The sequence below is a fragment of the Carica papaya genome, chromosome 6 (assembly GCF_054855325.1).
Source record: "Carica papaya isolate Zhongbai chromosome 6, ASM5485532v1, whole genome shotgun sequence".
Lineage (NCBI taxonomy): Eukaryota > Viridiplantae > Streptophyta > Magnoliopsida > Brassicales > Caricaceae > Carica > Carica papaya.
The window spans coordinates 36,421,766-36,667,902 of record NC_142314.1 but is presented as its reverse complement, the minus strand read 5'-3'; the positions used below and the strand labels follow the sequence as shown (position 1 = coordinate 36,667,902).

Sequence of the window (246,137 nt, the reverse complement as noted above, 5' to 3'; positions counted from 1 at the left end):
AAGTTTTATCACTTTATATTTGAACTTTTGCTTTTATTGAATTGAGTTCCGGTGAAAAAGAAAGAAGGATTAGAAAAGATGCTTCCTTGCGAAGGTAAGTATTTTGCGTTTAACCTTTATCAACTATTTCTCGTATTCTTTATAAAAACCTGAGTTCGAGTTGAATTGCACTTTACATTTTTGATAAAAAAATACTATTATTTTTATGTGCGCTGTCATCTAATTAATAAAATATATAAATTTTTATTTAAAAATTAATGCATCGAAATATTTTTTCACTTTTAAAATATTTTCGAAAGATAAAATATATATTTTAAAATTTATTTTCTATAGAAATGTAACCACGAGTCATGTTGTATAATTTATCATTATTTTTATTAAGTACTAACCAATTATATAATATCACGATTAACTCATCATCAATCAATTTAGTTAACATTAATCGGAAAGATTATTCATTATTATTTGTACACTTCTCTTTTTTTTTTTAAAATATAATTTTACCTTATAAAATTATAATTCTCAATGTCATCGTGTCAAATCCTCGAAATTATGAGCGTCTTAGTTAGTGGCAATGATATGATCCGGTAGTTAACGTTATTGTATTTTATTTGAATGTAAAATTCAAATTTTATTAAAAACATAAAATCGTTATTTTATAGATATATTATAAATTAATAACTATTAATTTATAATATTTAATTTAATTAAATTAAAGATTTAATTTATTAATAAATTAATAGAGTTGTGTTATAAAAAATAATTTTATAAATTTAAAATCTAATTATTACATCATAATTCATAATTAAATTAATACTTTACTTTTATTGTAATTTTTTACAAAATAATTTTTTTTTTCCAGAATAATAAAATTTGTTAAAAATAAAAACTGAAACTCTACATGTGAAGTAAAAGGCTTTTGCTTTATGGTTGTCAATTCAAACTACCAATCAAGAGTTCTTTCAGAAAGCTTTAATTCCTCCAATGGAGAAAGAGGGAAAAAGCAGAACGCGGTTTTAGAGTTTAGACTACTAGCTAGTCTGGCTCTGTCTCAGTCCTCCTCTCTGCGTTGTATCTCTCAAATGTCCTCTTTCTCTTCTCTCGCCGGAAAATCTCATTTCCGGTTTTGACGAAGACACAGCTGCGATCATCATTAGGTATGGAGAGCTTTCGTTTTTTCTATCTGGTATTGTTGGTTAATCTCGTGATTGGGGGTCTTTTTTTAGTTTCATATTGATCTTGATTTTACGACTATTACGTGGGTTTTTGGAATCCGTTGCTGTTAATTATAGGTGTAGTTTGGGTTTTTTGTTTGGTTGGCGAGTAAGTGTGTGAAATGTAGGGGAAATGAAGTTTGGATGTCTAGCTAAAACTTAGCACGATCAGTTTATAGCACATTTTTATTTTCCTGTTTATTCGGTTCATTGTTAATGAATGGAGAAGTTATGGGCGAGGTTTTTTTTGACGTTTATTTTTCTGTTTTACTTGGGTTCGTGGAACTGTTGATGATTCTTTCTGCCATTTCTTCCTGGTTGCGTTTTCTTGGTAACCAGGAAATAATGAAATTGCATTGGAAGTTGCTAGTTCAGTGTTTTGAAGTATACTATTTCAAGATCATTTTCACAATGTGCGTGCATAGGAGGGTAATGTGATTACCGTACTTGTTCTCATTGTTGGGTCCTATTAAATATTTGGGGTTGCAGATTTTTGGTTAACTTAGGAAAGCGGGGAAATGGAATCAGAAGGAAACAAGAAAGATACTGTGGTTACTCAAGTTAGTTTTGGTGGTTTTGGTCGGAATGTTACGGCCAAAGAACTAACGGAGTTTTTGGAAGAAGAAGTTGGACTTGTATGGAGATGTAGATTGAAGACTTCTTGCACCCCTCCAGACTCCTTCCCAGATTTTCGGATAACTGATATGGCAGGTGTCTGGAGGTCGGATAACTACAAGAAGGTGGAGCCACATGCATTTGTTCATTTTGCCTTGCCTAAATCGGCAACTAGAGCCATGGAGGCTTCCGGTCGTGGTGGATTATTTTTTAAAAATCAACTATTGAAGGCCAGTCTGGGTCCTGAGAGTTCATTTCACATGAATCAGAGGAGGAGGACCATGATCCCCTTCAAGTTAGTTGATGTGGGTCTTGAGATTGGAACCTTGGTTAGTCCAGGTGAGTTTATTGTTGGTTGGAGAGGACCTTCCTCTGGGATTGAATTTCTAGTGGATCCTTTTGACAGGACATGCAAGTTTTGTTTCTCAAGAGATATGGCTTTCTCTTTCAGAGGCAGTGTAGAGCATGCAGTGATAAAATGTAATTTTAAGATGGAGTTCTTGGTGAGAGAAATTACTGAGATTTCTAACTATAAAGATTCATCAGGTTTTGTAATTATGTTGCAGCTGGCTTCACCACCCTGGCTTTGGTATAGAACTGCTGATGATGATGTATATGAAACAGTTGCTTTTGATGTTTTGGATGATGATGATCCTTGGATAAGAACCACTGATTTTACTCCTAGTGGAGCTTTCGGTCGATGTAATTCCTACAGGGTTTCTATTTCTCCCCGCTATGAGGGAAAATTGAAAAATATCTGGGAATATCTTCAGAATCAGAGGGTGCGTGTTCACAGCCTTAAGTGGCCACCGAGTGTCAGGGATGAACTTGATTTTGGGATTCCCATGTCAGACATATTCTCTTCTATCCATTACAGAAAAGGTATTGAATTTGAGATACTTTTTTTAGTGAATGCGGTAATGCACAAAGGCATCTTTAACCAGTATAGGATGACTGGAAGTTTCTTTGATCTACTAAGAAGCCAACCCAAGGAGGTAAATTTGGCTGCACTGAAGCACATCTGGTCCTCTAAATGCCCAGTGTTTGACGCCTACAAGAGGTTGAAACTTGTCCAAGAATGGATTTTGAAGAATCCCAAGGTACTTCAGAGACCCAAGCAGATGATCGATATTGTTGAGATCAGACGGCTGGTGATTACTCCCACAAAAGCATATTGTCTGCCACCGGAAGTTGAACTTTCCAATAGGGTTCTTAGAAGATATAATGATGTGTCTGATAGATTTTTAAGGGTCACCTTTATGGATGAAGGTATGCAGACGATTAATTTGAATGTTCTGAACTATTATGTTGCCTCCATAGTGAAGGACCTAACATCAAATTCTGCCCCCCAAAAAACGACGGTGTTCAAAAGAGTGAAGACTATTCTGACTAATGGGTTTAATTTGTGTGGGCGAAAATATTCTTTTCTAGCCTTTTCATCCAACCAATTGAGGGACCGTTCTGCTTGGTTCTTTGCTGAAGACAAGAACATATCCGTCCATAATATCACAAATTGGATGGGGAAGTTCACTGACCGAAACGTTGCCAAGTGTGCTGCAAGGATGGGCCAGTGCTTCTCATCTACCTATGCTACAATAGAAGTTCCATCACTAGAGGTCAATTTTGAGCTTAAAGAAATCAAGAGAAATGGATATGTCTTCTCTGATGGTATTGGTACTATTTCACATGATCTTACAATGGAAGTTGTGGAGAAACTCAAATTGGACATGAACAACCCACCCTCAGCTTTTCAGATTAGATACGCTGGCTGCAAAGGGGTTGTGGCTTGTTGGCCATCAAAAGGTGATGGAATCAGACTGTCACTGAGGCCCAGCATGAACAAATTCACGTCTAACCATGCTATCTTGGAGATTTGTTCTTGGACAAGATTTCAGCCTGGTTTCCTGAACAGGCAGATTGTTACCTTACTTTCAGCGCTAAATGTTCCAGATGAAGTGTTTTGGGACATGATGGAGTCTATGATTTTCAAATTACACAAGATGGTTGAGGACCCAGATGTTGCATTTGAGGTTCTCCTTGCATCATGTTCTGAACAAGGGAATAGTGCGGCCATAATGTTGAGTGCAGGTTTTAATCCTCTAACAGAACCTCATCTGAGAGGCATGTTGGCTTCAATAAGAGCAGCACAGCTTTGGGGCCTCCGGGAGAAGGCAAGGATTTTTGTTCCTTCTGGAAGGTGGTTGATGGGCTGCTTGGATGAACTGGCAGTACTAGAACAAGGCCAGTGTTTCATCCAGGTCTCCAGTCCATCACTACAAAATTGCTTTTCGAAACATGGTTCTAGGTTTTCTGAGATCCAAAGAAATCTAGAAGTGGTAAAAGGATTTGTGGTGATAGCGAAGAATCCTTGTCTTCATCCAGGGGATATAAGAATTCTCGAAGCTGTTGATGCCCCTGATCTACATCATTTGTGTGATTGCCTTGTTTTCCCCCAGAAAGGTGATAGGCCCCACACAAATGAAGCTTCTGGGAGCGACCTTGATGGGGATCTTTATTTTGTCACCTGGGATGAAAATCTTGTTCCACCCAGCAAAAGAAGCTGGACTCCTATGGATTATGAACCTGCAGATACCAAAACTTTGACACACCCTGTCAGCCATTCGGTATTTCTTTGTCCTGTCTGAATTTTATCTCTAAACACTGATATGGATTGTGCTTTCGATAGCCTATTTGATGTTCAACTACTCCATATTTTCTTTCTTTGTGCACATTCTATCATATCCTTTTTTCTAAAAACAGTCATCCTGTTGTTATTACAATGAAGTGCTACTTCAAGTATGGATAGTAAATATTTTAGAAAATGCAGCAATTGCTCATAAGCACTTATGATGTTGATAGCATATTTTCGCTATTTTAGTGGCTTTCATTGTGTAATTTCTTGTGCCATTGGGAAAGTCGTGATTTCTCTTGACCTTTCAATTGCTTAGACATTATAACCAGACTTGGTAATCCAAGTAGTTCATGAGGAAAATCTGAATTGAAATGCAGCTGTAACAAACTTTCGTGTTGTTAAATGTTTTGGAGAATGATACTAAACTTGGTGATGATCCTAAAATGTGTGGGAATTGACTTTACTAATGACAATAATAGTCCCAAATAAAAAGGAATAGGGACCTGTTTTAAGCTTTAAAAAAGAGGGAAAAGAATGTTGGCACATTTATGTTTTGCATTATGTTCTCAATTCTTTTCTGTTGTGTTTCTTTTGCAGGACATAATAGGATTTTTTGCCAAGAACATGGTACATGAAAACTTGGGAGCAATTTGCAATGCCCATGTGGTTCATGCTGACAGGAGTGAGTATGGAGCTTTGGACGAGAACTGCATACTCTTGGCAGAATTGGCAGCTATAGCTGTCGATTTTCCCAAGACTGGGAAACTTGTGACAATGCCTTCTCATTTAAAACCAAAAATCTACCCAGATTTTATGGGAAAAGAGGATTATCGATCATATAAATCAAATAAAATTCTGGGAAGGTTGTATCGACGCATAAAAGATGTCTATAATGATGATACTTCCAATGCAGATTTTGTTACCGGAGATATCCCTTATGATACTGATTTGGATAAACCCGGATCTGCCGGTTTTCTTCTTGATGCCTGGGCCCAGAAGTGTTTATACGATTGGCAGCTTACCAGTCTTCTTGGGCAGTATAAAGTGAAAAGGGAAGAAGAGATTGTAACAGGCCATGTTTGGTCTATGCCTAGATACACCAGTAGGAAGGAAGGGGAGCTGAAGGAGAGGCTGAAACATTCTTACAGTGTCTTGAAGAAAGAATTCCGACAGATTTTTGAGAACATGCACCCAGAATTTGAGCAACTCACTGAGGATGAGAAGAATATTCTGTATGAACAGAAGGCATCAGCTTGGTACCAGGTTTGTTACCACCCCAAGTGGGTGGATAAATCTCGGGAATTGCAAGAGCCTGTTTGTGCTGAAAATCCCTTAATGTTGAGTTTTGCATGGATTGCGGTTGATTACCTTGCTCGAATCAAGATCAAATCTCGTCAAATGGGAGATATTGATTCTACCAAGCCAGTCAACTCTCTAGCAAGGTATCTTGCTGATAGAATATGACAAGGACTTGAAGTCATTACCCACAACCTTTAGGCTGCAAGACCACTCTGCCTTTATAGAAGAATAAGCTTCCAAGCATTTTATTAACATGGTATTTTCCGGATTTTTCTTATCATAATTATAAATGAAAATTGGAGCTTTAATACAGTCTACAAACTTTATCAAGTTTCCTGCATTTCCTACGGTCATTTATATAGTTTAGGTTGGTTTGATTGAGGACTACAGTGGTGGACTTGTTAGGATTTATGAAAATCCATCTTGTTTGGCCTGATTTATCATAGTAACAGTATATGATTCTGGATATATAGCAAGGATTAGCTATATCTAACTCTTACCATTTTCCAGCTTTCAATTTTATGAAGAATTATTATGAACTATAGGATTACATATTACTTAATATACTTCATAAATATAATTTATATATTAAATTTTCATTTTTCTGAATAATGTATCTGCTAACCTATTTATACCAGGAAAGAAAACAAAGGTCATAATTCTAGATCTTAATGAATAAGAACTTTTATTTGTTGAATTATAGTCCTTATATCTCTTTCTATAAAATATTTGATTCGGTTTTTGGGTTATATTTTTTATGTATTCTCATTAAAAAATTGTATTATTATTGACAGTGTATGTATCACTTAACCGACAAAATTAGTATATTTATTTTTAAGATGATATGTAAAGATCCAGAACTTAAATAGAAACAAATTTATAAATTAAATATGAAAGCGATTAATAGAGTTAGAGTTTACATTCCTTACACAATAATTTTGAATGTTCAATAGGGATACGTGAATGTTCATTTTAAAAAACAAACGGTAATTAAAAAAATAAAACAAAAAGCGAATAACTAAGCATCTTAGAACAATTTTTACTAGCACCTGAAGGGAGTTCGGATAGTGAACTATTTACAATCCTCTTGTTAATCGGGATCTGAATCTTGGTTCTCTTGATCTGAAATAGTTAATGAACGGATGAACTACACTATCTTAGTAAGAATATCACACTAATCACAAATACGAAAAACTGAAGATTGGTAAAAATTAGAAAAACAAATAATTGAGCCTTTACCTTATTTAAAAACATTTAAACTTGAAAATATTTGTTTAATACTTACCATAACGAGTTTTCTAAAGACAACCTATAAAAACTCATATCCGTATAACTTTTCACTTTCATGCATAAGAGGATAAGAAATAATAGCTTTCTTTTTTTACCTACTTACTGATACCCCTAGGGGTCCATACGGATATCTCCCCTACCCGTGAACCCAATATCCAATTTTTCAATTAATCAACCGTCCCCATGCCCTATCCGATAATGAGCGCTAAATATTCCATCGTCTCGATACCCTGTCCGGTATGATGGTGAATTATATCCCCCAAACCTTTCTGGTAATGGACTTCTTAGCCCAGTCTGACTGAGGTAACGTTTACGGTAGGGTTTCCTATGTACTGAGTCTGTCCGTCCTTTCACCGGGTACCCAGTAAGTCTTTCACATACAGATTTCTATCAACAAACAACCAACAAATGTATACCAATATCTCATTGTATATTCATTGTATATTCACATATCAATCAAACAACACTTAAGTAAACAGTATGATTTCATACCCCAATAACTAAGAAACATAATTGGGGCATTTATTTCAAATTAATGAATCAGCTAAAGATCACGATCAGACAATCAATAAATGAAAAAATAATTAAAAGTAATAATTTTAATCATATGGTAGATCAATCAAGTAAGTAAGATAATACATGAAAATAAACGGGACATAAAGACAATTGTGAACTAACCGGTTCCGGCTCCATTAGTAACATATAATTATTTTTAGGGTTTTCTAATTTTTCATAAAAGTACGAAATTATACATCGTTAAACCTCAATTTGTCGTAACAGAGAATATGGTAAGAGATTCTTACCCGAATCAGTGTTTTGAGATGTCGAGCTATCTATTACGCCTTCTAATGAGTACCAGATTTTCTGAATTTTTTCTGTGAAATTCAAAACACTTCTCACATACCTAAAAATATCACATGAACTCAAATTTTCACAACTTTTTCTCAAAATTGTTTTCAATCTCTTCCCTAATTTATTTTTTTCCTCAAAATTTTAATTAAATAAAAATAAACTAAATTAAATAATTTTTTAATAAAATAATTTAATAATAAAAAATATTTCAAATCGTTTTTTGGGTATGGATATTACAACTCTCCCCTCCTTAGGAAAATTTGGTCCTCCAAATTGGTCACTCTCTCACTAAGTCAAATAGTTGGGGGGTACTGGGCCTTGAAGCTTGATTCCAATTCTCAAGTGGCCTCTTCCTGCGTATGGTTCTGCCATTGGATCTTAACGAATGTAATTTTTCAGTTGCAGAGTACTTTACTTTTTCGGTCTACAATGTCAATCGGTACCTTCTCATAGGATAGACCCTACTAGAGTAAAAATGGCTCATGGGACAAGATGTGTGAGGGGTCCGGGTTGTACTTGCATAGCATAGATACATGAAACATATTATGAACCCTAGATAGCTCTGGAGGTAATACCAGTCTATAGGCGGTCGTACCAATCCGGTCTAAGATCTCAAATGATATGACGAATCGGGGATTTAATTTTTTCCTTCTTGCCAAACTTACAGATTCTCTTGAAATGAGTGACACTAAGAAACACTCGGTCATCTTTCTCAAATTCTAAATTCCTCATCCGGATGTTCGCATAACTTTTTTGCTTGCTCTGAGCTGTTTGGATGTTCTTTATGATCTTAATTATTTTGGCTGTAGTATCCTCCACAAGATCTGGACCGAATAATTTCTTATCACCCACCTATTCCCAACAGATCGACGATCTGCATGGGTGGTCATACAATGCCTCGTACGGAGCCATACCGATACTTGCTTGGTAGCTATTAATATAGGCGAACTCTATCAAAGGTATGTGATCATCCCAGTGGCCCCCGAAGTATAAAACACAAGCATGGAGTGTATCCTCTAGTGTGTGAATCATCATCTTTGATTGTCCATCAGTTTGAGCGTGGAATGTGGTTCTAAGGGACAGTTTCATTCATATGACTTGCTGAAAACTAGACAAAAATCGAGAAGTGAACCTAGTGTCTCTGTCGGATATCATTGACACTAGAACTTCATGTAACCTGACTATCTCTTGGATATACATTCTTACTATTTTGTATAAGAGGTCGGTAATCTTGATAGCCAAGAAATGAGAAGACTTGGTGAGCCGATCGACAATTACCTAAATGACATCAAGTCCTGAGCGTGCCTTAGGCAGCTATGTCACGAAATCCATTGTGATATGTTCCTACTTTTATTCCGGGATTGGTAATGGCTGAAGTAGCCCGCTTGGGTGTTGATGCTCTGCTTTAACCTATTAATATACTAGACACTTAGAATAAAGTCGACTACTTCTCCTTTTATCTTGCTCCACCAAAACTAGGGTCGCATACTTTAATATATTTTAGTACTTCTGGGATGCATGACGAATATTGAGTTATGAACCTCTGTTATGATGTCTATTTTCAGTTCACTGTCACCCGGAATACACACCTTATCTTAAAATTTGAGCAATCCATTAGTAGAGACTCAAAATTCTGAATTTACTCCCTATTCTACATCCTTTTTGAGAGTTATTATGGTGGCATTGGTTGATTGAGCTTTTTTTATTCTCCGTATTAATTTGGGTTGGACAGTCAGGTGGGTCAAACATGTAACTCTCTTCAAGTCCTGAACTCGTATATGTTGTTTGGCCTCTATTGCCCTGCATTCAGAAATTATTAGGTGAGCTAACATACCTGCACTTTTTTTGCTGAACATGTCGACTACTACGTTGCCCTTATTCGGTTGATACAAAATATTATAATCATAATCCTTGAGGAGTTCTATCCAACGCCTCTGATGCATGTTTAGATTATTCTGAGTGAGTATGTGCTTCAAGATCTTATGGTCAGTAAAAATCTCAAAAGCCTTCCCATACAGGTAGTGACGCTAGATCTTTAAGGCATGGATAATGATGACAAGTTCTAAGTTGTGGGTGAGCTAATTTTTCTCATGACTCTTTAACTGCCTGAACCTATAGGTTATGACCTTAGCATGTTGCATTAGAACACAACCCAACTCCAGGTAGGAGACATCACTATACACTGTATATCTACATGTTTCACTCGATAAGGCCAACACAGGTGTAATAGTCAACCGTTTCTTGAGTTCTATAAAGCTCATTTCACAATTTTCGTTCCATTCAAACTTAACGTTCTTTATGAGCTGGGTCAAAAGAGCAGCTAGGTTGGAAAATCCTTTGACAAACCTGTGGTAATAATCTACTATTCTTAGAAAGTTACGAATCTCCTTGACTAAGGTCAATTTCTCCCATCCAAGCACTACCTCAACATTTTTGGGATTCTTTGATACTCAATCCCTTGATATGATGTGCCATAGAAAGGTAATCTACTCGAAACAGAACCCACACTTACTCAATTTTGTATACAGTTTCTTATCCCTGAAAACTTGCAAAACTTGAGCCAGGTTGAGCGTGTTCCTCTCAGCTCTTTGAATAGACTAAGATATCATTGATAAATACAATAACGAACTGATCCAGGAATTGTCTGAAGATCCTGTTCATTAAGTTTATAAAAATGGTTGGTGCATTGATTAGTCTAAATGATATGATCAAGAACTCATAATGTCCGTACATAGTTCTGAAGACTGTCTTGAAAAATGTCATTTGCCTTGATCTTTACCTGATAGTAACCCGAACACAAATTTATTTTAGAGAAGACTTAGGCACCCAGCAACTGGTCGAAAAGGTCAACAATCTTGGGAAGGAGTTACTTGTTCTTGATCGTGACCCTGTTCAATCCCCTGTAGTTAATATACGACCTGAGGGACTCATCCCCTTTCTGTGATTCCAGCACCCCAAAGAGATACACTGTGTTGGATGAAACCACTATCCAGCAATTTTTTGATATGTTTTCTCAGTTCTTCCTCCTCTACACGACTCATGCAGTAAGGGGCGACTGATATTGGGTGGGTGCCGAGTTGAAGATCTACAGTAACTTCAACTTTTGCATCCACAACAATCTTGATATTTCATCAGGGAACACGTTCGGAGAATTTGGACCACAAGAATTTCTCGAATGCAAATTTCTTTCTTACACTTATTCTGTATCACATACGGGTTGACTTCAGTATCCTGCTGGGTGAGGGTATAGATTATGCCATAGAGTGGAGGTCTGACCTGATTTTTGATTCTGTAGACACTCTCTCGTGTAGTGCTGGGCACTTATGCAGATGTGGTAGGTGTTGTTTAGGCGATAAGAGGGTCGATCCCTATGGTCCTTGACGCGGTGCTTGCAAGTCCTGTTGAAGAGGAACTAGATTATGTTGGGGAGGGATTGGGTGACCCTGTGGTGGCAGCTGGTTGTATGGTGGGGCACTAGATTATATTGTAGCGGTGCTAGATGATACAGTGGAGGGGCATGGTTGTATCGAGATGGCATTGAATCCTCTCGTTATAAGGGTGGCTCATACTGTGTCAGTGGTGGGGGGTCAGACAACTTCCTTCTCTCTTCCTTCGTCTGCTGGGCAGAGATGAGTCTCTCTAACATCTCAAAGAGCCATCGACATCCTCTTGAAACGACCCATCTCGTGCTGCCCTGTTCAGTAGGAGCCCTCCTCTACTCATATCCTTATACTTACTTTTCACAACGAAGGGTTAAGAGTGATAAATGCAGAAGTGATTAATAAAGTTAGATTTTATATTTCTTATACAATAATTTTGAATGGAAATAAATTCATAAATTAAATAGAAATAATTCATAAATTAAATGCAGAAGTGATTAATAAAGTTAGAGTTTATATTTCTTATACAATAATTTTGAATGCCCAATAAGGTTACAAGAATATTCATTCTAAAAGATAAACGGTAATTAAAGAAATAAAACGAAGAGTGAATAACTAAGTATCCTAGAACAACCTTCACTAGAACTTGAAGGGAGTCCGGATAGTGAACTACGCACAACTCTCTTGCTAATTGAGATCAAAATCTTGGTTCTTTTGGTTTTAAGTAGTTAATGAAATGGTGAATTACACTATCCCAGTAAGAATATCACTCTAATCATATATACAAAAAATTGAAGATTGGTAAAAATCAGAAAAATAAATAATTGAGCATTTGCTTTATTTAAAAACATTTAAACTTGAAGATGTTTGTTTAATACTTACCATAACGAGTTTTCTAAAGACAACCTATGAAAACCCATATCCATATCATTTTTCACTTTCAGGCATAAGAGAATAAGAAACAATAGCTTTCATTTCTTACCTGTTTACTGGTACACTTGAGGGTCTATAGGGATGTCTCACCTATTTGTGAACCTGATATCAAAATTTTCAATTAATCAGCCGTTCCAATGCTCTGTTCGGTAATGGACGCCAAATATTCCATTACCTTGATACCCCGTCCAGTATAAGGGTGAATCATATTTCCTAAACCTTTCTGGTAAAGGACTTCCTAGCCCCGTCCAATTGAAGTAACGTTCACGGAAGGGTTTCCTATGTACCAAGTCTGTCCGTCCTTTTACTGGGTACCCAGTAAGTCTTTCACATACAGATTTCTATCAACAAATAACCAACAAATGTATACCAATATCTCATTGTATATTCACATATCAATCAAACGACACTTAAGCAAACAGTATGATTTCATACCTTAATAACTAAGAAACGTAATTGGGGCATTTATTTCAAATTAATGAATCAGATAAAGATCACGATCAGACAATCAATAAATGAAAAAATAATTAAAAGTAATAATTTTAATCATATAGTAGATTAATCAAATAAGTAGGACAATATATGGAAATAAATAGGAAATCAAGACAATTGTGAACTAATCGGTTCCGACTCCACTAGTAACCTGTAATTATTTTTAGTGTTTTTTAAATTTTTATAAAAATACGAAATTATACATTATGAAGTCTTAGTTTACCGTAACGGAGAATAGGGTGAGGGATCCTTATCTGGATTGGTGTTTCGAGATGTCAAGCTGTCTACTACGCCTCATAATGGGTACCAAGTTTGCTGAATTTTTTCTATGAAATCTAAAACATTCATCACATACCTAAAAATACCTCAAAAATCTAAAATCAGTGTTCAAAACTCATTCCGGCCAATTTTGGGGTTCCAGCACGATAGTGCCGCCGTGATTCAGTGTCGGCTCCACCACTCACGGTAGTGGTTCGCCTTGACCTGGTCGGTTTTGATCGTATTCTTGTAGAAAAATACATTAGAGGGTCTCGGTTGGCCGAAAAATCACAAAAATTGAACCTATCGGTAGGGGAGGGGGGGACCTCTAGGTTGGTGGCTCCACTGGTACTCATTTGATACTGAGATTGTTTCTTCGGCTAATCTGCACAGAAAAGAGCGAACACAATGATAAAAAAATCACATAAAACGGAAATAAAAAAAGGGCTCATGAGAGAAATTTTGGATTTTGGTCACGACAACTCCGTAGGGATTTGCCCATGATTTTCAGCTCATTTGTCGTCCATCTTACTCCAATTTGGTCATAAGGGTGCTTAGAATCGAATTCCGAACAGATAGGAGGAATTTTTACTTTTTTTTGGCGGTCGGCTGTGTCTCTGGTACGACGATGGTCAGCGGTGGCTTCGGTACGACCACGGTTGGCGGTCGGCCTCATTCTTCGGCGCCTGGTTCTTTTTCTTTGGTGGGGGGTGGCAGATAGGGTTTAGGTTCCTGTGTGATGTAAAGTATTTATACCTATCCTACGTTGATGTTGACCGTCCAGCACGATTGATCTCGTTCGTTCAATCGCGCATAAGGAAGAAACGAATATAGACTGTTCATCATGATTGATCTCAGCCATTCGATCGCGCCTAAAGAAAAAATGAATCCGTGCCGTCCATGCGCGTGGGATCGATCCTAGGCCGTCCGATTGTGGGGCACAAGGATCACCAACGTGGCATCCCACGTAGCACCCACGTCAGCGTGCCTTGCCAAGTGGTGTACTCCGGTTCGTCGAGACTGCTGATTGGGCGGTCCTACGTGGTCGAACTTTCTCCTTTTACACTTTGACTGGGCAGTCCTACGTGGCTGACTAGTCCCGAAAAATAGTCCAAGATATTTTTATTATTAAATTATTTTATTAAAAAAATTATTTAATTTAATTTATTTTTATTTAATTAAAATTTTGAGAAAAAATAAATTAGAGACGAGATTAAAAATAATTTTTGGAAAAAAGGGTAAAAATTTAAGTTTGGGGGGTATTTTTAGGTATGTGATGAATGTTTTGGATTATACAGAAAAATTCAAAAAATTTGGTACCCGTTAGGAGGCGTAGTAGACAGTTTGACGTCTCGAAACAACGATCCAGGTAAGGATCCCTCACTTTATTCTCCGTTACGGTTAATTGAGGCTTAACGATATATAATTTTGTATTTTTATAAAAAATTAAAAATTTTTAAAAATAATTACATGTTAAAAGTTGAGCCAAAACCGGTTAGTTCACAATTGTTTCGATTATTTATTTATTTTTCTATATTGTCCTACTTGCTTGATTGATCTATCGTATGATTAAAATTATTGTAATACCCAGGTTGTGCCTAGCTGGATAAAAAAGAAAAAAAAATATACAATAATTATAAATTAAGAAAAAAAAGAGAAAAAAAGAAGAAGAATGTAGAGAGAAAGAGAATAAATAAAGTGGCAAATATATATATATATATGTGTATATGTAATGAAAGAACAAAAAAAAAGAAAAAGAAAGAGAGGAGGAGAGCTGAGTTTGAGTGGGTGAGAGAAGAGGCCGAGCTGAGTGAGGATCTGGGTCGAGAGAGCAGAGTGAGGGAAGGAGCCTTGGCCGCGTGAGGAGGAGGAGCGAGCGGCAGTCGAAGAGGTGAAATGCGACGAAAATGGAGACGTCACAGGAAAGAGGAAAGAGAGAAAGAGGAGACGTGATGGGTAGAGAAAAAAAGAAAAGAAAGAAGAAAGAAGAAGAAGAAGAAAGGAAAAAGAAGGAAGAAAGAAAAAAAAAGAGAAGAAGAGGAGTTGCGGGAAATGAGGAAAAAAAAGAAAAAAAAAAGAGAAGAAAAAAGAAAAAAAAAAGAAAGAAAGAAAAAAGAAAGCAAAAAAAAAAAAAAGAAAAAAAATAAAATGAAGGAAGAAAAAATAAAAGTGTAGTGACCAATATAATGTTGGTGCACTGCTTGTGACAACGCACGCTGATTCGATCATCAGCGTCTGACATTTTTGATAACACGCGTATGATGGCGCGTGGTGACATTGGCAATTGGGACTGCGTGTCCCAAGGTAAAATTCGTTCCTAATTTCGCGTAATATGATTTTTAAAATTATTCATAATTTAATATTTGTGTTTTCTATTATAAATGAGAAAAATTATTCAAACGATATTCGAATTTCTGAGAGGACTATAGAACGAGTTAGAAAGGATTCCCAAAGCTTTTTTGATCATACCGTAGGTAAGAATTATGTGTATTCTGTATGAAGACATAAATTATATGTTTATGTATATGTGTATATGTACAGTACATTGTGTGTGAATGTTTAAATGTATATGTAGTGTAATAGGAATATAATTAGTATGTCTAATTTGTATTTGTTTGTGTTCGTATGTGTGTGTGTATATATATAAAAATATACGATAAATGTGATATGAATTAATAAGAACAGAATTGATAAAAACAAAATTGATAAGAATAGAACTGATAAGGGCAAATATGTGAATAAATATATATATGATATGTTGTATGTGATTGTGTGTACGTGTTCAAGTATGAATATATGCGTATGTTTTGATAGATATTGTGTGTGTGTGAATATAAATATATTTGTGTATATGTATTAATATATTGTACACACGCTATACGTGTGAAATGTACAACCAGTGTGTGTACGTGTAAAATTTGGGTACACTGTACTTGGTGTGTGATATAATACAGTTACGCGAGGAATCTGAGTATCTTGTGTTTGCTGTGTGATATGGTACAAGATGACTTAAAAAGTGGTTTGAAAATATATGATTCTGATGTACATGATGATATCGTGTATTGTGTGTGTGTTTGTGTTTTATTATACGTAGAATTAAGATTTTAAGTATGAAATGAATGAATTAGGAATAAAAGACATTTGGATAGAGTGTAGAGTGTAAGGACTCTGAATACCTACTCATTTAGTCTGAATCGGAGAGAAGAGGGTGCGTGTGTGATTGAAGTTCACAAGGAATGGTGAACCTGCACATGGATAGAGTTTGAAACCTAATTTAGACGTGGATAGGTATTTGTGAATTGGTCACCTAGCAAACGTAACTGCTGTGGCTAATATGAGATTTTATATGTGTGCTATCCATGCGATGGGAGGATCCATTTCACCTCTCCTCGACGATGATATAAACGGCATCGCGCGATGGTAATCTAATTAAGCTTTAAAAGATTAAATAATGTAAAATTATAAATTTGAGTGGAGTGATATGTGTGTGTGAGTAAACCCATTTTGGTTTGAGGAATCTGTGAATCCATAAGTGTGATTTGAAATGAGAACAAGAATTAGGTTAGAAGAGTGAGGATTAGAATATGTTTTGTGAGATGATTTATTTTGTTTTGTAATTTGATTGTGATGCTTGTTTGACATTTTTTTGATAATAAAAATTATTATATTTAACATATTACGTGAATGTATGTACGTAAGTCTCCATTATAGAATTATTTTTTTTACTGAGCTCGTGAAGCTCATCTCAATTCATCCCTATTCAAGTTAAAGGAGATGAGGAACAAGTTCAAGATCAATAGAAGATGGTGAAGAAAAACCTTGTTAATTTCTATTTTAGATTTGTAACGTAATTTAGATGCCTCAGTTATTTGTAAACAAATAATTATTCTGTCACAAGCGATGTATATTAAAGTGTAGTTCTGCTGCATATTTAATATTTATCTGTTCCACTAGTTGAAAATATTATGCTAACGTCCGTACCCACCGATATGAGGTTCGGGATGTTACAATTATTACTTTTAATTGTTTTTCTATTTATTGATTGTTTGATCGTGATTTTTATCTGATTCATTGATTTGAAATAAAGACCTTAATTACGTTTCTTAGTTGTTGAGGTATGAAATCGTACTGTTTGCTTAAATGGAAATAAATTCATAAATTAAATGTGGAAGCAATTGATAAAGTTAGAGTTTACATTCCTTACACAATGATTTTGAATGCCCAATCGGGTTACGGAAATGTCTCTTCTAAAAAACAAACAGTAATTAAAAAAATATAATGAAAAGCGAATAATTAAGCATCATAAGACAACATTTGCTAGCACTTGAAGGGAGTCTGAATAATGAACTATTACAACCCTCTTGTTGATCGAGATTTAGATCTTAGTCCTCTTGATCTAAAATAGTTAATGAAAGGGCAAGTTACACTAACTTAGTAAGAATATCACACTAGTCACATATACAAAAAACTGAAGATTGGTAAAAATCAGAAAAATAACTAATAGAGCTCTTGCTTTATTTAAATATATTTAAACTTGAATATATTTGTTTAATACTTACCATAACGAGTTTTCCAAAGACAACCTATGAAGACCCATATCCATACTATTTTTTACTTTAACAAATAAGAGAACAAGAAGCAATAACTTTTCTTTCTTACCTGTTTACTGGTACCCTTGGGGTACAAAGGGATGTCTCCCCTACCCATGAACCCGATATCCAATTTTTTAATTAACCGGTCATTCCCATACCCTGTTTAGTAATGGATGCTAAACATTCCATCGCCTCGATATCCCATCCGGTATAAAGGTGAACTATATCTCCCAAACCTTTTTGGTAAGGGACTTCTCAGCCTCGTCTGACTGAAGTAACGTTCACGGTAGGGTTCTCTATGTACCGGACCTATCCGCCCTTTTTTCGGGTATCCAGTAAGTCTTTTACATACAGATTTTCATCAACAAACAACTAACAAATGCATACTAATATTATATTGTATATTCACATATCAATCAAACGCTTTACATGATAATAGAGATGTGATAAAATTTATATTTGTTTATGCTATATTATATGCTGATGAAAAGAAAAGATTAAAAAATTTATTTGCAATAAAAAATTTATTTGTTACCAATCTCGTATTGTTTGATAAAGTAAAAGATAAAAAAAAAAGTTATAAAAAGATCAAAAAATATGTTAGGTTAGTTTTACCAAGTCTAAATTACAGAATTAATCTTTTGATAAATTTTGTTAACTTGTTCTTTTGAAATATATATATATATATATATATATATGTATATGTATTTTGGGAGTATTTGCAATTCTCCTTGAAAAACAAGGGATTGATGAGTTGAATAATGTTGCATCAACACTTGAAAAGCCCTTATGGACAATATGCTTATCAATTACTACCATCAACACCTTTACTTTCTTCAAAAATCCATGGAATAAGTGTTTTTATCTTCATTATCCCTCTCTCTTCCTCTTCTTCATATATATGTATATATTTATTCATACATGCATGCCCATGTGGATTATCTACATCAACATGTCAAAGGATATTTTACATGGTCGTTGTTAGGCAACTTTGAATGGAGCTCTAACTATACAGTTCGATTTGGCATTAACTATGTCGATTACAAAAACATGTTGAAAAGATATCCCAAACTCTCGGCTCACTGGTTCAAGAACTTTTTAAAGAATAGATAAGAAAATGTTTGATTAAAAACTTGTAAAAAATTCTAAACTTCAACATAAGTTGTTTGTAATTGAAGTTATTGTGTGATATATCTATTAATTAACCGATAGCTAATAGTTAATACTTTCATATTTTTATAAGAAGTTATGGGTTATAGTATAACTATATGTTCTACTTATAAAGTTGTATTATATGTGTGTGTCATATAATTAATAAAATATATTTTATCAATCGGCTAATTATTAGTCTTAATTTTTTTAGTTCTTTTCGCCATTTCAGAAAATCTAACCACTATGAAATATTTTTTTTTTACCTGTATGCGTAATGATTCTCCGAGTCTAAAACTAAATTAATCATTATAATCCCACTAATACAATAACAAATTAAGTTTTTGTCTTTACTAAATAAAAAATTATACATCAATCACCGTTAACACTTAATAAACTCATAAAGTAACAAACTTTACATTCTTAACAAAGTCTGAGCACGTGATCTTTACGTTAAACGTAAAAATCTAAACTGTATCGGTAGTTATAGTTAGTATAACGTTTTAATTAGTTATTTTTTATTTTAATAATTTTTTACGGTGCTAATTAAATCTAAGTTCATTGGTTGTTGGCAAGTATTTTAAGAAAAAAAATATATAATTTGCATAAAATTAGTTAAATAAGAAAAAAAATTTAATAATTATTTTTTTAAAAAAAGTAAAAATAAAACTAGACTTATCAATTTTTAATAATAATGTTATATTATGTTTAAATTATTATAAATATCATAATTTTCAATAAATTGATTAATTAAATTAAGTAAATCAGAATGTGTTTTTTAAATAATTTTTTAATACTATTTAAAATAATCAAATAGTAATTATTAATTAATTATTTTAAAAAGCTTGGTATCTTCGAGCTTGTTTACTCGGTACAATTTTTTTTTTTTAATTATTTATAAATTAAGAAGCAGCGTAAAAGAAGCGGTCAACCAAAAAAAGTCAACAAAATAAGATCTTCAAGAACAAGAAAAGTCATAGTAATATACAGCCTGATATTCCAAGTAATATACATGGTTGGAATATTTTAAGCAGCAACTTGGTGCATGCTCCTTTCGTCAACACAGAATGAATATGAACACACATCCCATATGTATATAATGTCAGATATATATGTATGGTTGATAAATACAATGTCATAATATATATATATATATATCTGTGTGTGTGTGTGTATGGAAGTCCACTTTGACAATAAATAATCAAGCAAAAATGAGGTGTCGACAGTATTTTAACCCTATAGAGACAAAAATGAATTATATACAACAAGTTGGAATTTTTTTCACTTCTTCAAATGAAATTGAGAGACCCAGAAATCCACAGTGCAACTAAACAGATTTAAAAAAGGGAACTGACTTTTTCTTTTCTATGTTCTAATGTGGTTTTTTGGCATGGCAATGGGGAATTGACCACAATAAGTTCGGATCATTTGAGCCACATGAACAAGTTCTGTTCATTGCTTCCTACCAATAACCTTTTTTTCTGGATATGGAATTTTGAATCCAAATCTTTTTTAACAAATTCGGAAGTGTTCTGTAACTAGTATTTCTGGGTGTTCTGTTTGCCTTTCATTTCTTTTTGGCCTTTCCTTCACGGTGTTGTTCAAAGAAACAGTAAAAAGAAGAGGAGAAAATGGCTGCACAGATAACTCTGCAGTTTGTTACTGCATTTACCTCTGTAGTTTTAGACCATTGTGTTGCTCCCATTGGACGACAGATTGGTTATGTCTTCAACTACAAAAGCAATCTGCAAAGCCTCAAGAAGCAGCTCCAGAAACTAAAAGATGAAAGAGACGGGGTGCAACATTCTGTTGATGAGGCTACAAGAAGAGGGGATGAGATCGAAGCTGTTGCGGCAAGGTGGCTGAAAGAAGTTGACAAGATCATTGAAGATGCAGAGAAAATTGTCGGTGAAGGTGAGGAATTTGCACGAAAGGGATGGCTTAGAAGGTCGTGTATTGGCTTGAGGTCCCGTTATCGAGCTGGAAAGGGAGCAGCAAAGGAGACCAAAAGTGTTGCTAAACTACAGGAAGAAAGAAAGTTTGATAAGGTCTGGTATCGTAATCTTCCACAAGGGATTTGGATCACAGTTTCGAAAGGTTACGAGGCATTTGAGTCAAGAAAGCACACCATGAATGGAGTTACAGAGGCCTTAAAGGATCCCAATGTCAACATGGTTGGAGTGTATGGGATGGGAGGCGTTGGCAAAACCACACTAGTTAAAGAAGTTGCCAAGAAAGCCAAGCAGGATGGAATTTTCAACATGGTGGTCATGGCCAAGGTCTCGCAGAGGAAAGACATTAAGAAGATTCAAGGGGAACTTGCAGACAAGTTGGGTCTGGAATTTCGTGAAGAGAGTATATCAGGTCGTGCGGATAGGCTTTGTGATAGGTTGAAGAAAGAGAAGAGGATCCTAGTAATTTTAGACAATTTGTGGGAGAGACTTGACTTGGAGGAAGTAGGAATTCCATTTGGAGAGGCTCACCCGGGATGCAAGATACTATTGACATCAAGGGATCACAATGTCTTGTCATGTGGAATGGATAGTCATAAAAATTTTGCAGTTGGAATCTTACAGGAAAATGAAGCATGGGAGCTGTTCAAGAACATTACAGGAGATATCGTTGAAAGTTCTGAATTGCAGTCTACAGCAACTGAAGTTGTCAGGGAATGTGCAGGTTTGCCAATTGCCATTGTATCAGTTGCAGGAGCTTTGAAAAATAAAAGTCTGCCCTGGTGGAAGAACGCACTACGAGAACTGACAAGGCCCTCCTCAAGAAACTTCACCGGAATGCAGGCAGTTGTATATTCAACTATAGAGTTGAGTTACAATCACCTGGAAAGTGAAGAACTTAAGTCAACTTTCTTACTCTGTGGTGCTATGGGTTCTTCTATGATTCTAGACTTATTGAAACATGGTATTGGCTTGGGTTTGTTCCAACATACTGATACAGTTGAGGAGGCACAAGATAGAGTACACACTTTGCTGAGCAATCTCGAAGCTTCTGGTTTGCTACTCGAAGCTTCAAACAGTAAAGAATTCGCCATACATGATGTTGTCCGTGATGTTGCAGTATCTGTGGCAGCTCGCGATTGGCATATGTTTGCGGTATTGAGAAATGAGGTTAGACCAAAAGATTGGCCTAATGCAGATTGCACTGGTATCTCTCTGTTTTATAATAATATCAGTGAGTTCCCAGAAGAGCTTGAGTGCCCAAGATTGAAGTTCTTTTACATCTGCAATAAGGATCCTTCTTTAAGAATCCCGGAAAACTTTTTTGCAGAGACAAGGGAAATTAGAGTGCTTGATTTGACTGAAATGAATCTCTCACCATTGCCTCCCTCAATTCATCAGCTAGTTAATCTTCGAACCTTGTGTCTCGATCATTGTGTGTTGGGAGACATCACCATAATTGGACAGCTGAAGAAACTGGAAATTCTCAGCCTTCTAGAATCAAATGTGGAACAACTGCCAATGGATTTAGGACAATTGACTCGGTTGCAGTTATTAGATTTGAGTAACTGCTCCAAGCTGAGACTAATTCCAGCAGGTATCATGTCGAACCTGTCACGACTAGAGCAGCTTTACATGGGCAACAGCTTTAACAGATGGGATACTGAAGACCTTGACAAACAGGTAAGTAATATTAGCCTTTCAGAGTTTAGGCATTTGCCTCAACTTACAGTTCTAGAGATACATATTCCAGACGCACAAGTTATGCTCAAAGATTTATTCTCCGAGAAGTTGGACCGATTTAGAATATTCATAGGAGATGTTTCTGACTGGACTGCTAAGTATGAAACCTCAAGAACATTGAAACTGAAAAACTGTACAAACCTCCAATGGGACGATGGGCTTCATAAGCTGTTGAAAAAAACTGAAGAACTATATTTAGATGAAATGCAGGACGGAGGGAGTATTCTTTGGGAACTGGATAAAGAAGGTTTTCCAAGACTGAAGCATCTTCACCTCAGTAATAATCCCAAGATTCGATATATTGTGAACTCGATGGAGGAGCCATGGTTTACTTCAAATGCTTTTCCAGTTTTAGAGTCATTGTTTATCCATAATTTGATCAACCTGGAGAAGATATGTCATGGGAAACTTAGAGAGGGGTCTTTCAGCAAATTAAGAACAGTAAAAGTGGGAAGTTGTCAAAAACTGGAGAGGCTATTCCCTTTGTCCGTTTTCAAGAGCCTTCTGCAACTTCAGGAAATTGAAATTACTGATTGTGAGAACATACCAGGGATCGTCACCGAGGAAAGAGTGGTGCCCGCTGTTGATAATCAAACAACATCTAAGGTTGACCTTCATCAATTACGGTCCTTGACCCTACAAAATCTACAGAAACTCGTCAGCTTCCACTACAAGGAAAATTTGTCTCCAACATTTCAAAGTAGAACATCAAATTCCGCGCTACTTTTGGATGAAAAGGTATTATTTTTGGGTTTGCTTATTTATGCTAAAAGGTTCCATATTGTTTCTGCCTTGCCATAAAAATCCAAATCTGTAATGCGTGCAGATTCTGTTCCACAACTTGGAAGACTTGAAATTGTCATCCGTGAACATAGCAAAGATATGGCCTGACCAATCCTCAGCAGTAGCTTCTTGCCTAAAGAAGCTGAAAACCTTGACTTTGGAGGGTTGCGACAATTTAAAATATGTGTTTTCATCATCTATGGTTAAAAATATTCTGCAACTCAAAACACTTGTAGTACGTGATTGTAAGTCGGTGGAAAAGATCATAGTAACAGAAAGGTTACAGGATGAAAGAAACATGAATGACTTGTTCTTCCCTGAACTATATGACCTGAGGCTTGAAAATCTTCCCCAACTTACTGGATTTTGTGCTAGAAGTTTAACTGACTTTCCATCCTTGAGATGGTTGGTGATAAAGAAATGTCCTGATTTGAAGTCATTTATCTCCAACACTGCAAGGGATCAGAGAATATTGGCAGCAGAATCTCAAAGAGAAGCAATACCTCTCTTTGATGACAAGGTGACTCAATCTTTCTTCTTTTTCCTGTTTTGTTTTCGTTCTTAATTCTGCAATTGCAATTCTGAAGTCTAAAACTTGAAATCTCTCTCCCAATTTCCCTTGTACCCAATCACAGATGATATTATTGTTTAATCAATAATTACTTTCTACAGGTCAAGCTACCCAACTTAGAGAGATTGCTAATTGAGGAGATGGATAACTTGGAAAAACTATGGAACAGCCAACTCGCCCCAGATGCTTTCTCCAAACTAGATTACTTTGCAGTATGGAACTGCAAAAAACTATTAACGGTCTTCCCGTCCAATATGATAAACAGGCTCCAGAGATTAGACCGGATGCGGGTAAATTGTTGCCACTCATTAAAATCAATATTTGAACCTCTAGGGCCTGAGCTTCCGGAATCTAGATCAGCAATCCCCAAGTTTGTATTTCCTCAAGTAACTGTCTTGGAGATTTGGGACATACCAGAACTCAGAAGTATATACCCCGGAATGCATACTACAGAATGGCCATTGCTGAAAAGAATGCACTTACATGGATGTGACAAAGTGAGTGTATTTGCTTCAGGAGCTCCTTGGTTCCTGCAAACACAAAGAGACGAGCAAACAGAGATTTCAATTCAACACCCTCTCTTCCTGGTTGATGAGGTATGAGAATAGTACTATCTTAACTTTTAAAACCATGTCCACATATTGTAGAAGGGATACGAAGAATACCTTGTTTATTAATACTGAAAATTAATCTTTCAGGAGACTTTTCCTAACCTGGAGGAGTTGAAGTTGGAAAGAATTGATGCTATGACAGAGATATGGCACGGAAAATTTTCAGCAGTATACTTATGCAAATTAAAAGTCCTTGAACTGATAGACTTTCTTAAGAGACCGATCCTTCCACCCCTTGGTTTCATGCAGTTACTACCAAATCTTGAAAAGCTTAATATGAGTGAAGCCCCCTTTGAGTACATATTTCAATCTAGAGAGGGTGCTAAGGAGGAAATACGTGCCAGGAGACTGACTAAGTTAAGTGAATTAAAGTTGTCGAAACTCCCTGAGTTAAAGCATCTACTTAAGGAGGAACACGAACCTGGCCTTGTTCTTCCTGGCTTAAGGCCTGAACAAATAGTGTCGATAATATTCAAGAATCTAACTGTTCTGGAGGTATCAAAATGTCATAAATTGGTAAATTTAGTGACAAAGTGTACAGCCAGGAGCTTGGTGCAGCTCCAAAAGCTAAGAATATCTGATTGTGAAATGATAGAAGAAATCATAGTTTACCTTGGGGGTGAAGTCAAAGATGGGATTATATTCAACACATTGAAATCTTTAGAACTTCATTGTTTGCCGAGTCTTCGAAGTTTCTGCTTTGGAGATTACTCTCTCGAATTTCCATCCTTGGAAGAAGTTTTCATTAGAGGATGCCCAAGGATGAAATTCTTCTCTCAGGGAGCCTTGAGCACACCAAAACTGCAGAAGATACAATTGGCTGAAGGAGAAAATGAAGGGAGCTGGAATGGTGACCTTAATTCCACCATAAAACAGATGTCCGCAGAGATGGTAAGATCTCATTTATCAACATAAGGATATGTACATTATTTTTATGTATTCATTATTACTTGTATATATTTGTCTCTGATCTATGACTCCTGAAATTTATTTGTCTTGGCAGGTTGGATATAACAGCTTAGAGCATCTGAAGCTCTCAATGTTCCCAGAGTTGGTGGAAATGTGGAATAGGATCCCATCAATACCTTTCAACTTCAAAAACCTGAAATTTCTTGAAGTCCAAAACTGTAACAACTTGAGGTACCTAATGTGTCCCTCCATGATGCATAGCCTAGATCAACTGGAAGAGTTGAAAATAGAGAACTGCGCCCTGATGGAAAATGTAATTACCACAGAAGATGCTGGGGAAATTACAGGAGTTAAATTGGCATTCCCTTTGCTTAACTCCATTTCTCTTGAGTCTTTGCCCAACCTAACAAATTTCTGTTTGGGAAGCAATGATCTTGAATGTCTATCCTTGGAAAAGATTACCATCAGGAACTGCCCCAAATTAATCACATTCTCTTCAACGTTCCTCAAGGAGCAAAATCTAGCGGTCACTAATGATGGAAACATTGAAAGTTCTAGCAACAGTGATGCTGATAACCCTGTTGCATCACTTTTCAGGGATAAGGTAACTTTTACTACGTTCCTACAATTCCCATCTCTCATTTTTTTTATCATCTATATAATTAACTTATTTGACTGCACGTTGGTCAAAATAATCAGAATAGGCCGTCTGGTTATGGTTGTGTTTTCTTATCCAGGAATAATTTTTGTATAGTTTTATCCATCATTTCATATCCAGTAGCAAGCCTGTAAACTCAACATGATGATAAATCAGTTTGTTTATTCTTAAGTTCAATCATATTAAGCAAATTCAAAATTAACAATTTTGATGAGTTTTTCGTAGGTTGTGCTCCCTAAGCTTAAGGAAGTCGTAATCTTGCATATAGATAACCTGAAACAAATATGGAGCAACTGCATTTCAGCATCCTCCTTGTCTGAGCTAAAGATACTGAAGGTCGAAAACTGTCCAAATCTATCGACAATTTTCCCGGCTGTTGCAGCTAGAAGTCTTCTGCAATTTGAGCAACTTATGATAGAGAACTGTGGAGTGGAGTACATTGTTTCAAAACATGAAGGAGAAGAAACTGCATCCCTTAACTTTGTGTTTCCTCAAGTATCATCGGTAGAATTTAGGAATTTGCCAGAACTCAAAAGTTTCTACCCCAGTAAGCATACTACTGAATGGCCAAAGTTAAAACGACTGGATGTGTATCACTGCGAGAAACTATGGCTATTTTCTCCAGAATATGTAATCCATTCATATGAAGATAGTAGACTTGATGTCCCAGACCTGCAAATGCCTCTTGTGTTGGTTGAAAAGGTATTAAACTATTATGTTGTCTTTTTTTCAGAGCTATTCCATTAACCTTACTCAACCTACTTACTTTTCTTAAAGCTCTTTAGATGATAGATAAAATTCAAAGGAAGAAGAACATTAAAGACCAAGATCTATATTTGATTTTATTTTGACTGGTTCAGGTCCTTCCCAACTTGGAAATAATGTCATTGAAGGAGGAAGACATCACAATGATATCCTACAGCAACATTTCTCCAGCAGACCTATTTTCCAAAACAAAATTTCTTCTGGTGCAGTGCTTTCATAGTGAATCAGCTGTCATGCCTCTGGATTTTCTTGAGAGAATACATGATGTGGAAAAGTTGGGTATTGGATGCAGTTATTTCCCAGAACTAATACCATACCGAGGAGGAGGAAAATACACTGGGATATTCACTCGGATAAGATATCTAAGGCTAGATACTCTTCCTTGGATACAACATGTAGGAATCCATGGCAGTCAATTTGAATCAGCTCTGCAGAATCTCGAAACCTTGGAAGTATGGTTTTGTGATGGTTTGACAAGCTTAACACCATCCTCAGTCTCATTTCCAAATCTGAAAACCTTGGATATATGGGGGTGTAAATCATTGATGACATTGGTGACATCCTCAGCTGCTAGAAGGCTGGAACAGCTCACAGAGATGAGGATAAGAGAGTGTGAAATGCTGAGAGAAGTGGTTTCAACTGAGGGAGATGAAACAGAAGAAGAAATTGTTTTTGGGAAATTAAGACGTATAGAATTTGATGGTTTATCAAACCTGTGTTTTTTCTGCTCATCAAATTGCAGGTTCAAGTTTCCTGCATTGGAGGAAATGATTGTCAATAAATGCCATGGGTTGGTGATTTTTTGTGAAGGAGTGTTGAGCACACCATTGCTGAGCAGAGTATGGCTGACAAAAGAATGTCATGAGTGGCGTTGGGAGGGTGATCTTAATGCCACTGTATGTATGTTGTACCAAGAAAGGCTAGCAGCTGGTACATCCGATCGAAGTCATATACAATCGTGAAGCTCTACGATTGTAAGTTCTAATCTTATTAGTATTAGTATTTTTTTTAAAATTTAATCCTATTTAATAATACAAGTAAATAACATTTGTGTTATACTAACACCACAATGCAATCCTATAGTTTTGTACTTCTAAAATTTTACTTCCTTTTCTTCAATTCATTTGTTTAGTTTCTCCTCCTTTGAAATGAGAAGCTTCGTTTTATTTCATTTCAACTAAAATGCTATATTTTTGTTCTGGTCTCATAGCTATACCCAAAAACAACCAAGAATTACCTTTCCACAATCGTAATAGAATCCGTACCTGATAGTTCCAAGCTCTCCATCGAGCTCCTAATCATCTCATTCTAAAAAAATAACCAAGAAATATCCATTCACGACCGTAATAGAATCTGTATATAATATTTTGAAGTCCTCCAAGAACCTCCTAACGATCACATTCTAAAAAAAATAACCAAGAAATTTCTCTTCAAGATCGTAATAGAATATGTACCTTATATTTCCAAGCTCTCCGTCGGATTATAACAATTGCATTTTATAAAAACAACAACGAAATATATTTCACAACCGTAATAGAATCTGTACCTAATATCTCCAACCTCTCCGCCGAATTCCTAACGACCACATTCTACAAAAACAACGAAGAAATATCTTTTCACAACCGTAAAAGAATCCATACCTAATATTTCCAAGTCCTCAATCGAACTCCTAACGATCACATTCTAAAAAAACAACCAAGAAATATCTCATTCAGATCGTAATAGAATCTGTACTTGATATCTCTGACCTCTCTACCAAACAAAAACAACCAAGAAAGAGAATTTGTACCTGATATTTTCAAGCTCTCCGCCAGTCTCCTAATGATCACATTCTACAAAAACAACCAAAAAATATCTTTTCACGGTAGTAATAGATTTTGTACCTGATATTTCCAAGCTCTCCGCCGAACTCCTAACAATCACATTATAGTTTTCGCTGCATAGGCGACCTTCTTATCTGCTTTCTCTCTTTATTTTCTCTTTTCTGTAATAGAGAAGAAAGGGTAGAAACTTTGCAATAAGTCAAACAAGTAATGGCCTCTAGCGCTAAATAAGAAGAGACTTAAGAACGGTTGACATGACATCCAGTTTGACAGTGTTAAAAGTTGTAACGGTGTATGCGTTTTAATTAAATTATTATATTTAAAATTATTTTTAATAACAAAATATATATTTAGTAACTAAAAAATTAATGTTTATAATTATGAGATTATTATAATATTTTTTATTAAATACAAATAAATAAATAATTATTGCAAAGCGAATACAAATAAATAAATGATTATTGTAAAACGAATTAATATTTTTTACATAATTTAAAAGTTATACAAAACTTTTAAATCAACTAACGTAAAAGATATAACTAAAATTTATTTAATTATATATTAAATACATAAATTATTACTAAAATTTACATACTGAATAATTAATATCTAAATTATAACAAAAATATAATAGAATTAAATTAAACGTAACAGAATCGTTATTACGTTTAGAAAAAGTTGATTTGTGTATTAAATTTACACAGAAAAATTTATAAAACTTAAATAAAAAATTTTAACGCGAAATAAAAGTAATTTAAATATAAAAAGATTAAATAATTTTAAGTACCAAAATTAGTTAAAGAAAAAAAAAAAGAAGTGAAAGAATAAATCAAAAATCAAACAACAATTTATGCTTAACATTTAGCCAGATGCTGAGATAACATTCTTATTGTAATGATCCTTCTGAAAAATAATTTCTCTTTCTTTATTCAATTAAACTGTAGATGAAAGCCACAGATTTGTCTCTTTCTCTGGATTCTTTTATATATGTATATATATGTATATATGAAAATCTACCTTGACAATCAATGATCAAGCAAAAACAAATAAGGACCACAGATTATACATGTCATAGTTCATATAATATGTATATGTATATATGAAAGTCTCTTTCTCTGGATTCTTTTACCTTCTCCTCGTTAAACTGCCTTTCGCTACCTCGTTACTTTGGATTTCACACAACGAGTATATACTCTTGAACCCTGATAAGAACCAACAACTTATTTTTCTTTTAAGTTTCCAGGAAAAAGAAACAGGTGAGTTCTGAACTGACTGAAAAAAGTAATTGCTTATTGTAAAGAAACAGATTTCTGTCTCAACACATTTGGAAAGTGAAGGCACTACCGAAAATTGCTTTTTTCGCAAGAGAAGCAGGTCAAGAATGTATCTTTACCATTGATAAGTTAATGAGAATGGGAAAAATTATGGTTAATGGTTGCTACATTTGCAAGAAAGCAGCAGAATCTTGTAATTATATCATTCTCTGGTGTCCGGTGGAGTATAGTATTCGAACTATAGTTTATGAACTGTTGGATATCAACTGGGTTATTGCAGATGAAGTTAGGGATGAAATTTGGGTTTGAGGTGGGATTTGTATAAAGAAGAAAATTGTAAAGATTGTTTCTTTTAAGTATTTTTTTTGAGTAGCATAGAAAGAGATGAACAATAGAGTGTTTGAAGAGTGTGTGGAGTTATAGTAAGAATTAGAGATAGGTAGATATATAATTTTAGGTCTCTAATTTTGGGGCATGATATATATGAGTGAGTAAATTTTGGGAAGATCATTGATGTTTTCACCGAAGTGTAAATATTTTGTATACGGGTGACACTCTTTTGGTGCCGTATTACTTAATACACTTTCTTTTTATCTTAAAGAAAAGGTCATGACAGGGAACCAAGAATTAAATAATCAGAAACTTGGAAATTTCTTTTCTTCCTTTATTTTTTCCAATTGGTCTGAAGCCATTAAAGATTTGTTTTCTTGTATACTTTGTTTCTACTTGTTCTTAATCTTTCTGTCTGGATTTGAATTTAATCGACAATTTCAATTCTAAACAATTCAAAGATCATTGTTACAAGCTAATTTGTCATGTGTCTCTAACAACACATTCTTTTCAGTTCATTTTTCCTCCCTGTTTTTCTTCTCCATCTACTTGAATCAGAAAACCAGTAACCAGAAAGCAAAAGAAAGAAAAAAAGGACATAAATGGATCTACAGACAGTTCTACAGTTTGTCACTGGTTTTGATGATGCTATGAGAAAAGGGGGGAAGAGATTGAAGCTGTTGTCAAGAGGTGGCTGAGCAATGTTAAAAAAAAAAAAGTCTTTGGTTTGAATTACTATCAAGTGGATTAATTTTTAAGCAGCAACTTGGTGCATGCCCTCTTGCCAAAACAAAATGAATATGAACACACATCCCGATATATATATGTATATATGAAAGTCCACTTTGACAATGAATGATCAAGCAAAAACGAGATGTTGACATTATTTTACACCTATAGAGACAAATAATGAATTATATACAATAAACTGGAATTTTCTTCACTTCTCCAAGTTAAATTGAGAGACCCAGAAGTCAACAAAAACCATGGAATTAAACAAATTTAAAAAAAAGAGACTTTTTTTTTTTATAAAAAATTTCTAATCTGGTTCTTTGGCTTGGCAATAGGGAATTGACCGCAATAAGTTTTGATCATTTCAGCAATATGAGCAAGTTTTGGTCATTGCTTCCTACCCCTAATTTTTTGTAGGATTGGAATTTTGAATCCAAATCTTTCTTAACAAATTCATAAGTGTTCTGTAACTAGTATTTCCGGGTGTTCTGTCTGTCTTTCATTTTCTTTTTGGCCTTTCCTTCACGGTCTTGTTCAAAGAAACAGTAAAAAGAAGAGGAGAAAATGGCTGCGCAGATAACTCTGCAGTTTGTTACTGCATTTACCTCTGTAATTTTAGACCATTCGGTCGCTCCCATTGGACGACAGATTGGTTATGTCTTCAACTACAAAAGCAACCTGCAAAGCCTCAAGAAGCAACTCCAGAAACTAAAAGATGAAAGAGACATGGTGCAACATTCTGTTGATGATGCTACAAGAAAAGGGGAAGAGATTGAAGCTGCTGTGGCAAGGTGGATGAAATATGCGGACAAGATCATCGAAGATGCAGAGGAAATTGTCTCTGAAGGTGAGGAATTTGCACGAAAGGGATGGTTTAGAAGGTCATGTATTGGCTTAAGGTCCCGTTATCGAGCTGGAAAGGGAGCAGCAAAGGAGAGCAAAAGTGTTGTTAAACTCCAGGAAGAAGGAAAGTTTGATAAAGTCTCGTATCGTGGTCTTCCGCAAGGGATTTGGATCACAGCTTCGAAAGGTTACGAAGCATTTGAGTCAAGAAAGCACACCATGAATGGAATTACAGAGACCTTAAAGGATCCCAATGTCAACATGGTCGGAGTGTATGGGATGGGAGGTGTTGGCAAAACCACACTGGTTAAAGAAGTTGCCAAGAAAGCCAAGCAGGATGGAATTTTCAACATGGTGGTCATGGCAGAGGTCTCGCAGAGGAAAGACATTAAGAAGATTCAAGGAGAAATTGCAGACAAGTTAGGTCTGGAATTTCGTGAAGAGAGTGTATCAGGTCGTGCAGATAGGCTTTGTGATAGGTTGAAGAAGGAGAAGAGGATCCTGGTAATTTTAGACAATTTGTGGGAGAGACTTGACTTGGAGGAAGTAGGAATTCCATTTGGAGAGGCTCACCCGGGATGCAAGATACTGTTGACATCAAGGGATCACAATGTCTTGTCATGTGGAATGAATAGTCATAAAAATTTTGCAGTTGGAATCTTACAGGAAAATGAAGCATGGGAGCTGTTCAAGAACATTACAGGAGATATCGTTGAAAGTTCTGAATTGCAGTCTACAGCAACTGAAGTTGTAAGGGAATGTGCAGGTTTGCCAATTGCCATTGTATCAGTTGCAGGAGCTTTGAAAAACAAAAGTCTGCCCTTGTGGAAGAACGCTCTTCGAGAACTGACAAGGCCCTCCTCAAGAAACTTCACTGGAATGCAGGCAGTTGTATATTCAACTATAGAGTTGAGTTACAATCACCTGGAAAGTGAAGAACTTAAGTCAACTTTCTTGCTCTGTGCTGCTATGGGTTCTCCTATGATTATAGACTTGTTGAAATATGGTATTGGCTTGGGTTTGTTCCAACATACTGATACAGTTGAGGAGGCACAAGATAGAGTACACACTTTGCTGAGCAATCTCGAAGCTTCTGGTTTGCTACTCGAAGCTTCAAACAGTAAAGAATTCGCCATACATGATGTTGTCCGTGATGTTGCAGTATCTGTGGCAGCTCGCGATTGGCATATGTTTGCGGTATTGAGAAATGTGGTTAGACCAAAAGATTGGCCTAATGCAGATTGCACTGGTATCTCACTGTTTTATAATGATATCAGGGAGTTCCCAGAAGAGCTAGAGTGCCCAAGATTGAAGTTCTTTTATATCGGCAATAAGGATCCTTCTTTGAGCATCCCGGACAACTTTTTTGCAGAGACAAAGGAACTTAGAGTACTTGATTTGACTGAAGTGAATCTCTCGTCAATACCTCCCTCAATTCATCAGCTAGCTAATCTTCGAACCTTGTGTCTTGATCACTGTGTATTGGGAGACATCAACATAATAGGAAAGTTGAAGAAACTCGAAATTCTCAGCCTTGTAGAATCTAATGTGGAACAACTGCCAATGGATTTAGGACAATTGACTCGGTTGCAGTTGTTAGATTTGAGTAACTGCTCCAAGCTGAGACTAATTCCAGCAGGTATCATGTCGAACCTGTCACGACTAGAGCAGCTTTACATGGGCAACAGCTTTAACAGATGGGATACTGAAGACCTTGACAACCAGGCAAGTAATATTAGCCTTTCAGAGTTAAGGCATTTGCCTCAACTTACAGTTCTAGAGATACATATTCCAGACGCACAAGTTACGCTCAAAGATTTATTCTCCGAGGAGTTGGACCGATTTACAATATTTATAGGAGATGTTTCTGACTGGACTGCTAAGTATGAAACCTCAAGAACATTGAAACTCAAAAGCTGTACAAGCCTTCAATGGGATGATGGGATCTGTAAGTTGTTGAAAAAAACTGAAGATCTATATTTAGATGAAATGCAGGATGGAGGAAGTATTCTTTGGGAACTGGATAAGGAAGGTTTTCCAAGACTGAAGCATCTTCACCTCAATAATAGTCCTAAGATTCGATACATTGTGAATTCTATGGAGGAGCCATGGTTTAGTTCAAATGCTTTTCCAGTTTTAGAGTCATTGTTTGTCCAGAATTTGATCAACCTTGAGAAGATATGTCATGGGAAACTTAGAGTGGGATGTTTCAGCAAATTAAGAAAAGTAAAAGTGGGAAATTGTCAAAAACTGGAGAGGCTATTCCCTTTGTCCGTTTTCAAGAGCCTTCTGCAACTTGAGGAAATTGAAATTACGGATTGTGAGAACATAGCAGGGATTGTCACGGAGGAAAGAGTGGTTCCTTCTGTTGATAATGAAACATCTGAGATTGAGCTTCGTCAATTACGGTCCTTGACCCTACAAAATCTACAGAAACTCGTTAGCTTCCACTACAAGGAACAACTGTCTCCAACATTTCAAAGTAGAACATCAAATTCCATGCTACTTTTGGATGAAAAGGTATTATTTTTGGGTTTGCTTATTTATGCTAAAAGGTTCCATATTTTTTCTGCCTTACCATAAAAATACAAACCTGTAATGCATGCAGATTCTGTTCCACAGTTTGGAAGACTTGAAATTGTCATCCGTGAACATAGCAAAGATATGGCCTGACCAATCCTCAGCAGTAGCTTCTTGCCTAAAGAAGCTGAAAACCTTGACTTTGGAGGGTTGCGACAATTTAAAATATGTGTTTTCATCATCTATGGTTAAAAATATTCTGCAACTCAAAACACTTGTAGTACGTGATTGTAAGTCGGTGGAAAAGATCATAGTAACAGAAAGGTTACATGATGAAAGAAACATGAATGAATTGTTCTTCCCTGAACTATATGACCTGAGGCTTGAAAATCTTCCCCAACTTACTGGATTTTGTGCTAGAAGTTTAACTGACTTTCCATCCTTGAGATGGTTGGTGATAAAGAAATGCCCTGAACTGGAGTCATTTACCTCCAACACTGCAAGGGATCAGAGAATATTGGCAGCAGAATCTCAAAGAGAAGCAATACCTCTCTTTAATGAAAAGGTGACTCAATCTTTCTTCTTTTCCCTGTTTTGTTTTCATTCTTAATTCTGCAATTGCAATTCTGAAGTCTAAAACTTGAAATCTCTCTACCATTTTCCCTTGTACCCCATCTCAGATTATTTGTATTGTTAAAATAATTACTATTTTCTACAGGTCAAGCTACCCAACTTAGAGAGATTATTAATTGAGGAGATGGATAACTTGGAAAAACTATGGAACAGCCAACTCTCCCCGGATGCTTTCTCCAAACTAGATTACTTTGCAGTATGGAACTGCAAAAAACTATTAACTGTCTTTCCATCTAATATGATAAACAGGCTCCAGAGATTAGACCGGATGCGGGTACATCTCTGCCCCTCATTAAAATCAATATTTGAACCTCTAGGGGCTGAGCATCCGGAATCAAGATCAGCAATCCCCAAGTTTGTATTTCCTCAAGTAACGGTCTTGGAGATTTGGGACATACCAGAACTCAGAAGTATATACCCTGGAATGCATACTACAGAATGGCCATTGCTGAAAAGAATGCACTTACATGGGTGTGACAAAGTGAATGTATTTGCTTCAGGAGCTCCTTGGTTTCTACAAACACAAAGAGGTGAGCAAACAGAGATTTCAAATCAACAACCTCTCTTCCTGGTTGATGAGGTATGAGAAAAGTACTATCTTAACTTTTAACAACTTCTCCGCATGTTGTAAGAGGGATAAGTAGAACACCTTGTTTCATTAATAATGAAAATTTATCTTTCAGGAGACCTTTCCTAACCTGGAGGAGTTGAAGTTGCAGAGAATTGATGCCATTACAGAGATATGGCATGGAAAATTTTCAGCCGCATACTTATGCAAATTAAAAGTTCTTGAACTGACAGACTTTCTTAAGAGACCTATCCTTCCTTCCCTCAGTTTCATTCAGTTACTACCAGCTCTTGAAAAGCTTAATATTAGTGAAGCCCCTTTTGAGTCCATATTTCAATCTAGAGAGTGTGCTAGGGATGAAATGCTTGCAGGGAGACTGACTAAGTTAAGTGAATTAAAGTTGTCTAAACTCCCTGATTTAAAGCATCTATTGAAGGAGGAAGATGAACCCGGCCTTGTTCTTCCATGCTTAAGGCCTGAACAAGTAGAGTCGATAACATTCAAGAATCTGACAGTTCTCGAGGTATCAAAATGTGGTAGATTAGTAAGTTTAGTGAGACAGTGTACAGCCAGGAGCTTAGTCCAACTCCAAAAGCTAAGAATATCTGATTGTGAAATGATAGAAGGAATCATAGTTTACCTTGGGGGTGAAGTTAAAGACGGGATTGTATTAAAAAAATTGAAATCTTTAGAACTTCATTGTTTACCAAGTCTTGGAAGTTTCTGCTTCGGAGATTACCCTCTCGAATTTCCATCCTTGGAAGAAGTTATCATCAGAGGATGCCCAAGGATGAAGTTCTTCTCTCAGGGAGCCTTGAGCACGCCAAATCTGCAGAGAGTACAGTTGACTGAAGGAGACAATGAAGGGAACTGGAATGGTGACCTTAACACCACCATAAAACAGATGTCCTCAGAGATGGTAAGATCTGATTTATCAACATATGGATATATACATTATTTTTTATGTACAATATTACTTGTATATATTTGTCATTGATGACTTCTGCAATTTATTTGTCTTGGTAGGTTGGATATAACAGCTTAGAGCATTTGAAGCTCTCAATGTTCCCAGAGTTGGTGGAAATGTGGAGTAGGAGCCCATCAATACCTTTCAACTTCAAAACCCTGAAATTCCTGGAAGTCCAAAACTGTAACAACTTGAGGTACCTAATGTGTCCCTCCATGATACATAGCCTAGATCAACTGGAAGAGTTGAAAATAGAGAACTGCGCCCTGATGGAAAATGTAATTACCGCAGAAGATGCTGGGGAAATTACAGGAGTTAAATTGGCCTTCCCTTTGCTTAACTCCATTTCTCTTGAGTCTTTGCCCAACCTAACAAGTTTCTGTTTGGGAAGCAATGATCTTGAATGTCTATCCTTGGAAAAGATTACCATCAGGAACTGCCCCAAATTGATCACATTCTCTTCAGTGTTCCTAAAGGAGCAAGATCTAGGGGTCACTGGTGATGGAAACATTGAAAGTTCTAGCAACGGAGATGCTGATAACCCTGTTACATCACTTTTCAGGGAGAAGGTAACTTTAACTACGTTCCTACAATTCCCCTCTCTCATTGTTCATCATCTATGTGATTAACTTATTCCACTGCATGTTAATCGAAATAATCAGAATAGGCCTTCTAGGTATGGTTGTGTTATCCAGGAATAGTTTCGGTATAGCTCTTTCCTTCATTTCATATCGAGTGGCAAGCCTGTAAATTCAAAATGATGAGAAATCAGTTTGTTCATTCTTAAATTCAATCATATTAAGCAAATTAAAAACTAACGAGCCGACATATTTGGTTGAGTTTTTCATAGGCTGTGCTCCCTAAGCTTAAGGAAGTCGTCATCTCGCATATAGATAACCTGGAACAGATATGGAACAACTACATTTCAGCAACCTCCTTGTCTGAGCTAAAGATAGTGAAAGTCCAAAATTGTCCAAAGCTATCAACAGTTTTCCCAGCTGTTGCAGCTAGAAGTCTTCTGCAACTTGAGCAACTTCTGATAGGGTACTGTGGAGTGGAGTACATTGTTTCAAAACTTGAAGGAGACGAAACTGCATTCCTTAACTTTGTGTTTCCTCAAGTATCATCGGTAGAGCTTAGGACTTTGCCAGAGCTCAAAAGTTTCTACCCAAGTAAGCATACTACTGAATGGCCAAAGTTAAAAAGACTGGATGTGTACCACTGCGAGAAACTATGGCTATATTCTCCAGAATACGCAATCCAATCATACGAAGACGGTAGACTTAATGTCCCAGACCTGCAAATGCCTCTTGTGCTGGTTGAAAAGGTATTAAACTATCATGTTGTTTGTTTCAAAGCTATTCTATTAACCTTACTCAACCTTATTACTTTTCTTAAAGCTCTTTAGATGATAGATAAAATTCAAAGGCAGAAGAACATTTGAGACCAATATTTATATTTGATTCTATTTTGACTGGTTCAGGTCCTTCCCAACTTGGAAACCATGTCATTGAAGGAGGAAGACATTGCCATGATATCCTATAGCAACATTTCTCCGGCAGACCTATTTCGCAAAGCAAAATTTCTTCTGGTGCAGTGCTTTCATGGTGAATCAGCTGTCGTGCCTCTGGATTTTCTTGAGAGAATACATGATGTGGAAAAGTTGGGCATTGGATGCAGTTATTTCCCAGAACTAATACCATACCGAGGAGGAGGTAAATACACTGGGATATTCACCCGCATAAGAAATCTAAGGCTAGATACTCTTCCCTGGATACAACATGTAGGAATCCGTGGCAGCCAATTTGAATCAGCTCTGCAGAATCTTGAAATCTTGGAAGTGTGGTTTTGTGATGGTTTGACAAGCTTAACACCATCCTCAGTCTCATTTCCAAATCTGAAATCCTTGGATATATGGCAGTGTAAATCATTGAAGACATTAGTGACATTCTCAGCTGCCAGAAGGCTGGTACAGCTCACAGAGATGAGGATAAGAGAGTCTGGAATGCTGAGAGAAATGATTTCAACTGAGGGAGGTGAACCAGAAGAAGAGATTGTTTTTGGGAAATTAAGATGTATAGAACTTGATGATTTATCAAGCCTGTATTGTTTCTGCTCATCAAATTGCAGGCTCAAGTTTCCTGCACTGGAGGAAATGATTGTCAATAAATGCTATGGGTTTGTGATCTTCTGTAAAGGAGTCTTGAGCACACCATTGCTGAGCAGAGTATGGCTGAAAACAGAATATGATGAGTGGCGTTGGGAGGGTGATCTTAATGCCACTGTAAACATATTGTACCAGGAAAGGCTAGCAGCGGGTACATCCGATCGACGCCATATACAATAGTGAAACTCGATTGTAAGTTCCAATGCAATCCTATCATTTTGTACTTCTAAAATTTTACTTGCTTTCTTCCATTCATTTGTTTAGTTTCTCATTGTTTTTTTTTTTTGTGAGGTAAGTTTAGTTTTTCCTCCTTTGACATGAGAAGCTTCATTTTATTTCATCACCAAGTACAATGCTCTATTTCGTTCTAGTTTTATAGCTATATGCAAAAACAACCAAGAAATATCTTCCAATAACCGTAATAGAATCTGTACCTAATATTTCCAAACTCTCTGCCGAGCTCCTAGTTATTGCATTCTACTAAAATAACCAAAAAATATCTCTATTCACGATAATAAGAGAATCTGTATATGATATTTTCAAAAAATATCTATTTAATAAAATTTATTTAATTATACATTAAATATATAAATTATTACTGAAATTTATATATTGAATGATTAAGATTTAAATTAGAACGAAATATAATAAAATTGAATCAAATGTAATGAAATCGTTATTTCATTTAGAGAAAGTTGATTTTTGCATTAAATTTACATAGAAAAATTTATAAAACTTAAGTAAAAAATTTTAGTGTGAAATAAAAGTAATTTAAATATAAAAGATCACGTAATTGTAATTACCAAAATTAGTGGGAAAAAATGAAATAGTTAATCAAAAATCAAATGATAACTAATTAACTTTTTTTTTTCATTTAGGCAACAGTTGAGATAATATTCTTACTGTAATGATCTTTAAAAAAAAAAAAAATTCTCTTTCTTTATTCAATTTAACTGTTGATGAAAGCCACAGATTCATAACTTCCTTTGGGTTCATTTATCTTCTCCGCGTTAAACTGTTTGTTGCTACCTGCTTACTTTGGATTTCACAGAACGAGTATATACTCTCGAACCCTGATAATGACCAACAACTTATTTTGCTTTTTAAGTTTTCAGGAAAATATATGTAAAGTTTTCAAGAAAAGGAAACGGGTGAATTCTGAACTAACCGAAAAAAGTAATTGCTTATTGTAAAGCAAATGACATGCATAACATGATAGATTTCCGACTCAACAGATTTGGAAAGTGAAGGCACCACCAAGAGTTGTTTTCTTCACACGGAAAGCAAGTCAGAAATGTATCCTTACCATTGCAATGTCGATGAGAAGGCACAAAATTATGGTTAATAGTTGCTACATGTGCGAGAAAGCAGTAGAATCTTGTAATCATATTGTAACGGCCCCGGAAAATATTAAAATGAAATGAGTATTTAAATATATCAAATGCGGAAGCGAGATCAAAATTTCAATTAACATCCCTTACACGAAAAACCAAACAAACGTACTTAAAATATAAAAGGTTAAACTAACTAAGAGAGGAACTCGAAAATAAGACTATGCGTATGTCTACAGAGTCTCTAGGCATCCCCTTCGTCGTCCTCCTGCGGAACGGGCTCGGGAACCATGTCTTCCTGATCTGAAATGGTTAATTAAGGAGTGAGCTACACTAGCCCAGTAAGAACATCACGATATCTCACCGTCACGGAAATAAAGGCGGGTAGAAAACCACAAAAAGACCAATGGAGCACAATTTACAATAAACTCGTTTATTAACATGAAAACCTTTACCATCCACTTACCTTGGTGGAATTTATGAAAACAATATGAGAAAAACAATAACATCATCATAATCATTTAATAATCTAAGCTGTAAAACATAACACTTATCACGCCTCTTGTAATTCAATCATTGTACAACATATCCATTTTTCTCATTTACCAGCCTACTAGTATCCGTGGGGGTCCATAGGGGTTCCGCTACCCGTTAACCTTTAACATTCATAATCAGTTTCCAGGGCCGTCCCCATACCCCGTCCGGTATGGGCGCCAAAACCATGAACCTCAATACCCCGTCCGGTATGAGGGTGAAACGGGCCGTCCTCATACCCCGTCCGGTATGGGCGCCAAAACCATAAACCTCAATACCCCGTCCGGTATGAGGGTGAAACGGGCCGTCCCCATACCCCGTCCGGTATGGGCGCCAAAACCATAAGATCTCCATACCCCGTCCGGCATGTGAGACCACAATCCCGGTAGGGTTCCCTACGGACCCGGTCCGTCCACCATCTCCCAGGATATCTAGTCAGGCTGACCCCCATAATACAATTATCAGTCTATACAATCTTTCATTTTCCTTTTCCTCAATCAACATCATCAATTCACATTTAAACAAGCAAATCGTAATTCATACCAACAGACAACATACAATATCAGTTTTTCAGTCATTCAACCCATAATTAATAAAAACGTAGTATATGCACACAAATCTGTAAAATGAACACATCAAACCCCATAATGCATTTAAAGCTGTAAAACAGTGTAAAACAGGCCAATTAACAGTAAATCATCAATCACACTAGACTCGGGCTCCATTAGCAACCTTAAGCAATTTCACACATGCGTTAATTCAAGAAATACCATTTTATCATTTTGAACTTTAATACCGTGATAGGAAATAGGGTGAGGGGTCCTTACCTGTTTTCGGGATCCGAATACGATTCACAGTGCGCCTGCAGGCTGTCCCTAATTTTCCCCTGAATTTTTCCCGGGGAACTGAAACACGCTCACAGTACCTGCACGGGTTCCAAAAAAATCCAAATTAGGCCCAGGGCCTCTTTCGGCCCAAATCGCAACTCCGGCACGGCGGCTCCGCCGTGCTCCGGCGACGGCGCCGCCGCTGGCGGCGGCGAGTCGCCTCGGGTTGACTGTTTTCGGCCGTTTTTTGGCCGAATTCGGCCACACTCGCATTGGTCCTTGTCAGAAAACAACCCTAGGGCCCTCGGGGGGCCAAAAAATCACGGAAAAACGGAGCTTACCGGCGGCGGCGCTCTCGGGTACGGCGACTCTCCGGCGAAGTTCGTGTTTTGGTGATTTGGCTTCGGTTAACCTGTAGAGAAAAGAATGGTGATCACGGTGATATAAAAATTGCATCGAACGGAGGCCGGGAAGGGCCTCGTCGGAGGCAAAAACCGAGAGGGGGCGCGGCGGCGCCGCTGGGCTTCGGCCGCGTATTCCGGCCGTTCGGCCGGGATTTCGGTTTCGATTTGGCCATAGGAGGAATCAGTGGGGAAAAACGAGTCGGGGGTATGAAATTTACCTCGATCGGCGGTCGGAAATTTCCCCGGTGCGGCGGCGAGTGGCGGCGGGTGGCGGCGGTCGGCCTCTGGTTCGTCTTCTCCGGCGAGCGGCTGGCGGCTAGGGTTTGTGGTCTGGTGTGGAGGTTCTATTTATAACCCCTTGCCTTTTGATCACAGCCGTTCATTTTGTTTTAATCTGGGCCGTTCGTTTTTGATTGAATCTGGGCCGTCCGTGCGATTGAATCTGGGCCGTCCGATCGCGTGATTGATCTGGGCCGTCGGATCGCACCCACGCGGATCGCCAACGTGGCTCCTTTCGGAGTGACGCGATCTTGCCACGTGGCAGGCACTGGTTGGCCGGGACTGCTGACGTGGCTGCTGACGCAGCTGCTGACGTGGCCCCCCTTCTTTTTTTTTTTTTTTTTTTTTTTTTTTTTTTTTTTTTTTTTTTTTTTTTTCTTTTTTTTTTTCTCTTTTTTCTTCCCCTCCTTCTTTCCGGGTGCTACACATATCCTTCTCCGGTCTCCGGTGGTGTATAATATTTGGACTATAGTTTACGGATTGTTGGATATCAATTGAGTTACTGCAGGTACGGTTAGGGATGAATTTTGGATTTGGTGTGAGATTTGTATAAAGAAGAAAATTGTAATACTTATTCTTTTAACTATTTTTTGAGTGGTGTGGAAATAAACAAAATAAACATTTGAATGGAATGTGGAGAGGGGGGGTATCATCAGATCAGAGATAGGTGGATACATATTTTTGAGTATCTAGTTTTGGGGGCATGACATGTATGGATGAGATGATTTTGAGAAGGTCGTTAATGTTCTAACCGAGATGCAAATATTTTGTACGTGTTTACTTTATACAGATTTTTCTTCTTTTTTTTCCTCAATTGATCTTAAGCCTTTAGAGACATGTTTTCTTGTACACTTTGTTTCTAGTTGTTGTTCTTAATCTTTCCGTCTGTATCTTCTGTCTAGACCTGAATTTAATCACCAACTTCGATTCTAAAATATTCAAAGATCATTTTTACTAGCTAGTTTGTCATGTGCCTCTTATAACACATTCTTTTCGGTTCATTTCTGCTCTTTTTTTTTCAGTTTTTTGCTTTTCATCTACTTGGATCGAGGGAAGAGACTGTATCAGAAAAGGCAGATAGACTTTGTGAGAGATTAAAGAAAGTGAAGAAGATTCTCATAATTTTAGAGAACATATGGGGAAAAACTTGATCTGGAGGACGTGGGAATTTCCTTTCGGAGAGACTCACCAGGGATGCAAGATTCTATTGACTTCTAGAGACCAAAATGTTCTGTCAATTGCAATGGACAGTCAAAAAAAAGATTTTGGAGTTGGCATTTTAAGAGAAGACAGAAGCTTGGGTCTTGTTCAAGAAGATGGCAGGCGATAGTGTGGAGAGTCCTGATTTACGATCCATAGCTGTTGAAGTTGCTTTTCGGTTACCGGCTTTCTGATTCAAGTAGATGAATGTGTTATAAGAGGCACATGACAAACTAGCTAGTAACAGTGATCTTTGAATTTTTTAAAATTGAAGTTGTCTGATTATATTCAAGTCTAGACAGAAACTACAGATGGAAAGATTAAGAACAACAACTAGAAACAATGTATACAGGTTTTTCTGATTGTTTAATTCTATAGCAGTAAATTGTCAACTCGCTGAGATTGGTTCCTTGTTATGACATTATAATTTCAACTCATTCATACTATGCATATCATTTTTTTTTTACTTTTTTCAGTCAGTTCAGAACTCACCCGTTTCTTTTTCCTGGAAACTTAACATATATTTTTCTGGAAACTTAATAGCAAAACAAAAGTATATACTCGTTCTGCGAAATCCAAAGTAGGGAGGTTTAACGCGGAGAAGGTAAATGAGTGCAAAGAAACATACGAACCTGTGGCTTTCATCTACAGTTAAATTGAATAAAGGAAAGGAAATCCTTTTCAAAAAGATAATACAAGATCTACCTTCTTGTATCAGCCACCTCCGGAGCATACCTCAAGGAGCACCAATCTCCCGACCTGTGAAGAAACAATGAAAAATGCAGGAAAGGAAAATGAAAAAGATGCTTTGGGAGTGTAAGAAAGCTATTTCGAACCTTATTTTGTTTTTGAAAATAATTATCATCTTTTAGTTTCTGGAGTTGCTTCTTGAGGCTTTTGTAGTTGAAGACTGGAACTACAGTGGTAAATGCATCCTGATGGAAAATGTAATTACGACAGAAGACGCTGGGGAAATTCCAGGAGTGAGATTGACATTCCCTTTGCTTAGTTCTATTTCTCTTGAGTCTTTGCCCAACCTAACAAGTTTCTGTTCGGGAAGCAATGATCTTGAATGTCTATCCTTGGAAAAGATTATCATTAAGAACTGCCCCAAATTGATCACATTCTCTTCAGTGTTCCTAAAGGAGCAGGATCTAGTGGCCAATGGGGATGGAAACATTGAAAGTTCTGACAACGGAGACACTGATAACCCTGTGGGATCACTTTTCTTGGATAAGGTAACATTAACTAGGTTCCTACAATTCTCATCTCTCGTTTTTTTTATCATCTATAGTTAACTTATTTGACTGCATGTTGGTCGAAATAATCAGAATAGGCCTTCTTGTTACGGTTGTGTTTTCTTATCCAGGAATGATTTCAGTATAATTCTTTCCATCATTTCATATCCAGCAGCAAGCTTATAAACTCAACATGATGAGAAATCAGTTTTTTTTGTTCTTAAATTCAAACATATTAAGGAAATTCAAAATTAACCATTTTGATGAGTTTTTCGTAGGTTGTGCTCCCTAAGCTTAAGGATGTTGTAATCTCGCATATAGATAACTTGAAACAGATATGGAGCAACTGTATTTCAGCATCCTCCTTGTCTGAGCTAAAAATACTGGAAGTCGAAAACTGTCCAAAGCTATCTACAATTTTCCCGGCTGTCGCAGCTAGAAGTCTTCTGCAACTTGAGCAACTGTGGATAGAGAACTGTGGAGTGGAGTACATTGTTTCAAAACATGAAGGAGAAGAAACTGCACCCCTTAACTTGGTGTTTCCTCAAGTATCAGCAGTAGAATTTTGGAATTTGCCAGAACTCAAAAGTTTCTACCCCAGTAAGCATACTATTGAATGGCCAAAGTTAAAAAGACTGGATGTATACCACTGCGAGAAACTGTGGCTAATTTCTCCAGAACACCTAATCCAATCATATGAAGACAGTAGATTTCATCTCCCAGACCCGCAAATGCCTCTTGTGTTGGTTGAAAAGGTATTAAACTATTACGTCGTGTTTGGTTCAAAGCCATTCTATTAACCTTACTCAACCTTACTACTTTTTCTCAAAGCTTTTTAGATCCTAGATAAAAAGGCAGAAGAACATTTAAGAAGAATATATATTTGATTCTTTTGACTGTTTCAGGTCCTTCCCAACTTGGAAATATTGACAATTAAGGAGGAAGACATTACCATGATATCCTGTAGCAACACTTCTCCGGCAGACCTATTTTGCAAATCAAAATTTCTTCTGGTGCAATGCTTTCATGGTAAATCAGCTGTCATTCTTCTGGATTTTCTTGAGAGAATACATGATGTGGAAAAGTTGGGAATTGGATGCAGTTATTTCTCAGAACTAATACCATACCGAGGAGGAGGAAAATACACCGGGATATTCACCCGGATAAGAAATCTAAGGCTAGATACTCTTCCTCAGATACGATATGTAGGAATCCGTGGCAGCCAATTTGAAGCAGCTCTGCAGAATCTTGAAACCTTGCAAGTGTGGTCTTGTGATGGTTTGACAAGCTTAACACCATCCTCAGTGTCATTTCCAAATCTGAAAACCTTGGATATATGGCAGTGTAAATCATTGAAGACATTAGTGACATTCTCAGCTGCCAGAAGACTGGAACAGCTCACAGAGATAAGGATAAGAGTGTGTGAAATGCTAAGAGAAGTGGTTTCAATTGAGGGAGATGAAACAGAAGAAGAGATTGTTTTTGGGAAATTAAGACGCATAGAACTTAATGGTTTATCAAGCCTGCTTTTGTTCTGCTCATCAAATTGCAGGCTTCAATTTCCTGCACTGGAGGAAATTATTGTCAATGAATGCCATTCATTGGTGCTTTTCTGTAAAGGAGTCTTGAGCACACCATTGCTGAGCAGAGTATGGCTGACAAAAGAATGTGACGAGTGGCGTTGGGAGGGCGATCTCAATGTCACCGTAAACGTATTGTACCGAGAAAGGCTTGCAGCCGGTTAGTCAGATCAAAATTATTTACGATGGTAAAACTCCATCGTCGCAAAATAAATTAGTGATATATTAGAATTCATAATTCTATTAAAGTAGTAGCTCGGTATTTGTTTGTCTATTTTTATGAACAGTTTTTCTATTCTTTATTAAGAGTAATATTTCTAATTGTATTATATTAGTATTTATTAGTTTAATCCTATTTAGTAAAGTATGTATATACAAACAAGAACATTGGTGTTGTATTAACAACATAATACAATCCTATTGTTTTGTAATTCTAAATTTTTACTTTACTTTTCTTCAATTCATTTGGTTAGTTTCTCCTCCTTTGACATTGAGAAGCTTCATTTTATTTCGTTTCAATTAAAACGCTCCATTTTGTTCTAGTTTTGTAGCTAGCTACATGCAAAATCAGTCACGAAATATCTTTTAACAATCGTAATAAAATATGTACTTGATATTTCTAAGTTATTTCTTGAATTTTTAACTATTACATTCACGATCATACTAGAATTTGTATTTGATATTTCTAAATCCTACATTGAACTCCTAGCCGCATTCTACAAAATCAATTTAAAAAATATATGTTCACGACCGTAAGAGAATCTGTATATGATATTTTCAAGTTCTTGATCAAACTCTTAACGATCATATTATAAAAAAATAACAAAGAAATATCTTTTCAAGACCATATAGAATCTGTATTTGATAGTTCCGAACTCTCTACCAAACTCCTAACGATCACATTCTACAAAAATAGTTACGGAATATAATTTATACCTGATATTTTCATGTTCTCTGTCGAACTCTTAACGATTACATTTAAAAAAAAAAAAAGAAATATTTCTTCACGATCGTAATTGAATATGTACCTAACATTTTCAAGTTGTTTGTCAAACTCTTACAGATCGCGTTGTAATTTTCGCTAAACATATGGTCTTCTTATCTGCTCTCTCTTTTCTCTTCATCGTAATAGAAAATAAATGATAGAAGTTTTGCAACTCTAATCAAATCAAGTCAAACAGGTCACGGCTTCTAGTGTTCTCTAGCGCTAAAGAAGACGTAACTTGAGAACGGTTAACGTGACAACTAATTCAATGGTGTTAAAAGTTGTAACGGTGTATGTATTTTAATTATTAGACTATTATATCTAAAATTATTTGTAGTAATAAAATATATATTTAATTATTAAAAATTATAATTATGAGTTTTGTTATAATATTATAGAACGGATTAATATTTTATATAATTTAATTTTGATTATTAATTATTTACTTACATAATGGTTGATACGTAAGAAAAGATTAATTATTTCAATTAAAAATATTCTTAGTTTAAAATTAATATAAAATAATATTTTATTTTTATTAAAATAAAATAATTAAAAAAAAATTTATACTAACCCTTTTAATTATTATAGATTTTTTAATCATTAAATTAAATATTGAATATCTAAATTAATTTTTTTTTAAAAAAAAGTTTAAATTGATATTATTTTCGGATTTTAAAGTTAATATTAAATTAAATTATTATTTTTAAATATTAAATTCTGATAGTTAAAAAATTTAAATTATAATATTGAAAATTCCAAGTTCATCATTTTTCTACTTGTCTGTATTCAGAAAAGTCAAAGGAGATGAAGAAAAAAAAAAGGAAAAAGAAAGAGCAGGTAAGCTGAAATCCCGGATCAGCATGGAGAATTCCGCCGCGTACGCGTTCGACTTGTTGTCTTCATCTCATTTAGCAGTCTCTCTCCTTGCAAGCCTGGTATAAACAAGCTTAAGTTTAACTTCATTGAGTGTTCTTTCTCTTGCTGCTGTTTAAACTCGAATGACGCTTTTGCTGGATTGAGATTTTATAACGGAACCATGTTTTGGAACGAATTTTGCTTGGATTTGAGGTGAATTGAGCGGAGTATGGAAGTTCTACTCCCTGGCTTTGAAAGCCTGGTGACTGAAATTTGTCTGCTAGAAACTACCTGATTCATTTGCTTGCTTTTTGTGGACGGAGAAGTTTGGGGATGCTCACAAGGTGTTTGATATTTGTTCTGTGAGAGACGTAGAAAGTTGGTGAAATATATATATGTTGATGGGATGTGAAGAATGAGCATGCCATTTCATCTAGTAAACAAAGGTTAAGGTGTCTTCAAACTTAAATTTTAAGGAATATAAGTCGGAATGTAATGGAAGGAAGATAAAATTGGAATTAAAATACAATTATAATTAGTAATCATCTTCATATCCTATTTATCTGTTGATGTGTTTTTATGATTTGATTTTATTAGTGGAATGTAAATTTATCATTATGAGATTGAACATACAGATAAAGTTTATTTAATTATAGAAATTAGTATTAAAATTTATATATTAAACAATTAAGATTTAAATTAGAATGAAAATATAATAGAGTTGAATCAAATGTAACGAAATGGTTATTTCATTTGAAAAAAGTTTATACGTGTATTAAATTTACACGGAAAAATTTATAAAACTCAAGTGAAAAATCTTAAGATCGAATAGAAGTAATTCCAATATAAAAAGACCATGTAAGTTTAAGTGCCAAAATTAGTTAAAGAAAGAAAGAAGTGAAAGAATTAATAAAAAATCAAATAATAATTAATTAACCTTTTTTTAGCATTTATGCTTAACATTTAGGCAGCAGTTGAGATAGCATTCTTACAGTAATGATCTTTTTTAAAAAATTTTCTCTTTCTTTATTCAATTTACTGTAGATGAAAACCACAGATTCGTATCTTTCTTTGGTTCATCTACCTTTTCCGCATTAAACTGTCTTTTTTGCTACCTCCTTACTTTGGATTTCACAGAACGAGTATATACTCTTGAACCCTGACAATGGTCAACAACTTATTTTGCGTTTAAGTTTCCAGGAAAACATATGTTAAGTTTCCAGGAAAAAGAAACAAGTGAGTTCTAAACTGACCGAAAAAGGTAATTGCTTATTGTCATGACAGGGAACCAACCACAATGGGTTGACATTTTTATCAGAAATAATTTAACTGCTATAGAATTCAACAATCAGAAACTAGGAAGTTTCTTTTTCCAAATTGGTCTTAGGCCATTAAAGACATTTTTTCTTGTATACTTTGTATCTTGTTCTTGTTTTTTTATCTTTCCGTCTGTAGTTTCTGTCTAGACTTAGATTTAATCGACAAATTGAATTCTAAAAAGTTCAAATATCATCATTACTAGCTAGTTTGTCATATGTCTCTGATAACACAGTCTTTTCAGTTCATTTTTCCTCTCTGTTTTTTTTTTTCATCTGCTTGAATCAGAAAGCCAGTAACCAAAAGTGAAAGAAAGAGAAAGGACGTAAATGGATCTACAGACAGTTCTACAGTTTGTCACTGCTTTTTCCTCGGTGGTTTTTGATCAGTCTATAGCTCCTATAGGACGACAGATTGGTTATCTGTTCAACTACAGAAGCAAGATACAAGCCCTCAAGACGGAACTTCAGAAGCTGAAAGATGAAAGAGATAAGGTGCAGCATTCTGTTGATGATGCTATAAGAAAAGGGGAAGAAATTGAAGCTGTTGTCGAGAGGTGGCTGAGCAATGTAAATATTATCATTGAAAATTCAGAGAATATTATCAGGAAAGGCGAGGAGCATGCAGAGAAGGGATGGTTTCAGACATCATGTATTCATCTAAAATCGCGTTACCGGGTTGGCAAGGGAGCAACAAGAGAGAGCAAAAATGTTGCTAAGCTCCAAGTGGAAGGCAGATTTGATAAGGTTTCATACCGTGTTCCTGTGGAGGGGATAATCTCACCTGTCAAAGCTTACGAGTCCTTTGAGTCAAGAAGGCATGCTTTGGATGGACTTTTGGAGGCCTTAAGTGATCCGAACATCACTATGGTTGGTGTGTATGGAATGGCAGGTGTTGGCAAAACAACATTAGTAAAAGAAGTTGCAAACAAGGTGAAGCAAGACCGAGTATTTGATATAGTGGTTATGGTTGAGGTGTCAGAAACACAAGATTTGAAGAGGATTCAAGGGGAAATTGCAGACAAATTGGGTCTTGAATTCAGGGAAGAGACTGTATCAGGAAGAGCAGATAGACTTTATGACAGATTAAAGAAAGAGAAGAGGATTCTCATAATTTTAGACAACATATGGGAAAAACTTGATCTGGAGGATGTGGGAATTCCTTTTGGAGAGACTCACCAGGGATGCAAGATTCTTTTGACTTCTAGAGATCAAAATGTTTTGTCAATTGTGATGGACAGTCAAAAAAATTTTGGAGTTGGTATTTTAAGAGAAGACGAAGCTTGGATCTTGTTCAAGAAGATGGCAGGTGATAGTGTGGAAAGTCCTGATTTACGATCCATAGCTGTCGAAGTTGCTAAGGAGTGTGCAGGTTTGCCTATTGCTATTGTAACAGTTGCAGGAGCATTGAAAAATAAGAGTTTGCCTTTATGGAAGAATGCTTTGCGAGAACTAAGAAGACCGTCTTCAAGGAATTTCACTGGAATGCAGGCAGTTGTAAGCTCAAGTATAGTGCTTAGTTACAATCATTTGGAAAGTGATGAGCTTAAAGCAACTTTCTTGCTTTGTGGCTTTATGGGTTCTTCAATGATTCTAGACTTGTTGAAGCATGGTATAGGCTTGGGTTTGTTCCACCATGCCAATACAGTGGAGGAAGCACATGATAGAGTACATACTTTGCTCAGCAATCTTGAGGCCTCGGGTCTATTGCTTGACCCTTCAAACAATTCTCAGTTTGCTATACATGATGTTGTACGTGATGTTGCCATTTCAATTGCAGCCCGAGATTGGAACGTTTTTGCATTATTAAGAAATGAGGTTGGACCAAAGGATTGGCCTACTGCAGATTGCACTGGTATATCTTTATTCTATAATGATATTAGTGAGCTCCCTGAGGAGTTGGAATGCCCCAAATTAAGGTTTTTTTACCTTGTTAATAAAAATCCTTCTCTGAGAATTTCAAACAATTTCTTTTCAGCAATGAAAGAATTGAAGGTTCTGGATTTAACTGAAATGCATCTCCCTTCATTACCTTCCTCAATTGGTCTCCTAACTGATCTTCAAACCTTATGTTTGGATCTTTGTTCATTGGAAGATATTGCTATTATTGGACAACTAAAGAAGCTAGAAATTCTCAGTCTTTTGAGATCTAACGTGGAACAACTGCCCAAGGAGTTGAGTCAATTGACTCGGCTACAATTGTTGGATTTGAGTGACTGTTCTAAACTCAAAGTAATTCCAGCAGGGGTAATATCAAGCCTCACACGACTCGAACAGCTCTACATGGGAAATAGCTTTAAAGGATGGGAGGATGAAGAACTAAACAAACAAGCAAGTAATGCTAACCTTTCAGAGGTAACGTACTTGCCTCACTTGATAGTCTTAGAAATACATATTCCAGAAACCCAAATTAGTTTGAAAGATTTGTTCCCTGAAAAGTTAGATAGGTATAAAATATTTATAGGAGATATGTGGGACTGGTCTGGTAAAAATGAAAACTCTAGGACATTGAAACTCAAGTACAGTGCTAGCCCTCATTTAGAAGATGGAATCTATAAATTGTTGAAAAAAACTGAAGACCTGTATTTAGATGAATTGAAGGGTGATGCTAATGTTCTTTGGAAATTAGATAGGGAAGGCTTTCCAAAATTGAAGCATCTCCATGTCCAAAATAGTCCCAATATTCAATATATTGTAAACTCGATGGAGGAGCCATGGGTTAGCTCAAAAGCTTTTCCGATATTGGAGTCACTGTTTCTTCAGAGTCTTATTAACTTGGAAAAGATATGCCACGGGAAGGTTACTGTGGAGTCTTTCAACAAATTAAAAACTATAAAAGTGAGAAGTTGTGGAAGATTGGAGAATCTGTTCAAATTCTCCATGTTCAGGTGCCTTGTTCAGCTTCAAGAAATTGAAGTAACTGATTGTGAGAACATAGCAGGGATTGCTTCCGCAGATAACCAGGTTGCTAATATGTATGGCGAAGCAGCAGATATAATTCAGCTTCCTCAATTACAGATCTTGATTTTACAAAATCTACCATCACTCATTAGCTTTGTGTATGATACTGCACCTTCAACATCTCAAAGTAGAAGTTCAAATCCCATGCCACTTTTAGATGAAAAGGTACTTTTTGACTGATTGCTTATTCAATATGCCTCTTGAATCGTAAATTAAAAGTTAAGTTCCACTTGTTATTTGCTTCTTAAGTTTGACCAGGAATTGTCAATCTTTAAGTTACTTTTCCTTTTCAATGTTTCTGCAGTAAAAGTGGTATTTCAAGAACCATTTTTTCATTTAACTTGTTCCAGTAATAAAAAACTGAAAAATTAGTCCATGAGTCAAATTTTTTGCATGCAGATGTTGTTCTCCAACTTATTGGAATTGAAATTATCCTCAGTGAATGTAGCAAAGATATGGCCTGACCAACCCTTAGCAATGGCATCTTGTATAAAAAATCTGAAAAACTTGACAGTGGAGGGATATGATCGCTTAAAATATCTCTTCCCATCTTCTATGGCTAGAACTCTTGTACAACTCAAAACCATTGTGATACGCAATTGCAAGATCATGGAAACAGTCATAGACATGAAACCTGAGGAAGAAGGAGAAACCAAACACTTTGTGTTCCCTGAACTACATGACCTGAGGCTTGAAAATCTTCCTCAGCTTAATCAGTTTTGCGCTGGAAAATCAATTGAACTTCCATCCCTGAGATTGATGGTGATACGGAAATGCCATGAATTAAGGGCCTTTATCCCTGATGTTATCAGTAAAGGGAGAAAGGATAGTGAAGAATCCGCAAGAAGGGGCCGAGAGAAGGATAGTGATGGTGATTTGGTTTTATTTGATGAAAAGGTTATATATTTCTTTTCCTTAATTATTCAGTTCTCTCTTTTTCATTGTTCTCTTACTTTAAATAATCACTCTCTTTTAGCTATTATTCAACTTGTGCAATAATTTATTCCACAGGTTGGAGTGCCTAATTTGGAGAGGCTAATCCTTGAGCAGATGGATAAAATGGTCCATATATGGCACAAACAACTTGCTCCAGATGCTTTCTCCAAGCTAGATTATATTGCTCTATGGAAATGCAAAAAGTTGTTGCATGTTTTTCCCCCTATTATGATAAACAGGCTTCAGAAACTAGACCGTTTGCGAGTAAATCTCTGTGAGTCTGTACGATGTATATTTGGAAGAGAATGGCCTAATTCCACAGGAAAAAGAATTGAAACAACTACTCAATCAACTGAAGCTGGAACAGCCCTTAGATTTGTATTTCCTCAAGTAACTTTGTTGGAGCTCTGGGACCTACCAGAACTGAACAGTTTCTATCCTGGTGTGCATATTACAAAGTGGCCAATGTTAAGAAGAATGCACTTGCATGGATGTGACAGTGTGAAGATATTGGCTTCAGAATTCCAGTGGTTCCAAGAAAAGCAAAGGAAGAGGCAACCTGAGATTCCAGTTCAACAACCCTTCTTTTTTGTCAATGAGGTATAAGAGAAATCTGATAAAAAGGTCTCCTCCCCGAAAGATGCCTTTATATAATAAAATCCATATAATGTAATAATATATATATGTATGTCCCTAAATTAGATCAGAAGTATAAGTTAGAAGTGTGGACAAGAAATGATTTAGCTTAATTCCTTATCAACTGTCTGGTTTTATTTGAAGTAAACAGCAAGATTAGAACTTGCTAGCTAAATAGTTTTCTAATGTAAATATGCTTGAATTGTGAGATGAAATTCTGATCTATGTTTTACCTTCTCTATCATATAGTTATGATTATTTATTTTTCAGGGTACATTCCCTAATTTGGAGGAGTTAAAATTAGCGCAAATTGGTACCATGACGGATATATGGTGTGGTAAATATTCATCAGTGTATTTCCGCAAATTGAAAGTTCTTGAGCTGATAGGCTTTCTTCAGCAACAAGTTGTTCCTCCCATTGACTTCATTCAATTACTACCCAATCTTGAAAAGCTTCATCTAAATGATGCTCCATTTGAAAGAATTTTCCAAATTACATGGCTTGGTAGCAGAGAAATGCATCCAGGGATGATATCTAAATTAAGCGAGTTAAAGTTGTCTAAACTTCCTTTCTTGAAGCATTTGTGGAGGGAGGAACTCAAACCTGACCAAATTTTTGGGAGCTTGGGGACTGTAGAGTTCAAAAATCCAGTGTCCTTCTCAACAACATTCTGGACTCTGACAATTCTAGAAATCTCAAAATGTCATGGATTGATCAATTTAATGACGCCCCGGATGGCTAACTGCCTATTGCAACTAACAAAACTGAGTATAACTGATTGTGAAAGCTTGTCAGAAATCATAGGTCACACTGGGGAAGAAGTGAAAGACATGATTTTATTCAACAAACTGAAGCATTTGGGACTCTATTCTTTGCCGAGTCTTGCAAGTTTTTGCTTAGGAAATTACACATTTGAATTCCCATCCCTTGAAGAAGTTATCATAAGAGGATGCCCTAGGATGAGGATTTTCTCTGAAGGAGTCTTGAGCACACCAAAGTTACTGAAAATACAGTTGACGGAAGGAGAAGATATGGGGCACTGGAATGGTGACCTTAATACCACCATAAAACGGTTGTTCAGAGAAACAGTATGTTGATAATTCATCAAATTTCTTTCTTGCAAACACACACAAATATTTACATATAGTTTTAGTCATTCAATTATTTATTTTAACAAAAGAATGCAAACTTCTTTGGCATATATATTTTAATTATGATTGTTGTGATTTATTGTTTTGGTAGGTAACTTTTCGTGGATTAGAGCATCTAAAACTGTCAATGTTTCCAGATTTATTAGAAGTATGGAACAGAAGTCCCATTTTGCCTTTGGAGTTTAACACCCTTAAATCACTGGAAGTTCTAAATTGTAACAGCTTGAGATACTTATTCACTCCATCGACTGCACAGAGGCTTGTGCAACTAGAAGAGATGAAAATACAGGATTGTACCACGATGGTAGAAATAATCACTACAGAAGAGGCTGAAGAACCAGCAGTGCAATTCACTTTCCCTTCACTTAAATCTATTTCCCTTGAGTCTTTGCCTAGCCTCACAAGCTTCTGTTCTGCTAGTGATACTGTAGAATGCACATCCCTGGAGAACATTACCATAAAGAATTGTCCCAATATGATAACATTTGCTTCAGTATTTTCAGGGGAACAAGAATTGAATGTAAATGATGGAAGAAACATTAACTATCATAATAATGGAGAGCTTAGTATCCCCATTGCAACCCTTTTCGGGGATAAGGTATGTTTCTCTCTGTCTATATGTCATATCTGTCATTAGGAAGTTCATGCATCCTTTTTCTCTTTGTATTGAATATTCAAATTTTTTACTTTCCTGATATTTCTAAAACTAATGGAACTGAAGATGAAAATGCAAAACTCTGTCATTTGAAGAGAGTATTAGTTCTAAAATTTATCATAATACAGTTTGAAATTTGACAAGGAACTGTGTTTTTTAGTTTACATATTTGATTATAATCTTCAATGTTTTGAATTTTATAAGAATTCTTAATAGAATCTGTCCTCTTTCTTCATCATTTATTTATTCAACCTTATATTTGAAATTCTATACATAATGCATACTCAAAAGTAGTGATGGTTATGTTACTTATGTAGTAGGATTTATTACGTATGTAGGTTGCATTCCCTAAATTGAAGTCACTCCAAATCTCTGGCCTAAATAACTTTAACAAGCTATGGAGCAATCACATTTCAGCTTCCTCTTTGTGTGAACTGCAAAGACTGGAAGTGCGTGACTGTCAAAAACTATCAGTCATTTTTCCATCCGATGTAGCAAAAGGCCTCCTGAAACTTGAGAAACTTTTGGTAGATGTTTGTGGGGCAGAGTACATTATTGACAAAGATGAAGGAGACGAAACCGCACAGAACTTTGTGTTTCCTCAATTAACATCTCTGGAGCTTGGGACTTTGCTCAAACTCAAAAGTTTCTACCCTGGCATGCACACCACGGAATTTCCAAGGCTAACACTATTACATGTGTTTCATTGTGGTGAATTAAGGACATTTCCTATCGAAGTGCGAGAAGCTAGTGGGCTTGTTAATCCAGTTTACCAACCACTGTTTTCAGTTGAGAAGGTATGAGCCTCTTACTTTTAGAATTTTTTAGATATAACCTTAAGTTCCAGGCTTCCAACAGGAGACATCTATGGTCAGTCTAAGAAATTAACAACAGAACTACTAGGTAGTTATGGTGGTGGTTTCTCTCCTAAAAATTCTGGTTTTCATGTTCCATGCTATTACATCTTATACTTTTTATTTCAAAAAGAAAAAGTTGTGTTTGCCTCATATCTAAAAAAATTTTACTGAATAAACATCGAGTAGTTTGATTTTATTTTACTGGTTTTTCAGGTCCCCGACAACTTGGAAGCATTAGCATTGAACAAGGAAGACATTAGAATGCTAACCTATGGCAATTCTCCCTTTAACCTCTTTCCGGAGCTCAAGTTTCTTCAACTGCAATGCTTTCATGATGACCTGGCTGTGGTTCCTCTGGTTTTCCTGGATAGACTACAAAATCTGGAAAAGTTGGGTCTGTCCTGTAGTAGTTTCAACGAACTGTTGCCGTATAGAGGACTTATTGGAGGTCAGAAGTATGATGGAATATTCCAGTGGATAAGAAATATCCGCTTAAGTGATCTCCCTGACCTGAGGCATATATGGAGACAAGAACCTCAATGGGAATCAGTTTTTCAAAATCTTGAAAGTTTTGAAGTTTGGTGTTGTGACAGTTTAATTAGTTTAGCACCGTCCTCAGCATCCTTTCATAATCTGAAGACTTTGGATGTCTGGGATTGTCAGGGATTAGTGAATCTATTTCCACTTTCCGTGGCCAGAAGTTTGGTGAAGTTGACTGATATGAGGATAAGAAATTGTGATCTGGTCAGGGAAGCGATTTCAAATGAAGGAAATAGAAAAGAAGAAAAGATTATCTTCAGCAAACTGAAACGCATAGAACTTGATTCTTTGACAAATCTCTCATGCTTCTGCTTAGCAAGTTGTACTCTAAAATTTCCATCTTTAGAAGAAGTAATTGTTAGAAAATGCTCCAACTTGGTGATTTTCTCTCAAGGAGTAGTGGCTGCACCATTGCTTACCAGAGTATGCCTGGCAAAGGAGGGTCATCAATGGCATTGGAAGGGTGATCTCAATGCCACCATCCATTTGTTGTATGGGGAAATGGTATTTATCTATTCATTATTTCATCTTTATACTCAAGATAGCTCATCATCAATTAGTTTGTTTTGGTACAAGTTTGCAGCTACTGATAAGTTTGGGGAAATGGTTTCATGCTTGTTACTGATTTATCTAAACTGTATATTTTTCTTTAATCTTCTTGAATTGAATCCTCAAGAAATTTATTATCCGTTGTTTGTTCAGGAGTATAGTCGAGAATTCTTAGGAATTAGGTGGATTCCCCCACCGACAGGAATGGTTAAATTGAACATCGCTAGCAGCCTTAAGGTGTTAAAACAACTTGCTACAGCTGGTGGCATTTTTCGAGATCACAATGGAAACTGGCTTGAAGGCTTTTCCATCAAATTTGTCATCTCTGAAATTCTTCAAGCAAAGATGTTTGCAGTGAGAGAAGGTCTACGACTTGCAGTAGAGAAAGGGCTCACGGATATAATCGTCGAGACAGATTCTAAAGAGGTTGTCCAACTGATCCATCATGCTGATGCAAGTTCACACCCCCTTGCTGCTTCTGTTCTGTACTGCAGGCATCTGCTGGATTCATGCCATTCTTGTACTATTCAATATGTGCTGCCTGAAGGAAATTCTTGTGCAGAGTTTATGGAAAATCTTGGAGATGTTCATGACCATGGATTTGTCTCCTACTCAAATCCCCCTCCCGGCATTGCCCTCCTGCTTCTTGTTGATAGAGCGAGAATTTCATTATGTAAGCCCTAGTCATTGATTTATAACTAAGAGGAAATTGTTTATGCTTGCTTCTCTGCATATATACACATTAATTTTGCCTATGATTCTCTTCAGATGAGATTCTTGTTTGTAGGATTATATTCTCTCGGTTACATTACAAATATTTTCCACTTAACTTTTCCTAGAGTTCTAACTAAAGGTTGACGTTGCTTGTGTGTGCATATATATATGCTTTATCAGTGAATTTTCAACAGAGGGCACAAAGTTTACATGTTACCTTTTCAAATGAGTTTTATCACAGCATCCTCTCCTTTTTAATTTTCCAGCACACCTTTTTCTTCTGTCTCAAAGAAAATTTTCATTCCTCTTGGTATTTCCAAGTAGGAAACTGTATTTATGAGACATCAAGCTTCACCAACTTTCTCATCTAAATCTCTCTTTTCCTCCAATGTTCCAAGGATATGCTGTACTAGCTAACATATCGAGAAATCAAGTGTCCGTTCTCCATTAATTGTCACAGACGAAGCCTGCAAAGCACAACCAAACACGAAATCTCTCCTGGATCCAAGCAACCATCTCCTTCGATATCTTACAGTCTTCTAAAACCAAATAAAATCTTGGCTACTCGCCAACTATCATACAAAACAACACCGTTTAGGTCAAGCCTATGTTTGCAGTTTTCATCTCAAATATGAATTCTACAACATTCCAGGCTCACCATAGAGAACCTAAAACCCTCTCTGTCTCTTTCATCTACATAGCACCATGGGTTTTCCCAACAAGAAAAGCCTGTCTCACATAGCACAACGAAATTCTGTTGCTAACACTAGTGCCATGTTTCTTATGCCTGTTCGGCTAGCTTGGTAATCTCTTCTATCATCTTCCTCCTGTTCTGGTTACTATCAAGTTATGTTTGAAGATGATTCTCTCCAAGTAAAATTTTGTTTCAAACAACATTTTAGTTGATCGACTCAAGAAAGCAAATGTAATTTATACTAAAAAGTTTATTCAAATAATAATTATTTTCTTGAATCTAGTTCACTCGTTAGCTTTTGTGCTAAAGATCCAACAATGAGGATTCTATTATCTGAAACAAAAAATATATATATATTTACAGAGATGGTATATACAAAGACCATTGAGATAATTTGTCATAATATTTAATTCTCTGGAACTTGAGCATCTTTGTATCAGATACATCTGTGCGAAGGTATGGATGAAGGAGATCAAGAAGAGCAACTAAGAAATGGAGAGATCTCCTCTACCTGGTATGAGGATAGTCTGAGGAACCAGCTTGTAGCAATATGTCTTGGTAAATCATACGAATGGTGATGTTAAGGTCTCCCTCCCAACGCCACTTATGCCATTCCTTTGTCAGCCATACTCTGCACAGCAATGGTGTGGTTACTATCCCTTGAGAGAAAATCTCCAATTTAGGGCATTTGTTGACAATCACTTCCTCTAAAGACGGGAATTTGAGAACGTTATGTGTAACACAAAAGCAAGAGAGACTGGGCAAGCAATCAAGTTCTATAAGTTTTAATTTGCTGAAAATAATCCCTTCTTCTGTTCCATCTCCCTCATCTTGAACTACTTCTCTAACTATATCACATTCTCTTATCTTCATTTCTGTGAGCTGTACCAACCTCCGGACTGCTGAGGTTGTTCCTAAGCTCACCAGTCCTCTGCACCCCATTATGTCCAAGCTTTTTAGATTTGCAAAAGATGATGAGAATGGGGTTACGCTGATCATACCGTCACAATTCCATACTTCTAAAGTTTCAAGACTTTGTAGAGCTGATTCCAACTGATAGTCTCGCGTCCCTATACGTGTCAATGAAGGAAGACTGTCAAGCCTCAGATTCCTTATCCGCGTAAATATCCCAGCATATGGTTCTCCTATAAGCTCTTCATCTGGGATTAGTTCCTGGAAGTAACTACAACCTAGGCACAGTTTCTCCACATTATATAACCTCTCAAGGAAACTAAAAGGGATGACTGCTGATACATGATGATAGCATTGCAAGAGAAGAAATTTTGCACTGTGAAAGAGGTCTACTGAAGGATCGCTATAGGATATCATGGTGATGTTTTCCTCATCCAATGAAAATGTTTCCAAGTTGGGGAGTACCTGAAAACCAACCAAACGCAAACGAATATTATTTGGTGTTTTACCAAAGAAACTTTTGTGGAAAAGCTACAATCAATCTTTATACCACCCATTTGGTCATCTATCAGAACTTGTGTATCATCATCGAAAGTGAACATTCAGAAACAAGTTATACCAGCTACTCTGGAAGCCTGAGAACTTCTATTTCATATCTTAACAGTTTTAGGGGAAGAAAAACACACTCACAGGCATGCACGTATTCCAGTTTCTCATACCTTTTCAATCAAGAAAAGCGGCTGCTCATCATCTGGGATTTGAAATTGATCATCTTGATATGTTGCTTGGAGTAAAAATTCTGGAGCAAATAGGCACAATCGTGCACAATGAAACACATCCAGTCTTTTTAGCCTCGGCCAGTCGGTTGTATGTTTGCCTGGGTAGAAAGATTTGAGTTCTATCAAATACTTAAGTTCCAGGGATGTTACATTAGGAAACACAAAGTTGATGGGTTCTGTTTCTCCTTCATCCTTTCCAACAATGTGCTCCATCCCACAGTTTTCTATCACAACTTGCTGAAGTTGAAGAAGACCTCTAGCTACAATGGCCGGAAAAATAGTGGATAGCTGTGCACAGTATTGCACATTCAGTATCTGTAGTTCGAAAAAGGAGGTTGCTGAAATGTGATTGCTCCATAGGTGCCTCAAGTTATCCATATGTGAGATTGTGACTTCCTTCAACTTTGGGATTGCGATCTGCAAAATAAGTACGATGTTAGGAGTAACATAGTCTTTATTTCTATCTTAAATAACAACATAGGAGTAACTAAACCATGAGAAATGAAGGAATTTTGAGTACAATAGGATATTAAGGGATTGTTGCACGATTTTCAATAATATAAAGGAAAATAATTCACCCTCAAGAAAAATGAAATTCCCCCAGAAAAATGGCATAACATATGACAATAATGGATCACCTACCTTATCCTCAAACAAGGCTCCTGGGTTCTCTGCATCTCTGTTGCCAAGGCTTTCAAAATTTTCATAATTAGTAGTGATCTCTGAACCATTATCCCTCAGGAAAGGAGAAGCAAAATTCACCATATTGGGACAACTCTTTATCGTAATGTTTTCGAGTGCCGGAAATTCCAGAGTATCCAACCCAGAACAGAAACTTGCTAGAATGGGCAATGATGCAAGAGAAATTGAGATGAGTAAAGGAAATGTCAATTTAGTTTCCGCTGTTTCCTCTGCTGACTCATATCTAATAATTTCTTCCATCATGATACAATTCTCTACTTTCAGCTCTTCAAGGTGAACAAGGTTCTGTGCATCGGAGGCAGTGATCAGGTATCTCAAGTCGTTACAGTTGGTAACTTCAAGCAATTTAAGGCTTTTGAAGTCCAAAGGTAAAACAGGATGAGTATTCCAAATTTCCACCAATTCTGGAAAGTCGGACAGCTTCAAGTGCTCCAAGCCAAGAAATCCGCCCTAACAAGACATAAATTGCAGCAATCATATTTGAAACATGCATTATTTTTGGGGAAAAATAACTAATAAACCGTAACATCAAACTGACAAATAATAAGATGTAATTATGCAAGAATTCTAGAGAAGAAAGTTTGACTTATACCATTTCTGCAAAGACTTGTTTTATGGTGGTATTAAGGTCACTGTTCCAGTGCCCTTTATCTTCTCCTTCTGTCAATTGTACTACCTGTAACTTTGGTGTGCTTACAACTCCCTGAGAGAAAAGCCTCATCCTGGGACATCCTCTTATGATAACTTCTTCTAGGGATGGGAATTCAAAATTACAATCTCCTGGGCAAAAACTTGTAAGGCTAGGTAAAGAGTAGAGTCCCAAATGCTTCAAATGTGTGAATGCAATCTCATCCTTGGCACCATCCTGAATGTGAACAAAGACTTCTTCTACCCTTTCACAATTAGTTACAGTCAATTTTTTGAGCTGCACTAAGCTTCTGGCTGCTTGAATAGTCCCTAAATTTATCAACCCATGACATTTTGATATATCCAGTGTCGCCAGAGTTTGGAAAGCTATTGGGGAAGGCACTAATTTTCTCAATTTCCTATACACCGTGACTTCCACAGTTCTTAAGTCTTGGAGACTAGAACCAGCTAATGGTTCCTCCTTCAATAAGTGCTTCAGTGCGGGGATTCTGGACAACTTTAATTCAGTTAAACTGTTGATCCTCCCTGAATGTGTTTCCTCTCTGCCAAGCACTTCATATTGGAATATTTCTTCTAGGGGAGCATCATCTATATTAAGTTTCTCAAGATTTGGTAGTATTTGAATGAAGCTAAGGGAAGAAAAACTAGATTGCTTAAGACTGTCTATCAGCTCAAGAACTTTTAGTTTGCGGAAATACACCGCTGGGAATTGGGAGAACCAAGTTTCTGTCAGGGCATCAATTTTCTCAATCTTCAACTCCTCCAGGTTAGGAAACGTACCCTGGAAAACCAATAAGCCTAATTAATATAATGTCTCCAAAGAATAAAATTTCTATTAAGCAACAAAAAGTTTAATCGCAACCTCTTGTATCTCATTAAATATGGTAATTAGCACTTAGTGCTAAATCATCCTCCTTGACCCCCTTTAGCGTATATATCAGTTTTTAACACTTGGTTATGCTAAGAGTCTCTCAAACTTGACAGAATTTTTTTGTTCTTTTTAAATAAGAAAAAATGTCAATAGTAGAGGAAAAGTATGCAAAGAAGGGATAATATACACTCGTAGCAGCAACAACAAGAAAATAAAAGACATAACATCAATGTGAAATAGCACACCAATTCCTTTGCATCCTGGGGGAAAAACATGCTTTCTGATCAACCAATAGGTCATTCAGATAATTTTATCTGAACCAAGTTGTGCAGGGTGAGTTTGCCAGTCAAAGTTCTTGGCATAACATTCTAGCCACAAAAACCTGATACTCAACAAAAAAAGGCTCCTTGCTATAAACTTTATGTTCATTACTTTTTGTATGAACCCACAAATGGGCAGAGGTGACACCTCAAGAGTAGGAAAACAACTTAACAATCTCCACCAGCTGTAAATAGCTTGCTACAAGGTAGCAATGCCAACTCACAACATTATAGGAAATGGCTATTTTTCTCCAAAACTCAAGAACACATCACATAAATGTTAAGAGAAGTAGCTCTAATTAGTCGTGGTATCTAGAACAAATTGTTAGTGTTAATTCTTTTTTACTACTATACTGGAAAATGATTAACTGAAGTAATAATAGAGCATCAAATGTAGATTCTCACACACGCGTTGCTGATTAAGGATACCTCACAAGCTGTTATCCTGACACTATTCTTTCCGAATAACAGTAGATCTTTCTGTTTTTTCTTTTTTTTCTACCCTATCTTTTGTAATCTTCTTTCTCTTATTAATAATACTTATTTTTCTATAAAACAAAAAGACTCGTCCATCAAATCCCGGAACAAAGGTGGAGACATAGTTCCATACCTTAAAAAGTGTGAAAGCTGTGATGAATAGACATGTACGTGTTCTTATCTAGTGTGACATAATAGATATGTTCTTAATTATCAGACCACTTTATATCATACCTCATCAATAATGAAAAGTGGTTGCTGAATTGATGGATCAGATCGCCTCTCTCTTGGTGCTTCTTTTGAAGAAAATAGCTTCAATTTGTAACAAGCAAATAAGTCCATTTTTTTCAACAATGGCCACTCTGTAGTATGCATACCAGGATAAAAATTCTTGAGTTCTGGTAGTTCCCAAAGCTGCAAGATAGTTACATGAGGAAAGACAATTCTAAAGACTGCTTCAATCTCAGTCGGTCGAGTTACTGCTGAAGCACTTGACTCTGTGAAAATGAACCTTTGTTGTTCAAAAATCATCTGTAATGAGCTGCATTGATTTATACTCAAGTGGTCTATCCTCTGGAGCCTACTCATCATATTAGATGGAAAAATACTCTTGATCCTTTTGCAGTTCCATATTGAAAGATAATCTATTCTGGAGAAAGCATCAGCAGCAAGTTGGTCATTCCATATCTTTTCCACTTTATCCATACCATCAATAATCAACCTCTCTATACTCGGCAGTTGCAGCTGCAGAGAGTTGTATTATTATAAAATGACTGACACCGGAAGCAGTTTATATATACATATATATATATATCTTATATATATCTATGTATCTATATATTTATATGTGAGGACCTTTTCAGAATCCTAAATAGCAGATATAGAAAAAGGAGTGAGTTGAAGAGGGATAGCATATGAGAGAAAATAGAAATTTTGAGGTAAAGAAGTATACCCTTTCATCAAATAGAGGAATGTCAGCCTGGCTAATCCCCTCCAGGTTTGTTCTTGAACATTGTTGACCCACAACCCTTGGTGCATTTGTAGTATTTGAGTTAAATACCTTCAATTTGTGGCATTTCTTTATCACCAGCCATCTCAAAGATGGAAATTCAATTATATTTGCATCACAAAATCCACTGAGCTTTGGAAGATTTTCAAGCCTCAGGTCATATAATACAGGGAATAACATGTGGTTAATCTGCCTTTCTTTCTCTATGACTGTTTTCATAATCTCACAGTCACGGATAACAAGTGTTTTGAGTTGCATAAGACCGTTAACAATATGATATGGGAATAGATATTTTAAACCAGCACATCCCTCCACATTCAAGACTTTCAGATTTCTAATGCAACAAGTAATTGCTTGCAGTTCTTTGGGCCAAATCTTTGTTATATTCAACGAGAACAGTTTCAACTCTTCCAAGTTGGGGAGTTGGATCTGCATGAACAGATTTTGCTTCGTGAACTACTAAATTTTAATCGACAAGAAAGAGAACCAGCAATAAACGATAGATGATTAGGACCAAGGTGAATCTATGGAGCCAAGTATTAGTGCAGGAATATCATCATCACCACTTAGACAGGTTAGCAAAATCATATAATTCAACATTAATTTATTCACACCCAGGAAAGGTAAATCTAAGAGACATTTTTTAACCTCAAACAAAGCTCTAGAATACTTATTTTAGATTTATAACTTATTGTGTATCCTGTGACTATGAAATAATAAAAAGGAAAATCAATAATAAAAAATGCATACTTACCTTTTCATCAAAAAGAGAGATGGAATTAGAGCTTGTACTTCGGGATGTTGAAGGTGACTCCATGTTGGAGCAGAAGCTGATGAAGGACGATAGATTTTTCAGCATCAAGGACCGGAATTTAATAAGCTCGACTTCAGTTGTAAGTTCATTATCAACAATTGAAAACATTCTTTCATCAGTAACAATAGCTGCCATTCTCTTGCAGTCAGTTACTTCAATTTCCTGAAGTTGCTCAAAACTCCTGAACATGGAGAATGAGAATAGATTCTCCAATCTTCCACAATTTTCCACTTTTATTACACTCAATTTTCTGAAAGACCCTGATGTGAGTTTCCCATTACATATCTTCTCCAAGTTCATCATATTTTGAAGAAACAATGACTCTAGGATTGGAAAAGCTTTTGAACTAATCCATGGCTCGTCCATTGAGTTTAAGATATATTTCATTTCAGGACTATTTTGGACATGGAGATGCTTCAATTTTGGCAAACCTTCCCTGTCTAGTTTCCAAAGAATGCTTTCTTCACCCGTCAGTTCATCCAAATACAGATCCTCAGTTTTTTTCAGCAACTTGTACATGCCATCCTCCATAAGCAGGCCTGTTCCATTCTTGAGTTTTAATGTTCTGTCAGTGGCATACTTACCATACCAGTCCCATACATCTCCTATTAATATTCGATATCTATCCAACTTTTCAGATAACAAATTTTTCACCATAATCTGGGTGTTAGGAATTTGTATGTCGAGGGCTGTCAGGTGAGGCAAGTATCTTAACTCTGTCAGCCGGGCATTACTAGTTTGATCATTAAGTTCTTCAACCTCCCACTGGTTGAAGCTATTCGCCAGATACAATTCTTCCAATTTAGAGAGACTTGATATGACACCGTGAGATATAACTTTGATTTTGGGACAATCACTCAAATCCAACAATTGTAATCGAATCAGTTGGCCTAACTCCTTAGGAAATTGTTCCAAGTCGCAATCAATAAAGCTAAGAATTTCAAGTGACTTTAGTTCTCCTATAATCTTTATATCTTGCAAGACACAAGAATACAGACATAAGCTTCGAAGGTTAGCTAGTAGACATATTGAGGAAGGTAATGATGGAATGCGCATTTCAGTGAAATCCAGTACTCTTAACCCTTTCATCCCAGTCAGAAAATTGTCTGGAAGTTCCAGAGAAGGATTCCATATACAGAGGAATTTCAACTTTGGGTACTCTGTTTGTTCTAGAAGCTCATTGATATCACTGTGAGATAAGAGGATTCCACTGGAATCAACATAGGGCCAATCTTTTGGTCCAACAGCATCTTTTACTGTCAGCACATGCTTGTCTCTGGCTGCAATTGATAGTGCAACATCTCGAACGACATCATGTATGGAAAATTGATCATTGGTAGACCGATCAACCAGCAAGCAAGAGGCTTCAAGGCTGCAGAGCAAAGTGTTTACTCTATCTCGTGTTTCTTCCATGGTATTTGTGTCTTGAAAGACACCCAAGCCAATACCATATTTCAGCAAGTCCATAATGAGTGTATTGCCAATAAGAGCACAAAGCAAAAAAGTTGCCTTTAGTTCTTCAGTTTCCAAATTGTTGTAACTCAACTCTATAGTTGAATATATAACTGCCTGAATTCCAGTAAAGTTCCGTAAGGACGGCTTCCTTAGTTCTGCCATTGCGTTCTTCCACTCAAACGAGCTCTTATTTTTCAAAGCCTTCGCAACTGTTACAATTGCAAGAGGCAAACCTGCACACTCCTTTGCAATCTCAATTGCAGTAGAGTGAAAATCAGGATTTTCAACCTTGTCCCCAGCCATTTTCTTGAACAAGTCCCAGGCTTCCTCCTCTATTAAAATCCCAACTGGAAAACATTTCTCAGCTTCCATCTCGGATGAGAGAAGAGTGTGATCCCTTGATGTCAACAGGATCTTGCATCCCTTGTGAGATTCTCCAGAAGGAATACCGACTTTCTCCAAATCAAGCTTCTCCCACAGGTTGTCTAATATTATGAGGATCCTCTTCTCTTTCTTCAATCTATCACACAATCTATCTGCCCTGCCAGTTATTGTCTCTTCTCGAAATTCCAATCCCAACTTGTCTGCAATTACCCCCTGAATTTTTTTATAATCTTGATTCTGTGAGATCTCAACAAAAACCACAACAGCATATACTCCTTCTTGCTTGACTTTATTGGCAACTTCTTTTGCTAGAGTGGTTTTGCCAATACCTCCCATACCATACACACCAATAACATTGACATTGGGATCCTTTAAGGCATCTGTAACTCCATCCACGGTACGCCTTCTTGACTCGAAGGCCTTGTAGTCTTTGACAGATGTGATCCCTATCCCCTGAGGAGGAAGCCGATATGAAATCTTGTCAAATCTGCTTTCATCTTGGAGTTGAGCAACAGTCTTTCTCTCCTTTGCTGCTTTCCTGCCAACCTTATAACGTGATCTCAGATGAACACAAGACCTTTTGAACCATCCCATCTGTGCATGTTCCTCACCTTTGGCAATGATTTTGTCTGCATCGTCAATGATTCTGCCAACATTGTTCAGCCACCTCTCAACAGCAGCTTCAACCTCTTCTCCTCGTCTTATAGCATCATCAACCGAATGTTGCACCTTCTCCTTTTCATCTTTTAGCGTCTCCAAGTGCTTCTTGAGGTTCTCCAGGTTGTTCTTATACTTTAACAAATAACCAACTTGTCGCCCAACTGGAACTATGGAGTTCTCGGCAACTACAGAGGAAAAAGCAGCAACAAATTGCAGACTCACCTCAAGGGCCATCTTCTCCCTTCTTTTTCCTTCTCTTTCTTTCTACAGGAATCAAGTTGACAAAGACAAAGAAGGAAAAAAAAAAGTAAAGAAACAAAAAACAAGAATGTGTTGACGAATGCCTACGAAACAAACTGGTGACAACCAGTTATGAATGTTTGGATCAACATTAAGATTCAGATGCCCAAAAGTACAAAAACCAAAGAAAGAAAAAACAGAGAGAAGCCATACATTAATCTAGTGGTTAGAAATGGATGTAAAGAAAAAGAAGCAGCAGCTGCTTTAATTCAGAAGGAAGGATAACTGGTAAAAGAGGTTTGTTCGTAGCATCTGCATAAACTCCATGTCATTGCTTATGGAGTCAACTCTTAACTCAGTCATTCCTCTCTTTGCATGGCTGCAAAAAGTGCTGCTTTAATTCAGAAGGAAGGATAACTGGTAAAAGAGGTTTGTTCATAGCATCTGCATAAACTCCATGTCATTGCTTACGGAGTCAACTCTTAACTCAGTCATTCCTCTCTTTGCATAGCTGCAAAAAGTTGGGCAGATTTTTTTTATTTTATATTGGCTTTAACAGGTTAGTACCATAAGGTTGGCAAGTTGCCTTCAGATTATAAACTATGCAAAATCGAAATGAACAAATGAAAAAAGGTAGGATGTTCCAAATTAGTCATAGTTGAGGAATATACAATAATTTTCACAAAAGAACAACATGGTAAAAGGAATTAATGGAAAAGAATGATAATTCTGTTCATAGCTCCCACTAAAAATTAAGAAATATATATATATAGTAAAAAGATAAAATACCCTTAGTCAAATAATAATGATATATACATATATATATTTAAATTACCATACAACTTCTTAATTTATTTTTTCCCAAGTGGGATTTTCTATTGGTTGTCAGTACAAATGTGAATCAAATACAGATCATATACAAGTGGAATGTCAATATTCAAACATATCACCAAAGTCAAACTTGGCAGGAGGAAGAAACGTAGAAGATGGGTTCTTATTTCTCAAAAATATTTCGACTTTATTTTATTTCAGTCAACTCAATCCCGGAAGGAAAATCAATGGCGGAAGCAACTACCAAACTCCGTAGAAAATCCCACGAAGCAGACATTAAAAATGCCGCAATCACCATCACATTCCAACCCATATCGTCTCTCGCAGGAATTTTGTCAAACAGTTTATCTGCAAAACTAAAAACACCCATCTCCCCACGCTTCTCAACAAGACCAATCCTATATTATACATAGCATTTTCAGGACCCATATGAGCTATATCACTATGAATATGAAATAACTTGTTGCAAATCGAAACCACAAGAGCAAGACTTGAGAACAAAGATAAATGTCTGGTTGTCTGGTTCTTTTCCATCTTCTAACATAAAATAGTGCAAGTTGAGAGCTTTTCCGTCATGGTTTGCTCTCGTATAAGTTCTGATCACAGAATTTCATTTTGTATATATACTTTCCGTGTAAACAGTTCCTTCTTCTTACTCCCTCTGCTATGGGGTTGTCCTCTGAATTGGTCTGTTTCCTTTCAGGCATTCGTTAGACACGTTTAGCTCAACCTTTTGCTTCAGTCTTTTTTTTTTATTTATGAAAAAAGTATTTTTACAACCAAACAATTAAATTTACAAGTGTTTTTTACAAAGTTTAACTCAAAAGTTATAATCATAAGAAGCAAGAGATATAATCATAAGAAGCAAAAAGAGGTTAAGATCAATAAAAAACAAGTGTCCAAATCCTCTTGATTCCTGTGGTGCACACTGCCCCCAAGACTGCTACGTATGTTGGGACGAGTGTATATATATGTGTGTCTGTGTGTATAGCGAACTTATTTCTTTTTCCTGAAGGTTCAAATTCTGTCTTGAATTCAACTCCAACATGAACTTTGATGGAGCCAAGTTCGAATTATTTAGTTTTGACGATAGAAAAGCCAATTGAGAGAAGTTTCTTTAAGGCATTTCGTCAAACTGTTGGTGGGCAGACTCCAAACGAGGAGACAATTCAAGCTCTGGTTTTTGGCGGTCAGAGCATAAACGCCATTGAAGTGGGCAGTGAAGAGACGAGGAGAGTTCTGAGGGTAGTGACTGAGTTAATGGATATAGCCCCTCTGCATCTGGTTTTCATGATTCTGATCTGGAGCTGGGTGAAGAACTAAGAACCCTAAACAGAAATACTGAGACTGGTATTATTTAACTTGAATCAAGTCTTTAATTGAATATCAAGTTGGAACTTTTTTAAAATGCAAATTGCTGGCATTTCTTGAACAGCAGCTTTTGTCCCTGTCTATATATATATATATTTTTTTATATAAATTTAATTAATATATAATAATAATAATAATTGAATGATAATAATATATAAAATAAAAATAATAAATTTTTTTTATATTTAAATAATTATATATTAATGTATGGTATAATTATATTTTTAATTAAATTATTAATTTATTTATATTTATTATGTAAAAAAATAAAAAATATGTAATAAAAAAAATTATTTAAAAATATAATTATATTTATATTTAATAAAATAAATAATTATTTAAATATAAATATAATTTTTTTTTACATTTTTAAAATATTATATATTAATTATTTATTATTTACCATTATTTCAGTGTTAACGGTCGTTATGATTATGCCTGACAAACGAGGCTTGTATTCGAAACTCCGTTATGTTTGTTTAACGGGAGTTTATTTGTAGTTGGATAGTTGCTTCTCCAGTTTTGTCGTTTATAATGAATTGACTCCCAAAAAATGATTCCCTTTTTTTTATTAAAAAAAAAAAAAAAGCCCCATATGGGGAAGGTTCTTTCTGTGAGCCTGCAGACTCTGACATTTTCTTCTATCTTACTGAGACGATGACTGTCCATTTTATCTCATGTGTAGGTATTCTCATTCTGTAGTTCACATGGGTTTTCTTTTGGAAATTTTCACTGTGAAAACATAAACCATTTAGAATTTGTACCTCCCTTTTTTCATTTGTTCTTTGGTTGATCCTTTTTGTTAAAATTTCTGTTTGATGTATTGTGGAACGAGCATGTTCATTTTGGTTTTTCTTTGCGGAGGGGGGAAGCAATGATTGAGCAGAGAGTTGACCAGAAACATGGTCGTCTGGACAGGGCTGAAACCATAATGAGCCACTCACAGGCCCCCAGGAAACGCGCTTTTGAGTCAAGCGGCTGTTGCTTCTTCATTTTGTCGTCCATGTGAAGCGACCAAACTCAGACATGGCTTCTCTATCATTTTGTCATCTGTGGTTTGAGTGCGTTCCCTTGGCATTCAAATCTGAATCTTAATCCATAGATTCTTGTTAACAGCTTCTTGTTTTCTTTACTAAAAGCTGTGGCTATGGAGCTGGCTGTGGAATTTGTCACTGCCTTTTCCTCTGTACTTGTCGACCACTCAGTGGCTTCTGTTGGGCGACAAATTGGTTATTTGCTCAAGTACAAGACCAACATAGAGGACCTCAAGAACCAACTTCAGAAACTGAAAGATGAAAGAGATAAGGTGCAGCATTGGGTTGATGATGCTACAAGAAGAGGGGAAGAGATCGAGGCTGTTGTCCAAAGGTGGCTAGACAATGTGGACAAGAACATTGAAGAAGGAGAGAAGGTTATCAGGAAAGCCGAAGAAAGAGCCCAAAAGGAATGGTTTAGAAGGTCATTGAGATCACGTTATCGGGTTGGCAGGAGAGCAGCAAAGGAGACAGAGACTATTGTTAAACTTAATGTCGAAAGCAGCTTTGAGAGGGTTTCATATCGTCCTCTTCCACAAGGGATAGGGATTACAAGTGTCAAAGGTTACGAGGACTTCAACTCAAGAAAGCATACCTTGAATGGAGTTATAGAGGCCTTAAAGGATCCAAATATCGGCATGGTTGGGATATACGGGATGGGTGGTATTGGAAAAACCACATTAGCGAAAGAAGTTGCCAGTAAAGTCAAGCAAGAAGGAGAATTTCCTGTTTTGGTTTTCGTGGAGGTCTCCCAGGAACAAGATATTAAGAAAATTCAGGGAGAAATTGCAGATAAGCTGGGCTTGGAGTTTCGGGAAGAGACTTTATCAGGCAGAGCAGATAGGCTATGTGACAGATTGAAGAAGGAGAAGCGGATCCTCATAATTTTGGACAATCTGTGGGAGAAACTTGACTTGGAGAAAGTGGGGATTCCTTTTGGTGAAGCTCACAAGGAATGCAAGATCCTAGTGACATCAAGGGATCAAAATGTTTTGTCACGTGAGATGGAGACTCAGAAGAATTTTCCAGTTGGCATTTTACCTGAGAAGGAAGCATGGGAACTGTTCAAGAAAATGGCAAGCAGCACCGTTGAGAATCCTGATTTGCAAGTAACTGCAACTGAGGTAGCAAAGGAGTGTGCAGGTTTGCCCCTTGCCATTGTAACAGTTGCAAAGGCTTTGAAAAATAAGAGCTCATCCGAATGGAAGAATGCATTGCTAGACCTACGGAGGCCTTCCTCGAGGAACTTCACCGGAATACAGGCAGTTATATATTCAACTATTGAGTTGAGTTACAACAATTTAGAAACTGAAGAACTAAAAGCAACTTTCTTGCTTTGTGGTATTATTGGTAATACTATTATTATGGACTTGTTGAAATATGGTATAGGCTTGGGTGTATTTCAAGAAACCAAGACCATGGAAGAAACAAGAGATAGAGTAAATTCTTTACTCTGTAACCTTGAAGCCTCTTGTTTGCTGGTTGATCGTTCTACCAATGATCAGTTTGCCATACATGATGTTGTCCGTGATGTCGCTCTATCAATTGCATCTCGAGACAAGCACGTGCTCACAATTAAAAATTCGGTTGGGCCAAGAGAGTGGCCATATGCTGATTCAACTGGAATCCTCTTATTGCACAGTGACATCAGGGAGCTTCCTGAAGAAATGGAATATCCAAAATTGAAATTTATCTGTATATGGAATCCTTCTCTGGAGCTTCCTGAAAATTTTCTGAATAGGATGAGGGAGCTAAGAGTTCTGGATTTCACTGAAATGCGCATCCCATCATTACCTTCCTCAATATGTCTCCTTGCCAACCTTCGTAGCTTGTGTCTATATTCTTGTGTGTTGCAAGAGATAACTATTATCGGAGAATTAACAAAGCTTGAAATTCTCAGCTTTGTAGATTGTGATGTGGAACAATTGCCAAAGGAATTAGGCCAACTTACTAGGCTACAGTTGTTGGATTTGAGTGATTGCCCCAAAATCAAGGTAATTCCTCGGGGTGTCATATCAAGCCTATGTAGATTAGAAGAACTGTACCTGGGTAACAGCTTCAAGCTATGGGAAAATGAAGATCTAAGAAATCAGACAAGCAATGCTAGCCTTGCAGAGTTAAGGTGCTTGCCTAACCTGACAGCTCTTGACATACATATTCCTAACATCCAGATTATGTTGAATGATTTATTTTCTGAAAGGTTGACTAAATACCGAATATTTATGGGAGATGAATGGGACTGGCATGGTAAGTATGAAACTGAAAGAACATTAAAACTCAAGCATGGCACAAGCTTTCTTTTGGAGGATGGAATGTACAAGTTGCTTGAAAAAACTGAAGATCTGTATTTGGATGAATTGAAGGGTGAACCAAGCATTCTTTGGAAACTAGACAGGGAAGGATTGCCACAACTGAAACATCTCCATGTCCACAATAGTCCCGACATTAGATACATCATAAACACAATGGACGATCCATGGATTAGTTCAAAAGCTTTTCCAATTTTGGCGTCCTTGTTTCTTCAGAATATGATCAACTTGGAGAAGATATGTCATGGGAAATTCCCAGTGGGGTCTTTCAGCAAATTGAGAATAATAAAAGTAGGAAGCTGTGGAAGACTGGAGAGTCTGTTTTCATTCTCCTTGTTCAAGGACCTTGTGGAACTTCAAGAAATTGAAGTAACTGACTGTGAGAAAATGTTAGGTATTGTTGCTGAGGAAAGACTGGTTGCTGTTGTTGATAATGAAGCCAGAAGCAATGTCGAGCTTTGTCAATTACATTCCTTGACACTGAAGAATCTATCTTCGTTCATTAGCTTCTGCCACATGGATTCGCCTTCAACATCCTGGAGTACTATGTCCAACTCTATGCCACTTTTGGATGAAAAGGTAATATGCATATCTGACTTTTTCTTAAATGTCATTTGTGACTGTACAAAAGTTTAATGTCATCAAGTAATTCCTATTCGGACATAGGATGTGCCACAAACAATGAACTAAAATAAACTTTCTTGAGTTCTGTCTGAGCAAAAATGAAGAACTTCAGTTTCACTTCTTCACAACAGTAAACAAGCTCAAAAAAGTACGAACCAATGGGTGTCAAAATATGTGGTTTTACAAGTCTACAGAGATAGAAAATATGATGATCATCTAAATTATAAGGATATTCAGCTCAGACACACGCACCGTTCTCCTAATCTTATAATATAACTAATGCTGTTTTTTATTTCTTGTCTCTTCAAATTTAGTAGTTCATGAAGCAAACCCGTGCATGCAGGTTCGATTCCCTAACTTGGAAGAATTGAAACTAACCTCTGTGAAGATAGCAAAGATTTGGCCTGACCAACTCCAAACAATCTCTTCTTGCCTGAAGAATCTGAAAACCTTGAATCTGGAGGGATGTGGTAGTTTAACATGTCTATTCCCTTCTTATATGCTTAAAAATCTTATGCAACTCAAAACACTTGTAATACGCAATTGTAACGCAATAGAAAGGGTCATGGAGAAAGAAGCAATCAACCACTTGCTGTTCCCTGAATTATATGACTTGAGGCTTGAAAATCTTCCAAAACTCACTGGATTTTGTGCAGCAAATTTAATTGAATTTCCATCCTTGAGATGGCTGGTAATAAAGCAATGCCCTGAATTGAAGACGTTTAACCTAAACACTACCGGTGCACCAAGTGTTGTGGGTGGAGATCATTCAAGAACACACTCAGGGAGGAGAATCAATGGTGACATTCCTCTGTTTGATGAAAAGGTGTGCTTTTTTCTCTCAGATTTTCCATTTCTCCTACATACTCCCTCTTCAAGTCATTCCTCTTTCTTTTCTGTTATGTAGGACCCTCAAAATTAAGTTATCTTTTGCATATCTTTTGTTTCTGATCTCAAATTTTTTTATATTGATACAATTTTCTCAGCTTGGATTGCCAAACATAGAGAGGTTAATAATTGATGGTCTGCAGAAAGTGGAGAAATTATGGCACAACCAACTTGCTGCTGGTGCTTTCTCCAGGATAGATTATCTTTCCATATGGAATTGTAGAAGGATCAAGAATATTTTTCCATCTAATATGATGAGCAAGCTCCAGAGATTAGACCGGTTAGGAATAAATCTCTGTGATTCATTACAGGTGATATTTGAACACCAAGAGCCCAATTTAACTGTCCCTCAAGCAACGGAGACAGGAACTGCCTTTAGAATTGTGTTCCCAAAAATAACCATCTTGGAGCTGTGGAACTTACAGGAACTAAAGTGTTTCTATCCTGGTGTGCATACTACAGAGTGGCCATTGTTGAAAAAATTGGATTTATATGCTTGTGACAAATTGACACTATTTGCTTCAAAATTTATGAGGTCACAGGAAGCACAAAGCATGAGGGGGCAACTTGATACACTGATTCAGCAGCCCCTGTTCATGGCTGATGAGGTATGGCTAAAAGTAGTCTGATAAAAGTATGTCCACATTGTTAGCCTCAGTAAGAATATGCTGATCTTTAACACTTCGAGATTATGTATTTTTAAATTTTCCCAAATAGTCATCACAGATTTTGTGCTTTAAGATGCAACCATTTTTCCTCCATGGTAAAGAAAATCATAGCAAAATCCAGAACTGTTAAAAAACTTTATATTAAAGTTAGGCGAAGTGTACATACTGACACAAATAGAGGCAGAGCATTCATACTTCTAATTCCCGAACAAACTCTATGCTGAATGATTTAACTAATGATTAGTAATTAGAGGTGTCCAAAACAAAGGTTTTGGTTGAAGAATACCTTATGATCTTCTCTTTTTAAATGAATGAGGTTATGGAACCATTTTTATGTCATTTATCATGGATTTTATGCTCTGCATATTTTAATAGTGATTACTGGTTTTCCAGACTACTTTCCATAATCTAGAGGAGCTGAAGGTAGAGGGAATTGATGCTAAGACAGAGTTATGGTGTTCCCAGTTCTCAGCTGCATATTTTCACAAACTAAAAGTTCTTGAGTTGATGGGCAGTCTTAAGCAACCCAGTGTGTCTTCTCTTAGCTTCATTCAAATATTACCCAATCTTGAAAGGCTTCATATTACTGATGCTCCATTAGAAGAAATATTCCAATGTGAAGTGATTGGTGGAGAACAAACACATTCAGGGAGGTTAACCAAGTTTAAGGAATTAAAGTTGTCTAAACTCCCTGTGCTGAAGCATCTATGGAAGGAAGAAATAAATCGTGGCCCAGTTTTCCAAGACTCAAGAACTGTGAATGGAAAATTAAGAAAATTAGTCCCATCATTAATAAATTTCCAAAGTCTGACAACTCTTGAGATATCAAATTGTCATAGATTAATAGATTTGGGCACAGTCCGAGCAGCTACAAGCCTAGTGCAGCTCACGAAAATAAGTATAAGTGACTGTGAAAGGATAGAAGAGATCTTAGTGAACATTCAGGATGATGTCCGAGATGGGATTGCATTCACCAAATTGAAGCATTTGGGACTTAATTCTTTACCAAGCCTCACAAGTTTCTGCCACGGAGAATGTACTTTTGAATTTCCATCCCTGGAAGAGGTTATTGTCAGAGGATGCCCTAGGATGGGGATCTTTTGTCATGGAGTTGTAAGGGCACCAAAGTTGCAGAAAGTACAATTGACAGAAGAAGATGTGGGGCAATGGCATGGTGACCTTAACACCACCATTAAACATATTTTCACAGAAATGGTATAAACTAATTTATCAAACTTCCTTCTCTCATCAAATATATACATATTTAATGGTTGCTTTTTCTTATTATTATTTGGTGAAATTGGTTCTTCTTCATCTTCTTATTTTTTTCCAGATAAGTGCAAGTTTATTTGGTAAAAGTTTTAACTATGATTTACTGAAAGTTCTTCACTCGGCAGGGTGGATTTTTTGGCTTAGAGCATCTGAAGCTCTCGGAATTCCCAGAGTTGGTCGAAATATGGAACAGTGGCCCTGTTTTACCTTTGGACTTCAAAAGCCTGAAACTGCTTGAAGTTAGTAACTGTAACAACTTGAGGTATCTGATCACTGCCTCCATGGCTCAGAACCTTGTTCACCTGGAAGTAATGAAAATAGAGAATTGTAGCGTGATGAAAGAAATTATTAGATACGAAGCAACAGAGGAAATGGCATCAGTTAAACTGATATTTCCCTTACTTATTACTGTTACTCTTGAGTCATTGCCCATCCTGACAAGCTTCTGTTCAGGAACAAATATTCTGGAATGTCCTGCATTAGAAAATCTCACCATAAATAATTGTCCCAACATTCTGAAATTTGCTTCATTATTTTTGTCGGATCATGCTCCAGAGGTCTCTTCTAATGATGAAACTATTGAAATCCTTAATAACCCAGATGCATCCTTTTTCGAAGATAAGGTATGTTTTACTTTATTGGTTTAAATTATATCTGTCAGGTTGAAGTGCATCCATCCTTTTCTTTGTACCATGATCTGAACATCATTTTTCCGGTGTGACTTTCAGTATTATCTCTGTACAAAAAGATTCAAATGTAACTTTCAGTATTATCTCTGGATTTATCTGGCTAATTACTCGAAAGGCCACATTCGTTTCTGAGAGTAAAAACAAGCATCATATAAACAAGACACCAAAGGGGTGCCACCTGAAACAAAGACGGCAATGACAAATAACTTTGCTTTATGTTATTTTCATCATTCAACATCCTGCAAACACATCCCTTAATGTAATCAAAGTTTTAGTTCATGCATAGGTCTTTTCTTACTCCTGTCATGTTAATTGGGGTAGCAATGAAGCGATCTTACTAACACAGGATGCATTTATAGGTCGTGCTCCCTAAGCTGAAGGAAGTTTTAATCTCAGATATGGACAAGATAAAAAATTTATGGGGCAACCACACTGCAGCGGACATTCTTCATGAATTAAAAATACTGAAAGTCCGATTTTGTCAAAATATGTCTACAATTTTTCCAGCCTCGGCAGCTAGATCTCTTCTGCAACTTGAGCAGCTAACAGTAGATTCTTGCTCTCAGTTAGAGCATATTGTTGCAAAGGATGAAGAAGAAGCAGCAGCCATTAACTTTGTGTTTCCGCGATTAATGTCCTTAGAACTGGGAACTATGCAAGAACTCAAAAGTTTCTATCCTGGTGTACATTCTATAGATTGGCCAGTATTAAATCTACTACACGTGTTTCACTGTGAAAAATTAAAGATATTCTCTCAGGAGCTCCTTAGATCCCAAGAGCAACCTCTTTTCTTCGTTGACAAGGTGTGTTTCATTTTTAACTCCTTTAGTTCTGTTTTAGATGTCAAAATATGTAGATCTTCCCAACTTTTCAGAACAACACCTTGAAACAACACAAAAATAAGTAGCTATTTTGCAAGATTCCTAAAACTGTGAGATAATCATGGTTTTACTTATGATGCTAGCATCTAGTTGTTAAAATGATCAAGGGGATAGTACAGCTATTTATTTATTTAACCGTCCTCTTCCAAATTTTTTTTGAAAGAACATCAAGTGCAATTGTTTCTGTTTGGTTGGTTTTCAGATTCTCCAAAACTTGGAAGCGTTGGCATTGAATTGGAATGACATCAACATTGTATTCCCTGAGAGGTCTCTAAGAGACCTTAATTGCAAATTAAAATTTCTTCAACTGCAGTGCTTTCATGTTGGATCAGTTATGTTCCCTTTGGGTTTTCTTGATGGATTGCGAAATCTGGACAAATTGGGTATTTCTTGCAGTGATTTTGAAGAAATATTGCCATATTTAGAGTTTCCAGGAGGGCAAATGTATACTGGCATCTTCACATGGATAAGAAATATAAGATTGTACGATCTTCCTTATGTAACGTATTTATGGAAACAAGGCTGGCAATGGCGATCAGTTTTTCAAAAACTTGAATCTTTAGAAGTGTGGTTATGTGACAGTTTGATTAATTTAGCACCATCCTATGCACCTCTTTCAAATCTGAAGACTTTGGATGTATGGGATTGTCGTGGATTAGTGAATTTATTCACATCCTCGGCAGCTAAAAATCTGGTGCAACTCATAGAATTGAGAATAAGGGAATGTGAAACAGTGAGGGAAGTGGTTTCAGATGAGGGTGATGAAAGAGAGATTATCTTCAGAAAATTGAAACGCTTGGAGCTTGATTCTTTGTCAAGCCTCTCATGCTTCTGCTTGGCATTTTCTGCTCTGAAATTTCCAACTTTGGAGGAAGTAATTATATGCAAGTGTCCAAGGTTGGAGCTTTTCTCCCAAGGAGAAATCTTAACCACACCATTGCTGTGCAGAGTATGGCTGACGAAGGAATGGGATCAGTGGCGCTGGGATGATGACCTTAACATCACCATTCGCCTCATCTACACTGAAATGGTACCTATATATTTATCAGATTATGTTTATCTCCAATAGCAGTTGTCACCAATTTGCTTGTTTTTCTCTTCAAGTTTACAGCTAATGAGAATATACATACATATATATATATATATAAGATGTAAGCTACATCACATTCTTGTATGCACTTGAATTGAAGCTCAATAATTTATCTTCTCCCCTCTTTGATGAACAGAATGGTCCATCAGAAAACCACGTGAGTTGCTAGAATTCCCCCACCACGAGGATCGGTCATACTTAATGCAACTGGTTGCCGTAAGGTGTCAAGAGGGAGTTGCTGCAGCTGTTGGTTTCACCATGGGAACTGACTCAAAGGCTTCTCCATCAATATGGAATAATAACTACGGAATTTTTCAAGCCCAGATTCTTGTGCTGAAACATCTACGAATTACTTTAAAGAAAGGGCTCATGGACATTATTGTTGAAACAGATTTTAATACACTTTTAAATCTGATAAAACATGCAGATAAAAATGCTCACCCCCTTGGCTATGTCATAGAAGGTTGCCGAAATCTGATTTGACTCCTCTAATTGTATGTTTTCTTCAGCATACACCTCCGGAAGGGAACTCTTGTGCAGACTTTATGGCAAATCTAGGACTCTATGAAGTTACGTTTAGTCTTCTACCCAAATCCTCCTCCAGGAATTGTGCCTCTACTTCAGGCTGATGCCATTAGAATTTCATTCCCAGAGCCTTTGGTTTCTTCTCCACGGTTTTCTTTCACACCAAGAAGACAATTCCAAGTTCGGTACAAGTCACATATTCATTCATTGTTCTTTTTCTTGTTTCCTTCAAATAGAGCTATTATACTTGTGTTTTCATGTGTATGTGCTTCATTGTTGGCAAAAATATAGAAGACCACTTCAGACAGCTTAATATCCTTTCAAACTTCAAGATACTGAAAAAGTTTATCTTTAAAATCAGGATGTTTTTTTTTCTCTCTTAGTGAAAATTCATACATTTAATTAATTAAATAACACATACACATCAATTATAATAAATATTTCCTAACGTAAGGCATACAAAAATGCACATTCATATGATCATGAATGCTGACACAAAAAATCACCTCTTTGGCTGTGTCGTAGAAGATTGTCATTATCTGTTTGAGTTGTGATTGGAATAGTATCCAGTAAACACCATCAGAAGGTAATGTCTGCTTGAAATTTATGACAATAATAGGACCTCTTCAGCTATGAGTTAGTCTTCTACGTGAATCCTCCTTGGGTGGTTGGCCCTCTGTTTCTCATCAATGCAGTGAGAATCTCACTGCCCAAGTCCTAGTTTCACTTCTACAGCCAAAGATCAAATAAAGCTCCTTCTGAAATGTTCAATTTAAGCATGACCAAAGGATTCCCACCGGTTGCTTAAGCATGTCACTCCTTTCCCGCTTAAGCATGACCGAAGGATTCTTACCTGTTGCAGAATGTACAATTTAAGTTACAACTAGTGTCAGCGAGTCTATCATTGCAGTTCTGATGAAATCCAAGTGGAAGGATTCCTTTCCCACTGCAGCAGAAAAGCAAGACTCACTATCTTATGCGGTTTCGAGCTCCTCAGCTTTCTAGCAGAAGAATGGAACCCAGTTTTGATGTCATTTTTAGTTCCTATAGCAGTCCCAATACGAAAATACCTTTGCAACCACGAAATATTGAATAATTTTCTTTTGTTTTGATGTAAACTACACGAATTTTTAAAAGAACAAACAATGTTGATTTAGTATTTCATGATTTGACTTGTCTCATCCTCTCCTTTTGAACCCTAACAACTACAATGGAGAAATGAAGAGATAAAAGAATTCCTAACAACTCATGTCACTCTGAGATACTGGCTACTAAATTTGTATTAACACTTATAAGCCTGATATTTGGAAGATTTCTGGTTGCACATCCAACGAACATCCTAGAACAGTCAGTTTTACGTAGCCAGCAGATCACGAGGAACGATATTTCTGCTCCTCATGTAGGTCAAGAACTGTCCAGGCAGCTCTTCCAGAAGAGCTTGAACAACAGAAATCTCCCCACCTGTCCAAGAAATAAATCGGGTTAAGTTTTTTGAAGGTAGATCAGAATGCAAGTGAAACAATAGAAAATTGAACAGAAACAAGTTAGAGTTCTAAAGATTTAGATATTTCAGATGCAGAAGTGATTCAAGTGAAAGCAAGAACCAAATGAAGATTTTGCAGAAGAATTGGGGGTAACTATACTCACTATTTACATCTCGCATTGGGACAAACTGTACGATATCTCGCGTAGCTACACGACCTGTAGAGCTCTCCAATCGACAACCATTATCAGCATCAAGGAGCTGGAAAGAGAAAATAATGAAAACTTTAACACAAAATCTCATCATCTGCTGTATGCTTAATATTTATTCCAACATCATTCTGAAAAGTAAGGGTATATATGTACCTCCATTTGTGTAAAATCTGCATCTCCCACACCAACAATAAGAATTGACAAGGGAAGATCAGAGGCCCTCACCAAAGCATTTTTGGTTTCTGTGATATCTGTTAGGACTCCATCCTAGAAAATAACTTGCCATTAAACAAAGATTGAAGAAAATGTAGAGAGAAATATATGGCATTAAAAGATGTCACACACACATATATAAGAATTGCTTACTGTGATTATAAGCAAGACAAAGTACTTGTGGGTGTTGGTTGAGAGAGATTTAGCAGCAATTTGAGCAGCCTTGTTTATGACTTGCCCAAATAAAGTTGGTCCTGCTAACCCAATGCTGTGTAAAGCACTAGAGTATGCAGCCATGATTCCTTCAACTCCTACAACCTGTTTAATGGCCGATTTACATATATAGTTTTATGATATCATTCTCCGGATAAATTATGACTAATGCCTACTAACCAAATGATTAAGATATAAGAGTTGAACTGAATGCAATGGAATTATAATACTTGGGAAAAATAATCACATCGATAGTTCAAATCTCTTTTTGTCTAAAAAGAAAAATATAGATGGTAACTCTCATCCTCTTACCTCAGAGCTATCTGATCTTCCATTCAAGTTAAAACAGTGTGATACCGTGCCATCAATCATCCTTCCTCCGAAACCCCAAGCTGGGAAATTTTTATCAGAATCGTAAAATTCAATAACCTCCCCAACCTCCATTATAGCCTGTAAGTATGTTGGTTAAAGCTTCTTTTAATCATTTGATAATGCTTTAATCAACCATAAAATTTATGTTTGGATGATTAAAAACAAGGTACTTCTTGTACTAATTTCAACCCCTCAAATCTTAATTTTCTTATCCCCAAGAATTTTCAGAAGCATTTGAATTTAAAAGAAAAAAAAAATGAGAACCTTGAGATCATGTTCATGAAATTAATCTATATATGACCACAAGTATGTTCGGAAAAAAAAAAAAAGAAAGTTAAGTCTTGCCTGTTGGTAGGAATTTAACGAGCCTGAAGGATCGATGTAGTGTAAAGAATCTGGATTTCGAGGATTCCCATTTGAACCTTGAAAAGAAAAAATTTACATCCATGTATTGCTATTAGAATCTTATGGTTCATAATTCGAATTTTAAGATTTGATTTGCTATAAGCACAAGCAGCTGCTGTCATCTGCTGTTACAGTACCCTATTGTCTACAAATTATGGTGTAACGTCTATTCTCGTTTGGGTATCAATTGGGTTGGCTCAGGTTCTGTCAAAGATGAGATTTGGTCTTGGAAGCACCTCAATGGACACTGCATTCTTGCTGATTCAATCCCTGTTACACTTATTTGGTCTGTGTGGAAAGTGAGGAATTGTAAAGCTTTCGAGGGGCTCGGTGACACTATGGGTTTTGATGTTTTGAAGAATAGATGGCTTAGTACCCTTAATTTTTTGCTTATGGATCATACTCCAGTTTATCTTGAGTCTTTCAGGAAAACTTTTGTATGGAGGACTAAGCTGTAAATAGCTTGTACATATTTCTCTTTTTCTGCACTCCCGGTGCTTATAGCAATACAATCTTACTACTTTTCATTCGAAAAAAAGAAAGATTTGATTTGATTCAGTAACAAAATGATTCAAATTTTCCTACGAGTAAATTGCAATCTACCGTGTATCATAGACAAATCTCGTAAATATTCTTTTAGTTGTCTACACTATTAACGTAAATTTCATAAAAAATTTAATTTTTAACTCTTTTCAAATCCCACAATACTTATACATAGCATGAAATTTTAGGTAATAAATTACGTACCAAACTTTACAATTCGCTTCCATTCATGATTCTTGATTCGAAAAACTTAGATTTCAATTCCCAAATCAAATTTCAAGTTGAACATCTACAGATAATAGGTGAAGAGATTATTTACCAGTAAAGTCAGCTGCAACCATAAAATTGAGCTTGAAGCCGCTGGAAATGTATTCGAGAAAACTGTGCTGTTCTTTCTCAACTATTCGATCCACGAACAGCTGACCCTTCAAAAACTATTATGCAAACAGATTAGTGAGGCTAGTCACAAAAAGTAGAAGCACGATACACAGTATATGAGGATATACATATGTATATATGTATCAAGTACAGATCTCAAAACCTTCTCAGAACCATGACGAGTAGATGGGAAAATGAAATTTGCACCAATGCTTTCATTGTGAAGTCTTTCAAGTTCCATAATTGACTTCTGAAGTTTTCTGAAGTCACAAAAATTTTAAAAGGAAATGTAAATTCATCAGGATAAACACCTTGATGATAAAATGTAAAGAACATAAAAGATTAAACGGCTGAATTTTAGCAAATACCCGAGTAATGCATGATTCCCATTGTTGTTGAAATCGAAACACTCGATTACTAATGGGTTCTCCTGTAAAAAAAAAAATTAAAAACAAGATTGACCCGAGTGACTTTTTCGTTCTCAATCTTTTTAAAAAAAATAAATGTTTACATATGTTCCGAGATATCAATAAGATCCTCAAAATTTTCTCTCACAAAAGTATAATATTCTATGTCTTGTTCAAATTTCGGTTCTACTAAATAAGAATCCGATTACAATGTACAAGCCGGGTAAAGATTTAAATGAAAATATTATTCAAACAATGTATCAGATATCCTATATACATAAATACTGTATAATTATATATAAATATGGGAAGCTTGCCTTGCTTCCAAATTGCTGCATCGTCAAAGACACAGGCTTCCAAGTTGGATTCAAGTTATTGTTCACCACCTCAGTCTTGCATATTGGAATGGCAACACCATTCTCAGTAATTCTTGATATTCTTAAGAAAGGATCCTAAGAGAATACATCAAACAGAAAATTAATATGAGATTGTTGAAAAAAAATTATATATATATATATATGAATGTATACATGTACTTACACTCTTAGAGAACAAATCCTTGTTATCCAAGTTAGTGCAACGAAACATTATCTCAACAATACTTTTAGAAGCAAATGTTTCCTCAGCATGGACAGTGAGCTTCCCTAAATTCCTCGAACCACAGGGCCCGTGTTTGTCAAGGAGATCTAGGGTTAACGTCTGATTTTTTCTCGTTACAATCTACTAAAATTCAACATACTACTAACGTAAATCAGTATGAACGATAGAAAGATTATCGAATAAATAATTAATTGAAATTTTTCTCAATAAATTTAATCTTTAACCGGAGATAGTTGACCATAATATGGTATAATTCGAGTCGTGTTAAATATACCAGTAATTGCAACTTACCTCCGAAAGTACACAACTGGCTTCTCCCAGAAATTCTTGATCCTCCAGCTTCAATGTCTGCTAATTAAGCAAAAACAAATTAACAGATAACACTTTTTAATTAAAAAAATTTGCAGTTTCATCAGTTTTAATACCTGTTAAGAAAGATCAGTAAAGGAGAAAATTTTATACATACCTTGACTGGTAAATTATGATATCGGGTATCCACGTCGTACACACGAAAACTGAGAAGAGATGATTGGTGATTAAACTTGAAATTATAAGACATATAAAATATGTATATACACATATAAATATGAGATAAATTATCAAATTAACTCTTAAAATTCGCCACTTATTACAATTGGATTCTTAACCTTTTTTTTTTATTCGTGAAATTTTATATTTGCTTCAAGCGTTAAATTAATTTAATTAATTAGTTAAAGTTATTACTTTTTAAAGCATAAAAACATAATCCAACTATTTTAACTTTTTTTCACTAAGAAAATAGGAAAAAAAAAAACTAAGTATTTGAAATGAATTAATACATAAGGGACCAAATTGTAAGAATAAAAAAATATTATGGGCTAAATTGTAATAAATAACAAATTTTGGACTAATTTGTTAATTATGTATATATATATATATATACATATAAAGCAGATAAAAAGAAACTAGAAAGGAAGTGGAGTAGCTTACAGTAATGTCTGAAGAGACTCAAAGTGAAAAGCAACTGTAATCTTTTGAATCCAACAAGGATTGAGATTGTTTAGTATGACTTCTGTACGGCCAATTTCCTCTACTATCCCATCTCTTTTCTTCAAATACATAATTGTTATCGGATCGCTCTGCAACAAGAAATTATATGTGTGTATATATATATATATATATATATATATGTATGTATCACCAAACAGCAGCACTATGTGTTTCATTATTAACTTCCATTGAATGTGTAAATATATGTATATATGTTTATCTATTTATGTATTGTCAGTTTCTTCTATTATACTCTCTTTTCTTTAAATACATAATTGTCATTGGATCACTCTGCTACAAGAAATTACGTGTGTATATATATATATATATATATATATACATATGTATCACCAAACAATACTATATATCTTTTTATTAATTTTTACTGAATGTATACATATATGTATATATGTCTATTTACATGTGTATATATATATATATATATATATATGTATTACCAAACAGCACTATATATCTCGTTATTAACTTTCACTGAATATATACATATGTGTATATATGTCTATTTATTTATCTATAGTCAATTTTCTCTACTATTCTTTTTTTTTCTTTAAATACTTAATTATCGTTAGATCACTCTGCAACAATAAATTACATGTATATATATATACATATATATGTATTACCAAACAGCACTATATATCTCATTATTAACTTTCACTTAATGTTTACATATAGTATATATATATATATATTTATTTATCTATCGTTTATTTCATCTATTAATTATCTCACTTCTTTTTTTTTTAATACATAATTGTCATTAAATCATTCTGTAATAAAAAATTATATATGTGCATATGTATATATATATCATCAAACAGTATTATATATCTCATTATTAATTTTCACTGAATGTATACATATATGTATATATATATATATATTTATTTATTTATATATGTTTACCATCGATGAGAACACACCTTTGAGGTGACATCACGATCAATTAGATTGGAAGCAGATAAAGATAGCTGCAGTACACATAAGTAATCACATAAATAATATATATATATATATATACGCATTATGCATATGCATGAAGACTAATTATCAATTAGAAAGCTACGCATACATACACACACACACACACACACATATACATATATACGTTTACGTGATATTGTCTACTTTGTAATATCATATGTCACTATAGACGTAGTCTAAGGTGACAAGGTCATAGGAAAAACACCCCGTCAAAAAAAATATATATATATATAGATATATTATATGCTAATCCAATATATATATATATATATATATATTATATGTATCATCTTTCCTTCTTTACGGTCATTAATTATAAATTTACAAGAAAGTAAAATTTCCATGCATGCATGACTTAGTTTCCTTCCAAGTCACCTTAGAATTTGCTCTCCATATATATATATATATAAAAACACCCCGTCAAAATATATATATATATATATATATATATATTATATGCTAATCCATATGTATCATCTTTCCTTCTTTATGGTCATTAATTATAAATTTACAAGAAAGTAAAGTTTCCACGCATGCATGACTTAGTTTCCTTCCAAGTCACCTTAGAATTTGCTCTCCTTATATATATATATATATAAACACAGACACATTTATATTATATATATATATATATATTATATTGGAAGTAGCTATAAGTCAACTTCTGGTCACAGTCAGCATATCACTAAAGCAAACAAATTTTAATGCGTACAAGTAATTACTTCATTCTTTCCACAAAATCCAAGAAAACGTTTCTCCTCCTCTTCATTTCATATAATATATATACACGCATGACGGGTATATATATATATATATATATACACATATATGTAAATGTATGTATGTATGTAGAATTACTTGTCAAAATATATAAATCAAGTTTAGATTTTTTATAAAAAAAACATGTAAGTTGTGATAGGCAGCATTGTGAAATAAAAAATGAGAGACATGACAATAAAACTAAAAAATTAACAGAGTATGGAAGAGTTAGTGCAGATTTTAAATATATATACATATATATATATATCGCGAATTTAGAACGAATTTGAATTTTAGCATTCAAATGCGGATTTGGATTTGAATTTTTCAAAAAATTATTTGAAATTCTTAAATCTGATTTGGAGTTTTTCGAAAGTTTTTAGAATTATTAAATCCACTCAGGATTTAGGGTTTAAGACATATTCGACTGTCAATATTCAAATTACGAATTAGGGTTCGAGTTTAGGCCCGCTGCAAATCCGATCAATTGCTAGGTTTGATGTCTACAGGGTAATTATAATTTTTCATGTGATTTTAGAAAATAGTACGTCAAATAATTTCTTTTATAGAATATTGCAAAATTCTCAGGGAATGACATTGATACATATAGGTTATGTATATATATGTGTATATATATATACTGTATGGATAATTGAGTACCTCAATTTGGGAGAAAAGAGGAAGTTGACCGCGAGATCTGAAGAAAAAATCAACTGCTTCATTGCAGGCTGCATTGTTTCCACATGCAGTCTTGTCATGGATTCCTCCTACTCCAATCGCCTGTTGTCCTCCTCTCACATCACCTGATAAACACCCTCCCATTTTCTCGGCTCCCAAACAAAAATTCACTCAAACTTTCTCAGCCAGATTTTCTAGGATTTCTCGGCTCCAAAATCAAATAAAATTCTCCCCCGATTCGCGTAATCTGTATATCTGATTGACCATCCACACAATGCGTATGTACATATATATATATACATATATATAATTCTCTCCTGGTTCGCGTAGTTGTCTTTCGGAGAAGCAGAGAGGAAATTCTGTGCCACAATTGACTCCCTTTTGTGTAGTATTTACAGGTTTTTTAGGTGGTCAGATTTGGAGTCTTTGAGAAGACGGTTGTTTGTTTCTCGGGAAAAACCTAGCGTGCATCTACCAAAATCATGAACATTCAAAACAATACAATTCCCATCTATATTTATATATATATATATATATCTGTGAAAGAAACGTCGTACGTGGATTGGATAAGACACGTAGAAAATGTAAATTGTCGTGAAATTTATGATCCAAATTAATTAAATAATTTTATAAATACATGAAGAACTTCCTGCTTAAAACAAAACGTGTATCAATGGAGAACCACCAACTTTTGCACTATATATCATAAATATATACTGAGGAATATCACCATGTATATATATATATATATGTATACTACATGTTGTATATTATATATCTTGTATTATATATATATATATATAATCATATATTTAACAATGCTATACGCATTTACTTCTGCATTCACACTTTTCACAGTAGCTAAATAAGCTTCCATGACAATGGTATTAATAACAGTATTTTAGAAGTCAGATTACCTGTAGACAAATCCATTCCGGAGCATAATACGACATCGTTTCATAAAAAAGGAGAACATGATCAGAGATGAAAAATTACTTTCATTACTCCCTGTGATAAGATAAACCCTAATCCATGAAAATAAACCAAGTCATCGATCCTCGGCGACAGCGTAAATATATAGCAAATAAAAATGCCAAACCATCCAACGAAAGACCAAATTATACACGACCGACAGTGTTCCTAATTCAATTATGTAAACTAATCAGACATTACAGGGATCAGCCTTGGCCGAATTCAAGGCAACAATTTCAGTTCCGACATTCATCTAATCACACAAAATTAAGAACAAAATTATATTAAACTGCAATTACTGGAAAACACAGACCATCTCTTCTAATCATGCTCATAAGTCCAGAAATTATCCCCTAACAAAAGTAAAGCATTCAAAGGCAACAGAAAGATAATTGCATGTTCAGCCAGGATTTCCGCCTAGATCTTAGTATCCCTCATTTTTGTTTTTTTCAGATAAAAGTATGATCGTAGCTCCCTCGATATAGATCATAGCTTCTAATGCAGGCTGAGGGTTAAACTCTATTCGCCCAACTCGAGACATCTTGCCTGTAAAACAATAAGTTTTAATAAGCCAGCACGGTTGCCACTCAAGTATCTAATATCGGCAAGATGAAAAATCAATAGTTCTTTAAGCTGTCTCGTAGTTTCTTAAGCCAGCAAGGTTGCCGCTGAAGCATCTAACAAAGCAAAGAGCATGAAAATAAGATAGGAAAAAGAGTCATCACTGAAATGATTTTCATGTCCGAGGTTTGAGCTTTGATGGAAAGTAGGACACTAAGATCAAGCGAGAAACCCAGACCACCAAGTCAACGGAAGGATACAGATGGACCAGCAAAAGAATATCGAGATGAAACTGGTGGAAGGCCTTCATCTGGCTTGGTCACCTGATAATGATGCACCTGGTTATAGTCAGATAAAGCATCAGCAGCATATGTTGAATATAACCTATCCACAGGACCAGGTCCTCTCCTTTCTAAGAGATCAGAGTCGTCCACGTAACTTTCTCGCCTCAGTGGCGGTAGAAATGGATCTGTGGAGGATACATTTGCAGCTCTAGGCGATTGCAATGCAAGTCTAGCACCCCGATCGTATGTCCCATACTCTCTCTCAGTCAAGTAGAGAGGATCTGAGCGAATGGCTTCTCTATACAGGGGATCAGGGTGTCTTGGAAGGATGTCTCGATCATAATCCCTTGCATAAGGGTCTGAAGTAGATGAAATATGTTGCGGAGGAGTCAAATTTCTTCTATCTCCCTTCAGACCATAAGTTCGGTACTCCTTTTCAGTCAGAAATAAATCCCGACGTGGCACCTCTTCTCTCCGCATAGGTGGCACCTCTTCTCTCTGCATAGGTGGCACCTCTTCTCTCCGTAGAGGTGCCACCTCCTGATATGCCATTCGTTGATCCCTCTCATGAATCGACAGAGGATCATTTCGTGCTCCACTATTTGCATAACGGTCTCGACCGGGTCTCTCCCTAGTTCTATCATAGACTTTCCTGTCATTTGCTCCTACCACTGGGGGAGTTCGTACAGGCAGTGCAGTTGAGTAGAGTGCAGCTGGTCGGAAAAGTGCCATTAGCTTCCTAGCCTGAAAGACATTTTGCAGTTCATCACTACAAAACACTTAAAACAATGATCATGAAGTTGCTATAGAGACCATGCATTTACCTCTCGCTCAGTTAGTTCAGTCTTGAATTTATTATTGTTGGTGTAATTTTCCTTCATTGCTTTTTTGAATACGTTCTCAGGCAGCGGATAACAATCTGTGTGTACAGTGAACCTCACCTGGGGACGGAAAAAGACACCATCAGCATATGGCTCTAGTAGAAAAGAAAAAACAAATGATCATCAAGACAAGTGAATGGCAATAAACAGCCACCTGGGCAGGAAAAGATCCACCAAAAGCTTTTGGCTCAAGTTTCATGCCACCCGAAGATGATGCCTTGTATATTCCATACATAAGCTTGAGATCATAATCATAGAGAAACAGCTTAACACCAGGTTTGACAGCCATAACAATATCTTTTTTGTTCACTGGTACGCCCATAACGCGATAATGAAAACAATCGGGCTTGGTTTTTGCATTGCACATGAAGATCAATCCACCAAGCCTCTCTTCCGTTTTCTCATTCTGTGATTTCTTTTCTTTGTCAACATGTTTTTCTTCATTCTTTTTGTCCCTCTCAGACCTAGCATCATCCTTGGCTTCTTTTCCCTTTTCATCACTTTGAGGTAAACTGTTTTTACTCTTTGATGCACCATTCTTTCCTCTGTTCCTCTTCCTGAGTCTTCTATTACTGGATGTCCCAATCTTTTCTTGGTTTGCTTCCAACTGCTTGCTCTTCTCAATAAGTGCAGCTTCATTCTCATCCTTCTGTTGGTTTTCTTCTCCCAGATTTAATTCCTTATCAGTCTTTTCTTCAATGCTTCCACCTTCTTTCTTTTCCTCTAATACACTCTCACTATCCTTTTTGACATTCTCTGGATCCTTAGAGGCATCTTCATCATTCTTAGCTTTTACTACCTTTTTCACTACCTTTTTTGTAGCAGACTTTGCAATTTTAGATTTGGCCTTCAGGGACTTTGATGTTTGTTTTCCAGATGATTCTGACTTTGTTAAGGGTTCTGCAACATTTTCATCTCCCTGCTTCTTTTCTTCTTCCATATTCTGCTCAACCACTGAAAGTCCAAGCCACAATCCCTGCAAACAATAACCAAAATAACTATGAAATGATTTTTCATCTCTCTTCTGTTCATCGATCATCAGATAGATATTAAAAGGAAATTAAAGAGTAGAAATCCCACTTTGGGTCCAAACCAATACTATTGATATAGAGGTAAATTCAAAAAAGCATCACTACGATGACAAAGATATCAACTGCTAGCCTATATCCCCAAAAGGTCCCACAGATTATCAATCTGGAGGTACATTATGAACCAAAAAGATGCATACTAAATTAGCTTTACACTCAACATCAGTTTTTCTGACAATATCTGCTAAACTTCAGATCTAAAGAAAAATTGCCCAACCGCTAGTCAAATTTCGCAGGCATATATTAAATGCGCATAACTGTGACAGAAAGATGGCATATCAATCATCATCTAACTAAAACTACAACTTCAACACCCAGATCCACCACTCTCCGGAACACCTCTGCTATCAGCCGTCACCATTTCACAAGAATGAGCTGTTTAAATCACTTCACTGTGCTGCATGGCATACTCTCATTTCCTAAGGATCTCAAATTTGCACTAGAACCATTCAAGTAAATTGGGGACAAGGAAAAAAAAAAACTGAGGCAAAGAGATAGGTAACAAATACAAGCAATTACACCTCACGTTTCCTGTGCACCAGTACTCACCAAAGCAAACTGAAAATTGCTACAATTTCATTATGCTATTAAAATTAGAAGATTCAATATCATGTGTTAAATAGGCGGTTAGAAATTTAACAATGCACAGAAGACTAGTCCTTCAGCAATACAGAAGGCAGAGAACTTCTAAACTTAAACTAGTAACAAAAATGCTAACCTAACCAAACTACAAGAAGAGAACCCACAGCAAACCCGTAGACGAATAAGACTCACAGAACATAAACTACAGCCCGTGTGAAGCAATTCAGAAAATCCAAAATGTGTAAATGTAACAAAAGCTCCACTCATACTTCATTTCCAAGCAGGGATAATCAACTAATTTTAAGAAATGAAAGCATATTAAACGCACTGAACTAAGAAGAAAGAAAACTAGAAGCACAGAAATTATCCAACCCTAGAAAGTTCCCTTCTCCTTTTTCACCAACTCGAGCTCAACCAGATTAAACCAAACCAAAATCGAAAAAAAAAAAATAGAAAACAAAAACATATAAATAATCGCGTGTTTATTAAAAACTGCTTGCACCATCTAAAAGACATCTCCTAAGTTATTTTCCACCGGCAACCAAACAAATCCGACAAGACTCATTCCAATACCTAAAACAGGAGACCTAAGATGAGAGCAGAAAAACATCATCGATAACGAAAACGAGTAAATTGAAGAAAGAACGTGAAGCATCGGGCGAGAGAGATCCGAAACAAAATAGAGTACCTGTCAGTGACGAAGATAATTTGGTAAAATGAGAGAAAAGAAATTCCCCACAAACAAGAGTCACGATGAGACTCGTAGCTTCCGTTCCTCTCCGCTGCAAGAATCTACAGGTTTAGGTTATGTATCAGAGCTTTGTTCAAAATGAGATGGAAGGGCATTTGTCTGCTGACTAATTTATTTGACGATAATGGCCTTCCATTGAAGGATCAAATTTTACCAAAATTCCCTTTCCTCTGCGTCCCTTAAAACGCATGTCGTTTTGAACAGTTTGTTTTGGAAATTTTTTATTAAATATCCTTCTTCCAAGTTCTTTTTTTCCAAACAATGAAAAAAACCAAAGTATAAAATTTTAAGAATTTATTTATAAAAAAAATAAAATAAAATAAAATTCTCTTAATTTATTTAATTCTATTTATATTTTCAGAATAAATTTTTTTTTTGTGTTCGTGTTATATATTTTTATAAATAATTTTAAAAAAAATTACAGTTAAAAAAAAACGAACTCAGACAGTATTATAATAATTAAAATAAAAATAATTATAAAAATTCTTTAAAACTCGAGATTACTCCATGATAATTAAAAAAAATATTACGAACTTAATAAATATAGAAATCAACATAAAAATTATTTATATATATGTAAAATCTAAATAGTTCAGCTAAAACAAACGAGTACTATAAATTAAAAAATTAATATAAAAATTATATATATATATTTATGCGAAATCTAAATGTTTTAATTAAAAACTACCTTTATTTCTAACTTCTTAATGCTTTTTCAGCTAACGAGCTTGAAACCTTTTAGAATGCATTACCTTTACGAGTAAATATATATATATATGTAATATAGAAGAATAAATAGATATTATTATCCGTGGTCGTAAAAGATTATAATGGGTGTTCGAATAGCAAAATTTACATAATCTACTAAACTTCTTAGAAAAAACACTATTTTGCAAGTTTCATTCAAGACCAAATGCAGCATTTTCAGTCAAGATAAACTTTTACATCAATCCCACTATCAATGAGGGATTGAACAACTGCTCTGATCTTTCCTTCAAACTTGTCCCTCTCCCTGGGAGTATAAGAGGCAGTGTAAACATCGGCTTCTCTTGCCCGATCGGATAAAATTCGACCAACGGCTAAGCACGCAGGGATATCGGATCGGGACCTTAGCACAGCTTTGATGTCTTTTGAGTTTGTACCGGCCACAGCAACCTGCTTGCATGTTACCCTATGGGTGATTGAGGCTGAAACAAAGCGCTTTGAGATGAAAACATCGAGTGTAAATGGCTCCATATAGGCTACTGTTCTCTGTTTAAAAGATACATGTTTGTTCGGATTCTTCGACTTTTTTCCCTTCTCGAAAGTGTATGGTCGGCTGTTGTCATCGTCAAGGAAATCTTCTACACCGAAAAAGCTTCTCCGTGCAGAATCAACCTGGAACAACAGAAAAACCAGGAGGAACATTTGTATTCAGCACTTGCTGAGAAAACTATATGCTTACATTATCAGTTGTATCCTTCAAAATGTAATGATTCAATTTAATTGCACAAAATAGTTGAGGATAAATTATTCAGCCCTCTCTTTTAATAAACTTAACAACTATAATTCTTTTTTTTTTTATTCAAGTTATGCAGATGATAATAACAGATATAAGAGAAAATAAAGATACCTACAATCACCATTTTTGGAATTTCTTTTCAATTTCTATACCTAAATAAGGTGAGAGTCATTTTTATGTCAATCAAGTAAGACAAAAAGAACTTCTATTATCTCTAATTAAAAAAATATGTTTAAAAAATCACATGGAGAAACAATTTATAGTAAGATAAATAACTAAACTGTAATCCAAAAAAAAAAAAAAAAGCTAAATTTCTCCAAAATGTAAAAATATCATGATTTATTCCAAGCACAAATTGATTTGGCAAATGAATCCCTCTGTCCTTGTTCAATTAGTTTATAAATGAAATGAAATCTGATTGTTCATTTGTTCAAATCGAAGTCTAAAGATGGAAAATAACAGGAAACTAGAAACTAAGTTACTCCAGTGTTTACCGATCTCAAGAGTGTTCGGAAGTAAAAACCTCATCACGAGAACATAACAAGTTCATTCAAATCTTAAGTTTGAAAAAACTCCACAGTACGGAGTTCATCTGAAACCCACAATCCCATGTAAGTTCCCAAACACAAACAGATTTGTATAAGGAATCTGATTGTGTAGGCCTTAACCATTTTGTTTCTAAAGCTTCAATTTTCTCGATGATTACCCTCCAATCTCTTCCATTCAGGGGTACGAAATAGAACCGAAAATACATCAAAGAACACAGTAACCCACATAAGTGAAGAAAAATTAAGACAAGAAGAAAAATGTTTCAACTTATGAGCTGGATTCAAACCAAACTTTGAAATTTAAAGAACTCCCTGGTATAACATTATCAACTAATTTACTCCAAGAAACAAAAAATGAGAAAATTAAATTAGAATAACCGTAGAATGTTTAAGAAAACTGATTCCATTAGAACAACTGGTGCATAATTTCATCATAGCAAACACAATAAGATCAGTTAAACATATTACAAGAACGTGAACAAGGTCTGGTGAGTAAAAATATTGGTAAATTGTATAACACAGAGAAAACCTATTGAAACTAAAGAATACAAAGGAGAATTTAAATTTTGAAATTGTAGTAATGCACTTTTTTTATGATTGAAGCAGAAGCTGTTGTTCATTTATATACATGAAGGAAAGGAAGAAGTGCGTAAAATGTAACAGAAAATTAGCGCTAACATGAGGCCTGCGTGCTAAACAAAATAACAATCCCACGTGGCAAAACAAATTAACAGAACTAACAATATCAACTAATCACCATTAAAAACTTAATGTATTGTATTAGCCCCAGACAAGCTAGGAAGAGTAAATATTAAAAATTCCTAACTTAGATAACAGCAGATGAAATTGAGGAATACGCAAGGTTTTGGTGAAGAAATCTGCAAGCTGTTGAGATGAAGAAACAAGCATTAACCGTATAAGACTTTGCTGAACTTTTTCACGAATGAGATGACAATCAATTTTAATATATTTGGTTCTTTCATGAAAAACAGGATTGTGGGCAATCTTCATGGAAGATTGATTATCACAGAATAACAATACAACAGCTGGTGGAACAATATGCAAGTCATGAAGAAGAAAATATAACTATTGAATTTCACAAGCTGTGGCAGCCATAACGCGATACTCAGCTTCAGTAGAAGACTTAGTAATGGTAGCTTACTTTTTACACTTGCAGAAAATAAGAGCATCACCAAAGAAAATGCAGAAATTATTGATGGATTTGTGAGTGAGAGGACATTGAAGCCAATCAGAGACAGAAAATGTTTGCAGCTGGCAGGTAGATGAAGAAGAAAATAATAAACCTTGACCAGGAGCTAGTGAGAGGACATTGAAGCCAATCAGAGACAGAAAATGTTTGCAGCTGGCAGGTAGATGAAGAAGAAAATAATAAACCTTGACCAGGAGCTAGTTTGAGGTATCGCAGAATCCTGTGGACAGCAGTTAAGTCTGCTGTGGTGGGAGTATCCATGTGTTGAGAAACTTGTTGTACAGCAAAAGATAACTCTGGCCTAATATTGGTTAAGTATAACAGTTTGCTAACTAATTGGCGATAAGCAATAGCATCAACTAAGGAAGTATATTCAGTGGAAGTTGGAGAACCAGTAACAACTGGAGTAGAAACTAGTTTGCAACCCAGAAAATCAGCTTCCGCGAGGATTTCAAGGACATATTTACGTTGGCAAATGTAAATTCCAGAATGAGAATGAGCAATTTCAAAGCCAAAAAAATATTTGAGTGTGCCAAGATCTTTGATGCTGAAGGAGGCATGGAGAAAAAATTTAATATCTGAAAGAGCTGTCATGTTATTACTAGCCAAAATAATATCATCTATATACACCAACAGAGCAAGAAAAGAATTGGAAGAATGTTTGACAAAAAAAGATGAATCAGTAGCACCATGAACAAATCCCTGTTGTAGTAAAGCTGAAGATAGTTTGACCATTGGCGAATAGCTTGTTTAAGTCCATAAAGGGACTTTTTGAGCTTGCAAACCTATGGAAAGAGGAAGCATATAAACTTCTTCATCAAGGTCACCATGCAAAAATGCATTGTTAATATCCAATTGATGCAGAAACCATCCCTTAATAGCAGCAATAGCAAGGATGTTCTGATAGTTGTCATTTTGGCAACAGGAGCAAATGTTTTTGTATAATCAAGTCTAGATTATTGTGTAAAGTATTTGGCAAGGAGCCTAGCTTTATACTGTTCAACAGATCTATCAACTTTACGTTTGACCTTGAATACCCATTTGCAACCAATATGATGTTTTCCAGGAGGTAGAGAAGTGAGATCCTAAGTGTTGTTAGATTCAAGAACTTTTAATTCAGCTTGCATAGCATTACGTCAATGTGAGTGTTTAACAGCTTCAAAATAAGTTTTAGGCTCACTGGATGTAGTAATAGAAAGAGCAAAACCCTTATGTGAAGTAGATAAATTAGAATAAGAAAGTACTTGAGAAAGAGTGTAGGGTGAGCCTGTGCATGAAGAATCTATGTCTCTTTGATCTGTGGAATCATGAGTAGCCTGAACAGCCTCCTTATTGATCAATTGACAATGGTAATCACGAAGGTATGAAGAGCATGTCTGGTTCTAACAGAACGTTGAAGAGAAACAGATTGTGGAGAAGGATCAGAATTAGAAGGTGAGAAAGTATTAGAAGGAGAAGTAACAGAAGGAGAAGAAGGAAAAGGTTCCAAAGATTAATCTGGAACAAGATAAACAAAAGAAGTATTTGAAGATGAAGAATAAGGGAAGTGTTTCTCATAAAAAATCACATTTCTCGAAACTATAATTTTCTTGATATGCAAATCCAGAACTTTTTAACGTTTGGTGCCAAGTTTGTAACCCAAAAAAATACCCTTAATGGTTCTGGGAGAAAACTTGGATTTGTTATGTGATAGTATAGGAACAAAACAAAGACAACCAAAAATCTTGATATGAGATAAATCTGGTGGAGATTGATATAATAATTCATAAGGAGTCTTGTTATTTATAATGAGAGATGGGGTACGATTGATCAAGTGTATGGCATAAGCAATAAAGAAAGGTCAATATGAAACAGGTAGATGACTTTGAAATTTTAAAGCACAAGCCACATTAAGAAGATGCTGATGTTTGTGTTCTGCTAAACCATTCTATTGAGGTGGAACAAGATAAATAAAAAAAGTATCTGAAGATGGAGAATAAGGGAAGTGTTTCTCATAAAAAATCACATTTCTCGAAACTATAATTTTCTTGGTATACAAATCCAAAACTTTTTAATGTTTGGTGCCAGGTTTGTAACCCAAAAAAATACCTTTAATGGCTCTGAGAGAAAACTTGGATCTATTATGTGATAGTGTAGAAACAAAACAAAGACAACCAAAAATCCTGATATGAAATAAATCTGGTGGAGATTGATGTAATAATTCATAAGGAGTCTTGTTATTTACAACGAGAGATGGGGTACGATTGATCAAGTGTATGACATGAGCAATAAAGAAAGGTCAATATGAAGCAGGTCGATGACTTTGAAATTTTAAAGCACGAGCCACATTAAGAAGATGTTGATGATTGCGTTCTACTAACCCATTCTATTGAGGTGTCTCAACACATGAAGTTTGGTGTATTATACCCTGAAGATTATAGAAATCAATCATCAAAGACTCAGGGTCATTATCACTTTTAATAGACTGAACTTTAGAATGAAATTGAGTGGAAACCAAGGTACAAAAATTCTGTAATAACTTTATTGTTTCGAATTTACATTGCATAAAGAAAATCCATGTAAAACGGCTAAAGTCATCTACAATAGTAAGAAAGTATCTGTAACCAGAGATAGAATTCTCAGTAGGACCTCAAATATCCACGTGAATTAACGCAAAACAATGTGTACTATTTGTAGTACTCAAGGGAAAAGACAAACGTTTTTGTTTGGCCATACGACAAATATCACAAACAAAATTGGGAGGAATAGAAATCCCCGAATGAGATTGCAGAAGTTGCTGAAGTTTAGGAATGGATAAATGCCCCATGCAATAATGTCATAAATCAAAAGATGTGGTGGACAAGGATGAAACGTGATTGACAACTGGTGTAGGTGAAGAACATGTCAAGTGATAAAGACCATCTCTATGCTCAGCTAGCCCAATCATTGTCCACGATCGAAAAGTCTATATGAAACACAGATGATTAAAGAAAATAAAGCAACAATCAATAGTTGATGTAAGTTTATGAACTGATAATAAATTAAAAGTAAATTATGGAACAAAGAAAACTAGAGTAAGTGTGAGATCTTGTGAAATGTGAACAACTCCAATATGAGTAACTGGAAGAATAAGAACATTAGGTAATTTAACAAAGAAATTGTTGACAAGAGTATAAGAAGTAAAGAGACTTAATGAAGAAGTAATATGATCCGTTGCTCTAGAATCAATGATCCAGTCCTCAATACTGGAATGCTTTATTGTACTTACTGAAAAAATGTTACTAATGATTGGCATACCAGCTTTCGGTGGAGGAAAAGTAATAGGATGAGATGTGGTAATAGTTGAAACTGTAGCAACAGTGGGTTGATTATGATGTTGAATGAGACTCAACTGCTGCTGGTATTTGCTCCTTAGTAAATGGCATAAGTGTCTAATCTGGCTGAGTGTTGGAAGCAAAGATATTATTTGCATCATACTGTCCATCTGAATGATCAACATCAACAGAAATAGGATCTCAAATGGCTGAATCATGAACCTGCACTTGATTAGTCTTCTGCATTTCTAGAGTTCCTTGACTGATAACCTGATGGATAACCATGCTTCTTATAACACTTTTCTTCAGTGCGTTTATGAAATCCACAATACGTACATAGAGGTTTCTTACAATCAATATTAAATGGTCGAGGGAATGTTGGTTTATTGAATGTATTTGGTGGTAAATTCTGATACGAAAATTGTGATTTAGATGTAAAATTGGTAGGCATACGAGGACGAAAAGGAGGTCTATATGAGTTGAAAGATCTATTAGCAAAAGCCACTGGTTCACCAGAAGGAGTAGGAAGCAGAGGTATAGCAATTTGTCGCTCATGTTGAACAGCCAGAGCAAAAGTTTTGTTAAGTGTAGGTAGTGGATCCATAAGTAAAAGTAAGCGTGAACAGTTGAAAAAATCTCATTCAAACCTCTAAGAAATTTAATAATCTGATCTGACTCTATATATTTCTTAAGAACATCAAATGCTCCACATACAAGGAGTTTCACAAGAATAAATAGGGATAGGTCGCAAGTTCATCAACTCATCCCAAAAAAATTTCAATTGAGTAAAATAATCTGTAACTGACAATTCACCTTGCTGAAATCCATAAATCTCTTACTGCAAATCTGAAATGCGAAGAGAATCTCCTTGGGTAAATCGCTCCCTTAAATCATTTCAAACATCTATTGCAGTGTCTAGCCAAATAACACTTTTGTGCAATATATGGAGAAACAGAATGCATCAACCATGATTAAACCATGATGTTGCAACACTGCCAAGTAGAAAAAGAGAATCATCCTTTTTAGGTGCTAGAATAATTCCATGTACAAAATTGAGTTTGTTCCATCTACAAAATTGAGTTTGTTCTTCGACAGAAGAGCCATCTTCATGGATCTACACCATGAATGGTAATTAGATCCAGCAATAACTATCGAAACTAAAATTAGGGATGGATTTTCATTTGGATGCAGATAATAAGGACTAGAAAGAGATTCTTCTTATTTGGAAGTCGTTGAACTAAGAGTTACCATTGAAGATAGCCAAAAGAATAATAGAATACTGTTTGGTAGAAGGAAAATAAGACAGAGGAGAAATCAAAGAGGAAGAAGAAAATTACTTTGCTCTGATACCGTATTGAAACTAAAGAATAGAAAGGAAAATTTGAATTTTAAAATTGTAGTATTGTATTTTTTTTATGATTGAAGCAGAAACTGCTGTTCATTTATATACAAGAAAGAAAGGAAGAAGTGCGTAAAATGTAACAGAAAATTAGTGCTAACATGAGGTCTGCGTGTTAAATAAAGTAACGGTCCTACGTGGCAAAATAAATTAACATAACTAACAATATAAACTAATCACCATTAAAACCTTAACGTATTGTATTAAAACCCAAGAAGAATCTCTTCAATTCCCAACTCCACCTTAACAAAACTGACATTAGGTCCATGTTTGGAACAAATGAGAGTTGCATATAGGAAATACACTTATTTTGACCATAAGATGTTACAAGCGGATAAGAGTTAAGCTTATCAAAATGAATCTACAAGCAGAATTGATTTTTTTCCAAACATAGCCTAGAAGAATGCCTTTTCTCAGACGCTAAACTCTAACAAAAGCAGAAAAGGAAAAAAACAAACAATGACCGTGTAGTGATGGATGCAAAGTCTTAAATTGAGGTAAACTAAATTAAAGATCAACTGGGTATTCAGAAAAATAACAGAACAGAAACAAAAACACAAACCTTTCCCCCATGGAAACCACAAGCGGCCATGTACAAGCAAGTTGTAAGCTTGCGTCCTCTAGTAGCAAGAACCCCATTGTTGTTGCTAAAAACCTTGGTTACCACTTGCCTCAGCATGAGAAATTCTCGCATAAACAAAACCTATATCCTCCTGAAGGAAAAAAAAAATGGAAGATATAGATTAGAAAAAGAAACCTATGGCAATGACTCGACACAGGCATTGTATCGAACACGTAATGTGCTTTGGAGAAAACCAAAGCTTACAAACCCAAAGACGCTTACTTTTAAAGAAAAACTAAAAATGAATTACAACGTAAACTAATCTGAAAGCGAAACAGCTTATGCTGTATCATCCTTCATCGACATTCATGGAATAGTAATTTGGTTTCAGAGAGGAACGGAAGAAGAGAGCTACTACCTCTGGAATTCAAGACACCATTAAACTAAAATATGAGCAATTATAATTTATAGTCGTGACGGGTATTAAAATATAGAATTAAACCAACACTTTTTTCAACAAACGGGCATTTGGTCTAGTGGTATGATTCTCGCTTAGGGTGCGAGAGGTCCCGAGTTCAATTCTCGGAATGCCCCGAAACTTAAATGTTTTTTTTCCTTCTTTTTGGGCCTTAGAATCTTTTTTTCCTGCTTTTATCCTCTTCTCATTTTTCTGTTTTCCTCATATATGTGTGTGTATATAATATATATGTATAAACATATATATATATAATATATGCACGATGCAAATGAATGCAAAAAATATGAAGGCAGTTGTTGAAGGAGACTATATGCATGTTTCAGCTAATCTCATTGTTTTCCCATTAATAACATTCAATACAAATCATCTTCTCACTCACATTCTTCTACTAGTCTTATTATATCAGTATGGCAACTTACTACATGACCTTATTGCTTCTTCTTCTTCTTCTTCTCATGGCCACCACCATCTTCAACTCCTCCTCTGCAACTCCAACCGCCATTATCAATAGTCCTTCCCCACAACAAGATATTCTTGTCGCGATTCAAGAGATGCAACGAGCCAACTACTTTACTTTCACAATGCTCCTCAACATGCCACCTATCCATCCCAGAGTTTTAGGTAATATCACTTTCTTGATGCCCAAGGATAGAGTTCTGTCCCAAACTGTGATTCCTCTTGCTGAAGTTTCTGATTTCCTCCTCTGCCATTCAATCCCGTCTCCTCTTATTTTTGAGCATTTAGATCACATCCCGACGGATTCGACCATTCCTAGCTTGTTACCTGATTACGTGCTCAAAATCTCCAACGGGGGTAGGAATAGTTTCTTCCTCAACAATGTGAAGATCATCAGGCCAAATATATGCACAGCAGGATCCTCCATTAGATGCCATGGAATAGATGGTGTGCTGAAGGTCAAAAACTTTTCCGAAAATAATCACTTGTCTCCTCCTCTGCCTTCTTCTCCCTCTAATATCACCCCACCTCCTCTCGCCTCCATTTTACCAGCTCCTGATCCATCAATAGAGTTGTCGCCATTATCTTCACCTCATGATTCCTTCAATGGCTCTTCTGATCATAATCCTGTCACTGCCCTACCGCCATCTGGTATAAGTCATCCACAGAAATCAGGGTATGATGATCAATGGATTTCACAAGAAAGACTACTGAAGATTTTGGTGACCCTTTTGATGGTGGGTATGTGTGTGTAGCATATATGTGTGGAAAACCTTATTAGAGTGAGATATAAACATATATAGATGCATTGTGTATATATAAGTATATATACTGAGAACTAACCATATGTTTCATGAAGTTAAGTGGGTCAATGCATCTATAATATTGTAACACTTATCTATGTAAGATTAGTTTATAGTACTTTTGTTTAAAAAAAATACCAAAAACTGATGTCGGTGTTCCAATGCTTATGGAATTTAACATCATTTTCAAATACATGTTCATCACAATCTGATTCAATCTAATTTATTTTTCAACCTATTCACAAACCAGTTTACAGAACATAATCAGTAATTAAAGAAAAAAGTATAATAAAAACTATCGACAGTATATTTTCTCCAACCATTCCATTCGGTCATTCTGTTGAACAACTTACATGCAAACTTGGGATAAATGTGTCTCTTAAACTTACAATGAGAGCAATCTCAATCTCAATCTCAATCTCAATCAGAGAGCACCAAAATTCTACAAGTTAATCTTGTATTGGGCAACTGAATCAGCCATCACAATAGTATGTTCCTGCTTTATTTTGTTCTAATCAAAATTTCATCTCCTAATCAAATTAAATGTAAATTCACCGATGAATTCCATAAAAATTCAAAAGCTATTCTGTAAACAACCTAAAAATAGAGAAGGTTGAGGCTGGATTCTCATTTCTGTCATTCCCATATTCAAAAGGAGGATGCCTAACACAGGACATTCTTCTAGTATATTAAAAGTTCAAAACCAGTGCAATAAAAGCTTGCTATCAAACATGGCAGGAAATCATACATTGATGAGAAAAAATAAAAATGCATCAACCCTGATTCAAATAAGAATTTCTGATTGCATTGTGAATTTCTGCTCATGCATCATCCAGGGGCTAAGTTAATTCTAGCCAAAACAAAATATTAATGCTTGAGCTAATCCTCTAAAATACACAAGGAAAAAGTAAATTTGTCAATCCTCTCCTAATAGCTTCCCATATTTCTTTTGGAGCATCCATACAGAAGCTCTTGTTACACTTGCTTGGCAATAGCACAAAACAGTGAAAGACAAAACACATTGCCTAATCAATCTAGAACAATAATACCAGGAACTGCAGCAGGATCCAGCTCCCAATAACCTCTCAGATGATCTTTATCTCCTGTATGCTGGAAGGCTGGAATTTGATGAGAAAATCTACCAGATTCATTCCTTGAGACTTCTATAATGCTGGTTTTCAACCTTTGGCTTCTCGGAGCTTTGTAAAGTGACTTAGATGCATTAATACATGTTAGAACCATGACTTTTGTGCTTTTCTTATTATCGTCTAACACTTCCACAATCTCACATTCACCCAGGTCAGAGCAATCTGACCCAGAGTTCCAGTTCTTATATAAGGCCCAAACCTCTCCCTTTCTGGGGTATATTTCATACTTACCCCGACCCAGACGTTCAGCTTGGAGCTGATGAGAAAAGCTGCTTCGAGAAACAACTTTATTTTGACCGTACTGGACTTTAAACACCCCACAACAAACTGGGTGAGTGGCATCTTTTGCTGGTGTACAAGCTTCCAGCCGTGCCACATGCAAACTGAAGTCAGGCGTATTTTCAATCTTCTTAACTTGAGCATAGTCCTTAGGCATCCGATCTTTCGTATCATAAAGTGCCCAGATCTGATCAATCTGAAACTTGTCCTCAAATTTTTCCCTCTTGAAATCCAATGACTTTCCTCCTGTTGTTTGGCCACCCGAACAAACAGACGCAGAGATACTAAGGCTTTCTCTAACACCATTTGAGGCTTTCTTTGCCAGGCGTACATGAACTGTATCATCATCTTGACTAGGAGAAGTATTTCCCTTTGATTGAGCAGGAATGTCAGGGAGTCCATGTTTGCTTGTATTTGAAAGGTCTGCATCTCCGATTACAGATTGACTTGCATTTACTTGACCACATCTCCTACTTAAGTCTCTTTGTGACCTCCTAAGTCTTAGCGCATCTACTGCAAGATTATCTGCCTCTTGCTCCTTCAGGATATTGCACTTCTTATCAACCTGACATGAAGTGGAACATCCTTTAGACTGGGTATGGTCGCTATCTCTTACCTCATTGCTAGCATCCCCATAATTTAAAGATTTACTTGCATAACTTTCATTCTGATTAGGATGCATACCATTTGATTTTCTAGGAGATCTTCTAAGCACAAAACTTTCTCTGTCTAGACTGCTCTTCTCATATGTCTTTGACATGTGAATCCCCTGTGAACCTGTCAGGGGCTTCCCTTCACTTGCTTGAGATTTAGAACATAAACCATCTGCTTCAGCATCCAGCCCTCGTCCTTCCATCTTCACATCACCAGTGTCACCAAGGTTATCAAGATCATTAGGAAGTGAGACAGGATCCAGTTCAAATGATCCAATAGGAACACCTTCCCTTTCCTTGCCTGTCATTCTAAAGGAAGGAATTCGATGGGAAAACCTATACAACTCCCCAGGAGGTATTTGAACTTCTAAAAGATCACCCTTTTTAGCTCGCTGAAACAGACTAATGAACCCTTTCACTTTGTGCAGATAAGCAACCCCAATACCATCATCCTCAGAAAAATCTTTGATCACTTCCACAAATTCATATTGGTATGGTGGTTGGTGTTGATCTGGGTCAGCACTCCAATTGATATTCCAATCCCTAAACAGGGCCCAAGTTTCCCCCACTTTGGGATATATAAAGAAAGGACCTCTTCTCTTGCCTGAAACTTCAATGCAATCCATCTGATGAGAGAAGATTAACCGACTTTTAACAATATCAGAGGTCCCAAGCTTATACCTACTGCAAGCAACTGGCAACACAGCAGACCAATTTCTCTCATCTTCATTAATGGAATGAGACTCTAGCCAAGTGATCTCTAACTTGAATCCATTTTGAGGTGGAAACACTCTTTTGACTCGAGCATAAAATCTCGGCATTGCATCTAAGTCATCATATATAGCCCATATTTGATTAACAGTAAAGCAGCCATCTCCCTTATCCTTATCAAAATCACTGAATTCTGGCTCAGGATATTCACCACCAGCTGGATTATCCGAGTCACTTGAATTCAGCTCAGAATTATCATCAGTTTGGGATTTTTTCTCATCATGACCCGAAGTTACTGCGTTCTCTTTTGCTTGATGTTCCACACTTTCACTTTTCTTAGGCACGTGTTCTGCAAATGGGTTACCTGGTTTCTGTTCAACCTTTCCGTTACATGCATCCATAGAGGCAGCAGCAGGAACAGACTTATCATTTTCAGATATACCAGCGTTGACATCTTTCATTTTCTCCTCATTGATACCAGATAGTCCGCTGCCCTTTGGCCTTTTTGGTACACGGTTTACAAAATCATCATCACTAGAATTCTCATTGTAAGAAATCTTCTGCTTGTGCCTAGAAGATCTCCTTGGTTGACATTCTCCATCACATCCAGAATTTGCTCCAGAAAAATTACTAACATTATCTTGAAGAGTTTCATCAACTTCACTGTCATCACTATCACTAGTCTCAAAACTCTCACTGGAATTTTCATCCAACTTTCTCTTCCTGTTTGTAGTCCTTGAAGTTCCCAAATCACATGGCTCAGCAGCACTAGGCCTGGGCTTTGCTACCTCAGGTTTGGGAACTTCAACACCCTTCTTCTCACCTCCCACAACACCATTCTTCTCACCTTCCATCGTGTTCGCCCCTCCTTTCTCTTTTGTTGTGGAACCCTTATCAACCTCAGTCTTGCTTGCAGTGGGTACTGCAAAGGATCCCTGATATGGAACTTGCTTCTGACCGGGAAATTGACTTGACCCTGGTGGCACAGGCTGAGGACCAAAATCAAAGGCAGTGAAGGATTTGCCACAATTTTGACACCTCAGTACTCTGTTGACATATTCTCTAAAGTACTGATACCTGACGTGGCAAAACTGGCAGGTTGTCCAAAATGTCATATGGGGTGCCCATTGACGGGAATATGAGCCAGAAAACTGTGAAGGAACATTTGAAGAACTGTTTGTAGCCCCTGTAAAAGAGTTGTTATGTGATTGATAGGATGGTGGTTTTGGTGCAACCGGTCTAATTGAGACTCTACATTTCATATCATACTGAGACCGTTTTGTCTGGTCCGTAAGCAACCTATTTGCTTCTCCAATCAGTTTAAAAGCAGCCTCAGCACCAGCAAATTTGTTTTTGTCTGGATGTAATTGCAAAGCAAGCTTTCTGAATTGCTTCTTAATAGTAGCCTCATCAGCTGTCCGTTCAACCTGAAGAATTCCATACCAATCCATTTCAGATCCATTTATTTTCTTTTGTGCAGATATGTGAACCTCACATACTATCATTAGCTGGGAAATATTCTCAAGATCAGGTGCGATTTTAGCTGCTCTTTCTCCAAACTTCTTTGCCATAATAAAATCACCTGCTTCCATCTTCTTCTCTGCCAGGTGTTTTGCTCTAAGAGCCTCTTCTTTGTTAAAGTCCATGATTGATTGAAATCCCAAATTAATCAGGCACAGTCTCACTTAGCATATACACCCAGAAAAAGCCAACTTTACTTGGCCCCTCTATTTGTTAATCCACACCTCAGCCAACAGCTTCACCCTAAAACAAGGTAAAATCAGACAAGCCTAGAACATGTGTCGACCTAAAATTGACAACAAATGTAACAGCGTGGTTACCATTTCAAGAAAAGTGGGAAGATGTTGGAGCCGGGATAGCCAGTGAACAATCAGACACAAAGAACATATATTACCACCAAAAGGATCTGAGAACCCCAATATCCCTGGAGGATTATTGAGATAACCCTGCACAATGCGATTCCCAAATTCAAACCTACAACATCTAATGAATGAGATTCACTTAGTAAAACCCAAATAAAGTATAACCATATAGAATGAACATTGGAAGGAATCTGGATCAACCAATTAAAGAAACCGAAGAAAATAAGGATAAACTAAAACTAATTTCCCACCCCAAAAAAAAATGAACTCCTAACTATCACATTCAACTCTGAGATGGTTTCCATATTTCTAAAACCCAATAAATTTTACAAGCACAAACGTTCCGCTCATTAGTTCACAAATCATGAGAGAGCACAGTTCCTTCTGTCTCCTACTATTTTCTCAGCTATCAAACAAAACCTCATGCGGAAACCCAAAAGAACAACGAGTAAAATTATGCATTAACAAAGCTCTATCTGTAATATTTACCCAAAAAACCGTCTTGCAACAACCATCACTAGAAAAATTCCGTTGATTTTCATCCATGAATCACATGAGATAGTATGAATCAAACCCAATACGACACACACAAGCTCAGCATCAAAAAACAAAAGATACTCACGGTACGGAACCCTAGACCAGAAAGCGAGTACGAAGACGAACACAGAACCCGAAAAGCACGGGCGGTGAATCGAAATTACCACAAAACGAAAGGCAATGTAAGCAAATTCAAATAAACCCTAAATAATACACACTCGAATTAACTGAAAGGAATGGAGAGACCATGTAAGAAATTTGAAGTTGAAAGATAAAGCAAAGGAGAAAGCGAGGGAAAACTTACTAGATGTATCTGATATGGATTTTACGGAGTAACAGAAAAGAAGAGGGAAAATTTTTGGGGGAAATGGAGGGAGAAAAGAGAGCCTCCTGAAAATTTTTGGAATCCCCCAAGGATTTTGACCTTTTTTTTTTTTAATTACAAAATACTCTTTCTCTAGAAGTTGCTTCCCATGACTGCATCAAACCTCTCCTCCAACCCTAAAAATGATGAATGTATAAGAAAATTTTGAGATGATCTTCATAGGATAGAGATTTTAGGCTTCTTTCTTTGAAAAGTTTAATTGGGCTTATTGTAATGGGCCCAATGTGAATGGGCCCAATTCTACTTAATTTTGGTTACAGTTTTATTATTATTGATCTAATTACAACACAGATGATTCGATCACAACAAGGATAAGAATTGGTTGGATTCGAAATAGGTTTTACGAAACTCGAATCCAATATAGCCGTTAAATAAAAAAACTCGAACCCAATCTAAGTTTGTTGTAGGTTCGTAACTTTTGTAACATGTAAAGCCTGTGTAGGTTTTGGGTTAAAACCGATTTGACCTGCTCTGCGTATAATAATCAAGATATCACACGTACGTTAATATTATCTATTAAACTTACACTAAAACATGTCAGTATTAAACGCATATTAAAACTTTATGTCAACTTATACAGATAGTATCAGGTCAAGTTCGAACAAATTTTTTACCTTCAAACGTAAATCTAATATGTTATAATACTTTAATTTTAAAAAAAAAAAAATTAATCAAAATGAATTTGCATTTGTTCAATTTCGACTATAAACTAAAACGTACTTAAAGGGTTTTGTTAGAATTTTTCGGATCGCGTATTTTTTTCAAGCTCTTGACCATAAGTTCTTATTAATCCACTAAATTACCCTCATCTTCTTCTTATTTTTCAAAAATCAATTCTTACCATCTCCTGTATTCTCTCTCGTAAGATTATTGATGGTTACATCTTAAGCAAAAAGAAGTGTTGTCTTTGATATTTAAACGAAGAATTGAAGAACGAAAGAGCAAGAACATATATATACATTTAGTAAATAAAAATATTTCGTAGTTTTTATTTTTAAAAAAATTTATATATTAGATAATAGAATATTGTAATTTGAAATTTGGAACTCTTTTTATGAGAACTTTGTTGGGCTTAATGTGATGGGCTAATGGTAAATAGACCTAATCTATTTTTAAATAAAATTTTATTATAACTCTATTGTGGAATATGCATTTTGAAAACAAAATTAAGAATACATCAAACTAATGTATGGTAATATATATCCATAATCGTTCAAATCGAAATTTAGTCTCCACAAACAGAACCTAGTTTAAACTCTATATTTACTCTTTCCGTTGATAAAATGTATCTTCTTCGTATCTCCTTTATAGTATAGTTAAAGAATATAATTTTATTACAATAATTTTTTCTTCGAAAATCGAAAAGCTTCATATATTTATCTTTTTTCTCTTATACTATCTTTATTAGTTCTTAGTGAAACATATACACCTCAATTATAATCTATCACTCGTAGCTTAATATTTTTAGTATCGTACTCATGTAGCATTGCTATGAAAAGGACAAAATATATACCTAATATTTGGATACATCTTAAACACATTTCTATTTGAGGAAAACAGGAGCTAACATTATAGTAGAAACATCTCATATTGATATAGTAGAAACATATGAGTGTGGAACACCAGATCAACGAACGCAATCCAAACCCACACATACATAGCTAGCACAAAAAAAACTTATTCTTTAAATAAATTCTCCTTATTGAAATTACAATTAATTTATAATCAGAAATAAGGTAATTAGAGGAAATGAACTGATTAGAACACTATAAAAATATTTTGATAAGTTAAAATAACTCAAGAAAAAAATTGAAGAAAAGTCACGAGTTGTTTTCATAAATTGACATCAATTCTCCGCTTAAAAAGAAGGTTGAAGAAAAACTTCGATACTTTACGCATAAAGCCGATTTTGATATAGGTCATGAAAATCACAATAAAAATTTAATTTATAAAATATCTCTAATGCTTAGCTAAAAAAATTATATATAAGAAAACAAATACTATTTAGTTGAGATGTGGATATCCACGAGAAAATCTATTGATTTAAAGAAGATCTCTTTATTTAATAAAAATTTCTTGAAGATTTCTTAACTTAAAAGAAATTTCTTAGAAATTTCTTGATTACTAGTAAAATGAATTCGTTTATGATCTTGTGGTATAAGTGTCATTGATTCTTTATATGTTTAATATGACTCTTTAGAAAGAAGTGTTTGGTTATGATAGATTGTGATAAGATTCTCCATTGCTTAATTCTCGAGAATCTTTGATTTTACGATCTTTTTTATCGTTGTTTGAGGTGAGATAGAAAAGGAAAAATTCTCTTGTGTGAGGGAAAATATTTTTACTAGTTTTTGGTTGCTCTTACCAGACTCTTTATTACTCTTGATTTTTGTTGTCATTTTGGTTATCATCGTGGAATTCTCTTATATGGTTAGGAATCTTTATTGCTCTCGGGTTTCTTGGATTTTAGGATACTTTAGTGGTTGCCTCTTACTTGACTGGATGGACTTGGTTTCCCCCTTTCAAGGCCTTTAAAGTTCTGCCCAAGACTTTCTTCTTCATGGATCTATCCCTTAATATGAACTTAAAAATCTTCTTTGAGTTTATTAACTCATGTTTTTGTGATACTCTATCTATAAAGCCTAAAAATATATTGAATCGGATCCATACTAGGCTTACTTCCATGTGGACTTTGCTCACTTTATATGATCTTTATTTCCACTTAAATGGACCAAACCGTGAGAATCTCCCTTGGAATGGACCTTTTTCGTGACTTTCATCATTTATGTTGCCTAAATCGTGCCCTTTTAAGTTCATGAAGTCGTGAGCTTTTATGTGATCTTCTATGTGATGGATTGTAATATGTGCATAACATGCAGCGAAATATAAAAATAACAATTCAATCTGATATATTTGTACTTAAAAATTATATTGCAAATCAAAGATCAAATTTAAAACATACCTGATAGTGGATTTTCAAATTAAAATTGTTCAAAAATACGAACATTATGCGTATCCACACCGAAACCAACTTTTTCTGTTCAAGTCTTTGATTAAGAGAACGTACGAACAAATTAAATAATATAAATATGTTAAAATTTTCTAATAAAATCTTAACAGAGAATTCACGGATTTTTTTTATTGTGCTAACGGATTTTTAATTCTTTTCTCTCACTCTTTAAAAAACCCACCCGCATATATAGGTGCCATGGCTGGAGGAGTCCATATTGGACTCTTCCGGTGGACGTCCAAATTTTATTTGGACTCTTCCACTGTTTTTTTTTTTTTTTTTTTTTTATAGCACTTAGATATTTACATATGTATCTCATATATATATATATATGTATATGTTTATCCTTTTTAATTATTATTATTTAACAAAATAATTTTATAAACTAATTTAATTTTAAATTAAATTTTATAATAATCTCAATTATTATAATAGCTATACATATTATATTATTATACTAATAATATAATAACTAAAATATAAATATTAATTTTCTATTTTAAAAATAAAAAAATTCAATTTATTCATAATATTAATTATATTGGTGCTAGTAGAAAATATAATAATATTCTATTTAAACTAAAAAATTTATTTATTTAATTAAATTAAATTTTTTAATTAAATTTTCAAATAATTAAAATAATTAATATATTTAGCAAAAGTCAGAACATTTGTTAGTGTGCGACCCCATAAGTTTAACACTAAACCGGTAGCAAATTGGTAAAACCAATTTACTAATTAAAATTGGTATTTAACAACACTTCTCAACGACTGAATAATGTGAAATATACAATTACTCTCAAGAACCTGCTAAAAAAATATGTAATATTTCCTTCCGTCATTATTGCTACAGATTAACTTTAGGATATAGTTTAATCATCAAATCCTAATAGGTAACCAACTATGTTTCATGTCAATTATAATTGACTAATGAATGACATAAAAAACTCTTCTCTTCTTTTATTCAACTGCCATGACCAAACTCTTAATTTAATCATTACAATATATGACAACATAGAGTTTAAACTTATTACCCAAGTTGACAGATTCTGTCTTTACCAATCATTAATTCTACAAGAATTTAATCACACTCAATATTTTTTCAACTACAGTTCTATGACCATAGGTGTTCAGAATCAAAGTATAATAAATGATTTATCAATTACTATGATGATCTCAGGTCTAAGAAAATTCTTACATCTTATCAAAATAAGAGAATACTCTATTGACAGTTTAAGGTAATATTAACCATTAGAAATTCTCAATTGGGTCGGTTCAATGATCATATCTCCATATGCATCATATATATATGATTTAATTAATGAGATCAACTAATCTTTATCTTATAAAGACTATCACATATATATTAGTCTTATCGGATCATTAATGTTCCATTTTGATGATCCAACTACTAAAAACATTTTAAATTAAATTATAAAAAGATTTTACTCTCATTATCTTGATCCCCATCTTGATGTAAAACCTACAAATTCAATTAAAAATTTTATCACATAAATTAAACGATATGATAATAAAATATTATTGTCATATATTAAAATAAATTATCAAATAATAATATATTCAATATGTTATACGAATAATTAGATCATAGGCATAACACTTATATCCCTAACATTATAAACTCGTGAACTCCCGCTCACGTAAACTCAAACTCGATAGGAATCCCTATTATACAAACTAACATCTAAATTGGGTAAGGAATCAAAGATTCCTCATCATCCTCGGTGGTGGGTCAAGAATGATCGCCACCTAAGTTTTGGTAGGTGTCATTTACTCTTCATTTTACTTATTTGCCATCCATCTTATGTGACCTATATGTATATATGTATATATATACATATGTACATATATATTTTTTGGAAAAAATGTTTAATATTTTCAAATAAAATGCAATGATGTTAACTATTATAATATTATATCAACGAGATGTAAACAAATTTTTACCAGAACAATAATTGAAATATTTATAAAGTATTACAAGTTATTTTTCCCAAATATGCATACCATATTACCTCTGGTTGGATTCTTCAAAGAATATATATATATATATATATATTCAAAGATAATAACATACTTATATCAGACTTTTTTCTTAATAAATTTTGATTTACTGTACAATAAAGTCAAGAAAGTCATAGCTGAAACACAAGTATTCTCTACAAATTAGCTGACCCATAAAAGAAGAAGAATACAACTACAAGAAAAATCCATACATATAATTTTTTTCCTCCAATTTCCACATTGATGCCAATATCCAAAAACTTAGCAAACATCCAAACGTCTATACCCATACATACAAACAGATAGACATGTATGTATATATATATATCCCAATATACTTAATAATTTTACATTCTATGTAGCTTTCCACAATCAGATTACCCATTTACATTCTATTACTTGATGACCAGTAGAAATGATCCGTGAACGAGAAAAAACTGTTCGGTTGCTGCAGCTGTACGCGTTAAAACTATCATCAACCAGTTCTAAGTTAGCAGAAACCGGTAAAAGTTCCATACTCGGTTCCTGGAAAACCAAACTGCTGCATGTTCCAATCACCAGCAGTACCAGAACCATGCTGCTTATCTGGTGACATTGTGTAGGTGTTGAAGAGAGTGGTGGAAGGATCCACTCTATAGGCTCCGCCAAACGAGCCCATCTCTTGAGCAACGTAACCAGAGGTTCCGGAGCCATAATTTCTGGCGAATGAGCTTAGGTACGTTGGAGTTTGATGTGCATACAAGCCTTCCAAATGCTGAAGAGATGGTTGCAAATTCAAGGCAGTCTCTGACGTTGGAGCAACCTTCCGGGCTTGAGCCTTGAGGAAAGGAGCTGGGATATTATGTTTCTGGTCTACAGAATCATTCCCGATAGTCTTCTGCTTTTCTAGCTCCAAAATGTAATTTTCGAGCTCCTCTGGCGAACAGTGTGATTCGAGCCTGTGATCTATGATGCATTTGATGATGGCTCTCACAGTCTCTATTTCTCTTTCGATTGCCTGCTTCTGTGAGCAGGTTCAAAACTCAATATTTAAATTGTTTATCCCGGTTCTCTATATTCATATATAAAAAAATCCAAGTGTTCAAGGAATATATGCATGCTTTAAATTTTCGTTCCATAATTCTCAGACAAAATCATGACAACTGATCATCTTTATGAAATATCAAAACCCATTTGTGTGTATAGAGCATGTAAAAATTATAAGTAGAAGTAAGAAATTACCATCGTGAGACGAGATTTTTTCCCCTTGTATATTCTCTTCTTGTTGTACCTCCAGTAAGCTTTTAGGATACGAGCTGGTGGGAACTCGGAGAATAGCTCAAATGCACAAATATATTCCATGGCCTCCAGCATCAGAGGCTTTTTAAGAAGATTCTCAATGAGAACTGCGTGACATAAACAAACATTGCAGGATTATACAGAAAAAGAATAAAGCCATAAACCCCAAAAGCAAAAGACAATGCAGGTTTAATTACACATCTTAAAGGAGAAAAGAAAATCGGGAACATAATCAGGCTTCATTGGCTGAAACACCTAAGATAACCAGATGGGCGGAATAATGCCCGGTGGTAAGAAAATAATTCTCATAAACTCAATTATGAGCAGGGAAAAATGGCTTAAAGAAGAGTCTAATTTTCAAACTGATAAAGAATTATGGGCAAATATTCCTTCTTCTTCCTGGGTAACTTTTCAAATGTATCATTAAATACTAAAACACCAATTATGTTTGAAGAGAGTCGGTATTCATCTTTCTCCCCAAGCCATAAAATCTGAACACCAAAGTTGAGAATCTCTCAATCAAGGAGAGGCATCATGGGAACTATATATGTCTTAGTCAGGAATAAAATATGTGAAGGAAATATATACATATATATATACCCAATGATTGACCAAATGCAATGAAGAGGTACATTGTCAAGGTTTGAAAGAACAAAAAGGAAGAAAACAAATTGTATCATCAAGAACAGGGTGAATTCTTAAAAACTAATTGCATTGAAAGAAGAATCATAACAAGAATTAGAGCCTTAAAGGAGGAAAATAATTGGGGAAAAGGAAGTTGTGTCTTAAAAACGAACATACAAATACAAAGAAAAGATTTAGTCAAATACAATTTTAACCTATTAATTCATGACAACCCCAAGTATCAAATCACCATATTAGAAACACAAAACGATCATGAAATATCTAAGAACCAACAATGTCATAAAACTATCTAACTACAAAAGTTCTTAGACATCAAATTAAGGTGAGTGCATTCGGAAAACGAATACAGGTTGCCTGGAAAATGCTCAGAAAAAATAAACCAATATATAGAAGATCAATGACCTTAATAGGGTACAAGATATGTACAATCCAGAAAATTAAGCCAATTATGTATTTTGCAGGGGAACATGAAGAGAAAAGGAGGGACTCACTAGGAATCTTGTCTTCCAAACCGAGTGCCAGGCATAAGTCAGGGGACTGCTTATGCTCACTTGCCCTGACCAAGAATCCAACAAGCTCATAAGCATCAAAAGCAGACACCAGTCTATACGTTACTATAAACTGCAAGAGGCCATAAACCGTGACAGCAGTAGGGTATTTCTGTGCCACTTTTTCTTTCCAGTCAATTGCCAACTTCAAAGCTTCTTCACTCACAGAAGGTTCAATCTGGAGAGAGACTGTCATTAACTGTTCTAACAAAAGAATGCAACTCCTTCTTACATTAGGCAATGGCAAGCCCTTAAAGTAATCATTTGATCGATGAAATCCTGGCAGCACATCCAAAACAAGCTTTGCAGGATCTGGGGCCAATTCAAGAGCATCAGAAACTGCACTGCACATAAAATCATGCTCCTCCGTGTGCTGACAAAGAAACGATACTAAACCCCTCCCATCCATACCAATACAGAAGGACTTAAGCTCAGGCCAACAACTTAATGATGAAGAAGCCATATACCTATCAAGTTTCACTTGTGAAGGAAGTTGGTTGTCTAAACTCAAATCTTCTATTAGAGATTGCTCAATCTTTTCTTGGGAAAGAAGGCTGCTACCACTTTCTGATCAGTAAATATAAGATCAAACATTTGGTGAACGTTGATTATATCCATAAGCATGCTTTTAGCATCAAAACAAATCAAAATTCACCTTCTATGAACTACAAAAACTTTAAACAACTAACACAATGAGAAATATGTCCAGTTTTTTTTTTTTTAAATAAAAAAGTGAGATAAGTATTAACTACAAGAACCAAGGGAGTGCAAAACCCATATACAAAAGAATTTAGAATTCACTTAGCATATCAATTAAGTAACAAAAATTCTCAAAAGGACTACAAGTTTTGTTTCATAATCAATACACCAAGGGATTGAAACCATCTCTCTCTAATTCTGTCAATGCCTTCTTCCACTCCCTCAAAAGCTTTTATGTTAATCTCTTTTCAAATAACCCAAAAAATAGCAAATATTATGAGACCCAAAATCTTATTCTGACCCATAATACCCTTCCAAGCCCAAATTTCATCCTTGACCGTCCTGGCCAACACCCAACTGTACCCTAATATCCCAGAAGCCATAGACCATTAGTTATATGCAATAGGACACTGAAGAAGAATGTGATCACAAGAATTTATATATATCAGACTTGTTAATTTATAAATAATAGATTGGTCAATTTTCTATTAGCTTAAACTTTTGATATAATCTGTTCTAACTTAATATTTAACAAGAATTGAAGGTTTCAGGTTGAAAAATGGGTTATTACCTGTGGTTTTATCTACTAGGCCAAGGGCACGGCGCAATTCAGGAGCTTGCTTATGGTGAGAAACACTCTCAAAAAGACTCCTGATTTCCATCAAATCAAATTCACAAACCAATCCATAAACACCCAAAAGCATTAAAAACCCTAAAACTTCAACACCATTATCCTCCTCCTCATCTCCCTCTCCCATCTTACTCTTCCATTCTTTTGCCAACCTTGTTCCCCTTTTCCTAAGCCCTTTCCCAATCTTGGGTTTCACTCTCATCAACTGTTCCAACAAAAGCACAGTACTCCTTCTCACAATGCCCTTTTCAATCTGCAAAGAAAACCCTTTTGAAATAGCATCCAAAACCAGTATTGCTGGATCAGCTGACACTTGTAATGCACAGTAGACCTCATCGGCAATCTCCTCTAGCTCATTCTCGTGATCATTTAAGAACAGTAACATTCTTTCTCCACCTCTACAATCAATCAACTTCAGACCCAGCTCCTTCGATCGTAGATTTACTTCGTTTTCTCTAACCTCAAGTTTTTTAAGCCGATCAATGATCTCCTCTTCTTTGGATTTGAGTTCTTTCAAGCAGGTTTGCATGGTGGATTTGATTGAGAAAGAGAGGTTCTCAAGCTCTTTCCATTTGAGACCAAGTGATTGATCAGGACGGAGTTGCTCCAATGTCTTCCTCAGCTCTTGTCTCTTCGATTCTAAAAGCTTCAAATCACTTGAGATTTGATCCAGTGACAACATGTTTTCCCCGAACGAGAATCAGAGAAAAAGAAAAAAGAAAAAGAACCCAGAAGAGGAAGAAAGGAAGAGAATTTGAAATGTTGAAGAATTGGGAAAAATGAAATCGACAAAACCCAGGGCGTGGAACTGTTAAAGAACTTTCCTCGAGAACTTCAGTAGTAAGGAAGAAGCAGAGAGAGACAGTGTTGTGGAAACTTTCTCAGGAAGCAAACAGGGGTCAATACAATTAACATGAGTCAAGAGTGGCACTTTATCCAAAAGAAAAAAAAAACGAAAGTGGAGATTCCTGAATTTTTCCACAGAAACTGTTGGATTATAACTGTTAATCAAAATGTGATAAAGGAAGAACATGTGGTTTTGGGAAGATAGAAAAAGCCTCTGCTTGATCATTTACTGTTAATCATCTAAACAGTGAGGGCCTGCTCGGGAGAGAGGGACTGATGGAGAAGGGATGGAAATCAGAAAAAGAAAAAAAAAAAAAAAAGTAGAAGGGGAAAGAATTTTATTTTTGTTTAATAAAATAATAAAAATGAATTAATATTTTATTTATTTTTATGATTATTGTTTAAGATATTAACAAATAATTTTAATTAAAAAAATTATAAATTTTTTTTTATAAATATATAAATTTTAGCATAAAGCAATATATAATAAATTAAGCCAAAATTATTTAAAAGAGAAAAAAAGAAAACCTTTTTATTCTTATTTATTATTATTTTTCATTTTAGATTAATTAAATTTTTTATGAATTACTAATAACTCTACTTTTTGTAAATAAATTAATTAATAGTTTTTATTTTTTTTTCCTTTAAATTTACTTTACACATCTATTTAATATTAATTATATATTTTTAATGACGGTTATAATAAAATTATAGACAGATAATATTTAATTTAATTTACCATTTAACATTTAATTATTTTTTTTTGAAGATTATAAGTTAATAATAGTTAAATATATAATATTTAATTTAATAAAATTAAATATTTAATTTATTAATAATCTTAATTAAATTTTAAAAAATTTACGATAATTTACAATAATTAATATATAATATTTAATTAAATAAAATTAAAAATTATATTAAGATAATAATAATCACATAATTCCCATTGCTTTGTTATGGATCTCACATTATACATGCTGAATAAACTGAAAAAAAGAGGTGAGTATGGATTATAGTTAGTGAGATATATAAGTTTTTACCCAAAAGAATCAGACTTCTCTGAATCATCCAGACTACTTCAGAACTAATTGCTTAAAAACCCATTCACAATCTCGGTACCTAAACTTCAAGCAGAGATCGATAATAGGTCCTTACCCCCAGACGGATCGAGAACGGGAGTTCCTGTTAAAGACAAGTCTGATTCTACAAGCTTGGAGATTCGGGACAGATCCACAAACATGTAGAGATTCTCACATCAAAATGTGTTCGTAGAGAAAAACACGAATATGAATACAAACTACCCTCACTTCTCTGCCAAAGTGCACGTCAAGCTTTTATACGAACCACGAAGGAACCTGTTTAATGCAAAAAAAGATTCGCAGAAACATACAATGTCAGGTGTATTATGCAGATAAAAGTGTTAAGAGGTATATAAGTCCTAAATGTAGAACAAAGATTAAAGATGAAAAGAACAATAAATTAAACACGAGTTCATCATAACTGTCAAAACTATACTTGATATCAAGTGAGAAAGAGATTGCACAATTTTGTATGTTGTCTGCCAAGCTTCTTTTTTTTTTTCACTATTCTTCTCAACCTTCAGAAACTGATGAATGCAATGCTTTTTATATATATATATACACACATAACTCATTAACACAGTCCAGTACAGCCTTCTTAAGTTTCACAAATGTCTCCTATTTTCCTCTATAATTCTAATACAGAGAACATCATAATATCGATCCCTTTGTTTGTACCCATTCAGTGATATTTGTTGTATTTATATAGTATCATCAAAATAGTGAGTCCTTTTCAAATGGATAATGGCATTCTTGTCATCCTTCGTTCAAAACACTCACAGATTTAGTAACTTAGTACCCCCAATCAAAAACATAATTTAATCCTATGAACATATGTGAAGCTAACTATATAGACAGTTATACAGCCTAAGAAACAATAACGAACATCAAAAGGCAAAACAGTACTAATAATGCTTTAGTTATACATAATATGGAGCTGGTAATTTGAAAATAAGAAATGAATACAAAGATTACTTGATAAAATTAAAAACTAAGGAATATAAAAGGAATGTGGAAATTAAAAACAATCAACTTTGGGGAAAACAAGAAACTCACAAGTCATGACTACAGGAAAAGTACTATATGAAACTGGTCAGAACAATACTATAAAAGGTTATTAAGGCAATTCAGGAAGAAGCAAACTATAGAATCAAGCTTTGCTAGGAAGATTATGACCAAGCCATCGATAAAATAAAACTCTAAATTGTTACCCACTGCAAGTCAGACGGACAATCTCAAAGTAATGGATAAGGAATTTTTATAATGGTATGGTCGAAATGAGCTTCACTAAACATCATGAACTATAAAAGCACATGGTATTCAAGATCAGGCAACTAATCAGAATCTAAAAATATAAATAATAATGTTGAACGGTCCCCCATAACTTATGATTCCATGCTTCATAACATAACCAATTAGTAACCAAATGAGCATAGACTCAAAAGTGCGGAGCATTCAAGAGTGGGCAACTCACATGCAGGAAGGTTTGAAATATCAGCAGAAACTGCACAAGGAATGCCCAAATTTGAAAGAGCTCCCCTTATGATTCCACATGGAAAATAGAGGTACATGCTTATAGCTTGTGCTGCCTTGTTTTCAGCCATAGCCGCAGGATCCTCAGTTTCCTTTTCAGATAATGGATCCATGGACATGTGGGCAAGCCAGCGAAACCGATTGTCTTGCAATACAAAGGTACCCTAAAGATAAAAAATATGAAATCACTTCTTTGAACTCAAATCACTGAATTAAGTAACCAGTAAATTTTTAGCTCTATAAGAACTTACTCTATGATTTGTCTTCAAATTATCTATCTGCTTTTTAAAGAGTTCAGACCAGAAATCCTTGCAGATGAACTTAATTGCTTCTAGATGATCACCAAATCGCGGCCTTTCCATGGTATATCTAACAACCGCGAAAACTTAAATTCTCACATCAGATTATAATATTATCAAGTAATATCAACATGTCAAACCCTATTCTCAAATCTTAAACAACAATTATTACTCCCAAAAAAATCACAATACGACAATTCCAAGTCCGTAACTTATTGCCTAGCACCTGATAACCAAAGCAATGAACATGATTTCCATGAAAATAATTTTCCAATTACGCTTAGAAAAATAACTTCATTAATCAAAATTTTAGGGTAGATATTTCCTTTCTAGGATAATAGAACTGAAACACAAGCTTCTCTTCCCGAAAATTGGAAGGTAAAAGAAAATCAAGCTAAAACAGAATACCTAGATGAAATAATCCCCCTTTTTTCCCTACTTGCCTAACTTTCTCAGCAACCAAACACATACTGAAACGACAAAACGAATATAAAATACTAAATAAAAAAGCAAAATTCGCAATCACCAATGATCAATCAAGTTATCCTCCACAGCAGATCTAAAGATTATTTCTTAAATTAAGTAAATAACACGAGACGGAAACGCATCGACCAGTATGTACAATAAGAGAAGAATCAACGAAGATTGAAAATTGGAATTGACGTTGATTTGATCGGGTCCATGAGAGAGTACCTTTCGGAGAGCTGATGACCGACCTGATAGCCAATGGCCTCGATCCGTCGAGCAGCGAGCTCAGGCTTATTAGCATAAAACCGATTGCAATATGTCGAAACCATTTCGGTGAGTAGACTATCCACACAGCTCTCTGATACCTCTCTCCCCATTCTCTCTCTCTCTCTCTCTCTCTCTCTCTCTCTCGCTCTCTCACTCTGGTTTTCTTAGAAATGGAATAATGACGATGAAGTGGGAAAATAAAGCAATGTATTTTATCTAAATGTTTATATTTATATTTTCAAATTTAAATAATTTATTATATTTTTAGAATTAATAATGTTTTATTATTTTTTAATAAAAAATACTAAATTAAATTTTAACTTGTTATAATTATTCAATTATGAAAATCTATATATTCTGAAAGGTTTATGTAACGTATCATAACTTAAAAAAAATAAATTATAAATAAAAAATAAAATAATAACGTTAGGGTTTATATTATTTATACAATAATTTAAAATAATTAATAGGATTACGGGAATGAACCTTTTAAAAGAACAATGAAAAAATCAAAGAAATAACTGGAAAGTAAACAATTTAACATCCTATACGCAACTCTCTTGTAGATCGGAATCTGAATCTTAATTTTTCTTGATCTGAAATGATTAATGAAAGAGTGAGTTACATTATCCCAATAAGAATGTTATACAAAAATGAAGGTTGGTAAAAATTATAAAAATAACTAATAGAGCTCTTAATTTAAGTAAATTAATTTATCATAAATAAAATCATTTATTGTACACTTACCGTAACGAAATTTTCAAAACTGACTTATGAAGGCGATAACACAACGATATCATGATCTCATATTCAATTAATCAAAATAACAACTTTCTCTTTTAATCAGCCTATTAGTATTTATGAGGGTGTATATGGATATCCATGCTATAAGTGAACCCTTATTCAATATTTTCAATTAACTGGTCATCCCTATACCCTGTCCAGTATTAGCGCTGAAAATACCATCCTTCAATACCCCGTTCGACATGAGAGTCAAACGAATCATCCACATACTCCATCCAGTATGAGCGCCAAAACACTAATTCTCGATATCTCATCAAGTATGAGGCAACGTTTACGGTAAGGGTCCCTATGTACCTGATCCGTCCACCATCTCCTATGATATCCAGTAAGATTACCATTCATTAATTCAGTTAATCAAGTAATTTTTCGTTTACATTTAATTGTTCAATTTTTTAATTTAACTGTAAACCATATAAAATAAGCAATACATGTATCAAGGGACACAAACGAATCATCATACTAATTCTAATATATTTTCATACATTCGAAATTGTAAAATCATTCAATCAGTTAAAATAAGATAAACAATGATAAATAACCAATTCTGCCTCCATTAGTAACATGTAATTAATTATCAAAATTTTTTAAATTACACAAAATATTATATTATTTATAATTAAATTTCAATTCCATAATAGGTAATAAAGTGATGGATTCTTACTTGAATCGATATCCAAAACGTTAAGCTTTCAGCTACATTGACTGGCGGTCTCCAGGTTCTTTGAATTTTCTTTCGGGGATTAAAATACGTTCTAAATATTAAGAAATACCCCAAAAATTCAAAATCAGTGTTAGAAACATTTTTCAGTCAATTTTGAGATTCTGGCACGGCGCCACTGCCTACGGCAGTGGTTTGCCCCGAGCTGGCCGTTTTCGGTCAGTTTCGGTCGGTTTTGTATTCATTTCTGTAAAAAAACATATTAAGAGGTTTCGATTGGTTGAAAAAAGTAAAAAAAAATAGAGGCTTACCGGGGGTGAAGTTTTCCGGTGCGGTGGCTCTGGCGACTCATCTTCACGGTTGGGCATTTTTCTTCGGTCAACCTGTGGGAAACAAAGTGGTAAATACAATGGTGAAAAAATTACATGAAATAAGAATCGGAAAGAGCCTCATCGGATGTGATTTTTTATTTTTTCCGTGGCGGTGCCACCAGTCTTTACCCGCAGTTTCTAGCTCATCTGCCAATTCTTTTGCTCTGATTTGGCCATGGAGGTGTTCAAAATCGAATTTCGAGCAAATAAAATTTTTTTTACCTCTTTTGGCGGTCAGAGGTGGCTCCAGCATGATGGCAGGCGACAGTCGGCTCCCTTCCCAACGACTAGTTCTTCTTCTCCAGCGGGAAGAGGGGGGAGGGCTGGTGGCTAGAGTTATAGTTTGATATGAAGTGAAATATTTATATCCGTCTCCTTTTAATCTATACTGTTTATCGCGTTTGATTTGAACCGTCCGATCGTATTTAAATAGAAAATAAATATGAACAGTTCATCGCGATTTGATCTGGACGGTATGATCGCGTTTAAAGAGAGAATGAATTTGAACTGTTTATCGCGTTTAATCGCGATCATCCGATCGCGTCTGAGGAGTGAATAAATCTGGATCGTCCACGCGCGCGAAAACAAATCTTGACCGTTTGATTGTGTGGAAAATTTTTGTTTTCAATTTCATTATACACATATTTTTCTTAATTTTTTATATTAAATAAAAATTTATATAATTAAAAAATTAAATTTTATACATTAATTTTAACTTTTTTAAAAATTAATTTAGGATATTGGAGCTTATTTCACTCAATACGAACTAAACTAAACTTATTGAAACTAGAACTTATAATTAATAATAGATATTGTAATTTGGGATATTTATATATTGTAACTCGGAATATATTATATACTTTTATTCACTTATTTATTTTTTATGTGAAATAATTGTATTTTAATATATTTTTTTAATATATTAAAATAATATTAGAAACAAAAAAAATTATTGAATCCTCATCAATTGGATTTATAGAGAAATAATAAAAATGGTTTAAAGGTGGATATAATTGAATTGGTATTTATATATAAATTGTGATATATTTGTCACATCATTATTTTTATAATAATGGTCTATATTATAAATTATAGTAAATATTAAGAGGGTATTTGATATTTTTACTCAAATAATTAAGGAATGATTTTAATTAAATTTTAAAACTAATTATATACTTTTAATTTTAATTAAAAAAAATTTAAATTGAAATTCTTAACTTTAATATAATTTTTCATCAATATGTAAAAATTCTCTGAAAATGGTAAGAAAAATGGGGCATGAAAATTTCAGGGATGATGATATAATGCTGATAAGAGGAGAGCTATTCAGAGCAATAACAAGAACAACTCACAATTTTAAGACCACAAAAACCAGTCTAACCCAAAATACACAAACAAGTAATCTCCATTTATTCAAAGAGTTTCTAGTCACCGAGTTTACTGCCAAAAACCGGTAAGGCAGCATGTGATCCGCGGGCTTTTCAACTGATTCTAATATTTCTGGAAATGATTCTTCAACCTTGGAGACCGATGACTCCTGCAGAGAAAGATAATGGTGATTAGCATTCCCACATTCGCAAAAATATTGAATAATTCAGGCTGGACGTCTTGTTAAAGGATGAGAATCGATCCAAAACCAGGTGTATATCGGTATCATGGCAAAGATCAAATGAAACTGAATATGTAGCTGATACGTTGCAGGAGAATCAATTTCTAATCAGTTTAAAATTTTTCGAAGTTAATGAAGGTTTTTCTTCTTTCATATAATGAGAAATGTTAATAGACTAGAAAAATCCACGGGAGTGGTTAACTTAATGATACGAACAATTCGTGATCAGACATATGATAAAGGTTATGCTAGATTATTGCTTATGATTGCTTATAATCAAGTAAAATAGAGGATCCCGACATATTTCAAACTATATTTCAGATTAAGGTTATAATTCGAAGAAATGAATTTTTGGTTTCAGCTAGAAATCCATATTTATTGTAACTATAAAATGATGAAGAATGAAACTTTTTTTCCGAAATGATAAAATTTTGAGTTTCTACAGGAAACGAAGTGGAAATAAGGGATCCCATGACTTTTTGATGGAATTTTAAATGAACTGACTCGAGTTCACTACAAATTGCCTAGTAACTAACTTATTCTTGTTTTATATTGTGATAGATCTCCGTCATCTCATCCTCGTCGTTAAATAACTGTAAATTTCTTAATGAATTTCACGAAGTTCATTTGTCCCAAACATAGTCTGATCAAAATTTAAGCAAGAAAAAATAAGTCTACTAACCACAAGCAACTCTGCCCCCAGCATTTCCAGTAGTCTTACTGAGCTCATGTCCCCCTGGATGCGGAAAAGAAAACAATATCAAAACACATAAATGATACGAAGGAAGAATATATTTTCGGGTCTCTGTCAATGATCAACCATAAAATTGGTCAAGCAATCACCCTACATGCACACAGATATATCTTAACATGGGAAGCAAAGTATAGAACAGCTTACAATGAGGATGTCAATATATATATATATATACTTAAGGTGGATTACCTTTGCCAAGATCATCAGGATCAGCGTGGACAACAACAGCCCTTCCAACAATGGAGTTTGGTCCAGTAAGAGGAATCTACAAGTATAGACAAATGCTTTAGAAGAAACTAGTGTTATGTGGTGGCATCGCAAGCCAAATAAGGATGGACAGAACATAAAGAAGAAACCAAAAGGAGATGAGATGAACCTGACTGTCGATAATTGAGAAGCTAACTTTGCCTGAACCAGAAATAAAAGTGTTAATAGCAAAATTATTAAACACCATTATACAAATAAAGAAAATATGATATTTTACAATGCAAAATATGATACTACTAATCAAGGCCTTTATCATCATTTTAGAATGAGTAAATGATCAAATTGCCGAAAAAAAGCTTACCATCATCACCAACATTTACATTTCCAAGGTCACCAGCATGACGGATGTCATCCTCTGGAGCACCATGTTCTTTGCCAGCAGGATTGAAATGAGGACCTGCAAACAGATTGATAAAAATATTGAACATAGAATTCCATGAAAGCAGAAATGCATAGTTAGAACCCTTGGTTATATCTCAACCGATTAATACTCTATAGTTGTTTCAATTCCCGTTCAATTCCTAGTCAGTTCCTAATTTTTCTTTTTGTATTAGTCGTCTTATGCAAGTTACCACCATCCCGCCTTTAATTCGCCTTGAATCTTTGACTGTGAAATTCAATTCCTACCTTTAGGGCATGGTTGAGTTTCCACAATCAAGAAATTTAAGGTGTGGTGCTGGCAACTCATACCCCAATATTTATTTATTTATTTTTTTGAAATGTAAAGTGTGTTATATTAATATAGGCACTAAGGGGGCGTCACCCATATATAATGTTTACAAGTCTATTAATATATTAACAAGTTTCGTAAATCCAAAGAAACGAGAGGATGACTCCGTAACAAAAAAATCAAGAATTTGAAACCATTTATTCTTTAAAATACCAAAACCATTAACATCTTCAACCCCCTCAAAAGTCTTCCTAATTCCTCTCATTCCAGACAACCCAAAACATAAAAACTCATACCCCACAAGTCATGTTCTAATATGTGACTAGTACCAGGAATGACCGAGGAAATGAATGGGAATGAACAAAATGAAACCTTAAGTAATTGCACTATACCAGTCGACATGCAGCCATTTGTTGTGTCACCAAGGGCATGAACATGGAAGCCGTGATGCCCCGGCTTTAGGCCAGAAATTTCACCAGTTACGGTGGTTGGGCCTGGAAAATAAAACAAAAGAAAAAAACTACTATTAGACAAGATAACAACCAGTAAAAAAGGTCAGGATAAACTTAATACAATTTTAGAATACCATCTGCTGCTTGGGTGAAGAAGATAGTTCCACTGACACCCTCACTGCTGCTAAGGACAGCTACAGCCTTCACCATTTTTGTATGTGATCTGGATAATAAAACTGTTAACTTGCATATATATATATATATATATATATATATATGTAGTCTCACAGCCATTCAATGTTTACATACGCATAACAAAATGAAATTAACTAATCCTAACTCGATGGTGGAACTGCAAGTGAATTATGCTCATCCAAAGAAAAAATACAGAATATGTCAAAGGCTAGAACAGCACAAGGATGAATGACCAGCTAGAGTAGCAGAGTCTACATATAAATATATATATATATATATATATGTATATCCACCAAATGGGAAATGTCCATTTTCTAATAATTAAAGAACAAAAAGAGTACATAATCAACATCTCTGCCCACTAAATAGGACTCTTTCATACCAGGAAGAATTAGGCAAAATACAACACATATTGATAGCCGAACAGATAGAAACGGGATTTGGTTTCAGAGTAAGATCTGCTTTCAGTTTCAGATTTCTAAATCTATATCAGACAATAAGTTCAAAAACCAAACTCCAAATATATTTAGTCAGATTTCTAATCGCAAACCAAATCAACCATGTAAATAAAAAAGTGTATACATATCGCTATATGAGATCTGAAAATAAATTGTCCAACCCACAAACAGAGAAGCACAAAATCATCATCATCATAACAGAACACATACCCTAAAAACACAATCCATCAATTAACAGCAAAACCAACATAACAAAAAATGAAAAAATATATAGCAAAAAGATAAAATTCTCAACGCAAAAGTGCACTTTTCACACAACAGAAACAAGATCTTCGATAGAGAAATATCAAAAGATCAAAACAGAAATCAAGTCATAAAAATCAACCCATTAGAACCCAGAAAAGATAAAGGAAGAACAGAAAGGAAACAAAAAAAACAAAAATGAAAATCTCCCAATAATTCCTGCATGATTGAAAGTGAGGGGGGAGGAAGAAAGATCAAGCAGATTATACCTCAGAACACCCCGTACGAATAACAAGTAGGGGGAGAGTGTGAATGAATGTGAAGGAAAAAGGGTTTTCACTAATTTATAGAAATGTGTGATTTTTCAATTAATTTTTCTAATATTTATCTCCATCACCTACCACCAATGCGGTGGCTGGCTGGTAAAATTTAATGTTTGGTAAACTGGAAAATCTGGAAAATGGGTTTTTTAATCTTTCAAGTGAAAAGAAAAGTAAGCGAGCTTGGCCATTTGGGTGGTGTGCAAGAAACAGAATACTGTAGATGGGCTTCTTCTTCGAGGATCAGACTGTCGGAGCCCGGTGCAAATGGGTTTCTGATTGTATAAGGAAAATCGATTCATTGGAAATGTGTGTGTGTGTGTGTGTGTGTGTATATATATATATATGTATTTTTAACTATATAATAATACTAATGACTATTCTTAAGTGTGAGGAAATATTTTAATTAATTTCTGTAACGTAACTTTTTACTAAATGTAGTAATTATGGCCTCCTTTTTTGACTGAGGAAAAGAAAATATAATATATATACACATATAATTATTGATTATAGTGATAATTATATTCGTGTGAAAGGATTTAACTTACAGCATTTAGCTTATATATCAAAATATTATGTCGTCATAAAAAAAAAATATATATACTACTATTATTTGATTAATCCGAATTTCAAGAAATTATAATCACTAATACAGTGTTATAGTGTTTTATATTTTTGACTTTTTAAAAAAATTACGAATTTAAATTTTATTAAAAACGTAAAATTTGAAATCTTATAAATATAATTGATTAAAATATTAGTAGAATTGTAGTGATAAAATTGAATCTAATATAAATATAATATATTAGTATATTAGTAAAAAAAAAAAATTTAAAAATAATACATTAGATTAATTGAATAGCGAAGAAATATTTAGAGTTAAAGATTCCCAAACGTAAAACCTAAAAAAATAAGTTTGCAGATCTAGCAATCTCATAGACCATCACATTACATTGTCTTCGAATCTACTTAACTGTGATATCTGATTTTATTTTCAGTAAGTCTCAGCAGTTTGTTATAACGAGTCTAAATTCCAAATTGTCATTCTCATTCCTAGTTAACACATTAACTTGTTCTTTCATCCTATCAATCTTTTATGAAAGCACGTGTTTGAGGAAGTAAAAAATTTTACGTTTGTTCCTGCTAATTAAGAATGGTAATACTAAGTACCTATCATGATATGTACTCCTATGTATCATTAGAAGATCGTTCAAGTGAGATCGTAAGTTAATATAACTCATTTCAATAAATGATGATGTATTTGAGCGAAAGAAACATTTTTGTTACTGTTAAATATAACTAATTAAATTTCGTTAATTAGATAGGTACAATAGTTTAAAAAGGATCCGATTTAATTTTTCATAAAAAATATAAAAAAATAAATATTTTATTTTTTAATAATAAATTTTCAATAAGTGAATAAATTATTATTTATAATATTTAAATTAACTTTGTAACTCAAATTCTTTAAGACAAAATTTTAACATAAAATATCGTAAGATTATATTTTATCACATTCGGTATGATGTCAACCCATATTTCTCAAGGCCTTCGGCCATACTGATCACATCAATCGCACAAGAATTTTTGATTCAAATCTTACAGGCTGTAGATTCAAGATTCAAGAGATTAAAAGGAAAAAAAAAATGCAATAAATAAATAAATACAGCAATATCAAGGCTCTTCTCCTTTCTTGTATAATGAACAAACAGAAGAATGAACACTGTCCGAAGTGCCGGACGGTGTATCAAAAGTCAGTTTCCATATGTGATATGGGAACAGAAGCATGCTCGAGTCCTTTGCGAGATCGTTGCCAAAGCTGGGTCTCGATATTTAACTTCTTGAGTTCTAAAAGACCACGCTCAACTGCAGAGGCAGGGAAAGCACATTATGGCATGGACTAGAAACAACTCCAAGAAATCGCTTGATTTCATGTTCACATGTTCGATAAAGAAAAATTTGATGATTTATGACTCCTGTTTGGTGTGTGCGTGGGTAACTGGTGTTTTCAATCGCGAAGAAGTAGTTTATGCTATAAGTATACATTAATTTGGTATCTAAACTCGTAAATTATTTTATAAATTTTACCAGTTGCTCAGTTTTTATTATAGTAATAATAAAAAGGAATATTATGTCTATGTATATACTACACAAAATAACTTCTCTGGCTCAAACACACTGAACTAATCACAAAAAGCCATGAAAGGTACTTGGTTTTTCTGAAATCCACCACAAGACACAATAGCGTGATAAACAAGGAACAACCATATGTAATTAAGTTGGGAACGGAAGGACATGTAGTTTTCTCGTAATTTTGTTTCTTGTTTAGGAATGGTTTTCTGAATTTCTAAGAAACAAGATGATGGGAAAAAATTAAATGCAAATTCCTTAAACCTTAAGGAACGAGGTTTAAGGAAAGAGAGTAAAGCAAAGAAAGAGAGAATACCGTCAACTGCATCATGTGAACTGGAATACCGAGCACCGTGATTTATCCAGAACTGCAGACGCTCATCCGCAACGTCAGGTTCAATTGCATGGTTCTTAGCTCTTCTCCAAAAATATATAAGCCAAGCCTACATAAGTATAATAAACAAGAACATAAGCAGTAACAATCAGTGAAGATGTGGTTTCAGACTAACTCAGACAACATATGTAGACTCCGAACTCCATCCATTATTTTATTCCTAAAGTTTAGTTTAGTTCAACTTCCAGTTAGTAATGAGAATACAGTGGAAATAGAATAAATTTATCGTTGTAATTCAAAATCAATTCCATATTTGATTCAAATTGGGTATGCTTGTAATTTCATACTTGACGGATAACGGTATGACAATTGTATAATTGAAGATATGAGGGAATCGGATCCAATAATGCATTATATGTGGAAATGAGGAATAAATTTTAAATACCCATAACTAAAATTTAGGAATTGAAAGAGCATAAAATAGGTTTAAACCAAATGCTATGGAAAAAAAGATAAAAGGAAATAGGATAGACAATCCACATTTAAATTTACTCAATGATATAGTCATTTCAGTTGCAACAATAATCTTGTGCTAGTTTCTAGCAGGTTCAGTATATTTTTGCATAGCCCCTTCAAATAATTCCTTACGAACTACATTCTTTTTTGGAAGCTCTCTCTGTGATAAGAGAACCAAGAAACAACATAATTGGACAGAGCCACGGATGTGTTGCCCTGGATTTCTTTGGACTGAGATGAGTTATGGAAGGCTTCGTAACTAAAGATATTTGCCTGTAGCTGGGCATCAAGGGTGACAAGGACAGGAAAAAAACTTATATTTTTATATCCTTGGCAACCATTTCGGTCATCTGGAAAGAAAAAAAAGGTTTTGAGGAGTTAAATTCTCCTTTACTAGAATTAGAGATCTATGGCTCCAGATGTTAGATTTTTTATTAAGAGTCAGATTTTTTATTAAGAGTCATCGTCCTTCTTTTTATAATTCTGGTGGCAGAACCTTCATGCCTGCTATATAATTTATGCCATCTCCTTCTTGAGAGAAGAAAAAAAAGACTTGGAGCAAAAGTTGATATAAATACCTGCTTAAAACGCACATCTTCAGACTCCTCTTCACTCAGTGCTGAAAGAAAATGATTATAGAGAACTCATTGAAGTACAGAAAACAAGTAGAGTTCTTTGAGAAAAAGGTTCGTCAAGAAAGTTACGAGCAATCAAACCAAATACAAAAAACCTAAGCATGGAAGATCTTGGAGAGAAAACTTCTTCTTCAAGAGTATATTGTCGATTCTCAAGCTTAAGAAAACCTTATTCTCAAGCTTAAGCTTATGTTATTAGATTAACATCTTTCATTCTGCAGTTCTAGGTGCAAAAGGAGAAAAGATAGAAGTAGTCAGCTACATGATAAGCTTACCAAATGCTTCAAATTGTCCCTCAGATAGCAGTTTGATATCACCTACACCCATCGTAAGGGACAAAATATAAGAGAAAAAAGGTTGAGGGTGTCAGTTAATGAGAACTGAGACAAGAATTGTGGAAGATCTCCAAATGATAATAAAAAGAAAAATAAAGGACTTGGCAGCCATATTAAAATTCAGATATTCCTAAAATCACATAGAATCAATCAAAGATACAATTGCTTTTCAACTGATATCCGGTATATAAGAGAAACAGAAGTTATCTATTGATAGCTAATTATTAAGAAACTACAAAGCCATAACTTAGCACCTGAAGTACTAGATTTTGATGAAGTCTTCTGTCGATTTTGCGCCATGGCAAGGGCAATGGCATCCTCTACCTTTGAATAAAAACTACCAATTAAAACCACTAGTTGCAAAGGGTTAAGAAAGTAGTGAAACCAATCATATGCATTGTAACTTTACATTAAGACAATGTTTATCCACCTAGAATATCCAACAATAAGTAAATAACAGGATCAGGGTAATTTGAATTTTCCAATATAAACACAAGTAGCCCAATGCATAGAACCATGGCAGAGTAACGACATCTAATAGAGTCAATGTTATGAATTTCTAAGAGAGAGAGAGAGAGAGAGAGAGAGAGAGAGACAGATAGCGGAGGGAGTGGAGAGGAAGAAACTGAATGCTAATAAGTGAAAATTGCAAAATAAAATGTACTTGAAGTAGTTAGGAGCTTTAAGTTACTTAAAACAAATAAACTTCTTTTTGAATATATAGTTACACAGGATAAAATGCTGATTTTAAAAAAATCAGTTGTTTTTTAAATATATATTCATTACAAAATATTTTATGACTTACATTATTTTATTTATATATTGTTAATTTAGGAAGATATCAAGAGAGTAGTTAACTAATTTTGTTAAATTCAAAAATTAGAATCTAAAAAGTTAAGAACAGAATGCTTAACTTTTTTCTTCTCAAATTAGTTTTAATAACCTAATAAATATCTTGTTTCTTTGTTACCAAACGCTGAGATTGGAACATGATACTTAAAGCTACTTATAAATACTAAAAATAAGCAGTCCCAAGCACTTTCTAAATGAAATGGTACAAGAATTGATAGAGAAAAGAATAGGACTAGACTCTATTATATGATACAGATTGCTTAGTGTAGACGTTCATATGAAGCAAAAAGACATGGCTATAAAGACACAAGGCTTCAAAATGGTAAAAAGACATAGTTGAGAATAAATATAGGATTCACATAAATACTTGTCTGCAGTAAACGAGGTTATGACAAAAACCTTTAATGAAGCTAGTTCCCGCAGACCTTTGTCAACTAAAAGCATGCTTTCAACATTTCCCTCTCCAGACATTTCACGCAAGTCTCTTAGAGCTTTTGTTCTTTCCTCAGCATCATCACTTTCTGCTCAACAATGATAACGTGGGGAGTGATTATAAGTAAAACTTAGATGTTTTGCTCCCACCCAAGGATCTTTCAATGGGTATGCAATATGCAAAAACTGAAGTAAAAAACTCTTTGCTTTTTGTCCAGTCAACATGCTCCAAATCAGTGAGCAGGCTACCATAGTCGCATGCATCAAGGTGACCTTTTACCTGGTAAGTTCTCCTCTTTAGCACTTTGTCCAGCGGATAATACAACTTCAAGAGGAAGAGGAGCAAATGATAACCAGTACTCACACTTTGCTCCAGCAATCTCTGATTGAATACCTGGAAAAATTCCATCATGCTTGAAACATCTAATAAAATTTTAGGGGAGGCTGTATTTAATGCAGAACAAATGAGGTCTAGTCCTAATCCTGCGAATAAATGAGAATTATAAGGGAGAAATATATAAATAGAGAAAGACTAAAGGAAGTAAGGGATTAAAGTGAAGAACTATAAGGTAGAAATAAATAGAAATGGAAGATTAAAGGGAATAAGAAGCATGGAAAAGAAAATTTAGTAGATAATCAGGGCTAAACCCTGGCAAATGTTCCTCCATTCAACATTGTCTACTATAATCTATGTTATTGACCTCTATATAAGTACTAATTACAATCATGATGGCAACTAATATGGAAAATATCAAAATAATAACGATGAAAGCAATAATTTCTAAATCCTCCTAAAACTCAGACCAAACCCAAATAATGTAAATAAACGAAAGATACTAAATAATAATAATAATTACAAAAAGTCTGCTTCTATTCTCTATCCCTACTACATTTGTCTATGTGGATTCTTCTTCTTCCTGTATCATTTTCAATGGTAAAAAAAGTTCTACATATGATACCTAGGAACACAAAAAGGAAAATCATGAAAAGTTTTGGAAAAGATTATTAGCAGCATTACCATGTTGAACACATAGACCCCAATACCGAGCAAGCCAACATCTCTTCATAACAACCTCTTCCTAACATAAAACAGCAGATGACATCACTATGTACAAAAAAGTAACAAAATGCAACTGAAACTTATGTGTTTAGAATTCAGAATGAACCATCTCTTCCTCAGTGAGTATCATTCTTTGAGTCATGATCCGAAGAGATTTAAGTTCAGATTCAGCTTCTTGGAGCAGCTCCAAAGCAGATGTTGCTTCGTCCCTAGCAGTCTAAATAATATTTTGAGAAGCTTTTGTTATAGAGAATAGGACTTTGTAACAACTCTTCAAAAGATAATAAAATAATTAAAAGGAAAGGGCAAAACGTACAAGGTAGAAGTTCTGGATACCTCAGCTTCTGTTTGAAGGGAAACAATATCTTCATCTCTATTCCCGTGAGTTTGTGCTGCAACTCTCAGAGCAGCCTACAAGAAAAGATGTCATAAAGTCCCCAAATTCTTAAATTATTTCATGACACAAGACAGAATTTCTATTGATTACATATCAGCATGTCAAGAAGCTTGTATGGTATCGGCCTAAATGGCACCTTATATGTACTTGAAATCATCAATTCAATATATTAATGCAACTTATACAAGCATCGAAAATGATGAACTAAATTTGGAAGTACCTAGTACACGAAGCAAATCAAGAAAACAGTAGTAGACTAGTTCTTGTGAGTTATTGGAAGTTGAGACAAAAACTGAAGGTGCTCCTGAATTTTTCCCAACGTAAAAATATTGGATTGGCGGGAGGATAGTAAATTTCTTCTGAGATAAAATTTGGTAAAAATTTGATGAAAAAGCTATTGACAATTCATAAATGTACACTTGAGTTGTGACTGGTCAAAGATACTCTGAGAACTTTTAGTAAAAGCACTTTTAATATCAAATATATATGACATTTGGTAAAACCCACTGTGAAAACTGTTACTAATGTAAAATATGTCATTATGTTTGATGAATTATGATGTAAAATAAGTAATAGCTATATGTTTTTCTTAATATTTCTCTCATATTTTGAATTATTTTTTAATATAATTTAAGTTTTATATGAATTTAACATAAAAGTTAATTTTGAATTCTTCATTATTTTTTTTTAAATTATTTATGCTAAACTATTCTTTAAAAGATACACTTAGATAGAGAGAAAGTGGGGTAGAGAGAGATAGAGGAATAATATTTTATTCTTTTTCATTTGGATGAATGTTGTAGTGTCATCAAATTGGAAGAAGTATGAAAACACATGGTAACAAGTAAACAATGTCATATCAGGAGAATGCAGATGTTCTACCACACATGAAAACTGCACCTTGAATGAACAAGGATATGACATAAACGTAGAGGACTATTTCAGACATATCCAAGTCTTGATTCACAAATAGAATAGGGAAAATCTATATATAGAATCATGCAAGAGATGATACTAGAAACATGGTTTTTGGTAAATGATATGATTAATATGTACATGTGACATGGTTTAACATGGAAAGAGTAGCACTATTGTGTACGAACCTCTCTTTGCTGCAATGCTGCCTCCTTCCTGAAGCGAGAAATATACTCAAGAAATGAGTACATAAGAGGAGCATGGTTAGATAAACAGATAAGCACATTAAAGCTTACCTGCTTAATAAACGGGCATCTAAAGTTACACCTTCACCAAGAGTTGCAACCTAGAAAATTTTGAATTTATTAATCTAAAAAATGATAAAAGCATCCAAATAGATGTACCAGAAAACAGTGTTAAGAGATATGATCACAAAGACAAGGAAATGGAAAAAATACGATAAAGAATTACTAGGAAAATGGATGTTTTAGAGAGTGCAGTTATTATGACAGAATTTACAGTGAGTGTTATAAATTATTAAATGCATGATCTACATTATTGTGTAGAGGCATATATCTAGGGCTTATATATTAGATTATAAAAATCTACCTGTTTCTCAAGCTGCCGAGCTCTTGCATCTGCTTCCTCACACCTCTCCTCTGCAAGTCGAAGCTGGGGAAGCACAAATCATTATGGAGTGCCAAAAAAGATATGCAATAGCACTACAGATTTACTCTATTTATCACTACGCTCAACCCGTGAATATGAGTAAATAATGCTGCCACAGCAATTTCCAAATGACAGTGCTCACTCGAATGATAATCTGTTCGTTTGGAGATAACAGTGGCAGGCAGCAATTTTTAAATATTATTGGCCCTTCAAATCTATAGAGTAACATATTCCGCAACCAAATAACAAGACTCTTAAACATGAAACACTTTACCAACAAAAGCAGACTCGAACAATGATATAGCAGCAAAAAAAGAAAATATGAATGAAATTTATTGGCATCACCTTTTCAAGCAAACTTTCATTTTCTTCTTGTAGCATATCAAGCTGCCATGAAAGTACACCTCATTTAGCAGAACAAGAAAAAAGTACCATAAGAACTTCTTTATGGTCCTCAGTAAAGTTTAAAGTCAGAAGATTACAACCTCAACGGACAAAAAAGCAAAATGTTATGCACGCAATTACCAAATATTCCAAGTAAGGAGATATAAATAATGGGCCTACAACTCAAAGCCTGTTTTGTCATCTCAGAAATGGCCATACCTCATCTTGCAGAGCAGATGGACGCTGCGTGCTAATTTCTTTTAAGTTGCTCATACTCATTTCTAGGGTCGACCTGCTTATTGAAGGAAACTACAAAGAATTAGTTTCTTATGATACACCGGAATGAAATTGGTGGTTTAGAGTCACAAAATGACCTTTTATCTTTGCGACTCTCAGCCAGCACCTCTAATGAAATTACAGAAGAGGAAGGCTTTAGTGATATAGGTACTGTTGCAGGCACCATGGAGACTGTCTTGATCGGGCGGCTTGCTGTTATGGAACGAGCAGAGGGAGGTTGATCCATGGAATTAATGGACTGAGATGATCGACTTGTCCTGATTGAATAAGCAGATGAAGGTTGTTCCACTGAGTTGGTTGTCTGTGATGACTGAGAAGCTGAAGTTGCATGAGCTGATGGTGGTTGTTCAACAGGATTGGCAAATAGAGATAATCTAGGCCCTGATGTGGAACGTGCAGACAGAGGTTGTTCTTGAGTGCGAACTGACTAATGAAAACAACATGCCAATTTTCAACTCAGAATTACACTCCAACTAAATAGAGCCAGTGAAATCAAATATAAAAGTCTACTAGTGCTAAAGTTCTTGTTGTTAGAAAAAAAAAACTTCATGGAAGCATAGAGATGTCGAAGTGTGTGATCTGCACTGAATAGTGGTAAGAATTCTTGAAATACACCATATGTTCTCATTTCAAATTAACTATTGATTAATCTGTGATATTATGAAAAAACACACCAAATGGATCAGATAACTCAACATCTAAAAAGCATTGTTAACAAACCTAGGACTGAAAGGTACAGATGAGAAAACTTTGATAAACATTTACCCCAAGTAAAATCTTAACAGATGGATAATTCAAAATGCTCTAATTTATATGCACAAAATATATAAAATAGGCAATACAGAATTGATTTAACTCAAAACTTTAAAGGGAACTAAAGTTAAACTAGATTTCTAGTGGAGATTTATAATACAAGGGAAACAGAGAGCATTAACTTTTCATAGATAGAACGTCATACAATTCAACCTGCATATTCTCATGTTTGATGCTTCCTATTATATTAACTTCATGGACATAAATCTAGAGATAGCTCCAAATTATAATATCTAATACACAAATTACCATAGGAGAGCGAGGTCGTATCGCCTTCCCACCAGCAAGCCCGATGCTCGGTGTGGCAACCGCTGAGCTATGATCATATGAAAGGTCATCATCTTCAACATCTTCATCAGCTAATTGTTGAGCTGTTATCTGGTGACGCCTTGAAGGGGTTTTGGTCTGCACTTTATAGCAATAGGATACAAAAGAAATCGTATGTAAGAAAACATTCATGTAAAATAAAATTAATTTGTCACGCAAAAAATTATTTAAAAAGAGATTTTCATCGTTCAAGAATTAACTCAACGAAGAAATAACTAAATTGAATTTTAAAACAAAATTAATGACAGGGAAACATGGATGTGACAAAAAAGGAATTTGAATTTAAATGTGCCTTTCATGGTAAAAGATCACTCATAAAGCTAGTGCATTGTTCACTTTTCCTAGATACTTCCATGCTACAGTACTCATATACCCCAAAGAAAAACTTTTGCGACAGAATTATCCTAACGTTCCAAATATCACCAGTGTATGAAATCTGTAATTAAAAAAAACTTCTCAATACTAAAATATAGGACGAGACAGAATAATCATTTTATACTTTCCCTTAGCATGTGATGTTTAAGCATATTACTCCAAATATGACCAGATATTTTCTGTTGGGAATGCAAGAAAATTAGTGCAAATGGAGCATGATAGAGCTCTTATGAAGAACATATACCTACACTTTTTAACTGACAGTCGCCTCAGATGCTTCCATATGCATCAAAATGTTTCATCTTAACCTTAAAGATAGATCTGGGCAACATCAAAATATGTTTATAGTCTAGAATACTAAATGGTACAAATACAGCACAAACTTTGTATAAATGCAAGGCAACAGGGACAATATAACCCATGACTCTCATGAATGATGCTTGCAGTATCATTATACCATCAAGCAAACTAACCTAGCCAATGCTCATAATAGATGGATTACTATGGGAGAGGGAGATTGCATTGCCTTTCCACCAGCAAGGGCAAACTCACTGTGCCAGTTGCTAGGTTATGATCAGATGAAAGATAAACATTTTCAATCTCATTATTGGCAGGTTGTTGAGATGTCGCCTGCTGACGCTTAGCAGGGATAGTTTTCTGCACTACATAATGTTAGTATATGAAGCTATTTGTTTGCAACCTAAACTTAACAAGCAAATAATGATTCAATAATTAGTTTTTCACCCGGTCAAAACTATGTCAATAGAGAATAAACATGGGTCTTAAATTCCAAATAATGATTCAATCTCTTTTGTGGAAGAATGAATTGTTGTATATTTCATTGAATATTAGAATCCCATATATACAAGTAAATAGCATCGACGAAAGGAGACATATTAATGACAAAGATTACAAAGATTCAGGGTATATTACTAATATACCTTTACCCTAATGAAGCCCTAATTTTCTACTTCTTAATTCTCCTCCTCAAGTTAATAAATAAATATTGTTCATTCCCAGCTAATAATCATCTAAAATACAGGATTTCTTAATCCTTCAGTTAAAAACATTGGCAAGTTGTGAAGCGGTTGATATGTATAGAGTACAAATCAGCCAACTATCTACCTTCTCTTTAATGAAGTGTCTGTCTACTTCAATGTATTTATTTCTGTTATATTGTACTGGATTGTGAGTGATGTTATTCGCTGATTAATTGTCGCAGTAGAGTTTCATAGGTCCATCCCATTGAATTTTCAAATCTTTTAAAGTCATCTTCAACCATAAAAGCTCACACATCCCTTAGGTCATAGCCCTGAACTTTGATTCCGTACTAGACTGAGTTACTACATCTGCTTCTTACTTCTCTAAATTACTAAGTTCTCTCCAAGAAAGGTATAATACCTAGAGGTAGATCTCCTATTAATTGGTGAGCCAACATAATCCAAGATATCAGTATATACTTTAAGAAGTGAACCATTGTTTCTTTTGAACATAATTCATTCCCTTGGAGTACCCTTTAAATAATGAATTATTCTGTAAGCTGCTTATAGGTACACTTTTTTAGGTTTGTGTCACTATATAAGCAATATATGCAATGTCTAGCCTGTTATGTGAAAAATATATCAATTTCCTTACTATTTTCTAGTACGTTTCTCTGTCCATATTTGGGTCTTCTTTCGCCAATTCTAACCTATGATTGGATTAATAGATGTGCTAGCTAGCTTCCATGCGAGTTCGTCGTTTGTCTAACAAATTTGTGACATATTTTTGTTAGGCAATGAATATTCATGACTTTGAGTAGAACACTCTTATTATGAGGAAATATTTTAACTTTCTCAATTCTTTAGTATCGAACTCTCTAACAAGGCATTACTTGAAAGGTACTTTTTCCTCACCATAGTTCCCTATAGTAATTATGTCATCTACATATATCAGGAGGACTGTGACTTCCCATGATTCTAAGTGCTTAATGAAAAGGGTGTGATTTCCGTATAGCATTATCTTTACAAATCTTTCAAATCATACCTAAGAAGTTTGTTAAGCCATGTAGTACCTTTTTCAGTTTGCATTTTCTACTCGTTCCTACTCCCTCAGTAAATCTAGAGGGGATCTTCATGTAAATTTTTTTTTCCAAGTCCCCATGCGAAAAGGCATCTTCACATGCTACCATTGGCAATTGAAGTTAGCAGTTAAGACAAAAGGATACATATCATATTCATCTTTGCAACTGATGCAAATAGTCTTGGTAGTTAATCCGGTATGTTCCAGTATATCCTTTAGCCACCAATCATGCCTTGTACCTCTCTATTGTTCCATCATACTTATATTTGTTAGTTAATACATATTTGCAACCCACCAATATTTTCCCTTTGGACAAGTTCACAACTTTCCATGTTTGATTCTTTTCAAGTGTCTGCGTTTTAACATTTATAGTATTTTTCTATTCTTCATCAGTAGAGCAACTGCGGCGTTTGGAGCACCTGACCAGCAAGGACGGTGTGCGACTGAGCAGTTGCAGGAGGGACGACACTAGGAGGGACCGTGGTTTTGTGGCTTGCATTGCAAAAGAGGAAGCTGCGACTTGCAGCTGGGTTGCTAGTGTTGTCAGCAATGAAGCCGCCTTGGCTTCTGGTGATCGGTGGCTGGTGGTGGTCAGTTATGAAGACTGGCCTCTCATTTATGGTTTTTCTTATTTCGCAATGAATTATGAATAGGATTTATACAAGAGTTTATAGTTTTTGTAACTTAAAGTAATGAATTATATATTTTATTGATCATCTGAGTCCTACATATATAAGTGAATAGTAACAAAAAAAGAAAATAATATTAATTATAAAAATCACAGATCTAGAAAATATTACCAATATACTATTTACTCTAATAAAATCCTAATGTACACTCCTTAACACAATCTTATTGGTACTACGACTTATCTTAAAGCACGACCTATGGCTAACGTATATACTCAAACTTTTGAACTCAGTTATTTTAATATATTCTTCCTTATAGTTAAATTTGTATTTACTTGCCTATTCATATCTCTTGTTACCACCAATATTGCCTTTGCATCAGTTAGATGCAAAAAATATGTCTTCATGTAGCTTTATAGTTTGGACCACCAGGGTTTGTTACTTAACCGAAGTCCGCAAAAGTCCCTAACCCACCGTGCTTAATTCATGATGTTTAAAGAAATAATTTAAGAATTTGGTTTGAAGAGTGGTAGTTGTGATCATATTGCTTTTATAGACCTGACATTGATTTTATATTTTTGATAATATATGCTGATGATATTGTAATTACTGCAGTCATAGTATATCAGCACCCATGTCCTTTCTCCGGGACAATTTTAGACAAAAAGTTTCCAGGTAGTTGAAAGATTTTAAATGTTTTGAAGTTAAAAGGTCGAAGAAAGAATCTTTCTTTCTCAAGAAGATGTATGTCCTCAACCTCCTAAAGGAAACTGGAAAGTTGGTGCAATGGTGACTAATCTGTAACTTACCCTAAGAGATGTCAAATGTTGGAAAATGGAACTATCTTACATTAACTTGTCCTGACATCACATTTCCATTTAGTATTGTGGTACAATATATATTTTTTCCACAAGTTACTCATTAGCCGTTTTAGAACAAACTTTTTTTAAACGAAAAACGCAACATTATTAGGAGAAGAAAGAATTCAATAACTAGAGGATTAGATATCCTCCCAGCTAAAAATAAAACAAAATAAAAGGAGAGTCCTACAACACTCAGAAAAGGATTATCGGCCAATTCCTACTCAAGAAAGATAAAGAATACTATTTAAAATGTCCATAGATCCCCAGGAAGTCAACTTATCCTGAACAAGCAGAAACAGAGATAACTGATCCATGAAAATCCGTGTTTCTCTCTAACCAAATCACCCGCAACCACAAGCCAACAAGTACAGCCCCTATATAAAGAACCTTATTCTCCTTTTTCTTGCCAAAACTTAGTGCTGAAGAAGAAACCCCTCAAGGTTACAATGACAAGACAAAAAGATACCAAAAATATCAAAACACGACCAAATTCTCTAGGTCAAATCACAATGCAAAAGAAGATGACTACGAGTCTCATAATAAGTACTTTATGCTATAGACCATCACATGATAAATTCACTCGGCTGCTAGAGTACTTTATGCTTCTAATAATATTAGCTTCACTAACACCAATCTAACCAGAGTTCAATATTATTATAACAAGTAATAGTTTGATTACCATAGGAGAATGGGATCGCATTGCTCTTCCACCAGCAAGCCCAATACTTGGTGTGCTAGTCACTGTGTTAAAATCATATGAAAGGTCATCATCTTCACTATCGTCATCTGCCCGTTTTTGAGATGTTACTTGCTGACGCCTTTGAGGGATGGTTTTGTTCTGCATCATAAATTTCAACATGTGAAGGATAATATAGAAAGAGATCTTCACACAACTATATCAGGGGAGAATATAAAAAAGAGATTAAGTTCAAAAATTAAAATGATGATACTTGTGAGATGTAGTTAAAAAAAAAAAAAGAGATTTCTGAGAATTTACGATCAGAAACCGAAAATTGTATAAACGTGTCTGCAGTCATGGAAAATAGATCACATGTAGAATCAATGCATTATCCACCCAAAGTCATGTTAAGGGGCTTCCTTGGCTTAACAGGTTATTATCGGAAATTTATTCAAGATTATGGTCCCATTGCCGCTCCCTTTAACTAGAATGCTGAAGAATTTTTTTCTTTTTTGAGACTCATAAAGCTAGGTAGCATTTGACTAAGCCATGTCCAGAGCCCCGATGTTGGCCTATTAAAGAGTTCCCTCGACTTTTGCGTTTGAGATTGATGCCTCAAAATTAGGTGATGGTGCTTTGTTGCAGTTGCAAGGAAGACATGTTGCATTTTTCACTCACTCACTCGCTCAATGTCTTGTTCATCTTCCTGCTTATGAGAAAGAAATAATAGGTTTCTAGAATGGACCACTAAAGCCTCAAGTTTCTGTTGGAATAGAGAGTTAGTACTTCTCCGTAGCAATACTGGATCAGTAAGTCGCTTGGATTTTGCTTTACAGTGGAATATCGAGTTGGGCATAAGAATGTTTTCACGTATGTCTTTTCAAGGCAATGTGAAGACTCCAAGACATTCGCAGCCATTTCTGTTGCCCAGTTGAGCCTTTCTTTGTATTTGAACTGTTTTAATTTGAATTTCCCAGATAATTTCAAATAGAGAACGTCCCATCACTAGAACTATTGCAGCCTCTGACAGTACTAACTCAAGCCTGGACTCATGTATCCTTAGACTTCATTGAGCAGCTGCCGAAGTCAGAAGCAAAAGACACCACCGTAATAATAGTTAAACATTTCCCAAGTACTGTTATAGCTTTAAAACATCTCTCCACTGCTCATGGAGTAGCAGATCATACATGGAGACCATCCACTATTTGCATGGAATTCCAACAGTTTGAATTAACAAGAACAATCTTCTACCTACCCCAGCTCCCCACTAAAATGCTTGATTACAAAACCAATATCGAGTGGGACCTATTACAGTCTCCTCATTCTCTTTCCTATGCCTTAAATACACTTTCAAAGGCTTGCTATTTCTGACAGCATACTTCATTCTCCTTTCTCACTTTTCTACTGCTATCTTGGTTGCTTATCTATTCTTTTATTCTACTTTCAAGTTATATAGGTTAGCTGAACCTATGGTGAGCGATTGAAATCTGACTCTTATTAGTCTCTTTTGGATCGAGCTATTTTAATTAAATGGAGCCAAACTTGCATTTAGTCCAACCAATCACCCTTAATCTGATGGAGAAAGGGAGGTGGTGAATAGATTTGTAGATGTACTTGTGCTGCTTCATTAGTGATTAGCCTCGTAAATGGATATATTGGGTGTCTTGGGCTGAATACTTCTACAACATGTGCTTCCACACTTCTTGTGAGCTACTCCTTTAGAGGTTCTGTATGGACGACCATCACTCAGGCTTTTCTCTAATTGTCTTGGATTATCTAAAATTGCAACAGTTGATATGGAACTTCGACTGGAGACTATTATACAGGCCCTTTGCCATTAATAGTTTGATCTTATTGATGTTTCCTTCAGATTTAAATGCAATAAAAAGCTGGCTCCTTGCTTGTATTGACCATTTTAGGTGCTGGAATGAGTTGGGCCAATTGCCTATCACTTGGAACTTCCTCTTCAGTCCAAAATTCATTTGTACTTCATCTCTCTTGCATAAAGAGTTTTCATGAAGATGGAATCTGTAATTCCTATCTTGTCTCTTATTAATCAAGGGGTTCCTGTTCCTCTCCCAGAAGTTATTTTGGATTACTAATCAAGAGCATGATGACATGAAGCTTTGATCCATTGGGAGGGTCTCCCCTAAAGATGCTTTTTAAGAATTTATTTCTGAGCTCCATCTTCGGTATTCTCACTTGTCGCCATGAGGAACCACCCTTTTGAGGGTGGGGATGATGTTACACAATTCTTAAAGAAGCAAAAATCCATTCACAGCCAGGCCTATAGAAGGTTCACTCATGGGGAAAAAAAGCATGATTAGATTAATAGTTAAAGCCCTGCATGTTAGTTGTATTGTTTATTATTATGGCTGTTCTATGGGAAGTTTATCATGATTATTATTGGACAGTTTTATGTTTGAATGTGTCAGTTTATGTTTGAAATTGTTGGTTGTGTATCTGACTTTGTAATTGGGATTTGCTACTGTCATGGGGGGTAGTTATGATTCTCAATAGTAGTTATTCCATTCCTTGGTGAGAGTCCACATAAAGCCATCTAGTTTGAGAACAAGAGATGGAAAAAATTTGTCTTTGGATTTTCTTAAAGAACTCTAATTTAAGGAGATTAATAAGCCCAAGCCTTTGGTAAATCATAATAGGTCTGAAAGGAAGGAAAAACCAGAAGCATGTTGGTAGTTAAATTTTTTATTTTTGTGTAGAAGGACAGAATATTAGATGTAGGTCTCTAAAGTCTAACAGCATAACCACAAAGAACTATAATGCCGCATAGATGGATTGTCACACTGAAAAATAAAATTTGAATGTCCTCATGCTCGATGTTTCTATTACCAAAGCAATGAGTGAGGAGCCTATCCAGAGCTAACAATTTGAAGTAGTTAATAGGCTAATTACCATAGGAGAGGGAGATCGGGTTCCCCGTCCGCTAGCAAGCCCAATACTTGGTCTTGCTTGACTATAATCATATGAAAGGTCATCATCTTCAACATCCTCATCAGCCAGTTGTTGAGATGTCACTTGCTGACGCCTTGCTGGTGTTGTTCTCGTCTGCACTTCATGTTATAACTTCAGTGTTAAAAGTGCCGTCATAAAGTTCATCATGCGAGCAAGACCAATGGACTTTCCATACATTAAGATGCACTTCAATGGAGATAACAGGACATTAATTTAAATAAAAAATAAAAAATAGAACAGGAAGTAAAATTAATGATAATAGTGAGACAAGGAAATCCAAAAATATTAGAACTGAATATGTTGATACTATGGAACAAAGTCTGCGGGTGAAAGTCAATGCACCATCCACTTTATGATATGAAATTCCATGTCATACAACTCGTCAACACGAAGTCATGGTTCTCCTACAATACTGTATTTTATAATTATCCACATCAATAAGACCTTTTAGTCTCTTCTCAAAATTTCTTATGTCTCCCTCCTAAAGAAAAATTGTGTAACTTACACCTCCCTGTAGTCAAATATTATCTTTAAGTAATTTTCATGTCCAAACACCACAAACCATTACTCTAATAATCAATGCATCACCATAAATTTTCATGTAAAAGACACTCCATGTTCACAGAATACAAAACCTTACCATCTTGGTCAAAAGTATTCATTACAAGCAAGAAAGAATTACATGCAACACAGCTGCACTATATAAATGTTAAACAGAACTGTCAATAACCTTTGAAAGTTCCAATTCGTGGTGGCAAACAAACTTGATTAATACTCTTGGTACAGCCAAAACCGGAACTTACAAAGCAATCTAAATTATGGAAGTGAATTACCACAGGGGAGCGAGGTCGCACTGCTCGCCCACCGGCGAGTCCAATACCCGCCGTGCCGGTGGCATTATAATCGAAGGAGAGGTCATCCTCATCGACGTCTTCATCGGTCGGTTTATGCGCCATTACGGCAGCAAGCCTCTGAGCCGCCGCCTTTGTCTGCGCTTTCCTCACGCTCGACCCTCCGGCCACTGATCCTGACCGCACGTGCCTCCGTGGCATTGGAGAAATCATCGGCGAAGACGGTGCTCCCGGCGTCGCCGCCGGTGTAGTTGGCATTGAGCTTTTCTGCTTAGTGTAAACCGGTCTAATCCTGTCCATATTTGGTACTAAAAGAATCTAAAACCCAAAAAAAAAAAAAAAAACTCAAAAATCAAACAGAAAGCAAGGAAACTGGAACTTAAAGTTCAACGTAATGAATTTAATCAACTATTACAGTCAATGAACAAAGAAAAAGCATCATACGCAACATCAATTGTAAAATTCAATTCAACACTAAAACTAGAGATCAAGAAGAGAAAAAAAAAAAAAAAACCAACCGGTGATTGATAAACGACACGATCCGCTTCAATGTAATGATAAAACTTGTTGTTTCCGCGCTCAATTAAGCTGGATTTTCTTTCTCGTCAACTGAAATGCAAGATATACACTCAAATTTCTTCAAACTTGAAAGCATTACAATGTCAATCAACAATCAGATTCAAAACATAAAAATATAGTTTGATTCATTTGAAATTGATGCTTTAACTGCAGTAGATTAGTTGCGAGGAGGATTGAAGAAATCTTCATTTGATATAAACTTGAAAAAAGAGAAAATCAAACGAAGAAAATGATGGAAGCAGTATGGAATTTTGAGCGATAATCTTGAAAATGAGAAGTTCTTGTTGAGGGAAAAACGATCCGAATATTAAGCAATGAAGGCGGAAGTTTTAATGGTCTGCTTAGAAGAAACGGTTTTTTCAGTTGTGGAATTTCAAATTTTGCCTCAAAAGAGTTTTAAAGATAATTTAATTTTACGTTAATTTATTAATAAATTAAAATATTATAAATCAGTCCTCACTAATCAGATATAATATTTATTTCGATCGAATTATAAATTAAATTTATTTTATTTTAATTTAATTTTATATTAATATATTAATAAATTAAAATTAAATATTATAATATATTTTAATTTATTAAATTAAATATTATAAGCCAGTTACAACTAATTAATAATACGACATAATATAATAGGCCTGTCGGGACCAAAACCCAGATTTTCAAAGGTAAAAAATCAAGCCTACATGTAAAACTAGGCCCAGAATTAAACGACACCGTTTTGGTATCTTCCCACGTATATATGTCTCGTTAGGATTTTGCGTTTTCGACCTTTGGATTTTTCCAAAAAAATTGAACAAAAAAGATAGAGACATTCGGGGGCGGAGTGCGGCTCTAGGGTTTCGTAGGTGCATGCTTAGCAACAAAAATCAAGGAAAGCAGATTTCGACAGGCTAATTGATGACGATGATGAACTGATGATGATGATCGGGAGATAAGAGACATCGGGGAGAGAAACAGAGAGGTAAAATAGGAAACTGAGAGAAGAAGCCTATGAATGAACGAAACCTAAGTTCTGTTATGATATTGATCTTAATGAAGCCTATGAATTTCTAAGTATCTACTGTTTTTTTTTTTATTTTAAAGTCCATGAAATGATCATTTCCTTGTTTTTAAATTGAACGTGGAATAATAGATCGGTGAGAAATTATAGATGTATGTATCTCTTTTAGAACGTTTGCATGAATGAGATTGTTTTCCAGCAACTAACCTAGTCTTCTACTCTTTTGTGGTCAATAATCAATTAATTTTCTGTCTCAATGTTTTTGAAGTTAAAAAGTGGGATCATGAACTCCATATTGAGGCCTAGCTGAGAATAGAAATCCTTGTTTAGGGTTTAAAAGCGTCCTCGGATTGCTGGCTATGGAACATTGATTTTTCATTTTTGTTACTTCTTCCAAGGTTATCTTGAATTTGCTTTTATTAGAGATTTAAAATTCATACAATGATTGGAGTGTCGAAAACAAACCTCTATGTTTTGTCTAATCAGGATCTTACTTTGCTCAATAGTAAACAGGTACTTGAATTTGAAGCTTGTGTATTTTGATTCTTCATGACTGATTATGTTACAACCGACTGACTGTATAGTTTGTATTTTTGTAACTTTTCCTTCTTAGTTATATTTGTATGTTTTTGTCATAAATGTCACGGCATGAGCATTTTTCTTGCTTTCTTATCCATGTTATCCAGTCAGTATGCTGACTCTCTGATTTTTCTTTAAAGCATTTTGTGTATGAAAAGAAGAATAGAGCTGATGAACTGATGGTTGTCCCTTAATCTCCTGGATGTCTAATATTCCTATATGTAAGCTGTCTGATTTCATGCCTGAGAGAGCCTTCCACTGCTTCATGTGCTTGCATAGCATGATCACTGATGATCTTGTTTTGCAAATAGACTTGTAGGATCACAAGCTTGAATCCCTAGGTGGAAGCTTCTACCTTGCAAACTAAAAATTCAGAATAATGTGTATGAGTTTAACACGGTTGGAACTTTAGACTTTGGTTTTAAAGTGAGTTTTCTAGTTTAAATTGGGGCCACCTGGTTTAGTATGGTTGTCATTGGCATTCTCTTGATTCTCTATTTTGTATCTTCAGCATTTCTCTATTTCTCAAAACATGCCTTGAGGTGTATAATTATTAAGAGAATATGGAGCTGTTAAAGAACCAAGAAAGAGGTCATAGTTTTGTCAATTTCGTTTTCTTATTTTGTGCATTTAATTTATCCATCCCAATTTGGTTTGGTAATATATTACTTGCTTAATTTTCTTTACTTATGAAGTTACAGCCACACACTAGAACATGAGTTAGGACACGAAAAGGTGCATGCGAGTTAGACGTAAGTTTAATTATTCTGCACCATAGTGCTGCTGCTTTATGCTTTCCTATCCTGTGCCATTTTCTACCCCAATATCTTAGTAACTGACTAATTCATAGTTAGTTGTTTGATCATGCTCCAATAGGATTAGTGACCACCTATGATTTTTGAATATTTTTTGGAGAGCAACTGTAGTATTGGTCGCCTGGTACTGTTTTAGGTTTTTTAATCAACTTGTGCTTAAAATTTTAGATTGGAAGTAAATGCTTAAACTCCTCTTGTAATCAAGGTTTGAAAGATGTTCTATCCTATTTAGCTCTTGTTTATTGGGTTTAACAATCTATTATTGAACTATATTTGTCTTATTTATGTAGGCTTTTGATTGTGCTTGATCCAGCTGCAGTGAGTTCATTGGGAAAGAACACATAAGTATTAAAAAAAAGGGAATGTATAACGGAATAGGACTACAAACCCCTAGAGGTTCTGGGACGAATGGTTACATACAGAGCAACAAATTTTTTGTCAAGCCAAGGACTAATAAGGTTGCCGATGCCACTAATAGTTTTGAACCTGGTCAGGGCACTGCTGGTCTCTCTAAGAAGCCCAACAAGGACATCCTTGAGCATGACCGAAAGCGTCAAATTCATCTCAAGCTTGTTGTTCTGGAAGACAAGCTCATTGACCAAGGTTACACTGATACTGAAATAGCTGAGAAGCTTGAGGAGGCTAGGAAGACTCTAGAAGCTGCTGCGGTGGTGGAGGAAAATAATGGATCCACTTCCACATTACTCAACTCTGAAAATAAGTAATTGGTCTTCCCCCGATTTCTTGTTGCCCTTTGCTTGAATGGTATATGTCATGTTTCTCAATACTTTCTTTTGTTCGTACTGGATGATACCCATGGATTAAATCCATTAGCTTAGAGTTAATTTAGTAGTGCTTAATATCTCTGGTTGTGCCCCTTTGGGAGCTTGAGGGTAAATACAGTAGGATATTTGTAAGTGAAATATGACGAAGTAGGGGTTGTCACACACTTTGTTGAGGAAAGGAAGTTTTTGACCTAATCATTGTCTGGTGAAAGACAGTAAAGGTGGGGCTTATCATATGGCACAAAAATATTCTTACCTACTAAAAAAATGTATGTAGCAAATTACCACAAAAAGAGACAATTGGGAACTTTAACCATAAATGATAATTGAATAATTACAAACTGCTTCTGCCCTTTCTGATTTGGCTAGTTGAATAATTGGGGGTTTTAGGGGTTACAGGGGGTCAATAAGCACTGCCTTATTTTACTCTTTAAAGGTTTTAAATGAGAGTTAGTGGCAACTCTTACATCTTTTGCCGGCCTTCCCCAACCCCACTCACCCGCAAAAACTTAAAAAAGAAAAAAAACTTGCAACCCCTAATCATTGTTACTTACCGCAATGGTATAGTCTTATGTTTAATGCGTGACACTGATTGTATCATATTCTTCTATCGAGATTGACCCAAGCAATTTTTTTTGGCATGAATAGGGTTTCAGATACACAAACCCACCAAATTGCAGCCAGAAAGGAGAAACAGATGGAAACATTTCGAGCTGCGCTTGGAATAGGTCCAGCAGAGTGTAATGAAGAAATAGATGGAGGGAATGGTGATAGTCCCAGAAACCATCAAAAGGATGACCAAGATGACAACAAGCAATTTGAGAGACATGAACATGCTTTTTTAGATAGAGAAAGTGGGTGGAAGAAACGGTCAATGGAAGAAATGGGGGTTGAAAAGGATGACAGAAGAAAGGATCTTAAAGATCATAAGGTTCATAAGAAAAAACAGGAAAATGATGGACTTGATGAGTCAGGACACAGGAGGAAAGATCGAAGAAGGAGAAGGCATGGAGATGATTCGTCTGACAGTGATAGCAGTCGTGAGCAACCAAAAAGCGCAAGAAAGAAGCATCAGAGACAAAGAACAAAAACTGATAGTGAAGTTGATTCTGATGTTGATACTGACAAGAGGAAAAGCAGAACTTCAAAGAAGCAGAGTAGAAGCAGAATAGATGACAGTGACAGTTCTGATTCTGCTACTGATAAAGAAGAGAGAGAAAAATATAAGAAGTCCAGTAAAAGGTATGATTCTGATGATGAGACTGATTATGATGAAGATGAAAGAGAAAAACATAAGAAGTCAAAAAGAAGGTATGATTCTGATGATGATTCTGGTTCTCATGAAGATGAAAGAGAAAAATATAAGAAGTCCAATAAAAGGTATAATTCCGATGATGACTCTGGTTCTGATGAAGATGAAAGAGAAAAATATAAGAAGTCTAATAAAAGGTATAATTCTGGTGATGACTTTGGTTCTGAAAAAAATGGAAGAGGGAAATATAAGAAGTCCAATAAAAGGCATGATTCTGATGATGACTCTGGTTCTGATGAAAATGAAAGAGAAAAATACAAAAAGTCCAGTAAGAGACATGATTTGAATGTCAACTCTAGTTCTGATAAAGATGAAAGAGAAAAATTCAAGAGGTCGAGTAAGAGGAATGATTCAGATGATGACTCTGGTTCTAAGAAAGATGAAAGAGGAAAGTACAAGAAGTCAAAGAAGAGATATGATTCAGATGAAGATGAAAGAGGAAGATATGTGCAATCCAGAAAGAGGCATATTGCAGATGATGATTCAGACGTGGATAAACCTGAGGAAAAACGATATAAGAAATCCAGTAAGGATGATGACTTAGATAATAATTTGGGTTCTGGAAAAGCGGAAAGTAAAAAACATATGAAGTCCACTAAGGGGTACAACTCAGAAGATGATTCTTATTCCAGAAAACATGAAACGAAAAGATATGCGAACTTAAATCAGAGACATGACTCAGATACTTCTGATTCTGATGTAGAATTACTTAAGCACAGTGACAAGAAGAGTAACCAGAATTTGAGAACTGGTGGAAACAATGATTCTAAGAAGTTTGATGGTAGTACTGAGCATGATGACAAAACTTACAGAAATGATGATGAACAGCGCTCTAAAACTAAGAGTGATCAGGATCATGATGACCGCAGGAGGGGACGAAGTCATGACAGTGATGAAGAGGAGCGTAGAGGTAAGAAGCCTGAAAGAGATCAGGAGGATGATAAGTATAGAAGGCATGGACGGGATGATAGGGAGCAATATGGAAGCCGAAAGCATGCAAGAGGGGCAGAAGAATATAGGACTAAAGACCTAGGAGAGAAAAAAATTGATTACTCAAAGAAAGCCAGATATGATGATTCTCGATCAAGTGATAAGAAAGCACATGAAAGCTACAAGCTCGGGGATGGCAGGGAGAATCAAACAGATTACCCAAAGAAAGCTAGATATGATGATTCTCGGTCAAGTGAGAGGAAAACATATGAAAGCCGCAAGCGCGAAGATGGCAGGGAGAATCGAACAGATTACTCAAAGAGAGCTAGGTATGAGGATTCTCAGTCAAGTGAGAAAGTAAGATACGATGATTCTAGGTCAAGTGAGAGGAAAGCATATGAAAGCCGCAAACGCGATGATGGCAGGGAGAATCAAACACATAACTACTCAAAGAAAGCAAGATATGATGATTCTCGGTCAAGTGAGAAAGCAAGATACGATGATTCTCGGTCAGGTGCGAGGAAAGCATATGAAAGCCACAAGCGTGATGATGGCAGGGCAAATCGTTGAGTCATATTAAACTGCTACTTGGAATTGCATTGCATTATCACAGGTGATATTTTTTTTTAAGTCTTCGCATTGCTGGTTTAGTTTCCTGGTTTTAATCTCTTCTACTCATAATGGTTCATTGAGAACGTGTTTGTCAAAGCAGGTTGTTACTCCTGGAAAACAAACATGGAGGTAGCGTTGCTGGCTGTAAGGGATGCAATGTAGTAACTATTCCTTTGGAAGAATTCTGCGCTTGTTTGTAAGATAATATTTGATAATACTTTGTTTTCGTGCTAATAATGCCAACTCTTTTTTTAACCCTTCCGGTAATCAGTGTCAGCTTGGGAAGTTCTTCTTTAAGTTGTCTTTTGTTTTAAAGCTTACTTGCATAAGGTCTGTATTTCATACTGCAGTAGGGTAATAGCAGTTATATGCTGAAAACTTGCACGTGCCATGTAATTTGGAAAGCAGTAGGGTAATAGCATTTGAATTTGTGAGGAGTTGATCTTAAGTTTCCATTACAAGTTAGGATGGAGAAATTACTTCATTTAACAAGAGCATGATGTTGCAGTATATAACTTTTTGTTTTATCAAGTTATCAGTAGAAATAGAGTAGCATATCTATCTATATATATATATAGACAACTTGTTAGAATGTAGTGGACCATGCATATTGGCAAACATAAGGCACTGAGCAGGATTAATCTTTCCCTTTTTAAAGAAATTAGTCTCAAGGTAGACCATGACCAAATCACCATTTCCTCAAGTACCTTCTCTAACCTTAGCACATTCTCAATTTCCTAAAACCATACACGTTTGCAAAAGACGACTTCTCTCATATCTTGATTGCCTGTTATTCTTGATCTCCTCTGTTGACATCTCGTCCTCGTTCACTTCGGGAATTTTCAATAGAGAGGCATTAGATTTCGGTGTTTGTATTGCCAGACGACTCGATATGAAACCAGAGAGATAAACAATGTCAAGCTTCTGATTAATACGTTAAAGATTATTGAATGTCAAAGATTGCAAAGTTAATTACTAGTAATTATTTACCAGTTAGATTATTATCATTATATATATATATATATATTGTTGATTTGTAAAACTCCAAAGTAATAATATTTGAAAGTTCAGATTAAGTAATTGAAATTTCATACCCTAAACAAAAGTTCTATAAGCATCTATCAATAAAGCTGTTTTACTTTTCATGCAGATCCACACCTGAACTATTTAGTCTTTACATAACTCTTTTATTACGATATATATATATATATATTAAAAAAGTATAATATATATTAACAAAACACCAAAAACAGAGGGTACCAACTTTACATATCGACGACATTTTCAAAATTTACATCACTAATAGTATTACAATATATATATATATTTAAAAAATATAATATATATTAATAAGACACCAAAAACAGAAGGTACCAACTTTACATAATGTTAACATATCGACGACATTCTCAAAATTTCCATCATTAATAGTATTACAATATATATATATTTTTTAAAAATATAATATATATTAACAAGACACCAAAAATAGAGAGTACCAACTTTACATAATGTTAACGTAGACAACATTCTCAAAATTTACATTACTAATAGTATTACATCTTAACAAAATAGAACGAAAATAATAAACTCACTTATTTTTTAATATATTAAAACTATTCGCAGTAAAAAATTTTACCATTTCAAAAAAAAATTTAAAAAAAATTGAAAAATAAGTGTTATATAGATGTTATTTTTGTATTTGATTTTGTTAATTTCAGCAACTATCCCACCACAGCACCCATAGTGTATCTCAATCTTTTTATAAAACAAGATGCATTATAATCAACCAACACTAAATTATGAGAAGCAACCATTTTGAATTACTTCAATATGGGAGAAAAAAAAAAAATGAAAACAAAAGAATATATAAAATCAGTAAGAAGGTAGAAAATGTTTTACTTGGCAGAAGAAAGATTTAAGGGAGTTGCAGAGGATTTTCAAGTTGAAGATTAACCCATTTGCCATAATCTTGCAATAGCTGCTGCAGGAGCAAAGGTACAAGGCTATCCACCAGAGCTTGCATCACTCTGTTCATCAAAATTCCACCCCCAAATTTTATCAAATGGAAAAAACCGTACTGGGTTTTTTTTTTTTAACAATACGATCAGAAGTTGAAGAAGAAACGACATTTTAATTGGAAAATTGAAGTAATGTTTTGATTCTAAGCTAGTACCGTGTTTGACACCAACGGTTAGAAATCAAATGCGTAAACTATAACGAAATTCTAGATACTGAATAACTAAGATTTCAAAATATAATAAAAGATGTGATTAACTTGAACCGAATAAAATGTAGAAGTTGTTAACGAAAGAAAGATTATCCGAACAGCTTGTGGGCTGAGAAAGTAAAACCTCATTTACACAAGTCGTCAGGATAGGTAATCAAGGAGACTACTTACAAATTTCCTGGAATCTCGACTGTTGATACCGGCAGCAGAGTAAATGGTTGCGTATAGATCTGCATGCAATTACCATGGCGAAAAACTAATAATTACCTCATTCTCAAAATATAAATAAACGAGAAATGAACCAAACACAGCCTAAAAGTCATAGAAAATTATGATGTAATGGATGAGCTGCAAGAATCTTGCAGATGAAATTTGCCAGGAAGCACAATATTTACATGTAAAATTCCAGAAGATCTGGTTTATGGTTCTTCCCAATCCTTATTAGCACTAGTGGAGGATCAAATAATAATTTACATGTATAATTATTATGATCAAAAGGAGCAACGTAAACAAACCTCGAGAGAAAGATTCAGTTTTACATCAACCTCCAAAAATGATTCAGAATCATTATCATCCCACGTCATGTGATTTGTCATAATTGCTGCAAGTTTGAAAATAATATCAAGTATTAGAATGTTGTGTTTGCAGTGTCGTAAGACTACGTATATGATGAATATCAGAAAAGCCCCTCTAAGGTAATGAAGCACTTAATTGATCAACATAATAAGAGCTGCACACGAACTTCTTATTCCTATAGCTATCCGGAACATGAAGAAGATATGGTACTAAGAACAAAGATACCTGAAAAATGGCTGTTTTGCCTCTCTACAAGATCTGAACCTTCAAACTGCATAGAAAATTATCAAATAAATAAATATATATATATATTAAAAACGAAGTTTCAACATAGCAGCCAAAGAGGCTGGCTTTGTGCTTAGACCTAACAAGTGTTTAGTTAATGCATTTTGAGGGCTAACCAAATGTCTGTATTCGCCCCAACATTCCCTTACTACAGGATGCTTACTTACCCAACATTTATATCCGTCTCAACCCAAACTTTTCTGGTTCATCCTAAACATTCCCCACTTGTCTGACTGTTGCTGAGCAGTTTTTGGAACATATGCTAGTCTTGATAATGTAATAGATGATAATTACAATTGTGAATTGTTAGTTTCTTTGAGAATTCTCTTTCACTATGAAAAGTTTCTTAGAGATGCAATTGGTTTTTATTTTCCAGTTGATTCTTCAATAAATTCATTATCCGAACTGTTAAAAAATTTAAGAGAGTGGTACTTCCTTAAAACAAATACATCAAATTTCACCCGTGCAGCAATCTACATCTGCAGCATCATAGAAGGAAAGAAGAAGTTCACCTTGCAACAAAGCAACTCAACTGTACAATCTTCATCGGTTGGAGTCACTCGCAAATCCAACACTGGGGCAGCTTCAAAGTTCAGAAGTTGAATTTTCGGGAGTGCGCACCTGCACTGGTGAAAGAACAATCACTGGCAATTTAGATCCATTTTAACAATCCATAAGCCACAATATCCTTGCTGCACCATTTTTACCAACGAAGGAACAATGTCAGATTAGATATTCAGCACCAAAGACCCCAGTCCAAACCCCAGTAATGATTTCTTAAAAATTAATCAATCTATTTATAAAAAATTTACTAATTTCCAAAACTCAACCTACAAATCCTAAGATATTGCTGCATATATGGAAATAGAGGAGATCATGGCTTTTGATAAAATATACTTGACTATAAGAGCTTCTATTCTAGGAAGCTAACAGTAAACTGTCATCATAAAGTACCATAACAGTAAGCTGCTCATTTGGAAATCTAGCGATCTCTTTAATTCCTCTTGAAGTATAATGAGGACATTGGGTCAGCATGAGTTTAGGAAATGCAACTAAAGAAAGCTGCAAGTTAAGGTATTAAATGTGAAGGGTGAACTAACATGTGTCATAAACTAGCCAAGAAACAGAAGAACGTTGCAAAAGATGGTCCATCGTATCTCCATTTTTTAATTTCTTGCATATATATAAAGACTGGAGATAAGCTTCTACATCTCTATTTGAGTGAGTTTATATGTGTGCAAAGACTATTCTACGTACGTACATCTGGATATATCTCTATCGAACATATTCCTCTGCCCTGTCTTAGAAAAATGCTACTAAAGAAAAAGGAATCTACCAGTTGAAAAAAATCAACCTCTTCTTACATTTTTTTAGAAGAATCAAAACAACTTTTATTTTATGAAAGAATCACAGTTATATCATATTTGAATCCAGATTTTCACTTGAAAATTGTTACATGAGATATTCATGAAGATAATATCTACTCTAAGATTGTTAATCTTCTCCACTTAGCATTACAACTGAACCATCCATTTCACACTGGTGGATAAGAGTTAAGAGTCAAGAATGAAAGGTTATGAGTTTTCATAAATATGAATTAGAATACCAGAGATAATCCCCTCAACTTGCCTCTTCAAGTTAACAGAAGGATGGTTAGAAAACAGGATATATGCTTATGATAAGTCCCTTCGGGGATCTCAAAGATTAAGGACTTAGAAAAAGATTTGTTGTTTTCATTTTCTACATTCATTCTTGTTTATGCATATACTTCTCATTTTCTGCGCTCATTCTTGTTTATACATATCCTTGTTAACAAAAGTGATACAGAACAAGAAAATCCAAAAGTGGGTTTTTTTCAATAATAAGAGTTATGATACAGAACCAACAAAAGAAAATAAACATTTTCGTAAGTCTTACACTAAAAGCAATAGGAAGATTTAGTTTCCTTTCTAGTATAAATAAGAGTTTTGAAAGATTTTAATAATTGTAAAGTGGATATATTCCAATAATCCTAAAGTGAACATATTTCAATACTAAGAGATATGATACAGAACAAATAGGATGATTTAATTTACTTTTCTTGTATATATAAAGGTCTTGAAAAGTTTTACAATAAAGGGGAATAGGAAGACTTTAATTTCCTTTTTCTTTCTCATAGTTCTTTGTATTTAGCTTATTTTCTTATTTACTACATTTTATAGATTTCTAGTTTTAATTGTATTTGGAGCTTATATATAAGGTATCCAATCTTAATTACTAAGTAAACTATTCATGATTGTCATTCAAATATTGGGATATTATTTTGATTATTGATATCCAATATCTCTTTGAAGACAAAATTTAGAGAAAATTTATTGAAAACCAAACTAGAAGATGTTGGATTTCAACAATCAAAACAATGTCTCACAAAATTTAGAGAAAAAAATTATTGAAAATCAAACTTGGAGATACTGGATTTCAATAATCAAAACAATATCTCACAAAATTTAGAGAAAAATTTATTGAAAATGAAAAGTTTATTGAAAACCAAACTTAGAGACATTGGATTTCAATAATCAAAACAATATCTCACAAAATTTAGAGAAAAATTCATTGAGAACCAAACTTGGAGATATTGGAATTTAGTAATCAGCAATATCTCACAAAATTTAGAGGAAAAAATTATTGAAAACCAAACTTGGAGATATTGGATTTCAACAGTTAAAACAATATCTCACAAAACTTAGAGAAAAATTTATTGAAAACCAAATTTAGAGAGGTTGGATTTCAACAATCAAAACAATACATTAATATTTGAATAATAATCATGATCTAAGATCGGATACCTTATCTATAGGCACCAAATATAGTTAAACTGGAAATCTACAAAATTTAGTAAATAGAAAAATAAGCTAAATACAAAGAACTAGGAGAATACTTAACAAATTGATTCTTCCTTTCTTTTTTCAAGTCTAAAATTTTTCAAAACCTTTATTTTCTTTTATCAGTTTTGGATCATATCTCTGACTATTGGAATATGTTTATTTTAGAATCTTTCTGTTTTGCATAAAAAACTTTCAATATCTATCATCATCTTTACTACATTCTCTCGCATTGTTATCTTACATCTCTTTATGAATAATATACATATAAACTTTCTGTTAAGAATGGTTTTATTGATGTGTATTACACTGAATGTTCAAGTTTATATATATAGGTTTTACAGAACGAAAAAGGAAATAAACAATTGATTACAATTACTACAAACGATATGATTTAATACTAATTTAATTTGCTTCCTTTCTAATATCTTGATTTATTTTCTCTTTTTAACACTTTTGATTTTCTTCTTCTTTAATATCATGATTTCTTTCCTTTTATCAGCTTGATTTACATTCTCTTTAATAGGATGGTTTTCTTCGCCTTTAATATCTCGATTTACTTACTCTTTAATACCATGATTTTCTTCTTCTTTAATACCTTGATTTACTTACTCTTTAATACCATGATTCTCTTCTTCTTTAATACCATGATTTCTTTCTCTTTAATACCATGATTTCTTTCTCATTAATACCTTAATTTACTTACTCTTTAATACCATGATTTTCTTCCTCTTTAATACCTTGCTTTACTTACTCTTTAATATTATGATTTTCTTCCTCTTTTAACACTTACAAAAATAAAAATTAAATGTTTTCTCCTATAGCAACCTAGCCTAATTCACTTAATAATGCAAACAAACAATCTGACTTACAATTGGTAAGAAAGCAAGTATAGAAGTGGACCTGTATGTGTTGTTATCAAGGTGCTGAAAACTTTGCAAGGCATTTGTATTCAACATTGCTTCAATCCCAGAAGGGTGGTTTAGAAATTCACTAATATGATATGCCTTCCTTCCATTACTATCAGAGTAAATGGGAACACTGATTCTTTCCCTTTTTGAGGCAGACAAGTTGGCTTTCTTTGCATTTGAAACCCACAAAGTGTTTGCTTTCTGGGATTTTCTCAGTTCAATTCCTTTCCTGGAAAAGGAAAACCAAAAAAGAAAAAAAATATTTTTCATAAAGTGTTAAATCTACTGTACTTGTAGAGAAGAACAATAAAAAAAGGCAAACCTTTTAGTAATGGTGAATAATGAGAAAGGAATTATGGAGGAAAATGAAGTAGAACCCAGATGCTCCTTTCCCCTTGTAGCCGCCATTGCAGCTCCTCTCCAGCCCTTAACAATTCCTATCTGCATCCCAAAACTCCCCACCCTGAAAAAAATAGAAAAAAATGTTTTTAAAAAGTTAACACCAAAACCCATTTTGAACTTCAAAAATCCGAACCTTTTTTGGTTTACTATTCTGATATCTTCTGTTCAAGTTTTCAATTACTTGGCTGCCATGAAAGTAATCATAAAAAAGTTGGAAGCTTTGGAGAATATTTTGGCTAATAACGAAAAATCAAAAAGCTGCAACAGTGAAAGCTCACATACCCACTCTGCTTGGTGCGTACTGAGTTGAGAGTCGCAGTAATGGCTATGGCTGAAGCCAAGGATAAAGCGAGCTCCTTCTTCTTCTTCGTCACTTCTTTTTTTTTTTTAATTTGGAAAATAAAAAGTGTAGAAAAGCGAGAGGCAGAGCTAACGGCAAGTGTCATCCGCCGTAAGATGATAACCGGCTTTGCCGGTACTTTTACCGGTTAATTTTGGTGCTTTGTTAATAATTATTATGTTATATTTTCTTTCTTATTTTTAATATATTATTTCAAAATATAATTTTTTAACAAATTTATTTTTAAAAAATAAAAAATTATTATCTTTTTTTTGACTTTGATATAAAATATGAAATTTTAAGATATCCTGAATTCCCAGAGTGTATCCAAGTGTATAATATATATATATATATAATATCTAAAAATGTCATTAGGCACCCAATATGTCCAGAAAAACTCTTATCATTTTCTCACCCTATGCTCTGTGCAGAGCTCAGAGGAGACAGTTCTGAATCAAAAGAACTACAAAGTTCCAATCTTTCATAATCAGTCTTCACAGTTTGTGATGACAGTTTAAATTTGGTAAAATAATAAGCAAACAAATATGAAATTCAGGCTTTCCTTCTGAATTTTACTCTACATGGATTCAGCAGTTTCGTTTAACAATAATAACTGTCAGTAAATAAATATTCAATTGCATTCTAAACAATATACATGGAGAGATGAAACCTCAGTCCTGCTAGGGAGAACCCGTTGTGATCAACCAATTCGAAGGGCCTGCTTTATGAAGGCAGCGACGTGTAGGTTCTTGGTATCAGTGGGGACTGCAACTATAAAGATAATGCTTCTGTCATCAAGACTTCCAACTCGTTCTTAGCTTGGCAATTTCTAGACCAACTGTTCAGTCTTTCTTCTTCTTATCATTTAATGGTCTCCGGATGAGGATTGCCCTCCAATTTGTTGTCATTCTTCGGCTTTCTGAAATACCCTCCTCCTCTGTCCTCTTTCAACTAAGATCTCTATATTTCCTTTTGAGACGAGACAATTTTAAGAGATGTCCTCATACCTTCTGAATCACTCTGAGCTTAGCACTCCTAGACCGGCTATTCAATTTCTCTTCCTCTTCCGATGGTGTTATCGGTCTTTTCGTAAGGATTGTCCCATTCAACCCTTGTATTGTCTGTTTAATCCACTTTTCATTCTCATTACTTCCACTTGTGGTCTTTTTGAAATATCTACCACCTTCCCCTTCTTCAAAAGGAACCTCATCTTTGCTTTGAGAGTTGATAATGCCAAGAAAAGTTTGTTTCACTATTCTGTCCTCCAAACTATGGAAAGAGATGACAGCAAGCCTACCACCTGGAGCAAGACAGTCGAAAGAAGCATGGAGAGAATTCTCCAGGGTCTTGAGTTCATCGTTAACAGCTATTCGCAGACCTTGAAAGACACGTGTTGCTGTTTTAATCCAACCTTGCCTACCTCCTGTATTAGTTCAAAATTTAAAGAACCATAAAAGTAAATCACCTGCCCAGTAAGCTAACGCTAAATAAAACGTTTGTAAGTTAAGGTTGCCACTGATGTCTCACTTTGACCTTCTTCACATGTAAAATCATGAAGTTAAATATAATAGTAAAGTCATCATTTATCTATATCAACCTCCATTAAAAGATAATGAATGCAAATTCGAGAAAGCACAAAGTGAACTGCAAAGACATGAGAAGGAAATAAGCACAAAGTGAACTTCAATGGACATGAGAAGGAAATTCACCTCTTGTTCCAGGACTCGCATTTCGTATAAGATTTACTAGATCACCAGTAGAATGCAACCCGCCAGTTAATCGAGCCCTAACAATTTTAGTCTGAAATAAACGCCAGTTGCTTTCTTCACCATAATCCCGCAGGATTCTGCCCACCTCAGTTTCTGGCCAAGAGTTCAGTATATCTTCTGCTTTCAAACTCGCCTGTCATGCACCTTCTACATCAGCTAAATAGAATGAACCTACAAAAAGATTCCTACAGAAGCATGTACCAGATCTAGGTAAAAGAACTTTGCTTGTCAAGTTAGCAAGATCAAACTTTTCGCATGATTTTAATTTATTAATTCTCTCACTTAAAGATTACAATAGTTCCCAGCAATACATCCTAAGAGGATTCTATGGGTAATATTCTCCCACTCATCGAGGCATTCTCTTGTAAATCTCAACTTCATTTATCCATATCTTATTAACAGTGTCTTGCAGTCCTTATCTTCCTGTTAACCAATAATGCTAGCTCAGTTCTAGCTTTCATGATTTCTACTTCTTTGGTTCATACAAGAATGCTGTGAGTTCTAACCTGAGGATCCATGCGCATATCAAGAGGTCCCTCACGAAGCCAGCTGAATCCTCTCGCAGGATTGTTCACCTGTGCTAAAAGACAACATTTTGAGCAAAGAAACATCAGTTGGAAAGCAGAACACACTGGCTGTTATTTATCCATAAAGCCTACCTGCATAGATGACATTCCCAAATCCATCAATATGCCATCAACTCCAGAGGACAAGAGTTGTGGATCAACACGAGCAAGAACAACTTTGGTGGACTTGAAGTTCTCCACAAAGGTAAAAGCTTTTGATGGAGGCTGCACAAGAGTATCCAAACGAGTACTTGCCGCTTCATGGGCAACAGGATCAACATCCATCCCAATAAAAAGCTTCAGTTCAGGATGACCCTTAATAATCTGCAAGACCCGAAGATTTAAGACATTGAATCATACCTGACATACCCGAAATCAAGAGAGCAGCACTTGAAACACATGAAACTACTACATTGCTTGGACTTGTACCTCACCATAACTTACATTCTCCTTACCTATATTTCCTTATAAACTAGAACTAACATTTAACCCTTCCAGAGTTACATTTCCTAACATGACAGAATCATTGATGCGGAACTCAGGATCAACAATCCAATCCAAAACTCACACAATAACAACTAGTACCAAAACTTATTCATATCATGACCTCCTAAGCTTGATTAGTTTCCTGAATAGTCCAAGCCGACTATGCTCACATCAATCATAGTCAAAACCAGTAGAATAGTACAGTGCTTCAGTAAATAAGATTTTCTATGAATCACAATGTTTACTAGTCTAGGATAGAAAAATTGACTTACAGCAGAGGCATGGCCACCGGCACCAAGAGTGCAGTCGACAAAAGAGGAAATCGACATTGAAGAAAACACTTCTGCAACTTCACCTAACATCACAGGAACGTGAGGTGAAGAAGATGATAAATCCGAACTCTCATAAAACCGATCATCAACATACTGTTTACTGGAACGAGTCCTCCTCTTCTCCTTCTTCAACGCTACCTCTGCTAATTTCTTCGATTTCTCACTCTCCCTCATCTTCTTCTTCTGCCTACTGGTAGTAATTGAGCTAATGCTTCTTGCAATAACATTTCCATGGTTACGCCAAGCAGCCATCACATGGCTACTTCCTAAGCGAAGAGTTGTGGACAACATTAAGAACTGCTTCACTTTTATTGAAGCTTCCATTTTTTTATCTTCCTTGGAAACCACTGGTCTTTACCGCCATTAAACCCTAACTTAGCAACCAGTGATCACGAGTCATCATCTTTCTATCGCCGATTCTATAGCCTGCAAGAGCGAATCAAAAAACCCGGATCTATCTTTCTCGTTTCGCCTTTTCGGGTACTGAGGTCCGACCCGGTTTAGTTTATTTTCTCAAATTCATTATATTATTTTTTTGGTAAATTATTATTTTTTATTTTTTAATTTAATAATGCTTAAGTTTGTAAAATTATTTTTAGCTTATAATATCTTATATAACTGTAAAATTTCATAGAATACGATAAAAACTATATATTAATTATTATCTATAACTAAAAGACAAGTTAAATTTACAACTTAGTAAGTTCTCGTACAAATAAGAGTTAATTAGATAATTTCAAAATTCATCTACTTAAAAATTTGTATATAGGTAAAATCTCTTTAATCTTTAGCTCGTAAAGTTCCGAACTCCATAAATTTCAATAAAAATTTGAGATAAAAATTTAAGTTTATTCTCTCTAACGATGTCCACGTAAGAAGTTGTTTATGGTTATAGGGAATTAAGTAAATTATATTTAAGTAAGAATAATTACTCCCTCTTAAATATTTAAAAGAGAAAAAGAAAAGAATTGTCGATTTTTCTCTCGTAGTCTACTTATTCTCGGAGCAACACTGGTGTATTTCTTATTATTGATAACATTAGTGATCCCTAGTGTGCTTACCCTACCAATCACTCTATAGATCACCCCCTAGATCCCATTAGATTGTTTTAGTGTGGTTAAGCTGTGAAGAAGAAAAAGTAATTTAGTTTAGAGCTATACTTTTATTCTGTTTAGAAAGATAATAATCATCAAAGAGAAGATAAATATAATACCCGGGCCCAGAAATTGGTATGTGATTAATTTCAACATCAAAAAAATGTATAAAGACCTATTTTTGAAATTAATAAATTTTAATTTAATGTAAAATTATGAAAAAATAAGATGAGAATGAAATTGAAAATAATTTTGGGAAAAATAGGTAAAAATTTGGGTTCGGATGGTGTTTTTGAAAGAAAAATCGAAAACTGCGGGTCAGAATGCAATTAAAAAAATTGCGTCACATAGGACTGCCTAATCATCAGCCTCGACGAAACAGAGCGCGCTGTGTGGCAAGACACGCTGATTCGGTGTCACGGGGGAGACCACGCTGGCGATCTGCGTGTCCCATGATCGGATGACCCAGAAGTGTTCACGCGTGCGTGGACGGTCCAAATCCGTTCCCTTCTTAAGCACGATCGAACGATCGTGATTAAACGCGATGAATGGTATAGATTCATTTTCTCTTTAAACACGATCGAACGGTTGAGATCAAATCGCGATGAACAGCTCAAATTTATTTTTTCTTTAAACACGATCGGACGATCGAGATCAAACGCAATGAATAGCCCAGATTAACGCGAGACGGGTATAAATATTTCGCATCTCACCGTACCTAAGCCCTAGCCGTCAGCCTCCCCCCGGATAAGAAGAACTAGTCGCTGGAGAAGGGAATTGACCACCGACCGTCATTGCGCTGGAACCACCTCCGATCGCTAAAAAAAGTAAAAATTCTTCTATCAACTTGGAATTTGATTTCGAGCACCCCAATAGCCAAATCAGAGTAAAAGAAATAGTGGATGAGCCGAAAATTATGGCAAAGCACAGCGACGCCATCGTGGGCAAAATTGCAACTGCCTCCGATGAGCCCCTTCCCGTTTTCTGTTTCATACAATTTTTCTACAATTGTGTTCACCGTTGTATTTTCTACAGATTGACATAAGAAAAACGTCCAGTCGCGAAAATGAGCCGGCGGAGCCGTACCACCGAAAAATTTCACCGCTGGTAGGTTTCTATTTTTTGACTTTATTTAGCCAACCGAGACCCACTAATGTATTTTTCTCGCAGGGATGGGTATACAATAGGTCGAAACTGGCCAAAACTGGCCAAAAACGGCCAGACCGAGGCAAACCGCTACCTTGCCAGAATTCTGAAATTGGCCAGAAAAAGTTTTTAACATTGATTTTAAATTTTTTTGGGATATTTTTAGGTACGTATAACGTGTTTTAATTTTCGCAGAAAAATTCATGAAACTCGGGACCGCCAGTAGGCGCAGTCAAAAGTTCGATATTTCGGACATCGATTTGAGTAAGAATCCCTTACCTTATTCTCTATTATAGAATTGAAGCTTAGTAATCAATAATGTAGTATTTTGTATAATTTAGAAAATTTTAATAATTACAGGTTACTAATAGAGTCGGAACCAGTTAGTTCTTTATTTGTCCTATTTAACTGATTGTTGAATTTACAGTTTTAAATACATGATGATATACTGGAATGGTTGAATAATTCAGTTGTGCTTTCTTGATATATATATATATATATTACTTATCTTGTGTGATTTACGGTTGATTTGTGAAATTAGTAATTAATATGCAAACGAAAAATTGTTTGGTCATATGAATTAATAAATGGTAGCCTTACTGGATATCTTGAGAGATGGTGGATGGATTGGGTACATAAAGAACCCTACTATGAACATTGCCTCATACCGGATGGGGTATCGAAGAATGATATTTTTGATGCTCATATAGGACGGGGTATGAAAACGGCCTGATTCACCCTCATACTGAATGGAGTATTAAGAGATGATATTTTTGGCTCTCATATCGGACAGGGTATAAGGACGGCCAGCTAGTTGACAATATTGAATATTGGTTCACGCATAGTGGGACATCTCTATGGGCCCCAGGGATACCAGTAGGCAAATAAAAAGGAAAATTTGTTGTTATTGCTCACTCGAAAATGAGAATGAAATATTATTTGAGTTATTATCTCTATAGATCGATTTTAAAAATTTTGTAATGGTAAATATATGCAACATATAGTTTTCTTTATGATAAATGAATTTATTTAAATCAAGAGTTTTATTGGTTATTTTTATGATTTTTACCGACTTTTAGTTTCTGTATCGGTGAGTAGTGTGATATTCTTATTGGGATAGCGTAGCTTACTCTTTCGTTAACTATTTCAGATTAAGAGGACCAAGACCCAAATTCCGATCAATAAGAGGATTATGAATAAATTCACCACTCGGACTCCCTTCAGAAGCTAGTGAAGGTTATCCTAAAATGCTCAGTTATTTACCTTTTATTTATTTCTTTAATTTTTGTTTGTTCTTTTAGAAGAGACATTCCTGTAAGAATATTAAACATTCTAAATTATTGTGTAAAGAATGTAAACCTTAAACTCTATCATTTCGTTTTCGCATTTAATTTATGACCTTATTACCTTTTAAGTTCTGAGTCTTTAAAATAAAGGTTATTTTTTGCTTGATTTCCTAAGGAGAGGCAGATAAGATAAAGACTCTTTATGTGAATGTGACCCATAGTTGATTGTTGGCAATGTAACGAGTTTGCTCTTATACCAATTGGTGTTACTGAGAGAAAAAAAAAAAAAGAGGAGAAGGAGAATCAGTGGGCTGATTTTTTAATGACAATTTAGATTGTTTATTCTAATTTGGATTTATTATGATGATCTACTTTTCTTATGATCTTAAAGGAAAATGGGTTTTAAAGATGATATAAACGACGATGATTTTGACGATGAGGTTGATGCTTTTCAAGCAACAAAGATTTTTTTTTTGGTGAATTATAAGCTATAAGCTGATTTTTTCCCAAAACAAGCAATAAGATTTTTCTTTTTTATGTTAAAATTAATATTGGTAGTGGTTCTAAAGAAATTTAAAAAGTTTGGAAATTATTTTGAAAAATAAAAATATTTATGCCTAAAATAAAACATTGACCGAAATTCGGAAATAAAATAATAATTTTTTATCCATAATCATGCCCATTGTTCTTCTATTCCATTGAATCCGATAACATATTATTAACAAATTATTCATTACATGTTATACAATTGTGCTAATGGAATATAATCAACGCGGCCGCGATTTTGCAAAAAAGACAATGTGAATACTAAAAATCACATATAATATGTAGATATTTCAATTATTTTTAGCTCAATCAAATTGACTAATAAAGAAAATATCTAAAAATATATATTTGGGAGGAAATCAATCTATTATTCATATAAAAAGTAATGTTATTAAGAGGTGACCATAGAAAAACATCAATCAAATTATATATAAGCTCTCTTTAAAATGATATTATAGTTATATTCAGATTTTTTGTAATCCTAAAATGAAAATTTACCCATTATACTTGTTTATTTAGGAAAAAATCTTTATAAACTGCAATTTTTCGATATCTATATATTATTAATAATTTTCATGTTAGGATGTTCAAATTTAGAATATTTAGTCTTTTCCATACAAAGATTTTGACATGGGTATGCACAAAAAAATAATAATAAACATGTCTTAAACTCTATATATACACCATTTGATGGTTTCAAAAGAAATCAAAGAAAATCACCCAAGTATAATTCAATTCTTTTTCTTTCTCTTTTCTATTCTTTTTCTTTCTCTCACAACCATGACTAGAAAGAAGGTGAAACTCGCTTTTATCACCAATGATTCCGCTAGGAAAGCAACCTTCAAGAAAAGGAAGAAGGGATTGATAAAAAAGGTAAGTGAGTTGAGTACTTTATGTGGTGTTAACGCTTGTTTGATTCTTTATAGTCCTTATGACGGCCAACCTGACATTTGGCCTTCTCCTATGGGAGTCCACCAAGTGATTGCTGATTTCAAAGGGATGTCTGAGATGGATCAGAGTAAAAAGATGGTAAACCAGGAGAGTTTTCTAAAGCAAAGAATCAACAAAGCTAGTGAACAACTCAGAAAACAACGTCGGGACAATCATGATAAAGAGATTACTCAAATTTTATTTGAAAGCCTAATAGGGAAATCATTGTCAAATTTAAACATGGGAGCTTTAAACGATCTCGCATGGATGATCCACAATTTCTCAAATGATGTCCAGAAAAATATTGATAAACTTATGAATAGTGGTCAAAATTCTCAAGAAACACCAAGTCTAGATATCAAGTTAAATGCCATGGATGATATTAAGAATTCAATGAAGGAGAAATCCTGGTTTGTGGAATTAGGGCATGGAAAAATGATTTCATCCATAGAGGATAACAACAACGATGAGAAAGACACAACCACCTCAATTAAAGATTCCCTTAAGTTGTCATTGATTTGAGCAAGAATTAGTAGTTAAGGATTTATGTTTCTTTATTGGTACATGTTTTTTCAGTGATTTCAGGTCTCCGCAATAATATAATTAGTTATTGTAGGTAAAGCTTCCTAAGCTTTTTAGGTTTTTTATTTATTTTAACGTTATGTATCCATAGTCATGTACCAATTAATAATATTATTCTCTTATTTTCAAAATCTAATAGTTGGTTTATACAAAACCAAATCTTTACAATGGATGGTTAAAAAAACTTATATTTTTTTTAGCCATCATATGTGGTGTCTGTTTTAATTGAACTACAAGTTCTATCATGAGAGTATAAAAATTATATATATATATATATAATAAGGTTTTTAAAACATAAGTTATGCGAAAAAATTTTAAGTGAATATAACTATGATATATCCTAAAATTTTAACTTGCAACATCTAAATATCTTTAATAAGAGAGAAAAAAATTTAAAGTAATTAAAATAAGAAAGTTAAGTGGAAATGTTTAAATGACTCGAATTAAGTGAAATTAAGGGGTATGAAGTATAGATTGTTAATCTTCCTTCCGAATAATATATTAAACTCTTTGCTCTTGATATCTTTTGGTAATGGCTTGACATATTTATTTAGTTAACTCTTATTATATACATTCTCTTTAAATCAAGATTTGCTTCCTTAAGATATTTATATTCATGAGGCAATGATTTTAACTAAAAATAAAGTGTCACAATCGTGACTCGGGATAAAACTCCACAAAAAGATAAAAAAATAAGGGAGTCGTCAGAGATCCTATTGAAAGCAGAATTAGGTACTAATTATTTCATCAGAAATTTGGATGGCGATATGGTACATGATAGAAAGGTGCAAGGCCCATACTAGTTGTGTACATTAATTATTTTAATTTTTGATCTACATACATATTTCAGGGATATAACTACGTTGCAAGTGTGTCGTTAAGACAAGTGAATACTATGTATTTGAAGAAGAGAAGACTCAAAATACACTAAAAAACAAAATGGACGAAGTGATAGAGAAAGTGATTCGTTTAACTCCAATCTTTGTGTCTCTTTTGCTTAAAACAATTGTGGTTCATCGCTTGTATTGGCAACGAATAAAATTTCAAACTTGGCCAATAATCATAATGTTAATTTCAGCATTACGTTTTCTATGGATTTATTTAATTAACTATAATTCAGGAAAGGAGGATTGATTTTTAACATACGATTTTTTTCTTGACACATCAAATTCGATCTTTTTTTGAACTATATCGTTCACTTCAACCATAAGCAAAATGCATGTAGAGAGCATATCATATTAAACAAAGTTTCAAGTTCGAGGGAAGATTACGTTTTTAGTAAATTCCCGCTCATTCTTTTTCGTGAACCATTGTTTTTATTATGGATTATACTTTTTTATTTTTTGAAAAAAATAAACTTGACCCAAGGAATTTGACTTCCATTTAATCCAATTCATACTTGAAGATTCAAATTAGAGTCTATGTAATACCCGGGCCCGAAAATCAGCCCGGGATAGTCTTTTTTATTTATAAAAGTTATATAAATAACTAATTTAATTTTATTTAAATTATTGAGAAAAATTGAAATATGGACGAATTTGAAAATAATTTTGGGAAAAAGAGGTGAAATTTCAATAAATGTAATGTATTTTAAAGAAAACTATAAACAGGAGGTATAAATTATAAAAATAAAAAATTCGGCTACGTGGGGCGACCCAGTTAGCAGGCACAATGAACTAGTGCGGCAAAACACGCTGACATCGACACCATGGGGGGCAATTCGCGTGCCTAGCGATCCGACGATCCCGATCACATCTCACGTGCACTGGTGGCTTAGATGCATTTTTCTTTAGGCGTGATCGGACAGACGAGATCAATCGCGATGAACGACCTAGATTTGCCCACGCAATTGGTCTAAACAAGCAACAATCGAACGACTTTTCTCGCTCCACGTCGACGCGAATGGACGACCCAGATCGACGCGAGATGGATATTTAAACATTGTGTCTTATCAAACCCTAACCCTAGCCGTACCTGTCCTCATCGGAGAAGAAGAACCCGATGCTAGAGAAGGAGACTGAACCCCGACCGCCACACCAGAGTCATTGCCGACCGCCAAAAAAGGTAAAAAATTTTCTTTTCTGCTCGAAATTTAATTCTGAGTCTTCTTGTGGCCATATCGGAGCAAAAGGGACAGCAGATGAACTGAAAATTGCGGGCAAAGTCTGGTAAAGCCGTCACAATTGAAATTATAAAACCTCTCTGATGAGACCCTTCCTGTTTTCCATTTCACACAATTTTTCGACCATTGTGTTCATCGTTCTTTTCTGTGCAGGTTAGTTGAAGGAGAAACTCCAGTTGCAACCGCGGAGCCGCCGAACCCGAAGAACTCCCCCCCGCTGGTAAGTTCGGTTTCTTTTTATTTTCTGGCTAACCAAAGTCCCCTAACGTATTTTTATGCATAGATACAGGAAGGACCAGCCAAAACCAACCAGGCCGAGGCAGATTGCACCATGGTCGGTAGAGCCAGCGTCGGAGCACGGTAGTGCCGTCATGCTGGAACCTTAAAATTGGCCAAAAAAGATTTTTAACACCGATTTTAGATTTTTGGAGCATTTTTAGGTACATGACGAGTATTTTAATTTCCATAGAAAAAATTTAAGAAATTCAAGACTCATTAAAAGACGTAGTAAATGGTACGATATTTCGAAACATCAATCCGGGTAAGGATTCGTCATCTAATTCTCTATTACGATAAATTAACGATTACTAATCGATAATTGTATGTTTTGTAAAAAATTAGAAAAGCTCTAAAAATAATTACAAGTCACTAGTGGAGGCAGAACTGGTTAGTTCACATTTGTCTTGATTCCCTGTTTATTTTTCTATATTATCTAAATTGTTTACTATTATATTGTGCGTATTTAAATTGATAAGTTTTATGGTCTTTTCGATTATTTGGTTTATTTGGTTACTCCCACATTGTTTATTTGATTATCCGGTTACCTGGTCATTCGGTTATGTTAAACTATATTGCTTGCTTAAATTCTACTTAAATTAATGGGTGAATATGAAATGAGACGTTGGTATACTTTGGTGATTGTTTGGATTATGAGAATCTAAATAATTGAAAGCTTACTGGACATCATGGGAAATGGTGGACAAACTTAGGAACCCTATCGTGGACATTGCCTCAGTAGGACGGGACTGAGAAGTCCTATACTGGAAGGGTTTTGAGAGATATAGTTCACCTTCATACCAGACGGAATATCGAGACAATGATATTTTTGGTGCCCATTATCGAATGGGGTATGGGACAACCAGGTTAATTATCAAATCTAGATATTGGGTCCATGAGTAGAGGGATATTCTTATGGATCCTCAAGAGTCCCAGTAAGTAGGTTAAAAAGAAGAATTACAGATCTTATGCACGAAATTAAAATGTCACTTGGTTATTTGTCTTCATAGATTATTTTTCAGAAAACTTGTGATGACAAGTATAGAATAAAACTTTTTAGAGTTAAATATATTTCCATTAGTTGTTTTGTAATTTTTACCAACCTTCAGTTTTCTGCATCAGTGATTAGTGTGATACTCTTACTGGGCTAGTGTAAATCACCATTTCATTAGTAATTTTAGATCAAGAAACCAAGATCCAGATCCTGATCAGCAAAAGAGTTGTGAGTAGTTCACATCCCGAACTCCGTTCAAGTGCTAGTGGAGGTTAACTCCTTAAATATCTATTTATTTGTTTTAATTATCGTTTGTTCTTTTTTATGAAATAATGTAGAAGAGACATTCTCATAACCTTATTGGGCATTCTAATTTACTGTGTAATGAATGTAAACTCTAATTCTATTATTTGCTTCTGCATAAAAATAATAAATTCATTTCCTTTGAGGTTACAGACCTCTACAATTGGTATCAGAGCCGCGTTTCTTGGAACTATTCCTTACACAAAAACTTAAAAATACCAAATTCAAACTATCGTTCAACCATTCCTTGTGAAATACAGGTACAAATATATGAGGAGAGGAAGACCCCCACTAAACTGAGCAACTCAGGATGGTTCATTTCGAGAGGATGTTGATCGAATTTTTGAGATACTGAAGAGACTCATCCCTGCCTAGCAGGCTCGAGAAGAAAGGAGGGAGCTGTCTAACCCTCCCCCGCTACCACAGTTTGAGCCACCCTTGCAGCGGGAAAATCCGGAGCCACCCCGGTATAGCTCTGCTCCTCCACTATATCATCCGGCATCACCACAGGGCCACCCAATCCCTCCTAAGCACAATCAAGTCCCCCTTCTACGGGACCCAGTTCCACCCATTATGGATTCAAACTACATTGAAATATATAAAAGACTAAACTTATCTACCTTTACAGGGGTATCCTCATTCAAAAAAGGCGAGTATTGGTTAGCTGAGATAGAGAATGCCTTCACAATTCTTGGGGTGGCTCCTGAACAGAAGGTTGTACTTGCCACTTACATGCTCGTGGGAGAGGCAGGTCGCTGGTGGCAGCTCAAGCAGACCGCCCTGCTCGTTCCAGTCACTTGGGAATAGTTTTTGATGGCCTTCAATATAGAGTATCTCCCAGAGCACCTCCTAGAGCACCTCCAATATTTGAAGGAAATGAAGTCTACACACCTAGTCCAGGGTGATATAACTATGTCGGAGTATGCCCAAAAATTTTTAGAATTGGGCCGGTATTCCCCTGAGAGTATGATGGATGAAGACAGAAAGACAAAGAAGTTCAAGTGGGGCCTCTGTATTGAGATCATACAGCAGCTGTATGTATTTAAACTCAACACCTACTCAGCCATTCTGGCCAAGGCACAACTAGTGGAGACCAGTACCTACTACACCGTTTCAACAAAACAAAAAGCCTAAGTCAGTGACTTAGGCTCCTCATCAAATCTAGTAATAGGATGCGGTAGAACTTGTCAGCATTGAGGCAAGGATCATGGGGATCAACCCTACTATCGCCTCAACAATACCTGCCGCATATGTGGGAGTGCCCAACACTATGCGAAAGAGTGCCCGCAAAATCAGAATCAAGTCAAACCTCCTATCTATGGTAGAGCTTACAACCTCACCCAGCAGGATACTTAAGCAAACCTGGACGTGATACATGGTACGTACACTATCTGTAATCACCTTGTATATATTTTTATTGATACTGGTTATTTACATTCGTTTATCTCACATGCTTTTGCACAAAACTTGAATGTATTATCTGATAGACTTGATTTTGTGTTGATTGTGTCCACTCTTGAAGTGGGACACTACTAGGGGAGGTTCTATACAAAGCTTGTATTATAAACATAGCAGATAAGAAACTGAATGTGGACCTGATAGAGATTAAAACGGGAGATTTTAATGTAATTCTGGAAATGAATTAGTTAGCGGTGTGTCACGCCACTGTAGATTGTTTCCACAATAACTTCAACCCTCCTAACGAATAGTTATTTATAAATAAATAATTTTTTTTTTAATATTATTCTCTTATGGTAATTTTCTTATTACTTAGTGTTTTAACTTGGCTATCTTCTCTACATTAGGCAAACCTAAAAAAAAAATTTGCATTCAAGAGATCCTAGTAGTCCAAGACTTTCTGAATGTATTTTTTGATAAACTAGTCGGACTACCAGTGGACAGAGAAGTTAAGTTCAGCATAGATCTTTAACCTGACACCCAACTTATCTCGGTTGCCCTTTATTACATAAGTCGTGTTGAAATAGAAGAGTTAAAGAAACATATCAATGAATTGCAGGATAATGGGTTCATCCAATATAATGTGTCTCATTGGGGGTTGGAGTCACATTTGTAAGGAAAGGGGATGAGACATTGAGATTATGTATTAACTACAGGGAATTGAACAAAGTCATGATCAAGAACAAGTACTCCCTCCCTAGAATTGATGACCTTTTCGACTAGTTGCAGGGTGCTCAAGTCTTCTCCGAAATAAACTTGCATTCGAGTTATCATCAGGTAAAAATCAGGGCAGAGAAAATTCTCAAGATAGCTTTCGAAACTAGGTACGGACATTATGAGTTATTGGTCTTGTCATTTGAACTAACCAATGCACTAGCCATTTTTAGGGACTTGATGAATAGGATTTTTAGACAATTTTTGGATCAGTTCTTCATTGTGTTTATCAATAATATCTTGATCTATTTAAAGAGCAGAGAAGAATATGTTCACCACTTGACTCAGGTTTTGTAGGTTTTTAGGAAAAAGAAATTGTATGCAAAATTAAGCAAGTGTGGGTTCTGCCTCGAGCAGACTACCTTCCTAAGACACATCATATCAAGGAATGAAATATCAGTAAACCCCAAAAAAGTTGAGACAGTACTCAGTTGAGAGAAATTGACTTCGATTAAGGAGATTCGTAACTTTCTGGAAATGACAGGTTATTACTGTAAGTTTATGAAAGAGTTTTCTAATCTACCCGCTTCATTGACTCAACTTACAAATAAAAATGTCAAGTTTGAATGGAACGAGAATTGCGAAATGAGCTTTACAGAACGCAATAAGCGGTTGACTACTGCACCCTTGTCGGCTCTACCGAGTGGGATAGGTGGATACACATTGTATTTAAATTATTGAGAAAAAATAAAATAGGAATGAAATTGAAAATAATTTTGAAAAAAAATATGTGAAATTTGAATAAAGGGAGTTTTTTTTTTTTTTAAAAAAACTTGAAATAGGAGGTAAAATCGTTAAAAGAAAAAATTTGGTCATGTGAGACAGCTCAGTCAGTAGCTACGACAAACCAGAGCACACTGCGTGGCAAAACACGCTGACATCAGTGCCACACGGATGATCCGCATGCTTGGTGATCTAATAGTCCCGATCATGTCCGCGCGCATGGATGGCTCAGATGCATTTTCTTTTAAGGCTCGATCGAACGGAAGAGATCAATCACGATAAACGACTTAGATTCGCCCAAACAATCAGCCTAAACAAGCAACGATTGAACGACTCTCTTCGCTCCATGTCGATGCGAACGGATAGCCCAGATCAACGTGAGATGAGTGTTTAAACATTGCATCTTAGAGAACCCTAACCCAAACTGCACCTGTCCTCGCCAGAAAAGAAGAACCAGATGCCAGAGAAGAAGACCGACCCCCAGCCACCGTCGCACCGGAGCTACCATCAATCGTAAAAAAAAGATAAAAATTTCTCGTTTCTGCTCGGAATTCGATTTCGAATCTCTTTATGGCCATATCGGAGCAAAATGGACAATGAATGAGCCAAAAATCGCAGGCAAAGCCCGCGGAACCGCTACAGCTGAAATATTAAAACCTCTCCGATGAGCCCCTTCCCATTTTTTGTTTTTTATTTCACATAATTTTTTTATCATTGTGTTCATATTTCTTTTCTGTGTAGGTTAGCTGAAGGAGAAACTCCAGATACAAAGGAGAACCGATAGAGCTGCCGCACACGAAGACCTTCCCCGCCTGTAGGTTCGATTTTTTTTTTCTTGCCAACCGAAGTCCCCTTACGTATTTTTTTACAGGAATACGTGAAGGACCGGCCAAAACCAACCAAAATCGCTCAGGCCAAGGTGGACTGCCGCCATTGGCAGTGGAGTCGGCGCTGGAGTATGGCGCTGCCGTGGTGTCGGAACCTTAAAATTGGCTGAAAAGGGTTTTCAACACCAATTTTAAATTTTTGGGGTATTTTCAAGTACGTGACGAGTATTTTGATTCCCGTAAAAAAATTCAAAAAATTCGAGATCCATTAGGAGGCGTAATAGATAGTATGACATTTCAAAACATCAATTCGGATAAGGATCACTCACCTGATTCTTTATTATGATAAATTGTGGATTAATAATCGATAATTGTATTATTTTGTAAAAAAATTAAAAAAATCTAAAAAATAATTAGAGGTTACTAGTGGAGCTGGGTTAATTCACATTTGTTCTGATTCTCTATTTATTTTTCTGTACTGCCTAAATTACTTACTATTATATTGTGCGTATTTAAATTAATAGTTTTTATGGACTTCTCGATTATTTGGTTTATTTGTTTATCTAATTACCTGGTTATTAGGTTATCTTATCGCTCGCTTAAATGCCGTTTAAATTAATTGGTGAATATAAAATGAAACGTTGGTATACTTTAGTGGTTGTTTGAATGATGAGAATCTAAATAAATAAAAATTTACTGGACATTTTGGGAAATAGTGGACGAACCCGGCACATAGGGAACCCTACCGTGAACTTTATCTCAGTCGGATGGGGTTGAGAAGTCCCATACCGGAAGAATTTTAGGACATATAATTCACCCTTATACTAGACGAGATATCGAGATGATAGTATTTTTGGTGCCTATTATCGGACGAGGTATGAGGACGATCGAGTTAATTATCAAATCTAGATATTGGGTCCACGAGTATAGGGATATTCCTATGTACCCCCAAGAGTCCCAGTAAGTAGGTTAAAAGGAAGAATTACAGATCTTATGTACGAAATTAAAATGTCACTTGGTTATTTCTCTTCATAGGTTGTTTTTAAGAAAACTCGTGATGGTAAGTATGGAATAAAACATTTTAGAGTTAAATGTATTCACTTAAATCAATAACTACATTAGTTGTTTTGTGATTTTTACCAACCTTCAGTTTTTCGTATTAGTGATTAGTGTGATATTCTTATTAGACTAGTGTAACTCACCATTTCATTAACCATTTTAGATCAAGAAGACCCAAATTCAAATCTCAATCAACAAGAAGGTTGTGAGTAGTTCACCTCCGGACCCCCTTCAAGTACTAATGAAGGTTAACCCCTAGGATATCGATTTATTTATTTTAATTATCATTTATTTTTTTTATAAAATAATGTAGAATGAATATTTTCGTAATTTTATTGGACATTTTAATTTACTGTGTAAAAAATATAAACTTTAACTCTATTGTTCACTTTCGCATTAAAAATTATAAATCCATTTCCTTTAAGGTTTCGGGTCTCTACAGTCTACTTTTTTAGGAAAAAAAATTCAATACATCTCATCCTATTCAAATTGAAAGTATGTGTATCAAGAAAAATTGGGATATTAATTAAATTATATATTAAGGAAGAGTAAGTAATCTCTCTCAAATATTTGGAAGAGAAAAAAAAAAGAATCGCCGATTTTTCTCTCTCAGTCTACTAATTTTCTTATTGACTCGAAGGAAAAACAAAAGCTACCTATATATAAGCTCATCAAAGTAGAAAGATAATACATACAAGAAGAGAGTGGAGAAAAGAAAAAAAAAAATTCTTACTCATTCAAGCATGTATGTTAAATAAGAGTGATTAAAGAGAAAAATCACATCAAAAATCGATAACCATTATATGCAATGATCTAAAATGATAATATATGTACAATTTCCTTTAATTCCATGAAGGAAAGAGTTTAAAATTGTTAAGTAATTTTTGAATACTTTAAAAAATTGTTCAAAAAATGACTTCAATTAATTAATTAAATTAATAAATAAATAACAAAAAATTATATTTAATAATATTATTAATTTATTAATTTAATTAACTTATCATGTTTATTTTTTAAATATTTTTAAATCATTTAAATATGACATTTTTTCATTAAGAAATAAAAAAAAATTGAGTTTTTAAAATAAATAAAATATGTTGAAGATCAATTATAACAAAAAAATTAAGAACCAAATTATAACAAATGCAATACTTTATGAGTTAGTAATTCATTTAAAAAAACTTGAGTTGTCTGAAAGCATCAAACTTTACTTTCATAATCATCATTAAAAACCTATTTTCCTTCAAATCATTGTAACAAATGTGGGAAGTCGTACAACAAATTAAAGCTATAGGTTTTTCTTCAACTTCTATTGCATAACAGATGATAGTTAAATAAAAAGGTAAGAGAAAAAATATCAAACATGAGATCGCGTTTTCATCTACTTGATGTTTTCAAAAATGTAACATATTGGGATTTCCATTGAAGAGCCCGGTGAGCTACCTTAGCAACACTCTAAATATTTCTTATTAACGATAGCATAGGTGATCCCTAATGGGCTTTACTTTACCGATCTCTATGTATATCACCCATAGATCCTATTGAACTACTTTAATATGGTTAAGCTATGAAGAAGAAAATGTAGTTTAGTTTAAAACTATCTTTTCATTCTGTTTAGAAAGATAACAGTCATTAAAAAAAATAAAAAATAAAGGCTATTTTTTGCTCGACTTCCTAAAGGGACACAAAGAAAATAAAAGCTCTTTATATGAATTTGACCTATAGTTAAAATGTGAATTTATATAAAAGCCCAAATTCATACTTGGAATTTAGAGTGTATAACTCAATAATAGTAAGATAAACAATACTGAAATTTATTATTTAGCGGAAGCAATTTATTTTCTTATGCTACATTCTTTACACGTTACTTAAAATATCCAATAGAACTGTGATAATGCTTTTGAAACTTAAACGAGAAAAACATAAAAAGAAAACAAACATAGTTAACCTCTACTTAAAACTGACAAAGCGGAAGAGATAATTTTTTAACTGATCTCTTACTGTTCAGAATCCGGATTTTGATCGTTCTGATCTGAAATAATTAATAAAATAGGGGTGAACTACACTAATTCAATAAAATATCAACGTCTTATTATTGATACAGAAAATCAAAGGGTTGTAAAAAATATAAACAACAAATAAAACTCATTCTTAACAAAACCTGAATACTACTGCATTCATAATTCGTTTCACTGAAAACGTTAGTATTTTCTCGACTAACCTGTAATTTCTCAAATACCATTCATTAAAATAAAAATCAAAATCACAATCTAAAGTATACATTTCAATGGACATACAATGTTTGACTCCTCACATTTCCCAAGCCGAATTTCTTACCATATTCATCTCTACATTATCATTTTACCTTTTCCTACCGGTGTCGTTGGGGGTCCATAGAGATCCTCACTACACGTGGATACGAATATTTCCTTTGTAATTAAACAGTCGTCCCCATGCTTCTTCCGGTAATGGGCACCACAACAAACAACCACTTCAATATCTCATCTGGTATGAGCAACACTTATAAAGTCTCAACTCCTTCCGGTATGGAACTTCCCAGCTCCGTACAGCTGAGGGTAACGTCTGCAGTAGGGTTCACCATATGCACCAAGTCCGTGCACTCTTACCCATGACACCTAATAAGCCCTTTTCATCCAAATACATTAGTTCATACATATGATTTCTTTCATTTACTATTTAACTCCAAATGGCATGTATGCCCACATCCTCAAGCAAGACAAGAATAAAGAAATCATATTTCAGAGTACGTTGATGCACTAAATAAATATACATCATGCTGACTGAAACGTATTATTCACAAAATAAGACAACGAGAAATATATATTAAGGCAAATAAATTGAAGTAGGTTAAAATAGAACAAAATAAATAAACAAACACAATAAAGCGATCAAATAAATAAACAACACAATTAAGTAGACATGCACTGACCGATTACTGGCTCTATCGACATCTTGTACTTAATTAATTAAGGAATCGTCAATTATTCAAAAATTTTCATTTATTATTAATTTAGCTTTAATTTCACCGTAACAAGAAAAAAGGGTGAGGAATTTTTACCCTGAGTCGGTATCTAGAATATTGCTTTTTTTTCAATACGGTTCTTGATGATTTTCGGATCCCAGATTTTTTGAGGTTTTCTGATAAAATTGAACATATGTTAAAATGACATAAAAATATGTAAGAAACGGCAAAAAGAGGCAAAAATCTCATTGGGGGGTTGGGTTAGGGTTTCCGTGCTGCAGTGCCGCCGTGCTCTGTCGCTTAATCTGCCTTCTTTGATGATGCCTCCATGCTCCGCTGCCTAGTCTGCCTTCTTTGGCGATGCCGTCATGCTCTGCCGCCTGGTCTGCCTTCTTCAGCGGCTCCTCCTCTTGGTCAGATCGGTTTTAGTCAGTCCTTGATGGAAATCTATTTAAATCATGGTTAGGGGGTGCTTCTCGACAACGGAAGGAGAAATATGGATGTTTATCGGCGGTTTCGGTCCTCTAGTGCAACAGCTCAGCCGAGCTCCGTTGTTCCTTCCTTGCAGTTTATGGTTGTTCTTGGTTATCTTGCATCGAAAACACGTTAGACGGCTAAGGGCGGAGAAACGGAAAGAACGAGAAGAATTTTTGGCCTACCAAAGTGTTTTCGGCATTTTGGCACGGTGGCGTTGATGTTCCTCCAGCGGTTGTGTCTCCTTCTGGTCGCCTCTCTTATTCTTCTTTGGCTTTGAGTGTCGGCTGGGGTTAGGGTTTCGACAGAAGAGAGGTTTAAATACCTTTCTTCGATCGATCCCAGCCGTTCTTTCTGGGAAACGTGGAGGCACACGGGCCATCCAATCATGCCTGTTTAGGAAATCAATATGGGTCGTCCATTAGGGTTTGCATGGGGCGTTAAGAGCCGTTCGATTAGGACATATTCAGGGAATTAGTCTGGGTTGTTCATGTGCAGCGAGAGTGAACATGAACTATTCAATCGCCCTGGAAAGCGTATTGCCTGCATGACTCCCGCATGGAGCCCGTGTTAGTGTGTCCACCACGCAACGCATCCTGACTCGCCGTGCTGCTTATGTGACCGTCCTACGTGGCCCAACTCTTTTAATTTACAAAATGACCCCATTTTCCAAATTTCTTTCAGGCAAGCCCCTTTTAATTACATATTGGCTCCGAATTTTCAAATAGTGTTTTAAAATCATCCAAAATACATATTTATAAAAAAAACAATAAACATAAATAAAAATTACACTCACGTATTTTTATTATTAGAAAAAAAAATTAAATTTCAACATTTCGAGCCAAATTCATGAACTTGGAGTGTTACAATTTAACACAATTTTGAAGAAATTTAAAAAATTTGGAAATTCTTTTGTGAAAAGAATATTTATGCCTAAAATGAAGAATTGACCGAAGTTCGGAAATAAAATAATAACTTTTTATCCATAATCATGCCCATTGTTTTTCTATTCCATTGATTCAATAACATACAATTAACTAAATATTATTCGACTGTGCTAATGGAATATAATTACCGCGCTAGTGGTTTTGCAAAAATGGCAATGCCAATATTAAAAACTATATCTACTATGTAGATATTCAAATCATTTTTAGCTTAACTAAATTGAATATAGAAAATATCTAGAAATATATATTTGGGAGAAAATGATGAATAAGATTCAATATCATTTATTATCCATACAAAAAAGTTATGTTATTAAGAGAAAACCATAGAAAAACATCAATCCAATTATATATAAGCTTTCCTTAAAATGATATTATAGCTATATTGAGATTTTTTGAAATGCTAAATTAAAAATTTACCTATTGTACTTGTTTATTTGGGAAAAAAAATCTTTATAAACTGCAATTTTTCAATATCTACAAATTCGAGATATTTTCCATCTTAAGATCTTTAAATTTATAGTATTTCGATATTTTCCATACAAAGATTTTGACATGGATATGCACAAAAAAAAAAAAACAGACATGTCGTCAAATCTATATATACACCCTTCAATTGTTTCAAAGAAATCAAAGAAAATCACTCAAGTATAATTCAATTCTTTTTCTTTCTCTCGCAACCATGGCTAGAAAGAAGGTGAAACTCGCTTACATCGCCAATGATTCCTCTAGGAAAGCAACCTACAAGAAAAGGAAGAAGGGATTGATGAAAAAGGTAAGCGAGTTAAGTACTTTATGTGGTGTTAACGCGTGTTTGATTCTTTACAGTCCTTATGATGCTGAAGCTGAAGTTTGGCCTTCTTCTATGGGAGTCCACCAAGTGGTCACTGATTTCAAAGGGATGTCTGAGATAGATCGGAGTAAAAAGATGGTGAACCAGGAGAGTTTTCTTAAGCAAAGAATCAACAAAGGTAGAGAACAACTTAGAAAACAACGCCAAGGCAATCATGATACCGAGATGACTCGAATTTTATTTGAAAGTCTAGCAGGGAAGCCATTAACAAATTTAAGCATGAGAGGTTTAAACGGTCTCGGGCGAATGACCCAAAATTTCTCAAAAAATGTCCAGAGAAAGATTGATAGGCTTACGAAGAATGGTAAGAATTCTCAGGAAACACCAAAAATAGATATCCAGTTAAATAACATGGATGACATTAAGACTTTAATGAAGGGGAAATCCTGGTTCGTGGAATTAGAGCATGCGAAAATGATTCCATCCATGGAGGATAAGAACAATGACAAGAAAGATGAAACTACCTCAACTAAAAGCTTCCCCTAAGTTACCATTGATTTGAGCAAAGACTTAGGGGAGGATCTATGTTTCTTTGTTGGTACATGTTCTTGTTCTAGTGATTTCATGTCGACACAAAGTATAATTTAGTTATGATAGGTAAAGCTTTTTAGGCCTTTTGTTTATTTTAATGTTTCATAGTCACAGTAATGTACCAACTAATAATATTATTCTCTAATCTCAAAATTTAGCAGTTCATTTATACAGAAGTAAATTTTTACAATAAATGACTGCGAAAACTTAAATTTTTTTCCTAACTACCACATGCGGTGTCTGTTTAATTAAGCTATATGTTCTATTATGCGAGTCTAAACAAATGTTTTTTATATATATATATAAAATATAAGCTTCTTTAAAAAATAAGTTCTATGAAATCTCTTTAATGGAGTATAATTGTGTAACTTTTATGAGCCTCTTATTTATTTTATTTAGCCTCTTGTGAATTCCCAAGTAAAAGCCCTTATGTGCGAGCTCGAATTAACCCATTTAATCAAAATCAAGCTCGAATCTGATCTAAACATGGCCTAGCTTGATTAAATTAGTTTAATCCTAACATGTTTGTGTCAACTATAAAATTAAACATATCTCATAACTCCATACCCATAAACCTTGATTAAACTTAAATATTTGATGACACTAGAAAAAGGACATCTAATAAGAAAACAGAGGTGGCTGAACAGTGGGAAGCATTACGGAACCTTTCAAAGAAAAATTCAATTCATGTTAAACAAAATTTCAAGTTCGAGACAAGATTAGGGTTTTAGCAAATTCTCGCTTATTCTTTTTCATGAACCATCGTTTTTATTTTGTATAACTTTTTTTTTTTCCGAAAAATTTAAAGATTCAAATTGAACTTGATCCAAAGAATTTGACTTTCGTCCAATCCAATATTCAATTCAATTTATACTTGAAGATTCAAATTAGAATGTGACCTTTTAAAAAAAAAATTCAACTCATCTCATTCTATTCAAATTGAAAGTGTGTTTGCCGAGAAAAATCTCACATTTACTGGGTCTAATTCCACCATTTTCATAATTTATTTTCTCATTCTCAAAATTTAATTCTCAAAACTCACCATCAATTCAAACAACATCATCATGCCAAAGCAGTATCATATCATGCTACCATTTCAAGAACAATATCCACACAGAAAACCAATTTCTTCTGCAAGATATCATGAACCCATTTCCCAAAAATCATGAAACCAGTCTCAAAAAATGTCTCTTAACAAACAAATTAGATAAAAAGGAAGAAGAAGAAGTTACCAGACAATCACAAATCTGTCAAGACAAGGTTCCATAACGCTTCCCACTGTTCAGCCTCCTCTGCTTTCTTCTTCATAATTTTCAAATAGCTCAATGGGAAAAACCCCTTTGCTTTCTTTTTCTTCCCGAAAAACCCCTCTTCAAACGTTTGCTTTCTCCTAGGAAAACGCTTTTGTTTTCTCCTCCAAAAGCTCCAGAAACTCCCCAGAAAGCCTCCCTTTTTCAAATTGGGTACGGTCAATTTTATAGCCTGGTTCATCACCTAATCCACATCTAATGAAGGGCTCTCCTTACTTCGTGCTTTTCCTTCACCTTTTCATGCAATCGCCTGTGTTTCTTCTTCAAGTCTCATCACCGAGCCTCTCTCTTCTGATCGGTCACTCATCTTCTCTTCTTCTTCATGCTTTCCCCCTTTGACTTCCAGCTTCACCTCTCTTGATTTTGTTCTTCTGCCATGAAGAAACTCGTAAACTGTGCTTTATTTTTAGCATCACCCATCAGCGTTTGCCATTATCATCTGTAAAAGAAGATCTTAACCCTATTTCCCTCTCATGTCGACGAAGAGGAAGGAAACAAGTTTGCGGAAGGCTTTAATTTCTTTGTTTGCATGTAAATGGAAACTACTATATAGTATATATCCATCATAGAACAAAAATATGAGTGTTCTTTCTTGAATTCTTTTATGAGTAAGTTCCCATAGGAGAAGTTTTTATATCTTAGATAAAACTTAAAAGAATTGTAAAATTTTCATACTGTGAAAAAAAAAAATATTTAGATAATATTATATAAATAAAAAAAATAAGAATATGATTTCCTGAACTTTATTTATTAAGAATTTTGTGTAACACCTGGTTCTAAAAATTTGGTCGAAGATAATTTAATTTTAATAAAAAAATAAATTAAAATAATTTTAATTTTAATTTTTTTTTAATGAATTTTTGATGAAAATTGAGTTTTGGAAGCATTTGAAAATATTTTCGAAAATCATGGTCAAGGTAGAAAAAAAGGAGGATCTATTTTAAAAGAAATCTGGAAAACTTATGTGAAAATAAAATTTTCAAAAATTTGGCCACGTGGACCGCCACGTTAGCAGTGCGACCAGTCTCCATGTGCCGCGTGGCAAACACGTAGACACGCGTCCACACAGGCGATCCGCATGCCAGTGGATCCAACGGCCCAGACCGCATCCCGCGTGCACGGATAACTCAGATCCGTTTTCTCTTTAGGCGCGATCGAACGGCTGGATTTGATCAGATCATGCGGCCCATATTATTTTTTCAAATAAGAACAATCCAATAGCTGAGGATGAGTCACATTTCCTCAAACAAACGGCCTAGATTTAATGAAGAGGATTATTTAAACTCCTTTTCGCAAGGAACCCTAACCCTAGCCGCCAGAGAGGTGATCGGAGAAGAAAAAGAGGGGCAGCTAGAAAGTGAACCAGTCGCCAGAGAAGGAGACCGGCCACTATCACCGTCGCACCAGAGCCGCCATCGATGCTGAAAAGGTAAAATGTTCCCCTCTTCCACTCGAAATTGAATTTTAAACCTCCACACACCTATATCGGAGCCAAAAGGTCAACGAGTGAGCCAAAAAATACAAGCAGAGCTTGGCCGAGCCGCCGTAGTCACAACCTAAAAACTCCTCTGATGAGCCCCTTCTCGTTTCCCGTTTCCTTTGATTCTTTGACCAATGTGTTCCTTATCTCTCTTTGATGCAGGTTAGCCGAAGAGAAACCTCGACTGCAAGAGAGAAGTGGTAGAGCCGCCGCACCGGAGAACCCCCCAGTAGAGTCTCGATTTTTCTCTTTTTCCGCCGATAAAGGCTCCCTAACCCTAGTTTTCGTAGGTTTCCATGCAAAACCAGCTAAAATCGGCCAAAAACGGCCAGGTTGAGAGGAATCACCATCGTGGGCGATAGAGCCAGCGCCGGAGCACGGCGGCGGTCGTGTGCCGAAAGCCTAAACTGGCCGAAAAAGTTTAAAAATACTTATTTTGGCTTTTTTGGGTATTTTGCGATACCTAACGCGTATTTTTGATTTCCACAGGAAAAACTCAAGAAACTCAAAAACTGCTAAGAGGCGCAGTAAAAAGAACGGTGTTTCGAACACCGATCCAAGGTAAGAATCTCTCATCATTTTTTTCCATTATGGTAAATTAAAATGTAATAACTAATAATGATGTGTTTTGCAAAAATTAGAAAATCCTAAAATTTATTTACAGGTCACCAATGGAGTCGGTAACTGATTAGTACGAAATTGCCTATTTTATCTATATTATTCAATTATTACTAAACTGTTATTGTTTGCTTATCGCATGCACTTTAATTCATAGGTTTATTTTCCTTCCCATTTATTAATTTACTTCATTGTTTATCTCTATCAATTGATTGGTTTTGAAATAATTGTTTTGATTATGCTTTCTCTAAGTATTCAGTATTGAACTATATAGTTTATTAAATTGTGGTTCTATTTCTCTGGTGATCATGAAATAAGATTATAGTTTATAATTGGTGGCTGGTGAATGATATGAACATGCATGTAAAAAGGGCTCATTAGGTACCCTGAAAAAGGGTGTATGGACCCAGTGCATAGGGAAAACCCTACTGTGGATCAATTGAACGAAACTAAGAAGTCTCATACTGGAAGAGTTTGCGAGGTATAGATCACCCTTATACCGGATGGGATATCGAGGTGGTGGTATATTTGGCGCTTATTAGCGGAAGGAGTATGAGAACGACCGGTCAATTTATAAATTAGGTATTGGATTCACACGTCTAGAGGTACTGATAAGCAGGTAAGAAGGTAAGTTTATTGTTATTGTTCATTTAAATGTGTAATAAAATGTTATTCGGGTTATTGTCTTCATAGATTGATTTTGAAAACTCATAAGAGTAAGTATGAAATAACGATTTTTAAGTTAAACAAATTTATTTAAAAAGAGATAATGACTCCATTGGTTGTTTGATGATTTTTACCAACCTTTGATTTTCTGTATTGGTGTTAAGTGTGATATTCTTACTGGGCTAGTGTAGCTCATCCTCCTTTATTTAACAATTTCATATTAGGAAGACTAAGATTCAGATCTTGAACAGTAAATAAGTTGCGAATAAGAGTTGTTTCCCGCATCTCATCAGACTTGCCCAATGGAGGTTGACTCTATAGGATCTTTAGTTATGTTTTCTTTTATTTATTTATTTCGTTACTGAAACTTCCTAAAATGGGCATTCCCGTAACTCTATTGGGCACCCCAATTTATTATGTAAGGAATGTAAACCCTAAACTCTCAATTGCTTCTGCTACTATTTTGTTGATTCAATATTTTCATATTCATTAAATTTTGGGTCTTTATAATTGGTATCAGAGCCGCGTTTCTCAGAACCATTCCTTGCACAAAGATTTGAATCATTCAAATGCAACCCGACACTCAACCCTTTCTTGTGAAATGCAATTACAAAGATATGAGAAGAGGAATACCCGCACTAAACAGAGCAGTCCGGAATGGGTCACTTCGAGAGGATGTCAATCAACTCTTCGAGATGCTGGAGAGACTTATCTCTGCTCAATAAGCCCAGGAAGAGAGGAAGGAGCTGTTTGACCCTCCATTACTACCACAGTATAAGCCACCCCTGCAACGAAAAGATCCAATGTCACACTGATACAACTCTGCTCCTCCACCTATTATCCGACACTGCCACAGTATAATCTGGTGCCCCCACCATACAATCAAGTGTCGCCACAAGGCCACTTGGCCCCTCCCTAACATAATCCAGTCCCTCTTCAACAGGACCCACTTCCACCCATGGTGGACTCAAGCTACATTAAGAGGTATAAGAGACTTAATCCATCTACCTTTACAAGGGCATCCTCTTTCGAAGAGACTGAGTACTAGTTAGTAGAGACAGAGAAGGCATTCGTAACTCTTGGGGTGGTTCCTGAACAAAAGGTCATACTTGTTACCTACATGTTCGTGGATGAGGCAAGTCGCTGGCGGTAGCTTAAGTAGGCCACCCTGCCAATTCTAGTCACTTGGGAACAGTTTCTGGTAGCCTTTAATGTATAGTACTTCCTAGAGCATCTTCGACATTTGAAGAAGATGAAGTTTGCACACCTGGTCTAGCGTGAGATGATAGTTTCTGAGTATGCCCAAAAATTCTTGGAGTTTGATCGGTATTCTCCTGAGAACATGATGGATAAAGGCAAAAAGATAAAGAAGTTTGAGTGGGACTTCTGTCCTGATATCAGACAACAACTGTATATATTTGAGCTCAGTACCTACTCAGTAGTTATGGCGAATGCACAACTAATAGAGATGAACCTTCGCATCTTTCCTCCAACAATGGGCAATTCCAAACCCTCAGTTTCACACTGCAAACCAGCACCTACTGCACTGATTTAGCAGAACAAGAGATAAGAGACTTAGGCCTGTGACTCAAGCTCCTTATTAGGTTCTGGTAACAAGACGCGGTAGGATTTGTCAGTATTATGGCAAGATCATGGGGACCGACCCTACTATTGCCTCAATAATACCTTCCGTATATGTGGAAGTGCCCAGTACTACGCGAGAGAGTGCTCGTGAAATCAAAATCAGACCAAATCTCTAATTTAAGGCAGAGCCTACACCTTCACCCAGTAGGATACTGAAGCCAACCCGGATGTGATACATGGTACATACACTATCTGTAATCACCTTGCATATGTTTTAATTGATATTGATGCTTCACATTCTTTTATTTTACATATTTTTCTAAAAAATTTGAATGTGTTACCTGAAAATCTTGATTATGTGTTATTTGTGTCTACTCTTGGGAATGAGACACTATTAGGGGATACAAAGCTTGTATCGTAGAAATAGTAGATATAAAATTGAGTATAGACCTGATAATACTAGACACGGAGGATTTTGATGTAACTCTAGGGATGAATTAGTTAGCGGTGTATCGCGCCACCGTAGATTATTTTCATAAGAAGCTTATATTCAATCTTCATAACGAAGAGTCATTTACAAATTAATAAAAATTTTAGATATTATTCCCTCATAGTAACTACATTGTTTATATGATGCTTTAACTTAGTTATTCTTTTCTATATTAGGTAAGACTAAAAAAGAAATTTGCATTCAAAAGATTCCTATGGTCTGAGAATTTTTGGATGTATTTCCTCATGAACTACCCGGACTGCCGGTGGATAAGAAAGTTGAATTTATCATAGATCTTCAGCCTGATACCTAGCCCATTTCAATTGCCCTTACCGTATGAGTCATGTTGAGATAGAAAAACTGAGGAAACATATCAAAGAATTTTAAGATAGTGGGTTCATCTGACATAGTATATCTCTTTGAGGTGCTAGAGTCATGTTTGCAAGAAAAGAGGATAGGTCCTTGAGGTTGTGTATTAACTACAGGAAATTGAACATGGTCATAATCAAAAACAAGTACCACATTCCCAAGATCAATTATCTTTTCGATCAATTAGAGGGTGCTTAGATTTTCTCCAAGATTGACTTGCGTTCGAGTTACCATCAGGTAAAGATCAGGGCAGAGAACATTCCCAAAAAGGCATTCAGAATCCAGTACGAGCACTATGAGTTCCTGTTCATGACATTTGGGCTAACCAATGCGCCAACCATTTTTATGAACTTAATGAACAGGGTTTTCAGTCAGTTCTTATATCAGTTCGTCATAGTGTTTATTGATGATATCTTGATCTATTCAAAGAGCAGAAAAGAACATGCTTAGCACCTAACTCAGGTTTTACACGTTCTCAAGAAAAAGAAGTTGTATGCAAAATTGAGCAAGTGTGAGTTTTAGCTCGAGCAGACTACCTTCTCATGGCACATAATATCAAAGGATGGAGTGTTAGTGAATCCCAAAAAGGTTGAGATAGTAATGGGTGTTGAACAATTGACTTCGGTTGAGGAAATTCATAGCTTTTTGGGAATAACATATTATTATCGTAGGTTTGTAGAAAGGTTTTCAAGTCTAGCCGCCCCCTTTACCTGGCTTACGAAGACGAACACCAAGTTTGAGTGGAATAATGACTGTGAAAAGAGCTTTACAAAACTCAAGAAACAGTTGACTACTGTGCCAATTTTAGCTCTGCCGAGTGGGATATGTGGATACACAATGTATAGTGATGCTTCTTACCTAGGATTGGGCTGTGTACTGATGCAGCATAGAAAGATCATAACCTATAGTTCTAGGCAATTGAAAAGTCATGAAAAGAATTACCCCACCCACGACTTGGAACTTATCGCTATTATCAACGTCTTGAAGACCTAGCGCCACTACTTGTATGGTGAGGCTTTTGAGATTTATATAGACCATAAGAACTTGAAGCATATATTCATTTAGAAGGATCTCAACATGCGTCAGAGACATTGGATAGAACTCTTCAATGACTACAATTGTAAGATCTTGTATCACCCAGCAAGGGCAATGTGGTAGTTGATACGCTCAGCGGGAAAAATGTAGGCATGTTGGCTTACATAATGGTTTCTGAATGCAGGGTAATAGAGGTTACGCAATAGATATAGGTTCAGGATTTAAAAATGGCCACATATCTGGCCCATCTAGCTGTTCAACTCGAGCTAATTCAGATAATAAAGGAAACCCAACTAACTGATTCCACTCTAGCAGCTCTCAGAATGGGTACATAATAGGGTGTAAATCCAGAATTCTAAGTCTCTGCCGATGGGTTGTTTAGGTTACAGGACAGGGTGTGTGTTGAATTCTGAGTCTTTGTCGATAGGTTGTTCAGGTTTCAGGACAAGGTGTGCGTTCCAAATGACAGTGAACTAAAAAATGATATCATAACAGAGACCCGCAGTTTAAAGTTCACCATGCATCTTGGAAGCACCAAAATATATTAAAGCATGCGACCTCGATTTTGGTAGAGCGGGATGAAAAAAAAATTGTCGATTTTATCTCAAGTGCCTGATATGTTGGCAGGTTAAGGCAGAGTGTTAACGTTCATGTGGGCTACTTCAGTCATTACCAATTCTAGAATGAAAATAGGAACATATCACTGTGGATTTTGTAATATAGTTGTCTAAAGCATGTTCGGGGCATGATGCAATCTAGGTAATTGTTGACCGATTCACCAAGTCCTCCTATTTCTTGGCCATCAAAATGATCAGCCCCTTAAACAAGCTAGTAAGAATCAATATCCGAGAGATAGTCAAGCTACATGGAGTTTTGGTGACAGTGGTATCAGACAGGGACTCCAAGTTCACCTCTCAGTTTTGGTCAAGTTTTCAGTGAGTAATGAGAATGAAACTGTCTCTTAGCACAGTATTTTACCCTCAAACAGATAGACAGTCATAACAAACCATTCATATACTGGAGGATATACTCAGGGCTTGTGTTCTAGACTTCGGAGGACATTAAGGCGATCACCTACCCCTGATAGAGTTCATCGTTAATAATAGTTACTAAATAAGTATCAGCATGGGCTCATATGAGGTATTATATGACCGACCCTGTAGATTGTTGATTTGTTGGGAAGATGTGGATAATAGAAAATTGATTAGCCCAGATCTTGTAGATGAGACCACATCGAAGATAGTCAAAATCAGGAAGAATATCCAGACAGCCCAGAGTAGGCAGAAGAGTTATGCGGATACTCGAAGAAGAGATTTGAAATTTGAGAATGGCGATCGAGTATTCCTTAAGGTCATTCCTTTTAAGGGTATTAGCAGGTTTGGAAAGAGTGGAAAGTTAAACCTCCAGTTCGTCTGACCGTTTGAGATCCTAGACATGATTGATACATCCGCATACAGAGTAGCACTACCTCCATAGTTATCCAGAGTTCATAATATATTCCATGTGTCTACGCTACACATGTACAACTCAGACTCCTCACACATATTATCTCATGAGTCACTTCCACTCCTAGAGGATCTATCATATGAGAAAGTACCGGTAGGTATTTTTGGCTAGAAAAGCAGGGTGCTTCACAACAGAGAGATCCCCTTTGTCAAGGATTTATGGTAGAATCACTCGAAGGACAATGTCACTTGGGAGCTAGAATCGGACTTCAGATTCTAGTACCCCCAACTGTTTGACTAGTGAGAGAGCGGCAAATTTTTTATGAAAATTAGGTTTTTTATACATTTGAAAATATTTTCTAAAATCAGGGACAAAATAGAAATAAGGTAAGACCTATTTTTAAAAAAAAAATCTGAAAAACTGGGATAAAAATAAAATTTTTAAAAGTTTGGCCACGTGGACCACCACGTCAGCAACGCAGCCAATCTCCATGCACCGCGTGGCAGACACATGGACACACGTCCAGGCAGGCGATCTGCGTGCCAGTGGATCCAATGACCCATACCGTATCCTGCGTGCACGGATGGCAAATCTATTTCTTCTTAAGGCGTAATTGAATGGCTTGATTAGATCAAATCATGCTGCCCAGATTATTTTTCCAAATAAGAGCGATCCAATGTCTGAGGATGAGCCACATCTCCTCGAACAGATGACCTAGATTTAATGAAGATGATTATTTAAACTCCTATTCGCATGGAAACCTAACCCTAGCCGCTAGAGAGGTAATTCGAGAATAATCAGATGGGTGGCCAGAAAGTGAAACAGTCACCGGAGAAGGAGACTAGCCACCGTCGCCGTCGCACTGGAGCTACAGTTGACGCTAAAAAGGTAAAAAAAATTTCCTTCCGCTTGGAATTGAATTCTGAACTTCCCCACACCCATATCAGAGTTAAAAGGCCAACATATGAGCTGAAAAATGTGAGCGGAGCTCGATCGAGCCGCCGCGGCCGCAACCCAAAAACCCCTCTAATGAGCCCCTTCCCGTTTCTCATTTTTTTTATTCTTTAACCAATGTGTTCTTCGTCTCTTTTTAATGTAGGTTAGTTGAAAAAAAAACCCCGACCACAAGAGAGGAATGGCGGAGCTGTTATACCGGAGAATGTCCCTCCCCCCCACTAGTAGGGTCTCAATTTTTCCCTTTTCTAGCCGACAGAGGCTCCCTAACCCTATTTTTTGCATATCTCCATGGAAAACCAGCCAAAACTGGCCAAAATCTACTGAAAACAGTCACACCGAGAGGAAACACTGCTGTGGGTGGCGAAGCCGACGCTGGAGTATGGCAGCACTGCCGTGCCGAAATCCTAAACCGGCCGAAAAAGCTTTAAAATACTTATTTTGGCCTTTTTGGGATATTTTGGGATACGTGACGTGTGTTTTTAATTTTTACAGAAAAACCTAGGAAACCCGAGAACCGCCATGAGGCATAGTGAAAAGAACGGTGTTTCAAATACCAATCCGAAGTAAGAATCCTTCACGTTTTTTTCCCTATTATTGTAAATTAAAATCTAATAACTAATGATGATGTGCTTTGCAAAAATTAAAAAACTTTAAAATTTATTTACTGGTCACCAATGGAGCCGGTAACTGGTCAGTACGAAATTGCCTATTTTATCTATACTGTTCAATTATTACTGCATGCACTTTAATTCATAAGTTTATTTGTCTTCTCGTTTATTAATTTACTTAACTGTTTATCTCTATTAATTGATTGATTTTGAAATAACTATTTTGAGTATGCTTTCTCTAAGTATTCAATATTGAACTATATAGTCTATTAAATTATCGTTTTATCTTCTGACAATCATGAAGTAAGATTATAGTTTGCAATTGTTGGCTGGTAAATAATGTGAGCATGCATGTAAAAAGGGCTCATCGGGTATCCTGGGAAAATGTATACGGACTCGGTGTATAGAGAAATTCCTACCGTGAACATTATCTCAGTCGAACGGGGCTGAAAAATTTCATACCGGAAGAGGTTGGGAGATATAGATCACCCTCGTACCAGATAAGATATCGAGGTGGTGGTATGTTTGGCGCCCATTACCGGACGGGGTATGGGACGGTCAGTTAATTGGTAAATTTTGTATTGGGTTAACGCGTAGAAGGTATCCCTATAGACTCTCAGAGGTATTGGTAAGCAGATAAGAATGTAAGTTTATTGTTATTGTTCATTTAAATGTGTAATAAAATGTTATTCGGGTTATTGTCTTCATAGGTCGATTTTGGAAACTCATAAGGGTAAGTATGAAATAACAGTTTTTAAGTTAAACGAATTTATTTAAAAAGAGATAATGACTCCAATTGTTGTTTGACAATTTTTATCAACCTTTGATTTTTCGTATCGGTGTTAAGTATGATATTCTTACTGAGTTAGTGTAGCTCATCCCCCTTATTTAACCATTTCATATCAAAAAAATCAAGATTTAGATCTTGAACAGCAAGAACGTTGCGAATAAAAGCTGCATATCCCATCCCATCAGAGTTGCCCAGCAGAGGTTAACTCTATAGGATCTTTAGTTATGTTTTCTTTTATTTATTTATTTCGTTATTTTGTTACTAAAACTTCCTAAAAGGAGCATTCTCATAACCCTATTAGGCACCCCGATTTATTGTATAAGGAGTGTAAACCCTAAACTCTCAATTGCTTCCCTTATTATTTTATTGATTCAACATTTCTATATTCATTAAATTCTGGGTCTTTATATTTTGTCTTGGTTAACTTCTAGTGGATTATAATTAATTTGGTTTAGAACGACGAATACATGTTTCGAAATTGTTTATTGTAAATTGAATGTCATATTATTAATTTGAGATATTCTTATTATCCTATACTGAAAATTTTATTTTTTTTTTCATTTATCTTACACCAGTCTTTTTATTGCAATTGCCATATTTAGTTTTTATAATATGACATTTGTCTATATTATAAACTTTTAAGTGAATCTCTAATAAATACGCGCAGTATAAATATAGAGCCAATCAGATCTTATAATAAATAATTTAGATTTCTCTTTGATCCTATATATAGCTTTTGTTGCTTAGGCTAAGAAATCAACCAAATAAAAAAAAAAGCTTTCAACCTCATTTCTTTATCATTTTTCTCTACCTTCAGCATAACCAAGAAGAAGATATAGCTTAGCGACCTTCAACTAGAGGAAGAATGGATTACTAAAGAAGGTAAGTGAACTAACCACTTCACATTGAGTTGATATAGACATTATCCTTTATAGTTCTTATAGTTTGAACGTTAGGTTTGATCTTCTCTAGCAGGAGTCCAACAAGTCTTAATGGATTTCAAGGTGGGGTCCAAGATCGAGCATAACCAAGAAATGTTAGGCCATGAGGCATTCTTCAAAGAGAGGCTCAAGAAAGTCAAGGATAAACTTGAAAAAATACGTAAGAATAATCGTAATTACAAAATTATGTTAATGATATTCGAACGTTTGGCAAGGAGGCCCTCGGACAATCTCGACATAATAAGTTTCCTTTTAAGGGAAAAACTGAAAGATTTAAAAGATTTTATGTGTATGATTCAACAATTCATAGAAGATATTCGAGAATTTAAAGATAACATCAAAAATACTTCTCAAAATCTACAAGAAGCAGGAAAGGATGTCTAAGAAAATGGTGAAGACAACAATCAAAATGTAGTGCAAACCAAGCCATGAATATTCATGAAATTATGGCTTGGGAAGATGACTTTGCTTAGAAAGGATAATAATATTAATAATGTAATTAACCTCATTGGTTAGTACCTTTTTCAATTGAATAAATGTCGTTTTGTATTAAAATTTAAATATTATATTGATATTTAGCTCATTTGTTAATTTCAAATCGTTTAATTCTAAATTTCTATGTATTCTTATTTAAAAGACGAAATATGTATAGGTATTCTCTAAAAATTAATAATCTTCATATAAAATGACAAAAAAAGAACTAACAAAAGAATGAAATTGTACATTTAAATAAAGACAAATTACAAGGAATGAAATTGTACATTTAAATTATAAAAAAAAAAAAAGCAAAACAAGTATTTAAAAAATAATTCTTCATTTCTTAAAAAAAATTATCAATATCGTCCTCAAAAATAATAAAATAATATCTACAAAAGTGATAAAAATACAAAGCACGCATAAATAAAGAAACTTTAAAGAAAAAATAGGTTTCAATTCGTCACAATCTCAAAGACCTTAGAAAATAGATTAAAAAAAAAAAAAAGACCTCAAGAAGCTAATTAAACAACGAACACAAAATAACTTGTCTCTAGATCCCCTTCATCTCTGCAATTGGACTCAATAATTTATTTCTAAGAGTTAACAAAACCATGGTCACCTGTACATTTTGACCTAGAAAATAATTACGAAACTGCTGGTTAATCGTCTCAAAAAGATCATTAACCTGCTCAATCGTATAAACTAGGTTAGCTTTACACACGTTCATCAGGCTATTAACAATATCACCATCCCTAAAAAATAATTCATTCTATAAATTTGAGAAAAATGTAGAAAAAAGTACAAGGCAATTAAGGTTAGTCTTGAGAAGTGTATGACCAACTTAGTTGGAGATCCGTTGAGAGAATCTTAGGCTTGCCGGGTTGCCAACATGTTGGATTTACTATATTATAAAATACATTACAACTTTAAAAATGTAAATTAATATCAATGGGGAACCAACCACCCAATCTAACTCATCTTGAGGCCTCAAATAAGGAGACCCTCTTTCTCTTTAATTATTTCTCCTTTATGTGAAAAGATTGTGGTGTACTATTCAAGATATCATAGTTAAAGGAGAGTGGAGACCCCTAAAGCTTAGTGAAAGCAAGCCATTTTTATCTCATCTCTTACTCGTTGATGATCTTATTCTCTACTCAGAAGCCACTAAATCTAGAATCTTTTTCTCTAGGAATTTTAACCTAAAAAGTCATGAAGCGTTAAACGAGTGGAACACTATTCCCCATATTAACAATCTCAATAAGTATTTAGGGTCCCCCTTCTCCAATCAAGGACCATGAGATGTATGCACCTTAAGATTGTTGATCGTGTTAAAAAGAGGCTTGCTAGGTGGTAGGTTACCCACTTATCTATAGCGGGTCATGTTACGTTAGCCAAGTCTATTATATTAATACCCTCTTGTTCGATACAAATCATCTTCCTCCCATGCATATTAAAAAATAACTCAATAAAAACCCACTAGGGAATTCATCAAGGGTATGAGAGAGGGTGTCTATAAGGCTCATTTAGTTAAGTGAGAGAGGTTTTGTCAAACTAAACAGATGGATGGCCTTGTTATATGGGCACATCATATTACTAAAAGTGTTATTCATCTCTCCCAACCTCCTGAAGCTCTCAATCCTTTCTTGTATTTGGATTACAGTGATATGACTTGGGCCCGTATAACTGCTAATAGCATGTAAATTTGTTTCTTCTCATCTTTAGGAAAAAAATGAGCACTCTTGTTTGAATTTTATTATGAGTAAGTTTATATTCGAAAAGGTTTCTAAATATTTGGGAAAAGCTTACAAGAATTTTAAAATTTTAATATTGTGAAAAAAAAATTGGATATAGGTAATGTTCTATGAATAAAAATAAAATAAGAATATGACATCTTGTACTTCATTTATTAAAATTGATTACCTTTAATGTGGTTCGATAAACACATTTTTTCGATAATGTTTATTGCAAAATGAATTTTGATGTTACTAATTCGAGGTCGGGTCTATTCGTAATTATAACAAAATATGAGTAATATTGCTTGAGTTTTCTTATGAGTAAATTCCTATTTTTTGAGAGATTTCTACATGATAGGAAAAAACTTGGAAGACTTTTGAAATTTGTATGTTGTAAAATAAATCATATTTAAATAAAATTCCATGAATAAAATGAAAATAATAATATTGCATTTTGAGCTTCATTTATTCAAACTTGTATATTGATTACAACATCGTGTGGCTTACAATTAGTTTCGTTTGAACCCGCAAACACGTGTTTTTAAATCACTTATTACAAACTAGATCTTAAGTCATTAATTTAAGATATTCTTATAATCCAACACTCAAAAATTTTAAATAAATCTTTAACAGATATGCGTATCATAAACATAAAAGCAATAAGATCTTGTAATAAATAATTTAGATATTTCATTAGAATTATATATACCTTTGTTGCTTACGCCAAGAAGCCAATAAAAACAAACTTTCAACTCTATTTGTCTGGACATTCTCTCTTGCTTCTTGTGGACCTAAGAAGCATTTGTAAGTTTATCTTCAAGTTTTTGGATATTTTAAAGAACTTTTTAGATCATACATCCAAGGTCTTTTAAATCTCTTTTGTTTGTATTGTTTATGGACTTCCCAGCTAAGTGTTCAAATGATATTAGCATAATTTCGTCTTCACAGCTTTTCTTACGTTGTATCTCAACTCGATCATTCATTTTCTTATCCTGTTCTTTGAGAAATATCTTCTGACTCACCATCATTTTGTTGCGATCGATATTGGATATATTGTTAAAATCCACCAAGACTTGGTGCAATCCCATTACAGAAGGCCAAACCTTAAGTTTCACACTGTAATGATTATAGATGATTACACCTACACTAAATCCATATAAAGTGGTCAATTCACCTACCTTTTTCAGTAATCCCTTCATCCTTTTGTTGAAGGTCATCTTTCTCGCTTTATCATTAACTATAAAAGTGATTTTTATCTTCTTCGTGGCCATGCTTGATAGAGGAAACGTGATATTGAAATGAAGTTAAAAGTTTTTTTTTCTTTAGTTTCTTGGCCCATAGAATTGAAGACATATACAGTTTTAAATAGATATCCAAATTATTCATTACAAGATCTAATTAGCTTTATGTTTATGCTGTGCAATGTTTAATTTTCTTAATTATGATATTTTTCTATATTATAAGTTTTTATGTAAATTTTTATCAGATATGCACAGCATAAACATAGAGCTAACTAGATCTTGTAGTGAATAATTTAGATATATCTTTAAAACTATATATACTCTTAGTTCCATAGGCTAAGAAAATCAAGAAAAAAGCTTTCAACTTCATTTCAACATCAATTTTCTTCTACCAAGCATAGTTAGGAAGAAGATAAAAATCACTCTTATAGTTGATGATAAAGATAAAAAGGTGAATTTCAATAAAATGACGAAAGGACTATTGAAGAAGGTAAGTAAATTGACCACTTTATATGGAGTTAATTCAAGTGCAATCATCTATAATCCTTACACTGTGAAACTTGAGGTATGGCCTTCTGCAATGGGATTCAACCAAGTTCTAACGGATTTCAATAGTATATCTGAAATTGATCGTAACAAATGGTGAGCCAAAAGGGATTTCTCGAAGAAAATGCTAAGAAAATGAATGATCAAATTGAGAAACAAGGTAAAAACAAATCATGAAACCAAAATTATGCTAATGTTATTTAAACACCTAACCGAGAAGTCGACAAACAATACAAACAGAAGAAGTTTAAAAGATATTGAATATATGATCCAAAAAGTTGTGAAAAAAATCCATGAACTTAAAGATAAACTTATAAAAACTTCTCAGGATCCACAAAAAGTAGAAGAAGATGTCCAGGTAAATGATGAGGACAATAACTAAATCGTCGTGTAAACTAGGCCATGAACATCCATGGAATTAGGGTTTAGAGAAATGAGTTTGGGTAAAGAGGATAAGAATATCGAGAATATTATTGGCTTTCTTTGTTAATACCTTTTTTATTAAATAAATGTAGTTTAATATTAAAATGTAAATATTGATATTAATCTTACTTGTCTATTTTTAAGTTATTTAATCTTAAATTTTTTTTATATATTTGTATTCAGAGGTTAAAACATATTTAGATGTTATATGAGAATTAATAATTTTTTTTATAAGATAACAAAAAGTAAACTAGGAAAAAAATCATAAAAACAAATTGAAATAAAGAAAATTTTCAAGAGCTTAAATTATACTTTTAAATGTAAAAATATATATATATATATATATGACAAGTATTTAAAAAAATCCTCAAGAATGGTCTCAATAATAATAAAATAAAATTCAAGATAGCTATGAAAACAAAAGGCAAAATAAATTATAAAGCATTAGTAAATAAATTTATAAAGAAATAAATGAGATTCAATTAGACCTCTTGCAGCCAATTAAACGACGTCGAACCAGAAACAACTTGTCTCTGAGTCTTCAATTTCCTCTACAATTACACTCAACAACTTATTTCTATTTAAAAATAATCCGATTAGAATTCATGATATCATTTATTAAATTAATTTTTTTAAAAAAATATTAGATAAATTATATTATAAAAATATATAGATTTCATCAATATTTTCCTTATTTTAACTCTAATAATATATGATAGATTTTAATTATTATTTTATTTTTATATTTATTTAAATTACAATATAAATAAACACAGGAGAACGTACAATCTAGTTCAAATTTATAAAAGAAATAAATTTATTAATTATATTGCATAAAAATATTGTTTAAGAATATAAAATTTGATTTAAAAAATATTTAAATATTTTTAAGTATAATATTTTATACTTTTATATAAAACTATATGATATTTTATTGAGTTATTATTTTTACATATTTGGCATGTCTTTTTATTAACTTTTTAATTACATTTTTTTATAAAATTAGATTGATCATTAAATTATAGTTAGGAAATTCATTGAAAAATTATATTTTAATAATATTTCATCCTCATCACCATAACCGAACATCTTCATGAAACAAAAATCAACCTGAGAAAACAATAGCTTCCAAACCATTGAAATGTTTGTGTTTTTCACCCTAATTTTCATTTGTCTTTACCTTACTCTTGTACAATTAACCTATATATTTCGGTTAGGGTTTTTCACAGTGCAATCTTTCTTGCTAAACTGAAAAAAAATACCAGTTTTTGGAAAAAATTGCAGTCTTCATCTTCCATTTTGGTCCCGAAAAATCCTAACTCAACTTTTGAAGGGAGGGGCTCTGTAGGCTTGGGATTTTATGGATGGATATCTGAGTGTCATGGTTTGCTGCATAATTTGATCTTGAATGTGTCCTCGCTTCTCTTCGCGATCTACTTAAGGTTTCAAGTGATGAACAGCTTGTCGAAGCTATCGAGTGGAAGGTCATATATTAGGATTGTGTATTACAATTTTCTCTGGTTCATTAGTTTTCTCAATCTTGGTTTGTGTTGTTTGCAGGTGTGTGAGCTTTTCAATTCAGTTCATGAACATCAAAATTTTTTTCTTGGTTTCTTGCTTAGAAACCCACGAACAATATGGACAAAAAAAGATTTAGAGACAACAGAATGCCTTCATATTCGATGGGAATCCACTCAGTTTGGAGGAATTAAGACAGGAGGTCTTAAGAATGACTGAGTACACCTTCCAAGCCTCTAGTATCAGGTCTACCATCTCTAGCCATCACGTTCAGAAGCAGGAGAAGCTCATCAGTTGGACACTACCACCCCAGAATTGGATCAAGATCAATACGGATGGGGCCCTCCGAGAAAGCAACAACACTACCTGTACTGGTGCGCTTGGGAGGAATAGCAATGGTCAGTGGGTTGGGGGGTATCTTAGGAATATTGGTGTCTATTTCGTTCTTTAAGCAGAGATGTAGGGGACCTTGGATAGCCTTGAGTTAGCTTGGAATCTTAGCTCGTGCCATATTATCTTAGAGATAGATAGTGCTCTCATCATTCAGGTTCTGAATAAGGTTCTTAATAATGATGTGCTTCTGGTCAACACGAATTCCAACCTTATTCTAGCTATCAAGGTTTAGTTCATGAAAGATTAAACTATCAAGATACAATATGTCAATCGAGAAAGAAATTAGTGTGCGGACTATCTGGTAAATCAAAATTTTGACCAACCTCTTGGACTATATTGCCTATAGCACCCTCCTACGAAAATTCTAAGCATCATTAGAGAGGATCTCATCAAGGTCTCCTAGCCTATAATGTATAATATCTAGGCATTTCTTCTTTCTAAAATATTGTGTTTGTTTTTCCCCTTGTACCAAAAAAAAAAAAGATTTAGAACATCTTAAATTTATGATCCAAAGAGAACTGAAAAATATTCAATGAAACAACGTCGAATTGGGAAGAACTTGTCTCTAGATCTTCCACATCTTATGCACTTATACTCAACAATTTATTTTTATTGAGTAATGTATTTATTATTTAAAAACTCACTTGGGAATTCATCTTGGTTAAGAGAGAGGGTGTCCATGAGGCTCACTTGTTTAAGTGGGAGAGGGCTTGTCAAACCAAGTAGATGGATGGCCTTGGGGTGCATGATATGCTACTTTAGAACATGATGTGTTCTTATAAAGTTTGGTTAACACCTCATCAATGAAGGTGAGAGCTTTTGGGCTAAAATTCTTAAACCTATTAATTTCCTAACACTAATGTATTCAATATCGAGGAAACGAATTAGAAAAGCTCCTTAATATTGAATGGCGCATTCGGTCAATTGGCTTAAGCTCAACATGAATGGTCTTATTCAAGGTGATCCTGGCATGGCTAATGCAAGTAATCTTATTCGTGATAGTGATGGTCACTTGGTGGCAAGATTTATTTACAATGTTGGGTCTTGTTATCCACTTATTGCTAAGATTATGGGGGCTTTAGCGGGTTTCAAGATGGCTTAGGATAAGGGAATCAAACAACTAATTTTTGAAGTAAACTAACTTTCCCTTGTAGATATTATCTAACGTCATGATAAGATTGACCCCTCAGTTTTTGATTTAGAGTTATAGTTGAAAGACCTCATTTCCCATTATTGGGAGGTCAACTTTGTCCATGTTTTTCGGGAGGCAAATGAGTGCGTTGATCACCTTGTTAGATGGACACACCATATTTCTAAGAGTGTTATTCATCTGTTCCAACCTCTTGAAGCTCTCAACTCCTTGTATTTGGGCTGCTGCAATACAACTTCGCTCTTGCTTGATATTACTAAGTTTTTGTTATAGAGTTTTCTACATATTTGGGAAAAGTTACAAAAAAAAAATTAAAATTTTCATAATGTGAAAAAAAAATCATATACAGATAATATTCTATGTGTTAGAAAACTCATGAAATTAACCTATAATTTATAAAATAATTTTATAAATATTTTTTTAAAATCATTTTTGCATAGTATCACATACAATCACATTAACGTATAATGAACTGCACGTAATTTTCACGAATAAATATCTCTTGTAAAAATCTAAACTTTTGAAAAAAAAATTAACAAAAATCTCTTCTTCTTCTTCACAGAAGTAGAACTTTGTGTTGAGAGAGAGAGATAGTGTGTAAGTTTTTTCGGTACGTGTTTCTCTTTTTTCTTATGTTGTTTTTTTCTTACAGAACAATAAGTCGGTAACTTCCCATTTCTTTTGGATGCGGTAACTAACCACAATTTTTTTTATTTTTAATTTTAAACTAACAATTACCACTAATCCAAAGGGTCATGTCCCATCATAGGTGACCCACCCGATTAAATTTAATACTATGAATAAAAATAAAATAAGAATGTGGCATCTTGCACTTTATTTATTGAAATTATTTCTTGATTATATTTATTTTGGTTTGAATTGATAAACACCTTTTTTCAATAATGTTTGTTGCATATTGAATTTTGATGTTTTTAATTTGAGATTTGGTCTATTCCTAATTATAACAAGAATATGAGTGATATTGATCAAGTTCTCTATTTATTAAATTCCTATTTTTTGAGAAATTTCTCAAAAAGTTAGAAGAATTTTGAAATTTTCATATTATAAAATAAATCATGAATAGATAAAATTCCAATAATAAAACAAAATAAGAATATGTTATCTGAACTTCATTTATTAAAACTTATGTATTGATTACTGCATAGTTTGGTTTATAATTAATTTGGTTTGAACCAACAAACACATGTTTTTTTTAAATCGCACATTTCAAATTGAATCTTGAATAATTAATTTGAGATACTCTTATAATCCTACACTTAAAAGTTCTTTATTTTCCTCATAATCTTATAAGCAATATTTTATTGCAACAATCTTAGGTTTTTACAATTATATTTATTTTCCTACGTTTATACAATTTAAAACTAATTTTTAACAGATACATGCAGTATCAACATAGAAGCAGTTAAATCTTATAATAAATTATTTGAATATCTCTTGCAAAATATATATATACCCTTTTTACCTTGGCCAAGAAAAAAAAAGAAAAAAATAACTTTCAATTCAATTTTAGTATTGGTTTTTTCTCTATCAAGCATGGCCAAGAAGAATATCAAAATTGCCCTCATAAGTAACAAAACAGCCAGAAAGGTGACCTTTAACCAGAGGAAGAAGGGGTTGCTAAAGAAAGTAAGTGAACTAACTACTTTGTATGAACTAATGCAGGAATTGTCCTTTATAGTCCTTACAATGTTGAGCTTGATGTTTGACCTTTGTCAACGGGAGTCAACTAAATCTTGAAGGATTTCAACAAGATGCCCCATATCAAGCGCAGTAAAAAAATGTTGAGCCACGAAGCATTCCTCGAAGAGAGACTCAATAAAATCAACAATCAACTCGAAAAACTGTATAAGAAAAATTGTGATAATGAGGTTAAGCTAGTCTTATCTAAATGCCTCGCAAAAAAGTCCCAGAGCAATTTAGACATAAGAGATTTAAAATATCTTGAATGCATGATCCACCAACTTATGATAAATTTCCAGGAAAATAAATATTAACTTGAAGAAACACCTCACAATCCACAAGAAGTAGGAAGAGATGTCCAGGCAAATAGTGAGGACGACAAACCAAATTGCTGATCAAACCAAGCCATGAATATTCATGGAGTTACGAGTTAGAATGATACTTCTTTGGTTAGTATCTTTTTCTTATTAAATAAATGTGGTTTAGTATTAAAATTTAAATAATATTGATAAATAATTTAAATTTTTTAATCTTAAATGATAAATGAGCCTCAGGATGCTATATTCTCAAAATGCAAGAAAGAGAATGGCTTTTAACAACTTCAACATCATAAAATAATTTTATATCTTGTCCATAAATAGTTTCAAAGATAATTACCGAAATGTTTGTTTCGAAAAAAAATTACCGAAACGTAAAAGCATATAACACGTGATAAATTAAAATTCCTCTTGTGACTAATGGACATTATCCACATTCGGATCAGAACTATTATAGAACATATATCTATCATAGACCTATGTTATTACCATAAGGGTTTGTGCCTAATTATTACAAAAATATGAGTGCTCTTGCTTCAATTTTTAGTACGAGTAAATTTCTATCCTAGTGGTTTCTTCATAATTAGAAAAAGCTTAGAAGGATAATGAAATCGTTTAATATTATTATAAAAAAATCAAATTTGAATAATATTCCATGAAGAAAAATAAAATACGAGTATGACGTCTTGAACTTCATCTATCAAAACTGCTTCTTGATTATTGTATATCGTGGTTCACATTTAATTTGGACATGTTTTAGATAGCACTTATTATAAATTGAATTTTAATGTTATTAATTTGAGATACTTTTATAATCATACACCGGATACTTTCTTATTTTTCTCTCTTATCTTACAACCAATTTTTCTATTGTAATTGTAATGTTTAATTTTCACAATTTGGATCTGGTAATAAATAATTTGGATGTCTCTTTAACAGATAATTTGGATCTTGTGATAAATAATTTTTAACATATACTTTTTTATTTTTACAATTATGATATGTTTTTATATTATAAGTTTTTAAGTAAATTTTTAACAGATATGCAAAAAATAAACTTAGAACTAATTAGGTCTTGTAATAAATGATTTGGATATCTTTTTAAAACTATATATACTATTAGTTCCACGGGCTAAGAAACTCAACAAAAAAAACTTTCAAATTCATTTCAATATAACTTTTCCTCTACCAAGCATGGTCAGGAAGAAGATAAAAATTGCTTTCATAGTTAATGATAAAGCCAGAAAGGTGACCTTCAACAAAAGAATGAAGGGACTATTGAAGAAGTTAAGTGAATTGACCATTTTATGTGGAGTTAATGCAGGCGTAATCATCTATAATCCTTACAGCATGAAACTTGAGGTTTGGCCTTCTGCAATGGGAGTTCAACAAGTCCTGACGGATTTCAACAATATATCCGAGATCAATCGCAACAAAAAGATGGTGAACCAAGGGGTATTTCTCGAAGAAGGGATTAAGAAAATGAATGATCAAGTTGAGAAGCAACATAAGAAAAATCGTGAAAACGAAATTATGCAACTGTTATTTAAACACCTAACAGGGAAGTCCGCAAACAATACAAACAAAAGAGATTTGAAAGAGCTTGGATTTCTGATCCAAAGACTTCTTAAAAATATTCAAGAAGTTAAAGATAAACTTATAAAAGCTTCTCGAGATGTACAAGGAGCAGGAGAGGATGTCTAGACAAATAGTGAGGATAATAACAAAAATGTCATGTAAACTAGGCGATGAACATTCATGGAATTAGGGTTTAAAAAAATGGGTTTGCTTTAAGATGATAAGAATATCGAGAATGTTATTGACCTTCTTTGTTAATATCTTTTTCTTATTAAATAAATGCGGTTTCAAGTTATTTATTCTTAAAATTTTTTTATGTATTTGTATTTAAATGTTCATATATGTCTAAATATTATCTAAAAATTAATATTTTTTTACGAAGAAAATCATAGGAAACGAATTAAAATAAAGAGAAATTTCGAAAAATAAAATTGTACATATTAATTAAAAAAAAATATAACAAGTATTTAGAAATCAATTCCTCATCAATAACAATAAAATTAAATTCAAGAATTTTTTCAAAGCATCAAAACAATTTGTCTCTAAATCTTTCTTTTCCTCTGCAATTACACTCAACAATTTATTTCTATTTGAAAATAATCTAATTAGAATTCAATAAAAGATTATTAAAATATTTTTAAGTACAACATTTTGATATTTTTCTTAAATTTTTATTTATACTTTTATATAAAACTATCTTATATTTTCTCAAATTATTATTTTTACATATTTAACATATCTTTTTATTAATTTTTTAATTATATTTTTTTGTAAAATGATATTGACCATTAAATTATAGTTAGGAAATTAATTTTAAAAAAAAAAACAAATCTATATATTCGTAGACATAAATTTCCACTATATTTTAATACTACTTCATCCCCATCACCAAAAACAAAGCATCTTCATCAAACCAAAACCAACCAGAGAAATCAACAGCTTCCAAACCACTAAGAAGTTCATGTTTTTCCGCCTAATTTTCCATTTGCTTTCACCTTACTCTATACAATTAACCTATCTATTTAGGATCGGGGTTTTTTACGGTGCAATCTTTCTTGCTGGAATGGAAGAAAATGCGAGTTCTTGAAGAAATTGCAGGGTCCTCATTTTCCATTTTGGTTCCCAAAAACCCAAACTCAACTCTTAAAGGGAGCAGCTCTGTGGGCTTGGGATTTTACAGATGGATATCTGAGTGTCATGATTTGTTACAAGATTAGATCTTGATTGTGTCTTCACTACTCTTCCTGGTGTACTTAGGGTTTCAGGTGAAGAACAGCTTGTTGAAGCTATCGAGTGGAAGGTCGTATATTATGATCGCGTATTTACGATTCTCTCTGGCTCGTTAGCTTGATCAATCTTGGTTGGTTTTGTAGTTCAGTTCAATCTTAAATTTATAATCCAAAAAGAACTGAAAAATCTCCAAGAATTTAGGACAAGGGAATCCAACAGCTAATTTTTGAAGTGAACTAACTTTCCCTTGCAGACATTATCCAAAGTCATCACAAGATCGACCCCTCAGTTTCTGATTTGGAGTAACAGTTGAAAGACCTCATTTCCCATGACTGGGAGGTTGGTTTTGTCAATGTTTTGTGGGAGGCAAATGAGTGCGTCGATCACCTTCTTAGATGGACGCATCATATTTCTAATAGTGTTATTCAACTCTCCCAACCTCCTTAAGCTCTCAATCCCTTCTTATTGGTTATGCTTGAGTTCTCTTGTGGGTAAATTCCTATTTTTTTTAGAGTTTTCTACACGATAGGAAAAAACTTAGAAGAATTTTGAAACTTGTATGTCGTAAAATAAATTAGATTTAGATAAAATTCCATGAACAAAATGAAAATAAGAATGTGGCATTTTGAACTCCATTTATTAAAATTTGTGTATTGATTAACGCATGGTGTGCTTTACAATTAATTTCGTTTGAACCCGCAAACATATGTTTTTTTCAAATCGCTTATTGCAAAATGGATCTTAACTTATTAATTCAAGATTTTCTTATAATCCAACATTCAAAAATTTTAAAAAAATTTTAACAGATATGCGTATCACAAACATATAAGTAGTTAAATCTTGTAATAAATTATTTGGATACCTCTTTAGAATTATATATCTACCCTTTTTGCATAGGCCAAAAAAATAAAGAAAAAAAAAACTTTCAACTCCACTTTAGTATCGGGTTTTCTCTCTATCAAGCATGGCCAAGAAGAAGATCAAAATCGCCCTCATAGGAAACAAAACAACAAGAAAGGTGATTTTTAACCAGAGGAAGAAGGGGTTGCTGAAGAAAGTAAGTGAACTAACCACTTTGTGTGGAGTTAATGCAGGAATTGTTCTCTATAGTCCTTACAGTGCCGAACCTGATGTTTGGCCTTCTCCAACGAGAGTCAACCAAATCTTGACGGATTTCAACGAGATGTCCGAGATCCAACACAGTAAAAAAATGTTGAGCCACGAAGCATTCCTCGAAGAGAGGCTCAATAAAATCAACAATCAACTCGAGAAATTGTATAAGAAAAATCGTGACAATGAAGTTATGCTAATGTTATCTGAATGTCTCGCAGGAAAGTCCCCGAACAATTTAGACACAAGGGATTTAAAAGATCTTGAATGCATGATCCACCAACTCATGACAAATTTTCAGGAAAATAAATATAAACTTGAAGAAACATCTCACAATCCACAAGAAGTAGGAAAAGAAATCCAGCCAAATAGTGAGGACGATAACCAAGTTGCTGACCAAACCAAGCCATGAATATTCGTGGGATTATGAGTTGGAATGATGATTTTGCTTAGAGTTGATAACAATATCAATAATGTTAATGACTTCCTTAGTTAATATCTTTTTCGTTTAGTATTAAAACTTAAGTAATATTAATAAATAATTTTGAATCGATTAATCTTAAATTTTAAGTAATTATATGTAAAAGAATTTTTGCCGTCATGATAATTGGTTATTTATTCGTTTGTAATATTTTTTATCCTACTTTCTACAACTCGAGAGTATTACGTACTTTAAGAATATAAAAGAGCTTCGAGATGTTATATTTTCAAAGGGCAAGAAAGAGACTGGTTTTTAGCAACTTTAATTGGATCAATAACTATGATAGAATATATATCTATCAAAATATAAGGTTCTGTGCCTAATTATTACAAAAATATGAGTGCTCTTACTTTAATTTTTAATACGAGTAAATTTATATCCGAGTAGTTTTTACATATTTTGAAAAAACTTAGAAGAATTATGAAATTATTTAGTATTATAAAAAAAATCAAATACGGATAATATTCCACGAACAAAAATAAAATACGAATACGACATCTTGAACTTCATCTATCAAAATTGTTTCTTGATTACCGTGTACCATGGTTTACATTTAATTTGGTTTGAATAGACAAACACATGTTTTAGATAGAACTTATTATAAATTGAATTTTGATGTTATTAATTTGAGATACTTTTATAATCCTACACTGAATATTTTCTTATGTTTCTCGGTTATCTTACAACCAATTATTATATTATAATTGTACTGTTTCATTTTTACAATTTGGATATTGTAATAAATAATTTAGATATTAATTTTTGACAGATATGCACAAAATAAATACAGAACCAATTAGATCTTGTAATAAATAATTTGGATATCTCTTTAACAGATAATTTGGATCTTGTAATAAATAATTTTTTACAGATATTTTCTTATTTTTACAATTATGATATTTTTCTATATTATAAGTTTTTAAGTAAATCTTTAACAGATATGCACAGTATAAACATATAGATAATCAGATCTTATAATAAATAATTTAGATATATCTTTAAAACTATATATACCCTTTAGTTCCATGAGCCAAGAGACCAAAGAAAGTCTTCAACTTCATTTCAGTATGACCTTTTCTCTACTAAGCATAACCAATAAGAAGATAAAATCGCTTTTATAATTAACGATAAAGCCAGGAAGGTGACCTTCAACAAAAGGATGAAGGGATTACTAAAGAAGGTTAGTGAATTAACCACTTTATATGGAGTTAATGCAGGTGTAGTCATTTATAATCCTTACAATGTGAAACCTGAGGTTTCGCCTTCTGCAATGGGATTTCACAAAGTCCTGATGGATTTCAACAGTATATTCGATATCAATCGCAACAAAAAGATGGTGAGCCAGAAGGCATTTCTCAAAGAAAATGTTAAGAAAATGAATGATTGAGTTGAGAGACAGCGTAAGAAAAATCGTGGTATGCAAATGTTATTTGAACACTTAGTCGGGAAGTCCATAAACAATACAAACAAAAGAGATTTAAAAAAATTTAGATGTATGATCCAAAATGTTCTAAAGAATATCCTAGAACTTAAAGAATAAACTTAAAAAAGCTTCTTGGGATCTACAAGAAGTAAAAGAGAATGTCCAGAAAAATGGCTTAGTTTGCTCAACATTTTAGTTGTTGTCCTCACTATTTGCCTGAACATCTTTTCCTACTTCTTGTGGACCCTGAGATGTTTCTTCAAGTTTATATTTATGTTCTTGAAAATTTATCATGAGTTAGTAGATCATGCATCCAAGATCTTTTAAATCTCTTAGGTCTAAATTGTTTGAGAATTTTCCTAAGCGATGTTCATATAATATTAGCATAAACTCATTGCCATGATTTTTCTTATACAGTTTCTCGAGTTGATTATCGTTTTTCTTGAGTCTCTCTTCAAGGAATGCTTCATGGCTCATCATCTTTTTATTGCGTTTGATCTAGGACATCCCATTGAAATCCATCAAGATTTGGTTGAGTCTTGTTTGAGATGGCCAAACCTTAGGCACAACACTGTAAGGGCTATAAATGACAACTCATGCATTTAACTCTACACAAAGTGGTTATTTCACTTACCTTCTTCAGCAACCCCTTTTTCTCTTGTTAAAGGTCACTTTTCTAGCTGTTTTTTGCTTGTGAGGGCGATTTTGATTTTTTTCTTGGTCATGCTTGGTAGAGAGAAAACCGATACTAAAATAGAGTTGAAGGGTTTTTTTTTTCTTTAATTTCTTGGCCTAGGCAACAAAGGTATATAATTATATAAAAAAAATATTTAAATTATTTATTATAAGATTTAACTGCTTTTATGTTGATGTTACTCGTATTTGTTAAAGATTTATTTAAAATTATATAAACATAGAAAAATAAACATAATTGTAAAACCTAAGATTGTAATTGCAATAAAAAATTTCTCAAAAGATTATTGAGGAAAATAAAAAAAAAAATTAAGTGTAGGATTATAAGAATATCTCAAATTAATTGCTTAGGATTCAAATTGAAATATGCGATTTAAAAAAATATGTGTTTGTTGGTTCAAACCAAATTAATTCACGTAGTTGGGAAATCTACAAACCAAATTAAGTTATTAAATATTTCCCAGCTACGTGAATTAATTTGGTTTGGACCAACAAACACGTGTTTTTTTTTTAAATTACATATTTCAAATTGAATCTTGAGTAATTAATTTAAGATATTCTTATAATCCTACACTTAAAATTCTTTATTTTCCTCAATAATCTTATGAGCAATCTATTTATTGTAATTACAATATTAAGTTTTAACAATTATGTTTATTTTCCTACGTTATATAACTTTAAATAAATCTTTAATAAATACGTGAAACATCAACACAGAAGCAATTAAATCTTGTAATAGATAATTTGGATATTTTTTTAGAATTATATATACCCTTGTTGCCTAGGCCAAGAAACCAAAGAAAAAAAGAACCTTTCAACTCTATTTTAGTATCGATTTTCTCTCAATCAAGCATGGCCAAGAAGAAGATTAAAATCATCGTCATAAGTAATAAAACAGCCAGAAAGGTGACCTTTAACAAGAGAATGAAGGAGTTACTTAAGAAAGTAAGTAAACTAACCACTTTGTGTGGAGTTAATGCAAGATTTGTCCTTTATAGTCCTTACAGTGCTTAACCTGAGGTTTGGCCTTCTCCAACAAGAGTCAACCAAATCTTGATGGATTTCAATAGGATGTCCCGTATCCAGGGCAATCAAAAAATGTTGAGTCATGAAGCATTCCTCGAAGAAATGCTCAAGAAAATCAACAATCAACTTGAGAAACTGCATAAGAAAAATCGTGACAATGAGGTAATGCCAAAATTAATTAAATGCCTCACAAGAAAGTTCCCGAGCAACTTATGTTCTTGGATATTTGTCATGAGTTGGTGGATTATACACCCAATACCTTGAAGAAATATCTCAGAATCCACAAGAAATAAGAAAAGATGTTCAGGCAAATAGTGAGGACAACAACCAAATGTTGAGCAAACCAAGCCATGAACATTTATGGAATTATGATTTGGAAAGATGATTTTGCTTAGTGTTGATAACAATATTAATAATATAATTAACCTCCTTGGTTAATATCTATTTCTTATTAAATAAATATCGTTTGGTATTAAAACTTAAGTAGTATTATTAAATAATTTTTAAGTTGTTTAATCTTAAATTTTATGTATTATATTTTTTAAAAAAATTCCATCATGATAATTAGATATTTATTCAGTTGTAATATATTTTATTCTACTTTCTACAACGTGAGAGTATTAACTATTTTAAGACTATAAAGGAGCATCGGGATGGTAGACTATCAAATGATAAGAAAGAGAATGGCTTTTTAACAACTTTAATATCATAAAATAATTTATATATCTTCTCCACAAATAGTTTCAAAGATAGCAACTGAAGTATAAAAGTGTATAGCACACGATAAATTAAAAATCTTCTTATGACTAATGAACTTTGTCCACATACGAATCAAAGCTATTATATAATATATATCTATCATGGACCTATACTATTAGCATAACGATATGTAACTAGTTATTACAAAATATGAATGCTCTTACTTCAATTTTTAATATGAGTAAATTTTTAATCGAGTGGTCTCTACATATTAGGAAAAAATTTAGAAGAATTACGAAATTTTTTAATATCATAAAAAATTAAATGTGGATAATATTTCACGAATAAAAATAAAATATGAATGTGACATTTAATTTGGTTTGAGTGGATGAACGCATGTTTTAAACAGCACTTATTATAAATTGAATCTTGATGTTATTAATTTGATATATTTTTATAATCCTACACTGAATATGTAACAGCCCCGGAAATTAAAAGGAAATGTATATATATTTATTCTAAGTGCAGAAGCGAAATAAAATAGATTATGATTAACATATCTTACACAATAACCAAAACGAATTAAAGTATGAAAAAATAAACTAAACCAAAACGAATTAAAGTATGAAAGAATAAACTAACTTAAAGGAAATACTATGAATGAATGCTGGAGGGAAAACTAATAAATTCTTTGGCTTCTACTCGCCGTCTTCCTGCAGAACGGGCTCGGAAACCAAGTCCTCCTGATCTGAAATAGTTAAGTAAGGAATGAGCTACACTAGCCCAATAAAGACATCACACTATCTCACTGTCACAGAAATAAAGATTGGTAGAAAACAAAAACGACCAATGGAGCATAATTTATAACAAACTCGTTTATCAATATTAAAACCCTTTACTGTCCACCTACCTCGGTGAGATTCATGAAAATAATTATCAAAATAATTACATCATAAATATCATAAGATCACATACATTCTGCAACATAACACATGTCATGTTTTTATATCTCAATCATCAGGCAACAATTTTCCTCTTTTATCAGCCTACTTGTATCCATGAGAATCCATAGGGGGTCCCCGTTACACGTGAACCATTCACATTAATAACTTAATTCAAGGGTCGTCCCCATACCCCGTCCGGTATGGGCGCCAAAACACATAAAGTCTCCATACCCCGTCCGATATGAGAGACCACGTTCTCGGTAGGGTTCCCTATGGACCCGGTCCGTCCACCATCTCTCAAGATATCTAGTCAGGCTGTCGACATTATCTATTATCAATTCACATACCTTTTTTTATTTTTCTTAATCTCAATTATCCAGTCAAACACAAACACGTAAAACAGTAATTGATACCAAATAAGGCAACACAACATCGGGTTCACAATAATTCAAAGCATAATAAATGAAACCGTGATTCATGCATACGAAACCATAGAATAAACACATCAGGTACCATACTGCATTCAAAACTGCAAATTAAATCAAACAACATTTGATCGAAAATATATCAGTTTCGGACTCCATTAGTAACCTTAATCAATTATACATATCTATTAATTCATAAAATACCGTTTTATTATATATTAGGCTTTAATGCCGTGATAGAAAATAGGGTGAGAGATCCTTACTTATTTCGAAGTCTGAAATCGGGTTCTCACTGCGCCTACGGGCAGTCCCTAGATTCCCTAAATTTTTTTCCGAAAACTGAAACACACTTCCGATACCTACACATGTCCCCAAAAAACCCCAAATCAGACCCAGGGCCCTTTCGGCCGATTTTAAAATTCCAGCATGGCAGCTCTGTCGTGCTCCGACGACGGTGCCGTCGCCCACGATCTGGACCGTCCACGCGCGCCTCTAATCTGGGCCGTCCGTACGCGCGGAAACGGATCTGGGCCGTCCAATCGCGCGGAAACGGATCTGGGCCGTCCGATTGCGCGCACGCAGATCACCCACGTGTCTCCGTCCCGCGTGGCTTTCCGCGTCAGCATCCCTGCCACACGGCGTGTCCTGGTTGGCTGAGGCTGCTGACGTGGCACTATTTTTCTAAATTGCGTTTTGACCCCCGAGTTTCGATTTTCTTTTCAAAAACACCCCCATAATTCAAATTTTCACCCATTTTCTCCAAAATCAATTTTAATTAAATCTCAAAAATAATTTTACCCTATTTTATTATTACTATTATTTTTATTTCTATTAATTTAAATTAAATTAAATTAAAATCTTATAAATTAAATATTAAAATATAATAAAATTAAACAAAAATTCCTATAAAAATTAAAATAAATTAAAAAATAAAAATAAAATAAAATGCAAATTTTTGGGTGTTACAGAATACTTTCTTATTTTTCTCAATTATCGTATATCTAATTTTTTTTATTACAATTGCAATGTGTAATTTTCTCAATTATGATATTTTTTTATTTTATAAATTTTTTAAATAAATCGTTAACAGATCTGCACAATATAAACATATAACTAATTAGATTTTATAGTAAATAATTTAGATATCACTTTAAAACTATATATACCCTTAGTTCTACAGACTATGAAACCAAAAAAAAAAACTTTCAACTTTATTTCAATATCACTTTTTCCCTACCAAGCATGGCCAAGAAGCAGAAAAAAATCGTTTTTATAATCAATGATAAAGCCAGAAAGGAAACCTTCAACAAAAGGATGAAGGAATTACCGAAGAAGGTAAGCGAATCGACCACTTTATGTGGAGTTAATGCAAGTGTAATCATCTATAATCTTTACAGTATGAAGCTTGAGGTTTTGCCTTCTGAAATGGGAGTCCACCAAGTCCTGACGGATTTCAACAATATATCTGTAATCGATCACAACAAAAAGATGGTGAACCAGGAGGCATTTCTTGAAGAAGGGATTAAGAAAATGAATGATCAAGTTGAGAAGCAACATAAGAAAAATCATGAAAACGAAATTATGCAAATGCTATTTGAACACCTAACGGAGAAGTCCGCAAACAATACAAACAAAATAGATTTAAAAGATCTTATATGTATGATCCAAAAAATTCTAAAAAAAATGTCCAAAAACTTAAAAATAAATTTATAAGAACTTCTTGAAATTCACAAGAAGCATGAGAAGATGTCCAGACAAATGATGAGAACGATAGCCAAAATGTTATGTAAACCAGGCGACAAACATTCATAGAATTAGGGTTTGGAGAATGTTATTGACATTATTTCTATTAAATAAATATAGTTTAATATTAAACGTAAATATTATATTGATATTTAATTTATCTATCTATTTTGAAATTATTTAATTTCAAATTTTTTTTTATGTATTCGTATTTAGATGTTTAAACATATGTAAATATTATCTTAAGATTAATAATATCTTATAGAATAATAAAAGGTCAAACTACAAAGAAAATGATAAGAAAAAAATTGAAATAAAGAAAAATTTAGGGGGGGAAATTTTTATTTTTAAATTAAATATATATATATATATATATAAGCTATTTAAAAATCAATTCTTCATCAAATTATTGTTTTTTTAGTATAATATTTTGATATTTTTCTTAAATTTTTATTTATACTTTTATATAAAACCATTTGATATTTTCTCAAATTATTATTTTTACATATTTTACATGTGTTTTTTAAAGTTTACTATTTATATATTTTATAACATTGGATTGACCATTAAATTATAGTTAGGAAATTAATTTAAAAAAAAAATAAAGTGGACCAAAAAGAAAATTAAACCTATATATTAATAAACATAAATTTCCACTATATTTTAATAATATTTCATCCTCATCCTCTCACCCCATAAGCGTAGCATCTTCATCAAACCAAAAATCAATCAGAGAAATCCAACAGCTTCCGAACCACTGAAAAGTTCGCTTTTCCCCTAATTTCCCATTTCCTTCCACCTTCCTCTGTACACAATTTGCCTATCAATTTACGGTTAGGGTTGTCGAAGTTGCAATCTTTCTTGCTGAAGTGCCAGAAAATGCGAGTTCTTGAAGAAATCGCGGGGTCGTCATTTTCCATTTTGGTTCCCAAAAACCCTAACTCAACTCTCGAAGGGAGCGGCTCTCTGGGCTTGGGATTTTACGGATGGATATCTGAGTGCCATGGTTTGTTACACAATTTGATCTTGATTGTGTCCTCGCTTCTTTTCGTGGTCTACTTGGGGTTTCAGGCCAAGAACAGCTTGTCGAAGCTATCGAATGGAAGGTCGTATATTATGATCGCGTATTACGGTTCTCTCTGGCTCGTTAGTTTGCTCAATCTTGGTTGGTGTTGTTTGCAGGTGTGTGGGTTTTTCAATTTAGTTCATGAACAGCAAAATTTCTTTTTTGGTTTCTGTTTATTGGATTAATGCATAGTTTTTTGCCTTCAGTTTAGGGGAGAGTTTTGAATTAGTGAAATGGGTGAATAGGTTTATTTATCTGAGAAATAAGGGAAACTATGAAATGATGGTAGATGGGAATCTTTAGCTTGTTATTATCTTTTTAAATCTTATTTCTTTCTCCCATGGGGTTTTTGGGTCTTTAATTTAGTCTTTGAACAATGGTTTCCTCCAGTAGTATTTGATGTCTGTTGGACTGAATAATTAGCTTTGGAAGTATGCTATAATAGCCTATCCTTGGGGTCTCTGGCTTGCTATTTGCTCTCTTGTTCAATGCTCTGTAGTTTTTTTTACTTGGATTAGAGAAGTAAAATATCTGTTTGATGTTATGCCACGTTGAATTACATTTATTTATGTATCATCTGTTTCTGGGAGAGAGATATTCAAGTAATGATTACTGGGAATCCTTCAATCTTGTGGAATGGATTACAACTTAATGCTTGGAAGTCTATCTTGTGTTTGTTCTCACTTTGTTTTCCCAAGCTTTGTCTTTTTTTTTTTTTTTTTTTAATCTTAAGCTAGTTTCTCTAAGGGAAAATTGGCAAAGGTTTTGTAGAGATGTATGTAGATGAAGTAAATAATTTGGCTGGCTTATCTTTGAAAGGAAACTAGCTTGTTATGTTCTATTTTAAGTAACATTGACTTGACAGGCCGAAGGCAAGCTGGAATCACCTCGATTTTATTTAGGATTAAGTTAAGCTACTAAAGTGTCTACTCTTAACAACTTTTCATCAATTTTATGAAATTTTTTTCTTTTCTTTGAAATCTCTTATTACCAGTTTTAATCTTGCTTTTAAATTTCACATTATCTCTGTTCAGATTGTGCGCTGAGCACCAAGTTCTAATTTCCTCTGTTGATGCAGGCATGGGAGTGCAGTCCCGGCAAGGAAGCAGCATGGAATGCCCTGTCTTTGTTTACAACTTCTGGAATGTTGTTCCTGGAAGTTAGTTTGGTGGCTTTCTTATTCCAAGGAAACTACGCCAGTGGGCTCGAATCTCTAACACGGACTTTTGTCATATCAGGAATGATTGTTGGACTGGATTTACTTCTAAAGGTATTCCATTTCTTTCCTGGGAACCATCCATATAGCCTGCTACTCTTTTCTATACCTCATTGTGTCAATACCAATATCAGAGTAATATCACGACAATTTAGTATCATGAAGTTTTCTTTTTTATGTGCCATACTAAACTGATTGAACATAGAATATTAATTTTCTATGCCATGAGTAACTATGAAACTCAAGTGGAATGCACTATTATAGGTCTTGCTCTCATCTAGAAAGAGAGTAATGTCAAATAAGAGAGAGAGAGAGAGAGAGAGAGGACATAGCAATGCAAGTATTTTGTATGTACATGAGATGTAAATTCTTTTTCGTTCCCCTTCTGAAATTTGCCCATTACTTTTTATTAATTTATTTTTTGATGTCGATGAAACTATAGAATGAATATCTCTTTCAATGTCCTCTATATTTCAGGTGATTTACCTACTTGGGTTTGGGGTTCCTTTGTTCATTGATAACACTGAACATTCACATCGAGTGAAGTGGGGCTTGTGGGTCATCCATAGACTAGTACTTACTGCTATTTATGGCACGATACTGTTCATGTACAACTCCAAGTGGAGAGAAAGGTTACCCGGTAAGCTGATACTGGACATCCATATCTTTACTCGGATTGGTCTTATATCGACATGTAGTTTTGTGCTTGTAAGTTTTAACCCCGTGTCATCTTTCCTTTTCAACAGCAAGACCTGCATTCTACAAGTACGTCGCAATTATGTTCATCTTGAATGCACTGTCTCTACTTGCTTGTGCGCTCACTGGAAATGGGACAGCATTTGGCTTCTGGTAAATCCCGATCTTCGCAAAGAACTTTATTCACAACTCGTGTACAATATTGTCAGCATCAAATTCCCATTTCCCTCATCTGGTCTGAGGAGACAATTGATTTGCAGGTTGTACGGTGCCACAATTGTTTGCTACCATGCTTTCTACCTCCCGCTTCTGTATATAACATTTTTGGCAGACTTCTTCCAGGTAAAATCATTTGGTGGAGTTTTTAGGTCCTCTTTAGTTGTAGCAAACTGTTTTAAGTTTTTGTTTTCAAAATTTATATTTTTTATACACCACGACGCGTATCATTTGTCGAAAACGAAAACACGATCTAAATTCGCCAAATGGGTTTTGAATTAGATGATGTTTACAACGGACTTTTGTATCACCGTACAGGTTCTGAACCAATATATGACCTGTGTTTGGAATGATTACAGGAAGAAGATCTGCATTTGGAGCATGTGTACTACTCGGAAATGAAGGATGCTGGTTTCTTTGATTCCGATTGGGAGTGATATAACTGATGATGTCCGAATCATGAGATTATTCAGGTCATTCCACTCTGTAAATAGAAGTAACTATGGCCGCCTTAGAGGAAAGATTTCTCTATGTATGTACTTGTTTTTTTTCCATGCTAATGGCATAGAATTTCCTTTGTGTTGTAGGATACCAAACTGTCTTGTGATGCCCAGTGATAAAAATCAAATAAACTTAAAGCCTACATTCTAATAACCAAATGCATATAGTTTCAGGTTTGTGTAAATTGATTGGTTGGTTAATTTATTAAGTTACTTATATAACTTACTTGTTCTGTTAAATTTTAAGAATTATTCATTGTAAAAATTATTTAAAATATATTTAAAAGTTTTTTTAAAAAAATAAATAATATTAAATTTTATTTTATTAATACAGTTTTATTAATATATTAATAAATTAAATATTAAACTATAAATATAAAATGAGTCTCATTTTTTTAAACAAAAGTTAACCAATTTGAAAAACAGCTTTAAGAAATATGAATACATGACACAAATTAGAGATACCAACCATGGGAAGGAGAAGGCTAAAACTGCAACCTTCGCAACTGTTAAAACTTATCAAAAGCAAAACTTGAAAAAGGGAAGGGTTTATCCGATGCTCAAACCAAACTAACAAAGTTCACCAAAACTCAAATTAAATCAAACTAACAATGGACTTAAAACATATTACCAAAGAAGCCCTCCGACTGCATCTAACAAACAAGTGATATATTACCCGGTCAGCACATCATAACAATCGTTTAACTCTACTCAACTGTTTGTTTCTTTTAAGCAGCCTTTTTCTCGAGAAGTTCCTGAATGAGATTTGCTGCATCCTGAACAGTGGCGATGGTCTGGGCACTCTCCTCCTCCACGCTTAGACCGAATTCTTCCTCAAGCCCCATCACAATCTCAACCTGAATGGCAAGCCATGTCAACGAGTTAGGAGACGACAATCTAAGAGCAGTGGCCTCGGAATAAGAAGAAAGTAAAACATGTGAAGGCAAGATTCTTCTTGATTTTCAAAACTCTTTATGGAGAAAGAAGAGAATTCCAGAAACCATATATATATATATATATATATATATATATATTTAGGCTGGTACCGTGTCAAGAGAATCGGCTCCAAGGTCAGCAAACGATGTTTCACCAGTAACTGAAGCATCAGGTGCTAGTGCTAGCTGCTTCTTTACTATTGCACACACCTTATTCAATGTCTCCTGCTTGGCCTGCAGGATTACATTTTGCCCATAAATCGACTTTGTTTTGTTTGCAAGAAACTAACTTTGTTCAAAAGAAACATTGCCCTGCACTGCTTAGGTGGGTAAACATGCATCCAAGTAACTTACAGAAGTGTCTCTCCCTCGTTAATCTGAGCAATTTAATCTTATCGTGTTTTTGTAAAATCAACTTATGCATAGAAGAGAACTTTATCAAAATAAATCCACTGAAGGACTTTCTAATATCGTTTCCAGAAAAAGGTACCATGAAAGATCAATTAAATGTGCACAAAAACCAAGGAAAGAAATCAAGAACGATAGTGAGAAACATACAACAGCGGAAATTCGCAAGCCAGCACGCACTGGGCGTAACCTAAACGAGAGACTGCTCCTTCCCAGGTTAGAAACAGAAATAGACTTCAGACTGGAAAACCTTGTTGCTGCCTGTTCATGATGTTCGACCACAGAATCAATTAATAAAGAATAATTAAACTGGTAATCTTTTTTCATACGGGACAAGAAGGAATTGCTAAATATAAGAGCCCCAAGATGCACCATCCAGAACAAGAAAACCAAAACGCAGAATGCTTATGAACCATCTATACCAAAACTACATAATCACCCTAACAACCACATCCACAGAGCCTGTATAATAGTAGAAATGATGCTTTAAGCTATCACATTTAATGTACCTCCCTATACAAAGGGTTACTCCTGATTATTTCTGCAACTACTAAAAGCATCACAGAAGAGAAAATATCTTGGCCATCAGTTTACCAGATAAACTCTATGAGGAAAAGACATTCTTTCAACAAAATGCATCAAAATATTCCACAGCAGCTTCGAATTTCTTACATTATACCACGATAATTGATCAACATAAACATTCTCATACACAGTAATAAATTAATCCTGTTTGATAAATTCTCTATTCTTTTCCTTACTGAAAAAGAAAAGGACAACTAATCACCAGCAACCATTACAAATTTAAAAAATACATAATTGAAATTAGTTTCTTAAATCCAGAAATTCCTACGCGAAATGCAGAGATTAAACAAACAGCAGCAAGAATTAGCGCTGAAGAAACAAAAATATCAATTATATGCTTCTTCTCCCTCTCAAGAAGAGGAAAAAAAAATGAAACACAACGTACTGACGAGATTTTCTCGATTAAACATCAGAAAACTAGAAAGTGATCACATGCAAGACAAAGCAGATCAAAATTTCACCAGATCAAACCAATCCTTGTCAAAACCTCCACCGGAAAATATCAATACAGCTGAATCTAATACCTAGATTTTCTAAAATGCTAAACAGAAAACCATAACAAGCGAAGTCAAATTAGATCAACACCGATCATTAACAGATCAGATTCTCCTCTAACAAGAAGAGCGAGTACCAATCCGATGGATACCTGACGAGGACGAGCCTGCATGAAGACCGATGAACCAGCAACGGACGCCATTTCTCGATAACCGAATAGAAAAAAAAAAAAAGACAGGGCGAGAGAGATCGGAGCGAGAATAAAGAAGAGGTAGATGAAGAACCGGAGTGGCGGAGAGCACGAAGAGAGTGAAAAAGAGAGGCAGTTGGAAGGGTTTTAAGACTGTTACGTTTATTATTGATGTTGACAGGGACCAGCTTACTGCCTTTTAAACTAGTTTGATTCTGCCAACGAGAGTTCGTAGTTTTAATTAATAAATCCAAAGAGAGATTAAATGAATGGGCCGGGCCGGGCTGACTCTAAGTTCAAGCCCCTTGTGATTTTCATGTATTTAACCCGTTATCATTAATTAAATTTTTCTCAATCAATTTTCCGCGTAAGACTTGAATTTGACTACATCCGAACACGATCGTATCTTATCAAGTACGAACTTGAACCCACCCCGAACCTTACACAGAGTTCGTAAATTTATTTTATTTTTTGTACCGTGTCAAATTTGTTAAGGGGTATAATTTCAACTCTACCATATTAAGTCGTATGTGTCGAGAAATAAGACAATCGTTAAAAGAAACCCGTATAGAGTTTCTTCTGTTATACCTTTCTGTAGCAAAATTTATCGGTATTATTTTATTCACGTTCAAAATATGGTACCAGAGTTTTCAATCTTCTTCTCATTTTTCTTTTTTTTTTTTTAGTACGTGACCGTATTTAAAACGATTATACGAAGAAGATTTGCATTAGATGTAGCGCCCGGGGAAATTGAAGAAATTGAAGGAAAAAAAATGTGTGTGTCACGTCAACAGCCACGTCAGCAGGCCTGGCCAACCAGAACCTGCCACGTGGCAAAACCACGACGACCGGGGACGGGCCACGTTGGCGATCCGCGTGCGCGCGATCGAACGGCCCAGATCAAATCAAAATGGACGGCTGAGATCAAAAGGCAAAAGGGTATAAATAAGACCCCCACACCAGACCCCAAACCCTAGCCGCCTGCCCTCGCTGGAGAAGACGAACCAGAAGCCGGCCGCCGCCACCCGCCGCCGCACCGGAGGGATTTCCGATCGCCGATCGAGGTAAATTTCATACCCCCGACTCGTTTTTCCACGCTGATTTCTCCAGTGGCCAAATCGGAGCCAAAATCCCGGCCCAACGACCGAAAGCCAGCGGCGCCGCCGCGCCCCTTCTCGGTTTTTGCCTCCAATGAGGCCCTTCCCGGCCTCCGTTTAATGCAATTTTTATATCACCGTGATCACCATTCTTTTCTCTACAGGTTGATCGGAGCCGAATCACCAAAACACGAACTTCATCGGAGAGCCGCCACACCCGAGAGTACCGCCGCCGGTAAGCTTCGGTTTTCCGTAAATTTTCGGCCCCCCAAGGGCCGTAGGGTTGTTTTATCGCAGGAACCAATGCGAGTGTGGCCGAATTCGATCGGAAACGGCCGAAAGCGGCCAACCCGAGGCAAACCACCGCCGGAGCACGGCGGAGCAGCCGTGCCGGAGTTGCGATATTGGCCGAAAGGGGTCCTAGGCCTAATTTATGATTTTTTTGGAACACGTGCAGGTACCAGTAGTGCGTTTCAGTTCCCCGGGAAAAATTCAAGGAAAATTAGGGACAGCCTGCAAGCGCACTGTGAAGCCGTGTTCGGACCCCGAAATGAGTAAGGACCCCTCACCCTATTTTCTATCACGGTTTTAAAGTTTAATAAATGATAAAACGGTATTTCATGAATCAACGAATGTGTGAAATTACTTAAGGTTGCTAATGGAGCCCGAGTCTAGTGTGTTTGTCGGTTAACTGTTATTTGGTCTGTTTTACAGTTTTAAATGCAGCATGAGGTTCGATGTTTTCATTTTATAGTTTCGTGTGCATATTTTACTGTTTTATTGATTATGGATTGAATGACCGGGATATTGATGCTGTATGTTGTCTGTTTGGCATAAATTATCGTTTTGCTTGTTTGTATGTGATTGATAATGCTGACTGAGGGAAAAGGAGAATGAAAGATTATGTAAATGGAAATTGTATAAATGTGTTCAGCCTGACTAGATATCCTGGGAGATGGTTGACGGACTGGGTCCGTAGGGAACCCTACCGGGATTGTGGTCTCCCATACCGGACGGGGTATGGAGATCTTATGTGTTTTGGCGCCCATACCGGACGGGGTATGGGGACGGCCCGTTTCACCCTTATACCGGACGGGGTAATGAGGTCTATGGTTTGGCGCCCATACCGGACGGGGTATGGGGACGGCCCTGGAATGGATTTCAAGTGTTAAGGATTAACGGGTAGCGGGACCCCTATGGATCCCCATGGATACTAGTGGGCTGGTGAATTAGGAAAATATGTTGTGTAACGATTGAATTACGAAAAGTTTGATAGGTATTATGTTATACAGTTCATATATATGTTTTCATGATGATGATGATGTTATTGTTTTCGTATATTGTTTTATGAATTTCACCGAGGTAAGTGAATGGTAAAGGTTTTATTATTAATAAAAGGATTTGTTGTAAATTATGCTCCATTGGTCTTTTTGTGTTTTCTACCCACCTTTACCTCCGTGACGGTGAGATATCGTGATGTCCTTACTGGGCTAGTGTAGCTCATTCCTTATTTAATCATTTCAGATCAAGAGGACATCGTTCCCGAGCCGGTTCTGCAGGAGGACGACGAATGGGACTCCTAAAGACTCCATAGTCACATTCGTAGTTTTTACTTTCAAGTTTCTCCTTTAGGTAGTTTAATCTTTTATATTTTGTGAGCACGTTTTTTGTTTTAGTGTAAGGGATGTTATTCAAATTTTGACTTCGCTTCCGCATTTGATATTTATAATATAAATTTCATTTTAAATTTCCGGGACTGCTACATTAGAAGCACGCGGGAAATGAAATTATGAGTTTCTCGTGACCGATTTATTTTTTAAACCTACGTTAAACTTTAGTAATCTGTATAATATACTAAAAACTACAAATTTAAATTTATAAATTTTAGGAAATATAAATTATCTTGTTGGATGGTATAATCCATGTGATGCCAAAAATTGAAATAAATAGATACACAAATTTTCACCCCCTTATCTTAATTAAACTTGTCCATGCACATCTCACAATCTCTCAACTAACTTGCTGGTTTTATTTCATTTTCAATCTTATTTTTTTCCCCTCCAAATTTAATTAATTAATTAATTATAAATATTTTAAAAAATAATTATTTTATTTCTTGATTTTCTATTTTCTTACTAGCTAAGAAAAAAAAATTAATGAAGCATGAAAAAGTTGACCGATTGATACCCATCAACCATTTATTTATTATGATAGTTATAGTACATATAATTTGTGTGTGTGACCACATTAAAAAAAAAATAGCAAATTAAATGTGAAAATACCAATTAAACAAAATGAGTAATTAATAAAATATGGAAATTTGAATGGAAAAAAAAAATTAAATTCTTAGAAAATATATTTAATTTTATAAATATTTATTTTTTAATTTGTCTTACATTTTCTATGTTATTTTTATGCCTTTGTGCCCTTTTTTAGATTTAAATATAATATTGTTTGCATGTGATGTAACATGTTAAAAAAAATATATATATATATATAATATAATACAAATTAATGTAATAATGGGTAAAAAGAAGGTTAAAAAGGGAATCCAATTATTAAAAAATAATAATATTTAATATATAACTTTTATTGCTTTACTTTTTATATATTTAGTTTGACTTGATTAATGTTGTGTTCGTCACTTTTCTTGCTATAAAAGTATACGTAACTTAAAGAATTAAATTAATATTTTAAAATTTATTATATTTTTTAAAATTAAAAAAAATAATTTAATTTAATTATTATAACTCTACTAATATATTAATAAAATAAAATTTTTATTTTTACTGAATCAAATATTATAAGTCGATTAATCTTTTTTAAATATTACATATTATAAATCAAGACACCACAATAAGGTCGTCTCTAGTGATTTAAACAAGATTGACAAAAGGCTAACGATGGAAGTGGAGCTAAGAAAAATTCGAAAAAGCACGGTTGGCCAAGAAATCAGCACAACGATTCTCCTCTCTGTAAATATATTGAATTTGAACCATCCAACTGCTAAACAAGCGGATTCTAATCATTTGAATAAGATTAAAGTAAACGTTGATCTGAACCGACTCATAGTAAATAAATATATTCAGAACATGAACTGCAAGTAGGTTATCCATCTCGAGAATGACTTTTACGCGTTTTCAAATTTTACGTAAACTGTTCATAACATCTCACGACACGTCATGTCACTTAATTCGATTATTGTTGATTCATAATATATTTATATAGTATTAAATATTTTATTTTTTAAATAAAAAAGTAAAAACTTTTAATAATGACATTAGTTGTGTTGTTGATAAGTTAATTTATTCTCTTTGATAGAAATTAAAAAAATTTGCCTTTGCGATGATGACTCGATCTTTTCCTCTACATTTTCACCACAGCAAATATGATTAAGCCGTGTTTGGGTCGGCAACCTTTTGGCAAGACTTACTTTCTTTACATTTATTATAATGATTAATGAAGGGCAACCAAAAAAAAAAAAAAAGTGTATATTATATTATTATTAAATTAAAATATTATTTTTTAAAATATTTATTTAAATTCTCCAAATATTTACCTTATCACAATTTAAGTTTTATATAATAATTTAAAAAATATTAGTTTTTAAGTAATTTTTAATTTAGAAAATACTAATTAAATCCTCAAATCAAATTTACGACCATGAACAAAAAGTTTAATGATTAATACTTTATATTTTATTCAAAAATTATGATTTTAAATTTTATTATTATATATATTATGATATAACAATAATCGATATATAATATTTAATTAAATATATTAAAATTTTAATATATTAATATATTAATAAAATTATAAAATGAATTACAATAAATATATTATATTTACGTGCAAAATAAATATTTTGTGTTAATTTTTTTTTATTGAAATCATAATACTAATTTAAAAATATAATGTAATATGTGTGTGTGTGTATATACATATATATATATATATTATGAGCATGAGGTTGATTGATTGGAGGAAATTTCTTTTCCATGGAAAAGTGTCTTTCCAGCATCAAAGTTGGTCAGCACCGCCCTGTGAAGCACTAATATCATACACATATATTTATATATATATATATATATACATACATACATATATACAAAGGTTGTGTGCTTTAAAAGATAAGAAATAATAAGTATATATGTAGAAGGGTAAATTATATATATATATAGAGGGTAAGAAGGGTAAATTAAAATGATTTACATGAGATCAAAATTATTTACTTATGAGATAATTAAATTTTTATTATAAAAATAAATTTTTAACTAATTTTAAATATAATTAAGACATTTTAATTCAATACCAACTTAAAATTAATGCCACATTAGTGTCTTATTTTATTTTTAATGTGATATTCTTTTATGATTAAATGTAACATTTAATTATATAATATCAAATAAAATATTGTATATTTAAGTTAAAATGAGGTATAAAATTTGTTAAAAAATTAACATATTTTTTATTAGAAACATACTGTGTATAATATTTTTATAATTTTAATACTTAAATATTTTTCAAATACAGTACATATTAATGTCAATTTTAAAAAATAAATGAATAATATATTCGTAATTAATTAAGGTTATGATTTTAAAAATAAATATTTAACGTGTAGTATTAAAATAAAATATTTTTTAACATTAAATAATAAGTTATTAATACGAATACGACGTCTTAACGTGTTTGTACGATATATATATATATATATGTTAATTTAAGTAAATATATTTTTTTTAAATTTAAATTAAATATTTAAGAAAAAAATTTCTTCAATATTTGTCTAATTACTTTTTTTAATAATAAATTAATTTTTGATTAATTAACTCACTTAATATAATATATTTTACCAAAATTGGAATAAAAATTTTCATAAACATAATTATTTAAAATTTAAAATATTAAATTAAATAAATAATTTCTTAAAATATATTTTACTTTATTTGAAATAAATTCATATATAAATAGAATCTTTATCTCAACGTGTACGTTAGACTTAAAGTCCATGTCGACCCGACCCGAAGCCATGAAGCCGAAATTTAAGCCGAGCCGAGCCGAGCCGGATGGCAAAGGACAAATCGGCTAAACGGCCGGTACAGCTAACGTGCGCCCCTCTATGCGTACAATTCTTCGCTACGCTTAGCTTCCACTGCTACTTCATAGTTTCGGTTGGGTCTTTTTTATTTTTATGTTTTAATTTCATTTTTTCATCACCAAATTTTCGCTCCCTCTCCTCTTTCTCTCTCTATATATACAGTTAGAGAAGAATTTATTGGGCTCCTCACACAGACTCCTGTAACCTGTACGTGAGAAGTAATCATCGATCCAACCAAAACTCTGGCCTGTTATCTTCTTCACACGCCATTTTCACGCAATTCTATCATCTTCTTCTTCGTTAAAACCGGTAAGAACTCTCTCTCTCTCTCTCTCATCATATATTGCTTACTGTTTGTTGATTCAAAAGCCGTTGTCGTTTTCCGTAATCCGAAGTCGGTGACTCCGTGATTGCGTTTTGGTTGTTCCGTCTGTTCGCACTCCGATTTCGAGGACAAGATTCCTAAAACGTTTTACGGAGTACTGAGTCTGAGACTCATTTTTGTTTTCAGTGTGAGTTTGTCGGTACTGTTGCGTCGGGGAAATTGGAGGAGGTGAACGTGAAATGGAAGTAGTGCGGCTTTTTTCTCGTTTTATTTTGACTTTTGGCGATGAGAGTTGAGAATTAGGCAGTATTGTTAAGTTTGTTCGGGAAATCGGATACTCGGAAGAACAAGACGATTTGCGCGCTTGGCAACGGTGCCGTTTCCGTCCTTGAACGATCCGCGTATACATACATATTATAAGCGTATTTGTATGTGTTTGATTCAGGGTTGTGGAATCCGAGTCCAGAGCGAGTCGAGCTTTGAGTTTAGTTTTCGACTTTGCCGGTTCCCGCATCGCGATAATCCTGGCGATCTGTAGACTCCCTCTGTTATTTACCATTCTTCCCCTGCGTTCCGCTGATGCTACGACATCGTTTCATAATTCGTGTGCATTTTCTGAGTTACGAACGAGTTAGAATTTGATTCTTCGTTGAGTGACGAACTTCTTTTTTCCTAAATAGTTGAACGGACACCTTTGTTGTAGTGAGTATGATCCGAGTTCGAAAATCTGAGCCATCTGGTGATTACTAGTGTTCTTCTTGTTTTGGTTAATCTCTTATGTATTATGTACGTCAAATAACTACGGGTAACCAATTCGAAACAATTTAATTAATCGACTCTTTTATTTTTTACTCTGTTTTGCGTCAACAGAAAGAGGATGATTTGTGTTTTCAGTAATATGCTTAATTATATTTTTTGAGTGCGGTGCTTTCAATCGAAACTGTTGGCTACTCGATTTAATGATTCTCTCCTTTTCTTTTTTTATAATTCTGCGAAGTGATTGAGAGTTTGAGGATCTGTGGCCAGGTTTTGGATGCTGAGAGGACTGGATTCAGATTTTGATTATCGCGGGCAAGCAAAATGAGTACTCAACTTTTGGAAATTCAACCCAGGGAATTGAAATTCATATGTGAGTCAATAATTTTTTTTTAACTTTTCCTGCTATGGTTTGTAATAATCATTTTTCTTTTTCTTAGCCTTTATTGCTACAATAGTATTGCTGCTAAAGGGTTAATGTTTTTTTTTTTTATCACCAAAAGGGAAATATAGGAAAAGAAACGTCCTGATGTGTTTATCTCTTCCATTTGTTTCTTCTTTTTTTCTGAACCCAACGAGAACCTTAATTTCTGCTAAGGCAGTAGGAACTGAAATAAATTATTGAATATCTTGTGAGATTCAAGCAGGACTGAAGTAATTAACTAATATGTGATCTTATTATCCAAATTATGTTATAATTTGCAAATTGATGCATAATAATTGGATCCAATTCCAGTTTTTTTTTTGGGGGGTGGGGTGTGCGGAGGGGAAGAGGGGGACATTGTCCAAATTATGTTATAAATGGATGTTTATTCTGCCTTTATTGGGCATTAAAAAAGAACGAAGGATTTTATTGTGCATGAAAGAAAAAGCCGGGTTGAATTTGCTTTTTCTCATCTCTCTATTGCAAAGCAAATTGGATAACACATTGAGGGGTATTGGTGTTTGCAGTTGAACTGAAAAAGCAAAGTTCATGCTCAATTCAACTCACAAATAACACCGACCAGTTTGTTGCCTTCAAGGTTTGAAGCATCTCTTTCTCATTTTTTCTTTCCGGACCATTACGATGTATGTTACTAAATAAGATGAATTGTCATATAGAAGATGGAAGTAAAGTGTGATATTGGCAGGTTAAAACCACAGCGCCTAAGAAGTATTGTGTACGACCTAATGTTGGTGTTGTTGCACCAAAAGCATCTTCAGATTTTACAGGTATGTTTTATCCTATCTGCAACTCTGATTTTATGAAACTGTGTTTTCAACATGCAAACAAATTTTTGTTCTCATTGTCCATGCAGCACTTCAGTGTTAATTGATTGGTACTATGTTTTTAACAAATTACTGCTTCATAAGTTTAGATCTTCTATCTATGTTATTACTACAGTAACCATGCAAGCCCAACGGGAGGCTCCGCCTGATATGATGTGCAGAGACAAGTTCCTAATTCAAAGTACTGTTGTGCCTGTTGGAACGAGTGATGAAGATATTACAGCTAGCATGGTAAGCGTGTCTAGTTGGAGTTGACTTCAACACTCATTTGCTTCTTTCTTATGGTTTTCTTCTGGCAGTTTGCCAAAGACGATGGCAGGTATGTTGAAGAAAACAAGCTGAAAGTTGTCCTTGTTAGCCCACCTCATTCACCGCCATTATCACCAGTCAAGGGAACATTGAAGCAGGGGCCAATTTATGAAGCTTCGGTATTGACAGATCATGTATTGAATCTTATTCTTTTAGATTGAAAGAAAAGTTCTAATTTTGGTTGAGCTCAACCATTCCTTTTCCTTTAAGTGTTTTAGGACTTCTGAGTTCAGAAATCTTACTGACTTGAGTCCCAACTGCTTGTGGTTATTCTCTTTTGTCTCAGGATATAAAAATTTTGGAGCCCAAGAAGGTTAATTTTGAGGACTTGATGCCAAAACGAACTGCATTTAACCATGAGGAGTTAAACCCAATGAGGGATGCAGACTTGAAGGTGAAGAAGGATGGAATTAATGGTGAGGACTTGAAGCCAGTGAATGCTACAGAGTTCAAGTCAACAAAAGACGGAGTTGATACCAAGGAATTAAAATTAGCAAAGGATACAGACTTTAAACCGTCAAATCATGTGGGGACGGAAACAGCCAAGTCTCTGGGGGAACTGAGATTAATTAAAGAGATTGACGAGATGAAGTCAAAATTAAATGAACTCAAATCTAAGCTAGACAAGGTCAGTCTTACCCATAATTTATCCTAAAAAATACTGGCATAACTACAATATGGCTTTTCTTATGTGCCTTCAGCTAGCCTGGATAAAATTATTTTCCAGCTTAGACGGCAGGTGTTTTCTTTATTTGAACTTACCAATATTTCAAAATTTAAAGGCTAACCTTGCAATGCATCTTTTACTCTCTGTGAAGATTAAAGAGTTTGTCCTAGTTTATGAAATATTTGTTACCTGCTCTATTATTCAAAGATAATGGATCAATACGTATTTTGAATTCTAGTACTTCTCGAAGAGTTACTTGTGTTTTTCACAATTTATTAACTGTTCCTTAAAATTTCCGATGAAAATGGTAATGGAACTCTGTAAACATTCTTTTCAGGCCGAGGCTACGATTTCAACTCTGACAGAGGAGAGGAAGTCTATCGTTCAGGAGAGAAAAACATTGCAAGAAGAACTAGTAAGTGCCTTTATGTTTCTTCTTCTTCACACTAGTTCAGCCGTGGACCTTCTCGTATTTTATCAGTTCTTTTTCGTGCTATGTTATCATTCTTTTTGTTGCACCAAACTTTGTTTTGTGTTAACTTTCTTGGACATGGTAGAATTCCTCTTTCCTGGTTATATCCTTGATGCTAATTCCTGTTTCATCTGATACATGATCTGAGTTTGTGATTATCGGAGCATCATGGATTTTGTGCAAATTAATGGAAACTACTTAGTAGTTCTACTTGGACATAAGGATATGTTCATATTTCTTACTTCTTTTTTGTATTCTTTTAATGGTGGGCAATTAAAAGACCAGAGTAAGCCTCTGTATCATTACGTTTACACAACCTTTTTTTGGGTTCTCTGCAGGCGCTGCTGAGAAGTAAGACAACTGTTAAACAAGTCCATGTAGGCTTTCCTCTTCTATACGTTGTTATGGTAGCATTTATCAGCATCATTCTCGGCTACTATTTACACTGTTGACATGGACCCACGTGTGGAACCCATCATTAAAAAGAAAATTGGAGTTTCATTATATTAGGTAGAAAGTTAGGATCTAAAGCAAACTTTTTCTCTCATCGTAAGTATATGCAAAGGAGTATAGAGGAGAGCCAACATTGTGTTTATTTTGGTCCGTTGACTCCAGGATCAAAAGAATATGCTACATGTACATGCGAACTTTTTGGCAGAAAAATAGAATGTCTAAATGATTGAATTACTGTTAACTCATTCCCAGCTGAACAAAAGAAATCAGAGACTCATTGTGTTTGATGGGCTAAAAACTTTTTTCATTATTATTGACTAATAATCTTCTGAACTTTTTAGTCTGTCATGAAGTTTTTGTTTGTATTGTCTAATGCGATGTTAAAAAGCTGCTTTGACAGATTAATCATTGTGTTGATTCTCTTTTTGGCTCTTAACTCACCACCCTTTTACTGGGTGTAAACTTTGGATGCGTGGAATCACAATTCAATGTCCTTCAGAAATCGGGGTAGTTTTGCGGGAACTTTGTTTTAAAAATATGATGATAATTCCTCATCTGTTTATTATTATTAAATTCAGTAAGGTCAATATAAGCATATATTGCATCTGGGTGTTCTAATATATAAACCCATTGTTTTGAACTATCCTGGTGATACATACAAGTAATACTGGAAAGTTCGTGAAATTTATAAATTAATTATGATGGTCTAGAATTAAACTTGTATATTCACAAAATTATTTTAAATATATTAATGAAAATAACTTCTGAAATAAATTCTGCAAAAACAATCCTTTTTTCTTCCTCAATCTAGAATAATAGTTGTTAAAAATAAGAAGAAAAAATTAAGAAAAAAAGGAAGATTGATCCTTAATTCCCCTCAAATTCAATTGTTTTTTTTTTTATTTCTCTAAAATTGAGTAAAACGTCACCGTCCATTTGAAAAATAATACGCTAATACACTTCCATGACGTTGTCATTCGCTTTCAAAATTTAGCAACAAGACCAATAAGATGTCATTCACTCAGAATTTAGTTGTTAAAAACCATAAATAATAAATATGATTCACTTCGCTCACAAACATTAATAATTCGTTAAAGTTAATTTGTTGACTACTAATAAATTAAGTTATTAGCTCTATTATATTAAGTACCGTAGACTCCACTTATAATGCAATAAATAAATTAATTCCAACAAAAATGCTATATTGGCAATATCAATATTACATCTCTGGCACCAATCCTCCAACCAAGAACCGTGGGACGAGTTAAGGCTCAGCGAGCAGAGCAGCCTTGTGAGAATTGGTAACGATAATACACATCAAACTTGGCACACCTTCACTCTCAAAATTTAACAACCGCGGAATAACAAATTTGCTAACACACATAAACAATAACGCTTGTTTTCACTCTCAAACTAAGAAAGTAAGAGCTGGCCTGTCTGCTGAAAGAAGCTCTTTTTACTTTAGGCACTGATCGTAATCAGTCACATACCATTACGAGCTATGATACAAAACACCCGTGCGACGATCACCCCACAACCCTAAACGCTCATCAGAACGTTTGGCTATCTTTAGTAGTGAAAAACTATTTTGAAATTTTATTTTTTCATATTCATATATATTTGTACAAAAAAATATGCATGGTTCCTTGAAAAATGAAGATAATATTTAAAAAATAATGGTGAAAATATGTCATGAATTTGAAATGAATAAAAAGTTATTCTCAAACTCATATTATATATATCCACCATTACTTTTAATTTTTTATTTTCATTTTTCAACAACTATACATGTTTTAATGTACAAAACTTAGCGGAACGTAGAAAACAAAAGCTCAAAACATTTTTGTACAACTAAAGATTGTTGGATGGGGAGACGAGTTGGCTTTTGAAGAACTGGTTGTGAACACATTTTCTTTTACAAACCAGTTGGCCAAGGGACATTCACTGCCATTGAGGGACACTCCTCTCAGTTGGTGAGCCGGGAACGAAGGGAACAAAACCCCGGCCACCAAACACAGGACGCATGAAAGCGTCGTCAAACTTACGCCAGTAGTAATGAACAGTGTGTGCTGGAGTTGTAAGAAGAGCACGGATACTGCTCGGACGGTTTATATGCCCACCAAGATCAATGAAGGAGTCCTGACCACCGTCATCGAGTAGAGACACAGTAAGTTTTTGGGTAGCATCGGGTGATGCAATGCTGGTTGAGTGTTTTGGGTGAGGAAGCAAGAAGCGAATAAGAGGTTTGGTCAACAAACCGAACACCTGAATAGAACAAAAAGACAGCAATTGTTTACCATATCCAACAAGCTCAATGTCCCAACCAGAGAATAAACATAAGTTTTTTTGGTAGTTTGGTGCATGCAATGAGGCAACTTCAATAGCATAAAGGACCGGGAAAACACAGGTGCAATCTTCTTTATGTCGCTAACGCGACTTAGCAAACATCGGTTAAACAAGTCATCAAGGTTAACATTCAAGGCGTTGGCTCAAATTGGCTTTATTTTCATGTAGCAAAGTGCCTTTGGCTCAAATGGCATAATCTCCTTTGTTGAAGTTCAAGCTCGGGCTTCAAGCCTTATTACGAGCACTTAAGGCCAAATGGGGAACAAAAGGAGGTTTATCTTTCATGAAGGCAAGTGATAACAATTCAAGGTCTGTAAAAACATTGGACTTCAAAACAAAATTTTGAAAAAAGTGAAATGAAAAAGTAGACTTTGCAACTTCTAAAATTAACCTCAGAATATAGCCTAAGCAAATAATACAGGCAAAATTCTTACCACTGTGCTAAAAAGACAGACTGTTATAGTACTGCTTATCATGATCGCATTCCCACGTAACTCAGTGTGCCCTCCCCTTGTAAACTGCAATGGTAATAAAAATAGAAGATATTAAATGACATAACACGCACTACCCTATCTCTCCTTCAATATCTCTGGTCACACTCTACTTTTCTTCTAACATGCTCCGAAATTATTCTCCAGTCCGTCGTTCTGTCATGCTTCCGTATCATTATTTTGGATTGAGTGAAAGGAGAAATAAATATTAACTTCCTTGCTTAGATTTTAAAAAAAAGGTGAAAGTGAGAAAGGAAAGAGAGGGATGTTGAGCATCCCCTCACTAACCTCTCAAACAAGCATTTTCCTCATTCAACTAAATCGGGGAAATAGGAAAAGGATATCATAAATGTCTTAACTGAAGAATTATTTCCACTTCTCTATACTAATTTCGATTCAAGCATAACGTAAGGACAACAGAATCTGCTCTAAAGACTTTAAGTGTGATCCTTATCAATTCATTTCCTGTAAAATTTTGTTCCCTATAGAACCTGCTTTCCCCTCTTTTTCCAGTTCACAATAGTTCCTAATTCATGTCAAAATAAATAAAAAATCTATAAATTATACCTGGTTGTATGCAAGTGCCATAGAAACAGCACCTCTCATGAGACCAGCCCACCATATCACAACCTTTAAAAGAAATGAACAAGATACTGATTGAATCAGATATGTCAACTTATTAGGATGAAGCTAAATCAAAATGCCTCAGGAATTGGACAACATACTTGCTGCTTAAAGCCAATTTTATCATTTGGAGATTTCTTAGCTAAGTTGGATAGAAAAGAGAGGGGGAAAACAAACGCTGCTCTTCCAGCCATAACCAGGGCAAGCAAAATTGAACTAACTGCAACTGATGTTCCAGGACTGCAAAATGAAACAAAATCAACATAGATGTCTTTACAAAGAAGGAAATCATGCAATTTGCAAGTCAATTCCAAAGAACTAAATGAAAGTGGAAAAAAATTAGAGATCCAAGGTATCAATAAATTTGTTCTTTTGGTGAACAAAGGCGTCAATAACTTAACAACTAAATAATCCACCCAGAAAAGTTACTTTGCTGTAGGATACATGCAACACATACCTGTCACTGACAAATCTCCACTTCTCAATGTCCAAAGCATCCATCCCAACGTAAAGGAAGATAAAGATCTCAGCGACGAATGATAAGGTTGCAAAAGTGTGCCTGTATAAGTTTGAAAAAGTAACAAACAATATACATACAGCTGGTTTTATGTGTTTAGATTCATATACTACAAACAGCTTTCAATAGCAATCATTAATTTTTGTAAAGAGGACATACTTGGTAGTAATTCTTGAGCTCTCAGTGACATTGTGCCAGGTGTAATGGGACATCACAATCCCACAGAAGAATACAGTGAGAATGCCACTTAAATAGAATAACTGCCATCCACATAATCAACAACGAACCTTATATTAGAAATGGATTGAGCATAAGTTGTCAAAACAACCAAAAAAGGGGGTTTCAGGTAAGTGGTCAATAAGGTTAAGAAGAACCTTACTTCAGCAAGCATGTAAGAAAGATATGCCATGAGCATCATGAGAGCAACCTCCCGATCCGTTGAGTGCCTGGAAATTGTTAGCTTTCAAATAAGGAATTTAGCATTCGAGACAATATAAATGATCCTACAAGGTCTAGGCTACAATTTTGAGAAACTAATCAACAGGGCACATCCAGAAGCCAAGATGCTGAAGACTTTGTACCTTCCAAAATAAAGCTTTTTGATAATATATGCACTTAGCAACCCAGTCTGCAGGGAAGAGGAAAATGTTAATATCACAATTGAAGATCAATGCTTCCATAAACAAAAACTAAGAGGGAGAGAGGAACATACTATCACCCCCAGCACGGTGCTTGTGAAAAATAAATAGAAGAAGTTGCCAAGAAAATGCAAAGCAACTTCAGGATTGATATGACTAAGGTCAAAGCTTTGGATTGCATTAAAAAGCACCACTGATGTAGCATCATTTACAACACCTTCTCCAAATACTAGACTGTAAAGTAAAGGTGTCTCATCCTGATTAAGCACCTGATAGAGCAGACAGATCAAAATAAGTTTCTGGTTTGATATTCATTTGAGTTTTGAAGCAGTAAAGCAATTTTGATATCTATGATACCTGCAATGTGCAAACAGAATCTGTTGCAGCAAATATAGCACCGATTGCTGAAAATAGTGAACGAAAACAATGAGAACCCGAGTAGAAACAAAGTAATATTGACAAAACCAATGTCATAGATATAAGTGTTACCCAAATAATCTCCGATATCAAATGTTCCAACGTCAAGTTTTTTGAAGAACTGAATTACACCTGTTTCAAGCATCAAAGAGTCAAAATCAACAGTAAGCATCAATCAGAACATATAAATCACCATCACCAATAGACTATTCCGTCTTCACAGGAGCTGCCAAGTAACTCTTTGATTCAAACAAACGCTCAGGAGACTTAAACCCTCCTTATATCATAAAATAAGGGAAAATTACTCTCCTAACAGTCGAACAATCACTAACTTAGCATTTGGAAAATGTGCCAATTTTTTTGAAATGTGCATAAAGAATTCCTAAAAAACTATAGAATCTGCACCGAGATAGCAAGTACCTAATCAACAGCATCCAGACCTATACAAAAGTGCATTTAAGGTTATTATCTTCTCTAGACAGCTATAGAACATTCAAGGCCAACAACTAAGGGATATCTCCAGGAATCCACAAATTAATGCCTAAATATTTGTATTCCATTTACCTAGATTGAAGTACTCAAGTTTTATAAGTCTGAGTAAATATGCAACTGTCCTCCAACATAATTCAGTAGTCCAATTTAAAAATAATAATAATGGCCAAATTAGTGAATACATGCTAATTGCCATATATTTTTTTTTTTCCTGAGTTAGAGAATTAAACATGTTGCAGTAATTTCTCCATCCTACATCAGCAATTATGTCAGATAGCAACTTGGCCATTATATAAGTCCTTTCCTTTTAATTTTCTGAATATCTCTAGATATGCAGACAGTTCTTCCCTTACATCTTAGCAGAGAGAGTCTCGAAACCTATTTCACAGGTCGATAGCATTTACGTCCAGTTTTAAAAACAAAGTCCAAAGACAGCTAACAGCCAAAAGAATAATGTCAGGGAAAGTTGACAGTCTAAAGAGAGATCCACAGCGTCCAAAATAACATTTCACATCCGACCAAATATTCATAAACTTAACCTCTGTACTACTCAAGAATAAAGAGGTAGTGTTATAAGAAATTAACAACACAGATAAGTGGATGAAAAAAGTACCTAATGATATAATCGTACAGGATATTAAAGTACCAACAGCACCAAACAGCATGATAGTGATGAAGTTACGAAAAAATTGCTTCTTTTTCACTTGAAACCTGAAAGATACAAAAACATGCAAATCATATATCAGAAAAACATTAAGGAGAGTTCTGTGAGTTTGTTGTTAAGATGAACTGAGCAATGCTAAACAAGAAGGAAGCATCATTACTTGAAAATAACTGTATGGGTTTATGCTCACAACAACAACGTAATTGGGGACAATCATCATATACACATGATACTCCACAAGATAACAAACAGCAGGAAAGAAAAAAGAATATCTATCTACCCTAATCATCATTTATGTCGTCAAGGTACCTTGTCAGTAAAAAGGTCAATAAGTCAACCATTTGGATCATTCATTGGATTGGCTCCGTAAAGCAATACAAGATGAATAAAAGAAATAAAGTTAGTTGAAAGCAATACAAGGGCAACAGTTAATGAGTTTTTACTAGTTACCAAATTGTGCATATTATCTTAGAAAATATCCCATAAAAGATGTTTAAATATATCGGACATTCTTAGAAAAATAATTTTTCTGTAAATGCAATAAAATCGTATTAGTTATATGATAATAATATCTTCAAAAGCATTATTTTCTGAAATAAAAATAATGCTTTTGAAGATATTGTTATCATATAACTAATATTTTCAAAAGCATTATTACCAGGCACAAATGTTACATCTTCAACAACATTTTAAAAGATGCAAATCATCAAACACTGTATTTAACAACAAGCTTTTAATCACAGCAAGAAAAACATGCTTTTCTTAGCAGAAGCTTTTTATCTTGCTCTAAGCATGACCAAGAACAGGCATTCAAGTTGAAACACCTAATTTGGCCAATCAGCCAGTCTCGATGGCCAGAACTTGCCGCTCATAGGCTAACAGCCTTGGAATGTCACAAAATTAATCTGTGGAGGATCCTTGTCTTGAATAACTTTGTCCCATGATTTTTTCATGTCACAAAATTGTGCTGTGGATAAGCACTTTTACGCTGTTTTATCCTTTAACATCCAAACAAAGGACCAAACTATTTTTTCAGTTCATTCAGATCATATCTCCATTTAAAGACTTCCATTATGGGAGAGCCACTGGCCAATTAACGGCCAAAAAGTATTTGAGAGTTGAGAGAGAACGAAGATGTTATGTACTCATGGCGGAACAGAGAAGAAAGATTGAAGTCTATTCTTGAAATTACAAGAAACTGATTTGTGCTTCTCTACTTGGACAACTCTGTCCCATGGTTTCTCATGTAACAAAATTGTCCAGTTGAGAATTGCATCAGTCCACGTGATAGAAACCTCGCACTTAATGTAGGGGTTTTTACAGAATGTGGCCTTGATCAGACAGCATTAAATTAATGAAATACAAACAAGGGGAGTAGATAATTCCTATATAGCTCTACATAAAGATTTCTGTACTCTTTCCGGCCTCTTTTGCTCTATTAATACCAATTTATTCTTCTTATTTAGTGTTCTGTTGCTGATAGATAACATTGTCAAATGTAACTTATATACAACAATAAGAGTTTTAAGGGAATAGGTTTTATTGATGTAAGGACAATCATCAGTCACACCTGAAAAAAAGAGAGCTGATTAAAAGAAAATTACCTCACGCCATCTGCCACAATCATAATGAACTCTCAACTACCAAGAGAGGAAAAAATTGTAACTAAAACCACTAACAAAGGAACAACAACAAATGACATAATCAACCATGAATTCATAATCGTTCACTTGGAAGACAAACGATTAAGTTTTAGACAAACTTACCCCGCATTGAATATAATAGGCGGCAGAAGATATATGAAGAAAAGATCTTCGCTAAAGACCAAGAGATGAGAGCTTTTGCCTCCACTAATCAGCAAAATAACAACACCAGTGCAAAGGCCCTGAGACCAATAAAATCAGAATACATTTCATCGTAAGATATAAACTCCCAACAAAAGAAATAAACCAGAAATCACCCCAACCTAAATATCTCTTGTTGGATCAGTTAAGCTTACTCTTCAGATTTTCAACGTCTAGAAACCAACCAAGTAAAAGGGGAGGGAGGAGAGGTGAGGGGAAGAGGAACTTATGAAATGGATTCTCATCACAAGTAGAGAGAACTTACAATCAGCAAGGCGGTGATCGACTCATTCATCCATCTATTCTCTTCCAAAAGATGACCAATCACAATACAAGCACACAGAAGGGCCACGAAGAGATTCATAGAAACAACAGATGTATGATCAGAAGTGGACAATGCTTGCAATCTCATCGCAAGGAAATTGAATGCGGATGCCATGGTGTCCATCTCGTGCCACCAAACAATTATAGAGTGCAAATAATAAAAATGCTGATTAAGTTACTTCCAAGATTGGGATTTTCACGGATGAAATTTATGTCTCTGAACTGTCCATTTCATGAATCACGGAATCTCATGAATCACATGAACTCTGCAATAAAGAAGTCAACATGCAAATAAAAAGCATGCCAAGAAAAAATCAATTAGAAAAAAATCTCGTCTCATTTCTTCATAAATCCGAGCTCAAAACTTCAAAATTATCATAACACGACGAATGCCTAGTTTTATCTCGGCCGAAACAAGAAGATACTTCTTTCAAATTCACGTTCCGCTTTTTTGAAAAAGAATACCACCCAAACAAAGTCTCAGAAGTTAATAGAAATCTCCAGGAAATCTCTAGAAATCTTATAATGTCATAAAGAAGAAAAAAACTGAATTCAAAAGATGGATTCAAACAAACCTGCAGCAAATTCTTTGTCCTAAAAAGATTAAAAAAAAAAAAAAAACTATAAAATTTATCACTGACGATAAATGCACGAAAAATAGCGAAAAAAAGGAGTTGTATCATTAAAGTTCCGCTCAAATAATTCTTTTTTAACTCTTTTCAGAATGACAGCTAGCAAAAACCACCGAAATTGAATCTTCTTTTGTCCTCTTTCCTCGCGTTTTCTAATCAACCAAACAGCACAAACAAAACCAGAACAAGTAGTTTCAGAAAGCTTACCAGATCGCTCAAAACAATAAGCAATATGCGAATGGCGAGGCATTAAACTGAGAAAAAGCCCCTCAGCATGTAGAATTTTCCAGGTAATTGAAGAACCGAGAATTTCCAAATACATACGCCGAGAGAAATTCGAAAAGAGATTTTTCTTTTCTCCCAACGACCAAATAGAAAACTAACAAAAATCTTCCACTCTTTCGAAATTCTCCGCGGAAATTAAGAGATTCCTCAGCTCCTCAACCCCGTAAAATTCGATTTTCAATTCCTAGACAATCAAAACTAGCTTATATTCAGCTATTAATAATACGCGTATATATATAGAGAGAGAGAGAGAGTTTCAGGAGAAGAATCAACAAATTTCCAAATCTGCACAGAGAGAAATTTTAGAAAGAGAACGAGAGACGTGTGCTGCTGGCAAGAGACAGAGAGAGAGAGAAATGGGATGCATAACGTAACTGGAGGGGAGTGAAAAATTACATGTAGTCACTCACACTGACCAATAACTGTACTGTGAATCCTGACCGTTGCTTTTTCCATCAAGGTTTGACTCTCTTCTTTAAAACAGTGGAGATCACAATCAAGCGGCTTAAAAAAAAAAAACAAGAAAATAACAAATAAAGCAACCACTGCTTTTTCAACTCTGGCACCCTCTAAATAAGATTTTAAAATTAATTTTCTGTAAATTAACAGATTATCATCTTAATCTCAATATAATTAATTTTTTAATTACATTTCCATATTTAATAATTTTTCTATAATTTAAATTTTACCAAAAATAATATTTCTGTTTATTTATTTATTTTTAATAAAAATTAAAAATTATGACAACTGAAACTTAACATTAATAAATTTAATATTAAAATTAATATATCTCTAATTAATTATTTTAAAAATTATATTTGAAATAATTTTATGTTTAATAATTATGTAATCAAAAAATTCAAAGTCAATTGCTTCATAACTTATAATTAAAGATTAGATTATAAACTTTACACTATTAAATTATTAAATTAATAATTTCATATATATATATATATATATATATTTATTCACCGTCCAAAATTCCTTTATTAAGAAGGGAAACCCACGACATTAAAAGTCTAATTATTTTATTTTGACTTAATAATTTGTTATTTATTGGTAAAATAATATATTTATTAATTTATAAAATATTACAAGTATTTTTAATTCTAACCCTTTTTATTATATGCCAAAAATTCCGACCTTAATTAATTAATATTTTGTGGGTTTGCAATATTAATTTATAAATATTTTATATAATATGAATTATATTTTAATAATTTTATGTAAATTATTTTTATTAAAATTTATATGATATGAAAATATTATACTAAAATAGGAAATAACTCATCAAGTAATAGCTTAGACCATACATTATTAATTAATACCAAATAATTACACATTTATATATGTAAGTACACATGGGTTATTACATCAGTAGCCACGTAGTTATGTCATTATATATATAATACCTTACTTTTACAATATAGTCAAATAATAATAAAATAATAACAATAAATAATTATAAAGTATTAACTTTTTTACGATAAATATTAAACAATAGATAATTAAATCTTATAATTTTTCATTAAAACTTTACCTTATAGTTTTTTTTTTTTCAAGTGA

General features: G+C 34.5%; 23 protein-coding genes, 2 long non-coding RNA genes, 1 other non-coding gene and 4 pseudogenes across 48 annotated transcripts; 15 read left to right on the top strand and 15 right to left on the bottom strand.

Annotated features, from left to right (window-relative positions):
* The first annotated feature begins 915 nt into the window (after positions 1 to 915).
* RDR6 (RNA-dependent RNA polymerase 6) lies at positions 916 to 6,228 on the top strand. The gene is made up of 3 exons (XM_088222797.1): positions 916 to 1,157; positions 1,704 to 4,453; positions 5,059 to 6,228. Exons 2-3 carry the CDS (start codon positions 1,733 to 1,735, stop codon positions 5,923 to 5,925), a joined length of 3,588 nt encoding a protein of 1,195 aa, XP_088078923.1. The 5' UTR covers positions 916 to 1,157; positions 1,704 to 1,732; the 3' UTR covers positions 5,926 to 6,228.
* Positions 6,229 to 20,337: 14,109 nt separating this feature from the next.
* On the top strand, positions 20,338 to 27,797 carry LOC110824761 (uncharacterized). Its single transcript, XM_088223417.1, has 7 exons — positions 20,338 to 23,139; positions 23,228 to 23,704; positions 23,857 to 24,351; positions 24,454 to 25,257; positions 25,370 to 25,879; positions 26,159 to 26,635; positions 26,794 to 27,797. The coding sequence occupies exons 1-7, from the start codon at positions 20,338 to 20,340 to the stop codon at positions 27,658 to 27,660; spliced, it is 6,432 nt and encodes a 2,143-aa protein (XP_088079543.1). The 3' UTR covers positions 27,661 to 27,797.
* A 3,383-nt stretch (positions 27,798 to 31,180) lies between these two features.
* LOC110825662 (uncharacterized) lies at positions 31,181 to 43,731 on the top strand. 3 transcript variants are annotated; one of them, XM_088222523.1, is made up of 8 exons: positions 31,181 to 34,220; positions 34,309 to 34,785; positions 34,939 to 35,433; positions 35,537 to 36,340; positions 36,448 to 36,957; positions 37,239 to 37,715; positions 37,872 to 38,747; positions 43,674 to 43,731. In XM_088222523.1, exons 1-7 carry the CDS (start codon positions 31,422 to 31,424, stop codon positions 38,733 to 38,735), a joined length of 6,426 nt encoding a protein of 2,141 aa, XP_088078649.1. In that variant the 5' UTR covers positions 31,181 to 31,421; the 3' UTR covers positions 38,736 to 38,747; positions 43,674 to 43,731. The 3 variants fall into 3 exon arrangements, with proteins under 3 accessions (XP_088078649.1, XP_088078650.1, XP_021911828.2); XM_088222524.1 differs by lacking the exon at positions 43,674 to 43,731 and adding an exon at positions 39,791 to 39,962; XM_022056136.2 differs by lacking the exon at positions 43,674 to 43,731 and having other exon boundaries at positions 37,872 to 38,925.
* Positions 43,732 to 43,883: 152 nt separating this feature from the next.
* Positions 43,884 to 46,333, top strand: LOC148253624 (uncharacterized). 2 transcript variants are annotated; one of them, XM_088222526.1, is made up of 5 exons: positions 43,884 to 43,946; positions 44,034 to 44,113; positions 44,265 to 44,368; positions 44,647 to 45,123; positions 45,274 to 46,333. In XM_088222526.1, exons 2-5 carry the CDS (start codon positions 44,059 to 44,061, stop codon positions 46,111 to 46,113), a joined length of 1,476 nt encoding a protein of 491 aa, XP_088078652.1. In that variant the 5' UTR covers positions 43,884 to 43,946; positions 44,034 to 44,058; the 3' UTR covers positions 46,114 to 46,333. The 2 variants fall into 2 exon arrangements, with proteins under 2 accessions (XP_088078652.1, XP_088078651.1); XM_088222525.1 differs by having other exon boundaries at positions 44,034 to 44,368.
* Positions 46,334 to 47,695: 1,362 nt separating this feature from the next.
* Positions 47,696 to 58,185, top strand: LOC110825383 (uncharacterized). Its single transcript, XM_088206217.1, has 9 exons — positions 47,696 to 47,871; positions 49,397 to 52,233; positions 52,468 to 52,965; positions 53,080 to 53,604; positions 53,911 to 54,729; positions 54,884 to 55,390; positions 55,786 to 56,244; positions 56,518 to 57,348; positions 57,547 to 58,185. The coding sequence occupies exons 2-9, from the start codon at positions 49,438 to 49,440 to the stop codon at positions 58,075 to 58,077; spliced, it is 6,966 nt and encodes a 2,321-aa protein (XP_088062343.1). The 5' UTR covers positions 47,696 to 47,871; positions 49,397 to 49,437; the 3' UTR covers positions 58,078 to 58,185.
* A 527-nt stretch (positions 58,186 to 58,712) lies between these two features.
* LOC148253623 (uncharacterized) lies at positions 58,713 to 70,348 on the bottom strand. Of its 2 annotated transcripts, XM_088206219.1 has the most exons (8): positions 68,286 to 70,348; positions 65,274 to 68,096; positions 64,463 to 64,948; positions 63,745 to 64,254; positions 61,787 to 62,623; positions 61,135 to 61,644; positions 60,433 to 60,909; positions 58,713 to 60,178 (listed from the first exon to the last, which is right to left on the bottom strand). In XM_088206219.1, the coding sequence occupies exons 2-8, from the start codon at positions 68,064 to 68,066 to the stop codon at positions 59,309 to 59,311; spliced, it is 6,483 nt and encodes a 2,160-aa protein (XP_088062345.1). In that variant the 5' UTR covers positions 68,067 to 68,096; positions 68,286 to 70,348; the 3' UTR covers positions 58,713 to 59,308. The 2 variants fall into 2 exon arrangements, with proteins under 2 accessions (XP_088062345.1, XP_088062344.1); XM_088206218.1 differs by having other exon boundaries at positions 58,714 to 60,178; positions 65,274 to 70,348.
* Positions 70,349 to 70,881: 533 nt separating this feature from the next.
* LOC110821585 (uncharacterized) lies at positions 70,882 to 80,149 on the top strand. The gene is made up of 8 exons (XM_022051477.2): positions 70,882 to 74,196; positions 74,585 to 75,067; positions 75,228 to 75,737; positions 76,191 to 77,012; positions 77,195 to 77,692; positions 78,118 to 78,561; positions 78,842 to 79,669; positions 79,866 to 80,149. Exons 1-8 carry the CDS (start codon positions 71,422 to 71,424, stop codon positions 79,896 to 79,898), a joined length of 6,393 nt encoding a protein of 2,130 aa, XP_021907169.2. The 5' UTR covers positions 70,882 to 71,421; the 3' UTR covers positions 79,899 to 80,149.
* Positions 80,150 to 81,340: 1,191 nt separating this feature from the next.
* BON3 (Calcium-dependent phospholipid-binding Copine family protein) lies at positions 81,341 to 89,070 on the bottom strand. The gene is made up of 16 exons (XM_088206220.1): positions 88,534 to 89,070; positions 87,054 to 87,101; positions 86,050 to 86,198; positions 85,547 to 85,595; positions 85,372 to 85,428; positions 85,021 to 85,200; positions 84,798 to 84,932; positions 84,442 to 84,503; positions 84,237 to 84,333; positions 84,015 to 84,129; positions 83,093 to 83,169; positions 82,688 to 82,825; positions 82,316 to 82,480; positions 82,103 to 82,216; positions 81,902 to 81,998; positions 81,341 to 81,715 (listed from the first exon to the last, which is right to left on the bottom strand). The coding sequence occupies exons 1-16, from the start codon at positions 88,693 to 88,695 to the stop codon at positions 81,609 to 81,611; spliced, it is 1,752 nt and encodes a 583-aa protein (XP_088062346.1). The 5' UTR covers positions 88,696 to 89,070; the 3' UTR covers positions 81,341 to 81,608.
* Positions 89,071 to 89,590: 520 nt separating this feature from the next.
* On the bottom strand, positions 89,591 to 93,810 carry LOC110821577 (uncharacterized). Its single transcript, XM_088206221.1, has 4 exons — positions 93,608 to 93,810; positions 91,404 to 92,225; positions 91,193 to 91,309; positions 89,591 to 91,112 (listed from the first exon to the last, which is right to left on the bottom strand). Exons 2-4 carry the CDS (start codon positions 92,187 to 92,189, stop codon positions 90,330 to 90,332), a joined length of 1,686 nt encoding a protein of 561 aa, XP_088062347.1. The 5' UTR covers positions 92,190 to 92,225; positions 93,608 to 93,810; the 3' UTR covers positions 89,591 to 90,329.
* Positions 93,811 to 94,454: 644 nt separating this feature from the next.
* LOC110821617 (Ribosomal L18p/L5e family protein) lies at positions 94,455 to 102,735 on the bottom strand. 3 transcript variants are annotated; one of them, XM_022051537.2, is made up of 3 exons: positions 102,602 to 102,735; positions 102,184 to 102,334; positions 94,455 to 95,047 (listed from the first exon to the last, which is right to left on the bottom strand). In XM_022051537.2, the coding sequence occupies exons 2-3, from the start codon at positions 102,313 to 102,315 to the stop codon at positions 94,595 to 94,597; spliced, it is 585 nt and encodes a 194-aa protein (XP_021907229.1). In that variant the 5' UTR covers positions 102,316 to 102,334; positions 102,602 to 102,735; the 3' UTR covers positions 94,455 to 94,594. The 3 variants fall into 3 exon arrangements, with proteins under 3 accessions (XP_021907229.1, XP_021907236.1, XP_021907220.1); XM_022051544.2 differs by having other exon boundaries at positions 102,494 to 102,610; XM_022051528.2 differs by having other exon boundaries at positions 102,466 to 102,603.
* TRNAP-AGG (transfer RNA proline (anticodon AGG)) lies at positions 102,706 to 102,777 on the top strand. Its single transcript has one exon. It is a non-coding gene; the product is annotated as a tRNA-Pro (tRNA).
* Positions 102,778 to 102,974: 197 nt separating this feature from the next.
* LOC110821610 (uncharacterized) lies at positions 102,975 to 104,113 on the top strand. The gene has a single exon (XM_022051517.2). It carries the CDS (start codon positions 103,069 to 103,071, stop codon positions 103,870 to 103,872), a length of 804 nt encoding a protein of 267 aa, XP_021907209.1. The 5' UTR covers positions 102,975 to 103,068; the 3' UTR covers positions 103,873 to 104,113.
* A 587-nt stretch (positions 104,114 to 104,700) lies between these two features.
* LOC148253622 (uncharacterized) lies at positions 104,701 to 109,654 on the bottom strand. 5 transcript variants are annotated; one of them, XM_088206741.1, is made up of 3 exons: positions 109,436 to 109,654; positions 108,553 to 108,715; positions 104,701 to 108,475 (listed from the first exon to the last, which is right to left on the bottom strand). In XM_088206741.1, exon 3 carries the CDS (start codon positions 108,355 to 108,357, stop codon positions 104,950 to 104,952), a length of 3,408 nt encoding a protein of 1,135 aa, XP_088062867.1. In that variant the 5' UTR covers positions 108,358 to 108,475; positions 108,553 to 108,715; positions 109,436 to 109,654; the 3' UTR covers positions 104,701 to 104,949. The 5 variants fall into 5 exon arrangements, with proteins under 5 accessions (XP_088062867.1, XP_088062869.1, XP_088062868.1 ...); XM_088206743.1 differs by having other exon boundaries at positions 108,553 to 108,706; XM_088206742.1 differs by having other exon boundaries at positions 108,553 to 108,678.
* Positions 109,655 to 114,742: 5,088 nt separating this feature from the next.
* On the bottom strand, positions 114,743 to 119,495 carry LOC110809643 (uncharacterized). The gene is made up of 4 exons (XM_088223123.1): positions 118,290 to 119,495; positions 116,963 to 117,586; positions 115,770 to 115,933; positions 114,743 to 115,551 (listed from the first exon to the last, which is right to left on the bottom strand). The coding sequence occupies exons 1-4, from the start codon at positions 119,029 to 119,031 to the stop codon at positions 115,039 to 115,041; spliced, it is 2,043 nt and encodes a 680-aa protein (XP_088079249.1). The 5' UTR covers positions 119,032 to 119,495; the 3' UTR covers positions 114,743 to 115,038.
* Positions 119,496 to 120,110: 615 nt separating this feature from the next.
* Positions 120,111 to 123,041, bottom strand: LOC110809622 (Transport protein particle (TRAPP) component). Its single transcript, XM_088223487.1, has 4 exons — positions 122,803 to 123,041; positions 122,062 to 122,179; positions 121,752 to 121,974; positions 120,111 to 120,553 (listed from the first exon to the last, which is right to left on the bottom strand). Exons 1-4 carry the CDS (start codon positions 122,952 to 122,954, stop codon positions 120,525 to 120,527), a joined length of 522 nt encoding a protein of 173 aa, XP_088079613.1. The 5' UTR covers positions 122,955 to 123,041; the 3' UTR covers positions 120,111 to 120,524.
* Positions 123,042 to 123,332: 291 nt separating this feature from the next.
* LOC148253621 (uncharacterized) lies at positions 123,333 to 125,305 on the bottom strand. The gene is made up of 3 exons (XR_015821621.1): positions 124,618 to 125,305; positions 124,310 to 124,400; positions 123,333 to 123,961 (listed from the first exon to the last, which is right to left on the bottom strand). It is a non-coding gene; the product is annotated as an uncharacterized LOC148253621 (long non-coding RNA).
* A 644-nt stretch (positions 125,306 to 125,949) lies between these two features.
* CSD1 (copper/zinc superoxide dismutase 1) lies at positions 125,950 to 129,895 on the bottom strand. 2 transcript variants are annotated; one of them, XM_088222256.1, is made up of 8 exons: positions 129,595 to 129,895; positions 128,564 to 128,652; positions 128,370 to 128,471; positions 127,609 to 127,704; positions 127,417 to 127,448; positions 127,230 to 127,305; positions 126,969 to 127,022; positions 125,950 to 126,214 (listed from the first exon to the last, which is right to left on the bottom strand). In XM_088222256.1, exons 2-8 carry the CDS (start codon positions 128,637 to 128,639, stop codon positions 126,192 to 126,194), a joined length of 459 nt encoding a protein of 152 aa, XP_088078382.1. In that variant the 5' UTR covers positions 128,640 to 128,652; positions 129,595 to 129,895; the 3' UTR covers positions 125,950 to 126,191. The 2 variants fall into 2 exon arrangements, with proteins under 2 accessions (XP_088078382.1, XP_088078383.1); XM_088222257.1 differs by lacking the exon at positions 129,595 to 129,895 and having other exon boundaries at positions 128,564 to 128,665.
* Positions 129,896 to 131,183: 1,288 nt separating this feature from the next.
* Positions 131,184 to 149,112, bottom strand: LOC110809685 (fas-binding factor-like protein). Of its 7 annotated transcripts, XM_088222859.1 has the most exons (22): positions 148,903 to 149,112; positions 148,694 to 148,784; positions 148,158 to 148,493; positions 147,265 to 147,417; positions 144,349 to 144,507; positions 139,664 to 139,819; positions 138,679 to 139,028; positions 138,524 to 138,596; positions 138,266 to 138,307; positions 137,861 to 137,923; positions 137,548 to 137,597; positions 137,440 to 137,467; positions 136,276 to 136,350; positions 136,046 to 136,156; positions 135,898 to 135,958; positions 135,160 to 135,273; positions 134,847 to 134,968; positions 133,850 to 133,919; positions 133,536 to 133,577; positions 133,204 to 133,244; positions 132,092 to 132,218; positions 131,184 to 131,511 (listed from the first exon to the last, which is right to left on the bottom strand). In XM_088222859.1, exons 3-22 carry the CDS (start codon positions 148,473 to 148,475, stop codon positions 131,393 to 131,395), a joined length of 2,274 nt encoding a protein of 757 aa, XP_088078985.1. In that variant the 5' UTR covers positions 148,476 to 148,493; positions 148,694 to 148,784; positions 148,903 to 149,112; the 3' UTR covers positions 131,184 to 131,392. The 7 variants fall into 7 exon arrangements, 6 of the variants coding, with proteins under 6 accessions (XP_088078985.1, XP_088078986.1, XP_088078987.1 ...); XM_088222860.1 differs by having other exon boundaries at positions 148,161 to 148,493; positions 148,694 to 149,112; XM_088222861.1 differs by lacking the exon at positions 138,266 to 138,307 and having other exon boundaries at positions 148,694 to 149,112.
* Positions 149,113 to 149,509: 397 nt separating this feature from the next.
* On the top strand, positions 149,510 to 155,238 carry LOC110809677 (pre-mRNA-splicing factor). 2 transcript variants are annotated; one of them, XM_088206459.1, is made up of 4 exons: positions 149,510 to 149,718; positions 151,465 to 151,872; positions 152,585 to 154,791; positions 154,891 to 155,238. In XM_088206459.1, the coding sequence occupies exons 2-3, from the start codon at positions 151,514 to 151,516 to the stop codon at positions 154,746 to 154,748; spliced, it is 2,523 nt and encodes an 840-aa protein (XP_088062585.1). In that variant the 5' UTR covers positions 149,510 to 149,718; positions 151,465 to 151,513; the 3' UTR covers positions 154,749 to 154,791; positions 154,891 to 155,238. The 2 variants fall into 2 exon arrangements, with proteins under 2 accessions (XP_088062585.1, XP_088062584.1); XM_088206458.1 differs by having other exon boundaries at positions 151,442 to 151,872.
* Positions 155,239 to 155,418: 180 nt separating this feature from the next.
* Positions 155,419 to 162,516, bottom strand: LOC110809645 (DUF1997 family protein, putative (DUF1997)). Of its 3 annotated transcripts, XM_088206462.1 has the most exons (10): positions 162,338 to 162,477; positions 162,189 to 162,240; positions 161,976 to 162,116; positions 161,646 to 161,882; positions 158,394 to 158,502; positions 157,822 to 157,867; positions 157,536 to 157,621; positions 157,192 to 157,250; positions 156,693 to 156,820; positions 155,419 to 155,676 (listed from the first exon to the last, which is right to left on the bottom strand). In XM_088206462.1, exons 3-9 carry the CDS (start codon positions 162,098 to 162,100, stop codon positions 156,709 to 156,711), a joined length of 774 nt encoding a protein of 257 aa, XP_088062588.1. In that variant the 5' UTR covers positions 162,101 to 162,116; positions 162,189 to 162,240; positions 162,338 to 162,477; the 3' UTR covers positions 155,419 to 155,676; positions 156,693 to 156,708. The 3 variants fall into 3 exon arrangements, with proteins under 3 accessions (XP_088062588.1, XP_021891223.1, XP_088062587.1); XM_022035531.2 differs by lacking the exon at positions 162,189 to 162,240 and having other exon boundaries at positions 162,338 to 162,516; XM_088206461.1 differs by lacking the exon at positions 162,189 to 162,240 and having other exon boundaries at positions 155,419 to 155,620; positions 162,338 to 162,516.
* Positions 162,517 to 162,939: 423 nt separating this feature from the next.
* LOC110809646 (mraW methylase family protein) lies at positions 162,940 to 165,962 on the bottom strand. The gene is made up of 5 exons (XM_088206460.1): positions 165,489 to 165,962; positions 164,824 to 165,054; positions 164,671 to 164,739; positions 164,105 to 164,297; positions 162,940 to 163,818 (listed from the first exon to the last, which is right to left on the bottom strand). The coding sequence occupies exons 1-5, from the start codon at positions 165,870 to 165,872 to the stop codon at positions 163,397 to 163,399; spliced, it is 1,299 nt and encodes a 432-aa protein (XP_088062586.1). The 5' UTR covers positions 165,873 to 165,962; the 3' UTR covers positions 162,940 to 163,396.
* Positions 165,963 to 170,400: 4,438 nt separating this feature from the next.
* LOC110809647 (agamous-like MADS-box protein AGL80 pseudogene) lies at positions 170,401 to 171,072 on the top strand (annotated as a pseudogene).
* Positions 171,073 to 181,835: 10,763 nt separating this feature from the next.
* LOC148253620 (uncharacterized) lies at positions 181,836 to 187,313 on the bottom strand. The gene is made up of 2 exons (XR_015821849.1): positions 186,626 to 187,313; positions 181,836 to 182,254 (listed from the first exon to the last, which is right to left on the bottom strand). It is a non-coding gene; the product is annotated as an uncharacterized LOC148253620 (long non-coding RNA).
* Positions 184,692 to 186,686, top strand: LOC110809624 (agamous-like MADS-box protein AGL80 pseudogene; annotated as a pseudogene).
* Positions 187,314 to 208,380: 21,067 nt separating the features above from the next.
* LOC148253619 (agamous-like MADS-box protein AGL80 pseudogene) lies at positions 208,381 to 208,890 on the top strand (annotated as a pseudogene).
* A 2,068-nt stretch (positions 208,891 to 210,958) lies between these two features.
* On the top strand, positions 210,959 to 211,516 carry LOC148253618 (agamous-like MADS-box protein AGL80 pseudogene; annotated as a pseudogene).
* Positions 211,517 to 219,272: 7,756 nt separating this feature from the next.
* Positions 219,273 to 222,328, top strand: CAND2 (Protein of unknown function, transmembrane-40). Its single transcript, XM_022035559.2, has 6 exons — positions 219,273 to 219,720; positions 220,683 to 220,874; positions 221,298 to 221,460; positions 221,567 to 221,669; positions 221,777 to 221,858; positions 222,092 to 222,328. The coding sequence occupies exons 1-6, from the start codon at positions 219,418 to 219,420 to the stop codon at positions 222,167 to 222,169; spliced, it is 921 nt and encodes a 306-aa protein (XP_021891251.2). The 5' UTR covers positions 219,273 to 219,417; the 3' UTR covers positions 222,170 to 222,328.
* A 390-nt stretch (positions 222,329 to 222,718) lies between these two features.
* Positions 222,719 to 225,018, bottom strand: ACP1 (acyl carrier protein 1). The gene is made up of 4 exons (XM_022035522.2): positions 224,807 to 225,018; positions 223,726 to 223,836; positions 223,279 to 223,401; positions 222,719 to 223,089 (listed from the first exon to the last, which is right to left on the bottom strand). Exons 1-4 carry the CDS (start codon positions 224,855 to 224,857, stop codon positions 222,961 to 222,963), a joined length of 414 nt encoding a protein of 137 aa, XP_021891214.1. The 5' UTR covers positions 224,858 to 225,018; the 3' UTR covers positions 222,719 to 222,960.
* A 6,122-nt stretch (positions 225,019 to 231,140) lies between these two features.
* VAP27-2 (vamp/synaptobrevin-associated protein 27-2) lies at positions 231,141 to 235,645 on the top strand. 3 transcript variants are annotated; one of them, XM_022035521.2, is made up of 9 exons: positions 231,141 to 231,355; positions 232,398 to 232,500; positions 233,079 to 233,149; positions 233,258 to 233,339; positions 233,512 to 233,627; positions 233,696 to 233,824; positions 233,992 to 234,333; positions 234,710 to 234,787; positions 235,183 to 235,645. In XM_022035521.2, the coding sequence occupies exons 2-9, from the start codon at positions 232,452 to 232,454 to the stop codon at positions 235,294 to 235,296; spliced, it is 981 nt and encodes a 326-aa protein (XP_021891213.1). In that variant the 5' UTR covers positions 231,141 to 231,355; positions 232,398 to 232,451; the 3' UTR covers positions 235,297 to 235,645. The 3 variants fall into 3 exon arrangements, with proteins under 3 accessions (XP_021891213.1, XP_021891212.1, XP_088062862.1); XM_022035520.2 differs by having other exon boundaries at positions 231,143 to 231,355; positions 233,696 to 233,839; XM_088206736.1 differs by lacking the exon at positions 231,141 to 231,355 and adding an exon at positions 231,558 to 232,110 and having other exon boundaries at positions 233,696 to 233,839.
* Positions 235,646 to 236,478: 833 nt separating this feature from the next.
* Positions 236,479 to 244,924, bottom strand: NHX2 (sodium hydrogen exchanger 2). The gene is made up of 15 exons (XM_088206735.1): positions 244,494 to 244,924; positions 243,596 to 243,920; positions 243,253 to 243,371; positions 241,436 to 241,533; positions 240,403 to 240,462; positions 240,271 to 240,317; positions 239,988 to 240,182; positions 239,857 to 239,903; positions 239,655 to 239,721; positions 239,435 to 239,535; positions 239,216 to 239,317; positions 238,860 to 238,998; positions 238,702 to 238,764; positions 238,078 to 238,161; positions 236,479 to 237,562 (listed from the first exon to the last, which is right to left on the bottom strand). Exons 2-15 carry the CDS (start codon positions 243,776 to 243,778, stop codon positions 237,239 to 237,241), a joined length of 1,629 nt encoding a protein of 542 aa, XP_088062861.1. The 5' UTR covers positions 243,779 to 243,920; positions 244,494 to 244,924; the 3' UTR covers positions 236,479 to 237,238.
* Positions 244,925 to 246,137: the final 1,213 nt, after the last annotated feature.

Bases quoted from the DNA above. Each gene is read 5' to 3' on its own strand.
- RDR6 (XM_088222797.1), top strand. From the start codon at position 1,733: ATGGAATCAGAAGGAAACAAGAAAGATACTGTGGTTACTCAAGTTAGT. The intron at 4,454-5,058 runs GTATTTCTTTGT...TTTCTTTTGCAG, and splicing joins CACACCCTGTCAGCCATTCG to GACATAATAGGATTTTTTGC.
- LOC110824761 (XM_088223417.1), top strand. From the start codon at position 20,338: ATGGCTGCACAGATAACTCTGCAGTTTGTTACTGCATTTACCTCTGTA. The intron at 24,352-24,453 runs GTATGAGAATAG...TTAATCTTTCAG, and splicing joins CTCTCTTCCTGGTTGATGAG to GAGACTTTTCCTAACCTGGA. The intron at 25,258-25,369 runs GTAAGATCTCAT...TTGTCTTGGCAG, and splicing joins AACAGATGTCCGCAGAGATG to GTTGGATATAACAGCTTAGA.
- CAND2 (XM_022035559.2), top strand. From the start codon at position 219,418: ATGCGAGTTCTTGAAGAAATCGCGGGGTCGTCATTTTCCATTTTGGTT. The intron at 220,875-221,297 runs GTATTCCATTTC...TCTATATTTCAG, and splicing joins GACTGGATTTACTTCTAAAG to GTGATTTACCTACTTGGGTT. The intron at 221,461-221,566 runs GTAAGCTGATAC...CCTTTTCAACAG, and splicing joins GTGGAGAGAAAGGTTACCCG to CAAGACCTGCATTCTACAAG.
- LOC110825383 (XM_088206217.1), top strand. From the start codon at position 49,438: ATGGATCTACAGACAGTTCTACAGTTTGTCACTGCTTTTTCCTCGGTG. The intron at 52,234-52,467 runs GTACTTTTTGAC...TTTTGCATGCAG, and splicing joins TGCCACTTTTAGATGAAAAG to ATGTTGTTCTCCAACTTATT. The intron at 54,730-54,883 runs GTATGTTGATAA...TTGTTTTGGTAG, and splicing joins AACGGTTGTTCAGAGAAACA to GTAACTTTTCGTGGATTAGA.
- LOC110809643 (XM_088223123.1), bottom strand. From the start codon at position 119,031: ATGTTGTCACTGGATCAAATCTCAAGTGATTTGAAGCTTTTAGAATCG. The intron at 117,587-118,289 runs GTAATAACCCAT...TTTACTGATCAG, and splicing joins CCTAGTAGATAAAACCACAG to AAAGTGGTAGCAGCCTTCTT. The intron at 115,552-115,769 runs GTAATTTCTTAC...ACCTGCTCACAG, and splicing joins AAAAATCTCGTCTCACGATG to AAGCAGGCAATCGAAAGAGA.
- VAP27-2 (XM_022035520.2), top strand. From the start codon at position 232,452: ATGAGTACTCAACTTTTGGAAATTCAACCCAGGGAATTGAAATTCATA. The intron at 232,501-233,078 runs GTGAGTCAATAA...TGGTGTTTGCAG, and splicing joins CAGGGAATTGAAATTCATAT to TTGAACTGAAAAAGCAAAGT. The intron at 233,840-233,991 runs GTATTGAATCTT...CTTTTGTCTCAG, and splicing joins CTTCGGTATTGACAGATCAT to GATATAAAAATTTTGGAGCC.
- LOC110809646 (XM_088206460.1), bottom strand. From the start codon at position 165,872: ATGGAAGCTTCAATAAAAGTGAAGCAGTTCTTAATGTTGTCCACAACT. The intron at 164,298-164,670 runs GTTAGAACTCAC...GGTGCATGACAG, and splicing joins ATATGCGCATGGATCCTCAG to GCGAGTTTGAAAGCAGAAGA. The intron at 163,819-164,104 runs GTGAATTTCCTT...GAACTAATACAG, and splicing joins TGCGAGTCCTGGAACAAGAG to GAGGTAGGCAAGGTTGGATT.
- LOC110821610 (XM_022051517.2), top strand. From the start codon at position 103,069: ATGGCAACTTACTACATGACCTTATTGCTTCTTCTTCTTCTTCTTCTC.
- LOC110809622 (XM_088223487.1), bottom strand. From the start codon at position 122,954: ATGGGGAGAGAGGTATCAGAGAGCTGTGTGGATAGTCTACTCACCGAA. The intron at 122,180-122,802 runs GTACTCTCTCAT...CGCGGTTGTTAG, and splicing joins GGTCATCAGCTCTCCGAAAG to ATATACCATGGAAAGGCCGC. The intron at 121,975-122,061 runs GTAAGTTCTTAT...TTTTATCTTTAG, and splicing joins ATTTGAAGACAAATCATAGA to GGTACCTTTGTATTGCAAGA.
- LOC110809677 (XM_088206459.1), top strand. From the start codon at position 151,514: ATGTATAACGGAATAGGACTACAAACCCCTAGAGGTTCTGGGACGAAT. The intron at 151,873-152,584 runs GTAATTGGTCTT...TGGCATGAATAG, and splicing joins TTACTCAACTCTGAAAATAA to GGTTTCAGATACACAAACCC.
- CSD1 (XM_088222256.1), bottom strand. From the start codon at position 128,639: ATGGTGAAGGCTGTAGCTGTCCTTAGCAGCAGTGAGGGTGTCAGTGGA. The intron at 128,472-128,563 runs GTATTCTAAAAT...TTTATTTTCCAG, and splicing joins CTTCACCCAAGCAGCAGATG to GCCCAACCACCGTAACTGGT. The intron at 127,705-128,369 runs GTATAGTGCAAT...ATCTGTTTGCAG, and splicing joins AAATGGCTGCATGTCGACTG to GTCCTCATTTCAATCCTGCT.
- LOC148253622 (XM_088206741.1), bottom strand. From the start codon at position 108,357: ATGGACTTTAACAAAGAAGAGGCTCTTAGAGCAAAACACCTGGCAGAG.
- LOC110821585 (XM_022051477.2), top strand. From the start codon at position 71,422: ATGGAGCTGGCTGTGGAATTTGTCACTGCCTTTTCCTCTGTACTTGTC. The intron at 75,738-76,190 runs GTATGGCTAAAA...CTGGTTTTCCAG, and splicing joins CCCTGTTCATGGCTGATGAG to ACTACTTTCCATAATCTAGA. The intron at 78,562-78,841 runs GTGTGTTTCATT...GTTGGTTTTCAG, and splicing joins CTCTTTTCTTCGTTGACAAG to ATTCTCCAAAACTTGGAAGC.
- LOC148253624 (XM_088222525.1), top strand. From the start codon at position 43,910: ATGCAGGAAAGGAAAATGAAAAAGATGCTTTGGGAGT. The intron at 43,947-44,033 runs GTAAGAAAGCTA...AGGCTTTTGTAG, and splicing joins GAAAAAGATGCTTTGGGAGT to TTGAAGACTGGAACTACAGT. The intron at 44,369-44,646 runs GTAACATTAACT...AGTTTTTCGTAG, and splicing joins GATCACTTTTCTTGGATAAG to GTTGTGCTCCCTAAGCTTAA.
- ACP1 (XM_022035522.2), bottom strand. From the start codon at position 224,857: ATGGCGTCCGTTGCTGGTTCATCGGTCTTCATGCAGGCTCGTCCTCGT. The intron at 223,402-223,725 runs GTATGTTTCTCA...GTAATCCTGCAG, and splicing joins GCTTGCGAATTTCCGCTGTT to GCCAAGCAGGAGACATTGAA. The intron at 223,090-223,278 runs GTACCAGCCTAA...CTTGCCATTCAG, and splicing joins GAGCCGATTCTCTTGACACG to GTTGAGATTGTGATGGGGCT.
- BON3 (XM_088206220.1), bottom strand. From the start codon at position 88,695: ATGGGAGGGTGTTTATCAGGTGATGTGAGAGGAGGACAACAGGCGATT. The intron at 85,201-85,371 runs GTAAGTTGCAAT...GAATTTTAGTAG, and splicing joins CCAGTTGTGTACTTTCGGAG to ATTGTAACGAGAAAAAATCA. The intron at 81,999-82,102 runs GTACATATATAC...TTCTCTTTCCAG, and splicing joins CAGATTTTACACAAATGGAG to CTCCTTGATGCTGATAATGG.
- LOC110821617 (XM_022051537.2), bottom strand. From the start codon at position 102,315: ATGCGAGAATTTCTCATGCTGAGGCAAGTGGTAACCAAGGTTTTTAGC. The intron at 95,048-102,183 runs GTTTGTGTTTTT...CTGTTGTTCCAG, and splicing joins GTGGTTTCCATGGGGGAAAG to GTTGATTCTGCACGGAGAAG.
- LOC110809645 (XM_022035531.2), bottom strand. From the start codon at position 162,501: ATGACACTTGCCGTTAGCTCTGCCTCTCGCTTTTCTACACTTTTTATT. The intron at 157,622-157,821 runs GTATCTTTGTTC...TCAAACTTGCAG, and splicing joins GCAAAACAGCCATTTTTCAG to CAATTATGACAAATCACATG. The intron at 157,251-157,535 runs GTTTGTTTACGT...AATTGCATGCAG, and splicing joins AACTGAATCTTTCTCTCGAG to ATCTATACGCAACCATTTAC.
- NHX2 (XM_088206735.1), bottom strand. From the start codon at position 243,778: ATGGACACCATGGCATCCGCATTCAATTTCCTTGCGATGAGATTGCAA. The intron at 241,534-243,252 runs GTAAGTTTGTCT...TGTATCTTTCAG, and splicing joins CCTATTATATTCAATGCGGG to GTTTCAAGTGAAAAAGAAGC. The intron at 239,722-239,856 runs GTACAAAGTCTT...AACAATTTCCAG, and splicing joins AAAAAGCTTTATTTTGGAAG to GCACTCAACGGATCGGGAGG.
- LOC148253623 (XM_088206219.1), bottom strand. From the start codon at position 68,066: ATGGCCCTTGAGGTGAGTCTGCAATTTGTTGCTGCTTTTTCCTCTGTA. The intron at 61,645-61,786 runs GTATAAGTCAAA...ATGTCTTGTTAG, and splicing joins AACAAGTCTTTGCAGAAATG to GGCGGATTTCTTGGCTTGGA. The intron at 60,910-61,134 runs GTAGGTGATCCA...CTTATTTTGCAG, and splicing joins GAGCCTTGTTTGAGGATAAG to ATCGCAATCCCAAAGTTGAA.
- LOC110821577 (XM_088206221.1), bottom strand. From the start codon at position 92,189: ATGGAAGAAGAAAAGAAGCAGGGAGATGAAAATGTTGCAGAACCCTTA. The intron at 91,310-91,403 runs GTGGCTGTTTAT...TTCCGTCCCCAG, and splicing joins GTGGATCTTTTCCTGCCCAG to GTGAGGTTCACTGTACACAC. The intron at 91,113-91,192 runs GTAAATGCATGG...AATGTCTTTCAG, and splicing joins CTGAACTAACTGAGCGAGAG to GCTAGGAAGCTAATGGCACT.
- LOC110809685 (XM_088222859.1), bottom strand. From the start codon at position 148,475: ATGGACAGGATTAGACCGGTTTACACTAAGCAGAAAAGCTCAATGCCA. The intron at 133,578-133,849 runs GTGCTAAGTTAT...CGATGGGTGTAG, and splicing joins ATCAAAATCTAGTACTTCAG to GTGATATCAAACTGCTATCT. The intron at 133,245-133,535 runs GTAAGCTTATCA...ATTTTCTTTCAG, and splicing joins GGGACAATTTGAAGCATTTG to CACTGAGTGAAGAGGAGTCT.
- LOC110825662 (XM_088222523.1), top strand. From the start codon at position 31,422: ATGGCTGCGCAGATAACTCTGCAGTTTGTTACTGCATTTACCTCTGTA. The intron at 34,786-34,938 runs GTGACTCAATCT...TATTTTCTACAG, and splicing joins TACCTCTCTTTAATGAAAAG to GTCAAGCTACCCAACTTAGA. The intron at 35,434-35,536 runs GTATGAGAAAAG...TTTATCTTTCAG, and splicing joins CTCTCTTCCTGGTTGATGAG to GAGACCTTTCCTAACCTGGA.